The following is a 288,358-nucleotide window of genomic DNA, read 5'->3' on the forward strand; positions in this document are numbered from 1 at the left end:
TGGGATTTTCTTGGCAAAGATACACGAGTGGTTTGCATTTCCTTCTCCAGCTCATTTTACAGATGAGGAAACTGAGGCAAACAGGGTGAAGTGACTTGCCCAAGGTCACATAGCTAGTAAGTGAGGCCAGATGCGAACTCATCAAGTTGAGTCTTCCTGATTCCTGATTCCCAGTACTCTATCTACTGACAAACCACTCCAGTATCTTTGCCAAGAAAACCTCAAATGGGGTCACAAAGAGTTGGACACAACTGAAAAGACTAAACAACAACAACAATATAGTGTTTTAAGGTTTGCAAAGCGCTATATGTATTATCTCATTTAATCCTCAGAACCATCCTGGGAGGTAGGTGTGAATATCATGCTCATTTTTACAAATGAGACTGAGACTGAGAAAGGTTATGTGTCATGCTCATGGTCACACAGTTAGTAAGTAGCAAGGGCAGGATTTGAACTCAGCTCTTCCTGGTTCACAGTCCAGCATATGAAGTGATGTACCACTTAGCTGTCTTAATTTATGTATGATCATTCAACCCATCCCAAATCCACCTAACCTGACAGTGATCAAGCCTACATTTTTTCATCTCACCCACAGAGATATTTAAAACAGATTTTTGTCAAACATTTTGCTGATTTCCAAGTGTATTATATCTACTATATTTACCAAATGTATTAGCTCATAATCCTGTAATAAAAGGAAACGAAGTTAGTCTGACTTACTGAGGATTATAGATTCATATAATTAGAGTTCCGTCATTTTACATTTTACAGTGAGGAAACTGAAGCCCATGGAGGTTGTGAGTTGCCTAAAGTCATACAAAAAGTAACAGAGCTGGAGTGAATGTGAATGGAGAGTGTGGAGTAAGTGTGAACCCAGGTCCTTTGTCTTGAAACCCAACATTCTGAACTTGTTCTTTTAAAAAAATATTCTTTTGTTTTTATATTTCCTTCATTTTAAAAATATACCTTTAGAAGCAGAAAAAGAAAGGACACTTCACAAAGATATGTCTCTGTGGTGAGTTTCTAAAGTTCCATATTAAGAAGTGAAAATTTTCCACTTTACTCTTAGAGATGAGTGAACTTCTAATTTTCTCCCACCCCTCCTCTTATCTACTTCCTAGTTGGAAGCTGCTATGTTGATGTGATGTGGATCCACAGACAAAGGCCTCCCTTAGAAACTACCTGGAAATCTACATCTTTAATGGTCCAACCCATCAAGAGAATCATACAGAAACTGTTCCCAGAAGAGCTTATATCTTACATAAATTATTAAATAAAACAAAACTTCTAAACAATACTTTCAACTGTGGCACACATAGAATATGGCCTGGATCTGCTGTCACACTCAGGCACATTTGGTCCAAGCTCCATGTACAACGTTAAAATAAAATTTTAGAACTGAGATGTAAAATGGCTTTATAATATTGTCCAAGAAGAGCTTAAGGAATTTGGAAAGGCTTGTTATGAAAAGATTGGCCATAATGAGATGAATTTTTCTGGTCACAGCAATTCATGAAACCATCTCCTAAGCATACTATGTTTGAACGGCCTCAACAAATCTACTAAAAGAGTGTTGACTCAGCAGTTTTAACATCTTGATGAACAAATGTGAGCGAAGATCATATTACTATGCAATTTCTCCAATTTGGTCATAAAGATGGTCATTTCCTAGCAAGTGTGAGCAAACTGAATTAACCATTAGATGATGCAACTACTTGGCAACTAAATGGTAAACTCTGCTTATTATGGAATTTGAGTTAAGGATGATTTATCTGAAATGTTCATTTATTAAAGAGCTTTGTTAAAAAAAACAAACAAAAAAACAACAAAACAAACACAGGGCACCCAATGAATATGTTTATTTAGAGAGGATGACAAATACTGAGATGATCTATTTACTTTTAATATTCATCTTCCCCCATCCTTCTCTGATGCTTCATTATGCCATGGAAGATACCTCTACTGGGTTCTTTAAGGCTCTTGCAGCATAATAGAAGCTTTGGCAGGTCCTAAAATGATAGAAGGTTTTAGAGGATGGTCCTGAGGAAGGACCTATTGTTCAAGAATAACCTAATCAGTCTGTATCCCAAAGAGATCATGAAAATGGGAAAAGGACCCACATGTACAAAAATATTTATAGCAGCTCTTTTTGTGGTGGCAAAGAGTCGGAAATTGAGAGGATGCCCATCAATTGGGGAATGACTGAACAAGTTGTGGTATATGAATGTAATGGAATACTAGTATGCTATAAGAAATGATGAGCAAGTGGACTTCAAAAAAACCTGGAAAGACTTGTATGAACTGATGCTGAGTGAAGTGAGCAGAACCATAACATTGTACACAGTAATAGCCACATTGTGCGATGACTAATTTTCATACACTTGCCTCTTCTCAGCAGTGCAACTAAGACAACTAAGACAACTAAGACAACTCCAAAAGTCTCATGATGGAAAATGTTGTCCACATCCAGAGAAAGAGCTATGGAGTCTGAATGCAGAGCGAAACATACTATTTGCTCTCTTTTTTGTTGTTGTTGTTTTGTTTTGTTTCTTCTTCCTTGTGGTTCCTCCCATTGGTTCTAATTCTTCTTTACAACATGACTAATGTGAAAATACATTTAATATGAATGTATATGTAGAGCCTATATCAGATTGCATGCCATCTTGGGAAGGGGGAGCAGGGGAGGGGGAGAAAATTTAAAACTCAAAAGCTTATGGAAGTAAATGTTGAAAACTAGAAAGAAAGAAAGAAAGAAAGAAAGAAAGAAAGAAAGAAAGAAAGAAAGAAAGAATAACCTAGTTAAGTTTGGAGAGACTTATCATAAGATGGTTGGCCATCATGTGATGAATTTTTCTGCCCACAGCAATTCATGAAACCATCTATTAATACATGAAGAGGTCACATTCGGCGTGAATGAAGCAAGTACTTACACTCTTCATATTTGGGGTCCATAATATATAAAGCAGAAAAGTGGAATAGTGGAGATAGTGTTAGTTTTGAATCAGGAAGATCTGAATTCAAATCTTCCCTCACACACCTATTAGCTGTTATGACCCTGGGCAAGTCACTATTATCTCATAGCCCCAAATTTCTTCATTTGTAAAAAGGAGATAATAACAACCAGCTTATAAGGTTGTTGTGAAGAACAAATGAGTTAACATATATAAGATATTTTGTAAATATTAAAGCATTATATAAATGCTAGCTATTAGTATTATTGTTAGTCAATTAGAACACCAGTAATAAAAAGTTACTCCTAGCACAGTGGACTAATATATCAAAACATTTATTTTCTGAAATGGATGATTTGGAATATGAAGACTAGTTTATTAACTGAATGGAGAAAATGCTGGACTCATCAATATATAGATTATATTTTGCTGCCTAGTCAAGCAGTAATGAATCAATACTGTTTCCTCCAACCAAACTTTCATTCCAAAAATATGTGGCTAATATTCAAACTTGCCTAGTATACTATATATAGATAAATATGCTATGTTATTTATTAACAAAGCTCATAATATTTGAATTCATAGGAATTTTAGAACTTCTAATAAGAAAATCATTAGTATACCATAAAAGATGCCATTAGCATGTTTCACTTAAGCTTTCAGGTCTCTAATTTGGGGGCTTTGGACATGAAGGGAATGTTCATCAGAATTTACTGTTGAGTATAGGCTAAATATTACCATTGAGATTTCAAATATATTCTTAAGTATTATAGAAGGATTCTTATTGTCAGAAAATGAGTGGTATTTTGAGTAAGGAAAGGATAATACTTTGTAGATCTGAGTATGTTTCTCTATCATAGACAAATTGAATGGATTACAACAATTAGCCCCAAGTCAGCTGCATTTTTTTTCTCATCAGTTATTTTTTTTACCCAATTAGCTATCACTAAACTTAAGAATTATTTTATCCACAGAGATGGCATAGTAGATAGAACTCTGGAACTAAAGTCAGGAAGAGTTTATTTCAAATTCTGTTTCAGATATGAGCTATGTGACCCTAGTTAAGTTATTTAACCTCTCTTGGCCTCAGTTTCCCCATTTGCAAAATGGGGACAATAATAGTACTTACCTTGCAGGGTTGGTATGAGGATGAAATGAGCTAACATATGTAAAGCACTGCACAAACTTTAAAGCACTACATAAATGATAGTTATTATTATTACTATCACCATTACACATGGTGATTAAGTGGTAAGTTAGGATTTTTAATACAAAATATTTCTTTTCAGAGTTATAAAGAACTCCTCCCCTTCATGACGTTTCTTTTCACATGGTGATATAGATCTAAGAGTCTTTTCATTTATGAATCTATAACTATAAAGTCATCTAAGGCAAAAAGGTGAAGAGTATGGCCCATCTTTTATTTACATGAAGTTGATTTTTGGAACTCAAGTTAATGACTTTGCACTGTTAAATTTCATCTTAAGTTCTGCCCAATGTTCAAACCTGTCAAAATAATTTTGAATATAATATGTTGATTATCCCTCCCAGTTTGCATCATCTGCTAATTTGATAAGTATGCCAGCTACACCTTTATCCAAGTCTTTAAGAAAAAAAAATTAAACCCAAAAGGCTAGATGCAGATCCCTGGGGCACTCCTTTGGAGACCTCCTGCCAAGTTAACAGCCTCACCTAAGCAGGACTGTGAAGGAAGAGTAGTATTTTGTGCTTAGATATGGAAGGAGTGTCATTCCAGATGTGATACAGTGGAAAGAAGGATGAATTTAGTGTCAGAAGCCTTGGGTTTGGGTCTTAGCTCTGCCATTTCCTAGCTGCGTTACCATGGGCAAATCATTTAACCTTCTTACATTATAGTTTCCTCATATATAAAAAGGATATAATAATATTTACATTATTAATCTTTTGAAGATCAAATGATATGTGAGCAATAAAGCATTTTGCAAATATTGAGTGCAATAATAATTATTATTATTGTTGTTATTATATGAGATATCATTATTATCATTCTTTTTCCAGGGATGATAGAATAAATAATATGTATAAATACGTAAAAATAAGAAAGGACTGGGGCAGCTAGATGGCACATTGGATAGAGCACCAGTCCTGAAGTCAGGACGACCTGAGTTCAAATGTGACCTCAGACCAAGCATTTGACACTTACTAGCTGTGTGACCCTGGGCAAGTCACTTAACCCCAATTGCCTTAAAAAAAAAAAGGTAACCAAAAATAAGAAAGGACTGAACAAGATTAGAGACAGTTAGGATTCCAGTTTGGAATGTAGCATATATAATACTATGAAACAGACTGAAAAGGTAGGTTGGAAACAGACTGTGTATGTACAAGAATGCCAGGCTAAAGAATTAATGTATTATCCTGGAGGCATTGGGGAGTCACACAAGGTTTTTGAGCTGAGAAATGAAATTACCTGACTTCTGGTATGATAAAATTCCTTTAGCAGTTATTGGAAGGCTAGTTTTAAGAAGGGAGAAATTGGAGGCAGGGAGACCAGTTAGAGACTATTATGTGTTGTTATGTTAATGTATCCACTGTAAGTTGCAACATTTGGAATTATTTGCAAAGTAAAATTTTATTGCTTCATGGAATGAAGCAATTAGAACAAAACAATTTTTCTTTAGTTCCAAAAAATGCCCAAATCTAATGTAATTTGCTGCAGCTGGACACCACCTGCAGATGACTGTTTAAGTACTCTGAACATTACACACTTATCTTTTAAATATTGATAATGCCATTTTTCATTTCCATGACATGAAGTCCCGCAGGGAATAATTATGCTAATAAACCTTAATGATTCTTGCAAATAAATGATCAAACCAAATTGCTAGTGTTGATTTATATTAATGGATGCCTTTAGGAGGAGATTTGCCAGTATGTGCTGCCTCTTGAATCCCAATTCATCTTATTTAGCAGAAGAATGTACTTAGTTTGTTAAATAGATGAAGTGTTTAAAATATAATGTGTTCTTGGAGTTTTTGTAGTTCATGATGTTCAATCATTACCATTTTGCCTCATGGCAAATCTGCATTTAATGGTTTCATTCTATGTAACTTTCCTTTAGTTCTTCCTCCCTGGTCCTATCAATATTCAGTAGGAAAATAACTTCTTTCTGGTTTGTTCAGGTCAAGCCAGTTGCCATATGGTGGATCTGATCATTAAAGATAGTTCAAATCTGTGTCTGGCTATTTTAGCCATTTTAACCACAGAATTAGATTGACTGTATGGGTGATATTAATATATACTCCCCAGTTTTCTGTTAAATGGTCTATGCAAAAATACATACACCCATACATACATATGTATATACTTATTTTGTTGTTGTTGTTCAGTCGTTTTTTGTTGCTTTTTTTTCGTGTCCAACTCTTCTTGACCCCATTTGGGGTTTTCTTGGCCAAGATACTGAACTGGTTTGCCATTTCCTTCTCCAGCTCATTTTATAGATGAGGAAACTGAGGCAAACAGACTTAACTGACTTGCCCAGGATCACACAGCTAGTAAGTGTCTGAGCCCAGATTTGAACTCAGGAAGATGGGTCTTCCTGACTCCAACTGAGCCACCTAGCTGCCAGTGTATACATAGAGATGTGTGTGTGTGTGTGTGTGTGTGTGTATGTATGTGTGTGTGTGTGTGTGTGTGTGTGTGTGTGTGTGTGTGCCTTAGCTTCTCTCTCCGTCTCTCTCTGTCTTTGTCTCTCTCACTGACTCTGGGGTTTCTAAACAAAAGGAATCAGGAGAAAAAAAATCTAGTCTAAAATACTTTTTTTTTTTCTGGAAGACAACAGATACTTGTGATACATTTATATATATGAAGTTATGCAGTTAACTGGTTTGGTTTTTAATTAATGTTGCATATGAAGATATCTCTAAAACAAGGGACTGTAACCCATGTGTCAATTAATTCCTGACCTCTTAAATAAGGGACCCAAATACAATGGGGAAGAGGGATATATAGATTCACAAAATCTCTCTGGCTCATTCCTTCATTCAGGGAAATAGACAGCATGAGTATTTGGCTTGTTTGGCTCCTCTCAAAAAGGCCTGTCAGTTTCCTTGCAAGTTTTCAGCCCAATTAGACATCAAGTATCATTTGGGCTTTATTTAGCCCAACGAAAAGCAAAGGACAGACCCAAGGCCCAAGTACCCAAGGCCACAGGCTTTAGAACCAACTTTCCCACTGCTTTTCTACGGGGACCAATACATTTCTTCTGATTTATGATACTACTCTGTGTGATAAAAGGCCAAGGTCTCCCGCTGAATCTGGGGTCATCTCCAATAGTCCTTATCTATGTCTTGCCACTGGACTCAGATGACCTTGGAGGAGAGAGTGAGGCTGATGACTTTGCACAGCCCTGCCTTATTTAAATCCAATTCACTTGGAAGTCATGACATCACCCTTCTGATGTCATTGGTCCTCACAAAGAATGAAGGACAAACAACAACAATAACTACTCTGTGTAGGGTGGGAGAGTCAATCAGTCCACCCTCCATGTTAGGCTCCACTTTCCTTCTAGGGAAAGAACTCAGAGTTGCTAAAGAATTGACTTTCCCTTATGGACTTGCATGGTTTACATGACTCACAGTATCAGCAGAGAGAAAGGTCGGTGTTTGCTCTTCCACATTATTTCTCTGTGCCTTGGAGCTCCTCAATGTATACGGTTTCTTGCTGCAAAAATCTCTCTGGTGCCAATGGGGGTGAATTCCACAGATTTGCTCCTTCCTGCCATGGCACTATGCCTTTTCATACTTTGGTGCACATTTCCCTGCTCTGCTGTTCTGTCTAGCACTAGCCAGGGCATGGGCCATTCTGTCATTTTAGCCGTTTACAATCCTGTCCTACTTTTCTCGATTCCTGTTGGAGTTTTCTTGGAAAGGATACTGGAGTAGTTTGCCATTTCCTTCTCCAGCTTATTTTACAGATGACGAAACTTAAGCAAACAGGGTTAAGTGACTTGCCCAGGGTCATACAGCTAGTAAGTGTCTGAGCTCACATTTGAGCTCAAGTCTTCCTGACACCAGATCCAATGCTCTATCCACTGTGCCACCTAGCTGCCCCTGCGTGGACTCTGTCTTTATTTCAGTATCTCCATCTGGTACTGGCTCTTTGATGCACATTTTTTTTCTTTTGTTTTTTGAAATAGAGGTTTTGTGGATGCACAGGTTTCACATTAGTTCTCACATGTAACTTGGGATCTTTATCTCTTCAAAGTTTAAATGTTCCCTCTTGTATCCAGGAGCAGTCCTATTAATTTCCTGTGAATGGAATGGAGGCAAATGTCACATTCATGTCTGTTACAGGTGTGGTCATAGGATTGAGATCAAAGCTTTAGAAATTAGGAATAGAAGTAGATGAATAGCATAAGGATTGTAGCTATTAACAGGGTTAGAGGGTCATGGTGAAATTTAGGCTTAAATAAATAAAAATTAAATAAAAGTATAAGTTCCAGAATATCAGGGGCTACTTCTTATCTAACCTTTGCATCTCTTCCAGTGTTTCACACAGTGTCCCTACACTTGGTAGATCCTTAATAAATACCCATTGGATTGATTTAATGCATTTTTTTCCTCCTTAGCATGTATAATAACAGGACCTAAATAAAGAAGCATGGATTTCTTTTTCTTTTGACCAACCATCCTAACACACTATTTATTTGTTAAAAACAACAACAAAAAACAAAACAAAACCCAAAAACTTTTCATGAAGTCTTTAGAAGTGACTTTGTTTGTTCATATCTTATGCTGACATTTTTTAAATAAAGATTTTTGTACCTCCAAACTGTCTTGAAACAAAGTAGCAGCTGATAATGCTTTCTGGAAATTGTAATGGACTTTACTGAAACATAGATTCTTGGGTAGAGGTTACAGAAATATGATTATCATGAATAAGATCTATAGTTTCTGTAACTAATCTAAAACTATGCCAACTCTTATGTGTGCCTTTATAGAAACACATCCCTCTGAGATATGCCAGATTCTTCTTAAAATCCACCTGTTCTTTGGAGTAGTGTTAACATGGATCTTTTTGCTATTCAAGAAGTAAGACCCATGTCTGAGAATCCAAAAGCGGTTCATTAAAAGTATGACTAATGTATTTAGGGATCTACACTGAGTAGCCATAGAGATCACCCTACAGTATTCATTAGGACTAAGTTCAGTGGCACAACAGCCTGGAGAATTCTGACGCCTGGAGACTAAGAGTGATTAGAATAAGCTCACTTACCTAACATTCATTTTAATATCAACAATGAAATTGTACAGTATCCTAGTATGTTTTCCTTACATGCTTTTATAATCTGATGTGGAGCCAAAAGTGCTATAAAAATGTACATACTCTTTGCCCCAGCAATATCACTATTAGGTCTGTATAACAAAGAGATCAAAGAAAAGGGGGAAGGACCTATATGTACAAAAATATTTATAGCAGCTCTTTTTGTAGAGGCTAAGAATTGAAAATTAAGGGGATGTTTCATCAAATGGAGAATGACTGAGTAAATTGTGTTATATGATTGTGATGGAATACTATTGTCTACTATAAGAAATGACAAGCAGGATGGTTTCAGTAAAACACTGGGAAGACTTATATGAGCTGATGCAAAGTGAAATGAGCAGAACCAGGAGAACATTGTACACAGTAACAGCAACAATGTGAGATGATCAACTATGATAGACTTAGCTACTCTGTTCAAGATGGTGACCCAAGACATTTCCAAAGGAATCCTGAAAAATGCTATCCATCTCCAGAGAGAGAACTGATGAACAGTGAGTACCTATTGATGCATACTTTTTTTAGCTTTCAAAAAAAGGTCTGCAGTGGACCACAAGATAGCTGACAGAATGAATCCCTCAATGAACTTATTAGTGACCTTTAAGGGTTCTAATTTCATTCTCTCTCCTTAGCAGAAATACCCAAAGGGAGAGGAACCAACTTAATTCTCTTTTTTCCTAATTATCTTTTTGCTTTAATTATTGACACCTTCCCCCATCTTGCAGGACTAAATTGTTTTAGAGAATTAGATTTGACTTCAGGAGACCTGGATTCAAAAACTACCAGCAGTGTAATCCTGGAAAAATCACATAACCTCTATGAATTGTAGTTTCCTCATCTATAAATGGTGACGATTCAATTTAATAAACATTCAAGTGCCTCCTATTTGCAAGGCAGTATTGAGACACTAGGGTTACAAAGATACAAATCAAAGAGACTCTGCCCTTGAGGAGCTCACAGTCTACTGGGGCACAACATAAACATAATTTACAATGTAAACTGAAACAAGGTAATTTGAAAAGGGTGAGAGTACTGACAATTTAGAAACTTCATGGAAGAGGTGGTACCTAAGCTGAGCCTTGAAGGAAGAAAAAGATTTTAATGGATACAGATGAGGAGGGAGTACTTTTCAGTCATGGAGGGATGGCCTGTGGGAAGCCTAGTGAGTCTAGTTTGGCTTAAACAGAGTTCTTAAAGGGGAGTAATAAGAAATTAAGCCTAGGTGATGGGTTGGAATCAGATTACTGTATATAAGACCTTAAATGCTAGGCTAAGCAGTTTGTATTTTATCCAAGACGCAATAGAGAGCCATTGAAGGTTTCACAACAAGGGAATGGCATGGCAATACCTATGGATTATTTTGGGCAACTGGAGAGAAGGGACAAATGTATGAAATGTTAAAAGGTAGAATTAAAAAACCCTGCCAACTAATTGAATGCTGGAGATGAGGTAGAAATAAGAGTCAAGGATGACTGTGAGGATGTGACTTTAGTGACTGGAAATATAGGTGACAGATAGAAATAGGGAAATGTAGAGGAGTTGTAAGTTTGGCAGAGGGGAGGGGTAGATGATCAGTTCTATTTTTTTTTTTTTGTTTTTGCTTTTTGGTGAGGCAACTGGGTTAAGTGACTTGCCCAAGGTCACACAGCTAGTAAGTGTAAAGTGTCTGAGGTCACATTTGAACTCAGGTCATCCTGACTCCAAGGCCAGAGCTCTATCCACCGTGCCACCTAGATGCCCCTTCAGTTCTATTTTGGACATGTGTTTTAGATGCCAGTGGAACGTCTATGGGGAAACATCTTCTGGGCAGTTAATAGCGCAAGATAAGAGTTCCAGAATAGGGAGTTATCTGCCTAGTGATGTTAATTGAACCCATGGGAGCAGATGAGATTTGCCAAAGGAGAATGTGTAGAGAGAAAACTGAAGAGTCTCAGAGCAGAGTCTTGGGGGACACCCACAATTAGAGGGCCTGAGATGAATGATGACCTATGAAAAGAAACTGAAAAACAATGGTCAAATAGGTAAGAGCAGAAGCAGGAGATAGCGAAGTGTCTCTGTGAAGCCAAATATCAGAGAAGCAAAGAGAAGAGAAAGTATCCAGGAATAGGAATACTCAATATTGTCAAAAGTTACAGAGGGGTCAAGGAGAGTGAGAACTGAGAAAAGTAATTGTATTTAGCAGTCCAGAAATCATTGGTAAGTTTTGACATCACACCGTTATCCACAATCCACAGTCTAGCCTTCTTGCTATAGTTCACACACTATAGATACCACATCTCCTATCTGTGTCTTTGCATCAGCTGTTTTGCATGCCTGGAATGTTCTTCCCCCTCATTTCCACCTCTTAGAATCACTAGTTATTGTTTTGATTTAGCTCGACCACTACTCCTATCGGAATCATTTCCTGATCCTCCCTAATCTCCAGGGCCCTACCTCCCTAAACTACCTTGTACTTATTTTCTGTATGCAACAGGAATTTTACACAGAATATAGATATCCCTTGTCTACTTCTGGACAACCACATTTGTGACTCGGCACTTGGGCCCTTTAGGGGTCATGAACTTGCTGGGTACTTCTAGCTAATATGGCAGCTCAGCACTGAAGAATATGAGTGCTTTGAAATGATGAAGTGGTCCCTACACAGACTTAAATGAAGTTGCTGATAACAGTGCCTGTTATAAAAGGAGAGACAGCTTCTTGCTTGGTCTATTGCTTTGTCTCTTTTGTAACTAGTTCTGTCATTAAACTCCCGGGCGCTCTTTCCCCTCACACCATGGCTATTCCTATGTGGAACATGAACTCAACTATGCGAGGTGCACCTGGGCCCTTGGCTGCCTTTTCTTCTTTGTGTTTTCTTTCCTGAGTAAATTATTGAACACTGCTCTTATGGTGGACATGTCTAGGCTTAGAGATGACCTTGTGAGTTTTAAAGAATGGGACAGACCTTAGCATCTCTGTGGGCAGCAGGAAAGGAGCCAACAGATAGGAACAGCTGGAAAATATGAGAGAAAGAAACAGATAATGAGATTAGTGATCTGGAGGTGATGAGAAGGGATGGGGTCAAAGGCAGAAATGGAGGGATTAGCCTTGATAAGGAGAAGGCCCTTTCATCCTTGGAGATTAGAGGAAAAGAGAATGAAGAGGGGTTTGGAGATGTGGAATAAGAGAGATGGAGGTGCTCTCAATTTTGGTAGTAAAGTAGGAGGCAATATTATCTGAGGGTAGTTGAGAAGAGAGGAGCTGATTTAGAACAGTCACTATGGAGAGTGGGAATCAAAGAATAAAATGTTTGCCGAGCAGCTGTAAGGGCCCATTCATGATTAGATAACATGAATTTATAGTGGACTCAGTTGGTACAATTGTATGATTTTTCTCCAGCATAATTCAGGAGCTTTGGAGTAGGAACCTCTGATGGTGGGGAGTGATCAAGGGCTGAGGGTTGGCAGGATTTGAATAGGGATAGGACAAGTGTGTTCAATGGGGCATTGACATGTATATATTTAGAATATTTCCATTATTTACCTCACAAAACTGTGAATAAAACATTTTTTTAGGCAAATGGGGTTAAGTGACTTGCCCAGGGTCACACAGTTAGTAAGTGTCAAGTGTTTGGTCCGAGGTGGTTTTGAACTCAGGTCCTCCTGACTTCAGGGCCGGTGCTCTATCCACTGTGCCACCTAGCTGCCCCAATAAAACATTTTGTAAACTCTAATGTGCCATATAAATGTGTTATTATTATTATTATGACATTCTTCTACTTTTTTCTTTTTCTTTAAGTTTACAACGTACTTTTTACCCAATGTTCCCTGAGAAAAGGACAAGACACAATCATTCATTAACAAAAATTATGCCACTCTGATACACAATATTTTTCTAACTAATGCTTAATACTATTTCATCTAACTCAATATTACCCTATTCGTATGCCCAACCACTGAATTGTTTCTATAACATGCTTTGGGCCCAGTCTCTCTTGACATGTAAACCAGTTGTAGACAACATGGAAGGAGACAGTAGATTGGAAGAGATTGGAAATGAAAGAGAAGAAATGATCTATGGGATGCACTGTAATAATAACAATAATAATAATAATACAATGCTATACAATATAACACAATGTAATACAATACAGTACAGTGGGCCTGGAGTCAGGAAGCCTCAAACACTTAGTAGCTGTGACCTTGGGCAAGTCACTTAACCTCTGTTTGCCTCAGTTTCCTCATATGTTGTAAAGGGTTGTTGTGAAGATCAAATGAGATAATATTTGTAAAGCACTTAGCACAATGCCTGGCACATAGGAGGTACTATATAAATACTAGTTATTATTGTTACTATTATTATTATTATTTTATTGTTTTTGTTGTTCAGTCATTTCAGTTGTGTCTGACTCTTTGTGACTCCATTTGGGGTTTTCTTGGCAAAGATACTAGAGCAGTTTGCCATTTCCTTCTCCTGCTCATTTTACAGATGTAGAAACTGAGGCAAACAGGGTGAAGTGACTTGTTGAGGGTCACACAGCTAGTAAGTGTCTGAGGCCAGATTTGTACTCTGGAAGATGAGTATTCCTGACTCCAGCCTCAGTACTCTATCCATTGTGCCACCTAGCCATTATTATTACTATACTACCTCTATTATTGCAATACCATACTTGCAGTTTTCCAAGTGGAGAGAAGACTCCAAGAAGACCATGATTTGCAAGAGCAGTAATGTAACAGAACAGTTAGACTTGTTCTGTTTGACCCAGAGAGCAGAGCTAAGTGCAATGTATTAAATTCCCCCAAAAGGTAAATGTAAGTCTGGTGTTAGGAAAAGCTTCATAACAATAAGATTTGTCCCAAAGTAGGATGGGCTGCTTTGAGCCCTCTCATTTGAGGTCTTTGAATATGTGCTGGATGACCACATTTCAGGTTCATTACAATGAAGTTTCATTTCAAGTATTGTCTTGCTGAAGTGCCTTCTAACTCAGGAATCAGTAATGTCTGAAAACTAGATGATAAAACTCTTTATGTCCTGGTAAGCATATTGTGTAAGTTCTGAACTCTTCAGGATGGTTTGGAAAATAATGGTTTTTGGAGACCCTCCAAGATGACAGAACAAAAGGAAGTTAATATAGCCAAGCTCTGCTCTACAACCATTCTACAAAGATCTAGAAAACATACCATACCCAGTCCTCAAGAAATTCAAGAAAAAAATCACAGTAAGTCATTTTTCTAGGCCAAATTGGCATATGGAGATTGACAAAGAGGTCTGTAAGCAGTGGGGACGGGTGTAGCTGGAACACTCTAAATAGCCTTTTCAACATGGAGACCGAAGAAGGGTCTCCCCTCAAATGTGCAGCAGAGTAAGAAGTCCCACACTGAGCACAGAAGGGCCTGAGGGATTATACAGGGATTGGGAACAGGTGCTAACTGACAGCATTGTCACTTACTACCAAGTACTAGGTCACAGATCCTCTGAGGACTGAGGACTGTGCTTAAGATAGAAATATAGGGCAGAGTATGGTCTTGGTTCTAAGTGACTATGAGTACAGAACCATTCAATTCCTTAATCTACTCACTTCTCCTGCCTTACTCCCTCAAACCACCTTAGCCATACACAAGGAAGGTCATACCTACCATCTTGCCATTGCCTACTTCCATGTTCAAGAATTCCTAAATCCCTTATCTAACCATAATCTTATGGTTTTCTACCTCTTCCTCGATTTTCCCTTACTAAACCCCACTTTTCCATCTTCCATCTTCCAAGAGTCACCACTGTAACCTCTTAACACTCAACTCCCAAGTTCTTTATCAGTTCATCATCCCTGTCCTCTCTTTTTCATGACTTGTTCCCTTGATGAACCAGTTCATCATTACACTATCCTCTTCTCTTGAGTTCCTTGCCCCCTTATTATATCACCAATTATGCCCTACCAAACCTCACTTAGATCACTCCTTTTATCCACTACCTTTGCTCCTATACACATACTGTTGAACAAAGATGGAGAAAATCATGAAATCATGCTGACTGGGTCCACTACAAACCTATGTTACACAATCTCACCTTCGCCCTCACTGCTGCTAGGCAATCTTTCTATACCTCTTTGCCAACTCACCATCCCACCCTCCACAGTGGTTCTTCCAAACATTTTCATCCCTCCTCCATCCAACCTCTTTTCATCCAACCTTCCATGATTTCCCCTCCTTCCACCCTCTCAGCTAAAAACCTTGTCTCATATTTTTCAGAGAAAATTGAGGCCATTCCCCATGAGCTCCTTCTCTCCTCTTCTTCATTTTATATCATGTAGATGTCTTCTGCCACTATCTTCTCCTTTATCCCTGTCTCACATGAAGTGGTGGCCTTACCAAGGCCAACTCCTCCAGTTACACTAGGGATCCTGAATTCATTTCATTTCCTCCAGCAGGTTTCCCCCCCCTCTGCCAGCCCTACTCTCACTTATCTTTCAGACTGGCTCCTTCTCTACTGTTTACAAACATTCCCGTGTTTCACCCATTTTCAAAAGACTCTCACTTCATCCTTCCTTCCCATATATCTTTTCTGCCTTTTGTGGCTAAACTTGAATAGGCCATTTACAACAGATGCCTCCACATTCTCTTCTCTTGCTCTCTTCTATAATCAGGCTTCTAACCTCATCATTCTATCAAATGCTTTTTCCAAAGTTATAATTTCTCTATTGTCACATTAGCAAGAGTTTTAAAAACAACTGAAAGAGAAATGAGCCATCAAAAAAGTAAGAGAGCTAGAGGAAACAATTGGAAAAGAAAAGAGATACAGATGAAAGAACTATAAGGGGAAATAATAGCTTGGTATAAGAGGTACAAAACCTTATCCAAGCAACAGACTCTTTGAGAAATAGACCATACAGAAATTAATTACTCCATAAGACAACAAGAAATATTAAGACAAAGTCAAAAGACCGAAAAAAAACCAGAAGAAAATATAAAGTACCTCATATGAAAATCAGTAGCTCTGGACAATAGATAAAGGAAAGATAATTTAAGAATCATTGGACTACATGAAAATCATGACCAAAAAAAGAGAGAATCTAGACATCATATTTCAAAAAATCATAAAAGAAAACTTCCTAAATTTCTTTGAATCAAAGGGGAATGTGAAAATAAAAGAATCCACTGGTCATTTCTGAAAGAAACCCCAAAACCAAACCTCCCAGGAACATCAGAGCCAAAAACCCAGTTTCTAGGTCAAAGAAAAAACACTGAAAGTAGCGAGAAAGACTAAAAGTACCTGGGAGCCACAGTTAGGATCACACAAGATTTAGAGTATATCAGTTCAAAGAGAGTGGAGAGCTTAGAATACAATATTCCAGAAAGCTAAAGATATAAGTTTACAACTACAAAACTGAATATAATTCTATGGGGGAAAATGGGTTTTTAATGCAATGGAGGACTTTCAAGCACTCCTAATGAAAAGATCATAGCTATGTAAAAACCTAGAAATGTAAACACAGAAGTCAAGTGAAACATGAAAAGGTAAATATAGCCAAAAGGCAAAAATAGCTCATTTCTTTTTTAGCTCTCTTTAAAACTCTTGTTGATGTGACAATAAAGAGATCATTAATAACTTTGGAAAAAGCATCTGATGGCATGATGAGGTTAGAAGCCTGATTGTTGAAGAGTGCAAGAGGAGAGAAAGGAAACTAAACAAGAACAAACTATTTACATTCTAAGGTGATTACTAATACATATATATATATATATTAATATATCCTCTCTAAACTCTAACATCATCTAAGTTCATAGACGTTTATAGTCCTCCAGACTTGTAGAACCCCTTCCACCCCTACTCCAGTGTCTAAGACTTGCCCATCCTCCAAGGAAAATATACTTGAGGCCAATATAAAGATAACCACTTATCCTCTCAAAGAAATCAGGGAGTTTGGAAAAAGAGTAAGTTTAGGTGGGATAAGATATGAATTCTGTTTTGGGCACTTTGAGTTTGAGATGTTGATGGCATCTCTGAAAGAAGAAATCTAGCAGGGAGTTGATGATGCATGACCAAAGTTCAGGAGAGATATGGGGCTAGATATATAGATTTGGGGACATTTGTGTAGATATAGCTGATACTTGAACCTATGGGAATTAATGAGATTTCTAAGACAGAATGTAGAGAGAGAAGAGGAAAGGACCTAAACCAAAGTCACTTAGACTAGGGGGTTAGAGATGAATGATGATCCAGGAAATAAGACTAGGGAGCGGTTCAACAAAAAGAGAACCAGGAGAGAGCACTGCCATGGAAGCCAAGGGAAAAGGGAGTATCCAGGAAGAGAGGATAGTTGACACTGTCAAAAGCTGCAGAAAGGCCAAGGAAGACGAGGACCAAAAAAGGCCCTCAGGCCTTGCAGTTAGTTAATGGCAAGCTTGGCAAAAGCCATTTCAGTTAGAAGTTCATAAGTTTCAGTAGTGCCTTTATCCATTATTGACCTTGAACAGGCACATGATTTTTTTAAAGGATTTACAACAAATACAACAGAATAACAGTTGCTGTACCTTGGTATAGTGGAAAGAGTGCTGGTTTAAGCATCGATAACTTGGGTCTAGGCCTTGCTCTGCCGCTAGCTCGCTCTGTTCTATCACCTTTGAAGAGCTATTTCTCTGAGCCACAGTTTCCTCCTTTATAAAAAGAGGGCTTTTGCCTGGATCAAGGGTAAGAAGCTTGAAGCTTTTGGTGGTCCTCGGGGCTGCCTTTTTACCTAATCATCTAAACAAGTTGCACCGTGAACAGCTTACAGTTGACTAAAAGGTTTTTACTTTTTCTGGTACTTAATGTACCTTTTTTTTTCCTTTTCTATCACAAATAGTGGTTTTTAAGGCAATTACACAAAACTCTGCAAAAACTGATACGCTATTTAAAATGAGTTTTGTGCAATGTAACAGCTCTGGAGGTTCCAAAAAACTGCTTTACTTGGAGAAGGCATCTGGTGACATTTTCTATGAACTCGAGTCATCTGCTCGAGCAGCTTTCTGCGATGCAATTCAATGTATTACAACATGTAGAGTTTTGCTAAAAGAAAAAAAATACAAAACCACATACACATACACACACACACACACACACACACACACACACGCATAGGATTTGAGCAATGGCAAAAGCAAACAAAAGAGCCAAGACTATTAAGGAAGAGAATGGAAGTAATGTAACTTTTTTTTCCTTCAGTACATATGAATGTCAATATTTCAAAGATGTGTGATTTTGTCAGTATGGGTATTCTGTCTATTGATGCAGAGCCCCAACTCTTCTATGTTGACTCACTCACTCAGACTGTGTCTGGTTGCGAAGGACCAGCTTAGCTAAGTATGAAACTTGCAGGCTGACTACTTGGTGATAGATTCTTTAGCCATGTCAACTTGTGAAATAAAGATAAATACAGTTCTCTAAGTCAACAATTCTTAACCTGGAGCCTCTGCAAGATTCTGGGATGGATTTCAGGCGACCTATGCATTCAGATGGGGATGAGGGGGAGATTGCATCTTTTTTTAGACCTCTAACTAAAACCTAGCATTCCCTTCAGTTACAAATATATATTTTAAAAAACAATTATTCCAGGAAGTCCAAAGGCTTCATCAGACTGTCAGTCAATAAGCATTTATTATATGCCAGACACTTTGCTAAGTGCTAGGGATAAAAGGAAAAGGTTAGAAGCTTTATATGCTCCTGGCCCAACAGATGTAAATAGGTTGCAAGACCTTACAAACAATAAATTATAAAGAAGTAATAAAAAAGGATTTTTTAAAAAGTATCATTAAAAAATATTAGCCAGTAATGCAGTGAGTAAGAGTGAAGAATAATTAAATAGACAACTTGACCAATCAATTGGCATCCTTGTGATGTCAAGGGAATTTGAGGAAGGCCTTTAGAATGTGATGAAAGACAGGAAAATATGACATGGGTAGGTTATAATTTGCATTGTTAGAGAGAATACCTACATCAATCAGCTGAAATATCAGAGTACATATTTATGATAGGAGCAACATTCTAATCCTTCCCCCTACTCCAGTAAGGCTAATTTTTTTCCTTAAAAGTTATTGAGATATTGCTTGAGACTTGGTTGGCTCAGACTAAGATTTCAGACTGGTGACCTCACTTCCTCATTATTTGAGTACAAAGCAGCTAAGAGGAGCTCCAAGGGTGCCCTCATGGTTGGCTAGTGGATCAAGATAGAATCTTCATTCAGCTGAATCAACTCAAGCGGTTCTCAATACCTATTCTTGTTGAATACCCTCCTGTTGTGGCTAAATAAATCTCCTTTTCTTAACTGTTCAATGAACTATGAGTGTCTCGTTGTGTTCCAATTTCTAACCCAAATTACCAAGGGACTGGTCTGAGTCAGACACAGCCCAGAAAGTCATTGTGTATTGATTCTCATGTCTGGAGACAGTTCTAATATTGCTTCTAGGAGTACATCTTCAGTGATTAAAATCAGGAGACACAAGGAATGCTCACCATTATCTCAGGCAAAGTTTCCAATAGAGAGACCCACACAACTGGTCAAAAAAGTTTAGGGGAAAAAAAAGGCAGACTTGAACTTGAGCCTGGCGACTCTAGCTACTTGCCTAGAAATGTCTTTTCTATATGTTCTAAAGGCATCTGGGTCTGAAAATCTCCTTCTGGAGATGAGATAATCAAGATTTTGAAGAGAACAAGACAGGTCATTCCATAAAGAAAAGAAAAAGTCAGGAAAGGTGGTGGGTTGGTTGGTTTTTTTGGTTTGTTTATACTTTTTTTTGCCCTTAGGGTTGTTGCTGGTCTATGATTGGAGAGTTTTGACTCTCCTTTACTTTTCTAAAATGGGTATGAGCTAAGTAGTTTTTTGAACAGAAAAAGTATAACACAGCCCCCTTTGCTCATTCATTCTCATGAGGAAGAGATAGCAAAGGGCTTTAGCTGAAGCCGAAGCTAGAAGTGGAGACAACATGCCCAATAGAGATTCCATATACAACAGAGCATCATCCAGCAGAGAATCATTGTTTTGTTTTTGTGGGGCTAATTCCAAAGATTAGGTGGGGGACAGCACTAACAACTCAAGAGATTCAGGGAAGGCCTCATGGAGGAGGTGGCACCTGAGTTGAGCCTTGAAGAAAACTATAGATTCTAAGAGATTGAAGTAAGACAACTTGCTCGTGGCATGGGGGTAAACCAGTGCACAGGCTCGCAGGTAAGGGAAGGAAGGAAGGAAGGAAGGAAGGAAGGAAGGAAGGAAGGAAGGAAGGAAGGAAGAAAGGAAGAAAGGAAGGAAGACAGGCAGGGAGGGAAAGGAAGGAAGGGAGGAAGGGAAGAAGGAAAGGAGGAAACAAGAATTTATTAAAAATTTACTATGTATTCAGACAGGGAGGAGAAGAATCAAGAGAGAACAGTATCATAAAAATCCAGAGAGGAGAAAATATCCAAGTGGAGAAGAAAGTCAACAATGTCACATGCTTCAGAGAAGTCAAGAAGGACAAGGATTGAGAAGAGGCTTTTTAGGAAAATTACTTTGGCAGCTGAGGATGGACTGGTTATGGAGAGAAACTTAAGGTAGTGAAATCAATTAAAAGATTATTGAAATAATCTCAATAAGAAGGGATGAGAGCCTTCACTAGGGGTGTGGCCATGAGTTGAGGGTGCCATACATAGTAGATGTCAAGCTATCCATTTTCTGATCCAGAAGCTGACCATGTTATTCTCACATGATATTACACCCATGAGGCAACTTCAAAAACTACTGAGAGGACTGCCTCTGCTACCTACCAACTATGAGGCCTCACGTAATGACTTCACCTCTCTGGGCATTTCTTTATAAAATGAGGGGGATGGACTAGATGAATTATGAGGTCTCTTTTAGCTCTAAATACTATGTTCTAATGATCTTGAGATCTTGGGGAAGAGACACTATGGAGTGATGGAAACATTGCTGGAATTGGATTCAGAGGACCTGGGTTTGAATCTTATTGCTGCCAATTACTCCTTCTCTGACTTTGGGTGAGTCACCTAACCTCCATGAGTCTCAGTTTCCTCATCATAGGACTAGAAACCTTTAATCTTTTCATGTAGGAGTTCTTAACCATGGATATGCGAACTTGGTTTTTAAATATTTTAATGCCTACTTCAATATAACTGATTTTCTTTCTAATCCCATGTTTTGTTTCGTGTATTTAAAAACATGATGGTGGGGGCAGCTAGGTGGCCCTGGAATCAGGAGGACCTGAGTTCAAATTTGGCCTCAGACCAGACACTTGACACTTACTAGCTGTGTGACCCTGGGCAAGTCACTTAACCCCAATTGCCTAAAAACAAACAAACAAACAAAAAAAACCCTTATTCTAAGAAAGGGTTCATAGGCTTTACCAGATTGCCAAAATGTCCATAGCATAAAAAAAGGTTAAGAACCCTTATTTTAAGATAACTCTTCCATTTTTCATCATATTTACTTCTTACCTTACCTCCTTTGAGGAGGGTGGACTAGATGGCCTTTAGCCCTTTTAGCTCTAAATCTACGATGCTATAAGAAAGCTGGGGGAAGTAGATAGCCGGACAGCACCTCTGTCAGAAGAGTGAGCCTAAAGTTGGACCTAGAGCACAACAGTCAAATGAGTAGAGCTGTTAAAGGTGGTCCCTTACCATTTCACTCTAAATGCTAGAATCCAGTTCAGCAAATAGTTAAGGAGTACCATTATGTGCCTAGCAGTGCCTGGGCAGAATTTTTCTAATTGACCTTCCTAGCTCTTTGTTTTGTGCATTTTACTGAGATATAAGCTAAGGCTTGACGGGCAGCATGGCATAGTAGATAAAGAGCTAGCCTTGAAGTCAGGAAAACCTCCATTCAAGCCCCACCTCTGGCACATACTGGCAAGTTTCTTAACTTCTCAGTGTTGTAGGCAATTCTTCAGTGCTATAAATTGCAAAGCAGGTGCTGATTTGCATTGGCAGATCTCCTAGTTAGGAGCTCCTGTTACTGATGAAATCAAAGTTCTGGTCTAAAAAACAAATTCTTCCCAAAGCTGAGGTACAGCTTGGTCTTGTCTGGAGACTAGACTCACTAAACCAAAGTTGGGGAATAGAAACCTAGAGTCTAGACTCACAGGCCTGACTAATAGAGAATCCAAGAGTAAAAGGACTTTTATGTGCAAAAATATTTATAGTAGCTCTTGTGTAGTGACAAAGAACTGGAAAATAAGGGCTGCCCAACAATTGGGGAATGACTGAACAAACTATGGTATGTGAATGCAATAAATTGCTATTGTATTATAAAAAATGATGAAAGTGACAGTTTCAGAGAAAACTGGGAAGATTTAAGTGAACTGGATGAATTTGGATGATGTGCAGTGAAATGAGCAGAACCAAGAGAATAATTTATACAACAGCAACATTGTACAGGCAAACACTTTGAAACAAACAAGCATCTCCAAACAATACAATGATCAATCATGATTCCAGGGGACCAATGATGAGGCATTATACTCACCTTCTGACAGGTGATGGGACTTGGGACATAGATAAAGCCATACTTTTTGGACACAGCCAACAAGGGAATTAATTTTATTTAACTATTAATGTTGTTACAAGAGTTTTTTGTTTTGTTTTTCAATGGGAGGGGGAAAAGAGAGGGAGGAAAAAAAGATTTTTGTTAATTAAAAAATTTTAATTAAAATAAAAGAGAACATAGTTGCAAAGTCAATCATCCAGATCCAATGTGGCCTCAGTTGTACAGAGTGTAAAGCCCCTTTTTTTCTTAAGGCAACTTCCTCAGCCTTATTTCCTTCCCCACCTCCAGGCAACAGAACACATTAATTCTCAATTATGCTTACTCAGGGCCCTGATGCACAATCCTTACTTAGGCAAAACTGTAATGGGAGGACTATATAATTAGCCCCTCAGACATCATTCAGGCTGAGGGGTTTTTGTTGTTGCTTTTTTCCTCTTCTTTTTTTTAAATTAAAACTCTTGGGACTTTCCATTCAAATGAGTCTGCTGGACTAATGAGAGCTGAATCTCATCTCTTCTAACAACAGCCAGACTGGCCACTGCAGATGGCTGAGAACCAACCCCAGCAGCCTCCTCTCTCTGTGAGTGCTTCAGAAAATGTTAAATAATAGTAATAATAACGATAATGACAACCAAAATAATACTATAATCTGAATGTGATTATGGCACATATTAGGGCTGGGAAAAAAATTAATGCATTCCAGAAGGCAAACATTAGAAAAGCATTAAGAAGTACGATTTCCATTTGCCCGTTTTCAGAAAGATAAGATTCCTGGACAGGGAAACAAACTCAGCAGAGACCTTTGTGGCACATCATTTACTATCAGACTGCTCTGCCATACACCTCTGCCCCACCACTCCCACCTTGAGCAAGTGTCAAAAAAAAAATGACATCAACCTAGAAACAATTGAAAAAAGCGAAATTGCTGATTTTTGCCATCTCACCAAGATGAATACTTTGCCATAAGAATAAAAATTTAGTTGGGGCAGGGAGGTAGGAAAGAGGGAGAAATAAATAGGGAGGGAGAGAGAGAGAAAAAGAGAGGGGGAGCTTGGGTTCAAGTCCTGCTTCTTCTGCATACTGTTTCTGTTGTTGTTCATCATTTCAGTTGTGTCTGACTCTTTGTAACTCCTTTTGGGGTTTTCTTGGCAAAGATACTGGAGTGGATTGCCATTTCCTTCTCTAGCTCATTTTTTCCAGATGAGGAAACTGAGGTAAAGAGGGTTAAGTGACTTGCCCAGGGTCACACAAGTAGTAAGTGTATGAGGCTGCATTTGAACTCAGGTCTTCCTGACTCCAGGCCCAGCACTCTATTCACTGTGCCACCTAGCTGCCCTACTGCTTCTTGATCTTAGGCAAATCACAACCTCTTACTGTTCTAGTCAACTAAGACCACAAACCACAGAAGAGATGCTGACCTGCATTGTTACAGGGAATTTCCTCATCTGGTCATTCCTTATATCAATAAAATCACATATCCAGTCCCTGACCCTACTTACATATAAAGATATAAATATAGATAACAATGTTTAGCTTGGCAGGGGTAGTGATGGAGGGTGATTTTTTAAAAATGCGACATACCACCTTCAAGATAATAATAATACCAAGGACAGTTTGAATGAGCAATGGTTTGAAGAATGATAGTTTGGGAGGATAATCTTGCCTCCTCCTACTTTTATTCAACTATAAAAATGATTATTTTATGCATTTGTGCAATAATATTAGGATATCATTTTGTGTCTGCATCCCCAGTGCCTAGTATACAATAGATACTTAATAAATGCTTATAGATTGATTGACCTCATTTCATAGGTTAGGAAAATAAATCTCAGAAAAGTTAAGTGAGCAGCACAGTATAGTGGGTGGAATGATGGACTTAGAATCAAGAAGGCCTGGGTTCAAGTCATACCTCCAGTACTTTCTAGTTGTGTGACTATCAAGTCACAACCTCTTAAAGCCTCAGTTTACTCATCTGCAAAATGCAAATAATAACAACTGTGGTACTAACTTTACTGGATTGTTGTGAGGGTCAAATGAGATAATATCTACAAAGTATGTTGCAAAAAATGCCGCATAAATATCAATTATGATTATTACAACTCTACTCTCAGGATAGGCACATTGGTCCTACAGAAATTCATTATAGATAGCTGTTTGCTCAGCATATAGTCTCTTAGCTTCCTCTCTGACTGGACTTCTTTAAGTACATGGATACAGGCAAAACTAGGAATCTGTGGCAAATGCCTCTTTTAACGCCTCCACTTTGGTTCTCTGTTGTCTGTAAACGTTAGGAGGCAGAACCTAATGCTCAATGAACTGCTAAATTAATCACTAATAAAGTGTTAGTTTGTAAGAATTTGGGGTATGACACACCCCAGGAGTATTTCTATTTTAATAGAATATTCCTGAAGCTTGATAAGCCATCAAAACCCAAAGGAATTCTAGTGTTAGAATTTCAAACAGCATGACGGAATGAAGGGAGATATATTTTAGTAGGAGATCCCTCCCCATTCCCCTAAGCCGACTCCATCAACTCCACCTACTCATGAGACAAATCTGCATCCTTAGATGTATCTTGCCCTAAGTTTAGGGGATGAGGAAGAAAACTGAGGATTACATTTTTGCCACTTTATATTTAGAATTTAGGACTATGAAGATACCTGAGAGAGAATGGGAAAATAAACAAATGAATACTTGGAATAAATGGGACTATTCTAAGAAGAGATTTCACCAGGTGGAGAAACTTGAGAGGAAATTGGAAGGATTTTGTAAAAGGATGTGGTTTGGCAGTACAGTATGAAAAGTATATTCTAATCTTGAGGAATGATTCTTATTTAGTATTGTCCAAATGAAAGAGAGAAATGAAGGCAAGGGAACAAGCCAGAAAGAGCTAAGAATTCAAGCTATGCCAAATCAAGAGCTACAGACAGTCAATGGGGAAGACTTGGAAAGCAATAATTAAAGAGTCAAATTTTATATGCGATATCTAGAATTCAAATCACTTTACCTTCAACAATACATATATTAAGCGACTTTCATGAACAAAGTATCGTGCTAGGCCAGGGATATAGATTAAAAATAAAATAGTTCTTGCATTTTTAAGAGTATTTTACTATGTGTGTCTGGAGGGGGAAATAGTATGTTTATAAATTGAAAATATATATAAGAAGCTATAGAAAGTAATTTCCAGAGGGAGCAAGTACTAACAACAATGAAGATCAAGAAAGATCTCATATATATGAGGTAGTATCTAAGCAGTGATTTGAAGGAAGCTAGGGATGCTAAGGGGCAGAGGTGAGGAAGGAATACATTCCAGGCATGAAGGATCGTGAGGGGTGAAATGTCATGTGTGGGGGCATAATTTGACTGGAATGGAATATTATGAAGGGATGTAATATTTTTAAAACACTGGAAAGGTAGGTAGGAGCCAAATTATAGAGAGTTTTAAATATCATCTAGAAGTGATTGCTGAGATGGAGAATAACATAATTAACCTCTTCTAATTCTTACAGAAAGTTGCTGGAATTAAAGGATAGGGAGGTTGCCAAGGAAATCATTGGAGAAACAAAAGCAGGGGGGTGAAAACCTGAACATTGGGAAAATTGACTTATGCCTAAATTTTTATGTGGTCCCACTGCACTGAGCCTCATCTTCTTCAAATCTAAAAGAAAGAGAATAATATAAGTCATTTGCTCTTGGTCTATCTTGGGTATAACCAAGTTTATATTGATATTATCTATAGAATGCACCAAGAATCACTGAAATAGGGATTAATATTTTTACTGATCCTTTTGATGTTTACTAATAATAATTGAAGAGAAACTGTGTGGTCTTTTGCCAATCAGTAGACCTTGGTTCCAGATCCTAACACTACCATTAACAATATGACTTTGTGAAAGTCATTTAAACCTCTCTAGGCCTCAGTTTACTCATCTTTAAAGTAAAATGATGACTGGATCATCACTAACATCCCTTCTTCCATAAACATTTACTGAATATTTACTATGTACCTTTTTTTTAATTGTTAAGCACAAAAAAAAGATTATAGACAAGTTTCCCACCCTTCTGGAGGTTCCTTACATTTAACTGGCGTTTTATAGTTACAAATCTCACTTATTCCTCTCAACAGTCCTGTAAGATAAATAGGACAATTATTATCCCCATTTTATAAACAGACAGTGACTTGCCTGAGGTCACATGGCTAGTAAGTGGCAAAACTAGGACTCCAACCCAATCTTTCTGGCTCCTAGTCCAGTGGGTTATTGGGTTTGTTTTTTTTTTTAATGACAAAGCACTTATTAAGTACTTACTATTTGCTGGACATTGGGGATACAAAAAGTATGACTGTCCCTGCTCTCAAGGAGCTTACATTCTTTTTAGTCCAGTGCTCTTTCTACTATACCACACTAAGACCTTCATTCAGTCATATACAAAAGAAGCTTAAGACAATGGTAAAGAATGTTGAGGGACTTATAATGTTGCCTGAGGAACAAAGCTGACATATAGGAAATCATAGCGTATACATGCAATGTATACATGCAATGTATACACATAGCGTATACATGCAATATAACTATAAACAGGCGGCACAATGGATAGAGCGTCAGGTCCAGAGTCAGAAAGACCCGAGTTCAAATTTGGCTCAGATACTTATTAGCTATGTGACCCTGGGCAGGTCATTTAAAACCCAGTTTTCCTGTTTCCTCATCTGTAAAATGAGCTGGAGAAGGAAATGGCAAATCACTCTAGTTAGTATCTTTGCCAAGAAAGCCCCAAATGGGGTCACGAAGAGTAGGACATGATTGAAAAACAGCTAAACAACAAATAATATACAGTATACACAGTAGTGCTAAATTATATCAGTTAGATAATGAATATAATATAAATTCAGAGAAAAGGAACAGTTCAGTGTAGGTTGAAGTTTTTAGAGAAGGCTCCATGGAGGAGAGGATATCAATAACTAACAATAGCTAATATTTTTATGGCACTTTAAGGTTTGCAAAGTACTTTGCATATATTATTTCATCCGTTCCTCACAACGACCCTATGAAGTAAGTGCTATTATTATCTTCATTTTGTGGAGCAGGAAACTGAGGCTGAAAGAGGTTTAGTGATTTACCAGAGACACCCAGCTAATAAGTGTCAAATGCAGGATTTAAACTCAGATCCTCTTGTCTTCAGGCCTAGCATTCTATCCACTGTGCCACCAAGATCTGAACCTTGAAAAAGGAGTAAGATTTGAATAGATGGAAAAAAGCAGAGAGAACATTCTAGGTGAAAAAACTGAAGGCTCAAAAGTAGAATAAGTGTGGCACGTGCATGGGCTAGTTAGGAGATTAGTTTGAATGGTCAAAAGATTCCTGCTGCGAAAGAGTAACCAGTATGTATACTGGTTAGATTCAGGATATCAAGGCATAGCCATAACCATCTGAACCAAACTACAAAGTTTATGGAACAATAGACTGTGAAATGTATTTATTTATGCAAGGAAGGTATAAAAAGATGTACACAAGTGCTTCACTGCCAACAATGGGGTCCCCATTTTTGTCCCATCCTGGGGGAAAGAAGCAACATATACAGCTACTCCCATAAAATGGGTTATCCAGTTAACCTGGCCTTCTTTCAGTTCCTCACACATAACTCCATACCTTAACACTGGCTGTCCCAACCCCTGGAATGCATTCCTTCTTCATCTCCTTTTGGAATCTCTGGTTTCATTTAAGACTCAATTCAAGTGCTACTTTCTGTATGAGGCCTCTCCTGATTGGCCTAGCTACTAGTGCCTTTCTCCTCAAAGCTACCTTCTATCTCTTTTGTATGTACCTATATAAGTGCCATGGTGTCTCCTCAATTAGAATGTAAGTTCCTTGAGGGCAGGGAATGTTTTACTCTGTCTTTGTATCCCCAGTGCTTAATACAGTGCGTGAAACATAGTAGGTGCTTAATAAATGCTTGTTGGTTGATTTATATCCTAACAGATCTTAGTGTCCATATGATTTCATACTGAGCTAGTAAAAACAAAACAAAGAAAACAACGGAGCCTCTTAGAAACATACCAGTCTTGAGTAAGTCAGATAAGGCTTGAAACAGAAGCTGGTAAGATTCCTTTGGAGTCCGGAGCTGTTCTCATGGACATTCATCAATAACTCTTGTTGTTCAGTCATTTTTCAGTCATATCTGACTCTTTGGGACTCCATTTGGGGTTTTCTTGGCAAAGATTTTGGAGTGATTTGTCATTTCTTTCACCAGTTCATTTTACAGATGAAGAAACTAAGGCAAACAGGGTTAAGTGACTTGCCCAGGGTCACACAACTAGGAAGTATCTGAGGTCACATTTGAACTCACTTCTTCCTGACTCCAGGCCTGACACTCTATCCATTGTGCCACCTAGCTGCAATAATTCTAGCTATCTTTAATATGAGTTTAAACTTGAAACAATATACAACAGGTTATTGCTTTCATAAGGAATAGATGTGATACCGTAGAGAGAGCATTAGTTTGGGAGTTACTATTTTTTTGTGTGACATTGGTCCAGTCACTTATCCTCTCTGGGATTCAGTTTGTTTACTTGTAAAATGAGAAGTCTGGACTCTAAGGTCACTTTCAGCTCTGATTACTATGTTCCCATGTTAAAAGCAAATCATCTGCCCTCTCTGTGCTTCAGTTTTCTTTTCTGCAAAACAGAGAAGTCTGGCCTCGAAGGGTCTCTTCAAACTCTTTATCTATGAAGATGAGTCTGGCAATATCCATTGTCCTCATGTGCAGAAATTGCTAAGACTGATCTCTTCAGGGAAAACAAGCTTGGCAAACCCAGTTGGTTCCCCCACCCAGGCATGGAACAACAGTTTCACAGTTTGTGAAGAATCCTCAATGTGACAGAGACTTCCAAGGGTTGTTTCTTTCAGAAACAAAAGACTGCATTAGAAACACTAGAGGGAGCCAAGGTTTGCAATCTGGGGAGAAAAGCTTTCTGGCTTCATCAGTTAACTTTCCAATTCAAAGATTTTAAACCACATTTGTTATGTGGGTTAGAAAAGGATGTTCCCTCTTTTTTTTTTCCCCTCAGATGAACTGAGATGCTCAGATGCTTCTTTTTAAATAGCATCTTTGAAATGGAAACTATGGAGCATTATAACTATTCTGAGCCTATTTCTTTGCCGTTTTCACTGAGGATGAACTCTTTTGGGGTAGATAAATCTGCAGTACTTAATCTCTAGGTAATTATTGGTAATCTTTTTTCTGCTGACCTAATTCTCAATAGAGACTAACCCCAAGACATTCAAGCTATCTAGAGGCTGACAGGACCCTGCCTAACCTCCTGTCCCCCAAGCAATAGGAATCCTGCTTTGTTTTTCATCATTACCTAGTGCTACCAACTCCTAAATCATGAAAGATTGCCAGTGTTGGCATGGTCTCCCATCACTTCCTCAGAGGCTAGAAGTAGGACCCAATGCTACCATTTTCAAATATAGTGCTCTGCCACAAAAGGTAAATCTCCTTTACCCACCAACCACCTCCCCATTTCTACATCCAGTGGAGCAGAGGGCTGCAACGAAATTTCTTTCTACAGCAAGGGTTCTTAGCTTTTTTTGTGTAATAGACCCCTTTGGTAGTGTGGTAAAGCCTATATGGTTCCCTTCTCAGAAGAGTATTTTTAAATGCATAATATATATATACATATATATAATATTACAAAGTAAAAACCAGTTATATTGAAATAGAGTTATCAGACTTAAAAAAAATAAACAAATTCATGGACTTGAAGTTAAGAGCCCCTGGTCTGTAGAGAGTCCCAAAGGACATCATAGGTAAACCCCTCTGGAGTTTCTTGGGTAATAATGTGAAGCCAAGTTGACTACCAATCCCACTCCCCAAGTTCCAGGAAGGGGTGACAATAGAACCAGGAACAAGACCAAAGATGAAGCTTGGTGGCCCAGTGCTCAGGTGGGTGGGTAAAGCACATAAGTAAACATATATAGCATGTGCTCTGGGCTATTCTGCCACCTTCCACTCTCACTGACAGGTTTGGACCTCAGAATTCTGAGGGCCACTTCTCCCTTTGGGTTCTGGAAGACCCTGGGGGCATATGGGATGGTTTTCTAATACTATAGCTCATGAGCTCTCACTGGCATGTTTACCTTCAATGATTGTCAATTGATATAAATTTGTCGGCCTACTTAATTAACCTTTAGAAGCAGGTATTTATTAAAAGTGATGTGGTATGAACAATTAGTAGGGAATGCAACTCCTATTCCAAGGCCCATTGGTATGGAACTCTCTTTATTAGTGGAAATGAATACCCTGGCCAGGTGAGGGGTTGAGCAGAGTTGGCAAGAGCAGGCAGAGCTCCAACCTTCTTCTTGGGCATTCTTCAAGTAGCCAACTGACTTCATGAGCTTCTTTCCAGCTTCTAGCCTTGAGAAGGAAGATGGGAGAGGGCAAACCCACTTCAAGTTGCTGAGGGAAAAGACTATGGGAAGACATGAGAGGAGCTGGCTGTCTCCATCATATCTCTATCTCTAGCTTGCTACACGAGAGACTTTAAGGAGTTTCCCCTTGGGTGAGATCTGGAACTACCTCTTGGTTAAGGCGAATTACCTCACTCCCAATGGGAGAGCATCTTTCCTCTGCATTCTCTAGTATATATTCCCCTATGTATACTTTCTCTGATTTCTACTTTGCAATCGATTTGGATAAACGAGATTCTTTGATAATTGCCATAAGTGTATTCATTGTGGAACAAGTATTTGGTGGAAAGAGGAATCAAGCCTCGGATATAAAGCTTGGGGTCCTCCCCCCCACCAGTGATTGGAAGTTAGATTAAACCTAATCATATGCCCTAGAATGATAATATATAGGGAGCAGATAGATATAATTCTAGTCTTGTACCCTCTCTCTGAGGAAAGCAGAGTGGCCTCTGGCCCCAACTTCCTTCTCTTTCTCCTGGTAGGAATAAAAGTCTCCTCTGGAGAAGGGGTAGGGGGAGAAGAGGCCAGAGACAGCTATTCTGCCTCCTTTCAAGCCATACAACAACACCCCCATGTTATAGGTGGGAGGATAGCTCTTGCCACACAGAGGGCCCTCACAACAAACGGGTCTCTCTATAAAAACATCTCTCCAGAAGTCTGCACATACTCTCCCAGCAGTATATACAAAGTACAGTAGAAAGTAGATGCAAGCTTAGAGAGTACATGTGGCAAAGAGGATAACTCACAGTTCCTGGAAGTCCTTTTCTCCCCTTTATGAGGCCCCTATAAAGTTCTCCACAGGTATGATGTAAGTTTTTGTTGGGTTTCTGGTAGAATTCTAAAGGTACCTTTCTTCAGAGTCCCTACTTTGACTCTGGCTTCCAATGTAGACACTACCACCAGTCATTGCTGTTCTGGGGACACTGCTAGGACCCTGATGAGAAGTTTGAATCATCTGACCCTCCAAAGTTCACAAGGTCATGCTCCAGTTGGCAGTGAGAAGAAAAGGCTGTAGTCCTTTCCATTCCCAGCAATCCTCTCTTGGAAGCTCAGCTTAAACTATTGACTCAACACCGATGCTAGTTCCCAACTGTTTTGCTATTTTAGCCCCAACCAAAAGGACATGGCTAAGTCTCCTTAGTCAATCCTGACATACTTCTTGTGCATAATTACCTCACCTCACCCAATGGCTTTCACTCCTTCCAAACTGACCAAGAAGATTTCTCTCACCTAGTTGAAAATGCCTAAGACTGATAAATTAACTCAATAGAAGCAACCTCACCTAATTAAGGTAGTTGCTTTAAGTGGAATAGGTGATTGGCTGATTGATTCAATAGAGACCTGGGCCTTCTGTAATTATTGAGGCTGAGGGTATGGACCATTCTTCCTACAGATCTAAGTGTATACTTATTCTGTGTATACTTATAGGTATATATGTTGTCTCCCCTGATAGAAGGTAAGCTCTTTGAGAGCAGTGACCATTTAATTTTTTTTTTAATTTCCAGTGCCTAACACAGAGGCTGACATACAGTGGGCATTTAATAAATGCTTGTTGATTGATTAGACAGAAGTCCTCAACTAACAACTCCTACTTGTGAAAGAATGACACATAAATTATAAAAATTCACGTATTCTTTCTTAATAACTTTGGGGATAAGACTTAAACAATGCTTTATTCATCTGTCCTTTCTTTCCAACTGGCTTGTAAATCTCCAACGTCAGGGACTGTATTCTAGAGAACTTCATATCAGCAAACCCAAGTGCAGTGCATTACACATAGCAGAAACCGCATGTTTAAAATGTTGAGTCTTGAGGAGAGAGTCGGTGATGGATGTTAGTTGATACAGTTATAAGCGAATGGAATAGCACCTGCTTAACTAAGAAAAATGTATATCCAAATAATTTTACAAGAGTGTACCTGAAGCTCTGATTTTAATGCCCATATTCATTAAATCCTATCAAGCTAGTATGGAGAGAACAGTTCCCTGGAATTTACTTACCTTCCTAAGTGTACTTCCTCCACTCTTGTGCTCAGCCTGTAACAGACTGCTTATCAGGATGACGGAGGCTCTCTGGAGAGAGAAGCCAGCAGGACAGGCCAAGCTTGAGTGACAGTCTGTCCGGCAGAGATTGACTTTAATGAAGCACAGAATAAACAGGAAGATTAAGAGGGTGCACAAAAGCAGTGACAAGTTTGGAGTTCACCTCTCAGTAGGCTGCGATGAGACTCTCGGCACAGCTGAGATCTGTCTGTGGGTTATAGATGTGGCTGGTACATCTGCTGGGTCACTAATGATCACTTGCAATACAAAGCAGGCCTCCATTTCAGAAATGAGAACTGTCCTCTTGATTTGCAGAACTGCAAAAGAGGGGCTGGTATTTCTGTGCTCGTTGTTTGATCCACTGAGACAGTTCTTTTCACTGGGGCGGAAAGAAGAGACCTTAAATTAAAGGGCTTGGGGGAACATTTTATCTTGTTTCATCTTATTGATGTCTTTTGTGCTTATATTACAATCGTCTCAACGTACTTTATCTCCCATCACATCCTCTTTTAAGAAAAATTTTAAACCTAACCAAACATTTCAGCAAAACCAATCAATGAAACAACCGTATCTGATGGCCTATACATTCCACAGTCCTCCACTTCTTCAAACAGGGTATATTTCTTCATTACTTCTCCAAGGCCAAGCTTGTACAATATAATAATGCCATTGTTCAGAAACTTTTTAATGTTCTTTCTATTTATACTGCTGTAGTCATTCCACATAGGTATATATGGTTTTTCTGCAGCTGTATATTTTTTTTGTATAGGGCAGCTAGGTGGTACAGTAGATAGAGAGTCAGAAAGACCTGAGTTCAAATGTGGCCTCAGACACTTACTAGCTGTGTGAACCTGGGCAAGTCATTTAATCCTGCTTGCCTCAGTTTCCTCAAAATGAGCTGAAGAAGGAAATGGCAAACCACTCCAATATTCTTTGCCAAGAAAACCCCAGATGGGGTCACAAAGAGTCAATCATGACTGAAATGACTGAACAACAACAATAATAAATATTTTCTCTGAGTGTGTGTGTGTGTGTGTGTGTGTATGGATGTTGTTCCTCATTTTGTAGTTGTTCATATGTCTTCCCTACTTCTCTGTGATTTAATTTCTATAGAGAACTGCCAATGAATAATCTCCCTCACTGAGAGAGTAAGTGACTAGCCCAGAACTACACAGCCACTGTGCCGATGGCCAAACTTGAAACCAAGTCTTTATGACTCTGAAGCGGGCTTTCTATTCACTATGCCCTGATGCCTCTTATGATGACAGTGAAACCACAGGTCTAGTCCAAATTTTAAAAAAAGTTTCTCTGAATTCATAGCATATATACCTATATAGTGTTGGAAGGACCTTTTGAGATCATGTAGTACAATCCCCACATTTATAGATAAGGAAGCTGAGACCTAGAGAATTTAAGTGACTGCCCAAGGTCACACAAATAATGATAGAGGCAAGATTTAAGTCCATTTCTGGAGCTCTTTTCCATTATACTCCATTGCCGCTAATATTTTTAAACAAAAATTTAAATTTAAAAATTCATAAAAATATTACCAGTTGCAGGTGGGCATTGAATAATCCTTTCCTTTAAAAAAAATAGTCATTTCATTTGCATCTAATTCATAATGGTTTAGTATCAAGCTGGAGGAAGCCAATGTCATGCAAACAGTTTTTTGGGTTGGATTTGGGAAGGTCTCTAATGCTTTGCTAAAAGTTATAGGCCAGTAGACCTTAGGTATCTCATCTACTCCAGCTCCTTTAACAGAAAATATATTTCCCAAATTCCCCTCCATACCAAGACACCAACAGCAGCTGCAATAAAATCCTATCTGACATAAGGAAGAGCTGAGTCCCAGAGTAGAAACAGCCTCTCTGTTAAACTGGTATTACATTCGAGCTACTCTGTAAACATTTGAACATTTTATTGAACTTGCTCCCCAATCTCCAAACTGTCAGTGAAAGAAATTTAGCCAGAGAGAAAAATCCATGTTGCTAAACAGACACAGAACATAGAGCCAAATTCTCCTCCATTTTCTAAAAATGACAGTGGGTTCACAGGAGGCCAAAATGGAAACCAGGAATGACTCCTTACAATTTCCCCCTTTTACCAATAGATAATCCTTGCCTAAGAAGCTAAGGAAACCAAACAAACAAAAATCCCAAAGGAGTTGGTTCAGCCTCAGTACGGATCTTATTCTTTATCCAAATCAGTGACAGTCATTACTGAACTCATAAAGGTACACATGGATGTACTGCAGGGAAAAGAGAGGTCCTGAGTATCTGCACAGACAGGAGGCAATGTGCAAACAGTATCCTTTGTAGACTTCTCAAAGTCAAAAAGGCAGTGTCTAGATTGTGATATTTGTACCAGTAGATGGCACTATGATTTAAACTGATAGCCCAAACCTTCAAATCGTCCATCAGCAACATTTATTGGAGAGTTGACCATGTGTAGAGCACTGGACTAGGTCTTGTGGACAGTTACCTATTATTGGGAAAGAAATACAACCCAAGTAACAATGTTTGGAGGGACAGCAGAAGTACAAAGTCATATTTTAGCCTATTTCACACTGTTGTCTTCTTCTGAGTTTATATCTTGATCTTCCCTGCCACCATAATAGCTTTTTATGGTCATTTTTTTTTGTTTGCTCATTTTTCTAGCTGACTTCTTGACTTTGGACCCTGCTCACATGGCAGTGGGAAGACACTGTCCCAAGTTTCAGACTTTTTGTGCTGCTATTTTCAGAGTTAGTTCTGGAGTTCTGCAAGTTTTGGGTGCTTCCAAGGTGGTGTAATCAGGGTAACCTATTTCAGCTATGCATATATATTACATGTATCGATGTTAAGACAAGTTGCTGATCTGTATCAGGAGAGAGAGTTATCACACCAGGAAATGCCCCACATAAATGAAGTTATAGATCTAGCTACCCCATACAAATCTATCTGTTTTTCTGTCTGTCTGTCTCTCTGTCTGTCCATCCATTCATCTACCTTCCTCTCCATCTGCTGATGAAGTGATTAGGATGCCTAGAACTACTAGAAGTGACCATAGAGGAGGTGAGACTTAAGTGGTATTTTGAATAGAAAAAAGTGGGAGATGATATTAAAGGGCAAGGAAAGAGTTGGAAGGGATGGATAATTAATTCACTGAGAAGGTAAGGCTTTTGAAAGAGGTATCACAGGACCTAGTAAGTTGTCTGTCAGAGATGCTAAGTAGAAATTCCTAATTAAGCAATAACAAGAGATAAGAACAACTACTAGGCTCTCCTTATGTATAAACTGAGACCTGGGAAAGACCTTGGCTTAAAAAGGCCAAGGTCTCCCACTGCATCTAGGGCCATCTCCAGGTGTCCTGATCTATATCTTGCTACTGAACTCAGATGGCTCCAGAGGAGAGAGTGAGGCAGGTGACTCTTTGAGAACAAAGAACAAACAACAACCTGTGATTAGCATGAGTTGCCCCACTGGGGACTCAACTGGCCAGTTCCAGTTGGGCAGTGCAACTCCTTCCTTCCTTTTTTCTCTCCTCTCCTCTTCCCTCTCTCTGTCCACACAGGGTATCATACCCTTACCTGCAGACGCTCTGCCCAGTGGAATGTAAATTTCCATCACTGAAACCTTGGGTTTTATGGGCTAGATTTCTTTCTTAAAGACCATGCCTTAAACCCACTCTGGATCTCATTGATTGGCCAACAGTGGCGCAGAGTGAATGTAAACAGCAATTGTTTCTGTTTTGGCCAGAAACCTGAGGAGCTACCCCTCCCAGAATGATTTTTTTTAAGTAGGTAAGAGGCCATTCTTTGCCTCATTTCTTATTTAGCCTTAATCACTGAATGGGCATTGCCTCTGTCAAACTGAGACCTGGGAAAGACCTTACCTTAACAAGGCCCAGGTCTCTCACTGCATCCAGGGCTATTTCCAGTCCTTCTGATCTATATCTTGCCACTGGACCCAGACCCAGATGGCTCCTGACAACAGGAAAAATGAAAGACTAATGACAACAATGAGCAGTGGATTGGTAGATCAGGGAGTTGTATAAACAGAGTGTATTTGCATTTTAGCAAAGCATTTGACAATGTCTCAACATGTCTTGATGAGTAAAATGGAAAAATAGGGAGGGATCCTAGCTGGATTAGGAACTGTTTAAATAATCAGACCCAAAGATTAATGGCTCAATATCAAGCTGGAGGAAGCCAGTGCCAAGCAAATAGTAGACACTTAATAAATGCTTGTTGGGTTGCATTCAGGAAAGTCTCCCATGCTTTGATAAAGGTCATAGGACCAGAACTTCAGATGATGTTCTGTTTAGAACTACTGGCAACAGCTACTGCCATTCTGACATCACAATTCAATTGTCCTGACTCCCTAATTGTGGGTATAGGAGGACTATGAGCCCCTCATCACTAGATGTGTTCAAGTTCTGGACCTTCTCTTCTCCCTCTATACTGTTTCACTTGGACATCTCATCAGCTCCCATAGATTTCATTATCACCTCAAAGCTGATGATTTCTCAGATCTACTTATCCAGTCCTAATCTTTCTCTTGAACCAACAGTAGGACAGCTCAAACTAGATGTCCCAAGGACGTCTTAAATTCAACATGTCCAAAACTGAACTAATTATCTTTCTCCCCTAAACCCTCTCCACTTCTGAACTTTCCTATTACTTTTGAAGTAATCCTCCCAATCCCCCCTGCTTGGCTCTCCCCTCTTTCACCACCCATATCCAATCTATTCCAAGGCCTGCTGATTTCATCTTTGCAACATCTCTGGAATATGCCCCCTTTTCTCCTCTCAAACTGCTACTACCTTGGTATAGGTCCTCATTACCTCACACCTGGAAATGGTAATGGCTTTTTGGTTAGTCTCCATACCTCAAGTCTCTCCCCACTTTAGTCCATTCTCCATTTGGCTCTGAAATTGATCTTTCTAAGGCCTCATTCTGACCATTATTATCCCTTGTATTCAAAAAATTTCAATGGTTTCCTATCATCTCTAGGATCAAATATAATATCTTTCTTTTAGCATTGGATGCCTTTTATAACATAGACCCCTCCTACCTTTCCAACTTTCTTATACCTAACTCTTTCCTATGTACTCCACAATCCAGTGATGCTGGCTTTCCTGATGTTCCTTATAGAAGATATTCCATCTCTCGACTATGCTTGGACTCGAAGTCTTTCTCTCCTTATTTCCACTTCATAATCTTCCTGGATTCTTTCAAGACTCAGCTAAATTCCCACTTTCTTTGAAGTCTTTCTTGATCACCCATAATGCTAATGCCTTACTTTTGTTGATTCTCTCCAGTTCATACTGTATGCATCATATTTGTATGTAGTTGGATAGAAGGGAGCTAAGATGGCAGAATAGAGAGAGCAGCCCAACCAAACTCCCCCAAACAACTTTAAAATAACCCCTTAAATCAAATTCTGGAGTGGTAGAGTCAGCAAAAGGTCAAAAGGAGGCATTTTTCCAGCCTAAGACAATTTAGGAGGTCTACAGGAGAGGTATGTGACACTGGGGTGGGGGGGTGGCCTGGAAGATACTCCATGGCAACACTAGCAGCGGACCTTGGAGGTAGCTGTGACAGTGACAGTAGCAGCTTCAGGAATTCTCAGCCCAGACACAGTAAGAAGGCTAGACAACCAGTCAGAAAGAGATTATGGGGGAACCTTTTACTGGTACTGGATGCAGGACCTGGAGCTATTGGGCAACTGTACTGCCCATAAGCAATTCTGGGTCACATAGTACTGGGGCTTGTGGCTGCAGGAGAGCAAGGAACCTGGTCACAGTTACAGGGCCAAGAGGAACACTAGTACTTGCAGTTACAGTGGAGGAGATGCCTTTCCTGGGTAAAGACCAGAGTGCGAACCAGGAGAGCTCTGACCATACTTCTTCCTGGATCATACTACCTTGGAAGACCAAAAACTTGCAGACCCCAGAACTATCTCTGAAAACAGCAGCACAAAAAAGCCTGAAGCTTGGGACAACAAAAAAAGGAAACTGACCAAGAAACCCTACTATAGTAGGTGGGGAAGACCAAGACACAGACTCAGAAGACTAGAAAAAAGAAAAGAGCTACAACCAAAGCCTCCAAGAAAAAATGCAAATTGGATGCAAGCCCAACAAACATTCCTGGAAGAGATAAAGACATAAGAGTAGAAGAGAAAAAACTGGGGAAAAATGAGAGTGAGGCAAGAAATTATAAAAAGAGAATTAACAGCATGGTAAAAGAGGCGCAAAAAACACTGAAGAAAATAAAACCTGAAAAAAAATCAACAACAACAAAATTGGCCTAATGGTAAAAGAGGCATAAAAATTCACTGAAGGAATGAACTCCTTAAAAAGCAGAATTGGTCAAATGGAAAAAGAAGTACAAAAGCTCACTGAAGAAAACAATTATTTAAAAATTGGAATTGGGCAAGTTGTTTATAGGTAGTTGTTTGCATGTTATCTCTCCCAGTGACTCCTTAAGAGCAAACATTGTTACCTTTCTTTGCATCCTCAGGGCGTAGCATAGTGCCTGGCACAAAATGGGTGTTAATAAATCCATGGTGAGTGACTGATATGCCTCAAGTAAAGGTTGGATTTGCTTGTCTCCAAGGTCCCATCCATGTCTAAGATCTTATAAGAAAATATTTTAATACAACTGCTTCTACACAGGGATGAACTGGGAAAACAAAAAGGATAGAGTACTGTATTTTGCTGAACCAATGATGCTACTAATCTACTAGTTAGCCTTATACCTGAATTTTCATCTATTATAATAAAGATCATGCAAATAAGCTCATGAGATCTCACTTTTAAAAATATTTTAGGACTAGGTCAAATACACACAAAATGTATATTTTGCATTATGTAGTCACTGAATGGTGCTACATTGTGCCAGTCAAAAGACTTTTCCTGCATAAAAATTAAATATTAAAGATTTGGATCATTAGCCTCCCTTGTGACCACATAATACCTGGAAATTCTGAGAAGCCATTCCTTAACTTTGAGATCATAGGATTTAAGCATCATAGGTTTTAAAATTAGAAAAGACCTTAGAAAACTAATCAAAACCCTCAATTTTATTGCTTAAGAAACTGAGACACAAAGAAGGTCACATAGGTAATAAATACCCTTCCTGAGAAAATGTAGTAAAGAGAAAATAATGTTGGACTTGGAGTCTGGAAGCCTTTGAATCCCACATGTGACACGTGGACTATGTGACCCTGGTTAAGTAAGACTACCTTTCAGGGCCTCTTTTTTTATCTGTAAAATGGGGATAATAGTATTTGTACTATCTACTTCACAAAAAAAAAAAAACACTTTGAAAATCCCAAGATAAAATGTAAATTATTAGTAAATGGCAGAGCCTGAGTTCAGCTAGCCTTTTGGTTACCTTTGTGAATCATTCTAGAATTTTCTGGCTTTCCCTTTTATCTTTGTTAAAGTCAGATGTAGCTAAATTATAATAGCTGTAGGGTCAAATTGAAGTTGAATTTGGGCCCAGGGCTTCTTCCAGAATACAGTGGCTTTTATTTATTTTTTTGAAGACATTTGAGGCAATGATAAATTTCCTGATTGATCTAATTTCTAATGTAAATTCAAAGCTTAGGCATCGAGGAGGTGTTTTACATAATTCAGCAGAAATTGTATCAAATAAATAGTTATATCTCCTTAAGTCTCAAGTACAGTAAACTACTAACTGGGAACTATGCCGCTTAATCTACACAAAGCATTTTAAATTAACCATATGTTACCAGGACTATTATTAAAATAGTAATTAATTATGAGGATGAGACTTTAAAACGGGGAAGCAGAAGCCCCAGGTTCATGTGTTGGAACCATTGGCTAGGTCAGCATTTTATTCTTGGTTTTAACAGTGGTATACCTTGGGTAAGAAAAAGAGAATGAGGTTGATTAATTCCTAAAGTGCCTTAAAAATGGAAATACTGCACTTATCTTTTTAAAAAAGGACCACCCACCCCCAAATAATCTGAATTTTGTGATCTATTACCTGTCATTAGGAGATAAGACGGTGGGCCATTCTTTGTTTACTCAGCCTCTTCACGTGTAGCAAATAAGGTCTTTTCAGTAGCAGGGAGCAATTTACACTGGTCTATCTACATTGTCCCAGCCTGCCTTGTAACAGGCCCCTTATATTTGCAAAGGGCCTGGCTAGAGGTAAGGATTTCAATCCAAGACAAATGAGGAGAGGGAATCTAACCAGCCCACTCAGGGTTCCAACCTCCAAACTTAGCATTATAAGAACATTTGTGGTTCTCATAGGGTGGTTCCAGAAGACCCTTTTATTTAGAGAGGTCTTCGAGGTCAAAACTATTTTAACAATAAGACGTTTTAATTTCTAATATATAACCCACATAAACAAAAGCTCTTTGGGGGCTCCTCAGTTGCCTTTAAGAGTGTAAAAGAGGTCGAGAGACCAAAAAGCTTGACAACTGCTTTAGTGAAGCGTTTCAGCCCACTCGTCTTAGAATTAAGGGCTAGGGGGCGTCGGTAAGTAGGGGAGGGGAGGGTGAGGTAGGGCTTGACCCCACGGCAGTGTGAGATCAACCAATCAGAAGGTGGGGAAGTGAGGTTGCTCAGCAATAGCCAATCATGAGCCTTGTCTCCTGTAGAATCCCCTTATTCCGTAATGCTACCCAATTATTTTCTCCAGCCTTCCATTCTGTGGGCTAACATCCTCTTTCCTTTGGACTGTGGTCTCCACTTCAAGGACAACTAGAGCTCAGCCACTACTTAGGAACTCACAACAGCACAGGTACCACTGGGAAAACCCCCCTCCCCCCTTCCCTGCCACCTGGCGACTGAAGTAAGCTCCACTTGGAGGATGAGCTCTTGTACTTTCGGATAATGACCGGAGTAAGAGACGTGCGCCGTCTCCTTTTGCCTTTTGATTGAGAAATGGTGAGTCTCATTGGATGAGCAGGCAGAGTTGGGTTGTGATCTGCATTATTATATTATATTTTATGCCAAAATCCACCCCTCTCCCAAACTCTACCATTTCTGTCGAGGGTGCCACCATCCTTCCAGTCACCCAGATTCACCTACTGGCCTTCTTTGACCCTTGCTCAGTGATGCCAGGTAGCCAATCAGTTGCCAAATCTTGTCATTTCTAGCGTCACAACATCTCTCACATCGGGCCCCTTCTTTCTCTTTATTCACACAGCTACCACCCTGGTTCAGCATCTCATCACCTCTTACCTCCTAATTCCCTCTCATCCTCAAGTGGCTCGCCTCTATAAGGCATCCTCAATGCAGCTGCCAGTGTGATTTTCTGAAACTTAAGCCCTGACTGCGCCAGGTAGGTAGGGCAATGGATACAGTGCCTATGCAGGAGTCAGGAAAACTTGTCTTCCTGAGTTAAAATCTGGCCTCAGACACTTACTATGTGAACTTGGGCAAATCACTTAACCCTGTTTGCCTTAGTTTCCTTGTCTGTAAAATGAGCTGGAGAAGGAAATGGAAAACCACTCCAGTATCTCTGCCAAGAAAACCTCAAATGGGGTCACAGAGAGTTGGATACAACTGAACATCAACAAAAGACATCTGACTAGGCCACACTCCTTAAATTTCAGGGATGCCCTATTGACTAAAAAAATTAAATATAATTTCATCTTTAATAATATTTTTAAAATATTATATTGTATATATCGTTATATTATAATATTGTTATATAATATTGTAATATTATAATGTCCATGATTATTAGTGTAGTAATGTATGTAATTTATAAATAACTAAATATACTCTTATTAGTGATGATTGTTCTAAATTTTTTTAATTAATGGGGCAGATTAAAAGTTTGGAGGTCATTGCTTTTTTTTTTCCTCCTTTCTTTGTATCCCCAGTACTTAAGAGAGTGCCTGGCTTCTAGTAGGTACTAATTGACTGATTGATTGCTTTAACTACTTGAGCTAACCAGGCATGGAGACCTGGGCTTGGAAATGTAGTTATCAGCCCTCTGCCAATTTGTCATCTTTTATACCTAAAGATACCACCTATTGTCAGTAAAATGTGTTTTGAGTTGTTTTTCCAGTAGCAAGGAGTTAGGTTTGCTCTGAGCCCTTTGCATTCTCAAAGCTCATCCCAGTGGTTCAAATATTTTGCCAAAGTCATTATCACTTAAATGTTTTACTTTCAAACATAACTAGAATAAAACCCCTCCAGTATTTATGCTATCATTGCTACATGTTCATGCTGGAATTTTAAAACTTGCCTTCAGCTACATTGTAGTGTATTTGAAATTGCAGTACAAATAATTGGCATATAAGCCATCAATTTGCTCATTTGTTTTCGTTCTCCATGAGACAGTAATAAAGGTGTTAGCCGCTGTCTCATTTGGCATTATGCTTTTTTTGTATTTTATGTTTGCCTCCCTCCCTCCAATGGGCTTGATCAGACAGGTTATGAAGAAATAAATACTTATAGTTTGCAAAATGCAAAAACTCCTTTTGTCTATTAGAAAAGCAGGTAAGTGCTAACAAAAGTAATATTTTCATTAGGATATCATATCCATCTTGGGAATCCAGAGGCAGCATTGCAGAAGGAAGTCCAGTGAACCAGCACTTACTGTCATGTGACCTAATTTCCAAATACTGACCCTGCCCTTGTGTGTCCTTGTGCAAGTCACCTGATTTCTCTGAGTCTCAGTTTTCTTATTTGTAAAATGAGGGGGTTAGACTAAATGACCCATAGAATCCCTTCTGGGGCTAGATATATGAGCATATATCATATCATATATGATATATGAGCCTCTGAATGTAGATAAGGTACAGAAAACTTGGGGATGAGAAGAATACATAGATGTTTAAAGGTTTTGGAAATCCATTGTTCCAGTTCATTGCTTCTGCTTTTGGGGACTTAGATAGTAGAAACAGACTGACTGGTGTCACTAAAATTAAAGCAATAAGCCTGTAATATAGTACCATTTAAATTCACACGGGAAAGCATGAAGCTCTCTAATGAGACCACTCCTGGGCACAGAGAGGCAATTAAGAATAACCACAGGCAGGAGCAAGAAAGGCTATCCTGTAGGGGGAGGTCAATCAAGAAGACACCTAGGGATACAGAAGCGGTCAAGGAAAAAAACAACAACAAAAAAAAAAAGAAACATGGAAAGGGGAAGGGAGGCAGCCAAAGCTATGACCAGGAAGATCACAGCACAGGCTCTGCCAGGAGAGGGAACACAGCTCATAAGCCTATGGAAAAGGCTGTCCACTGGATGTGGTACAGCCTGGATACACAAAGCTCTTTTCGCGCTTATTACTTCATAGGGATATCAGATCCCTTCAGCCTGCACATGTAAAGGCAGCTCAGCAAGGCGACAGGCCTGGGGTGGCGGTGGGGTTGGGGGGTTAGGGGAAATGGAGAGACAGAGACAGAAGGAGACAGACACTCTGGCAGGTGTATCTATTGGTTACCAACATAGAAGATCAAAGATATGAAAGGTTCCTGAAAAAGAGCAGGAGGGGGAGTCGAGGAAGTTTGTCATGAGCCGTGTGGCTATCAAAGAGCCCCCTTCCCCACCAAAAAGGGTTTTTTTTCTTCCACCATATGCATCCTACAGTAAAGTGTAATGGGATTTCAAATGACACAGGTGGAGAGAGAGAGACAGAGACAGAGAGGGACAGAGACAGAGAGGAGAAAAGGAGAAGGAAGAGGAAAAAGAGGGGGAGAAGAAAGACGAAGAGGAAGAGGAGAAGAACCTATTTACTAAAAAAATTAGTCAATTAGAAATATTTTGCAGGGGCCTTGTTTCAGGAGAATCTGAAAGTCTTGATCAAGGATGAGTTGTCTCCTGTAGGTTTGTTTCCCCCATAGGAATGTGGTCAAGGACCTATAGTTATTTGTAATGAAATTCTGTGGGATCAAAGGAAAAAGAAAGAGTAGAAGGGTCAGGGGTGAGGCTGGGTTACCAAGGGAAATTTTCATTTGCTTACAGGCTTGCCTAAAGTTTGCCTTGTATCTGGTGCACTTTCACATGGTCTACACTCTGGTATTTTGGAAAAATGTACCAAGAACTGAGTGCAGGCATACCCAACCTGAACTTGTTAATAATTAGCTCTGCTATGTGAAAGCCAGGTTTCAAGCATGGAGGTGTTTCATCCAGAGGAATGGTGTTAGGATCTACATCTCTGGAGAACAGATGAATGAATAGATTGAAATGGGCTTTCCTGACACCGGGACAGGGCTTAGGTTTTTGTTTGTTTGTTTGTTTTTTGTTCGTTTGTTTGTTTGTTTTTTGTTACCAGAACCATGTAGGAAACTCCCAGGGAATAAATTCCCTCCACTGATTGTAGATTGGCACCAGCTCTGCAACTTAAAGGCTTAGAGAGTTTCCTAGGACCATATCAAAGTTAAGAGCCTTGCCCAAGGTCACACAGCCAGTGTGTGTCACAGCCTGAACTTGACTCTGAGGCCAGTTTTCTATTACTTAGCCATAGCTTAGTTATAATATATTAATGACATGCCTGTGGAGCAACATAAAATATTACGGGAAACATGCCTACCAAGTTTCCCCTGTTATTTTCTTCATCTTTATTTTCATTGGCAAGCCTACTTTGTCTTTGCTTTTAAAAATAACTTTATTGTTGCCTTTTGTTTTTACACCATAATCATTTCCCCTTAACTGTCCCTGCCCACATTGACTCTTTTCTTGTGACAACAAAAAATCCATTATTTAAGCAATGACATTACTGCGTTCCATACCTATACCTCCACCCCTGTTACTGAGAGGAAGGAAATATATTTCTTTCTTAATTCTCTAGGGCCCAGATCATTCAGTACAATTATCCCAGTCTGACTGCTTTTTAATATTATATATTTTTGTTAGTCCTTTGGTATATCATTCCCTTCATTCTGTTTACTTAACTCAGCATTAGTTCGTACAAGTCTTTCCATGTGTGGCAAGAGCAATATTCTAAGTACTCCTTGACACCCCCCACCTCCAAGTTAGGCTAATATTTCCTTTTAAGATATTTAAACTATCCTCAAGTTTTATGGGCTCAGGACACTGTCTTCAGTCTTTGTCTAGCTTCTTGGTTGCCTAGGTATAAAACCCCCTGAGGGGCTGGAACTCTCCCTCAAGTCTGTGACCACAGGCCAACAGCATGAACAACTCTGAGAAGCTATGCTCAATGGAATCAAAGCTTTATCCTGAATGAACATACCCTTCCCCACTTTGAACATCCTTCTGCTTCTATGGCTGAGTAAGCCTCCTTTTATTCACTGTCAGATGGATTATAAGTGCCTCATTTCATTCCTTTTTCAAACCTAAACTACCAGGGGAACAGTCTGAATCAGGCCTATGATGCCATATTTCTCTGAATCACTCATAGTCATCATTTCTTAAAGCACAATAACATGCCATTAGATTCATTTATATTACAATTTGTTCAGCCTTTCCCCATTTGATGCCCCAGCTAGGTGGCACAGTAGATAGAGTGCCAGGCCTGGAGTCAGAAAGACTCATCTTCCTGAGTTCAAATCTAGCCTCAGACACTTACTGTGTGACCTTGGGCAAGTCACTTAACCCTGCTGCCTCAGTTTCTCATCTGTAAAATGGCAAACCACTCTAGTATCTTTACCCCCCAAAAAAACCCCAAAATGGGGTCACAAAGAGTTGGACAAGACTGAAACAACTAAACAGCAACAATTTGTTCACCTTTCCCCAGTTGATGGGCTCCATTTTATTTCCATTTTTTTTGTTACTATGAAGAGGGATGGCAAATATGCCTTTGTAGAGGTCTATACCCCAGTTGCCTATACTAATTGGTATACAATGCTTCCTCAGGATCCGAGCCCTAAGTCTAGAGTGAAAGTGCTCTGTTTCTATGGCTGCCTTTTTTTTTTTTTTGAGTCATCAACATAAAGTCAAACTGATGGGTAGTGGGACCCACACATCCCATTTAAATAAGTCCAGGGAATACCCAAGAAAACATGAATCACCGTGCAGGTGTCTGGGAAGAAGGCAACAAGAATTGGAAGCTCCTCTTGGACGATTTTTTTAGCAGATGTCAACATGCAAAAACCTCAGTGGGAATTAGTGAGCTGAAACCCCTAACAAATGTCTCACGTTACTGATGCTCCTCATAGAATTGGAATGAACAGAATATAGGCTAAGATTTAGTAAGTGTATGCTCATTGGCCGATTTTGTCTGGTGGTGATTGACTGCCTATAATCTCACGTTTATTGTTTCTGACTTTTGAATTATGCTGAAGGCATCCATCTCTTCCAACGAGGCCAGAGAAAATTTTTGTTATTTTGAACTTCCCTAGCAATGATATACTCACAGCCTATAACATGAGCATAGGGGCTAAAGGTATGTTTGTCTCCTATTGGTTAGAGGAACAAATGGGATTTACTCTTAAAGCTTTCTGAATTGTTTATATAAATCAGCAGCCTGCTCCTTCCTTGACATTAACTACAGTGTTTGAATGTCAGCCAGGTTCATTAAAGTACTATAGCCCATCAGCATGTTTATATTTTGCCAACCAGGGACTGTGATTAAAAAAAGGAAAAATAAACAGTATTGTGTTCATCATGAGTTGCCCTCCCTACACAGTGGCAGCAAACTTTTCACTGTACTCTTTCCCAGTGGGAAGGAGTGGGAGAAGTCACAGGCACTGTTTTCTTAAGAGTCTCCGGCTTGCAAAATCAGGCACTGGAAGCAATACCGCAGCTGTACTAGAACAAAGACTTCAGTGTATACACTTTGGAGCCAGTACTGAGAATCCACATAGATGAAATCAACTATGTCTATCTGTAGATTCAATTGTAAGTTCCTTGAGGTTAGGGACTGTCTTTTTATTAATTGAATCTTCTGCATTTAGCATAGCGCCTGGCATATATTAGGTACTTAATAAATGTTTATTGGACTGGATTAGACTAGAGTAATGCAATCAGTATTTTAACAAAGCAGAGCTTGCATGCCTAAGTGAGTGCTGTGTCCTTCAAAGAAGTCACCATGAAAGATGGCACTGTCGTGATATTATCCATACTCATATTTGGGACACTCTTAGACATCGTTTTACACCTTGAGTCATTAAGATGGGGTCCATGAACTTGGCTTTTAAAAAATTATTTTGATAACTGCATTTCAGTATAATTGGTTTCCTTGGTAATCCTATGTCCTTTATTTTATGCATTTAAAAACTATTCTTACTGCCTCTAAGAGCATCCTACCACTTATTCTGATCCTCTGCATCTTGTATAAATGTACTGTGGGAGCCTCAGTGAAAGAATTGTCATCACCTATTTATTCACAATATTTCTCTTTGATGTAAGTTTCAAAATGTTCAATAAATGTTGCATTGCATTCTGATTAAAAAAAACAAAACCCAAACGTATTCTTAGAAGTGGTCTGTAGGTTTCACCAAATTACCAAAACAGGTTCAAGACATAAAAAGGTTAAGAACCTGTGCTTTAGATAATAGATTTAGAGTTGGAAGGGATCTGAGGAGACCCATAGTCTAACCTTCTCGTTTTATAGGAGGGGAAACTGGGACCCAGACTTTGCCCAAGGTCATCTAACAGATGTTTGTTGTTTGTCCTTTGTTCTTGAAGAGGACCAATGACATCATGAGGGTGAAGTCTTGAAATTTTGATTGGATTTAGGTGAGGCAGAGCTGTGAAAAGTTGTCAGCCTCATTCTTTTCTCCAGAGTCATTGAAATCCAGTAGCAGGACAAAAGTCAAGATGACTGGTGATGGCCCAGGATGCAGTGGTGACCTTGGCCTTTCTAAGTTAAGTTATTTTTCCGCTTTGGTCCTAGAAGGCAGACTTGGGATCAATGGGCACAAGTTTCAAAGAAGAAAATTTAGATTTGCTTATAAAGACACATTTCCTAGCAGAGCTATTAAAAAATCAAATGAGCTAGTCCAGGGATGGGGAACCTTTGGCCCCTAGGCGACATATGGCTTTTGAGTCAAAAGGCCACTCTCGAGGACCTAGAGGGCCACATGTGGCCTCGAGGCCGCAGGTTCCCCACCCCTGAGCTAGTCAATGGTGAATTCTCACTTATTGAAGGTCTTTAAGCAAAGTGTGCTGGCAAGTGCTGGATCTAGACTCAGGAAGACCTGGAATTTATATTCAGCCTCAAATACTTCCTAACTGAGTGACTCTGGGTGAATCACTCAACCTCTGCATGCCTCAGTTTCCTCATCTGTAAAATGGGGCTAATAATAGCACCTGTCTCCCAGTGTTGTTGTGAGGATAAATGAGATGATATTCGTAAGCATTTTGCAAATCTGAAAGCACTATATCAATGCTATCAATTATTATTACTATTTTCAGGCTTATTGCAGAGAGGAGTCTTGTTGAGCTACAAGTAGACTAGATGGCATCTGAAAGCCTTTCCAAAGTCTGTAATTCTGTTACTTTCCCACTTTTTTATTTTTTATTTTCTTTTTTTAGGCAATTGAGGTTAAGTGACTTGCCCAGGGTCACACAGCTAAGTGTCAAGTGTTTGGTCTGAGGCCGGATTTGAACTCAGGTCCTCCTGATTTCAGGGCCGGTGCTCTATCCATTGCACCACCTACCTGCCCCTGTTTTCCCACTTTTACAGATGAGATAACGGAGCCTCAGAGAGTTCAAGTAATTTTGATATAAGAGTTGAGACCAGGACCTAAGTGTGCTGATTCTTCTATAAACTGGTCCTCCTTCAACTAAACCATTCAGACAGTTCTTCAATAGTGATGGCTAATGAGATACCAATATATATGACATATGTTGAAGTTCCAATGTGTACTGTGTATGTTACTACTGAACAAGCTTACTCTTGAAAGTAGTCATCCCCGTAAGCTTTTTGGATGGTTCCTGCATAATGAACCAGCCAGCAGTATATCCATGAGTCCCAGCGTAAGAGCCTTGGGGAAAGACATCATTTCCCAACTTTGAGAGAACCCTTAAGGAACAATTATTCAAATTGACTACATGAAATGTATGTAGACCTCAAGTCTACACAGGAACCTTTCAAGGTTTCTAAATATCATTTTTAATTTAAACAGCCTGATTTCAATTGTCAGTTAGGCCCTAAGGAGGCAGTGTGGTATGATGGGTAGAAAGCTAGATTTAGAGTCAGGAGATGGATAGAATGCTGAGCCTGGAATCAGAAAGACCTGAATTCAAATGTGGCCTCAGATACTTATTAGCTGTGTGACCCTAGACAAGTCACTTAGTCACTGTCTGGCTCAGTTTCCTCAACTGTAAAATGGGGATAATTATAACACCTACTTCCTAGGCTTGTTGTAGGATGAAATGAGATATGTGCAGCACTTAACACAGGGCCTACCAGGCACATTGTAAGCACTTAATAAATCCTTGTTTCCTCCTTCATTCTCATCAATGAAAGGAGTTTCCGTGCTCACTGATAAAATCACAAGACCTTCTGGACCAAAGTAAAGTTTTTTAAAGGAGAAGAAAATCCTCATAAATGATCCATACTAGATGGAATTTAATTCCAGAATTCTATTTTCATTATAATAGGAAAACACATCTGCATACAAAAGGAAACATAGACTGGCTTTATGCTTAAAAGACTCCAGTTTTATGTAAGCCACATGGGAAGAAGTCACCGTCTTATTTCATGAAGACTGTAGTAACTGGTTTCTTTTATAATTGTCTGGCTTTTATGAGGTTAGATATACAAATGCCTCTTTAAACCCCCTTTTCAGGGTTTGAGTGAGGGAGAAATATCTTAGATATGGCTCCATTTAGTACAAGCCAATTCTGGTCCCTCAGATGTCCTCAGAGATGAGTGGAGATAGTCGGAGATGTGATTTGTCCAGAACTTGAGATGAGGAAAAATACTCTACAGGTCTCTTCCTTCTACCTTCCCACTCTCTCTACCCTCTGGACCATCCTGCTTCCCTGCAATGGCATAAACTGGAAAGGGAAAGGGAAAGTAGAAAAAGAGAGAAAGTAGGGGAGAAGAGTAAAAGGAAAGGAGAGGAGGAGGTGGGAAAGAAACATTCTGTGTCCTAGGTTCAGCCTAATTCCAACGATTAAGGAGAGGAATGGACTCTCCTGTCCATTCCTTTGCGTTTAGAAATTGTTCTCTAATGAATAACTATATGGTAAGCACTACCTCCATGTTGTCAAAATGTAAAAGTAAAATCCAGTGTACAACATGTGTATTCTATCATTGCACAGTAAAGAATTTGAAGTTATAGTGGGCCAGATCTTAGATAAAATGTCAATGTAAGGAGTGCAGATGCTAGTAAGGTTCCTAAAAGAGGTGCATTCTCCTTTGGGCCTATAGAGTTAGTGTTCCTCCACCAGCTTTCACCATATTGATATAAGCACTGTATGAAGGATGAGGGATATGTTTTTGGCCGTAATGAAATTTGAGGCCTGGGTACAGAAAAAGCACCACTTCTGACATCATTCCTTATAAGTAATTGGCTGGAGTGCAAATGCTCTTAGACAGTCTTTTCTGCCCTCATAATTGACGAAACTTAGCCTTGGTACATATTTAGGAGGTTCAGCAGCCTTGTTGCACTTGTTGGTGGTAAGGTAAGGAAGAGACCTATAGACTGGATCTCATAATTTTTTTTTTTTTTTGGAGAGGCAGTTGAGGTTAAGTGACTTGCCCAGAGTCACACAGCTAGTGAGTGTTACCTGTCTTGACGTCACATTTGAACTCAGATCTTCCTGACTCCAGGGCCGGTGTCCACTGCTCCACCTAGCTGCCCCTTGGATCTCATTATTAACCTAAAGGTGATGTGTAGTCAGTGGCATTGGGAAATGGTGGTTATCTCAGGATGGACAGTCTACTCAGTTTGGATGCTAATAAATTCCAAGAATGACCCTGACCAAAGCTACTATTATCTTGGGGGTAGGTAAGAAGTAGGAATAGCAAAACCTTTTGAAGAAGTTTCAAGAAAAGAAAAATGTTTAAAGTTAACATGCAAGCAAAAAGGGTTACATTCCAGTTTCTTCTACTTAGGAAAGGAGTCTCCTAAAATGGGGGTTTACACTTGCAGTTTCAATAGACAATGAAGTGATGATGTTGATGAAGATAGAGTTGATGATGGTAGTAATTATAATGACAACAACAACAGTAATGATATTCACTTAGCGTGCAGGGACCTCAGTCAGGAAGAAGGAAGTTAAAATCCCACCTCAGACATTTAAGCCCTATGACCATGGGCAAGTCACTTAACCTCTGTCTACTCAAATTCTATAATATTTATTTATTTTTCTAATAATATTTTGTTTTTCCCCAGTTACATGTGATAATCTTTATAAAGCACTTTGCATACCTTGAAGTGCTATATAAATGCTAGCTCTCATCATCATTAGTCTTACTTCTGCAGATAGAAATTAATATGTTAGTAGGTTGCATGTATGATACAGATTAGGGCAATCAAAGTAAGGTGCTGGCTAATGAAAAAAGGCCACTCAGAACAGCTGCTCAGAAGGGAGTGCAAGAGAAGTCTTTATAAAACAAGTCATCCAAAAGTACGCTCCAACAACAGTCTGTTTGTCTTCTTTCAGTCACACTCGAGATGCTATGATCTCTCTTCCCAGACATCTCCTCCCCTTGCCATGCCACTCTATGCTGTAGCCATCATCCTTTTCTCTTCCTCCCCCATTGCCTTCCACACTCCTTCCCAGCTATCTCTGCGTAGTCCTGCTACATGCAGATTCTCCTGCTTCCAGTTTTCTATTACATAATTGTCTTCCCCCATTAGGGTGTAAGGATCTTGTCTTTGTAATAACCCCAGTGGTTATCACAGTTCCTGGTATATAGGAAGAGCTTAATAAATGCTCTATTTGCTTATCTAGCTATGACTTCACCTCTGCCTCATAGGCCCAAGCTTAAGTGCTTCCTCCTAAGTCAGAGGCAGTTACCATGATCAAATACATTTAATAAGTTCTTATCTCTCCCAAGCCCTCTGGCTAAGAATGCATGAAGAGAGGTGACCTGGGATAGGAAGCTAGGCACCTGTCTTACCACAATATCATGGTTCTCATAGATTTAGACATGAAAGGGGTCACAGAGGCCAGGAGATGAGGAAACTGAGGAAGACAAAAGTTAATGACTTGCCCAGGATTATACAGCTAGTAAATGCCTAAGCCAGAGTCTGAATCTAGGCTACACCATCTTTTTTTTTTTTAATTTCCCCTAGGCCCTCCATTGTGCTTTTAAAAAGTTCAGGGTATTGTAAAATTTTGGGTTGAATCAATGAAAAATGATGCAAATCCTAATCTGATATGTATTAGGGAGAAAAACTGCAGGGTTTTTTTTTCTTTTCTTTCCTTTCCTTTTTTTAAAATCTCAGTCTTAGAACATTTCCAAATTTCTAATACACTCAAATAGAGGAAAAACATCTTGCAGAGCCCAACACTCCCTTTGCCTTAATCCAGGTGCCATCAGCTCATAGCATGCAATCTGGTTGCTGTTGTCAGGGCTCTTTCCTCTCCTTTATGCCTCTTCCCTGACATAGTTTTCAGGAATCCAGCCTTCTCTTCCCACTTTTCAAGTCAGCACAAGTTTACTGAAATTGCTGTTTTCCTTAGGAAGTAATGCTCCCCCTCATTGGTTGGAGTGCTTTAACTACAAATAACTTAGGGGCTGTTGGAAATAATTTTAAATTAAAAAAGCACATGTTTACATTAATATGAATGCAGTCAGCCATGTGGACTTTTTGCAGAACTCTGAACCCGTGAGCCCAGTACTGAGCCTTCAAACTAGTTTCCTAGTTTCTCACCACTCGCTATTTATTAGACCCTGACATCAACTTTGACTTTTGATCCAAATATCACCTTCTGTCTCTGACCCCTCAACTAAATGACCCATGTCCCTGGCTACTGATGCCAGTTATTCATGATTCATCAGATGCTTCTGGTGTCTCCTTGAGCAGGATGCTTCAGACTGTAGTCTTTTCTTGATTCTTAGCCTGGGAGGCTTCAGTCTGCACCAAAGGAGATTCTCAGTTCCAGCCCATGACGCAAACCTGGGCAGTGCTCGGAGCAAGAGCTCTGTCCCCACCCCCAGTCTGCACCTCACCATTTGTGAGGATAGGCAGATGGTGACCATCTCTCAAACCTCCAAGCAGAGCTGGGACAAGGCATTTAGATGCCCTAGGCAAGATTTGAAAATTGAGTCCCCTGTGAATTGCTGTCTACCAGAGACTTTAAACCTTCGTTCTAACACATGTGACTTGACTTATTATAAAATAAATACCTATAGGAGTCATTCCCCAATAGATAAGTAGTCAAAGATATGAATACCCTTCAGTGGAGAAATGTAACCTGTCAACAGCCATATTAAAAAAAAATGCTCCAAATTACTAAGAAAAGAAATACAAATTAAAACACCCAGGAAGCTGACAAATTTGATAAAAGAAATAATGAATGTTGGCGGGGCTGTGGGAAAACAGACACACTAATTCACTGTTGGTGGGGCTGTCAGTTGCTCCAGGTGTTCTGGAAAATGATTTGGAACTACAGGAGAAAAGTAATTAAACTATTCCTATGCTTTGACCCAGTCATACCACTCCTGGGCATGTACTTAAGCAGGTCAGAGGCAACAAGGATGGTTCCACATATACCCAAAGTACTTTTTGTGGTAGGAGAAAAAAAGCCTAGAAACCAAGAGAGTGTCTATTGGTTGGGAATGGCTGAATAAATTGTAGGATATGAATGGAATGAAATATGATTATACAAAAGAAATGATAAACATAAGGAATTCAGAGAAACTTAGAAAATCTTCATGAACTGATAGAAAGTAAAAAAAATAAAAAATTATATATATATTTCACTTCTATTATAATATATAATATGTGAATAATAAAACATAATATATCATATATGTAATATACACACATGTGCATTATGTATGTGTATTGTTATATATGTGTATATATATCTATATATTTATATTTTTTATATCTATATCTTATACTAACATAAAGGAAAACCACACCAAACAACATAAAAACTCTGGTAGATGTTAAGACCAATCTTGATTCTAGAGGGTTCGTGATGAAATATGGCTACCCCTTTTCAGTAGAGAAATGGTGGACTCTGATAGGTACCGAATGAATCATACATTGTCAGATACGGTAAAGGGTTAGTTCATTTTACTTAATTGTTTCAAGGGAGGGTATTCTTGAGGGTGGTGTTATCAATGTGATACTGCAAAAAAAAAAAAAGGAAAAGTATTTTTAAATTTTTACTTATACGCCTTAGAGAGTGAAATTTCATGGCATTATGCGTGCGCATTTAAAAAAAGTAATTTTTAAACATATACTTCATTGTGACCCTTGCTTCCTATACCTTAGGACTAGATGCCTAACCTTAGTCCCATTTCTGCTTGCAAGGAACTGAAGGCCAGGACTCATCGATTCCATACTCAATTTTAAATTGAACAATTCAATTCAACAAACACTTTTAAAATAAGTGTGTAAGGCACCATTGACAGATGCTGGGCAACACAGAAAATTTAGATAAGGCATAGCATCTGACCTCATGGAGTTTGTGGTCCTTTGAGGAATAGGGCTCATACATGAATAATAATAATAATAATAATAATAATAGTAATAATAATAATATCTAGCATTATTGCAGTGATTTAAGATTTGCAAAGTGCTTTACAATTATTATCTCATTTGATCCTCACAACAACCCTGGGAGGTAAGTGCTATTATTAACCCCATTTTACAGATAAGGAAACTGAGGCATACAGAGGTGGAGTGATTCACCCAGGGTAACACAGATAGTTAAGTGTCTGAGGCTCGAGTCTTCCTGATCCCAGTTCTAACACTCTCTGTACTGTGCCATTTATCTGCCCAAATCTCTATCATGCAAAATCATTCATGACTGATTGTCTAAGAAGTACAAGGAAAGTGGCATGTGCAGTCTAAGGTGGAATAGGGTGATTGGGAAGGGAGAAGGTCGATCATTCCCATAACCTAACCCTTGGTTTCTGGTTCTCTTGCCCAAAATGGAACACAGTTGCTTTGCAATCTCAGCAATGTCTAAATGATATTGTGAGCATCATCCAGAGATAGCCCATTAGGGATCATATTTTATTTATCTTTGTTATCTCTTCTAGCTCCCAGCCCAGGGTTCTATGCAGTAGGTGCCTAATAAGTGTTTGTGATAGGGTAATATTGGTGATGTCTTTTACTCAAACACAGAAGGGGGCCTAGGGACTCCTGCAGATTTTTCACCATCCTAAGTATAAATTCCACAAATATACTCCATGTCTTGTTCTGGGTATTTTCTCTGCCTGTCCCCTATTGCCTAGAACACTTTCCTACCTCCTGGCTTCCCTGGCTTTCTTTAGGTCCCAATGAAAATTCCATATTGTATGGAAAGCCTTTCCCAACCCCTCTTAATTCTAGTGCCTTCCTTCTCTTTTTTACTTCCTATTTATCTTGTATATAGCTCATCTGTAAATATTTTGTTTGCTTGTTGTCTCTCCCCCATTAGATTGGAAGCTCCTTCAGGGTGGGGACTGTCTTTTGCCTCTTCTTGTAATTGTAGCATTTAACACAGTGCCTTGAAAGTTATTATTCAGTTATGTGAGTCTTTGTGACCCTATTTAGGCAAAGATACTAGAGTGGTTTGCCAATTCCTTCTCCAGCTCATTATATAGATGAGGGTTAAATGACTTGCCCAGGGTCACACAGCTAGTAAGTGTCTGAGGCCAGATTTGAACTCAGGAAGATCAATCTTTCTGACTCCAGGCCCAGCACTCTGTCCACTGTGCCACCTAGCTGCCCCAAAGGTCAAATCTTTCCCGTCAGGGAATCAATACTCTATACTAACGAGGAAGGCAAGCACATAGTAGGTGCTTAATAAATGTTGATTGACTGACTGAAGTAGTTCCAGTGGATGATGAATAGCTTCCCTCTAGGAATCTGAATCTGGCTTCTGAATAACAAACTGCCAACAATTTAAGGCACCATGGCTCTTTTCTCCCATCACCAAACAGCCACCTGGTAGACATTCCTCTGCTACAAAGCTGCCCTTGGCTGGCTGGTGTTTGTGGCCATAATTATGAAGAACTAGGAGGAGACTCAAAAGCATCTCTTGGAAGAGGCAAAAATTCTGAAAAATCAAGATAATTACAACACGAGCTCATCCTGATTTGCTTGGCTATTTTTAGAGGAGGAGAAGCTGATGCTTGGTGAGCTTGTCTCCCCTTCTATTTGCATTAAATCCTCTGTGACTCGTCGATGAAATGCGTGCATATGCCGAGTCCTTGTGAGATGCCACCCCTGGCACTTGTCAGAAGAATTAAATCCCTCTCAAGCTTGTTTACAGCTCAGCACTTGTCATACTGCTCCCTGGAGCTTCATGGCTGGTTGAGTTGGTGTTCCTTTCCCCTCCCCGCCCCCAGCTCTGCGGAAGATTTAATTTCTTTTTTGTTTATGTGTGTAGTTACACTTGCAGGTGCGGGAAAGAAAAAATTGCTGTGCCCAGATGTTTTGAAGCTGCGGTAGCATGCATACAGCTCAGATTAAATAAAAAAACAGCACCAGATAAAGCAGGCACTCCAAGTATTCCATGGGGTATTTTATAAACCTATCATGTTTTATTGACAATGAGACTCACAAATTTAACTTTAAGAAGAGAGGACTCTTTTTAGGCCACGGCCAGCTTAATTCACTTATTGCTGATTTTGCAGGGAGCTTTATCAATTTTGAGTGGGGCCCAATTACATCTTGCCCATTTTCAATTTAGTGAAATATCTTCCTGGAACAAGTAGTATTGTCTGCGACTCGGGGAGAGGTGGTGCCAACCGCACTGTCTCAGTTCATTGCTGAATTAGTTAGACCTTGGGGAGCTGAATCCAGATTTCACCTTAGTCTTGGAGAATAACTCAGCTCCTGTATCACAAACACAAATGGCCCTCTTGCCACTCATTCAGCGCCATGCTAATATGTGGAAGCATTGCCTGAGATGCAGATGGATGGTGCTTTCATGGATGCTCCAGTCTCGTCTTGTGAGGTTTGCCTTTTCATTGACTGAAAGCAACTGCCAAGACGAGGAGGGGGTTTGGAGGGAGGGGTGACTCTTACCAGCCAGATTTTTAGTTGTGTCCTCTAACACAGTGTGATACTAGTTCAGCACCATGGGTAGCTAATATTTTTAAGGCCTTAAAAACATTAAAAAACAACAATCCTTCTTCTTTCCCTAACTCCCCAACTTATGGAAGGAAACATAGGGATACATGAAAATAGATGCCTTGGTTCCTTAGGGCTCCCTGGTCATTGAGGATATCCAGTACCCAGCTTTCCAATGAGAAATGGAAATCGCTTGTCACCTTTCTTAGAAAAGCTGAAAATTCCTTCAGATTCATCCAGTGGAGTCCACAATGGCCTCTTTCTCCTTGTCAAACTCAGGCTAAGGGCCTGATCAGTTACTCAAGCATAAATCATATAGTACAGTGGAAAGAGCTCTAGATTTAGGGTCAGAGAACTTGAGTTCAAATCCTGGCTTTCCTGTTCACTAGCTGTGTGATCTTGGGCAAGTCCCTTTACATCTCTGGGCCTCCCCTCAGTTTTCTCATCTGTAAAATGGAGGTGAGGATAGTTGGTTCTTTCTTAAGGTTCTTTCTAGCTCTAAATATATAATCGCTTATATTGAAAGTCATTTCTGTCATACCACTAGAGTTGTGGCCACCAAAGGCCCCTGAAAGAGTGTAAGGCTTCCCTGATGCTATGCCTGGAATGCCCATAAAAGTATTCTCAGAAACATGCCCTCCCATGTAATTTGCTTATTTACCTGGAAAGGTAGGAAGCTGACATGCCAAAGATGGAGACCTCCAACTTTCCTTCACTGGCATATCTAAGACAGGCCCTTAATGAGAGTAGGAGAAAGCTGCTTAGGGCCTCTGGATTTAGGAGGGAGGGAGAGAGGGTTAAATCCATAGGTTCAACAGAGGAGAAGGATTGGAAAGACTCCTGTGTTCTAATTGGTGTTCCGATCCCAGCTCTTCATTTGGGAAGGTCTTTTATAGTTTGTTGTTGGCCTCAAATTCTGCACCTGCAAGATCAGAGAATAAGAGGCAAATCTCTTACTCATCTCCCAGCAAGCACTTTCTCCAGAGACTGCAAAGACAAAAGGCTTTCCCTTTGATTACTGTGATGCACACACTCTGTTCCTAAATTTATTAATAAATCACAGCTCTCTCACCCTACCGACCACCTCCAATACCTGGAGCACCCCCTCCCCCACCACCAACATACTCCAGACTCCCTGTGTTGGTGATGTTTGGAAAAAGGAAAATCCACTGGGGATCAATGGCCCTCACAAAGAGCTGGGTATATGAGCCGAGACCCGGTGTCTAAAGGCAACGGAGAACGGTGGAATTCAGCTGGACGTGTTCTAATAGCATTGGTTCCACAGTCCCCCGACATCAGCGCTTCTGCTTGCGGATTATTGATCCTTCCTGGCAACAGCCCAGTCTTTCAGTTCAAGGACACTTACACAGCTTGTCCCTGTGTATTTGCTCTCCCTGTTAAGTCCTTTGCTTCTCTTCTCCTCCTTCCCTGCCGTCTCACAGGAAGAAGAGTCCCTCCTCCCTACCCAAGGCCAGCTGACTCCTCTGGTGCTTTCTCAATCCCACCTTTTCTACCTCCATTTAGACTGTGCTGCATCACTCATCCCTTCACTTGGCTTCTTCCCCATGCCGACAAACATGTTCAGATTTCTCCCCGCCCCCCATTTCCACCACCCTAAAATAATCCCAACAACCACTCCCTTCCTTCGGTCCAACTGCCCATTCCTTCTCTTGGTGAAGGAAAGTGAGGGCAAAAAGAAAAAGGGGTGTGTGTGTGTGTGTGCGCGCGCGCGCCCGCGCGCATGTATACCCAGGATGGGAAGCAAGAGAAGGTGCATCCTGTTTTGGCTGTCTTTAGTGTATTTATTCAAGTGACCTTATTTGGGGTTTTCTTGGCAAAGATACTGGAGTGGTTTGCCATTTCTTTCTTCAGTTCATTTGACAGATGAGGAAACTGAGGTAAACAGGGTTAAGTGACTTGCCCAAGGTCACACAGCTAACTAAGTGTCTGAGGCCAGATTTGAACTCATGAAGATGAGCCTTCCTGACTCCACTGTGCCACCTAACTGTTCTCTTACGTGGCTTCATCAGTATGGGCTTATGAGCCCATACTCACACTTCCCCTCCCCCCTTTTTCATCCCTGTAGGAAACTCCATTGAGGAATTTCCTTTACCAATGTGGATTAACACCTTCTTTACATTTGTAGTCTTAGCAGCTTACTTGGTGCATTGAGTAATTAAGTTTGCAGGGGCTGTACAGTCAATATGTGTCACAAAAGCATCCTGTGTCACTTAGGTCATCCTGACTCCAAGACCAGCCCTCTATCCATTATCCATTATTGGAGACGGGTAGGTGTCCCAGTGGGTATGGTTACTGGGCCTGCAATCAGGAAGACCTGAGTTCAGATTTCGCCTCTGATACTTCCAGCTACCTGTATGACCTGGGCAAGTCATTTGACTTGTTTCCTCACTTATAAAATGAGAATGATATGATAAAAAATGCTATCTACCCCCAGAGAGAGAATTGATGAACTCTGAGTGCAAATGATAGAAATTTTTCATTTTCTTTATTTTTCTTGCTTTTTTGGCAACATAACTAATATGGAAATATGTTTTAGGTGATTTCACATGTATAGTTGATATCCTGTTGCTTGCCTTCTCAATGAGTGGGGGAGGGGTTGCGGAGAGAGAGAGAGGATTTGGAACTCAGAATTTAAAAAAGAATGCTAAAAATTAAACAAGTAATAAAATGAAATAAAATGGGAATGATAGCACTTTTCTCCCAAAGTTACTGTGAGGATCAAATGAGTTAATGTAAAATACTTTGCAAACCTCAAAGTGCTATATAAATGCCAGCTATTATTGTTATACCTTGCCCCCATTTTCCATTGATTGTCTACAGTTCCCACACAGCCATGAATGTGGAAAGGACACACATCCCATAGCCTGAACCTTTGCCTTTCCTGTTCTTCTAGATCTCCTCTCATCCTTGGTGCTGTGCCCTACCTGCCTCCTGAGACATCTGCTTGTTGAACCTCCTGTAATAGCATCTGGCTACTTGAGTGGACCTCCTCCTATTGACTACGGCCTGGACTAGACAAGTCTGCCTACCTTGTCTTACAGGTCTGTCTAGTCTCCAGCTCTACCCCTTTCCCCTAACCCAAGTCCTAGTTCTTGTGGGGAAAGCCACAGGAAAGATTGAAAACATTTTTTTTCCTGCTATTCCTTTTAAAATTAAAATTGAACTTCAAGAAGACAAAACTGCAATTGAGCAACACTTATCTTTCTTGTGCCTTTGATAGATCATTCACCCCAATAATGCTTGACAATGACTTAAATATAGGTCTCTTTCCAACTGCTTTGACAACTGTTCACCATCACAGCTGACATGTAAGCTCAGCAACTGTGGATAAGCCATGATATTGCAGCTGCCACATTTACAGGCATTTCGGGGGTACAACAACTGAGTCTCCAGCCTTTTCAGAGGGTTTTGGTTACCCTGATGCACTCAGGGTAAGATGCAAATGGTCTTCAGTAAAACAAGATTTTGGAACTTAGCTAAGGCACTCATGGCCCAGAAAACAAAAGCTAATTGCAGTTCAGTACAAGCACTTATTCCTACTATGAAGGAAAAGCAAGTCATCTTTCCCAGTTATCAGCTGCTCCATCTTCCAGTAGGGAGAAATAGAATAGAGAAATCCAGACATGAGATAAATCAGCTAATGGCTTCCTCCCTGGGAGCTATTTCTGTGTGCATTTAATAATATTTGATTTTCTAGACTATTCAAACCCTTCACTCAAGTCAATTGATCACGATAGTCCCTGTGTGTTAAGATGAGAATGCACAGTGCAATTTGAATCATGGTCAGTAATAATGTTGGATTTTACAAAAATGCTGCCTGTAATTATTCTTTTGTCTTCACTGGGATTAAAGTGTGTCCTGTTTTCTGGATCTTATATGTAATTGATATTTTTTGGAAAACAGACAATATTATAAAACTTCTTCACATTTTCTAGAAAACAGAATGCTTTAGTTCTGTGGTCAAACAGGGCATGCCTCAAGGTTCCCCTTTCCCTCTCCTCCCCCAGATTGATGACTGTCCAACGCAAGCTACTTCTTTCTGGACCCTGCAGGTCTTGGCTTAACTATTCACTCCCAGTCTCTCTCCCTGAAGACTAAGGGAGACAGCGTCACTGTGGTGAATTGGAACGAGGACAGAGGACCTGGATTCAAATCCTGGCCCTGATACCTATTACATTTCTGAGCTTGTGCAGGTCTGTTTGCTTCTCTCCATTTCAGATTCCTCATCTATAAAATAAAGGGGCCCCTTCCTAGGTTTATGATGCTATGATTTATCCCTCAAAGATAATACCCATCAACTCACAATCTTTCCCCATTGCTGCTTCTTTTCTACGAATACCACCTTCCCCCATCCTATTAAACACAGTACCTCACAGTCATTTCCAGTGTATAGTCTATCCTGAAGTATAAAGTGTTGGGAGATTTCAACTTGCAGACTCATAGAACCAAGACAGTTTACAAATACAGTTCTACATTTCTCAATTTACAAACACAACTTTACATTTCTCCTTTAGCCCAGTCTGAGTTTAAAGAATTAGACTACTTTTTCTGGATTCTCTCCTCAAAGACTCAAAGACAAAGGTCTCACCCCTTGAAGTTACTCTCCTTCTTGCTCATTGACCTCACTAGTATCCCCGAGCTCTCTCTTGCACCCCTTGGATTTCTGAAGAATTAGGGGAATTAGGGCATTTTTTTCTGCCTGGAACCTGGGTCCACACTCATTTATCTTCAAATCAAAATAAAGGTTCAGTAAAATGGGCATTCATTGATTGGGGAATGGCTATACAAGTATTAGCATGTGAATGAAATGCACTATTAATGTGCTCTAAAAAATAGTTGATGTGGAGATTTCAGTGAAGCATGGAAAGATATGAACTGATACCGTTCACTTACCAGGGTTTATTATTTAGCAGGGCCAGGAAAACCACTTCAGCTCCCTTTTGAGGGGAGTCCAAATCAGGCATTAACTGATTTCAAAAGATTCTAAAACCTTGGTAGAAAAGTAGGACTCACCAGGGAGGAAGAAAAATAGGGTGGATTGCTTTTGATCACCTGATTGCTTTATATGTTTTTAGCATCTGTTATAAAGGACCCTCATAGGACCCTATGAGGAAGTCCTTTCCACTTTCTTAATTTTCTGTTCAGATAGATAGAGACTGTTCTGTGCTCAGCCTGCATTTGAATGCTTATACAGGACCTGGGGATGCGTACATATATTTGTGAAAACTCTTCCATGTAGTGACACTGGCCTCCAGCATGTTCCACAAACAAGACACTCCCTCCATCTTCTGGCTCTGGGCAGTTTTTTTGGCTGTCTCCTATGCTGTGGATGCTCTCTTTACATCACTCTGCCTACTGACCTCCCTGGCTTCCTTTAAGTCCTGGCTAAAATCCCATTGTTTATTGGAAGCCTTCCCAACCCCTCTTAATTCTAATGCCTTCCCTCTCTGGATTATTTTCTATTTATCCTACATACAGCTTGCTTTGTATATAGCTGTTTGCATATTTTCTGCCCCATTAGATTGGAAGCTTCCTGAGGACAGCGATTGTCTTTTGCCTCTTTTTGTATCCCCAGCGCTTAGCACGGTACCTGGCACACAGTAGGCACTTAATAAATGTTTATTGATTGAAACCTAGACATGAGCTATACGTAAGTTATACTTGGAGATTTTCCCAGAGTGAACTACGGGGTAGCGGAAATGAATCAACGAGAATATGACTGTAAGTTGCAGAGAATGTGCCAATCTGCAGTGGTAGATAGTATGTGTCCTTATCTAAGAGTTGCTTATATGAGTGAAATTACAGGTCCAGTTGCTCTCCCCCTCCCTAAATGTAAAATCTTACACTTGGGTAAATAAACAAAATCAATTTCTTTTTTTTTTTAAATTTTTTTTTCTTTTCTTTAGGCAACTGGGGTTAAGTGACTTGCCCAGGATCACACAGCTAGTAAGTGTCAAGTGTTTGGTCTGAGGCTGGATTTGAACTCAGGTCCTCCTGACTTCAGGGCCGGTGCTCTATCCACTGTGTCACCTAGCTGCCCCTAAACAAAATCAATTTCAAGTATAAAATGGAGAAGGAATCAATAGATAGCAGTTGATCTGAAAAAGATCTGGGCATTTTAGAGGACCAAAACCTCAATGTGAGTCAATAGTCCAATCTGGCAGCTAAAAATATAATACTATTAAGGATTATGTTAATAGATGTGTAAGGTAAAGGACTAGGAAAATAACATTCCCATTGAATTATTCTCTGGTCAGAACATATCTGAAGTATTGTGTTCAATTCAGAGTACTACATTTTAGGAAGGACATTGATAAACTGAAGACCATCCAGAGAATAGCTAGGATGGCAAAAAGTCTCATGATCATGTCACATATGGATTAGTTGAAAGAACCTTAGTTAGGTGAAAAGAAGATTCGGGTGGTGGGGAGAGGGATTGTGATACCTGTCTTCAGATATTTGAAAGGCTGACATAAATAGAGAGATTACATTGGTTCTGCTATGCCCCAGAGGGCAATAATAGGAAGTTTGAAGTTGCAAGTACGCAGGCCCCTCCAGGTCAAACCCTCACTTATAACACAGAAAAGCAATAAAGCAAAAATACACAACACAGTGACTATCTGATAATGTGTATAACATTTTATCCTTTCAGTCTCCTACCCCTGTGGATAGATAGGAGATAACATTTAGTTACTAGATCTCAAACACAGCAAATCCACAACAGAACTTATTATATCCATCCTCCCCCTAACCCTCACCAACACACCTCTCTTCCAGACTTCTCAATTTTTGCGTCTCTCCAGGTTTACAGCTCTCTAGTCTAGACTTTGACACCGTATCTCAGCTACCTTCTCAAGTAGTAGTTATTTTTCCCTGAGGCCTTCTCAAGCTAGAATATCCCTCAGCTCCTGTGGTCCTTTTCTCTCATTGGTAAGTTCCTCCTGGAACCTCCATTTTGAGGAAGGGCTCAGACCAACTGGCTCATTCTGACCCTCTAGACTTAGGCACTATGCCTTCTTCACTCAGGTACCTTTCTTTCCATCCCCTTCAGCTTCCTTTTTTTTGTGTTGGCTTGATGCATTAGAATTTAAGCTCCATAAGGGCAGGGACTTGTATCTCTTGTACTTGTATCCCCAGCACTTAGACTAATGCCTAGCACATAGTAAGTGCTTAATAAATGCTTCCTGTCTTGACTTGCCTCAGTGCCATTATTGACTCCCCTCTCTCAATCACTCCACATATATAAGCAGTTGCTTCTATTTCCACATCATCACTTGAATACAACCTTCTCTCTATACTCTTTCCTGTATATTGATTGGATCTTTATTTCTCTTTTTGTTTCTCCTTTGTTCTTGAAGAGGACCATGACCACAGGGAAGTGATGCCTTGTCATGCAATTGAACTGGATTTAAGTGAGGGAGGGCTGTGCAAAGTCACCAGCCTCAGTGTCTCCTCTAGAGCCATCTGGATGAAATGGCAAGATATAGATCAGGACTGGAGATGGCCCTCGATGCAGTGGGAGACCTTGGCCTTTTTAAACTAAGGTCTTTAACAGCTCTCAGTTTGACTGAGGCAACACCCATGTAGTGGTTAAGGTTAGGTAAGAAATGAGGCAGAGAATGGCCTTTTACCTAGTCAAAAAAAAAATCAGTCTGGGAGGGGAAGACCCTCAGGGTTTCTGGTCAAAACAGAACCACTTGCTATTTACATTCATTCTGAACAAATCAAAGCCCAAATAGGGCTTGGCCTGGGACCTATTGTTGACCAATCATTGAGAGCCAGAGTGATTTGGGTTTAAGGCATGGTCCTTAAGAAAGAAATCTAGCCAGTAAACCCCAAGATATCTTGCAAGGTTTCAGCAATTGAAATTTACATTCCTTTGGGTAGAGCACCCGCAAGTAAGGGTATGATACCCTATGTGGACAGAGGGAAGGGAAAGGGAGGGAAAGAGGAGAGAGAGAAAGAAAAAGAGAGAGAAAGAGAGAGAGCTTCTTATATAAAAACCAAATATTTATACATTTTGAAGTTATTTTAGATGAAGCTTATCTTACCATTTCATCTCCTTTTTTAAAATTAGTTTTATAGAGAAATGCTGATTTTTATGGATTTTTTTAATCTTACTATTAATTGTTTCAATTAGTTTGCTGATTCTCTAGGGTTTTCTAAGTACACCACTCTGTCATCTGCAAATAGGAATCATTTGGTCTCCACTCTTTTGATGTCATATCTTTAATTTTGTTTTCTTATTTTATTACCATAGCTAGCATTTCTAGAACTATGTCAAACAATAGGTATTCTTATCTTATTCTCACTTGTACTAGAAAAGTTTCTAGAGTTTCTCCATTGCAAAAGATGAAAGCTCTTGGATTTTATATAGATACTTTTGTCTATATTAAAGAAGGACCATTTCATTTTTATGCTTTTTGGGGGTAATATAAATGAATGCTATAATCTTAAGGACTTTTTCTGCATCTGTGGAAAAACTCAATTTTTCATCATTTATGTAATTAATTACACTGTTTTTCTAATATTGAACCATCCTTGTGGTCCCTTGTTTGGATCCACTTTGATTATAGTAAATCATTTTCTGGCTATACTGCTTTAGACTCCTACTTTGTGATCATTTTTTGACAAGAGAAATGCTTTGGTTATAGATTCCCCAACCATGACTTTGTTCTCTACCTTGTCTCAGTCCCAGCACAGAGACATCTCTGTCAATTACACTTCTGAAAGCCTTAGTAAATGAAGTAATGAAAATTCACTCCGCTTGCTTAATTGATACAAGCTCTTAAGCATAGTTAGGCTGTTTTGTGATGAGCTGACTATAGGAAAATGTCTTATAGTAGACTTTCATTTTATTAAAAGATGTAATACTTTTCTCAGTGCTATAATCTAGCTAAAACTAAAATTCAGTAATAAAGAAAGATGAATATGTAACATTTAGTGTTCAGCATAGCCATGTCAAATCAGTCATGGTCTTTATCCATACAACAGGCTAATGTTTGTTAATGATCACCATCTTAGAAGATTATTCTGGTATTGACACTTTAGTTTTCAACCTAATGATCTATTTAAGTGATATCTATAATTTTCATTAGAGAGTAAAAAGCAGTGTCTTGCCCTTACTCTATTACCCCTTGAGCTACAATCTTATTTTCTCTTCCTTCTTTCACTGCTAAAGTGAAAATAGTCTATATTCATTGTCAATGTTTCCTCACTGCCTCAAATAATGCAGAACACAACCCTTCCATGTCCTCTTTTCTCCTGCAGTTCTGATCCATATCCTCTTGGAAGGGTGAGGTTGAAACTATCTTACCCCATTTTAGTATGATACCTTAACTAGATGAGAACAGGTATCAGTTAATCAGGATCTTAGACTAAATGTGAAAAGTCATCAGAAATCATTTGATAAAGTGAAATGATGTCAGACAAAAGATCTGTTACATTTGTCTATAGGACTTCATCATACAAACTGGGTTTGGTATAAAGGCAGCAATTATATTTTAGCTAGAATAGGAGACTTTTCCACAAATTTGGAGGGTTTGACTTCTTAGCGTATCCTTGATAAGGACCCACCTGAAGAGGAAGGAGAAGCCTTGGACTTGGCTTTAGTCTTGCCTGGGTCTCCTTCCCATCTCCCTCCACTTTGACTGGAGGGGGACCTTCTAGCTTTAAAGTTTCTGGAGAGTGTTGGACTCCTCGTCTTCCTGTTTCCTAAAAGGCATCCTTGGATCAACTGCATCAGTGTCTATATCATTAAGAGGCAAGGTGTGTGTGTGGGGGGGGGGGGAATTGCCAGTTTTCTTGATCTATGTCTTGCCACTGGAGTCTGATGACTCTGGAGGAGAGAGTGAAGTTAATGACTTTGCACAGCTCTGCCTCACTTAAACTCAATTCACTTGCAAGTCAAGAAATCACCCTCCTGATGTCTTTGGTGTTCTCCCAGAATGAAGAATGATCAACAAGAGGCAAGGACATACTGGACTCTTGTTTCTAAGAGGAGCCTAGTAAAGAGACTACCCCATGCCTAAGGGGAACTTCTTGAGCATCCCAAGAATTGGAGAAAAGGACTGCTAGTAACGAGGAGCTGTGAGTTATCCTGATGCCACTTATGGTTTCTAAGTTTTATCCCCCTGTTCCCTGGACTATATGTGCATTTGTGAGAGAGTGGGCCACAGATCTGTGTGGGATGTTTTGTGCTAATTGCTCATATTTTACCACCTTAGTAAATACCTCTTTCTAAAAGCTGAGTAGGTGGTTCCCAACTGATAATCTTGGAGGAAAACACATTGATGGGGACTTGAGATGATGGCAGAGAAAATCAGCTCCAACCCCTCAGGGAGAAACCTGAAGGAGAGATACAGCTATCACAACTCTCAGAGTAGAAGTGAGTAGGGTTACAGAGATGTAACACTCAGAGTAGGAGTTGGGTTGAAGATACCTCAGAGCTTAGAAGGGCTGTACTGCCAGAAATCCTACATAAAAGGTCAACCCAATGTGCTAGGGACCTTCCTTTAGGTCTCTTGACATTGTGTGGATACCAATGCAATATGTAGGCTGTCTCTTAATTATACTTCATACTTGGCTGGGGCACACACATGAAGACACACAAACACATGAAACTCCTGTGGCCAAGAACATGTATATGGGACACATAACATGAGGAACAGTGTCTGCAGCATATGAATAGAGAGGCAATTCACATATCTGATGCTCTGGGCCAACAGTGTCTTTTGGTGAGATCAGTGGGCGTCTTCATCTTATCTTGCTTCCTTGATATTGCATGGCATGTAGTCTCTGTTGGAAACAGCCTCAGATTGGCATGTAGTTCCTGTAAGGCATTGCTCCTTGCAGGTCTCATATGTCCACTGCTTCTGTTGGTCTGTGGTCACTGCTGGTCACTACCAGGTGGGGCTCTACTGGGCACAAGGGTAGGGGGTTAGTTTTTCTTTGCTTCTTCCTTCTGGCTTTAACTGGAATCTTCTACCTGGATGTACTGCCTCTTCGTCAAAGGAGGGCCTTTCCTCTTCTACCATAAAAAACCCAGAACCTTTCTGCTACAGCTCTATTATTAGTAAAGTGATCATGAGACTGGGGAAATCCATTGGGGCTTTCTCCCATAGAGGGTCTCTCCATGTTTTTGATTCCTGACTAGCTAGAATGAGTGTTTCCTTTCCAGAAGGAGATTCCTTTCTGCAAATGCTAAGCTCTTTGGAGCACAGAGGCACCCCAGCTAGCTATTGCCCTCAGGCTTTTTTTAAAGTTGCATTTCCAAGTCATTAAGGGCTGAGTCTCTGTCTGAAACTTCATTCAAACTTAGGGCTCCTTGTTTAATTTCTGATGATTAAGTTATACCTAGTTAGTATTCATTCAGAGACTTCTCTTTTAGTAAACTACGAAGGACTCTTAAGGTTTGGGGACCAGGACCCCTAATTTCTCATTTCTAGAATTCCTTCAGGTTTTTTTTCCTTCCTGCTGGCCAATAAATGAAAATATTACTCTCTGGGTTCCAGGGGGCCGGTGGGTACATGGCCTCCTAAGCAAGCCTAGGATTGGGTCAATTCCTGTTTGCTTTTTTCTCCTTGTTTTAGGAACGTTTATGAGTTCTCTGGAAGCAGAGACCAGGAAAATGTCAGCTTAGATCCTAGGATCCAACCCACAATTCCTTCAGCGACTATGCTACATTTGAAAGTGAACATGGTGGGGTGAATACTTTGTAGTAAGCATTTTAAAGATTAGCCCAGTCTCCCTAGTAAGTGGGGTGGTATGGTGGAGAATGTGCCTCTGGTTTGGGGAGACTTTTTTTGCACTTTGGTTTTGGCTAAATGTTTTAACTAAGTATCTCATTGTAAAAGCTTAAAAACGCAAACAAACACCTTTCCTTTGGTCTCCCGTGCAAATCGGTGAGAATAGTAAAGGCACAAGAACAAAACTATACTGAGGGGAGAAGATCAGTATTTTTCCCTCTGCCTAACTGCATTCCTGGCTTACATATATGTGTGAGATCAGAAAATCTTTCTAGATTTTGATCCCATTCTGTGGAGTCTATGTCTGTTTGCCAAGGATAAAGCCCATTAAGGGTAGAAAGACTTAACATAAAGTTGATAAAAAGCTTTTGAATTTTTCCAGCCATATTGCCTCATGAAGACTGTCTACTAAGACATGGAAGGGATGTGATTGGTTGAAATAGTACTCTCACTGTTGAAATCCTAGATCTTTGAAGTATTAGAATTTGCAAAGGTCCTTTGAAAAGGTTTAATGTGTAAGCACAGAATATCACTACAATACTGAGACCCAGCTGATCTGTGTACTTTACCCTGGAATCTTTCTAGCTCGCTCAGAAGCTATTCTTTGCTTAGAGCTTGGTTTTGCTTCCTGGTGTCTGTTTTATTTTTATTTAAAATGGGAATATTGACATACAAAAAGAGAGAAGCCTGTGGGAGAGGGAAGAGAATCATCAGGATAACACCTGGGATCAGAATTTAATGAGCCCAGTCTATTTCACCATCACTGGGAGATGAATTAAATAGTGATAGATTCAGATTGGTATAAGTTTCATGAAAATAAAAATGTAGAATTTTCATCTTTCTCTGCTTTTCGTGCTAGGGCTGGAATCCAATCTTTGAAAGGCAAGGAAACAGGATTGCATAACTACTGAATGTCATGTGTACTGTTGCTGCTAAGTTTGGTCGCTCTGTGCCCTGGGTATTGATTGTTTGCAAACCTGCCTGTGGAAGGTCTCCAAGGACAGCATTAGGAAGGCACTTGTCCAAAGGTGACCCTTTACCCAACTTCAAGTGCTGGCGGTGGCAGGCCATTCGTTGGCTTTTTGCTCTCTTTCTGGCTTTGTTTATTTGTTCTGGACACAGGGCTGAGTATCTTAGCTCTCCTGTGGGCCTTTCTACTTGAGAATCACTCATTCTAAACCATGTTTTAATAATGCTTTGGATTTGTTATAAGTTTATATGCCTGCAAATTCAAAGCATCATTAAAACTACTTGGAATAGAGAGAGGTGAGCACCAGAAGAGCTATTAACTGAGGAAGCTCAGCCACCAAGACTCTCAGTTAAAGGTGTCAAGAGATGAAAAGGCAGGCAGTGGTGAAAGGTCTGACATAATCAAGAGGGATCAAAAGGAGACATAGACTCCATTCTGGAGTCCCAGAGTGAAATTAATTCCAAAGTCAAGAATTAAGAGTAATGCAAATCTTTCAAATGGCTCCTGACCCTTAGAAAAGATTCAGGCAAGTTTACTTCTTAGTTCTAAAGGGCAGCATTGTTTAATCAATCAATAGCTCATTAATAGTATTTATTTATTTATTTTAGTTTTAAATTTTTCTCCCCCTCCCTCCCCAAGATGGCATGCAATCTGATATAGGCTATACATATACATTCCTATTAAACATATTTTCACATTAGTGATGTTGTAAGTAAAAATTAGAACCAATAGGAGGAACCACCAGAAAGAGGAAACAAAATACAACAGAAGAAAAAAAAATAGCAAATAGTATACTTCGATCTGCATTCAAACTCCATAGTTCTTTCTTTGGATATGGATAGCATCATGAGGCCTTTGGGGATGTCTTAGATCTTTGTATTGCTGAGAAGGGTCAAGTCTATCAATATTAGTCATCACACAACGTGGCTGTTATTGTGTACAACGTTCCCTTGGTTCTGCTCACTTCACTCAGCATCAGACCATACAAATCTTTCCAGGTTTTTCTGAAGTCTGTCTATTCATCATATCTTATAGCACAATAGTATTCCATTACATTCATATATCACATTCACAGTTATGATTACTATCTGTGTCTTTCTCTCCATCCTTCTTCCCCCCCCGTTTATACTTTTCTTTCTTTCTCCTTTTCCCTCCTCACTGGTGTTTTGCTTTTGATCACTGCCTCCCTCAGTCCTACCTCCCTTCTATTAGCCCCCTCCTTTTTCTTCCCCTTTACCCTTACTACTTCTTCCTTCCCTTCTATCCCTCCACCCTTTTCTTTCCCTTTTCCCCTCCTACTGCCTATAGGGCAAGTTAGATTTCTATACCTGATTATGTTATTCCCTTCTTGAGCCATGATGAGAGTAAGGTTCAAACAATGCTCATCTCCCTCCTTTCTTTCCCTCTGCTGTAATAGGTTTTTGTGCCTTTTCCTATGTAATTTACCCTTGACTGTCTCCTCCTTTCCTTTTCTCTCAGTACATTTTCTTAGTTAGATCAGATTAATCCACTTACTTGGATCCATTTAACCCACTTGATTGGATTTTTTTTATCATTACATCAAAGTCAATTCATACCCACCCCCTTTATTTATACCCCATTAACATGGTGTAATAACAATACAGTTCTTAAGAGTTACACGTGTCATCTTCCCTTGTAGGGATGTAAACAGTTTGCCCTTATTAATAACATGTTGTTTCTTTCCGTCCCATTTACCTTTTTATGTCTCTCTTGAGTCTTGTATTTGAAGATCAAATTTTTTGTTGAGCTCTGGTCTTTTTATCAGGAAGGTTTGGAAGTCCCCTATTTTGTTGAATATCCATCTCCTCCCCTGAAAGATCATGCTCGTTTTCTCTGGGTAGTTGATCCTTGGTTGTAATCCAAGCTCCTTTGCCTTAGGGAATATCATATTTCATGCCCCATGGTCTTTTAATGTAGAAGCTGCAAGGTCCTGTGTAATCTTGACTGTGGTTCCATGATATTTAAATTATTTCTTTCTGGCTGCTTGTAGTAGTTTTCTCTTTGACCTGGTAATTTTGGAATTTGGCTATTATATTCCTTGGCATTTTCCATTTGGGATCTCTTTCAGGAGGTGATCAGTGGATTCTTTCTATGGCTATTTTACCCTCTGGTTCTAGGACCTCAGGGCAGTTTTCCTTTACGATTTCCTGAAAGATACTGTATTTATTAAGCAGCTACTGTGTGCCAAGGACTATGCTAAGAGCTAGGGATATAAGAACAAAGAATGAAATAATCTCTACTCCCAGTGAGCTTACATTCAAATGATAGACACTAAGTACACGTAAAAGTAAATATATATAAATGCACATATATATACACACACGTATGTATATACATACATATATATACATAGGTGCAGACACACATATAAAACATAAATTGAATAAATACAAATAAATACAAAGGAATTTGGGAAGGAGGTTACTAGCAGATGGAGGAGGGTTCAGGAAAGGCTTCATGCAGAAGATGGCAATGGAGCTGTGTCTTACAGAAAGGGACTCCATCTATGAGGCAAAGATAAGGAGGGAGTGCATTCCAGCCATGTGAGATGGTGAATGCAAAGGCAAAAAGAATGGAGACAGAATATTTTGTGTGAAGAAAAGAGAGATGGCCACAAACAGCTGGATCACTGAGTTCAGGAGTGGGAATAATGTCCAATGAGTCTGAAAAGATAGGGTGAGGCCAGATGGTAAAAGGCATTAAAAGCTAAACAGAAAAATTTACATTTTATCCTAAAGGTAGTAGGAAGCCACTGGAATTGATTAATTAGCTAGGATTCACAGAGTTAGATCTGGGTCTAAGGAAAATTACTCTGGGTAGGAGAGACAAGAAATGTTGGAAAGACTTGAGCCAGGGAGATCAACTAAGGGTATATTACAATGATCTAAGCAAGAAGTGATGGGAACCAGAACTTAGGGGGTAGTTGTGTGAGTGAAGAAAAGAGGACAGATTTGAGAGATGCTATGGAGGCTGAGATGCAAGATTTAGCCACTGATTGGCTTTGTAGGATGAGGGAGAGTGATGAGTCCAGGATAATGGCAAGGTTACAAACCTGAGAGACTGGATAGATGGTAGTGTCTTCAGCAGAAATAAGGAAGTTTGGAAAAGAAGAGGGTTTAGCAGAAAAGATAACTGAGTTCAGTTTTGAACATGTGGAGTTCCAGATGTCTTGGGGACATCCAGTTTGCAATGTCCAGTAGACAATTTGTAATGTAGGACTGAAGCTCAGAGGAGAGACTGGGCCTAGATGTATAAAATTGGGAGACATCTGCATAGAGATGATAGTTAAACCTCTGGGAGCTGATGAGGTTGAAAGCTCTTATAGAGGGAGAAGAGAAGAATATCTAGGTCAGAACCTTGAGGAATACCCACAGCTAAGGGGCATGATATAGATGATGAGCCAGCAAAGGAGACTGAGGAGTGGTCAGACAGGTAGAGGGAGAACCAGGATAGAGTTATGTCATTAAGACTGAGAGAGGAGAGATTATCTAGAAGGAAACGATGGTCAACAGTATCACGTGCAGCCATGAGGTAGAGAAGCATAAGGACTGAGAAAAGAATATCAGGTTTGTCAATTAAGAGATCACTGGTGACTTTGGAGAGAGTGAATACAGTGCTGTATTTGGAGTCAGCAAGACCTAAGTTCAAATCTTTACTCAGAAACTTACTAGCTGTGTAATTTTGGGCAAGTCCTGTAACCTCCCTTTGAATCAGTTTTCTCATCTAGAAAATGGGTATAATAATATTTACCTCCTACAGTTTTTGTGAAGATTAAATGAGATAATGTTGCAAACCTTAAAGTGCTATATAAATTTTAGTTATTACTGTTATATTAATAGGGTGTGATGAGGTCAGAAGCCAAATTGCAAAGAATTAAGGAGCAGTCAAAGGAGAGGAAATGGGGATAGTAAATGTAGGAAGTTTTTTTTCAGGAAATTTAGCTGAGAAAAAGAGGACATATATAGGAATGATGATTTGATGCAATGGTAGTGACTAGAGAAGGTTTGGTTTTTTTTTTTAAAGATGGACATGTTTGAAGACAGTTGGAAGGAACCAGTAGATAGGGGAGATTGGGAATATTATTGTGCTATAAGAAATAATAAACAGGATGATTTCAGAAACACCTGGTAAGACTTACATGAACTGATGCAAAGTGAAGTGAACTGAACCAGGAGAATGTTGTACATAGTAACAGCAAAATTGTATGATGAAGAACTATGAATGACTTAGCTATTCTTAGCAATATAATGATCCAAGACAATCCCAAAAGACTGATGATGGAGCCTCCTATCCATCTTGAGAGAAAGAACTGATATTGTTTGATTATAGACTGAAGAATGCTATTTTTCACTTTCTTTCATTCTTTTTCTTTTATTTGAATGTTCTTGTACAAAATGACTAATATGGAAATGTTTTACATGATTGCACATGTATAATTTATATCTGATTGCTTGCTGTCTCCAGGGGTGGGGAGAGGAGGGAGGGATAGAATTTGGAACTCAAAACTTAAAAAAAAAACCCAAATGTTAAAAATTGTTTTAATATGTAATTGGGAAAAATAAAATATATTAAATAAATAAGGGAGATTGAAGATTCAAGAGAGAATAGGGATGATTGAGGAGACAATCTATTTGAGAATAGAGGAAGGGAGATGCTCAAGTGCAAGGGTAGGGGGGCTAGATTTGGCAAAGAGAAGAGCCACCTCTTTGTCAGAGACTGGAGAAAGGACGAGAGAGTGGGAGAAGATATTAAGGGGCTTTGAGATGAAGATCAAGTGGCCTCAGTCTTCTCAGTGAGGTAAGGAGCAAGGACCTTAGCTGAAAGAGAGTGAAGGCTAGGTGGCTCAGTGGATAGAGCATCGACCCTGAAGTCAGAAGGACCTGAGTTCAAATCCGACCTCAAACCAAACACTTGACTCTTACTAGCTGTGTGACCCTGGGCAAGTCACTTAACTCCAGTTGCCTAAAAATTAAAAAAAAATAGGGATAATTACTTGTCCAAGGCCACATGTCAACAGGTTGTTGATGCCAGAATTTGAACCCAAGTCCTCTGATGCCAAATCCAGTAATCTTTCTATGATGTCTACTGAATGAATGATAGATAGTAAAAACATCAGAGTGCTAGTAATATCAACTAGTCAGAAATTGTGAACGTCACTTGCTAAATTATTTTCCGTTTAATTAACTTACAGTACTATAGATTGTTTCTCACTTTCCGACTTGTAACATAAGCAAAATCTTTTTTGTAGTCTCATGGTCTCTTTCCAGGAAGAACTGCTAATTAGGTTGAAGTGTACCAAACAGTGATTTTATGATTGCATCGCAGCACTAGCTCATTAGGATGGAGTTGATATGAGCTTGCATATTTAGAATTAAAATATTCAGGACAGGAGCAATGAATAAGCCTTGTCATCATTTCTAGGTTTGCATAGGGTAAGTCCAACCTGCAGGCTTTGTCCATTAGTCCAAGTAAAAACAGTTTATTCAGCCCTTTATAGGTATGCTCTTGTTCTTAGGGAAATAAAAAATGACAAAAGGAGGAAGGTGGTGGAGAGCCAATTATTTCTTTGGAATGACTGATTTACTACTATAACAAGTGATTCTAATGAAATTGCTGAATCCCAAGTATGTATGAATTAGGTCATACCTGTGACCTGTGATGGATTCTAGATAGAGTGTATATAGATACACTGAGTGCATTCAGGCCATAATTTTACTTTTATTAAAATGAATAGTCAGAGGGAATGGCAGACTGAAGACCCTTAGGTATAGCTGGTGTACTGAAAATGTGATCAGACTTTGAATAAACACAGATAGGCTTAGGCCCAGAGCTGGCTACTCATAGACATGGTTTAAAACAGGAATTCAACACAATTCTTTTAAGTTCAACAAGGGTTTGGAAAATGCCTACTATGTGCCATCCTCAAGGAATTTATTTTCTACCTGGAAGAACACAGACAGCCTTTAGCCTGGGATCAAAGTCCAACCCCCACCCACTCACCCCTCTTGCACTACAGTGCTTAAGCAGGGGCAGCTAGACGGCGCAGTGGATAAAGCTCCAGCCTTGGAGTCAGGAGGACCTGAGTTCAAATATGGCCTCAGACACTTGACACTTACCAGCTGTGTGACCCTGGGCAAGTCATTTAATCCCAATTCCCTCACCAAAAAAAAAAAAACCAAACAAACAAAAAACTAAAAAGATAAAGGTTTAAGTAATAATCAGATACTTGGAAGTGGCTAGATGTAGTGGTTAGAGTGTTGGACTTGAAGTTAGGAAGACTCTGAGTTTAAATCTAGCCTCCAAAACTACGCTAGGCAACTCACTTAATGTTTCTCTGCTTCAGTTTCTTCATCTGTAAAATGGGGATGATAATAATAGCTTCTGGGCAGATCAATGGCACAATGGATAGCGTGCTGGGCCTGAAGTCAGGAAGACTCATCTTCATAAGTTCAAATCCAGCCTCAGACACTTATTAGCTATGTGACCCTGGGCAAGTCTCTTAATCTTGTTTGCCTCAATTTCCTCATCTGTAAAATGAACTGGAGAAGGAAATGGCAAACCACTCCAGCAGCTTCACCAAGAAACCCCAAATGGGGCCACGAAGTCATGACTGAAATGACTAAATAATCACAACAACTACAATAACAAAATAGCATCTACCTGGCAAGGTTGTTATAAGGATCAAATGAAATGACATATATAAAGACTTTACAAACATTCAAGTGCTATAAAACTGATAGTTATTATTATGATAACAGAGAAGCTATGGCACTGAGAAACTTAAGACTGAAGACTGAAGAGACCTTGATAATTGGAGACCAATCAGAAATAAACCTTTTCTGCAATTATGGGGTCAGTAAATGGGGAAACCATTTGATTTATATCAATCTTATTTATACACTGCATTTTAAGGATCACATTTATCACATCATATAATCACTTTAGGCATAAAGTGATTCCATCTCTAATATAAGGTACTTGGAAATGCATTTATTTCTCAACCCTTTCTCTCTACAGACACTGAAAAAAGTTAATGAGTACCACCAGCTAGTTGTATAATCTTCAGCAAGTTTTTAGGAGGTCTTAGATGTAAAAGAGGAACCTGATGATTGCTAAGGTCTCTGCCAATTCTAAAATTCTACAATGCTACAATTGTTTTAGGTAGCAACATCTACTGGGGAAAAATTTCCTGTACTTTTTGGGTACTGGTTGAATGCTTTTAGTCTTTTCCTTTCAATTCCAAGGATTTTTTGGCTACAAACTTTGAGTCTTCCATAGCAGCCATTTCTTTAATGTCAACAATGCAATTGTGTTTTGTACTCGTTATGACACTTACATCTTTCTCCTGTTATACTCAAATTCCTATTCCTGCTGAATCTTAAACCTTTAGGTTCTGAACCTTCCTCACCTGCCTTGATCTAGAACACTTGCTTAGCCTTCTCTACCTTATCTAACAAGTCATGGTTTTGACTTCTTTGCTTGGCTTGATGTGTAGTATCTTTTCTGCTTTCCCTCCTCCCATACCTAACTGGACTCCAACTTCATAGCTTCATATAACTTAGAGATGGAAAGTACATTGAAGATCATCTAATGCTAATCCAGTGCCCTAATTTTACCCAGGAGGAAACTGAGGCCCAAATAGAAGAAATGAATTGCCCAGTCTAACTCTCAATTTGGAGCTCTTTTAATTATACAACACTGCCTTTCCTATTAAGGCCCATTCAGTAACTTTTGGCATAACACTTCTTACCTCCCTACAGGTACTTTTAAAAAAATTAATCTTTTAAAATTTTAAGCTATTTCTGCAAATCTTCTAAGTTAGTAACTGAAATGATCTAATCAGGGAATTCTAGAAAAATACCAAGCCATGAAATCATCTCTTTCTCTCTGGCCTGTCCATTTGCATGTGTGATTTCTAGCCCTAAACCTTTTGGGTGATCAGAAGTCAATGAATGTATAATTGGGTCACTGGATATAATTAGAAAATTTTACTTCTAGACCTGGAAAATTATAGCTTTCTCATTAGCATCATCAGAATCCATTGAATCAAACCATTCTCTCTTTTCTACAGTTCTTTCATTATTATAGTTCAGCACTTAAATTTAAAAAAAAATTATAATGTGATAGGAAGATATATTTTTAGAAGGTAACTTCCATCTAGAAAGTTATCTTGATATAAGTTTCTATCTTTTATCCTATTTGAGTCATTCAACCATCCTCTATCCCTTTTGACAAAGAATCCCAGTTCTGCCTTTGATTAGTTGAAAAGAAGGCAGTGTACTCTCCAAACCCTGGAGTCCCATTGGGAATATGGCCAAATCATAAATTGATGGATCTATGAAAAATAACCACCAGGAAAGCATTTGCAATATTTTAGTGGCAGCATAAACTTTATTATTTAAAATAGCTTCAGAAATAACAATAACATATTCTTGGGGGAAATTGTCAATTACCCCCCAGATGTGCTCATTAACATTTTTAGTGATGTTCTTTAAAATTTCAGTCTGCTGTATTAGGATAGAATTGCTGCTACAACATGCTGTATGCAGACTTCAGAATATTCAAGTTCAGAATATGATTTTGGGGGCTTTTGGAAAGACTTAAATTCCATTAGTGCCTTTGCATTTTGTACTTGACTGTGAATAAATGGCATCTTCCTAGAGCCTTGGTTTTCATCTGTAAAATGGGGGTCAGAAAACTTGTGTTATAATTACCTCACAGGGTTGTTGTGAGGAAACTGCTTTTGTAAATCTAAGTGCTATATAAATGTGAGCTATCATTATTAAACCTAAAGCAGGATTAGTATTATAACTGCTTGTTTTTGCGCAGCATTGACATTATTAATAATAACCACAATGATGATATTAAATAGTGTACATTTATTAATAGTCATGCTTTTAGGCTGTATTTGGAGTAGATAGAACCACAGATTAGAGTATTAGAAATAGAGGAGAAATAATCGAACTGACCTCTTCAGTCAGCTCTTTAATGTAGCACTAAAAGGAACCAATGAATACAGTTCCCAGAAAGCAAACCTAAAGGATTTCAGTATTCCTGTCTCAGTAATTAATTGATTCAGAAAGTCATGTTTACCTAAATGTTTATAATTCTCTATCTAATAATGAAAGCACTGAAGATGTAGAATTGCCCACTTTCCTAATGAAGGTACCACAAAGAGCTGAACAAGAGTTATCTTTGAAGAATCAAGTGCCTAGTGAACCAGGAGAACAGTATACACAATGACTACCATAATGTGAATGAGAAAACAAAACTCTAAAAGGCCAGTGAACTCACATTAAATGCAATGTGGGCCCTCTTGAGTCCTCAAGGATAGATGGTGAAACACACTTTCCTCCTCTTGATAAACAGGTAAAGGACTATGGCTATGCAGTGTTGCTGGTACTGTCAGATATCTTCCCTGTGGTGGCTGATTTCTCCTAGTTGATTTTTCTTTGTTCCAAGGGATGGTTCTACTGTGGAAAGAAAGAGGTGGTTTACTGAGGAATTATTATAGAATAAAACTAACTGAATTAATGAACAAATGAATGAATGGGAGAAAAACAAGTAAATAAGGCAAAACCGAAAAAAAGTCAAAGTTCAGGTCGGAGGTTGAATGATCATTTGTTGAGGATGTTGTAGACCAGTGGTTCCTATCTTTTTTTTTTCTTCTTGAACTCTTTTCAACAACAACAGAAAAGGTATTGTGAGCCTCCAAAGCAATTTAATATATTACTCACAATATGCTTTTAGATTTATTCAATGAGTGTTATCAGTAACTACAAACCTCTAATGCTTCAAACATCTACAAGCTTGTTGTCACAGAGGAAAAATAAAGGGTGTCCCTGAAGTCTACTGCACTAAGACTTTCAGGATACCCTGTATGTTTATAACATGATTGGGTAATTATTTATTGCTTCAAGTGATATTTAAGGATTTTTAGCATGAACCTCTTGGGCCATTATTATGCACCTCTAGGGGGTTCTTGAACCACTAAATGGAAACCACTGCTATAGAGGACATTTGTTTACAAGCACAGGCTGGACTAGTTGGGGTCCTTATGAGGTCCTTTCCAACTCAGATTCTGTGGTTCCTGGCTGGCATCTTATTCAACATAGTATGACGTGGCACGACAGACTCCGTCCTATTTAGGTTAGTTCTTTGGAGTGCACGTAATGTTTGAAAGTGCTGTTAGAATTATTGGAGATATTCAGACCCTCTTGCCTGTCTGTCCATCCACACGAAAAGAGTACCAGTCTATGCCTTCTTGTTGCAGTGGGGAGAATCAACTATGGACAGAGGGAATGGCTGCAAAATTGTACCTTTAGGTCACAGTGTTTGAATGCACTTCCAGAGGCTCAGGATACATGTCAGGGAGTGAGTGCTGAGAATGAAGTTCAGGAGGGCCTTGTATTATGATGTTGGACCAAAGGGTTGGTTTGTGGAAATGTGGCCCTCTCTCTGTTGGCTTAGACTCTCTTCAGTCAGTGCCACTACCTGTTAGTTAGTAAAGGCTTTTCATAATGACTCAAGGCTCGTCCAGCTCTCCTTTGTCCTGCCCCAGGTACCCTAGGAAATTTCGAGCTGGGGATAAGACAGGTCCCCCAAACTTGAATCATAGAGCCTGGTAGCGAGCTTGAGAAGGAAATCTTCTTGTCTCTATCTCAGAGTGGCAGAAGGATTCCCTAGCTTTTTAATGGCCCCAGAGGCATAGAAGGGAGCAGTCTGCAGTAAGCACAATAGCCATTTTTAATGGGGGATAAACAAAATGGAAGAAAATATTCTGAAATGAGCAGCTCATTATTTGTCACTAACAGATCATTGTTACTGGCAATAAAATGAACCTATGATGCCCAAGAGCTTGGGCACTAAATTTCCTAATGCTATTGTCACATGTAATCTCAGTGTAAAAAGTCCCCCTCTGGGGCAAAATATTGCTGTGAATGGCATCCAGAAGACTGGCTTTGGAAAGCAAGCAGGGGAACTGAGGTGAAGGGAGGCAGGCGAGGGGTGGGGAGTGGGGAATCCTGGACTCCAGTCTAAAGACCTGGAGACTTGTCCCTCACCCTCCTCCACGTCCTGCAGCCAGGCCCTCGCTTGTGATGAAATCCTGTCAGTGGAGTCAAGCTCAGGCTAAGAGTGCTTTTGATCATATTGTCCAGATGTAGATTTTCATTTTAGGATGGTTTTCAATGCGAACAGTTGATGTAACTTACCTCAGATTTTCTTAGAACACCGAGATAACATGACTGGATCTTGCTCAATCAATCATCCATTATAATTATATAGCATCAGACTTTGTTACTGACTTAATTTTTAACATTTACATTTTTCCCCCTTTTTGGGTGGACAGAGTAAAGGTTAAATCAAGTCAACAAGCATTTATTAATCCTGATTCTGTGCCAGGAAAGCATTTGGGAATGCAAATACAACAGGAAGTTAGTCCCTGATCTAAAGGGACTTCGCTTCCTAATGGGGAAGATAACATGCAAGTAACTATGTACAAACAAGATATAAACAGGATAAACTAGAGATAATCTCAGAGCGAAGGCTCTACCATTAAGAGAGACTGGGAAAGGCTTTTTGCACAAAGTGAGATTTTAGTAGAGCTTTGAAGGAAGCCAGGAGATGGAGACAAGGAGGGGTAGAGTTCTAGGCATGGACGACAGCTAGTGAACACACCCAGGATTGGACGATAGAGTCTTGTGTGAGAGAAAGAGCCAGGAGGCCAGTGTCACTGGCTTTTAGAGTATATGGATGGAAGGAAAGTGTAAGACTGGAAGGTGGCAGGGGGCCAGGTTATGAAGGGTTTTAAAAGCCAAACCGGATTTTATGTTTGATTCTAGAAGTAAAGAGGAGCTATTGGAGTTTATTGAATGGGAAGAAGGGATGATGACATGGTCAGACCTGTGCTTTAGGAAGATCAATTTGACAGCTAAATGAAGGATGGACTGGAATGGCAAGAGATTTGAAACGTGGAGATCAATCAAATGACTATTTCAATGGTCCATACGGGTAACTTAGTCCCTAAAATAGAAAGATTAAAAAAAAATACTGACTCTAATATATCTTATATCTTCTTTTACCTTTCCAGATAAAGTCAATATGAGAATTTTCATTCTTGAATGTCTTTTCCTTTTAATTCCATATGGATCAAATGATGTGAAATTTGCCAGTACTTCGCGTGATTTTGATCCTTCCCTTTAAGCTCAGTATGTTTAGATTGTTCTCTCAGAAATAACTAGTAGTGGAAGGAATAGGGGTCCTGGTGATGATGAACAGGGTTAGGGGTCAAAAGGCATGGGGGAAAATGGAATAAAATATTATGTAAGCTAAAGGAATTTCAGAATTTCTGAAAATGGAAATGGAACCTTTGTGGGAGACACTGAGATCAAGGTCATGATTATCTTTATGTGGAGCTGAAGAGGAGTGTAGGAGTACAGTCATGAAAACTGAGTAGACTGAAGAACTGGTGTTGGTGCCATTGTCAGAGACCAGCTTTGAAGTATTGTCAACTCCTGGGGATGTTAATATCCAGAGCCCTAGCAATTCCAGGGCAGCTGCGAGCACCACAAGACATGCATAGAATAGGCAGCATAAGAGGTAAACCAGATATAAAATGTCTTATTTTATTGAGATGGGGAGACACTGAATCTTGGGGGAAAAAATTTCAGGTACTGTGAATACATGGGGTAAAGGGAGATTCTGCTAGGCTACTGCTAGGGGATCTCTGCTCCCAGGGGAAGAAAATGGGTGGGTCAGCTGAGGGACTTTGGGGGGAATTTGGGGAGAGGGTGATAAAACTTAATCTGGTAGTAGCTTCCTATTTTACTGAATTATTCAACTCATATTCAACTCATATTTACAACTCACTTTACAGCTTACAAAGTATTTTCCTTATAATAGTATGTGTTCTTATTTCCATTTAACAGATGATGAAACCGAGTCTTAGGTTAATATTGTAACATCTATTAAAATTATTTGAACCAGGATAGAGTAGGGGGAGGGGAGGGGAGGTGGGAGGAGAAAGAGAGAGAGAGAGAGAGAGAGAGAGAGAGAGAGAGAGAGAGAGAGAGAATATGAAAGAGAGAATGAGAGAATGAGAATGAACTTTTTACAATCTGGCTTCTGAAACTTTTTTTGTCTCCTTTGCTGGATCTTCATCTAGGCACACCTTTTAACTCTGTCCCTGACCCTTTCTTCTTTTCACTCTAATTACCAAATCCAATGGCCTTTTCTCAATCCTCATCCTTCTTGACCTGTCTGCAATATTGACACTCTTGATCACCTCCTCTTGGATGCTCTCTCCTCTCTGGGTTTTCCTGACACTGCTCTCTCCTGGTTCTCCTCCCTTTATTGTCTCCTTTGCTGTATTTTTATCCAGTTTTATCCAGCTCTGGTTTCTCTCCTGAGGTGTAATCATGCGTCTCAAATGTTTTTTGGGCATCTCAAATTGAATGCCCAATAGGCATCTCAAATACAACATGTCCAAAACAGAACTTACTATCTTCTTCTCCCCCCACCAAAAAACCCCCCAAAAACAAAACCTTGTCCCTTCTTCTAAACTTCCTTATTAGGAGTTCCACCACCCAGTCCCCCAGGCTTGCAGCCTCATTGTTGTCATGGACTTCTTATTTTCATTCATCCCACAGATCCAATCCTGTTGACAAATCTTGTAGTTTCTATTGTCAAAAGAGCTTTCTTATATGTCCCCCTTTCCCCACTCAAGTCAACAAGCTTTTATTGATTGCTCATTATATGCCAGGTGCTGTGTTAAGTGATGAGTATACAAAAAAAGGGCAAAAGCAGTGCCTCCTCACATTCTAATGGAGGAGACAACATGTAGACAATTATGCTAGCATAGAAGGTAGATAGATGATAAGTTGGAAAGGAAGGCATTAGCATTGAAGGGGACTGGGAAAACCTTCTTATAAGAAGTAGGATTTTAGCTGAGACTTGGAAAAAAGCCGGGGAAGCTGGAAAGAAGAAGTGAGGAGGGAGAGCATTCCAAGCCTAAGGGTTAGCCAATGAAAATACATGGAGTGCGGAGATGGAGCATCATGTGCAAGAAACAGAAGGAAGACCAGTGTCACTGGATTGTAGAGTATATATTGTTTAGTCATTCAGTTGTGTCCGACTCTTCGTGACCCTGTGGACGGCATGTCATTGCTGTCCATGGGGTTTTCTTGGCAAAGATACTGGAGTGGTTTGCCATTTCCTTCTCGAGTGTATTAAGGCAAATAGAGGTTGGTTAAGTGACTTGCCCAGGGTCATAAAGCTAGTAAGTGTCTGATATCTTTGAGTATTTGAGTAATGCAAAATGGTACCACTGATCCACTCATACAGTCACCACTCTACTTGAGGCCATCACCATTTCTCTCCTGGACTAAGGCATAAGCCTTCTAAATTGATGTCCCAGTATCAACTCTCCACTCCAAATGCTTCCGGCACTCAACTGCTAAATAGATTTTTTTCTCAAGAGTAGGTCTGACCAAGTCATCCTCCCCAACTATAAAATAAATTCCAAACTCTCCATTACCTTCAGGATCAAATATTGAGTCCTCTGTTTGGCATTTAAAACTCTTCATAATTTAACCTCTTCCTGCCTTTACTATCATCTCACAGTTTACTTGCTACCACATACCTTAGACTCCAGCTACACCAGCGTGTTGCTGTGCCTTGCACATGGCATGTCATCTCCTGACTCTGCTTTTTTTATTAGCTGTCCTCCATTATGCCTGGAATAGGGAGCTAGGTGATGCAATGGATAGAGTACAGGGCCTGGAATCAGGAAAACTCATCTTCCTGTTCAAATCCAGCCTTAGACACATACTAGTTGTGTGACCCTGGGCAAGTCACTTAACCCTGTTTGCCTCAGTTTCCTCATCTGTAAAATGAGTTGGAGAAAGAAACGGCAAACCCCACCCCAGCATCTTTGCCAAAAGAACCCCAAATGGGATTATGAACATTAGGATATGACTGAAAAATGACTGAACATTCCTGGAATGCCCTCTTTCCTCAGGTTCAACTCTTAGCTTCCCTCCCCTCGTTCTCTTTAAGAGTCAGCTCACATCTCAACTTTTTCAGTCCTTTCCCCAGTTCTAGCTGCTTGGGCCTTCCCTCTGAGATTACCTTCTGTCTGCTATGTATATATCTTCAACACACCTGCTTATTTACACGTTGTCTGCACCGTTCGAACGTGAGCTCCATTAGGGCAGGGACTGTTTTTGCCTTTCTCTGTATCCCCAACACTTACTATAGTGCTTGCTATGTAAGTGTTTGATAAAAGCTTGTTGACTGACTAGATGACTAAAATGTAAGCATGAAAATATATTCCGAAGTTAAACATTAACAATTTGTGGAGTATATGTCATTTTGGGGGTAGGGTATGCATTTTTCTGTTAGTATAGGCAACAAATACACTGAATTGTATTTGGTTAGAGTATTCTGATTTGTATACAAAGAGTCATGTGATTTAAAACGTATGCTCCTGTTTTGTTTAAGTAAATACCATACAGATGCTATGCAGTACTTTGGAACTAAATGGGCAATTCCACAAAAAGTGAGAACTCAGGTTATCAGTCCTAGGAGGAAATGGCAAACCACCCAGTATCTTTGCTAAGAAAACCCCAAATGAAGTCATGAAGTCCGACACGACTGAAACAAGTGAACAACAACAAAAAATGTCAAATTCTCTTTAAAGTAATTAGAGATTCAGAAAGCTCAAGAACTATAGACTTGGGTCCTAACCAGATAAAACCACCTCATTTTTCTTGGCACAGAAAATTACAGGTTTTTCTCCGTATGAGAAAAGTTAATTTATCAATGGAAAGTAAATGGCTTTTCAAAATCTAGTAATACCATTAAAGGAAGGCTTATGAGAGACAAGTGGGTGGGTGTCAGGCATGACATGTTCAGACGTTAAAGTTTTAGCAAAAAGAATTCATTTCTTTTTCAGTCATGTGGTACAACTATAGCATTTGTGGAGTGAATGCTAGTTTCTTTAGTGGATGTGGAATTAAACCTGACGAAATTGAAAAGCAAACACATTACACTGTAATTATCCATGTGGTTGTCATTTAAAGCCTTGGCTTCTCTGAAATAACCATTAGAATAGTAAATAAACCTCCACAAAACCAGTGCACTATTTTATGTGTGTGGATGCATTTGCTTTATTGTAGCTGGTGGGCACAAACAATTGGATGGAACTCCTGGAGGATGACACATTTCACAGTTAAATGTCTCCCACTCTTTGTTTCATCTGGTGTGTAGGAAAACCATTAGCAGCTTAATGTGGCCAGTTTAGGTCAATAAAAACTATGAATACAAAATTTAAAAGTTAGCATTTTAGAGTCCATGATGGAATCCAACAAAATTTAGTGTCACAGCCATGAATCCTGTGGTTTCTATTTTTTAAAGTCAAAGTCAGTGATCTTAGTAGTGTAATAATACAGTATGGTTTTCTTCATTTAAAAAAATGTATGTAACAAATCCAATATGTCATGCTTTAGTGAATAGAATACTTAGAGTCAGGAAGTCCTAGGTTCCAATTTTTTCCTTGAAACTTACTACTATATGACTGTGGGCAAATCCTAATGTCTTTCAGCCTCAGTTTCTTTATCTGTAAAATGAGGGTTATTATATCTATGAAAATTAAGTGAACTAATATATATGAAAATGATTTCCAAACACATGTGCTTGTATAAAGGTAACATAGAGGTAATAAGGTATAATAAATGGAAAGCCAACCGCAAAACCAGGAAGACTTAGGTTTGTGTCTTACCCCTGTCACATAATAGCAATGTGACCCTAGGTAAGTCACTTACCCTCTCAATCTCTAGGTAATTCCTGAAGATTATAAATTGCAGAGAAGGTGCTGACTTGCATTGGTACAGGGAATTTCCCTTCACCCACAAAATTTCCTATACCAATGACATCACCGGCCTAGTCCTTATTCCCATATAAAAGTGAGCTACCTCTTCAATTCTTTTAAAAATACATTTCTATATATTACATTAGAACTAACTCTATTTCATCTTATGATCAATTCCCACAGTATTTATGCTTTTCTTTTAGGCTCCTTTTTTGGAAAGAAACAGAAACAACTGTATTCCTATGTCAGAGAATGTGGATTCGAATTCTTATTCTTCCAAATAATTAATAGTTGTGTGACCTTGCGAAAGTCATCTGACCACTAGGCTTTGGTTTCCTTATCTGTAAAATTAAGGAGATTGGACTAAATAAACTCTAAAGTCCTTCCCAATTTTAAATCTGCAATCTTATGGTTCTTAATCTGAGTGCACAGAAAGCAAATTAAGTTCCTTTTAGACAGAGGCAGGCAGAACAGAAAAATGAAGGAAAAAATTACCTGAGCAAGTGCTACATGAATCTAGGCTTAAGTGAATGTACTTAAAGGTAATTGACATTAGTTCATCATCCTTTTTCTGTAAAATATTCTTTTGTGAAGTTAGTTCAGAAGACTCTTACAGCACTCAGAAGCAGTTAAGGAGAGGGTGGTACAGAAGAATTATTCTAAAAAATGAAAGTATCATTCTTATCAGTTAAGGGATTTCATTCCTTCCCATTAATTTTTATCTTTTCAATATAGTGCTTAAAGGTTGGCAAATTCCTTTACATATATAATCTCACTCGATCATCATGACTGTCATGTGAGGTAGGTGCTATTATTACTCCCATTTTACAGATGAGGAAACTGAGCCTAAGAGGTCAAGTAGCCTGAGGCAGGATTTGAACATAGGTCTTTCTTCTTGACTAAATCCACTAAAGAGCAGAAACAGCACTTTCCTTTTATGTGGTAAGCCATTTTTTACAAATCAATTCCATAGAGATTTATTAAGTGCTCTGTAATAGGCATTTTGATGAGTACTGGCAATATAAAGACAGAAACAAAATAGGCCCTGCCCTCTAGAATATCACCAAGTGGAAAGAATATATTAAATATACGTAAACACTGAAATGGGATCTATGATCTTATTGTATGCCTTGGCCTCACTCTCCCAGGGTCAAGAAGGCTGCATCTGCCCCTCAGGCTCTAGGGCACTCCAAGGGGTTTGTAGGTGCCTTTTTTCTCTGATTCGCTTGAGCTCTTATGAACTGTGTTCTCTCCACTGAGGTGGGAGCAGGGGAGGGAGGTGCAGCACAGTTTCATTTAGCTACTTAATACCAGGTAGCTTTTACAAAGGGATATTTACTTCACAGACATAGCATGTACAAATGTACCAACATTTCCCACAACATCTTTGGGGCACAATCCTCCCCCACTCCCATTTATTTTATTTCCTACGTAGCATTAGTCCCACCAAGGTCCTGTCCAGAGGCCAAAGGGTATCACTGCTGGCTCCTGTACTCCCTTCAAATGATCATTTTTTGCTCCTTGTGGCCTTACTGCTGGTCTAGCTATAATACCCAGCCTCCAGGATTCTTCTGGCTCAAACTCCCAGCCTTTGAAACCCTTGAGGCTGGACGACCTACTCCTGTTGCTTAGGAAGGAAAAGAATGAACCAAAAGGAACATGAAAGCCAAGAACCCAGGCCAGTTTATTATGGGGTCTCAGGAGGAGAAGCCCCCATTGTCCCTTCCCCTTATAACATGGATCAAGAGTGAAGACACCATCTCACTTGCAGTAAAAAGATGGTCAGCGCTGACTCAGGGTTTTTGGAAGATGCTAGTGGTTCTGGCTTCACAGCCAATGGTAAAAGACTTTTCCTAATTGTGTGGCAAGCCAACCAGAACCAGTTACAGAACATCCTTACATACTCTACTCCTCATGATTCTCCTGGAAGCAGATTGACAGGGTCTAAGCAAGCTGATGGGATTTGCACATGTACCAGACTCCCAATGCATCAACAATGCAGGTATTGCAACCAACAGTGCGTGTTGCAAACTATCTATGCCTGCCTATTTTATGTAATTCAGTGTCTTGTCCTTCCATAAATTTGCTACAGGGATCCACCCCACTTGATGGGGGCCTTGTTTGCTTGGCATAATAAGAATATCAGTGGAGCATGTAGACTGTCCATCTGTTAGCTCTTGCTCTCAACTCGTGGCCAGCCCATCTTCTTTCTTGGTCAGCCATTTCCGTGATATCTTGCTAATTCCTAAGTTTGAATTTGTTGCAAGCTGGTCATGCCCACCATGCACCTCTTCTTTGACTTTCTAGGGAGCCTCAATTTCAGTTCTTTAAAGTATATAAAGTGCTTTGCAAATCTTCAATCACTGAACAAATGTCAAATATGAATATTATAATTGTTATTTACAGTCATGTAACAAGGCAAAAAGAATATTGGTATTAAAAAAATTGAACTTCAATTCGGGCTAAGTCTTATCAATTCTACTTTCACAACATCTCTTACATATGCTTCCTTCCCTTTTCTGACATTGCCACTGCCCTGGTGCTGATCCTCATTACTTCATACCTGGACTGTTGCAAAAGCCTTGTGGTTGGTCTTCCTGCCTCGTGTTTCCCCACTCAAGCCCATCCTCTACTTAATTATCAAAGGGATCTTCCTTAAGTACAAGTCTGGCCATGCCAATCCCTTTTGAATAAACTCCTGCTTACCTTCAGAATCAAATACATAATTCTCTGTTTGGCTTTTCTTTCCTTCCTTTTTTTTTTTTTTTAGTGGTTTTTTTTTTAAGTTTTATTGATGTTTTCTGTTTACATTACAACCATTTATAGATTATTCCCACTTTATGAGAGGTCTCTTTTAACAAAATAAAACAATTAAGTAAAATTAATAATACACTGACCTTATCTTGTTCATTGGTTGTTTGTATTTCATTCTTGAAAAGGACCATGATATCAAGAAGGTGATGTCATGATTTGCAAGTGAATGGATTTAAGGGAGGGCTCTGCAAAGTCACTAGCCTCACTTCCTCCAGAGTCATCTGAGTCCATTGGCAAGGTACAGATCAGAATGACTGGAGATGGACCCCAGTGACCTTGTCTGAAAGTGAATGACAAACATGCACAGTCCAGCAAAAAACAATTTCTTTAATGGCTCAACACAAAGTAGATGTCTCATTCTGCATCCTAAGTCTATCACTTTTCTATTATGGATAGCATATTCTATCACTGATCCTCTGGAATCATGAATGTTCATAGTTCTTACAGCTTTCAAAGTTGTTTGCTTTTCCAGTCACACTCATCAGAGTGGTAAAGATGACAAAAAAGAAAAATGATAAATGTTGGAGGGGCTGTGAGAAAACAGGCACATGGATGTATTATTGATGAACCTGTGAATGGGTTCCGGAAAGCAATTTGGAATTGTACAAAAAAAGTTACTAAACAGTATACACCTTTTGCCCCTGTGCTCTACCACTGCTAGGCTTATACTCAAAAGGGATCAAAGAAAGAGGAAAAGTCCCTTTATGGTTTATGTTGATAGAAGCTCTTTTTGTGGTGGCAAAAAATACTAAGGGGAAGCTAAGAGGATGTACATTGATTGTGGAATGGCTGAATAAGTTGTGTCATGAATGTGGTGGGATCCTAGTGTGATATAAGAAGTGAGGAAATAGATGATGTTAAAGGCATGTGAACTGTTGCAGAGTGGAGTCATCAAAAGTAGAACAATTGATACTATACCATCAATATTTTTAAAAATGAACAGTTTTGTAGACATAAATTGATGAAGAATGATATGAGAAGAATTGGTTTGGTTTTTAAAGGCTTTCATAGACTGGCCTTTTCCAACATTTCTAGTCTTTTTACAGCTGATTTTTGTACTTTATGATCCAGTAACACTGGCCTCCGTAAGATCCTCCATCTCCTGACTCTGCGCATTTTCACTGGCTGTCCCCTATACCTAGAATTCTCTTCCTCCTGTTCTCTATCTCAGGACTTGCTTCGAGTTTCTGCTAAGATGCCATGTTTTGCAAGAAGCCTTTCTGGGGGGAGGGAGGGGCAGAGCAAAGATGGCAGGGTAAAAACATTGACTTGCTTGAGCTCCCCCCCAAACCCCTCCAAATACCTATAAAAATGGCTCTAAACAAATTCTAAAGCAGCAGAACCCACAAAAAGACAGAGTGAAACAAATTTCCAGCCCAAGACAACCTGGATGGTTGATCAGAAAGGTATATCATGCCAGGTGGGTAGAGGAACGCAGTTCACCATGTGCACACAGGCCGCAGCAGGAGCAAGCCTCAGAGGGTTGAATCACGGGCAGCTGTGGCGGTTTTCAGACTTTTCAACCCATGAAGGCCAAAGACAACTTAGAAGGTCAGTGGGAAAAGTCTGTGTCTGTGGTGGTGAGAGAGAAGCACGGTGAGGTTCCAGCCCCATTCCCTGAGCTCGGCCCTGGGGCGGCAGCTGCCTCCTGAGCTTTAGGCCCACAGACTGAGGGGAAATCGAGTGGCTGATCGGGGGGGATTACAGGGATCTCTCTGCTGGTGCAGGATTCTCTTGCTTTGCCTGTGCTTCGATCTGGGTCACAGTTCTGGGTGGCAGTCCTGGGGTGAGAAGGAGTGCTGGCGTGGGGGAGCATGTAGTGGCTGTGGAGACGAAATCCTCACAGTTCCAAGATAGAAAAGAGTGTTTGTGGTCACTCATAGACCAGCGCACAGGCCAGGAAAGGAATAAACACCTCGCCCTTGATCATAGCAGCTTGGAAGAACTGAAAATTTACAGGTCCCTAGAAGTATCTCTGAAAACAGCTGCACAAAACCCCTGAAGCTTGGGACAGTACATTCTCCACACTGGAAACAGACCTCTACCTTAACAAAGAGTCAGACTATATTATCTTACTTTGGTGACAAAGAAGATCAAAATATACAACCAGAAGGAAGACCTGGGAATTGGTCCCAGGCCATGGAAGAGCTCAAAAAGGATTTTGAGAAGCAAGTAAGAGAAGTAGAGGAAAAACTGAGAGTGATGCTAAAGGAGACCCAAAAAAAATACTGAAGAAAATAACACCTTAAAAATAGCCTACCCAAATGGCAAAAAAGGTCCAAAAAGCCAATGAGGAGAAGAATGCCCCCAAAAGCAAAATTGGCCAAATGGAAAAGGAAGTCCAAAAGCTTACTGAAGAAAATACTTCCTTAAAAATTAGAATGGAGAAATTGGAAGCTAGTGACAATTTGAGAAATCAAGGCACTGTAACATTAATCCAAAAGAATGAAAAAATAGAAGAGAATGTGAAATATCTCATTGGAAAAACAACTGACCTGGAAAATATAACCAGGAGAGAGAACTTAAAAATTATTAGACTATCTGAAAGCCATGATCAAAAAAAGAGCCTTGACATCATCAAAATTATCAAGGAAAACTGCCCTAATATTTTAGAACCAGAGGGCAAAATAGAAATGGAAAGAATCCACTGATCACCTGATGTAAGAGATCCCCAAAGAAAAACTCCTGGGAATATTGTGGCCAAATTCCAGAATTCCCAGGTCAAGGAGAAAATATTGCAAGCAGCCATAAAGAAACAATTCAAGTATTGTGGAAACACAATCAGGGTAACACAAGATTTAGCAGCTTCTTCATTAAGGGACTGGAAAGCATGGAGTATGATATTCTGGAGGGCAAAGGAGATAGGACTACAACCAAGAATCACCTATCCAGCAAAACTGAGTATAATCCTTCAGGGTAAAAAATGATCATTCAATGAAATAGAGAACTTTCAAGCATTCTTGATGAAAAGACCAGAGCTGAATAGAAAATTTGACTTTCAAATACAAGACTCAAGTGAAACATGAAGAGGTAAACAGGAAAGACAAATCATAAGAGACTTATTAAGGTTGAACTGTTTACATTCCTGCGTGGAAAGATGATATTTGTAACTCATGAGTCCTTTGTCAGTATTAGGGTAGTGGGAGGGAAAAAAATTATATGTATGTATAGATAGATAGATAGAGGGCAAAGGGTGAGTTGAAGATGAAGGGGTGATATCTGGAAAATAAAATTAAGGGGTAAGAGAGGATTATACTGGGAGAAGGAGAAAGGGAGAAGTAGAATGGGATAACTTATCTCATGAAACAGACAAGAAAAGGCTTTTACAGTGGAGGGGAAATGGGGGAAGGTGAGAGAGAATGAGTGAATCTTATTCTCATAGGATTTGACTTAAGGAGAGAATAACATACACAATGGGGTATGGAAATCTATCTTACCCTACAGGAAAATAAGGGGGGAAGGGGACAAGAGAGCAGGGGGTTGATAGAGGGGAGGGCAGATTGGAGGAGGGGATAATCAAAAGCAGACACTTCTGAGGAGGGACAGGGTCAAAAGAGAGAGTAGAATAAATAGGGGGTAAGATAGGATGAAGGGAAATATACTTAGTTTTTCATAACATGACTACTATGGAAGTGTTTTGCATGACTTCACATCTATAACCTGTATCTAGATGCTTGCCTTTTCAATGAGAGTGGGTCAGGAAGGAGGAAGGGAGAAAATTTGGAACCCAAAGTTTTAAAAACACATGTTAAAAATTTTTTTAAAAAGAAGCCTTTCCAGGTTCATTTTAATATTAGTTCCTTCCTTCTTGGATGATCTATAATTGATCCTGTTATGTGTCTTATATATAATTGCTTAAATATTGTCTCTCCCCACAGTCCCTTTGCCAATTAGATTGTGAGCTCTTTGAGAACAGAGATTGTGTTTTCCCATTCTTTGTATTCCCAGGGCTTAGTACAATACCTGGCACGTAGCACGCACTTAATGAAGGAGGCTTCAGAAGCCCTCACTGTGTCCAAACATTCTCAAATACATTCTCAAATGGGAATGTGGACATATGTGTGGATCAATAGATATTGATATTTTCTTGCTAACTGTTTTGAGCACTCATAAGGTCCAATTTCCCTCCCATTCTTTAGTATCTTCCTTCAAATAATTTGGGAATCAGGGGGCGGAGCCAAGATGGTGGGAGTGAAAGCAGTGACTGTCTTGAGCTCTCCCCCAAACCCCTCCAAATACCTGTAAAAAATGGCTCTAAACAAATTCTAAAGCAGCAGAACCCACAAAAAGACAGAGTGAAACAAATTTCTAGCCTAAGACAACCTGGATAGTTGATCAGAAAGATATATCACGCCTGGCTGGGAGAGGAATTCAGTTCGGCGTAGGTGCACAGGCCGCAGCAAACTTGCAGCAGGCCTCAGAGGACTGAATCATAGGCAGCTGTGGAGGTTTCCAGACTTCTCAATCCACCAATGGCAAAGACAACTTAGAAGGTCAGTGAGAAAAGTCTATTTCTGCGGTGAGAAAGGAGCTAGGTCTCAGCCACAAGTCCGGAGCGTGGCCTCTGGGTCAGCGGCTGCCTCCTGAGCTTCAGGCCCACAGATTGAGGGGGAATCGAGTGGCTGATCAGAGGGGGATTGTAGGGATCTCTTTGCCTGTGCTGAGGCAGGAATCTCTTGCGTTGCCCGTGCTTGGATCTGGGTCACAGTTCTGAGGGGCAGTCCTGGGGCGAGGAGGAGTGCTGGCGTGGTGGAGCTTGTTGTGGTGGTGGAGAGGAAACACCTCGCCCCTTATCATACCACCTTGGAAGAACTGAAAATTTACACATCCCTAGAAGTATCTCTGAAAACAGCTGTACAAACCCCTGAAGCTTGGGACAGTACATTCTACACAATGGAAGCAGGCCTCTACTGTAATAAAGAGTTTATAATTCCAGTAATTAGCTGGGATCATGAGTAAGCAGTGCAGAAAGAGTCAGACTATATTATCTTACTTTGGTGACAAAGAAGATGAAAACATCCAATCAGAAGGAGACAACAAAGTCAAAGCTCCTACACCCAAAGCCTCCAAGAAAAATCAGTATCAGTCCCAGGCCTTGGAAGAGCTCAAAAGGGATTTTGAGAAGCAAGTAAGAGAAGTAGAGGAAAAACTGAGAAGAGAAATGAAAGTGATGGCCTAACCCAAATGGCAAAACAGGTCCAAAAAGCCAATGAGGAGAAGAATGCCCTAAAAGGCAAAATGGGCCAAATGGTAAAGGAAGTCCAAAAGATTACTGAAGAAAATACTTTCTTAAAAATTAGAATAGAGCAATTGGAAGCTAGTGACTTTATGAGAAATTAAGACACTGTAAAACAAATCCAAAAGAATGAAAAATTAGAAAACAATGTGAAATATCTCATTGGAAAAACAACTGACCTGGAAAATAGATCCAGGAGAGAGAACTTAAAAATTATTGGACTATCTGAAAGCCATGATCAAAAGAGCCTAAGCATCATCTTTCAAGAAATTATTCAGGAAAACTGTCCTGATATTTTAGAACCAGAGGGCAAAATAGAAATTGAAAGAATCTACCAATCTCCTCCTGAAAGAGATCCCCAAAGGAGAACTCCTAGGAATATTGTAGCCAAATTCCAGAGTTCCCAGGTCAAGGAGAAAATATTACAAGCAGCCAGAAAGAAACAATTCAAGTATTATGGAAACACAATCAGGATAACACAAGATTTAGCTGCTTCTACATTAAGGGACCGCAGGGGATGGAATACAATATTCCAGAGAGCAAAGGAGATAGGATTACAACTAAGAATCACCTACCCAGAAAAACTGAGTATAATTCTGCAGGGGAAAAAATAGTCATTCAGGGAAATAGAGGACTTTCAGGCATTCTTGATGAAAAGACCAGAGCTGAATAGAAAATTTGATTTTCAAATACAAGACTCAAGCGGAACATGAAGAGGTAAACAGGAAAGAAAAATCATGAGAGATTTATTAAGGTTGAACTGTTTACATTCCTGCATGGAAAGATGATATTTGTAACTCATGAGACCTTTGTCAGCATTAGGGTAGTTGGAGGGAAAAAATTATATGTATGTATATATATATACATGGATAGATAGGTAGATAGATAGATAGATAGAAGGCACAGGGTGAGTTGAAGTTGAAGGGGTCATATCTGGAGAATAAAATTAAGGGGTGAAAGAGGATTATACTAGGAGAAGGAGAAAGGGAGAGGTAGAATGGGGCAAATTATCTCACAAAAAAAAAACAGAAAAGAAAAGGCTCTTACAATGGAGGGGAAACAAGGGAAGGTGAGAGGGAATGAGTGAATCTTATTCTCATAGGATTTGACTTAAGAAGGGAATAACATACACACTCAATTGGGTATGGAAATCTGTCTTACCCTATAGGAAAATAGTGGGGGAAGGAGACAGGAGAGTAGGGGGATGATAGAGAGGAGGGCAGATTGGGAAAGGGGGCAATCAGAAGCAAATACTTCTGAGGAGAGACAGGGTCAAAAGAAAGAATAGAATAAATGGGGGGGGCAGGATAGGATTAAGGGAAATAGAGTTAGTTTTTCACAGCATGTCTACTATGCAAGTGTTTTGCATAACTGCACATGTATAACCTATATTGAGTTGCTTGCTTTTTCAATGAGGGTGGGAGGGGAGGGAGGAAGGGGGAAAATTTGGAACCCAAAGTTTTAAAAACACATGTTTAAAAAAAATGTTTTCACATGCAACTGGGAAATAAGAAATACAGGAAATGGGGTACAGAAATCTGTACCACAGGAAAATAGAAGGGGGGGGGGATAAGAGAGGGGGGGGGGGGATGGATGGGAGGGGAGAGTGGGGGAAGGGGGAGTTAGAATGCATGTCAGGTGGGGGTGGGGGAGGGGTGAGATGGGTGAAAATTTGGAACTCAAAATCTTGTGGAAGCAAATGTTGAAAACTAAAAATAAATAAATTTATTATTAAATTAAAAAAGTTTAAAAAAAAGAGACCTTTCAAGAAGTGGGAGTAATCTAGAAATTTATGTGATGTAAATATGGAACATATTAATAAAACTTTTAAAAATGAAAAAAATAATAATTTGGGAATCAATTTCTCAGAGTCCTCAAAGTTGTCAAAAGCATGGACATGGACCTCCATTGTACTTTTGTTGTTGTTCAGTTGTTTTTTTTAATAGTGTCTGACTCTCCATAACCCCATTTGGGATTTTCTTGACAAATATACTGGAGTGGTTCACCATTTCCTTCTTCAGCTCAGATACTTATCTGAGGCCAGATTTGAATTCAAGAAGATGAGTCTTCCTGACTCCAGGACCAGCACTCTATTAACTATGCTACCTAGCTGCCCTAAGTGGTGGTGTTCAGTCATTTCCTACTCTGTGTGACCCCTTTTGGGTTTTTCTTGTCAGAGATACTGGAATGGTTTGTCATTTCCTTTTGCAACTCATTTTTACAGATGAGGAAATGGAGGCAAGCAGGGTTAAATGACTTGCCCAAGGTCACACAGCTAGTAAGTATCTGAAGCCAGATTTGAACTCAGGAAGATCAGTCTTCCTCACTTCAGGCCTGGCAGTCTATCCACTGAGCCACCTAGCTTCCTTCTCCTCTGTACATAGTTGTTCTAATTTCATTGCTTTCTCATCATTGTTTTCCTCAGGCCCATTTCCAATTCCTATTTAAGCACATTCAAGACTGTGACATTAGTGTATAACTGTAGTACTTTACTAACTTTGACAGGGAAGATTGTTAACATTCTTTGAATATCTTTTTCTTTTCTTGCCTGTTGTCTTCCTTCCAGTTTCATCCTCACATGCTTTTAGGAAGACTGTTAAGTTGGAGTCTTTAACCAAGCCTTCCTTTTTTTTTTTTTCCAAATTTCAGGACTTAGATTTTTTTAAAGATAGATTTTTAAAATTATCAATTTAAAAATTACAAATAATAGCAATTCAATATATGAAGAATAAAAAGGAGAATTTTATATGAAACAGTGAACTTCTGATATATAATTTGTTTTAAAAAGCAAATTTAGCACGGTAGTAGTAACAAAATTGTCCTTTTTGTCTTTCTCCATCTGAACTATTTTTTGCTGTCTTTTTTGTATTTTTTTCTTTTAAAAAAGTTTATTTTCAGTTTTAAATTCTCTTCCTTTTTATACCTCTCACCCATCCATTGAGAAGGGAAGAAACGTAATGTACATTATACATATGAAATCATGCAAAACAAAATTTTACATTAGTAATTGCAAAACAAACAAACAATCCAAGGAAAATAAAGAAAAGGAAAAATACGTTTCAATCTGCACTCACAGTATATCAGTTCTCTCTTTGGAGGACAAAAGAATTTTTTATCCTAAGTCTTGGAATTATCGTGGATCATTGTATTGAACAAAGTAACTAAGTCTTTCACTATTGATCATCATTACCATATTGCTCTTACTGTGTATAGTATTCTTCTGGTTCTGCTCACTTTACTTTGCATAAGTTCATATAATTTCCCCCCAGGTTTTTCTGAAACCATCCCCGTCATTGTTTCTCATACCACAACAATATTCCATTATAATCATATACCACAACTTGTTCAGCTATTCCCCAATTGATGGGTATTCCCTTCCCCAAATGTCCAGTTCTTTTTTTTTTCCACTTAAAAGAATTTAATTTTTTTCCAATTACATGTAAAGATAGTTTTCAACATTCATTTTTACAAGATTTTGAGTTCCAAAATTTTCTCCCTACCTCCCTTCCCTACCCCCTCCTCAATACAGCAAGTAATCTGATATAGGTTATACATGTACAGTCATGTTAAACATATTTCCATATTATGTCATGAAAGAAGAATCAGAACAAAAGGGAAAAACCATGAGAAAGGGAAAAAAAACATGAAAATAGTATGCTTTGATCTGCATTCAGACTCTGTAATTCTTTCTCTGGATGTGGACAGCATTTTCCATCATGAGTCTTTTGGAGTTGTCTTGGATCATTGCATTCCTGAGAAGAGCAAAGTCTATCAGAGTTGATCATCGCACAGTGTTGCTGTGACTGTGCACAATGTTCTCCTGGTTCTGCTCACTTCACTCAGCATCAGTTCATATAAGTCTTCCAAGTTCTTTCTGAAATCCTCCTGCTCATCATTTTTTATAGAACAATAGTATTCCATTACATTCATAAAACACAATTTTCTTCAGCTCTTCCCCAATTGATAGGCATCCCCTCAGTTTCCAATTCTTTGCCACCACAAAAAGAGCTGCTATAAATATTTTTGTACATATGGGTCCTTTTCCCATTTTTATGATCTCTTTGGGATACAGACCTAGAAGCGGTATTACTGGGTCAAAGGATATGCACAGTTTTATAGCCCTTTGGGTATAGTTCCAAATTGCTCTCCAGAATGGTTGGATCAGTTCACAACTCCACCAGCAATGCATCAGTGTTCCAATTTTCCCATTTTTTCTCCAACATTTTTCCTTTTCTTTTTCTGCCATATAAGCCAGTCTGATAGGTGTGATAGGGTACCTCAGAGTTGTTTTAATTTTCCTTTATCCAATTAATAGTGATTTAGAGGATTTTTTCATATGACTATAGATAGCTTTGATTTCTTTATCTGAAAATTGCCTGTTCATATCCTTTGACCATTTATCAATTGGGGAATGACTTGTATTCTTATAAATTTGACTCAGTTCTCTGTATATTTTAGAAATGAAGCCTTTATTGGAGATACTTGCTGTAAATATTGTTTCCCAGCTTTCTGCTTTCCTTCTAATCTTGGTTGCATTGGTTTTATTTCTACAAAACCTTTTTAATTTAATTGTAATAAAAATTATCCGTTTTGCATTTCATAATGTTCTCTATCTCTTGTTTGGTTATAAATTCTTCCTTTCTCCATAGATCTGACAGGTAAACTATTCCTTGCTCTCCTAATTTGCTTATGGTATTACTCTTTATGTCCAAATCATGTACCCATTTCCACCTTATCTTGTTATAGGGTGTGAGATGTTGGTCTATGCCTAGTTTCTGACTACTGTTTTCCAGTTTTCCCCGAAGTTTTTGTCAAATAGTGAGTTCTTATCCCAGAAGCTGAAGTTTTTGCATTTATCAAACAGTAGATTACTGTCGTCGTTTACTATTGTGTCTTGTGTACGTAACTTACTCCACTGATCCACCACTCTGTTTCTTATCTAGTACCAAATAGTTTTGATGATTGCCACTTTTTAATATAGCTTTAGATCTGGTATAGCTAGTCCACTTTCCTTTGCATTTTTTTTTCATTAATTCCCTTGGTGTTCTTAACCTTATGTTCTTCCAGATGAATTTTATTATTATTTTTTTCTAGCTTTGTAAAATACTTTTTTTTTTGGTAGTTTGATTGGTATGGCACCAAATAAGTAAATTAACCTAGGCAGAATTGTCATTTTTATTATATTAGCTTGGCCTACCCATGTGCAACTGATATTTTTCCAGTTGTTTAGATCTGACTTTATTTGTGTAAAAAGTGTTTTGTAATTGTGTTCATATAGTTCCTGGGTTTGTCTTGGCAGGTAGACTCCCATATATTTTACATTGAATACTATTATTTTAAATAGAATTTCTCTTTCTATCTCTTGCTGATGGGCTTTGTTAGTATTATATAGAAATGCTGATGATTTATGTGGGTTTATTTTATATTCTGCAACTTTGCTACAGTTATAATTTATTTCAAGTAGTTTTTTAGTTGATTCTCTAAGCATACCATCATATCATCTGCAAAGAGTGATAGTTTTGTTTCCTCATTGCCTATTCCAATTCCTTGAATTTCTTTTCCTCCTCCTATTGCTAAAGCTAACATTTCTAACACAATATTGAATAATAGTGGTGATAATGAGCATCCTTGTTTCACCCCTAATCCTATTGGGGAAGCTTCTAGCTTATCCCCATTATATATAATACGTGCTGATGGTTTTAGATAGATACCACTTATTTTAAGGAAACCTTCCTATTTATTTCTGTGCTCTCTAGTATTTTTAATAGGAATGGGTGCTGTATTTTATCAAAAGCTTTTTTTGCATCTATTGAAATAATCAAATGATTTATGTTAGTTTTGTTATGGATGTGGTCAACTATGCTGATAGTTTTCTTAATATTGAACCAGCCCTGCATTCCTGGTATAAAGCCCACCTGGTCATAGTATATTATCCTGGTGATAAGTTGCTATAATCTCTTTGCTAATATTTTATTTAAAATTTTTGCATCAATATTCATTAGGGAAATTGGTCTATAATTTTCTTTCTCTGTTTTTGCTCTTCCTGGATTAGGTATCAGCACCATATTTGTGTCATAAAAAGAATTTGGTAGAACTCCTTCTTCACCTGTTTTTCCAAATAGTTTATATAGTATTAGAATTAATTGTTCTTTAAATATTTGGTAGAACTCACTTGTAAATCCATCTGGCCCAGGGAATTTTTTCTTAGGTAGTTAATTGATGGCTTGTTCAATTTTTTTTTCTGAAATGGGGTTATTTAAGTATTTTATTTCTTCTTTTGTTAATCTGGGCATTTTATTGTAAATATTCATCTATTTAACTTAGATTGTCAGAGTTATTGGCATACAGTTTGGCAAAATGTCTCCTAATTATTGCTTTAATTTTCTCTTTATTGGTGGTGAATTCACCCTTTTCATTTTTGATACTGGTAATTTGGTTTTCTTCCTTCTTTTTTTTAAATCAAATTAAATAAAGTTTTATGTATTTTATTATTTTTTTTCAAAAAATCAGTTCTTAATTTTATTTATTAGTTTCATAGTTTTCCTATTTTCAGTTTTATTAATCTCTCCTTTGATTTTCAGAATTTTTCATTTAGTATTCAATTGGGGATTTTTAATTTGTTCTTTTTCTAGTTTTTTATTTGCATGCCCAATTCATTGATCTCTTTATTTTATTTATGTAATATAGGAGATATAAAATCTTCCCTAAGAACTGCCTTGGCTGCATCCCATAAGTTTTGATATGCTATCTCATTATTGTCATTGTCTTGGATGAAGTTATTGATTGTTTCTATGATTTATTGTTTGACTCACTCATTCTTTAGGATTACATTATTTAGTTTCCAAATAAGTTTTAGTGTATCTGTCCATGACCCTTTATTACATGTAATTTATCATGATCTGAAAAGGACGCATTTAATATTTCTGCCTTTCTGCATTTGAATGTGGGGTTTTTATGACCTAATACATGGTCAGTTTTTGTGTAGGTGCCATGTACCGCTGAGAAAAAGATATATTCCTTTCTATCCCCATTCAGTTTTCTCCAGAGGTCTATCATATCTAATTTTTCTAAAATTCTATTCACCTCCTTAACTTCTTTCTTGCTTATTTTGTGGTTAGATATGTCTAATTCTGAGAGGGGGAGGTTGAGGTCCCCACTAGTATAGCTCTGTTGTTTATTTCTTCCTGTAACTCACTTAACTTCTCCTCTAAGAATCTGGATGCTATACTACTTGGTGCATATATGTTTAACATTAATATTACTTCCTTATCTGTGGTACATTTTAGCACAATGTAGTTTTCTTCCTTATCTTTTAATTAGATCTATTTTTGCTTTTGTTTTGTCTGAGATCAGGATTGATACCCCTGCTTTTTTTTTTTTAACTTCACCTGAAGCATAATATATTCTGCTCTAGCCTTTTACCTTTATTTTGTGTGTATCACTCTGCTTCAAATGTATTTCTTGTAAACAACATAATGTAGGATTCTGGTTTTCAATCCACTTTACTATTCGCTTCTGTTTTATGGGAGAGTTCATCCCATTCACATTCACAGTTATGATTGCTAACTGTGTGTTTCCTTCCATCCTATTTTCCCTCTTGTTTATACTTTTCTCTCTCCTGTTGCCCTGTCCCTCCTCACCAGTGTTTTGCTTCTGACCACTGTCTCCCTCAATCTGCCCTCCCTTCTATCCACCTCCCTGTTTTCTTTCCCCTTTCCCCTCCTACTTCCCTACAGGGTAAGTTAAATTTCTATATCCAATTGAGAGTGTATGTTAATTCCTCTTTGAACCAAGTCTGATGAGGGTAAGATTCAAACAATGCTTGCCTCCCTGTCTTCTTTCCCTTTATTGCAATAGGTCTTCTGTGCCTCTCCATGTGATATAATTTACCCTATTCTTCCTCCCCCTTTTCTCTTCTCCCAGTACAATCCTTTTTTTCACCCCTTAATCTTTTTTATACCATCTCATCAAAGTCAACTTATACCCATACCCTTTGTCTATGTATACTCCTTTTAACTGCCCTAATAGAGATACTGTTCTCAAGAATTACAAGTATCATCTTCCTGTGTAGGGATGTAAACAGTTTAACCTTATTGAATAACATGTTTTTTTTCTTTCTTGTTTACCTTTTTAAGCTTCTCTTGAGTTTTATATTTGAAGATTGAATTTCTTCTTCTGTTTTTTTCATCAGAAAAATTTGAAAGTCCTCTATTTCACTGAATATCCATTTTTCCCCCCTGAAAGATATTATACTCAGTTTTGCTGTGTAGTTGATTCTTGCTTATAAGACAGGCTCCTTTGCCTTCTAGAATCCTTTAATATAGAAGCTGCTAAGTGCTGTGTTATCCTGACTGTGGCTCCTTGATACTTGAATTGTTTCTTTCTGGCTGAGTGCAGTATTTTTTCCTTGGCCTGATAATTCCGGAATGTGGCTGCAGTATTCCTTGGAGTTTTCATTTTGGTATCTCTTTCAGGATCGGTGTATTCTTTCAATGACTATTTTACCCTTTGATTCTAGGATATCAAGTTTTCTTTGATAGTTTCTTGAAAGATGCTGTCCAGGCTCTTTTTTTGATCATGGCTTTCAGGTAGTCCAAAATTCTTAACACTCCAAAAATTCTTAAATTATCTCCAGGATCTATTTTATAGGTCATTTGTTTTTCCAATGAGGTATTTCACATTTTCTTCTATTTTTTCATTCTTTTGATTTTGTTTGACTGATTCTTGATGTCTCATAGAGTTATTAGTTCCCACTTGCTCAATTCTAATTTTTAAGGAATTATTTTCTTCACTTAGCTTTTGTACCTCCTTTTCCATTTGGCCAGTTCTGCTTTTTAAGGAGTTGTTTTCTTCAGTGGATTCCCCCCCCCCCCCATTTAGACAATTGTATTTTTAAAGGAATTATTTTCTTCAGTCAATTTTTGTCCTTCCTTTACCAAGCTGTTGACTTTTTTTTTTGCATATTTCTCATTTCTTTTCCCAATTGTTCTTCTACCTTTCTTATTTGATTTTTAAAATCCTTTTTGAGCTCTTCTAAGAAAAGCTTTTTGGTCTTGAGACCAATTCATATTGTCCTTTGAGGTTTCACCTGCAGTCATTTTGACAATGTTGTCCTCTTCTGAGTTTGTGTTTTGATCTTCCCTGTCACCATAGTAACTTTCTATGGTCAAGGCTCTTTTTTGTTTTGTGCTCATTTTTGGGCCTATTTTGTGGTTTATAAGGTTAAGCTCTGCTCCTGGGGTACAAGGGGCGCTGTCCCAAGTTTCTTGTGCTGGGGGCCAGGGGCCTGGTCACTAGTTTTATGCACTGGGGCCTCAGGAGCTGGAGGCTTGCTGGGGTGACTTGGCCTACTTGTGCCTGTTGTTCTGGGGCTGGCAATTTGCCTTCTGTGCTAGGGCTAGGCCTTATAGTTGGCCTGCAGTGTCGCTGGCCTGCAGTGCCACAGGCCTGTTTGAGCCAGGACCCAGGGGCCTTGGTTGATGATCTGGGCTGTGGCTAAGAGCCTTCCCCTGGCTTGTCTAGACACTGCTGCAGTGGACTGTGCTCCCCTTTTACCTAAGTGAGACAGATCTTTCCTGAAGTTCTTCTAAGTTATTTTAAGCTGGAAAATTGTTTCACCCTATCTTTTTCCAGGTTCTGTCACTCCAGAATCTGCTTACAGGCTTGATTAATGGTGTTTCTGAGGGAAACTTTGGAGAACTCAGGCAACTTCCTGGCTTCTCTCTATCTTGGCTCTACCCTTAAAGCATTTTTTAATGTGACTATTGATGACTTTGACTTCTTCCTCTGAAAACTGCCTGTTCATAGCCTTTAGCCATTTATCAATTGAATATTGGGCCTTATTTTTACAAATGTCTCCATTCCCTATGTATTTAAGAAATGAGACATTTAGTAGAGAAACTTGCTGTAAATGCCTCCCTTCCCTCTACCCCATAGTTTCCTACTTTCTTTGTAATTTTGCCTGCATTAAAATCTTTTTAATTCAATATAATAACATTTTTCCATTTTGTCTCCCATGCTCCTCTCTATTTCTTGTTTGATTATGAACTCTCTTATCTATAGATCTGACAGGCAATTTTTGTCATGCTCCTCTGATTTAATTATGATATCATGTTTATGTCTAAATCATGTACTCATTTTGAGCTTATCTTGGTATTCAGTGTGAGATGTTGGTCTATGTCTAGTTTTTGCTAGAATGTTTTATAGTTTTCCCAGTAGTTTTTGTCAGGTAGTGAGTTTTTGCTCCAGTAGCTTGGATCTTTGAGTTTATCAAACACTAGGTTACTGTGATCATTTACTTCTGTATATTATGTACCTAATCTATTCCATTGATTGATCAGTCTATCCAGTAACAGATTGTTTTGCTGATTACTGCTCAGTAGTATAGTTTGAGGTCTAGTATTGCTAGACTTCCTTATTTCACTTTTTTTTGATTGACTCCCTTAATGTTTTTGTTCTTCCAGATGAATTTTGTTACACTTTTTTCCTAGTTCTATAAAATGATTCTTTGGTAGTTTCATTGGTTTGGCACTGAATAAGTAAATTAGTTTAGGGAGTAATTTCATTTTTATTATATTGGTCGGGCCTACTCATGAATAATTAATACTTTTCAAATATTTAGATTTGTCTTTATTTGTGTGAAAAGTGTTTTGTAATGATATTCATATAGTTCCTAAGTTTATCTTGGCAGGTAGAATTGCAAATATTTTATGCAGTCTGCAGTTATTTTAAATGGAATTTCTATTTCTATCTCTTCCTGTTGGGTTTTGTTGGTAATACATAGAAATGCTGATAATTTGTGTGGGTTTATTTTATAACCTGCAACTTTGCTAAAGTTGTTAATTGTTGCAACTAGTTTTTCAGTTGATTCTCCCAGGCTCTCTACTATACCATTATATCATCTGCAAAAAGTTATGGTTTTGTTTCTTTTTGTTGCCTATTCTTATTCCTTCAATTTTTTTTTCTTATCTTATTGCTATTGCTAGCATTTCTAGTAAAATAATGAATAATAATGGTGATAATGGAGCCCCTTGCTTCACCCTGATCTTACTGGGAAGGCTTCTAGTTTATCTCCGTTAAGATAATGCTTGCTCTTGGTTTTAGGTAAATACTACTAATCATTTTAAGAAAAGCTTCATTTATTCCTATGCTTTCTAGTATATTGAATAGGAATGAGTATTTTATTTTGTCATAAGTTTTTTTGCACCTATTGATATTATAATTTGATTTCTTTTGGTCGTTCTTGTTATTGAAATGGTTAATTAATTTTCCTAATATTGAACTAGCCCTGCATAATGGTATAATAATTACCCTGGCACAATTCTAGCTTTGTCATGGTGATGATCTTTGTGATATATTGCTGTAGTCTTCTTGCTAGTATTTCATTTCACCTTTTACATCAATATTTATTAGGGATATTAGCTTATAGTTTTCATTCTGTTTTTGCTTTCCCTGGCTCAGGTATCAAAACCATTATCTGTGTCATAAAAGGAATTTAGTGGGACCCATAACCTATTTTTTTTTTAGTAGTTTATATAATATTGGATTTATTTAAATGTCTAGTGGAATTCACTTGTAAATCCATCTGGTTCTGGGAATTTTTTCTTAGCTCATTTATGGCTTATTCAGTTTCTTGTTCTAAGACAGAGTTATTAAAATATTCTATTTCCTCTTCTATTAATCTGGGCACTTTATATGTTTGTAAATATTCATTTATTTCACTTAGATTATCAGTTTTATTGGCATATAATTGGGCAACATAGCTCCTAATAATTGCTTCAATTTCATCTTCATTGGTTGTACATTTACTCTTTTCATTTTCAATACTGGTAATCTGGTTTTGTTTTTTAAAAATCAAATTAACCAATGGTTTATCTATTTTGTTTCCCCCACCTCTGTAAAAAAAAGCTTCTAATTTTATTAGTTCATTGGCTTTTATATTTCAATTTCGTTACTCTCTTCTTTGTGTTTTTTAGGATTTCTATTTTGATGTTTAATTTGGAATTTTAAATTTTTTAAAAATTCCACATTCAAAGCATTGATCTGCTCTTTCTCTCTTTTATTGATGTGATCCCTTGACTTACTTCTTAAAGAGGCCTATTCGCCGAATGGGCATTACCTCACTCAAAGTGAGAACCAGAAAACACCTTAGCTTAAAAGTGCCAGGATCTTCCATTGTTGTGAGTGTTTAGAGATATAAAATTTTCCCTAAGCACTGCTTTGGCTGCATCCCACTAATTCTGTGTGTTTTCTCATTGTTGTCACTTTCTTTAATGAAATATTGTTTCTATCATGTGTGCTTTGACCCACTAATTCTTATTAGTTTTTGATTTTTAATCTATGCTTTAAAGACCCTTTATTGAATGTAATTTTTATTGCATTATGATATGAAAAGGCTGCATTTAATATTTCTACTTTTCTGAATTCATCTGTAAGGTCTTTATGTCTAGTCTAATACATGATTAATTTTTGTGAAGGTGCCATGTACAGCTGAGAAAAAGGTATGTTCATTTCTATTGTCATTCAGTTTTCTCCAGAGATCTGTTATTTCTAACTTTTCTAAAATTCTATTCATCTTCTTAACTTCTTTCTTCTTTATTATGTTTATCTAAGTCTAAGGGGGATAAATGGAGGTGTCCCTCACTAATATAGTTTTATTGTCTATTTCCTTTTGTAACTCATTTAACTTCCTCTAAGAATGTGGATGCTATACCATTTGGTGCATATATGTTTAATATTCATATTAATTCATTGTCTCTGGTACCTTTTAATAAAATGTATTTTTCCCGCTTATCTCTTTTAATTAGGTCTATTTTTGCTTTTGCTTTGTCTTAGATCATGATTGCTTTCCTTGCCTTTTTAAAATTCAGCTGAAGCATAATAGATTTGTGTCCTCTTTTTCAAGTGTGTCTTTGTACACAACATATTGTTGGATTCTGGGTTCTAATCCATTCTACTATGTACTTGTTTTATGGGTGAATTCATCCCATTACCATTCCCAGTTATGATTGATAACTGTGTATTTCCCTCCATCCTCTTCTTTTCTATTTATTTTTTTTTTACCCTATTTCCTCTTCAGAAATCTGTTTCACTTCTGACTATTGCTTCCTTTAGTCTGTCCTCTCTCTTATCTTCCTTCACTCCCACTCCCTTTTTCTTAGCCCCTTCTCCTTCTACTTCCATGTTGGTTAAGATTAATTTCTATACCCAATTGTGTATGTATATATTCTTGACTCTTTGAACCAGTACAGATGAGAGTGAGGTCCAAGGGTTACCCACTCCTCCACCTCCACCCCCATTTTCCCCTCCATTGTATAAGCTGTTTGTTGTGTGCCTTATTTATATAATTTCCCTTGTTCTTCTCCTCCCCCTTCTCCCAGTACATCCCTCTTTCTCACCCTTCCATTTTTCTTTTGAGATCACCCCAACATAACAGAATCACACTCATGTCCTTTTCCTAAGTAGACTACTTCTGACTGCCCCAATGATGATAAAGTTCTTAGGGGTTATATGTATCACCTTCCCATTTAGGAATGTAAACAGTTGAACCTTATCAAGAAATCCTTATGATTTCTCCCTCATGTTTACCTTTCTATACTTCTCTTGAATCTTGTGTTGAATGTCAAATTTTCTGTTCTTCTCTGGTCTTTTCATTAGGGATGTTAGAAGTCCTCTGTTTCATCAAATATCCATTTTCCTCCCAATAGGATTATATTCAATTTTGTAGGTTCTTTTTGGTTGTAATCCTAGCTCCTTTGCCTTCCTGAATATCATATTCTAAGCCATCTGCTTCTTCATAGTGGCAGCTGCTAAATCTTTTGGGATCCTGACTGTGGCTTCATGGCATATGGATGGTTTCTTTCTGACTGCTTTCATTATTTTTGCCTTAACCTAAGAGCTCTGAAATTTGGCTATATTCCTGGGAGTTTTGATTTTGGGATATCTTTCAGGAGATTATTGGTAAAGTCTTTTAATTTCTATTTTGCTCTCTGGTTCTAAGATAGCTGGGCAGTTTTTCTTTGTAACATCTTGATATATGATGTCTAGGCTTTTTTTTTTTTTTTTTGAGCATGGCTTTCAGGCAGTTTAATAATTCTTAAATTTCCTCTCCTCAATTTATTTTCCAGGCCACTTGTTTTTCCTGTAAGAAATTTCATTATTTCTTTTTCTTCCACTTATTTTTTCTATGAGAAATTTCATCATTATTTTTTCTCCTTTTTCTTCTTCTTTTCCTTTGACTTTGTTTTATTGTTTCTTGATGTCTCATGGAGTCATTAGCTTCCACTTGACAAATTCTAATTTTTAAGGAATTATTGGAAAGAGAATAGATTAAAACAGAAGGTAGAAAAGCTTACGTAAGTAATAGACTGCCTGAAAAATAGAATAGAACAACCAGAACTCAGTGACTTCATGAGATAAAGAAACATCAGAATAAAGTAAAAAAATAAGAAAATGTAAAGTATCTATTATGGAAAACTAATAACTTGGGAAATAGATAAGAAATATTTTAAGAATCAATAAACTCATAGAAAATCATGAGCTAACCCCCCCATACTCTGTCTTTACACACCCACACACCCACACACATATAATAAAACTGCTATAAAACTGCTTAGATCTATTAGAACCAGAGGCCAAAGTAAAAATAGAATCAAACTTCCCACCAAATAGAATCAGATAAAATCAAACTTCCCACCAAGGTCTGAACAGATAGGTTGTTCAGCTTCCTGACAACTATCACAGCAAAACCCTGAAGTTTGCACCAATGAGAAATTAGTTACTTCTCCAAACTAAAAATGCACAAAAAATCAGCTAGCAGCCCACAGGAAATAGGAATTTAGTTAGCTAGCAAAACCAACCTCAGCTCTGTCAAACAAGCCCATAGTGTCCTGGCATGACCTCAGAAGGACAAGAGAAATGTGTAGCGTCCAGGGTTTTCTACAGAAAGACAGGAAGAGAGGATTCCCCAAGAAATTCCCAAGATGTTTATAAACCTATGGTGGGATCTATGGGGAACATCAGCCACCAGAGTGATGTTGCAACTGAGCACTGGGGATGTGAGGTTGCTAACATTGTCCTGAGATGCCATAGAGAGAACTGAAGATAGGATAAGTACTCTGAACCTCAAAGATCCAGAGGGACCTAACTCCCAGAAGTAGAGCTTGGCACAGGAACATAGAGGTTGGCACAGGAACCCAGAGGAAGACCAAGCAGAGCTAACCACTGAGCAGGGGTAGTGGTTAACACTAGCACAAAGTCCCAATTCAGTAACTAAAGCTGGAAAGATGAGTAAATCAAAGAAAACACCACAGGATATAAAACACGATTGCAAATCTAACTCCCTGAGAAGGAATTCTGCCAAACTCTTCTTAGATATAGTCCTGAAACTTAAACCAGGGAGAGATTAAGTGGAGAAATAAAACTGTGGACCAATATCTTAATGAATATTGATGTAAAACTACTGAATTACAGAGGCAGTGTGATTGCTAGCTCGAGTGTCAGGACCAGGGTCCAAATACTGCCTTTATCACTCACTACCTGTGTGGGGCAGGCTACTTAGCTTCCTGGACCTCAGTTACTTTACCTGGGAAATAAAGGTATTGGACTAGTTAGATTCTAATGTCATTTCCACCTCTAGAGCTATAATCCTATGATCAGATTACCCTATGAATAAAACATTAGCAAAGAGGTTGCAACTACAAATTCTAAAGATCATACGTGATTGCCGGGTTGGATTTATAGCAGGGATTTAAAGTTGGTTCAATAATTGGGAAATTACTGAATATAACTAGACTACATTAACTAAGATATATAGATGACTAATAAAAACAAATAAAGCCTAAAGCCATTCCCCAACAGATAAGTGGTTAAAAGATATTAGTCAGTCAATAAACATTTATTAAGCACCTACTGTATTTCAGATACCGTGCTAAGTGTAGGATATGAATATACAGTTCTCAAAAGACAAACTGGAAACTATTAATAATTATATGAAGAATGATCCAAATCACATTAGAGAGAAATGCAAATCAAAACCAACCCTGAGGTTTTACCTCATATTCAGCAAACTGACAAAGATTACAAAAGTCGGGAATAGTCAATGTTGGAAGGGTTATGAAAAAATAGCTGTGAATTAGTATAACTATTCTGGAAAACTATGAAATTATGCAAGAGAGAAGATAAAATGTCCGTACTCTCTGACCCAGAAATTGGCATATACCTCAGGGAGGTCACTGATCCAAAAAGAAGGCTCCATATACATCAAAACATTTATAGTAGCACTTTTTGTGTTAGCAAAGAACTGGAAAAAAGTAGATACCCATTGATTGGGGAATGGCTAAACAAACTGTAATATATGTTGCCCATAAGCTCTGAGGATCCTTATCTCAACTCCACATCTCACAGACAAGTCTCAGGAACAAAGCTACATTACCCCTTCAAGATAAATGATATTTCTAAGAAATTGGATTTTCTAATAACCATTGGCGTAAGCCCCCACTGGCGTGATTTCTCTTCCTTTCAACCTTCCACTGTCACTCCTCTCCCCCCAACCCAGTTCTCCAAGATTTTCAGTTGAGAATCATTTGATCACCCCACATTAAGTAGTTTTTAGAAAGAGATATTTACTAACACAGTACAGTAAGAACAATTTTTTCATCTCCAAAAAAAGCTGACACGTTCTCCCACGAGACACATATAGTCCGTTGAAAAATCAGCTCAAGCTTAGAGACCAAAGCGGTGACTCAGAGTTCCTAGTCATAGGAAGGTCTTTTTTCCAAACATGGGATACTCCAGAAATTCTCTTGAAGCATGCTGTAGTTGCTCTATCAGATGCCTCATGGAGTTGACTCTATGTTCAATCTTTTATTTATGTTCACTGCCATCAGCAGATTTGGGGATGCTGGGTAGAAACAGATGGGAAGATAGGAAGTTCAAAGTCCTCTTGACCTTTTAAAGCTCAAAAATGCCTCTGGCCAAAGGAGGAGTTTGGAGGAGTAGTGAAGAGATCACAGTCAGACTGAAGTGCTCTTCTCCCACCAGTGACTCCTTAGGGGGTTTGGCTGGAAAGGTCTCCATTCAATGCTTGCTGGACCAAATTCTCCTGATGCTTGTTTGTTTTTGTCTTGAACCCTTAAAATTTTCCAAAGTCTCCTCCATTTCCAAAAATTATGACCTCACAGATATATTTAATTAGCTTGAAAGGCCCTATGACACTTGGAATCCTAGAGGTTTATATTCCCTAACAAGGGACCTTGAGCAGTAATCAAAGAAAGAAACCTGTATGTTCCTCATTCCATTTAACCAATTACAGTGCACAAAGATGCCAAAGTATAGCTCTGGTATTATAGGTATTTCTTCCCCCGGAATCCAAATCAAGTTCCTGGACTATGGCTTGCAGATAGTTCTCTTCCCTTTTTTGAAAACTAGGTCACCATTTGTCTGCCTCCAGTCCTGATGCATTTCTGCTCTTTTCCATAATCTTTCAAATATCACTGACAGTGGCATAACAATCACATCTGCCAGTTATTTTTTAGTACTCAAGGTCTGGACCAGGTGACCTGGATTCATCAAGAGTAAATAGCTGCTCTATTATTATTCCCTCACTTACCTTGAAAACTAACCTCCATTGGCCATTTTTGTTCATTTTTAGGGCAAAGGGTTATTCTCCTTGGCAGAAAAAACAAAAGCAAAATAATTTCAAATAAAGGTTTCATCTTCTGGGCAGTCAGTGACATCCACGAGGTCATTTGTCTCCTTTACCTTTAGTTCCTCTTGCTTGATGTGTAAACTTTGGGCATTTGTGTATAGACATCTAAGGTGAGGGATCTTGACTAATGGCTCCTTTCTTGGACTTTGCCTCCTTCACACTCCTGTGTATCTTAATAATTAGTGTCATTTTTTTAACTGCAGCCACTCTGTGGCATCAAACTTGCGGATATATTAAGGCAGTTTTCTCTTTCCCTCATCCTTTTTTAGTCTAAAATCATTATCATTTGTTAGCCATAGCAAATATCTATATCTATATCTATATGTCTGTGTGTATATATATGTGTATACATACACATTATATCTATATCTTTTTTTTTTGGTGAGGCAATTGGGATTAAGTGACTTACCCAGAGTCACACAGTCATTGAGTGTTATGTGTCTGAGGCCGGATTTGAACTGAGTCCTCCTGACTCCAGGGCCAGTGCTTTATCCTCTGAGCCACCTACCTGCCCCATAGCAAACATATTTTTACCAGCCTTATTTACATCAGTACACTCCAGCCCAGCTCAGAAGGCCTTGCCTTTCCTGTATTTTAAGTTTTTGCCCATTGGTCCACATCTTGTTCTTTGAAAGCATCCTCTGAGCCAGCTGCTTACTTCCAAGTCATTTTTTTTCTTTTTTGGACCTTGACTTCAATGAGCAGTAGTAATAAAAACCTATGTCCCCATGGTCTTCAGTTTCTTGCCCAAGACTTCATAATCCTCGGCAATGCTTCCAAAGTTCCTTCTGGACGTGACCAACAAAATGGTGGACTAGACACTTTTTCCAATCCTCATGGCCTCTCAAACCTCTCCAAAATAGCAATTATGCCTGAGAGGAAGCAATTTCAGCTGTCTCCATGGTCTAAAACACTGAGAACCCTAGTGAGGTAACAACCCAATGAACTAACTATCCCTCATGTAAGTCCCTCCCTTACAAGCTACTATGCTCTGGTAGGGTTACACAATCCCACCCACTAGTTTGCCACAGAACTCAACTTTGCTCCCTTCCCCTCCCTGAACTGTGGAAAATGAAAAGTCAGAAGCTTGTTCTGCCTGGGACTGCAGCATGGTACCTCACCAACTCTAAAGGAAAGGGGACAGGCATCCAGCTGTGGCAGAGGCTGAGAACAGTAAAAAGTAATTACCCAGCATGGGAGGAGGCTGAGACTGCTCTGAGGTCCATTCCCATTGGAGAAACTGTCAATAAAAGGGGAACAAGTCAGAAAAAGACCTTGGGTATAAAGCAGCTAAGCCAACAGGTATTCTGCTAGTAATAGCAGAAAGACAGCCAAATCAGCTAAAAGAGTCCAGACATCTATTAATAAATATTACAAGACAAAGGAAAAAGAATCAATACTTGACGAGGCAGAGAACCTTGTGAATGCCCAAGAGAGAGTGGAACCACAGCATGTTGTTCCCAAATAGTCTGAGAAATAAGAACTGTAAAAACAGAATTTATGGCTTGTCCAGCAAAAATAAGTTGACTAACTTTACCAAAGAACAAAAGAGAGAACAACTGATTGGGAATGATTGGGAAAATTTAAGCACCATCATGCAAGAAATACAAGCACTTCTAAACCCAAATATATAGTACCAATTGAAAGAATCCACAGATTGCTTCTAAAGTTCCTTTGGGCAATATCACTTGCCCCTCTGTGAGTTACCAGAAACAGATAGTTATCTCACTTGATAATTTTTAGGAGAAGAAAATAGCTTTTAGGAGAAGAAAATTCTCTAGGAGAAAATCACCAACCACCTCCACTTTTGGCTTCTTCCTCTAACTAGATGATGTCTTGGTCTTCTTAGCTTAAAAAAGGCCAAGGTCTCCCACTGCATCCGGGGACATCTCCAGTCATCCTGATCTATATCTTGCCCCTGGACAAGACGGCTCTGGAGGAGAGAGGCTGGTGACTTTGCACAGCCCTCCCTTACTTAAATCCAATTCACTTGTGAGTCATGACATCACTTTCCTGATGTCATGGTCCTCTTCAACAGTGAAGGACAAACAATGAATGAGATGATGTCTCACTTGATATTGTCTCTGGCTCTACCAAATTATTCCTTGGTGGAATATGGTATCTCAAATAGCAAAGCCAGTTTTGAATACAATTATATTATCCTATTTTTCATCAACATAATAAGGCAGAAAAAAATTAGTTTAGAACTCAGAGCTGTAAAAATTTGAAAAAAAATTGGTGACAAAGAACTGTTAGCAAAGTGGAGAATAGCTGAACAAACCACAATATAGAAATAATTAAATATAACTGACCTGTAAAAATGACAGATATGAAGCTTTTCAGAGACACACGGGAAGACTGGTATACATGATGCAGTGATATGAGTGGAACAAGAAAAAAACATTCACATGACTGTAGTAGTAGAGATGAAAGAACCCACAACAAAAGAATCTAAAAAGCACAATTACAATAACCAATTTTTGCTCAAGAAGAGATGAAGAATTCTCCTTTTGTTAGAGAGATGAGAGACTGTGAGTATGGAATGTTACATGCATTGCCAGATGCTACTGCTAATGTTGGGTGGTTTGCTTTAACTGTCTTTGTCATAGGTAAGGCTTACCATGGGGGAGGGGAGGGAGAAATCTGAAAATAACTGTAATGCAAAAAACAAAAGGCTGATCAATAAGACAACATTTTTTAAAAGTTGGTAATAGTGATAAACAATATTAAGCTAAACCAGTAGTTCTCTAACTGTGGCATGCAGATGCTTGATGGTACCCTAAGACCCTTTTTCAAGTGGTCCAAAAGGTCAAAACAATTTTCACACCGATAATGAGACATTATTTTCCTATTACAATATTCTTCCCTTTTCCAACTACCTATCTCTGTGAGGCTGTATGTTCTTTACATACTTCAACCAAAACAACATATCACAACAGATTAAATACAAAAGCAGATATGAGAATTAAGCTATCTTCTATTCGGTCAGACATTAGAGAGATTTGCAAAAATATGTATAACAATGCATTTTTCCCCCTGTTTTGTTTTAGAAAATAGTTATTTTCATAGAAAGTTATGTTCACATGTATTATTTTAAAATGAATGCATAAATATTGTAAATTTTTGTTTTAATTTCTAATATGGTAAATATCGACATAACCTACATAAACAAAAGCTATCTGGAGTCCTCAATCATTTTTAAGTGTGAAGGGGTCTTGAGACCAAAAAGTTTGAGCATCTCTGAGCTAAGTAAAACCTTATAATCTTCTAAATGGACTTTTTGCATGTATGGTTAGACTTGTTTGGAAAAGCAAAAATTAGCACAAAGTAGGCCTGACATCTGCCAACCTTAAGCATAATGACACCTAATCTAAAATGTTAAAAATGAAGATAAAGAATTGTGAAAGGGAAGCCGTCTTTGAGTGCCAGCAAGGGAAAAAAGCTGAAATGAGCCAGAGACTTGAAGAATATTATCTGATGTACAGAACTGGATGGTTCAGAAACCAAAAAGAAGTTAGAGGGAAGTCATTTAGTTCTTCATATTCTTCTAAGGGAGAGGAAAACAGAAGGGAAAACCAGCAGTTTCAGTGTCCCAAAGATACAAGGCAGCTTCTAGTGTAAAATAGGTCAGATATAATGAGGGCTGAAAAAAGGCCATTGGGTTTAGCAATTGAGTTCATTGGTATCTTGGAAAAGCCATTGAAGTGTAATAAAGTCATAAAACATCACAAGGGATTAAGAAGTGAGGTAGCTGAGGAAATAGTAGCATTTGCTAGTGATCAGCTCAGTTCGTGGATACTTTCTACTCTCCTGGTTCTCAGGACATTGCTCTCTCATGGTTCTCTTCCTGTGTGCTCATATGTCAGACTATATCCAGTCCCGACATCTCTATTAAATAGAGACACAGCCCAACTTGACCAATTGCCTGTTCAACATCTCAGCCTGATGTCCTAAAAGCACCTCTGATACTTAACATGTCCAAACTGGAACTCATTTATCTTCTCCCTTAAAAAACAATCCCTCGTCCAAGCTTCTTTATTTCTGGAGAGGGAATAATTTTTTCCAGACCATCTGGTTTACAACCCAGAGAGATCTAGCTCCCATGGATACAATTATAATCTCTGTGTTTATGATTTTCAGATCATCCATCCAATCCTAATCTGTCTTCTGACCTCTAGTCTCACATCTCCAACTGCCTATTGGACACCTTGAACTTGACACATCCCATAAGCATCTTATACTCGTATCCAAGACTGAACTGATGACCTTTCCCACCCACATCCTCCTTTCTTCTTCACTTTTCTTAATACTGTCAAAGGCACCTTCATCCTTCCAGTCATCCAGACTCCCTACTCATCCCCATTCTCGCCGCCTCCCACTTTCCTTCAATCCAGTTGCCAAGTCGTGTCTACGCTTTCACATTTCTCATGTGTGTCCCTCTCTCTGCCAGCCTCGTACCTTAATATGGGCCCTCATCACTTCCCACCTGGACTACTGCAAGAACCTTCTGCTTAGTTTCCCTGCTTCAAATCTCCCTCCACTCCAGTCTATAATCCATTTTATCAAAGTGAGCTTCTTAAAATGCAGATCTGACCATATCACACTGCTGTTCGGTAAACTACAATGGCTCACTATTACCTCTAATATGAAATATACAGCCCTTTGTTTTTTAAAGCTCTTCCTAACCTGGCTCCTTACCTTTCTAGTTTTCTTACACACAGTGACGCTAGTCTCTTTTTTGTTCCTCTCATAAGACATTTTATCTTCTAACTTCTGACATTTTCACTGACTGTCCCTGACACCTGGAACTCTCCCTGATTTCCACCTCCTGGCTTCTTTCAAGTCTCAGCTGAAATCCCACCTTCTTTTCCGAGTCTTCCTTAATTCTAGTGCCCTTCTGAAATTATCTCCAATTTATCCTGCCTATATATTGTTTGAATGTTGTCTTTAAATTGAGCTCCTTGAGAAGGAACGGATTTATTTCTGCCTTTCTTTGTATTTAACAGTTTCTGGAAAATAGTAGACATTTAATGCTTGTTGATCTCACTTCAGTATCACCTGAACATATTATAAGCAATCACCAAGTCTTGTCATTTTTACCTCCTCCTTCCCTCTTCTCTCCACTCATAGCACAAGCATCCTAGTTCAAACCCTTATTTCAAACAGATAGCAGCAGAACTGATACTCCTAAAGCACAAGCCTAACTGTCACTCACTACACTGTACAAGAAGCCCTTCACAATCTGGCTGTAACTTACTTTCCACATTACACAGCAATGCCCTTTAATTGAGGCAGCTGGGTGGTGCAGTGAATAGAATGCTGGGGTCCAGCCTCACACACTAGCTATGAGACTCTGGACAAATCACTTGTCTACCTCAGTTTCCCCAATTTTAAAATGGGGATAATAGTCTCTACTTTTCATGGCTGTCTCAAATGAAGAAATACTGGTAAATCACAGTGCCTGGCACACCCTTCCCCCTTCATACATTCTATACTCCTGCCCAACCTTCCTCTGTGCCTCTGCATAGGCTGTCCTCCTTGCTTCAAGTGCTTTCTCCTCTCATCTGTCTCTTGGCTCCCCTTCAAAGGTAAGCTCATGTGCCACTGCTTTCAGTGGCCTTGCCTACTCCCCCAGCTGCTAGTGACCATCCTCCCTGTCAAATCACTATCTGTGGATACCCCCCACCCCTAGTGGAATGTCAACTGCTGTCCTGTTTGTGCATCTGTGTCCTCAGCAAGTAGGGCTATTCCCAGCATGTGCCTAAAAAAGGCATGTTGATTCATCAACATTATTTTATATTATATCTGAAAAATGAAACATTGATTCTTTTTACTTAGACAGTATTTTCATCATGCCTTTTCAGTTGCTTTTAGCAATTCTTTACTGTTATTGAAGGGAAAAAAACATTTTCTTTACTAAAATTTGTAGAGTATAAGCAAGGAAGAGAAACATGCAAATATAAATATAATAGTTTTTAAAAACATAAAACCTAGGTCATGAATGTTATATTTGTGGGCATTAATTCGCTGCTACTTGGTCATCATTACTTACATATACACACACACACTCACACACACTCACTCACTCACTCTCTCTCTCTCTCTCTCTCCCCCGCCTCCCCCTTTACACAACCAGCAATTCTAAATCCCCAGTCAGTGGGGGAGGATAGAAGAATACTAGAGGGGCAGCTAGGTGAAGCAGTAGATAGAGCTCCAGCCTGGGAGTCAGGAGGACCTGAGTTCAAATACAGCCTTAGGCACATGACACTTACCCTGGGCAAGTCACTTAATCCCGATTGCCTCACCAAAGAAAAAAAAATACTACAGATTATTCCCACTACCTTGGGTCTCCATAACTCTCTACAGATAGAGATCTTGGCTCTTACAACTCTAATAAACCTTAAGCAAAGTTCGTATTTGCCCCAAAAGTACTACAGCTGGATAAAGACACTCCCAATGTTGAAAACTAGTAACAAGGGGCCTATACAAGTCACTTGGAGCGGCAAAATCTTTTTAGGCTTAAGTCTAAAGTAACATTTGGGGTTCCTAGGTGTGAAAATTATATTTTGGGATCTTACTAAGCAATTGTAATTACCTAAAATTACGAAGATGAGGACCCCTCTACAAATCCATGCTAAAAACAGGGCCTAAAAGGGCAGAACTTTCAGGTCTCAGATTGCTACTACTGCTAACAATTGTGCTTGTATGGTTTGCAAAATTCTTCTTTCACAACTGTGCAAAATCAGTATTACAAATACCATTAGTCTCATTTTACAGATGAGTAAAGCAAGGCGAAGAAAGGTTAAATGATTTGTCTACATTCACCTAAATCTTAAGAGTCCAAGTCCTGGACCCCTGTGCCTCTGACCCTGAATCCAACACTCTCCACTATACCACACAAGATTCTTGGAGGGGTGCCAATGTTTATATTAACTCATCTTTACTCTATATGGCATGAAAGATAAAATTGACCCCTATATTTTAGGAATACATCTGAAATGGCAAAACAATTTACTTATCCAACTTTTGAAAGCTGCTGAGCAAACCAAATACCATAATATAATTTTCTCCTTAACTGAGATATGATACTTCATGATGAGGTAAGGCAGTATTTCTCCTGTGAAGTAATAAGAGCATAATTTCTTACACACTACACTATAATTTAATATAATATTTTTAACACCCAACAAAGAATAAAATGCAGGATAAAAGAGCAACCAAACAGTTCCATTCTTAAATATTCCAATGTTAAAAACAATTGTTCAAGACTAAGCAATGGTATGAAAAATAAAATTACCCACAGACAACTTTTTGTTGCAAATATTTACTCAAAAACTAATATTTACAGCAGTGTTTAATAGTTGTTTAAAACATTCAACATTCATTCAAACAAAATTTAAGAGTTCAAAACACATTCTAAAGGAGTAAAATTGCAGCATTTTTTAATGAAGTTTGTCAGTATTTCAAAGCAAACTACTGTTAATCATATTATGCATTCCTACATCTATGAGTTCCTAAGACAGTAAAAACAAACAAAAAATCATTTTTAGCAGCCATCTTATGGACATTAGGCTAAATTCCTGAAATTGATTTATACATTTCTGCTTTAGGTCCCCTTTAAGTCTTTATTTAACATAAAGAAGTAGTTTTAAAATGGCTGAATACATGGCAGAACATGTTTCCAGTTCACTGCTTTACAGTTTCTACATTAAACCGTACTTTGGCTTGACTTACAGACCATTTTTGGGTCTACTTACTCCTAACAAAAATCATTAAAACAACAGTAAAGGCAGTAATAGCTACAGTATTTCCAGTAATGAGTCCTACTTTATACAACTAATACGTCAGGGATTTATGCACAGCTTGCACACTGACAAATAACACAAATATATATATTTTAAGAATTTCACTTTCACTGAAAGTTTAATTAAGGTAAGCTTACAGCCTGGGATGCTAACACCTGTATGGAGGTGCATAGATTCATATAATTCTGTTTACATGCTTCTGACAGACAGGAATGTGACATTAAATCCAAAGGAGTTTTACATTTATCCAAACTGTCATTAGATTAATACATCACTGTAAGCATGCTCCACATTAGCATTACACTCCAAGTTAAACCCTTCTCTGACTCACCAATCAACCATTGTTTTTAACCAATTACCTTAACAAAGGACTTTTCTAAACTTTTTAAAAAATGGTGGAAAAGAATGTGACAGGCTTTCATTTTAGGGAGTTCAAAGATTTTAATAATAATCAATATCCTTGTGTTTCCTTTCTTATGACTGCTTAACTTTCCGTAAGTAATCTTTATGATTACTTACAAGTCACCCCTTTTCTGGAAAAAAACAAAACAAAACAAAACAAACTAATGAAATGAGACTTTTCCATTTCAAATTGAACCTTCATCAGAATACACATACCCTTGTTTAATTGTGCTATGATTGGCAAATTGACTACTTTAATAATAGGCTTAACACACACATACAATGCATGTGTAACCTATCCTTATATTTTTCTATTTCCAAAAGTGTCACTGAGCACATCCAAGATGTTCTTTACCATATTACTGTTATTAATTTTTTAACTAAAACTTAGAATGAATGGCTGATTTCATTTCAACTTGCTTCCTTTTCATCTGTCAGGTTAACAGTTGTTTCTGTTGTACTAGGACTGTTTCCTCTAGAAATGTCATCTGTTTGCTCAGAAACTACTCCAGCTTCCTTGGCTGGAGGTTCAACGCTACCTTTCTGAAGAATCTCGGTGGCTTCGTGCTCAAGCACCTCAGATGGTGTCAAAGGTTCCAAATGAATACTGCCTTGCTCACTAACATCAGAACTAACAGACTCAGGTTCATCTCTTTTTCTCAAAAACTGCTCAAAGCTAACATCATTTGATGTTAATTTCAAATTTTTAGTATTCCGTGAAGAAGGCTTAGCTTCATTGGAGCTGTTAGTCTGATCATTTAAAATCACATTCTCTGAACTTTGGCACATCTTCAATTCAGTTTTGCTATCAGTGTTTTTTTGTTGTTCTTCCATCACCTCTTCGACATCACTATGATCTGAAACAGAACTGAAGAAATTCCTTGAGCCCCTATCCTGGGCTACTAGGTTGGGGTCATTTTTCATATTTAAAATTGTTATACTTTCTTCATTCTTTATTGCTGATGAGCCTTTACATGGATTTACATCACATTCTTTTTTGGCTTCCTCTGAAGAAGCATTTTCTTGTTTGCTGTAAAACAAAGTCATTTATTATTTTTCTCTCCAGCAAAGTTTATTGGAGAAAAATGCTAAAAAGAGAAAAATGTACTAATTAGAAGGATCAAGGAACGCTTGCATCAAAATATATGCCAAGTTACATAAATACAATTAAGATATTTGACACCTTGGCACATCAAGTTTATAGCTTAGAATGAGAACAATACTTCAGGCAATAAAATCAGATGAACCAGGGTCCTATGATAAAGGTTCATAAATGGAAAATATAAGTAATCTCACTTTAAATGAGGTGAAAGAGCATTGGGCCAGGAGACTGGGAACACATGCTCTAAGCCTGGTTCTTCTGTGTTATGAACTAGTCATGTGACCTTGGACAAGTTGCTTAAGCCCTATTGCCTCAGTTTCCTCATTTGTAAAATGAGGAAATCGGTTCATTTAAAACCCCTTACAGCCTACGGTTATCTGGGAACCTTCTGCGATCTATACTGTTTGTAACGAGGAGTAAAACATTCCATTCTTAGACTTGTTGAATAAATAAACCAGTACATCAACTCTCTGCTGGTTATAGCTTTAAGACAGTTCTGCTTAAAGCCTTGACTCAGTGAGTGGCTTTTCAATTGCAGTAAAATTTTTATGTTCTACAAAAAAATATTGCAAGTGGCAATATGCCCAAAAATGAGAGGGAATAAACTTTTGCCTTGTATTTCCTAACTTAAATGCCCTCTTTGTCTAAACATGGGCCATACTCTGCCCTGCTTTATTCTAACTAGGTTATAAATAAAAGCCTAGTAAGGCCTATGTCCAGTATTACTTCTCTGTACCTGTCCATGGGTTTTCTCTTCCCTTGCAAAGAAACAGCAAAATTTAGAGGCATTGCTCATATTTGAGTACATGTCCACATTCAAGACCAATACCATGCTACACTGGACATCCATCCCGTCTATTATAATTTCTACATCAGTATACCGAGAACTTGATTTTTCACTCAAATAGGAATGTATGTAAGATCCCATTATAACAGCTACCATTATAGCAAAAGTCTTTCTAAGAAGAGAAATGTTTTCCAAGTCCCTGTTAAGGGACTATTTCAAAGAATATAGCCAAAGAAAAATAATAAATTGTCCCTTGAAGTTAATAATAATGGGATTTAACCTTTAATAGTTATCATTTTGTCTAAATTTAGGCCGCCTTGCTTTATTTCCCTCCTAGTGTCAAATGTCTTAAAAAGGTTTAATTAACATGAATTTAAAATTAGAAATGAAAAATTTTGTCTATATTAACGACTAGCAGCAGAGAAAGAACTAAGGTCATTTTACCAGTGAAGTTTATTTGAAAAATGTAAAGTGTATTATTACAGAATTCATTTCTCAAAAAACAAAATAATGTTCAAGGAACCTACTATAACATATAGTATAAAGGTAAAGGAGAAATAGAAACACTTTCTTTTAAAAAGGTAAAAAAGATTCATCTTTGTTTAGTATTGAGTTCTATTAGGAATGTTATGATTCTAATTTGACAACGGGGTTTTGGAAATATTTCACATATTTGATGATTTATGCCCTCTTCTATTTTCCATTTGTATATATTTTTAGAAACAGATGGCTATATTTATTGAATATTAGAGTACTGCAATTTATTATTAAATTTCAAATATATACCTATGGCTTTATAAACAAAGGAATGATTTCTAGAAAATATCCAAAATGCAATACTGTTTCAAAGATGTGCATCAAACAGTGTTAAACTTGATCTTTTCCTTGATCTGGGGGAACTAAAAAAATACTGAGGTTAACTATTAATTAAGAAGAAAAAAAAGATTTTCAAATGATTTGGCAGAATGCATTGGCAGTCTTTGTCTTTATAATTTTGAAATTTAATTATAAAATGTATAATAAATGTGCAAAACAAAACAATTTGAAGCTCAAGATTTTATTTCATTTCTTGTCGAGTAAACATTATTTTAAAATTATATTCTACAATAAAAAGCATCAGTACACAAATAATTTGTAAATATTCCCTGGCCAATTACCTGTGAAATAACACAGCCCAAGTGTTATTTTATGTACTTGAATTTCAAGAGATGCAGCTGTTCCTTATATTTACCTTTCAGAAGTTGATGTTTCTGTTTTTCCTTCAGACATATTAGGTCTTGAATTTTTCTGTAATGATTAATGATATTTTTCCTTATGTTCATGACTAAACTAGTAATTAATAACGTAACTCAGAATACAATCTATTTTTATTATGCCAAACTAGATACTAGGAACTTAGCGTGTAGCTTAAGACACTAATAACTTAGGGAAAATTTTTAACATCAAATTTCCATTTAAAAAGTTGACTGACAGTAGAGAATTATGTATCAGGCACTGGAAAGTTCTATAGAATTAAACGTATGAATTGTTAATGTGGTCAAACAAATGGCTATCATAACTTCTAGGGATAAAAAAGTTTCTGGTAAAAGGCAGGGTGCAAATATGTATTCAAGTTACCTTACTCACTGCCTGCTCTTTCTCAAACTATCCAAGAAACATGGACTGAAATGACAGTTAACCAAACTATAGACTAACAATAAAAACTGGATATGAATACTTGTTGAATTACTCAAGAAAGATATATCAAAAGTTACTTAAACAAAACATTTTGGAAATAATTCAAAATTCAACATTCACAAGCCACGCAGTTAATGGTCTCTCTTGCTCCTCAATTTACCTTGTATTATTTACCCACGTGTGTACATGGTGTGCCCCCTCCCCTGGAAAAGAGCAAGATATATTTCACTTTTGCCTTTATATCTCCAGTTTCCAGCATAGATCTTACATAGATCTTATATGTTAAGTGCTAAATGTTTACTAAATTCCCTCCAGTGTAAATACACACAATCTTGGAATAAATCAATGTCATCGCTGTGAAAAAGAATATAAAAATAATTCTTTAATAAATCAAACCCCTCTATTACCCTGAGACAAGTCTTTAAGAGCCCTCAAATACATCTGAAATAGGAACCCTCTCCCACATAAAACAGACTTTGGCAACAAAAAAGCAATTCTCAGCAAGTAATAACAATAAAAACTGTTAGGGGAAAAAAAAGACCTAAAGATCACACAAAAATATTGGGATTGGGAAATCAACAAAGCCAAACAGAAGTAAAAGAACACTAGCGTATGGCAATGTTTGTACAGTTCCAACCTTTTTATGTGAGAGGTGAAAATACATAAGAAGTTACTAGAGACAGTAGAGGAAATAGATTTAATTCAATTAAACAAGCATCTATTATGCTCAAAAAATGTTTATTAAGATAACTGTCTTTATGGAGCTTACAGCCTAATAAAGCAAAAAAAAAGTTAAGAAGTGGAAATCAGGGTGATGAGTAAGAAAGTGGTTTGGTGGGGCCTTGCATGGCTTGGTATAGAAATTACTAAGGTTACTATAAGTTGCTCCTCTAGACAAGTCTCCTTTTCTCCTGCCTTTCATCCTCCACTATTCTAACCTCTCCTTTAAGAAATGAATTTCTGTGCCTGGACTCTTCTATGTCAGAAATTTCCAATTTCCTAGCCAACTGAGTAAGAACACGACTATCCCTATAAACCCATCAACTCCCTCCATAGTGCCTAGTACACACCAGTTGCTTACTACATGTTTGTTGATTGATCATGCCCTGATGCATGGCAAGGCTGAGGGACCCAGGTGTCCCAACTCACTGAACTCAGAAGATGTAGCAAGAACTTGATATAACAATGTGATGAGCTGTGTTCAGAGATCAACTTCTCACATGAGTATCCAAGACTTCCTCTTGTCATAGAAAGAAGATGATCATACCTGAGTTTCTGGAAAACATCTCTGGTTGCATTTCTTTCCTATCATTCCACATCCTGCTTTGGAGATCGTCTATTATTATCTTTACTATCCCTCTCTTCCACTAAATGTCTCCACCCTGAGGCCACTCTGTAAGCTACAGAAGTCTTCCCTTCTGAGAGTTACAACGTATCAAATAATGGCTGATTACTGCATTCAGCACAGAAATGTTGGTCTAGTTGTTTTGTGAAGTTCTGGTTAAGAATGTAATCTACTGTGGTATAATGGAAAAGAGGGACTTTTTAGGAGAAGGTCAAACTGATATGAGGTACTGGGTTCAATAATGGAACTGGGTAGTAAAAGCTCTGAAAGACCTAGAAGAGAAGTTTCATGGACAATCAAAGGCAAGGCATCAAATTCTTCCTTCCCTCTTCCATATTTGGAGTGTGGGTCTTAGGAATGGGGATAATGTTGACTATCAATGGTTGTGCTAGGTTTCAAGCAGAACTCTAGAAAGAAACTGCTTTCTGATGACTAGCTTAGCTTAAGTACAGAGTGACTCATCAACAGTAGGTTGGCCAGTGAGTGCTGAATCTTTGATCACAGTAGTCCACAAAATAATGAAAAGGACAAATGACTATGACAGAGTGCCAAAAATAGGGCAAGGAAAGTGTTATCACAGTTTTAAGGCAACTTGTGAATATTATTTAGCTGACTGTGCTCTAAATGTAGAACCTTTAGTAAATGACTGAACATACTATTAGAAAATTTGAATCAAAAGAAACTAGAAGACAAAATGAAGTTGCAGTTAAAAATAGAAGGATGGCTCACAGGTTCAACTGAAGGAAGCAAATGTAAAGCCTGGTGCAATATAATTTTTTGGGACACTTGGTTATCTCATACTGCAGTGTCCATGTTACCCAGTTGCAAAAAGACCAGCATAAAGATGCTATCAGTTTATGTGAAATCTATTACAGAGGATGAGGAAGAAGAAAAATTCTGCATTCTCTTGGTTTAACTCATTCTCTCTATTTATCCATCTCTTAAGTTAACCTTTCTACCCTGAGTCATGTTCTGATTAGTGGCTCCCCTGAAAGAGAAAAGCAGGCCCACAATACTTGTGGTAGAAACATAATACTGAGAGCTCCCAAGAAAAAGAAGCCTCTCAGAGGAAAAAAACAATTTCTGAAGGCAAAGACAGCAGGCCTTGTTTCCCATCAGGTTATTTAGAAATGACTGGGGAAGAGTATTCAAGGGGACAGCTAGGAAACCCTGATAACTAGAGCTTTTTGGTAATAATGGGATGATTATACACTGCTTAGCCAGAAGAAAATAAGGAAACACTGGGTATGGTTAGCACCAAAATAACATCACCAGAATAATCAATCATGTTACCATTTTTAGTCTGCTCCCTGTTAGAGCTGAGATAAAGATGAATCCCAAATGAGAAGAATTAAAAACATAAAGAGCTGGTGCTCAATCAAGGCAATTCCAACTTGCCCTAATTAAACAAGCTGTTGGTGCTGAAGAATGGGAACTGAATAAATGAGTAGACACAGACTCAGGCCATCACCATTTCCTAAGGAAGTTTCACTGACGTATAATTCACCATCAGACTAAAAACGTCAAAGAGTCTGACTCTAGAAGCTGTCTCACACAGCAAGCATTTCATCTACTTGTCAAGCAATAACATATATCCATATATGGAAAGAAGAGTGGGCAACAATAGTTTAGAATATGGTCATCTGTCAAAAATTACAGAAGGATGGTGGAGAAATTTGAGCTGCATAAGACAAAGCAAAAAAGCAACAAAGAGAAAAAACTTTACAGACAATACGGTTAAGGCAATGTGACCGAGCCAAATCATTTTAAGGACATTAAAATAAGAAATTTGAAGGGAAAACAGCTGAAAACTGGAAAAGATTTGTCAAGATTCTGACAATAAATTTTTCTCCATCAATGACAGTGCAACTTCCATGTTTAGATTCTAACATAGTCCCTTATATATTGTGGAAAGAAGTAGCAATGGCACTAAAGGGGAAAAAAAAAGTTAAAAGACCAGCTGGCCTTGATCAAATATATACAGAGGGGATGTGGAGTGAGCACAAGTTTGATTCTGTATGAAAGAGTGAATGGGCTATGATCTGAAAAACTGCAAGGAATGACTACAATGGCAAAAGAAATCATAGATTCACTGAAGTGACAAAGTATATCTAATTCAAGAGGAAAATGGACTTCTAGCTTATAGTCTCCCTCTTCACCAATCTAACCCTTACACAGTTGATCAAATAACCTTCCTAAAACATATATCTGACTGGGTCACTCCCCTGAACAGGGAACATCAAGAGTTCACTAAATATTTGTAAAATAAAATAGAAATTCTTTGGGTTTGTCCACTTGACTCTTTCAGGCTTACTACACACTATTTCCTATCCTGCACTCTACCTTCTAGCAAAATTTGCTATGTTTGTTCTCTCACTTTTGTAGGTGCCTCACCTTTTAGAAATTTTAACTTCATTTGAGTATCAGCTCATGAGTATTATATCCAGTGGGAAGTCTTCCTCTCTCCCTCCCTAAAGTGCTACTTAAATGCCTCATGATTATGTAGAGGAGATTTCAGAGTTCTGAAAGCAGCCAGTAGTACACATGTTCTAACAAACTTTTTTAAGCTGGAAAGACTGAGTATGGGCTTAGTGATGAAAGATGTGTGCACACAGATGAACAGACAGATCAAGCCAGCTAAATTAAAAAACATTTATCACTGGGTTGGCCAACATGATTAGAGTAATGCATTTTTTTGGTCACAGCAACTCAAAAAATCTGTTTACTAAGGCACAGAGGGACTGGGATCTGGATTTGTAGAAGGAATATTTGCACTGACAAAAATCACAGGTATAGGAAGCTCTGATTACTATCCTTTATGAACCCACAGATAGCAAAACAGGATTATGGCACCTTTCGCCCCTCTTGTCATCTTATCATATTAACAGCTAGCATTTATATAAGCACTTTACAAATATTATCTCATTGTATTCTCACAACCACTCTAGGAAGTAGGTGCTATTTTACAGAGGAAGAAATTGAGGTTTGCAGTTAATAAGTGTCTGGGGCCAAATCTGAACTCAAGGTTTTCTGGTTTCAAGTCTAATCCTCTATCCACTAGACCAATATCTTGAGGAGATTCATGTTCCACTTTCATAAATGAACACTCTGCCAGTGCAGTGCTACAAGCATATAACTACTTGGTCCAACAGATAAATGGCTTTCCCTCTTCCAAACAGAATAGGCAGTCTTCCCCATATTTTCTAAGAGGTGACTCTAGACATCTGGTATAGTATAGTATATATAGTATATAGTATAGTAGCCAGCATCAATAAATAAGTTTAAGAAACCTATAAGGTGAGCAATCTATATCACGGAAGCTACCAGAACAAAAACTTTTAATTACTCAGACATAAGCAAAAGAAGGCAAGAAGGTAAAAGAAAATGTGGGGACTGTTCTTCCATGCTCCCACAGGTACAAGTAGCTAGAAACTCTATGGCCCTGGATGAAGTAAAAAGCTCCAGGCAATGTAATTTCTAATTGTCTCCTATGAAAGAAATCTGTTGAATATTAAGATATTAAAAAAACCCCAAGATCTTAAAACTAAGATTACCCTAAACTGTTCAGAAGAAAACCCTTTCAGCTTAGTATCTAGGAAAAATCTGAAAAACCTATATTGGCTAGGACTGCAAAATCAACCAATGAAGAATCATTTATTAAGGGCCTACTTGTACGCGACTGATACAAAAAGAAACAATTCCTAAGTACGTAAATACATGTATACAGAAGAAATACGGAGAAAAGATATAGAAATAAAAAGTTATATACAAGTTATTTTGTGATCCTTCCAAAAGCTGTTAGAAGGATCAGGAAAAGATTACATGTAGAAAATGGCACTTGAGCTTCATCTTGAAGGAAGAGAGGAATTATATGAGCCAGATGTCAGAAGAAAGTACATTACAAGCATGGGGTACTATAAAGGAATGGAATGTTGTACGTGAGGAACACAGGCAATGCCAATTATGGGGGATAATGTCCAGTCAGGCTAGAAAGATAGGTTTGAGCCAGGCTGTGAAGGATTTTAAGAGCTAAATATAGGGGGTTTGTATTTAAGACTAGAGGAAAGACTGGAATTAATTCACATGAAGAATGAAATGCTTAAGGAAAATCACTTTGACAAGCACTATAGAAGTTAAGACTGGAATTGGGGATAGAATTGAGGCAGGAAGCCCAATTAGGAGGCTGTTGCAATCATCTAGGCAAGAATTAATGAATACACGAACTAAGAGGACAGATATCTTAGTGAAGAGAAAGTATCAAATGTGAGAGATCTTATAAAGGTAGAAATGAAGAAATTGACTGGATAAGTGGGGGCAAGGTAGAATAAGGATTCTAGAATAACACCAATGTCACATACTTGGGACACCAGAAGAATGTTGATCTCGTTGACAGAAATAGAGAACTGTAGAAGAAGGCAGGGTTTGATAAGAAAGACAGGAATTCAGTTTTGGACATGCTGGGTTTGTGATGCTGCTAGGCCTGTGATCCAGCTTAAAATGTCCAACAGGCAACAGGTAATATGGGACTGAAGCTCAGAAAAGAGACTGGCCAGCCATTGAATCCAACTCATAGCTGAACAATTCTTTACACCCTCTACATCCTGTATCCTGCCTTTGATTTTAAGTGAAGTGTAGAATGTGGCAACCAATGTGATGTCAGGTGCTCTCCTCATTTGTGTAATTAATTTACATGAAATTAAAAATGTAATTAATTACATGTGGTTATAATTGGGGGTTAATGGGTGGTGAGGAACTTGAGAAAATGACTATGGTATAAAAAACAAAAGGAATCAGACTTAAAAAATAAATTTAGTGTTAGAGTGACAAATACATTCAATTCTTTTTCCTGAGGAACTTGATATCCCACTAGAAAATTAGTTTCTCAGAAAGCTTTTAAGATTCAGTATTTTAAAAATAGCAAAAGAAATGGTTTTAGAGAAACCTTAGAAGACTTGTATGAAGGAGAACAATGTATACAATAACATCTTCTTAAAGGCAACTTTAAAAGACTTAAAAACTCTGTTCAATTCAATAACCAATCACAAGTGCAGAGATGAAGCAGGCTACCCACCTCCTGAAAGAAAGAAGTTAAAAGGGGGTCATAGTTACAACTGAAGGCCTCAATATTCTGAGTAAAGCAAGAAATGAATGAATATAAATTCAGAGTGAGGAGAGCAGAGAAGGAACTGGGGACTTGAGGGAAGCAGAAAATGTCTGGAACAAGCCGTGATGGCAGAACATCTACTAAAAGTCATTAAAAGGAATGCTGACAAATGTTAAAAGACCCAGATGAGACTGTTTACCTTCAAATAGTACAGACAACAGATTTTTTTTTTTATCTTTTTCCAGCAATGCTCTGCATGCTAAGAGGAGCTGGAGAAATAGAAAAAGCCCCCTTGAACCCAGGAGTTCCTGGAAAGTACTAGAATGCTCTGGTGAATTAATGTATGTCAATTTAACAATTCCATGAATACTTCCCCAGTTGCTATATTGACAAACTAAGTCATAAAATGCAATACATGAATAAGCAAATCTATTCTAAGATCTAACTGAATTGTAGAAGCCATTCATTCTACAATCCAGATCCTAACCTCTTTGTGAAGGCAAAGTGGCAAAGGAAGAAGCATAAAAAAGCTATGCTAAATTAAAGAGAGAAAAAATAGAGATTTTCTGAAAATGGCAAGCACAGGCAAATGCTGTAGCAGCACATTTTTTTTTAAACCTATGTGGTATGTCATCAATACTAAGAATCAACTTAAGCTGTTGACTCATGTAGTACCATGGAAACCACTAACTTTGAATACCCAAACTACATTTAGTAGTGATTCAGTGACAAAATTAATGCCACTATATTTGGTCAAATACTAATTTAAAAAGGCAAAATGTTTCTCTGTTGACTAAGCAACATGAACTTGTGGCTTTGGTGTTTTAAGTAACAACAAGATTTAAAATTTCGATTTAGCTGGTGAAAAACAGTCAACATTCACAAATCTCAAGAAAATGTTGTAGCTTTTTCTAGAAAATTATTTTTTGAGAACAGCGTAGCCCCATGGCCAGCTTTATAATACTAACGTAAAAAGTTCATTTTTGTCTCTGCATATATGATTTTTAGGAGTACATGAACAGGAATGGTGGAGGATAGATAGGCATAGAAGGATTATAATCTGCATTACTGGAGGAAACTAAATCTAAATCAATGAGACCATAAATCCATCTATCTGTGCCAGGGTTTATCTACCCTGGCAAGTACTAGTAACTTAACTGCCCCTAGGTCTTAAGACTGTGAAGGACAGTAACTGTTCTTATATATGTGAATGCTGCAGGCTGTCAAAAAAATTATACCTTTAGTAATCAGAAAATTTCATTATTCTAGTGCTAACAGACAGACAAAGAAACATCTTGACTGGCTGTAGCATCCTTTAAAAAAAACCCAACAAACCTTCAGTAAAGGTTCATTTGAGAATCATTACCTTACTGGAGTGTAGCAAAGGCTTCCTTATTTTAAGACAATTATAATCTGTCCTGAAGCTGCAGGATTATTGCCTGGGAATATTTTACCATCTTTTACCTGCTAATGTTAAGTACTCAATGATCCAAATGATAAACTATTATGTGTTACAGAACAGGAAATCTAACTTCAGAAGAGATTTCATAAGAAATCATGCAGACATCACACCAAATGTCCAATCTTGTTATGATGTTAGAGATGGTACAGATGGTACATCCTGGGAATTTTGGCTATAGAGAAAACTGCAGACTAATATGTACTATTTGCAGAAGTTTATCCCCAATACTGAATTCTTGAAATACTATGGAATATTCCTGATTCATACCTAAACAAATGAGGGAAAAGAGCACAGGCAAAAGCTGACAATACCTGTGGGTCATCTGTGTTAGTAATGTAGAAATAACAGATGTTTTAGATGCTCCTGGACAAGTCAAAGGACACTGATCCTAATAATGAAGATAGTGATGATTTTTCTGAAGTGAAGAACTTAAAAGAAATCTACTTTAGCCTCTGATCCAACTATTTGCAAAAAAGCAGCTTTCTTACACTGATCTACACATTCTTCATGCTACTTTTATAAGAAGCAAACGATTTAAAACCAAGTCATTATGAGATACTATTCAAAAAGGCCAGTTCCACAGCAGAGTAGTAATCAAGGTTCCTTCTACCCCATAGGCTATGCCACCTGCACCTGCATTTATAGCTACAGCTACATATGCAACAAAGAGTTGTTCATAATGAGGACGCTGGTTAAGAACAAAAGTTTTAAGTTATATTCAGTTGCTGTTTAGAAAGATGATAATAGTTTGCATTTATATAGTGCCTCTTCAAGTCATTTACAAAGCAATTTGTATGTGTCTCTTATTTAAGCTATATAAATAGGTAAGTGTTAGAATTATCCCCATTTTACAGATGAGGAAACTGAGGCGTGGAGAGGTTAAGTGACTTGCCCAGGGTCACACAGCTAGTAACAGGATCTGAACCCAGGTATCCCTGACTCTAAGTCCAACATACAGTCCACTATGCCATGCTGTCTCTCAAGATAAGATTTTATTTTTAAAGAAAGATTTATATTAAAATAGTTAAAATGTTAAGGCACTTGGCAAGTTAAGATTGGGCAGAAAATAAATTCACCCAAAAGGGCTTCTTCTTGTTCTATAGACTTTCAAGTATATAAAATTTACCACCATTATTTACTCGGTTGACTAAATAGTGGCAATATGAAATACATGAAGACTTTGTAAAAATTATACATTGCTAAACCTTACTGACATGTAAATTGAAAACCTTACTTTAATATTTTAAAGTAAAATTAAGTTCTATTAATAGAAAAAATATGTTACCTTTTTTTGGTAAATGTTACTACTAAAATGAAAACATTTTTACATTCAAAATACTTAGTATATTTTATTTTAATAACCTCTAAGGTGAAAAATAAAATATTACCTCAGGTTTAGCTTCTTTTTCCATAGTGATTATTTCATTCTTTAACCTAATGGAAGTAAAATAGGTATTCGAGATTTTACTTGTCTTTTAAGCAATAAAATATCTAATTCCTATTTTTTCATGCTTAAAAGAAAATTATACTGTAAATATACAGATTCATGCACAAATTATTGTATACATTTTCAGTAAGTATTTTAAAGTAGAAACAGAATATAAAGACTTGATCATATGAAGATTTATATATAAAACATGCTCCTTTAATTTTTCCAAATGATAAGAAACTTTAACCAGGAATTTATAGTCATATAAGCACTTAGAAATTTTGTTTTAAGTAGTCAGTAAGCATGTTAGATAATAAATCTGTTATTTCATAACAGTCAAATGCTATCCAAATGATAAATCAAACTGTTTGCTGAAGGAGCTGTTAATATTTAAAATTTTTGCAGCTAGACATTTTAAAAATTATTTTCACTTATGTTTAAAAGCAAGTTTTTTTAAGTTTTTTTTTTAAAGAGATAAATACTTTAATGAACTAAAAGGTTACAATATAATTACCAGTTAAAACTTAAGATGCAATATGTTTTTTAAACTATCCAAAATAATGCTAGGTCAGATTATTATAAATAGGCTATTCTGAATGCCATAAAATCAAAGGAGAACTAACTTTGATTCTATTACCATCATTGATTTCCTGTGTTTATTATATAAGAAAATGCTTACGTAGAGATGGTGGAAAGTCTGTTTCCTATGAAATATTGTAAGTCTTCAGTTTCAATACAAAATTTAACTTTTCAAAGGCCTGTTTTAGAAATCTCAGATGATACTGCATAAAGTTTAATTTCAATCTGTTTAAGTTGGGAGCTGTTTAGCATATCTGATATGAAATGTAATTAATCAAGAATTAAGTGATTCATAACCTCATGAAGTTTAATGACTATGCATGTATGGAACAATATTTTTAAAATAAGACATAAATATATTAACTTCAATTTTATAGGGAAAACCACTAATGTTTGAAATACTATTCATCTGAAACTGAAATGCTATCCATCCTAACTGTTAAATAATAACTGACTAGTCAATGAAAAGTGATGTTGACAAAGAAAGTCTTCTTCAATATCATTGTGCTCTCTATGGATACAGTTCAAAAATTACTTTTACTAATGGTTATTTTTACTGGATATTAATAATGACTTTGTTAGTGCTACATAAAACCATTTGCATTTATTTTAATTATTTTACCCTGAATTTATGTTACAAATATAGCAAACATACTGAAGAAAATATGTAAACAATTTTTCTTTTAAAGTATCAGTATATATTGCATTATGACAACTTACAATTAACTATAAGAAAACATTAACAAGAATAAAACAAATGCCAACACTGAATAGAATGAATAATTCTTAATCAATTTTGGGAAATCAGGAATTTGTAATCTATATAATTATCAGTGTAACATCTCAAGCAGAAACTACATCCTTATCATTTAAAATGGAATTATTATGACCAAACAGGGTTTTAAATATTTTGTATTATTTAACATAATAATTGGTATGGTTAAGGAAATATAGTTTTAAACAATCTTAGGAACCAAAACTTGTGTTATCTTTGATTATATAGTAAAAGCTTAGCAAGTACTTTTGATTACATAGCTAACATAGTCAATGAAATGTGGCTCCTTTCATAAAAACAATTTACTTTGCACTTAAAAAAAAATCCTTTTTTTTTTTTACTATAATTGTATAAAAATGGACTCCTAACTACAACTTTTCTGTTTCAAGCATTATCTACTTTAAGCTAATTATAACTAGTATTTAAACAGTGCATACATTACTGAGTTAGACTGAGTTTAAATGACTTGCCCAGGGTCACACAACTATTAAATGTTTAAGGCTAAATTTGAACTCTAGGTCCAAATGCTCTATCCAATGAACCACTTAGGTGTCTATTCCACTTTGGCCATAGGTTTGAGTCTAATAAGATTATAGAAGGCCAAACCTAATGCATAACAAAGAGTTTTACTTTAACTCAACATGGTAGCTTATATTTCTAGGGAAGTAATTAGATATCTGATTATATCATTTTTTTAAAAAAAATCAATAATCTGTATACTAACCAGTTGTAATATTATGAAACAAATGGACCACAAAGTTGTGTTTTTTAAAAGTTGTGTATTTAAAAACTTAATTTTATTTTTCTTAAATACTTCATCAAATTATACAGTTACCAAGTGTTTTTATTACCCTCACTTAGAGATAGGGCATAAAGAAGCTAGATGTTGTAGAAAGAACACTGAACTGGTAAAGTAAGATCTGGTTTCAAGTCATGGCTAAGATTTACTGCTTGTGTAATCTCAGTTTTCTCATCTGTAAAATGGTGAGAATACTGGTACTATCTACCTTGAAGGTTTGTGAGAATCAAATGAGAAAAAAACATTTAACACTTTATAAAGTGTTGTGATTTTATTGGTCAAGAAATTGAGATATTAAATGAAAGACTTGGACTAGGTAACACTATAAGTTGCATGACAGAGGCTTCCAGGCCCATTTCTGGTCCCACTTTCAAAGTGAATAAAGCACTTACTAATAATAATGATGACGATGATTCAGATTTAGAAGGGCCATACAAGAGTTTTAATTGGGATATATAAATAAATCACAGGATATATGGTTAATATTATTCATCATAAAATCATATTTAAATTACATCTTAAAAATTTTAGGGTAGTGTGGCAGAGTAAGGAGAGCTGGTTTTAAGACCTCTGATACACATTAACTGTCATAGACTGCAGTTTTGTGTTTTTTAGATTTTTAAAAAATGCTTATGTAGTAAACACTATTTTTAACACTTATATTGTTCCTAAGTAAAAGAAAATTAGTAAATATCTATATATTATGTCTGGGTTTAATATTAGTAAAAGTAAACACACCAAACTAACTTCCAATCTTGTCCCCCCAACAAAACCCAAAACATACAATAACTGGGGATAATGGAGGTATATAATATCAGAGTCCATTAAGTATATAATCTTATATAACCTTTGAATCTGACAGCATTTCCTAAAGAATTTAAGTTATTGGCTAGGTAAACATTACACACCTGGAATTCAGGAAGGTTTTTTTCTTTTTTAAGAGAAAACATTTTCTTTAGAAAGCAAGTTTTATGTATAGAAAATTAATTTAAAATTTTTATTCTAAGTAGTTTCTAAATTTAATTTAAAAATTTTATTCCAAGTAGTTTTAAATTGTGGTTTTATTTGTTAAGTTTTTAAAGTTAATTATTCTTTAGAAGTACCCAGGGTCTTCATTCTGACCACTGTTAAGTTATCATTAGTCATGATTAGCATTATTTATCTAGGTGATCTGAGATGCATAGAATTTTCAAAATGCTTTATGGCCTCACATAACAGTTTGGACAATATTGAGATTTAAGAGTTGTGAAACAAGCAGCTATATGAAACTTGGTGACAATTTTAAATATAAGAAATTCTATAAAATGAAGCAAAAAGCTATGAGAGAAAAACAAAGAAATATGAACACAAACAAACATGGAGGAAAACAACATAAATTTCACCTAATCAATGAATGGAAAGTTTAAAAATCAGTACTGGTAAAAAAAATTGTAGGAGTGACAATGAATAGCAAATTATAAATGAGAGTAAAAATAGTGCTGGTCCGGAATGCAATTGCTGTGATATGATGGTCATGGGCAAGAAAACTGCAGCTTGTCTACACCTTGAACTTGAACTTAAGTTTTGGAAGTCTGCGCTTTCCATTTGGAAAATTAATGAAAGAATGCAATTTAAAAGACTGCAGCCAAAATGAACAAGCTTCAAACTTCAAACTACATCAGGACTAAGATATTGAAGCAATGGGCTGCCGGGCTTACTGGCTAGAACTGGACCAAAGATTAAAAAGAAGAGCCACAGCCCCCAGTGGGAACTATGCTCAACTTGGTGTGCCTTGTGGCCTTCTAGGCCACATCAGCATCAGACTTACGGGAGGCCAGCCATGTAGCAAGGCACTCTCCCCAAGATCTGATTGCTTGAGGCGACAACCTGGAGCAGGTTCCATAGTCAGACTATTCACGATCCTTGGTAAGGGAGAACAGGCACCAGTTGTGTCCATCGGAGGGGGACACTGTCCAGATATACCCTGGACATTTTTTGAAATCTCTGGGCTGCTTCTGCATCTGAAAAATAAGAAAAATAGCAAAATAACAGACAAAGAATGGAAAGAAAGAAGAGTTAACTGACCTCAAACTCAGACTTACAAATAAGAAATCAATTAAGAAACAAGACAGGACAGATCAAAAAGACAAACACCTATATTATTTAATGCAAAACATACTGATGTCAACATATTAGATACTGTAAAAGAAAAGACATAAATTAAGCAAGGTTTGAAAGGACTATAATAGCAAAAGTTATTTCAGAATAAAGCCAACAAGAAGAAAAATAGATGTTAAAAACCTGACAGAAAGATCAGGTAAAATAAGTACCTAATACCATTTGTGAACTGGAAAGAATTGAATAATGTTGGCCACTGGTCAAGGAATGTTAATGATTGAAAACACCTAGGCCTATGAATTTAGGAAATTCCATTTTGTCTTATACCAGGGTCATAAGCCCCACACAGAGCAGAAACCACTTACAACAAGTACCTTAAACAAACAAAAAACAAGTGCACACACACAAACACATACACACCTACACTCTTCAATATTTTTTTGGTTCTGTCAATGGCATTTGAAAAATCCAGCAGTGCTAACAGCCACCAGTACATAAAGTACTCTGAAAAAAAAATCAACTTACTCTGGAAGTTGTTCACAACTTGAGATGGAAACAGGCACTGAAATAAGAAGAAAAGTTTTACCTTTAAAAGCAAGAAATGACAACTGGGCCAATGTTGTAGTTAACTAAAATGTTTTATTAAAAGTAATACAATACATAAATACTTACTATTTTCTTTAATAACTTGGCATGTGTGAGTGTCACTTTCACTTAAATGTGTGGCCATATTATCTACACCAGAAACATCAGTTAGGAAATCACAATTAAGGCACACTACAGTAATGCCCCTAGGAGAGAAAAAAAATGGATATTCAAGTGTTTCACCTTTTAAGTTCCTATAAAATTTCATTGATTATTTTCCTTATAACAATAATATTCACTATCATAATGACTATTTCTAACATTTTTTCTAGAAAATTCTACTACGACAAATAATTGTTAAGGAAAAAGAAATTAGTATGTGTGAAGCAAACAAGTTGAAATGAATGCTTTCACTAAGCTCTAACTTTTACTATTTGAAATATTTCCATATATATTTCTTTCAAAAGTTAAGCATGTGAAGATTGAGGTTCTTGTAGCCTAATCCACTAATGACTAGATCATGTAACTTTGGGAAAGTCACAATTTTTCTGTGCCATTGCCCATTCACAAAACAAGAATATAATATTTGTCAAATGTACTTCAGTGTTACTGTGGGGATAAAATTAGAGAACAGATGGATGACTTACAAAGTAAAAAGACACATTCTCTTCTTAATCATTTCTTTGCAATGATCAATTACCACAGTCTCAATGGATACACACTTGAAGTTCAACCCACTGATATCTTTAATACTACTCTTAAATAACCAACAATGTCACAGGTTGTTTTTTTAGGAAGTTATTTGAAAATATTAATACAAATACCAGTTATTATTATTAAACATGGATACATAAAAAATACAAATGGAATCTGTCACTTCATCCACTAATCCAGCCTCTCCCCTTAATTTCACTATGTCTACTAAATTTACCCCTATATTAGCCAAGCTTCAGTCATTTGATAACTTTGTATTTTCCATTTTCCTTACATCTACCCCACCTCCTCCCAATTCCTAGAGTCATTAAATCATACTGATTTTTCCCCACAAAGTGCATCCTGAAGCTGTTTTTTTATTCCTTCTACCACCATCTTATTTCAGCTACCAATTATCATATATGTGGACTACAACAGTAGTAATTTAACGAGTCTTCCTACTTGGAGGTTCTATCTCTCTCTCCAATCCGTTCTGAACTTCACTGTCTACTTAATTATCTTACAATACTTCAAAGTCCTTATTACCCACCATCTAAATTCAATTTTCTTGCATTCAAAATTTCACAAAATAGCACAACCTTATTTCCCACTACTCCCCCTATAAGCAGCTACCACGGGTGGAGAACCTGTGGCCTCAGGTGCGGCCCTTTGACAGAATCCAAACTTCAGAGAACAAATCCCCTTAATAAAAGGATTTGTCCTGTAAAACTTGGACTCAGTCAAAAGGCCACACCCAAGGGCCTAGAGGGCCACACATGGCCTCGAAGCTGAGATTCACCATTCCTGTATGTAGCCAGGCATTCCCTGCAAACAAGCTATACTTTCCAACTTTCATATCTTTCTTCATGTCACTACTTCCACTTAGACTCTCTGTCTCACTTCCACCCCCTTAAGTCCTACCAATTTTTAAATTCCCTATCAAATTCTACCTTTTTTTCTTGACCACTTATCTGCCCCCTTCATCCCCTCCTTTTGCCTGAATTACTCTTAGGGCACTTAATTAAATATGAGATACATAAACATATTTTCCCCTAATTAAAATGTCTTGGTAAGTTTCTTTTCATCAAAGAGAGTATCATGTATATCTTGGCATTTGTGACAAAATCTAAAACAATGCACAGCTGGCAAATCAATACACATGTGATAAAAGGAAATCATATCTTCATTCTAATCCCAGGATTTACAATGACTTCAAAGAAAATTCCTTTGCATAGTAAAAATATAAGCAATGAAAGATAAACACTGATTATAAAGGGGAAAGAGAGGAATAATTTTTCAATTTCAATATTTATGTTACTGAATAATGTTAATTTAACAAAGTCAAAAATAACCAGCTAACTAGTATAAGTAAATATACATTAAAGCTCATATATAGAAAGTGGCCTATTTTTAATTAGGCTAGTCCATTGGAAAACTGACATATCATACCCACATGAATACAGACCAAAGGTTTTTTTTTTTTAAATGTATTGGACAATACCATCAAGAATAATTAGCTTAAAGATTCAATGTTTTTTGGAATAATATAATTTTAAAAATTCATTATTATTTTAAAGGCCACTGTTAATAAATGTAGTACCTAAAAAATTAACAATCATTTAAAACTTTTTTCTAATTTATTCATTGTTGTTTTTATAGAAATTTTATTTTTTAAGCATAAAATCAAAATTGTCTCTGCATTTAGACTTTATCCTAGCTGCAAGGGCTCCACCATTTGATATGTGCTATTCTGTTAAAAAGAAGTTTCTCTATTTTATATGTATGTATGTAGGTATGGATAGATGCATGCATGCATGTATGTATGTATGTACATATATGAATGTTAAAATCAAAGGTTATGGATGGGAAGTCCCTTATATTTACCAAAGCTATACTTTTTCACCACTGAAAACTTCTGAACTGTATGTACTGGTTAACTTGGTACCTATCTCTCAAGGTTGTCTTAGAATGAATGTTTCAAATAGCAATGTATTTAAGCAACTATTTCAACAAAGATAGATAATGGAAGAAGAAGAAAAGGAAGATTAAGAGGAAAGGGGAACTCAATAGCCTAAGATTAATAGCTCTGGTCACATATTCTTGTTTTTTTAGATGTGGGCATTAGAGAAATAATCTTAATCACTGACATTTGAAATGCTCACATAGAGGTCATTTTTGCAGGAGTAAATATTTTGTCTCCTATTTATGAAAGTCTGATTTTTGGGGCAGCTAGGTGGCGCAGTGAATAGAGTACCAGCCCTTAAGTTAGGAGGACCTGAGTTCAAATTCAGCCTCAAACCAAACACTTGACACTTACTAGCTGTGTGACCCTGGGTGAGTCACTTAACCTCTATTGCCTTAAAAAAAAAAAGAAAGAAAAGAAAAAAATAATATAAAAAAATTAAATAAAATAAAAAAAAATAATAAAATAAAAGTCTGATTTTGAAATAAAAGGTAGAATTCTGAAAACTTTTATACTATATGACTTATTCAGAAAATATTTCAGAAACTGAAGTCCAAGTCAATTAACAGAACTATCCTGAAGCACCTTTTGACAATCAAAATTGGTAGAATGTTTTGCTTCAGTAAGAACAGGGTTGCCTGATTCTATAAGGGCATGAGAGACCTTGAACCTTTAGTATAAGACTGTATTAAATGCAAAATGATAAAACGCTAGTATTAAAATTTAAATTGCTCAAATGTTATCATTTGATTAAAATTAAATCTGTACCTCAAGTCTTCTGAATGCTTCTTAAAAATGCAAAACCTTTTACTTGCACGGGCGCTGTGAAAGCTAATGGAAAAAAAGGATTTAAAAATAAGATTATGAGTTGTGTTATACAATGAACATTTATTTACCAACATCTCTGAAAGCTAAGTAAATTACAAGATTTCTAGTTCTGATGAAAAGTTGATATAGTAAAACTACTATTACTGTTGTTTGAATAATGTTTTTGTATTTTATACTCATTTCATTGCTGTTTGAATTCTAAACTGGGAGATATCATCTTGGGAACATTATGGTGTATTTGTAGATTACCTGGTACCTCAACATTACAAAAACAATTCATGAAATACTGTCCTACATTGTATATGGAAAGTGTACAATAGTTATTGCTGTGTGTTTAAAGCCCTAAAATGCAATGTGACCAGTAAAGCCCAGCAGCAAGCAAAAAAGATAAATTCCACTTGAAAACAACCATAGTAGGTTATCAATACTTGGGAGTCTTTTATTAAAACACATATAGGAACTATATTAATACCACTTCTAAGTATATGAGTAAAACTACAAAGTATACTTTATGGAAATAAAGACAGGACTAAATAATCAGAGAAATATTAATTGCTCATGGGTAGGCTGAGCCAATGTACTAAAAATGACAATGCTATCTAAACTGATTTACATATTCAATGCTATACCAGATTACCAAAGGATTACTTGCTGTAACTAGAAAAAAAAAATAACGGAAGTAAAGGTCAAGAATCTCAAGGGAAATAATGAAATAGGTGGGAAGGAAGATGGTCTAGCAGTGCCACATCTCAAACTATACCACAAAGAGTAAATCATCAAAACCAAAGCAATATAAAGATGATCAGTGGAATGGAACAGGTATATAAATTATGGAAGAAAACAAATACAGCAGCTCAAGAACCACAGCTATTGAGAAGTCAGGCAGAAATTAGGTAGGGGCCAACATCTCACACTTTATACCTCCAAATGGATGCATGACTCAGATATAAAGGTACACATTATAAAAAAATGAGAGGCGCAAGGAAGAAATTACCTTTCAGATCTACAGATGTAGAAGACTTCATGATCAAATAGGAACAATTTTATCACAGAAATTCAAATTAGATAACTCTGATTACATAATTTTTTTTGCACAAACAAAACCAATGCAGCTAAAATTAGAAGGGAAACAAGGAAAAAAATCTTTGCAAAATTTCTTGGATAATGGTTTTATTTCCAAAGTATATAAGGAACTGATGCAAATTTATAACAAGAGCCATTGGCACCAAATGCCTAATAATTAGGGAAATGCAAATAAAAGCAACACCGAGGTTCTATTTCATTCCTATTAGATTAAAAAAAATGGACAAGATAAGAAAATGACAAATGTTGGAACAGTTATGGAAAAACACGTAATTATTTGCTGTTAGTGGAGCTGTGAACTGGTCTAGCCATTCTAGAAAACAATGAAACCATGCCCCAAATGTTATTAAGCTGTTCGTATCATTTCACCCAAAAATATTACTAGTAGACCTCTAACACAAAGAAGTTAAAAAAGGACAAGAACTCATTTTTTTTAAATAGCTATTTTATAGTAGCAAAGAACTAAAAACTAAAGAGATGCTTATAAATTGGGGAACAGTTTAACAAATTACGGTATAGGAATGCAATGGAATACCATCATGTCATAAGAAATGACCAAAGGGCCAGTTTTCAGGGAAACATGGGAAAACTGTATGAACTAATACTGAGTGAAATTAGCAAAACCACATAAAAATATTATAAAGACAAACTCTGAAAGACTTAATTCTGATCCATCCAATGACCAACCATGATTTCAGAGGACTAAAGATGAAGCACGCTACCCATTTCTTGACAGAAGTGATGAACTCAAATACAGAAAGAGATATTTATTTTTGGACGTGGCCAATACAAAAATTTGTTTTACGTGAATATCCATACTTGTGCCAAGGATTTTTTTCCCTTTTTCTTTAATTGGGTAGGGTGGGGGATAAGGAGGTGACAAGAAAACATTATCAATTTTTAAAAAAAAAAGCAAAAATCAAATCTAACACATGTAACTTTAGGCATATGAATTCATGGATGAAATAAGATGAGAATTTTTTCTTTTTTACAGATGAAATGTATTGAGCTTGCCTAAGATCACAGTTTTGCATAGTCAAACTAAACTAGTTGCTAAAGCAAAGAATTGAGATTCTCCTTTTAAGGCAACAATTAAATGATTATAAATTGAAGTGAAAATTTTAATATAATGCTCAAAATAATTTCCTTGTATTCCCTTTCTGATGTAGGTTTATATGCATATATTTTGGTATAACCTTGTGGCTTCAGCAATATAGAAAACTTCCTCCACACAAATGGAAACCAGGGATTTGTAGCTGCAGAGATTTGCTTGGAGGCAATGAGAGGTTAGATGATTTGTCCATAGTCATATAATTAGTATATGTCAGAAAAAAGTCTTGAACCAAGTCTCCCTGACACCTAGGCCAGTCATACTAGTCACACTGCTTCCAGTTAAATATTTTATTTTTTAGAAAATATAGATGCAGATTATTTACAGAAAATGGCTTAATTACTTAATATTTTGATAACATTTTTAGTAATCTTAAGTTTTTATACTGGTATGCTTATCTGCTTTCAGGTTTATTTGGTCTCAAATTCAATATTCAGCAACTTTGAATCTAGCACATTCTCAAAAATACATTAAAATGGCTAAAACCACAAAGCAATTTAAAAACAATAATGATTGCTCCATTTCTGAAATAACTCAAGTGATTTGAAAATATTCATTAACACAGCAAAATTAATCTAATACAAGAAAAAGAATAAAACAACCAGAATACATCAATGAGTAAATATGGTCCTTAAAGTGCATTAGGACACAATAAATAGGAAAGAACAACTACAAAACAGTGAAAAGCGAATGAAGCAAAATTACAAAGAATGAGCGTGGACCCAAAAAACAAATATAAGAAGACACTCCCACACCACTTCTTTGCAGAGGTGTGAAGTCCACCAGTTTGAAACACTGTATATATTTTCCAGGCTTTTTTGAAGTACAGCTCAATTTAGCTAACTATTTCTTTTCCTCTTTTTCTTTAAAATAATAATTTTCTATGTGAGGCATTAGGAGGAAAAGGGGGACGGAGATACTGGGAGAAATTTTGGCAAAGTAAAACACAAGATACCAATAAAAATGTAGTTTTAAAAAGACAGAAAATTCTTTAAAGGACCTCAATTACACTTAAAATTAGTGTTACCCTCACAGTTATCAGTACTGTTACCAATTCCAGAAAGTACTATTTCTTTCAGATTTACTTACTATTGTTCATCCAAGAACATTTTATCAACTAACACAAGTGGAAATATTTACAAAAGCATTTGTTATAAGTTATTTTGTTATGATATCAAAGGAATGTTCTCTATTAGTTTCTGATTTGAATATAGAAATGGAGGTGAGAATAGAAGTATCTAATTACCAAAAGAGAACTACTTCAATAAAATACTGGTTCTGCCATTTAAAATCACTTAGATCACACACACACACACACACACACACACACACACACGTATGTATATAAAATTTAATAAGAACAATGTATTAGTAAGTGATTCTTTTTTTTTCTAAAAGAAATTAAGAGCCTAAAAATTTTTAGATGAAAATTTAGTTTAACAATAAAATTAAAACTGCGGTTAATATAAACATCCTCCCCTTTAAAACCAAAAAGTTAAAAGAACACCTTTTATAGGGCAGATTGACTCTCATTCTTTAGCCACTGGCAAGAGTACTTTTCCCACACTAAAACCAATGCATACAAGCTCCTTATGGAGAAATAGGGTTTGTCTAGTATTCACTGATAATTCCAGGATTTCTCTAGATCCCAGTTCAGTTACATTTGGGAACATCAGATCTAAAGGCAAAGACATGTTACAGTATTGTTTGAATGCACAATGCAATAAGGATTTAAAAAAGTAAAAACAGAACAAAACCCACAAAAAATAAAAAAGTACCATTTACAAAGTATACATGTATTGTTACACCCCACCAAAGTGCATTTCCCACAATACTTGTTTCGTTTAAAACAGTATTCTTAATTGCTCAAATTCCTCAATATTTTAAGTTACTTTTATACTTGTTTTGTAAAATTTTCACAGAAGCAGTTATGTATTCCTGGGGAAGAGTTTGTACGTGGAAAGGTAGGGAGAATAAAGTTTTTTTATATTTTCTAGGTAGCTGCAGTTATTTCTATGGTTTACCTTTAAAAAAAATAAAGTTGGTTAATTGAGGTTTTAGTAGATTTAGAAACTCTAATCTCTTCCTATTTATAAAATGTTTAAAATATAAATTCAATAGTTTTACTTATGTGGATTTTTGGAAACAGGAAAAAAGCATAATTTGTGACAAAGTAAAAGCATTAAATTAATCTTTTCATGATTAAAGCCAATGAGCAATGCAGGAAATTTTCTTAATTTAGAAGCAAAAAGATCATAATTCTATTCATGATGAGGGCAAAATCTCCTGAAGATTTAGGGAAAGAAATGCTGAAGAAAAAAAGTCTCATTTTCTTAAAAGCAACCTTGACTTGATTAATAATTTTACTGATTAAAGAAAATAAAAATGGGAGTTTTTTTGGTATGATTTTAATGACCAAGTTTATTCCCAGAGAAGATGTAAGAAAATGTATCTCCTCATTTTACTGAGGACTTGATAGAATTAATTTTTTCAACTTTTTATATTTATAAAAAATTTTTTTACAAGAGAAAACTTGGGAAATAAAGGAATGGAGATGGGGAAAATGTAATGTAGACATCAAAGGCATCTATAAAAGTTAAAGGGAAGGATTTACTCATTTTATCCAGCATTTTCTTAGTCTGTTTCCTATCATTATTAAGGTCCACCATTTAATAAGCAGCAAATTCATATAAAAACCATGAGGGCAATTTAAGTCAGTTAGTCAACATGTGTTTTCTTTGTGGCAAGAACTAGGTTAAATGCTAAAGAAACAAAGATACGGCTTCTGCCTTCAAGGAGCACATAATCCAAATTCTTTGGAGCTGTTTTTTTGATTACTGGATTATAAGGCAGGACTTGTAGACTTTACACACACACACACACACACACACACACTCGAAGAAAAGCTTCTGACAGGAAAAAAACATTTAGCAGCTGGTGGGGGTGGAAAGGATGACACTAGAAAATGCCTCCTGCAGATGGCAGAAGTTGAACTGTGTCTTGAAGGAAGCCAAGGAAAACAAGTAAGTATGGGGGAGAAAGCATTCTAGGCATGGGGGGAGCAACCAGTGCAAAGGTACAATGTCAGGAGATGATGATGAGTTTATGAAACTGCAAGTTAGCTAGTGTCCCTGGAGTGTGTGGAGGCAAGTAATGTGTAAAAAGACTGCAAAGGTAGAAAGTGGCCAGGTTATAAAGAACTTTAAACGTCAGGTGTTTCTACTTGAATCTGGAATTAATAGGGAGTCACTGAAGCACAATGAGTTGGGAGTTGGTGATAAGGGAGTGAGTCAAGATCAGACCTAAGCTTTAGAAAAATTACTTTGACAGCCAAGTGGAGGATAGACTGAGGTGAGGAGAAACTTAAGGGAGACCAATCATCAGGCTACTGTAATAGTCTAGATGGTAAGTCATGAGGGCCTAAATTAGGGTTGTGGTAGTGTGAATATAAAGAAGGGGACATATACAAGAGACATTAGGAAGATAGAAATGGTACGATTGCTTACCATTTTCTAGATTTTTCTTACCATTTCAACTTAGGACAGGAGGGGTGAATGACAGTGAAGGGACAGTTGAAGATGCCAATGAGATTGCAAGCCTGGGTGCCATTCTTAGTAATAAGGAAGTTAAGAAGAGAAGAAAACTTAGGGGGAAAGGATAGTTGTATTTATTTTGCGTATCTGGAGTATGTGATTCCCACAGCATACCCCATTTGAGATGTTCAAGGGGTAGTTGTTGATAGAGGGACTATTATCCCCATCTCCCAAAGCAACAAACAGCTTGTTTTCAACCCTTACAGTATAAGCTACTTTTAAGATCCCCCATTTTGTAAGCCAATTTTCCCCAAACTACCTTTGTTTAACCCAAAATCCCCTTTTGTTGGTGCTGAAGACTGTGTGTGTGTGTGTGTAAAAAATATACATATATATATATATGTAGAGAGAGACAAGAGAGCATAATAAATACTAAATATTCAATAGAAATGGCCTACTACCTAGTATAGTTTCCATTTCTTACAGCCACTTAGTCAAAAATCTTCGTTAACTCATGATTCTCCAGTTAACCTTCACTTCCCTTGCTCTCCACCTAACAGCTTTATATAAATGAAAAAAAGCCCAATCACTGAATAATTATGCTATTAAATCAACTATCCAAATGAACATTGAAATAATTTATATGCTCAGAGTCATAAGAAGAGTCTATATGTTTATTTCAATAATAGTGCAACTGTTCAGACAATTCTTTGGAGCTATTTTTTTGATAACTGGATTATAAGCCAGGACATGAAGGCTTAAAAACCTAAAATTACACCTGTGTACCCTGGGGCAAGATATTTAACACTACTGGGTCTCAATTTTCTCAACATTAAAAGGATAAAGGAAGGTTGGATCAATAGCTATTTTCTAAAGTCCATTTATGCTATGTGATTTTTTTTTTAAGGTACTAGGTTCTAGAATCACATATTTAGAGCAGGAAAGTATCACTGAGATACTTGCACTAGTGCAAGAGTTCTTTGCCTGGGGTCCACATACCAAAGGGGTTGACAGTTTTCAGGAATAAAATTACATTTTTATTTTCACTAACTGAATTGCATGCTTTTCAGCTATTTAAAAAAAATACTTCTGAGAAGGGATTCATAACTAAAAGTTAGTTATGCTAAACTATGCTAAAAGTAACACCAAAGATTAAGAGCCCCTGATCTAGTCTAATTTTTAAAAAATACATGGACAGATCTAGAGAGGTTAATTGACTTGCCTACTGTTGCTCATGTGGCAGTTAATACAAAAGCCAGACATGGCTCACAAAATCTTTTTGCATGATATATAGCTCAAGTCATGAGACCTCAGTTCAAATCCACCTCTGATACTTACGTGTCACCTCCCTAGGCCTCTCTTCGGGGAAAAGAATAAATAACTAGAAAAAAGTACAATGATTATTAAAGTTTGGTGCTTGAGACTTCTTACCAAGATAGTCACCTGAACAGGAGGCAGGCTATCTATCAAAACCCTGAAGTCCAAACCAAATAATGCTCAAGGAATCTAATAAGAAACTACAGTTAAGTGACTTCTACTTGTTAACCAGGAATCATTCCATGAAATATACACTGAAAGTGGATTTATTGTAAGAGAAATGTATACGCATGTGGAACTCCTACATCAAGCACAAAGGAAAGTCACAATCCAGGCAGAAGCTTGCATATTTGTGAGTTGCAACAATGGGGAAGGAGCGGAGGACAACTCAAAAAAACAAGTTAGTTGGTTTCAGGGTTACATACTCTCTAATTGTACAAAAAGTCAGACAGACACCTCAAGTCAATGAAAAAGGGCAAGAAATGAGTAAATCACATACCAACACAACCAGTGATGAGAAATATGTAGTTTGAAGTGTTCTGTATCCTGAGGCAACAAATGTGAAGGGGTCCCCTGAGAAAGGTGAACCTCAAAATGAAAAGTCCCAGGAATGTCATATTCAAAATTCAGAGCTCCCGTATCAAAGAAAAAAAAAATACTGCAATCCATCCAGAAGGAAGCAGTTCAAGTACCAAAGAACTACAGGAAAGATCACAGAACATTTGGCAGCTTCTACTGAAAACAGAGGTGAGCTTGGAATGAAATATTCCATAAAGTGAAAGATGTAGGCTTACAACCAAGAATAACTTACCCTGAAAAGCTAAACATAACCTTACAGAGGGAAAAAAATACACTTGCCATGGAACAAAGAAACATCTCTGATGAAAAGATCAAATTTAAATAAGAATTCTGAAATACAAACACAATAGCCGAAAGAAACTGAGAGTTTTGAGCAAATGGAAAAAGCTATGCTGATGATGATGTAGTTGCTAAACACACACACAAACACATACACACAGAGTCTGGTATAGAAATACATCAAACTCCACAGAAAAATGAGAGGATGGGGGGGGGTTAAGAGAGAGGGTAATATCTTTGAGGGGAAATCACAAGCAAAACAAACTTCCTGATCTGAAACAGAGATGTAAAGGGAATAAAGGGCAAAGAAAGGAGCTAAAATCTAAAAGGGTGATGCTTTAGATTGCCTCTTAAATGACTGGAGAATGGCAGAACAAATTGTGGTATATTAACATAATATTGTGCTCTAAGTAATGACAAGAGACAATTTCAGAGAGTCCTGAGTAGTAACAACTGGCACAGGGTGAAGTGAGCAGAACCATGAAAACTGTTTATATAAGGATAACAACACGGTAAAGAAAAACTACTTTGGTAAATTAGAATGCTAATCAAGTAATGAATAACCATGTCACCAGAGGACATGAAATGAAGCCTGATACCTACCCTCCTGACAGGTGATGGACAAAGGGCAGAGGCATACATTTTTGGACGTGCCCATTGTGTGTATTTTGCCTGGCAATGCTTATTTGTTACAAAATTTCCCCCCCTCATTTTCTCTCAGTTGGAGGAGGGGAGAAGAAAAGGGCTTAGCAATGCTGATGCCAAAAGTGGGGCCACTGAAATATTTTTAAGAATGTACACAAGAGAAAAGAACAAAACTCATTCAGAAGGAAGCACAGACAAGTTTTGAAAAGTAGAATTTATTAAAAAAAAAAACCAAAACACAAGTGGTGTGACATGGACATTCATGGCTTTCACTTAAAATTCATTTTTTGGTCTTGCTTTATGTATGGAATACTTTTTTTGGTGTCCAAAATTTTAAAAACAGTTAAATATTTAATTTAACTGTTTAAACAGTTTAATATTTAATTTAACTGTTTAAACAGTTTAATATTTAATTTAACTGTTTAAACAGTTTAATTTAAAAAACAGTTTAACAGGTAAAACATAAACATAAGATTAGTATTCAATTAATCCAAACTCAAAAGACACTAGAACAAAGTCACTACTCAATAAAGAATGCTGAGAAAACTGGATGGTTAAATATTTAAAAGTGGGCAAGGCATAGGGGTTAAATCTACATCTCATGTCATACACTGCAATCAACTATCAGGTAACAGCATTTAAAAAAATTTTTTTACTCCCCCTCTTCCCCTCCCCTTAACCCAACCCTCTGAAAGAAAGGAATACTCTATTTCAGAGACCTCTACCGTCACAACACTGCACTGGCTGTCTGCCATACCCAGACTGTTCTCACCTCCACTTTTCAGGATTCCTTTTGTCCTTCAACACTCTGTTTAAGGGCAAAATTTCTGATTAAGAACACTGCTAGTGTTCTCTCCAGTGAAAATATTTACCTGTCTTTATTTTGTATATACTTTATGTACTTATCTCCTCCAATAGCATGTTAGAACCTTGAGGAGAGGAACTGTTTCATTTTTGTCTTTGTATGGCCACTGCCCAACACAGTGCCTGACACACTTGTCAGGCACTGTCAGGATCTTGATGGACTGATGATTCACCCAACAAAAAGCAGTCATGCATTTAAGTGTCTACTAGATGAGGTATTACACAAAGCACTGGAGATACAAAGACAAAAGCAATCAATCAATACTTACTAGGCAAAATAAAGGAAAACCACCCCCCGCCTTAAGAAGATTACATTTCAATGGTGAAAACATCATGGGAGGCAGTGTGGCAGTGAAAAATGTACTGGATTTGGAGAGAGAAGACCTGGGTTTAAATCTCAGATCTGCCATTTACTAGTTGTGTGACTTACCTTGGACAAGTCCTAACTTCTGTGAGCCTCAGTTTCCTTATCTGCAAAATGAGGGGCCTTTAAAGGCACTTCCACTTCTAAATCTAATTTTGTGCACATATTTAAGTATATACAAAACTCACCTAAAGCAAATAAAGTTGGAGGAGAAAGCATTAACAGGTGGGAAGGACCAGGAAAGGCTTTACACAGAAGATGCTTGAAGGAAATCAGGGATTCAAAAAGCAAAGGTGAGGATGGTGAGAGATAGAAGATGATTGGAGTTGAGAAGAAAAGCAATTCAGGCATTTGATATTTAGGGAATATTGCAAAAGGCAATGTGGAATCACTGACAATCTTGAAACATAGTAACTATAGGGCCAGAATGATACTTAAAGAAGATTATTTGGAGTGCAGTAGGTAGAATTGCTTAAATGACACCAAAATCAAGGAAGTCAGTTAGCAAAGTTTTACACTAGTAGAAGAAGAAAGTAATGAGGACTCAACTAATGTACTGGCAGCAGGAAAAGAAATGAAATGATGAATGCAAATAGCTAAGAAAGAATAAAACCTCACTGACATGAATATCAAGGAACAAGGAAGAACCAAAATAGGATTCCAAGGTTTCAAAAGCCTTAATGAGTGATAGATTGGTATTAATGTATGAAGAAAACACTAAGCAGTAGAAAATGGGGGAAATACTGAACTCAGTTCTAGACAGAGTTGAATTTGAAGTGTGTGAGGGACATCAAATGGGAAAATATCCAGTGGTACAAAAGTTACGCAAGCCTGGAGGTCAGAAGAAGGACCAAGGCCAGAAGTATAAATCTGGAACTCATATAATTGGAGGTTATAGAGTCAGCAGAATCTAAAGAAATAAAGTTCCTAACCTCCTACTTAATGTAAGAAATACTGTAGAGATATAGAAATTGTTGTATTCTTCTCATCTCAACACTGCACAAGAAAAATAAGTAAAATAAATATATAACCTCATTTACTCATCCTCCAAAGCAGCAGCTGGATACTATAGCTGGTATCCAACCCTTCTAGTAAAATCTAGTTAACCTTACATTTTTTGAGGGGACAGTTCCTTAAAAGTTTTTCTTTCTGGCCATCCCCCCCCCCCCCAGCCTTTCTTCCTCCCTAAATGGTTTCAAATGTTTCCAATCACATACAACTGGTTGGGTAAGAAACATAACTAGAACTTAAATCCCTTGACTCCCAAGGCCAGTACTCTTTCCACACCATGCTAAATAGTCCACACTTTAAGACAGGAGATTCATGGAGCCAACAACAGTAACTAAGATTAGCTAATCCCCAACTGTATGTATTGTATAAACCTGGAAGAATTAAATAAGAACAAAACTGTTTCAATTACAGATGCATTAGAATGACATAGTCAATATCTACAAAGATGAAACACAATGGACACAATGTTCAGTTGCCTCAAAACAATCCTTTATTGAAGGGAAGAATGAGAGGAATATGTCAAAGAGTTTTCCTTACAGCTTAGTGCTGGTTTTTGGTAGGCTGATGATTTTCTTCTGATTGTTTTTAATGATCTGTTGAGTCCTCCTCTGCCTATCCTTTAATAACCTTCATAACATGACGCACTAAATATTTTCAAATTTGTCCTGATTAATCCTGCATACTTACTGCCCTAGTCAGTATGTCACCTCACTGTTCCACAGATATTTCATGAATATGCCAATGCTCCACGAAGTGGCTTAAGTTGTTCTTCCCATCTGGACCATTCTCCATCTTTCCATCCACTTATCTAATGTTTCCTCATCCTTCCATGTCTGGCTCATGTCCTACCTTGTGTTTTAGTAGAAAGAGCACTGTTGGCATCAAGAAACCCGACTTTGATGTCCTAGATCTGACATTTTCTGGCTATATGTAACTTTGGATAATCTTTGTGTCCTCATCTGTAAATTGAGGATAATAATACTTAAACCTCCCTCAGAGGATTACTGTGAGGATAAAAAAGAAGATAACTAAGAGATAATATATGTACACTCTAGCTATTACCTCTTCCACAAAATCTTTTCCAAACATTTCAATTGCCAAACTGGTCTACTCCTTTTTTAAAACATGTGACCTTCATAATCACAATTACATGATTTGGTACTTAATTGTTCCAGACATATTAGTTCTGTCCAAGTCAAAATGTAACAGGGCAAACACTATCTCTCATGTCTCAATTATGAATCCTCTGGGAACAGAGAGGCAGCTGCATGGTTCAGTGGACATGTGGGACTTGGAGTCAGGAAGAACTGAATTAGAATCCTTCCTTGAGACACTTACTGGCTGTGTAAACATAGGCAAGTCACTTAATCTCTCTGTGTCTCAGTTTTCTCATCAGAAGAACAGGGATAATAATAGCACTTACCTTGCAGGGTTGTTGTAAAGATCAAATGAAATATTTATTGTAAAAAAAAATGTTTCACACAGTCTTTAGAACATATTAGGTGCTAAATAAATGCTTATTCCAGCCCCCTCCCCTTTCCCCTAGGACTCCCAGCTAAGGATCATGAATTTAGAACGGGAAAGGACGTTAGCGGTTATCCAGTTAGACTAGATAGTCAAACTCCCTAAGTTGTACAGCTGAGAAAACCGTGAAGGACAGAGAAGGACTTGTTCAGGGTCCTTTAGGTAGCAGTGGCAGAGCCAGGATTGGAACCTCGGACCTCTGGCTCCAAATTTAGTACACTTTCCACTGTACTATGATGCATGAATTGACAATAAAACCAATAAGCTGACTTTTATAAAATATGTGACTTTTTCTAGAAATTTTCAGCAAGTCATACACAGGAATGGAGAAAAGAGACAACAGATTTCGCCCTTCCCCTAGTGTTAGAAAGGGGCACAGTGGGCATGACATTCAAGAAGACAAAAGATGAATTCTTAAATGGTAGTGTGACACTATTGATAAAACTCAGTCCAAAGTAGTCAAACTACAAGTAAAACTTCAAAGATGTCTGATGAACAAGGAGAAAAAAGAAGACAGTGTAGTGTAAGCTGGGTAAGAAAAAGTTTCAAGGTTAAGTTCTTTTGAATGTGACACCATTCAACATGACAAAGGTCTAAGGTAAAAACCTGCAGAGTAGGTGGAGTCTAGATAAAAGTCAGTAAAAGTAATGTCAAATAATTTTCAAAGGCAGAGCTGTTTGACTGGTCAACAATACCGATGTGCTGGAAGTCCTAAAGGTGACAGCAAAGACGAGACAGAAAGATCTGCAGGTAGATGCTTGTCAATCAAGAAGGTGAAACAGTATCTTGGATTTCAGTAAGCAATGACAATAAAAGGGAGGAGCTGGTATGGAAGCTCATGAGCCACAAATAAATGCATTATTATTCATTTTTGGTCAAAAACAGTATTATCCAAAGCTGACAACCCGACTCTATCAATGGACTTGAATTAATTCTAGATGTTCCCCCCAAACCAAATCTACCTTCAAAGGATGAAACAGCCCACTGACAACCCTGAGAAGAATGAAATATAAAGGATCCAAAAGCAATTCCAAACCTGGATCCAAAAGCAGTTCCAAAAATATTTTAAGTGATGGTAGCATTGTTTGAATAACTGACTTGCCTTTAAAAATGACAGATGTTTGACTTTATTCCAAACAAAGAAGTTAACATCATCACATTACAGTCACTACTATAAGTCTTGAGTCAATTTTCTTCCAACCAAACCCAAGAAGAACAAAAAATAATTTTGGCCCTGTGCTAGCCTCCTCTAATCTGATTGCTCTTACCAGTCAATTCTCATTTGAATGGTTACTAGATTGAAGATTATATTGGAGGACACTATGGTTTTTTATAAGTTTCTCAATCAACAGGTAACATGACTTTTACCATACAAGGAATAATAAACATAATTGTTTTCAGAAAACAAACCTACTGAAGTTCAGTGTTAACTAACAATTTACAAATATCAACTCATCTTACCTCATCATGTGATTTACATAGGCTTTACTACAGCTAGTGTTGTATCTGCATAAACTACAGTGGACATATGTAGGAAAATGGTTTGCAAAATCTTTTATTTCCGAATAACACTCAATGCACTTGTGAACTCCCCGACGATACCTTATGGGAACATAAAACAACAACAACAACAACAAAATGAAAATAACATTTTAAAACTAAAACAGCACGGGGCTCATATTAATATTTTAATTCTTTAAGCCAAAATACTCAAATGAACACTTTTATACAGAGACCAGAGACTTCTATTTTAGTGATATGCTTTGGAATAAGGATCCAGTAAAACTACAAAAATCTAATGGGTATAAAATTGAGAAGTATGAGTGACCGTATCACCTGGACTTGCAATATCAGTTAATGCTTCTTATATGAATAAGCAGGGAGGCAATAAGATTAACCAGTTGAGAATCAAGCAGGGTAAGATAAGTTTAGTACTAAAATATGGAAATTATAGATTAAACAGAACAATTCCAGTAGTGCACAGCAGTGAAAGGAGCACCTTTTTATTATCTGCTTGTTCTTCATGCCAAAAAAAGCGATCAGGCAGTGTCCTAGAGAGGTCTATCAAAACAGGGTGAATTTGAAAAAGAAACACAGAATTAAATTTTCATATGTAAGATCAAAACATTTTTGGAGATGACTTAATAAAAGACTGTTACCTTAAATTCCGCAATGCTGTATTGACTTTATTTCTTTTTGTGCCCCCAGGGCCTGGCTTCTTTTGCACATGGTATGTTTTTGATTTGGATTTGGATTTTGTTGCAGTAGTTCTTGTAGTGTTTTTTGCAGTGGTACTTTTTGCAGTGGTGTTTTTTGCAGCCGTACTTTTTGCTGTTGTATTTTTAGTCCTTGGAGGAGACAGTTGAAGGGTAGAAGTGCTTGCACTAATAGAAGGTGCAGTCGATGCTCCTGCCTGAAGAGGTCCAACTGAAGCTCGGATAGTGACCTAGAAAAATAAAGGCTACTGAAGTGTTTTGAAATTTTTAAGTGTTGTTATCAATATTAACACAATCATTCTTAAAATATCAAAGCAAATGAATATCCAGCAGGTTGAAAATATCAATCCCATAAGCGAAAAACAGAAAACAGACCTTTCACTTGTACTATATAAATCCATACTGTTTCAGTATCAATTTAATTTTACCTTAGTGTTCAAAATCATGAATAGATACTAATATTAGTTTAGAAGCAGAAATATAAAAAGAATGAGGAAAGAAACCACAGATCTTTATATTAAGGATCATGGAGTTTGAACAAAGTAACCTCTGTTTTTACATTTTTTAAGGAATTTTGTATAATTTTGATAACAACATGGAAGAAACCTTGTTGGAGAGAGGCCTTTAAAAAATGGTGTTTTGCTCTCCTGAATAAATGAGCAAACAATGAGATGTTTCTTTATATCTTCCAGAAATTATAATAAGAAAGTTGTAGTCCACTATGTAATGTCATTTGTGAAAGCTTGCCTATTCCCTTCTAATACTTTCATCAAGAACACTCCTAATGCTTGTATAGATTTGAATAAATCAGTGATTTCATTCGAGTAAGGTACTTCTGGTAAGAAAATTCTACCAATACTGAAATGTACATATCTTCTCTGAATCTGAGAGCCTTGGAGAATTTACTGTGGTACTAAGAGATTAAAGAGCCCTTTGCAGGGTCACACAGCCAGTATATGTGTCAGTAGTGGGCTGTGTACCTAGGATTTCCTGAATTTCTGAGCTTTTAACTCACTATGCCATGCTACCCTTCATGATATATTAATTTCATAAAAATCATACAAGTATGGGTGATACAAAGACAAAAATCAGACTATTCCATGCTCTCAAGGAGCTTACATCCAATTGCAAAAGCTAATGTTTTATTTAAAACTTACTTTTGTTCCAGGAGGCAATCCTTCCAATTGTTTAGGTTTTTTAAATGTTCGATGTTGAGTCTTATGATCCATTTTCTCTTTGCAAGTCAAAAATTGTAGTCGGCACTTTGTACAACGATATATTCCTTTTTTCTATTTTTTTAAAGGGTAAGAAATAAAAAATCTCTAATCAGGACTCTCATGTCTGGAAAATGCCCTAAATGACTTAATTTCAAAATAATCTGAATGGAATTTTTAAACCTTATATAGTTCATAAATGATCTTTTTTTATAAGTCCTTACAAATAGTATCAATGAATTGTAGAGATTTGACAACCTAAATTTAGTACTCATTTAAAATACTTTCACATGGATTAAAGATACTGAAGGTATACATTAAATTTTGGTGAGAAAAAATTATGAAAGTGAAACTGATGCTTATCTATAACTAAACAGGCTGTTTTAATATATAACGTCCAATAGGAGGGATGCCACATTTTTGCTGTAAAAAACTAAATTATGTTCATAATTTTATCCAATCTAATTTTATATATCAATAAAGTAAATTTTAAAAGGCATTAACAACAGTGGAATTTATGTATTTCTGGAGCCTATCTTAACAAAATAGAGCTCTTTGGAGGGTGACACACGTACAAATTCCAACTCAGTATTCTTAATTATTCTCATTAATTCTCTTATTAACCAAACTAATTTTGTTTCTTGTCTGACTTTCCCAATTACCTTTTACTCTTGCTTCTTTACTTCCACATTCAATTATTTGTTAAGACCTACAGTATCATGGCTATGATGAAAAAAGCATTTAATTTAGATCCAGAAGACCTAAGTTTCAATTCCTACTGCAACATCTTAGCTCTATCATTCTGGAAAAGAAATCACTTTAACCTCTCTGCGCCTCCTTTTCATCTGTAAAATGAGAATGTTGTACCAGATTATCTTATCTCCCAGAAGCTCTTTCAATCTTAATACCTGTGATCCCATAAACATTTTATTCCATTTCAAATACTTAATTTACACCTGAGTGGGCTACTAAAATAGCCTCTTAACAAATCTTGTTGCCTCCACTTGTATTTCTCCTTCTCATTGCTGCCAAATTAATCCTCCTTACACACAGATTAATTATGCCATCCCTATGTGGGAAAACTGTTCAAAGATTCCCTACTGTAAACTCCAAACTTCTTAACCTGTCATTAGAAGACCTTTAAAATCTTGCCCCAACCTTTCTTTCCAGTCTTGTTTCACACTAATCCCAACCTATAAACTAGCTGTTTTTAACGTGTGTGCGCGAGAAAGAGACACCCACACAGAACCCTTGGACACTCTGTTGAAGCTTACAGACTCCTTCTCAGAACATGTTTTTAAGTGTACATCATGAAACATATAGGTTCATAAAGGAAACCAATTATAATGAAGTAGTATGAAAATGTAACAAAATACACAAGTAAACAAAAATAAGATCAAAGAACACTAGGTTAAGAACCCTTGGGTTTAAAAGTTATATTCAAACCATAATATATCGCTGATCTTAATATATATTATGAACATGATCTGTTTTCTCATCTCTGTTTTCATGCACTACATTCCCTAACCAAGGAATACCTTCCCTCTCACCACATACACACTCACTCACCTGTTGAAATCTTATTCATCCTTTGAATTCAAAATGGTGTAAATATTCAAAAACTAAGAGAGTCATTAAAAATAGTTAACAAATGTTTAGATGTAATAGAACATAATTAAGGTGATGTTTTTCTAAGCTGGCCTTTCCTATTTTGTGACTAGAAGCTAGGTCCTCTTTGATGCTAAATCCAGTACTCTCTACTCTGGGCCATACTGCCTTTAATTTAAGAGGAGTTTTCCCACCAGTGATACTTCTCATTCACTAGGAATAAAGGGTCTTTTCTCCTTGATACCAAGTACATGAATTACAAACTGCCTCTGTTCTGATGAACCACCTCCATGCCTTTAACTGATTTCCTTCACTCCAACAACTGGATGGACTTCCCACACAAGGGTAGACCACCTACCAAAGAGAACGTGGTGACTAGCTATGGCCTATGAAACCTATTACACTAATGGTATAATTTCTTTTTTCAGTGATACCACATGGTATTCTCAAGTTCACCAGTCTCCCTAAATCCCAACATCTACATTTGATAGTGACAGATCAATGTTGGAGGAAAGCTTAATCTGAATAAACCGAAACTACTGTTTTCCACCCACTCTTCCCTTCAAAATAAGGGTCCCCAAACTGAGAAGCTGGGGGGATGGATTGGGGAGAGGGAGAAGGGTGGAGAAAGGAAGAAGTAGGTAGGTCTTGAGAAACCATTCCCAAAGATTTAGACAGAAATTCTGTTGGAATCAGCAGGAAAGGGGATGAAGAGGTAGAGATACTGTGCTGTGACTGATTCAGTCCAAAATCCAAAGGAAGGTAGCATTTTGGCCTTTGGTCACCAACTTCAGGAGAAAAAGGTATAGGCTAGTAGTGCTACAACATTCTTGGGGGGAGGGGGAGGGGGTAAGGGGGAGAAGAGGATGAGAGATTGGAAAGGGGAGAACAGGTATGTTGTTGTATGAAGTTTGTCTCTCCCACCTCTTCCTTGAGTCAATTATCAGTTCCTCTCCTCTACCTGCCCTCCCTCCCCTACTTCCTGCCTCCCTTCTCCCAAATATCCAATATGCATAAAGACCATGTCTGGGGACTCAGCCTTCCATTCAACCTTAGAAAACTTTACCATTTAATAGCATAACTAGATGGTAGCCTTGCATGGTAGTTGGATGTTAACTACTCATATTAACTGAGAATTTTACCTACATGTAACTCATTATTTAGACAAAGCTTCAATTTTGACCACTGTCCTGAGCATTATCTTGTATTTTAGTCAAGATGAGATTAATAAAAAAGAATGTTTACCAGCTTACCTGATGTTTCATATAATGATGCATGTATGGTGTTGCAAGTTTAATAACTTTGAGGCAAAATGGACAAAGCAAGTTCTTAGTATTTTCATGAGAAGTTCTAAAATGTGTTTCTACATCAGAAAATGATGATGATCTATAATTACACACCTAGAAATACAAAGAATACTCAACTTAACACTTAGATCTGACATAAAGTTAAAAATCAAATTATCAAAAATAGGTAACCAGCTTACAATAATAAAATAACATTAAAATGAGACTCATTATTCAACAAAACCCATTTTCTATTTTTGAAAGTGATGCTAAGGGACATTGTGAGTTGTTAAAAAAAAAAGGTTAGGAATAGTATAGCACAAAACTCTAGCTTCCCTTTAGTACTTGTTATATATGGATCATCCACAAATTCATCAAAACTGTTCTTTTCCTATTTTCAGTCTTCTTGACTTCATGTAAGCAATGCTATAATTTCACTATTATTTACTTTCTCTATTTGAAAGCTACATTCTAGGCATTTGATGAAGCAACTTCTCTTTATCTAGTATCACTTTGTCCTACAAAAAAAAAACTTCAAGATTTGAGGTGACAGACATTTGGTTTAGATATCTTATGACAATTGTCATTTCCTATTTCTCAATTAACAAGTTTTATTAAGAATCTACTATGCACAAGACACTATGCTAGTGAAATCACCTTTTCAACAAAGACTAACCATTAACAGATAATTTAATTTTTTCCTAAAGCTGTGAAAATTATGTTAACTAAGAAATACATAAATTTGTAACAGAATTTTCATGTACCTGACAAAAATATGGCATTTCACCAGGCTTATGATTGTCCTTCATATGTTGTAAAAGAACTTGCTCTGTTTCAAATGATAACTCACAGATTTTACAAATAGCTAAAAGAGAAAAAAAGTATTGAAGATATAATACTCATATTTTAAAAAAAATTCTACACATAATTTATTTGTATTAATCCTCTAAAAAGTACAAATGACATCATTTTTTAAATTTACCTAAAATATCTGTAAGTTGTGGAACCTTATTTCTTATTTAGTTGGCCTCAATGCTAATTGTTCAGGCTCACACACAAACACAGACACAGACACACAAGCTAGCTCTGGCAAGGGAACTTCCACTTCGTGGAATTTACTGAAATAGGACTCCCTTTCTTATAGATAATTCATAACAAAAACCTGCCAACAGTCAATTATGCCTTGAAATTCAATTCTGTTATATATTCTAATTTTTCTAAAAAGATATTTGCTTCATTTTGCCTCCCCATTTCAGAATATCAAACCAAATGACATACAGTGCTTAAATGAAAATGTAACTTACTAGAAAACTCATGGGGGGTATGTGTACTTTCAATGTGACATTGCAGCTGGAAAGGTGTGGGAAATTGACGATAGCAATGTTGGCAAGTCGTGTGGTTTTCCCAGCTTTCGCTGCTCTGTTTCTCAAGTTCCAAATGGTGTTTCATGTGGTTCATAAACCTATAAGTGATTGTCAATAGGTGCAAGATTGTAGTTTAAAAAAAAAAAAAAAAAGAAACACTCCTCACAAATTAATGTATTAATGTGTAAGGCTATTTCCTGAAAATGTGCTTGCATTATTATTTAAATCTCAGTATGCTTAAAAAAATTAAAGTGATATTGATTTTATATCTTATTATGGAATGGTTTCAATCATTTTCAAAAGCACCAGTTTATTTTTTTCTCCATTAAATTGTTTTAATCTACAAATTTGTTTATTATTTGGATAATTTGACTTTTAAAATATTACCTACAAGTTTTACTCAATATTTTTAAGTTAAGCTTTAAAAAAATCTTTAATGCATTATACTGAAAGTGAAGAGGATAAAAAATTGGGAAAATAGTAGTCTTTTAGTACAAATAAAATACTGTTTACATTTAAAAAATAAAATATTGAAAGGAAGGAAACCCTACCCACCACTACCAGTTATAAAAGCCATGAGAACAAACAGTCTGAAGATCCCGACAGTATGCAATATATATATCAGTTACTTAAAAGACAAAGTACTAGTATTTTCACTTGTGTCTTTGTTTCTAAGTGCACATAATAGCAATTTTAATGCCTGCAATTATAAGAACCTTTTGTTTTATTTAATGACACTGGTTTAACGTTAGCACAGACTCTTCATTTTAACTTGCGGACGGTGCCCCTTGTAAAAGCATCACCCATTTTTCAGTTTTACATTTTGCTCTATCAGCTCCCCTAAAAGGCTTCTTAGGAAAAAGAACTATGACCTTCTCAGCCAAAAAGAGACTAGATACAAATGGGAATACCTAATAAAACAGCTTACTGAAGCTTTTTCCCCTCTACACTTGAAACTAAGACTACTCAATCAGAACAACAATTCTTGGATTATGTAAACTATCAACAATTATTCCTGTGAATCCCTAAAGGGAGCTGTTCTGAAACTATGTGATAATGTTATCAGTCTGGATGATAAACAGTAATGAAAGCAGTAATAATTTGCTCTTTTTGCACCTCAGTGGCATAACCCTTTTTTAGAGGGTTGGGAGTACAGTGTTCACTAAATGTGAGGCTTACATTTTCTAATTAATACCTAAAGTCCTTTGCAAATATAAGTGCTATTCTAAACTAGATATCTGTGTATAATGTAAAACAATTTTATTTAGAGAAATTAGCTAGTAAACAAATCGCCAATTCTCCCTTCTAAGAATGTAAGAAAAACATATCCGTATAAAATAATTTCTTACCTATTGGCTGTCTCCAAGTTGTCATGACAGTTGACATCAGTGGATTTAACTCCTCCTACCAGTAGGAGACAGGAAAAAGCAAAGCTCCTGCAACACTGCTCTCCCAGGGAGGGGAATGGGTATCTGAGCTTTCTTAATTAAAGCTGAATAAGATAGTCCTGACTGTTTTTGGTGGCCACTCAAATGGTGGGCACGAAACCTCAGACTAAAGTCATGTCTGGACAGAAAAAGGAGGCCTCATAGTGCCATTTTTTCAAACAATACAACTCAACTTTTAAGGGCCAGCCTACACAAGTAACCATCAAGAGAAGTCTAAAACAGGTAACTAAACAGAAGAGGAACTAAGTAAATTTTAAAAAAAAGTTCACAGGATCATGGGTGTACAGCTGGACGGGCACTGGAGATTATGGAGTCAAATCCCTTTATCTGATTAATGAGGAAAATGAGGTCCAATGAAGAAAAGAGACTTGTCCAAGATCATAAAGGTAACAAGTGGTGGGGTTGAAACTTAAGCCCAGACACTTAATTTCAAAGCCAGCACACTTTTCATTAAGGCTAACAGGCCTGTGTTCACTTTTGAGATATATGAAATAAAACTTGAATTACTAGCCTATGCCACTTTCCCCTCAAAATACAACTAAATCAAGCAGTCTCTCTACGTGAAGCTTTCCCGATCCTCTCAACTGGAGGCACCTTGTCTCTTAAATTTAATATTTATTCTCTATATGTTTATTATTTGTGTACTTACACTCTTTTCTGCCCTGCTAGGATATCAGCTCCTTGAAAGTAGCGGTTCTTCATTTACTATACTTAAGATCGCTAGTTCCTGACATGAAGCAAGAACTTAATAAGTGTCTGTTATACCTCTCCCCACCCTTCCATCCAGCCACTTCTAAAGAAATGGGAGGATCCATGGGTGAAGAACATTTCATATATTGTTCTTTTTTCCTTTTTTTAAAGTAGTGATTGGTTTTGCTGAGTTTTTTTTCTTTTTTAAATTATTTATTCATAAGGGATGGCACTCTGAGAGGGGATTAAAGGAAGGAATATAATGAATATTTTTAAAAAAATTTTTTCTGAATTTTTGAAAAATGGAGTTCTCATTTTCTGTGGTCTATTAAGTACCAAATAGGCTAATCTTGCTATGTTAAAGGGAATGGACAAAGATGGAAAGGATTTTTTTTAAAAAATCGTTGTTAAAAGGAAAATGTACAAGTGGTTAGACTATCTCTAACTTCTAAAACAAGTTAGGCCTATATTAGAAATTAAATTAGTCACAGTTTTTCTGTTGATTTGATATATTTACTTGTTCTTTTTTCACTAAGGTATCTTAATAATAAAATGCAAAAGTGGGGGCAAATTGAAGAAATAGGACCAAGTCATATTATAAAAAGTTTCTGGGCTATAGCTCAAAACAAAATTTCAGCTATGGTTATTAGCGATCAAAGAAATATGACTCTGATGGCCTGATAAGAACAGTTAACACGTGTGGATATCAAATAGCATATGTGTGCAAATGCTGTGAAAAATATGAGATACTATACAAATAAAGAGGTAGAATTACCAACATCCCTGGGAAACTTTATCCGTGAATTTATTTTTATATCAAACAGGATTTTATTAAAGTGTGCAGGGGAAGAGGAAGAAGTAGTATAGTACAGGATAAATAATGTCCCAGAGGTATTTTTCAGGCAGTGAAGAATGCTAATTACTATTAGTAATCAAGTAGTATATATGTGTCCTTAGATAAATATTAAATTATCTCCAAAAACTGTGTTGGAAAGCTAATCAAAATATCAAATGACAGTGATAACAAATGATTTTCTGATAATTTACCTCAGACTTACATAAAAACTCTCTCAGTATTTTTGAAAAACATTCTAATTTTTACAGGAAAAAAAAAATAATTTCAGGAAATTCACCTGGGCACACCAAAATACTAAACTGACTTTCTCTGCTTATCTGAGAAATCTACTTTGTGTGTATGGTTTTCAAAAAATATACCTGCTGACAAATAGTGGCCTATCACACAAAAACTGCAATATATTATATTTTACATATTTTTAGATTTTAGTCTGTCCAATTGATCAAACTAGGTCAAATGCATCACATGTGAGAGTTCAGTACTGCAGAATACTGAAGGGGACAACTGCCTGTATTGTTAGAACGCAAGATGAGAAGGTGGGATGACTCCATTCTTTGTATTTTTATCTTCACTATCTAGAATAGCCTACCATAAAGTAGGTACTCAATAAATGTGCAAAATGATGTGTTCATAAGGATTTTCACAGCTAAAATTTGAACTATTATCTTAGGTATTTTGCATTGGTACACAACCATGCTACTTTTCTGAATTATAAGGAAAAAACCATACACAACCCCTCCACTCCCATGTACCAGGACTACCTTTGCCACCTCCGAGCCACACAACCTTGAGCAAGCCACTTACTTCTGGGAACCTCTGTTTCCTCATGTGAGAAATAGGAATATTAATAGTAATAGCTAGGTTCTAATAATATTTTACTTTTGCACTACACTTTATAGAGAGGCAGTATGGTACAGTGGCTAGAGCCAGTCTGGAAACCAGGAAAATCAATCTGGGTTCTAGCCTTGACTGTAAGACTTCCTGGCAAAAAATTCCAATGTTTAACTTCTCCATAATCTAGGCAACTCTCTAAAACCCTCTCCTGCAGAGAACGTGCTGCATTGGTAGTAAATTTCTTCACCAGAGTTCCCTAAATCAGTGTAATTATAGATCTAGTCCTTATTAATCCCTGCCTGCTCTGCAGAATTAGAGAGAAAAACAAATTGAGACATTAGATATGGAAGCGCTTTAGGAAACTGTTAAGTGGAATTCAAGGGGTGGAAGTCAGGAATTTCTGTTCATTGGCATAGTGAGCTCCCTGTGATGAAACCCTCTCTCTCAACACAGATAAGCAACTCTTCTTCAACTTATACTCCTAGAGAGTTGTATGGGGGAACTAATGACTTCCACAGGGTCACGAAGTCAGCAGGTCTAAGAGGCTATGGCTATACTTAAACCAAAGTCTTCCTGACTGGCCCTCTAGCCACTAAGTAATGATGCCTCTCTAATGTTTGGCAGAAATATAAAATATTATTTTAAGAACCTACAGTCTGAAAAATTTAAAGTCATATGTCCTGCTTTTCATTCTAGATTTAAAAAAAAATTCTACCAGTTAATTTTGACTCCATTTTAACTTATGAATTTGATAAGATAAATAAGTTTAATTAGGCAAATTAAGGCTTTAGTGGGTCCTTCTTTCTTCCATATCCAGGCTGTACTAAATACATACTTTTCATTTTGTTTTTTTATGATTAAGCAAAATATTATTTCAACATCCCATTTATAACTAATTTCTAAAATGAGAACATAAGTAAATAGTTAGGAAAGTCATTCTAATTATGCTTTGACACTAGAATTTAATCAACAAACATTTATTAAATGTCTACTTTGTGCAAGATATCATGCTGGGGGGCACTGGGAATATATAATAATAAAAATTATAATATCTGACATCGAATAACTATCATATAATAACAATCTAAATAACTCATTGTTCTTCCAGTTAGCATCACAAGTCATTACCCTTAATATGACTATCCATGTCCAGATGAAGAAATAAGGCTATTAAGTTAAGAAACCTTGTTAAGTTTCCCCATCTATTTGAAAGGTAGTGTGTTTTTCCCCCCAGTGGAGTACAGTCTGAAAAACAAAGCAACCTGGCTAAAGTTCTATATGAAGCAAAAGAAAACCCTATTCTTTTTACAAAAAATTTATAATAGACTAGTAAGAATGATGAACTAAATATGATATTTATCTTAAAATCTCTCACAGAAAGAGAAACTGCTCTGGATGGCAAAAGCACTACAAAATTCTGAGGGTAAAAAGAAGATCAAAGACTTCTGTGGGAAAACCAAACGGACAATCTACATGAAATTAAGGAAATTAAGTTCCAAAGACAGCTACAAAAAAGCTTTGTGAAAGTTATTAGAATAAACTGATTGATAGACAACACTGGAAAAGGAGTTATGTTTTCTCTAAATTAAAGTAGATTTTGCCTTTCATGATGTGTCTAAGGAAAAAGAGTGGAGTGGACTGGTTCAGCTGTCCAAGTTCCTGAACTGCAGGAACATGAAAACAAAGGGGTTTTGGGGCAAAAGTTGCTGTTTTTATTACCTAGTAGGAAGTGTTAAACCCACTTGTCTAAAATGGCACAAGACAATGCTGGCAAAAGAGACTTCAATTAGAAATGTCTTACAGTCATGTAGTAGTATTACGATTTTTCTAATGGTTATACAAGTGTTTACATACCTGATGTTATTTTTAAGTATTTTCAGGCAACTGAAGCATTTAAAGGTTGTATGAGTCTTCTGTTCTTGTAGGTTATCACCTTCATGTTTCCCATAATAAAAGTCATTAACTAACATAATCAGTTTTCCTTTATCAGCATCAGCGATCTTATTTTTACTTGCTGCACTTGAAAATTCAGTTTTATTAGATCCCCAAAAGAAGTTATTTACCCTCTCTGGACAACAATACTAAAAGAAAAACACAAAAGTCTTAATTACTTTTGAAAAATTAATCAGCAAGAGACAATAATTCACCTAAACCTGAGTCTAGAACTATCCTTATATGGCACAAAGCATAGTTTGGGGGTTTTAACTCTTTGGATAAAGGCAATATTTCTGTGCCCTAAAAAACAATGAGGTATATATTTGCATGGCATTATATAATTTACAAAAGTAATGTAGTTTTGAATATTCTACTATGTAAATCAGATTTCAAAAATATCTCATGTATTTAAATAAATCCTTCATTTCTAACCTTCATTATTAGTATTCTAATAATGCTTCCACATCAAAAAGATATTTATCATTCCGACTCACAGTCACTTCAACACATCATTCTCAACGATATAAATATTAAATACAAATTTTTTTTTGAGTTATGGTATCAATAATGAATTAGCATTAAAGTGTTCTAAAAATATTTCTGAAGACATGAAAGAAAAGAGGTGGGTCAATCATATAAATAAGAGTGAAAGCCAGCACTGGTAATGGGACCCTTAAGGTATTAAAACAATAAGAGTAAAGCTTTTATTATATTAGGTAGATCCTCTAGGGAGGGTTTATGTTAAAAATATGCACAAGAACTGTCCAAGATAAGAAGCCAAAGAAAGATTTCAATCTGTATCTGCATCAGTAAAGCAAATACTACATCAACAAAATCACAGATCTAAGAAATCGTCCATAAAAACGCCAATCAAATGCAGTTTTCCATCAGAGTGAAATGTTCAATTTAACTAAATATTCTGATTAATAACAGAGAATTTCCATAAATGCCACTCATATTCTGGAAAATTAAAATATAGTAACACACACAACATTCATTTAGAATGTAGAATCACTTAGAACAATGACACTGCATCTCTTTGATGAGTCAGATGCCTCTTCATCATGATTACAAATATCTATTATCATGTACCTTAAACGATCAGAACAGTCAATTAAAGTATTTAGAGTTGATACGGATAAAACCAATTCTCATCATACAAAACAATATACATAACAAAAATTCAGAGATTTGAAGATTATTTCAAAATTATTGTCCCATAAAAAGTTTACCTTCATGTGATTTTTTAAAGGATCCAACAGATTAAAATGAATGTTACACTTTGGACAAGCTCTTGGGAAAGGTGGTCCATTTTTAGTAGAAGTAATTGTACCTAAAATGTATTAAATATATTTAGTCTCCAAATTTATCATTTTTATGTCTCAAAAATCGAATATGAAAATACGAAAAATATATTTAAAGTTGCCATACAGTTTAAAAAATACATAATTTAGCCATCCTTTTTACTTCTTTAAAATTTCTATTTTTTCCTACTATTTTAATAGCAATCATAGCTCACTCCACTTTACCTTTTGAAGGTGAAGTCTGTGATGGTGACTTTACCAAAGAGAACGGGGATGAGGGATGGGTTCCAGCGATACCTTCATTGGACTTAGGCTTCTTTGAAGTAATACTGTTTACTTCAGAAGTAGAGAGACGTTTCGTTACAAAGGAACTTTCATTCAGACCTATGATGATTTCAAGGTTAAAAAAAATAATTGTTTTGGTATTATATACTAACATACATAAATATACATATGCACATTCTAATATGTAATATACTAATCATTACTAAAAAATTTCTTTAGAATGGTTATAATTAACTATCAAAAATCAATGAGACACAACTCTAGAGGAAAATACAATGGCTCTTTAAAAATACTCATTTTCTAATAACTCACGAAATGATGCTATTTCCACAAGAAAACTCTTACCTGATTTTACCTAGGATGGGGAGCAAGTCAGAGCACATTATTTGCAAATCAGAGAGAAAAAGCGAAAGCTTTGAAAAAATATAACATGTTCAGGGGCCAAGTTTTCACCAGTGCTTTTGCAAAGTTCAGGAAGCTAAGTGCCCTGCTTTGGACTTAACACAATTAGTTTAATTTGTTTCTAAAATTTTAAAAGGTCTTTAAAATGTGTGAAAGCTCACCTTCATAAACCTAAAAAAGCCATATGATAAAGCAATTTCAGGCGAATTCCTTTACAATGGACAACTGCACAACAAATGAGGCAGAAGCAACATTCCAAAGTATATTCTACTGTACATTAAAAATTTTCAATTTATTGCTTTGCACAAACAAAAAGCTGTCATTGCTCAAGTATCATAGAAAGCATTATAAAATCAGAATTGGAAGGGGTCTTAGAAGTTATCTATTCAAAAGGGTTTACAAGATTTCCAAGCTGGAAGGGGCCTTGGGGCTGAGCTAGCCATACTCCCTCATTTTTATAGAAGAGGAAAACAAGACATGAGAAATTAAATGCCTTGCCCAAGGTCAGATAGGAAGTTTAGAGAGCAGAGCCTGGTTAAGAATTGATTTCCTTGCTCCCAGTTCAGTGTTCTTTCCAATAAAATGCACTGCCCTCAATGGAAGGAATATTATGAGATACCACCCAACTACGTGAAAATGGTTTTTATCCAAGTTTTGGAAAGCAGATTGAGGTATCTATAAAAGTCATAAAATGAACTGAATTGGGGATACCTAGGCTCTACCCATAGCATACCACTGGAGTGTGTTTGACCTTAGAAAATTCATTTCTGTTCCACAGCAGTATATAAAAAGAAATACTATCGTCCTATACTAAATTACAATTTAGTACTAAATTACAATTAATTGTAATTAATTGTAAACTAATTACAATTGCTTTATATACTCCTTTGAGTATTTTGTGACAAATTAACATGAAATAATAGACTTAATATAAAAATTAACTCATTTGCTGCCTATTTAAAAATCTTAATTGCATATCCTTATGCATTCTAATAATTCAAACATGAATAAATCACCAATATTTTTTCAATAGCTTAGTTTTCTTGAATAAAATTAAAATAGCAGATTTGCCTGTCAACTTTTCCATACAGGTTACATGTGCAATTATGGCAGGAAAAATAACATCATTAAGCTGCTTCTCTCTTTAGTCAAAATCTGTATTTGTCAATTGATGATTTTTTTTTCTTTTTTCCTTCTTTAAAAAACACAAAGACTGATACTGGAACTGATATGTGCACATGGGCTGACAGCTGAGGTATCTGTGCATTTTTAAGCAATGGCTTTTGTGCAATCACTACATTAATGTTCTTCTGAACTGAAGTTACTTGATCAAAAAACTTATGAGCACAAGTGGGTGCTGTTCTTGTAGTTGCAGCAACTGGATGTATTTGTGCAATTGGCTGGACAGGTTGGACAGATTGAGTAGAATCTCCTGTTTCAATACAGAAATTTTAAAAGCACTAAAAAAACCCTCCAAAGGAACATACATGAAATTCACTATTAATTTAATTCAGTCCCTTAAGCCTTTGTGTCTCCCTACCGATAAACATACTCTCCCCTTTACCTTTATACGTACTATTCCCCACACTACTATCCAACTTTGAGGGGAACAACCTCCTCCATAAACCCTTCTTTGGTCAGCCTAGGCAGAAGTTCTCTCTTGGGAACTTCTGCAACAATTACTGTGTGCAACTTACTTAACAATTGTAACATAATTATCAATTTACAGTTTATCTCAGCAGATTATAACTTCCTTCAAAGCAGGTACTATTTTTTGTGTTTTCCACAGATCCTACAGCATAGAGCCTTGTATGGAGGAGGTGCTCAATGAATGAATAGAAAAGAATTTCAAAAATTAAGATGTTACTATAACAAGAAACAGTGAGTGACATCCTAAGTACAAGTTAATAACTTTGAGAGGGAAATTATTTCAGGCCACTATTATACCTTTTTGGTGGATGAATGCCCTAAAGCATGAAAAGCAGAAACCCCTAATTATCTGTGTCACAGTTTCCTTGGGAAAAGTTCAAGTTTGGTATGATCCAGATGATTGAGGGTATTCACTGCTTTCTCTGCATCACAGAAACCTGTTATAAACTACGGGTGCCAAAGCACTCATACCACAAAACATTTAAGTATCTGGAAACATTCATACTTACTAATGTAAAATTCCTTACTATTTGAGAAGACAGTCATTCCAACTTCTACTTGAAGTAAAGTCCTTTCTACAACATACCTGTCAATTGGTCATCCATCTTTTGCTTGAAGACTTCCTGTGAGCATCAACTCCCTAGCTCCTGTGGTAGCTAATTTTTTTTTAGATAGTCTCAATTATAAGGATTTTTTTTTTCTTGTATCAAACCTCAATTTGCCTCCTGGCAACTACCTAGCTGCTACACTTTTTGTGATGAAAAGAACTATGGTACATAGGAATACTCCCTGACGAGCATTCCCTTTGACTTAGAGATAGCTTCTAACCTAGAGCTGCTTGCTACCAAGAGGGATATAGCTTATTTTAAGTAGGACCATTTGGCATGGCTCCCAGATACTACCTTCTGTCTCACTAATCTTTGCTACTTCCTTTTAGCTGGCCCAAGTCTCTTTCTTTAGCCAAAAAAGTCCACTGTTTGGGCAATTTAGAGCTAAGAGGTCTCAATTACCCCTTTCATCATCTTTTTAAATAAGAAACTATTATAATTATAAATTATTATAACTAACTTTCTCCTATCATCCCTCATTCTCCATTTTCCCTAGGCTAATGGCCAGGTTTAAGAAAGACATTTTCTATATGGTTGGAGTTGGGAGATACATACATAGTGACATCAAGATCTTGATACACACTATACTCTGATTTTTGATTCCCTGTAAGCGTTCCTCTCTATTTGCAGGAATCATTTTATTCAACAAATGTTTTATTAAGTCCCTATCTGATGCACTGAGGTTGGTTTAAAAAAAAAAAAAAGCTCAATTCAAACATTTATTAAGTATCTTCTATATGCTGGGCACTGGGTACATAATAAAACACCAAGAAGGAAAAACATTGCTTACCCCAAAGAACTTACATTTAATGGATAAAACATATAAATAAATATAATACAATCTGAAAAGGAAGAGAATGTTACCTAGGGGGAATAGGTAAAGCTCCCTAGAGGAATCTTGAAGAAAGCTAATGATTCTGAGAGACAAAGATGAGAATTCTAAACACATGGGAAAGCTTATGCAAAGGTACTGAAATAGGAGGATGCCAAGTTTGGGGAATAGCAAGGTGGCCAGTTTTGCTGGAGAGTTTATAAAGGTGGGTAATGTGAAATGTCTGGAAAAAGTGGCTACGGCAAGACTGTGGAGGGCTTTAAACACCAAGCAGAAGAATGTGTAATACACCCTGGAGGCAATAGGAAGCCACTGAAATTTCTTGAACAGGACAGCAACATGATCAGCCAAGTGCTTTAGGAAGATTGCTTTGACAACCATTGAAGAAATGCTGGAGGAGAGTGCCCTCGAAGGAGGTTAGATGAATTAGGAGGCTACTGAAACAGTGAGAGCAGGTCAATGCCAGAACCAGAAAGGTGGCCATATGAGGACAAAGAAGGGGACAAATGGGAGAGAGTTTACAAATTAGTGGGGATAATTAGAAAACAGTTCATTGTTTAAGGGGGAGAAAATGTAAGCTGCTTTATTGTTGTAAATTATTTTTGACCCTTTAATGCACTTCCCATTCTTGGCCTGATGAGGCAATTTCTCTAATTATCCAGGTGCTTGAAATAGCTAGTTTTGGTAGTTACTTTGGAGTTACTTATTTATTCTTTAAAATTTAGCTCAACTTATCCTACTTTGTTAAACCAGCAGATGATAAAAATTAGTAGGATTTCTTTTGGTAAAAATTCACCCTGGAAAGACTAATATGAAATGATGCATTTAAGTGAGCAGAAATAGGAGAACAATTTATATAACAACAATACTACAAAAACAAACAACTTTAAAAGACTTAAAGACATGTGATGAATGCAATTACCAAATATGATTCAAGAGGACTAATTATGATCTAGGTACCCACCTCCTTGATGAACTCAAGAAGAAGAATGAGAAAAAAACTTTTGGACATGGTCAATGTGGGAATTTGCTGTGCTTAATGATGTATATTTGTTACAAGAGTTTTTTTTTTCTTTTAAAAGGGTGGGGAAATGTTGGTTCTTAACTGAAAAAGAAAATTTAAGAAAAAAAAGAACAGAAACTAGAAGATTCTTTTTCTACTCCCTTTAGTCTATATGGAGCCCAAGCAAAAGGATGAAAGCATATCACCTGAATATAAACACCAAGTTAAGGCGAAGACTTGCTGCTTCAAAATAAAAGAATGTTTGAAATCCTACTAAATTTTCCTTCTTTCACTCAGACAAATATGATAAATCATAATAATGATAAATAATAACATATAAACCGATGCAGAGTGAAACAAGCAGAGCCAAGAAAATTTGTATGACCATAACAATGTAAATGAAAAGAACAGCAACCACCAAAAAAAAAAATCCTAAGTGCATGCTGCCAATCTTTCAAATTGAAAGAGGACATGTAGTCAGGAGACCTGGCTTCGAATTACTGTACTTACTAGCTATGTGACCCAGGACAAGTTACATAATCTCTAATACTGAACATCTTTATCTGCAAAATGAAGACAAAAATATCTATCAGAGGGTTGTTGCCAACAAAGTTCTTTGTAAACCATAAGGCACTATAGTGTGAATTATAATGACCATCATTTCTAATTGAATAAAAAAGGTGAATTTGGAGGGACTTTGAACATATTTAATTCATTTTGAAGTAACAAGTCACATCTCTGATTTTATTTTTTTATCCTTGGTTCCTATTTTGCTTTTCTTCATCATCATATATGTACATTTACAGATAAAGGTAAGTATAGTTTGTTTACTAACAGTGGCCAGAAGTGCTTTAATTTTCATTCTTACTAGGCTCTTTAATGAAGTCAGGTTTGAGGCAAAGAAAAGGCCAGAGGATGAAGAAGGTCAGATAACATATAGGGAATCCCTTTAGAAATCGCTCTAAGTAAAAACATTTAAAGCTGAAACTTCTATTCCAAAATGAAATGCCCATTTTATTCAACATAATCCTTCAAAGAGATAGCTAAATTGAACTATTCCCCCAATGCACATTTCTTTAGTCAAAAACTTGAATGTACTTCAGTATTTCTTTAGATTCTCATATTTTTCTGTACTATAGTGACTAATTTTTAAAATCTTTATAAAGAAATAGAGTTAGCAGTATGTCTTCCTGAATTGACTTGTGATATACCAAAATATTTATAGTGAAACTTTTTGTGGGGCCAAGGAATTCGAAACAAAGTCTACTGATCGGGGCTAAACAAATTGTGGTACATCAATGTCATGTTGTACTCAATCATGAATATAGTAAAATGTGTAGACTTAAATGAACTGATGCAGAGTAAGGCAAGCAGAGCCAAGAAAATATACATGACTACAACGATGTAAATGAAAAGAACAGCAACTACCAAAAAAAATCACAAGTGCATGTTGCAAAATTACAAAGAATAAGACCCCAAAGAAACTATGAGAAAACACCTTCCTCCTTCCTCCACCCCCATAAGCAACTGAGACATTTTTTAGGTCTTGTGTTTGAGTTTTACAGTTTCTTCCAATTTCCTCTCTTAACTTTCTGCTGTCATTTCTTGCAATTATCCCTACTTCTGCCTCTAAGATCAGTACCTGTCCTTTCTAAACTATGAGGATGTAATTAAGTTCCCAGTCCCTGGAGGTTTCAAATAGAAGCTGAGTGATGGAGAGGGGATTCACGTTATGGATTGAATGGAATAACCTCTAAGATTCCTTCTAGTTCTAAGATTTCATGGTCTATTGTTCCACTCTGAGCATCATCACTGAGTTAACTAAATACCAAATTGTGTGTCCCACTTCTTATTTCATTAAGTACTTAAGTAGATTTAAAACATTTCAACTCGCTAGAAGATAAGTTCTAACTACAGGAGAATGAAGATCACTTTTGGCAGGTGATATAAAAAATAATTCAGTTCTAGGTCTGCCTCAGCTACTATCTATCTGGGCTTCAGTTTCCTCATCGACAGAATCAAGGATTGGAAGAAATGGTCTGAGGTACACTTCAGATTTATCTTTGAATTTAAGATCTCATCATCCTAAAGGAACATGCTCATCTCCACCTTCTCCCCTCTGCTCTCACTTCTGCCTATGCAAATCTCCCAACACAGTAATGGTCATTTAAGAATTTCTGAGCAGGGAGATGACTCAATGAAAGTCTTTTGGTCCAGTATCCAAATAAAAGATGGCTTGGAGAACAGACAAGGAGAGAAAAATTTAGGAGATACTTCTATATACACTTATCCTTAGAAGAGAAAATTAGGAAAACTTAGATTAAGTTACCAGAATAATGTCTTGGCCTACTGAGAAAAGAGAGATAAATCTTCCATGACCAAAATAGCAAAAATTTGTGATAATCTTTCTATTTCAATTTCCTGACGTGTTTTAAAAGCAAATTTATTCACAGTAAGATCTCTATTAATGAAGATGATGGATTCTAACAAGCACTTTGAGTTTAGAATCTTCATTAGAAGAGGCAAAAATAACAAACAGAATATGCAGTAATATTTCAAGACATCAGAAAAAAAGATAGATATGAAATGTAATAAAATACTAACTAAAATAGCAATGTCAGAAATTATCTCTAAAATCCTGTCAAAGGTGACAAAAGAGGGATGCAGTCAAAATACTCCAGGAAAATTTGAAAAGGGAGAGATCACTTTCAGTTCGAAACACAAAGGAAAGCATGAAGAGTTGGTACCTGAGATGGCCCTTAGAGAAAACTTTTAATAGGTACAGACCAGAAGAAAAGAAAGGAGGGGATATGGAGATGACCAAAGGCAATTAAATGCCTGAAGGTGGAGGAGTACATTATGTAATCAATAAATGATGGTAGTACAATTTGGCTGCAAGATGTGTGAAGAAGAGTAATGTGAAAAAAAGCTGGAAAATTAAATGCTAGGCTAAGAAGTGTATACTATACTCTACAGAGAGCAGGATGGCACTGAAGGTTTTGAGCAAGAGAGGGGCATGGTCAGATCTGTGCATTAATCATAAATAATATATCTGAATGCATGGTCACAAATTTTATGATAGATTTTGACCACACTACAAAACAATTCAAAATCCTTATGTATGAGTTTCTTATAATCTTACCTTTAAAACTGTGTATGACAGAATCACAAATATGTTAGAGCAATTGCCTTCAAATGGAAAATGTTTCATTAATAAATGAAAATTACCAAATGAAATCATGGACCCAAGAAATGCAGTCATCCAGGAATGACAATTTTATGGAAAACTCTAAAAAATCCCTTGAAAGTTATCATTTAACAAAGAAATTAGTTAATATGGCATCAAGGCTGTCTATGTGCATGACATGGCCAAAGTATAGTTCTAAGAACTATAGCTTTTGAGCAAACCAATTAGTGAGGTTGACTTACATGTTGATAAAACTGGAGGGATTTCTATGAGTCTTTGATAATTGTACTAATGGATACGATGACTGGCTTGATTTTTACAAAAGTCCAAGTAGTTCTTAATATAGTTTTTCCACTACATACATAGAGACTGTTCTTTTTTATGTCACATTTACAAAATTGAAGCCCTTGATCTAAATAAACTGAAATTAATTTTAGGAGCTGCAAAAAAAAAAAAAAATTAAGTAATTCTGCAATGCCGTTTTTTTTTCATATCCATCTGATTTGTCTATCACAACTGGTGAATTAAAAAACAAAAACACACAAAAAACACTATACTTCTAAACCAATGAAGCAAGAAAAACTAAATTATTACACTGTTTGTGGAAGTGAGCTTTGGCAAGGATTCACATTCACCTTTATTGATATTAACCAAATAAAAGATTACTTAGCTTGAAAGCCTCTGCTTTCACAAAAAACATCTTTAGTAGGAATGAGAAAAACTTTAAGCAAAAGTTTTACCACAAATACATTAAATACTTTAGATTAGAAATAACATATTTTAACAAGGTTTTAAAAAAGTCCAGTCAATAAAAATGTACTGTAGTCACAGTAACTGGGTTCAAGACACTCATTCTAGTTCCAAATCTGGCACTAATTAGCTATGTAAGTAGGTTTAAACTCTCTGACCCTTAGTTTCCTCATTTGTTTAAAAAAATTAGCATTGGGGCAGAAGGTCTATAAAGTCCCTTCCAGCACTAAAATTCTATGATTCTAATGTTATTTGCCTAGAAATGTAAGCGCAAATGGTGATCTATTTAAAAATAAAAAAGAAATTAAAACACAAAACTTTCTTTGATAGTACTATCCCTATTCATAGGCATCTTAACCATTTGTCTCTATAGTTTTAACTAACCAATTCTTAAACAAACCTGTTAAAGAGCGCGCTGCTCCTCCCTGGTACTGAGGTATTCCTGTGTTTTGTCTCAAGTCAAACAGTAACCCTGAAGAATTATTAGGTACAACTTGTGATGAGCTCATTATGTAACCCTGATAAAACATTTTAAAAGGAGAATATTTACTTTAATTGAATCATTTTGTTTTTATCATCTTTACAGGTTTAAGTATAATTACATATTAACCACATAAACATATGGGTGACATAAGTTTTGACAATATATAAATTAAGCAATTACTGATTAAAAAAATCTACTGACATTAAAAACAAGCTCTAAATCATATGATCCTATCATTCAGATTTAGCTTATTCCTATAAAGGTAAATATTTACATAATATGATGTAAGCTTACCTAGGTTAAAAGAATCCTTTAGGATCATGCAAAATAAAATGAAATGTCCATATACACTTCAGAGAACTAGGGTAAAGTCAGTTACTTCAAAATTGGTATTAAAAAATAAACACAGTAGAAGGTACTAAAGAAAAAAATTAGACTTTAAAAGGAAGGCACAAAGAAGGTAACAATGTTTACTTTCACAAGTGAGCTCAACTATAACTAATAATAATACTTAATAATAATAATAATAATAATTTTTCAGTAGTCCTATATGTGTCAAACCTCTGCAGGGCCCTATTGGGCATATTTCCATATATGGGCCCTGGCATACCTTTTACATTGAACCAAAGAAATAGCTATTAGATTTTAATTTTAAACAATTTTGTTGTATGATTTTTCATTAAATCTTGTATGCAATTTCATGTACTGATTTTTTTCTCAAATGACTGAACATATGATGATTTCTCACAAGCTTACTGCAATTTCTCAAAGCAATAACTTGAGTTAAAATGAACTATATTAAAATGAACTTTTAATATTTTATGCCTAGGTAATATTTATAAATAAATCCTTTTATTGTTTAAGATAAGAATTGAAACTGCCCACCTAACACTTCTCCAATAACAAAAGCTTGTTTGCTTTACCAAATATTTAGCCTGTGATTATGCTAATTATACTTTACAGCTAAGTAAAATTAGGACCTCAATATTCAATATCATTCCTATTTAAATTAAGCACTCTATCTAATTTATTATAGGTTGGGCAATTACTACAGCCACTGGTATGAGTACCGATTTGACTATCATATAGAGGAGTACTATTTCTTGAAAATAGTTATGGTTATTACTAGGACTCTGCCAGTGCTGATAAACAAGAGGTCTCTGAAATGACTGACCTTCCAAAATACTTACAGGTTTAGATAATGGCTGAGCAACAGAACTAGCTGTGGATCTTGATATAGACTGAAAAACTGGTGAAGCTGCCACAGTATTTGATGTTGGAGTCATGTAGTGTTGACTGGTTGGCTTGAATGAAGCAACAGCACCTATATAATTTATAATATAGTGAAGCATTTTCATAATTGAATTACTTGTCTCATACTTTGTGCAAAAATTATGATAGCACAACAAAAAAATACCTCTATTGGTGGCGCCATTCTGTATTCCTCTTGATGATGAGCTGGGGTTGACTCTGTTCAAAATATCTATTAAGATTACAATAGTTAGGACCAATGTTTAATAGTTTCCTGTTTTGGGAAAATACTAGCTCTTACAACTAAGATGACAAATTTTGTAAGATACTCAATAAATGAACGTATCTTGCATCTGATAACTATTTCTTAAACATTTATTAACTTCATAATCTAGTATTTAAGAAACCTGACATTTCTAGCTTTAATATCTTCTTACACAAATGTTAATACTTGTAAGTCTCAACTTCATAACTCTTCATAGATGACATTCTATTTGGTTCAGGTTTTCAGACCAGCCTATACAAGTCTACTTAACTTATAATGAACCTTAAGTATAGTACTGCACTATAAAATTTAACCACTATGAGACAATGTTGTGTTGGGAAAATACATGAGGCTCCAATTCTGAACACCAAGAATAAATTTCCCCTGACTGTTACAATGGATGATGGAAGGTGAAAGGAAGCTGAGGAATGGGACCAAGGAACAAGGAACTATAAAGGCAAAATATCCTGAAGATATTTAACCCCTTTATTTTTTCTAAAGCTTTCAAAGACTGGTTCAAGTATATAGTCAATTGCTTCCCTTTCCACTGCCAATGTTGCTTCCAACAAAGATTCCTCTTCATTATATAGGTGTTTTATAATTTCTTTCCTACACTCTGTTCCCTAAAAGTACCAGTCAGGTCCTTTCAATGTCTTGTAAAGGACAATACTATGATGAATTATGGGAAAGAGGAAAGAAATGAAAAAATTTCCCCTCCTTTCACACAGATCTTCTAAGGAGAGTTATTAATGGAATCTTTCGGATATTCAATGGACAGCAATAAAATTCATTTATACTTTAAAGTAAAATCAAACTTAGGCCATGAAGGCATTTCATCCCAGTAGCCAGATTGAGTTCTGGGTACAAGGTAAAGGTAAAAGTAAAGAGATGGACCAAGGGCTAAGGCATGCTGTGGTAGAAGCAGAAGACAGAAAAAAAGAGGAATAGCTTTATTCCTCTCTTCCCTTGCTACCACCATTCCTGCAACTGCAGACTCTATAGTATATTGAGCCTAAGTAGAAGTAAGTAAGTGGCTGGAGCAGGGAAGAAGAGAGGCAGATCAAAGCTGTAGAGGGTTGAAAAAGGGAAGAAAAGTACATTTCAACAAGTTACAGAAGAGACGAAATGGTTGATCTAGATAGAAAACCTACAATAGCTAAATTTAGGGTCTGCCTGTATAGATCTATACCTTGAAATGGTATTTATTTACTTACTATGGAAACAGATTTCTCCACACACTAAAAACATCATAATTTTAAAAATTAGATCCCTAGGGTAAGGTTTCATCATCCTACAAAAGTTTTCATTATCAATTTAAAACTTCCAGGGAAATGAGCAACATGTCTTTTTTTTTTTTTTTAATTTTAGTTATAGGCCCTAAAAACTAGAATAATAACTATGATTTATAAATTCATCTATAACATACACATATTACACAATATTGTATCTCATAGTCAGAAATGTTGGTGTGTATTGCACTGCTGTTTGTATGCAACTCATATAGCTTACATATTCTAGAAATGAAGCTCATTTATAATGCTCACCAAGTACAACCCTGTGAGGTAAATATTACTATTATCCCTATTTTATAGCTGAGGAAGGTGTACCTGAGGTTAAATGACTTGCCCAGGGTCACGAAACTTTTAAGTGTCTGGGACTGATTTGAACTAGGATTTCTGTCTCCAAGTCTAATGTACTATATTTACTATACAAGGTTTACATAGAAAATCATAAAGATCTTTTTTATTTTGAGTAAGAAGTTCAGAAACAGTAATCCCACTAGGATATGTCAATTCTCACTTTGGTAAAATTAAACAAATCTTTCAGGTCCATACTGCTATCAACTATAAGGTATAATAATAGGATTTTAAAAGGAACATATAGAAGTTTTAATTTCAATTTTTATAACTGTAATCCAGAGAAATAAAAAGATGACAAATTGATGATGAAATATTAAAGGATATTCTTCCCAAATTACTTTATTAACTAACATTATGCCACCAAATACCTCTTTTTATAATCTAAGAAGCATTTTTTTTTGTCAACAAATCTAAGATGCTATAGTAAAATAGTGATCAATGCTTTCTCAACAGTTTTAAATCAGAACAAGATAAAATTACACCAATGTGTCCAGAAGCAAAATTAGTCTCTTGTCTCTGTCTAAGCATTGGCATAGTAACAGATATTCTTGAGTTCTACCAATTTGAAATGATCTTGTACATTAAATAGCTAAAAGAATTGTTTATTCTTTTTATTAAAAAATTTTGTATATATCATTTTTCTGTGTTGTTATATGGACAATTTTAACCATTGTGTCATATTTTTAACGTGATCTTGGGTAACTTGTATGAAAAGTTTCATCAACAAATCAAATGATCCATAGTAATTTAAAGTTAAAAGAACATTAAAATCTTCATAAACCAACAATGAAGAACTACTCTGCTCCTTACCCATAGATTTCCTTCCTTTCCTAGGCTTGCATGCATTTTAGTGAGGATACTCTAAAAATCCTATTATCAACATTTGTAATCAAGTTATTATGTCTATTAATACAGCAACATACCATTTAGTTTTTGGAAATTAGATCACAAAAATGAATCCTCCAAATTAAACGAACTTGAAAGAAATCTTTTTAGCATGATTATACACTACCTTGCCATCTTAAATAAGAGTATTCCAAACATACTTTAAGCTTTTCTTAAAGATTCAGAATCATTATAAATATCAATAATTAAATTTCAATTATCAATAATTCAAAATGTCTCTTGACTTTATCAGTGTGCACTCCTGTTGATATAGATGCTAACTCCTTGATACCTTAGTATGAGATATTATGGCCAAGAAAATTTCTGGTAGCCAATTTCACCAAGTCCAGTAAATCTAAGACAATCTTTTGCTAGGCTTTCTCCTCTTTATTTGTGGTGGACAATAAAACATTCTTTCCTTTCTTTCTTCTAGTGGGAAGAGGAATGACTAATAGTGTAGACTTGAAGTCAGGAAGTCTTGAGTCCAAATCTGGCCTCAGTCAACTTACTAGTTGTGTGACCCTAGACAACTCACTCACCCTCTGTATGCTTCAGTTGTCTTATCTGTGAAATGAGGATAATAATGGCACTTACTTACCAGGGTTGTTGTGAGGACCAAATGAGATAATATTTGTAAAGTGCTTTGCAATTCTTAAAGTACTATGTAAATGCTAGCTATTTTATTCTATTCTTTTTTTTGCTAATGGTTTTGGAAATTCTCTTAGCTTTGTGTCAAAATAGGCCTAACTGGGTCCAGGAAAGGTAATCTACTATCATCCTTCTTTCAAAATTAACTGTGTACTTCATATCTTTATGGTTACTGTTAAGGATTGTTTTTTCTCCTTAAAGAAAGTGTCTACATCATATGAGTATTGGCCTATAACAGATTTCAAAAGTGGTAGTCTTATTAATGGTGCTAACTCCAACTTAATCTTACTGAGTACTATAAAATTAAATAATCAAATTCATAAGAATTGTGCACAAAAACAATAATCCGGATTTGAGTGAGGTTCTTAAGACTTGTTTTATCAAGTCAAGTGCATGGGCTAACAACTATTTCAGATGCTTGGATATGCTTTTCATTAATTTTTGGTGTTCACAAGTAGTAAGCTAAGAATGGTTTTATATTTTAAAATAAAGTTTTACTGTATTTAAAAAATCTAAAAACTTTCCTAGCTCGCAGGCCAACCATAAAAGAGCAGCCAAAAATAGGCAGTGGACATAATTTGCCTAATTTGCCGACCACTGATATGGATGGCTTAGGTTGCTGAATGTTTTATATATGAAGAAGTGCACTGTTATTACAGTTTTACAATCCCTGAACTATTAAAAGACATTATTTTATCTACTAAATAGGATCTTCAGTGACTAACATGTTATCCCATTTCCCTTTCCCATATTTCCTTGTTTAAAAGTTAAAATGAAGTTTAAAAACTATTTTTCCAGACCCACTGGAAATCTCTGATATATACTTAAAATCTATATTAATGTTTTCTAGTTATAATGGTGACAATAAACCATACACTATTACATTAGAAAAAGATAAGAAAATGGCTTAATTTAATGCATAAAGTGAGTCAAACACGAATTCTTAGCTTCCAGATTTATAATCAAATACTGCCTTACTATAGGCACTGCTATGACTTCTTTTCATATGCAATACTTTGCAAAATTTAACTTTTTGAAAGTGAATTCTTACTTGAAATGGCTGGTTTTGAACTTGCAATCTCCCCAACAAAGATTGGCTCATCATCATCATCATCATCATCATCATCATCCTCAACTTCTTTTACTTTCTTCTGCCATGGTTCTAGCTCTTCTTCTTCACACTCCATAAATAGTTCAGCCATTTTAAAATTATCTAATAAAACAGGTATAGATTTTGAAAGCATATTTCTTTTCAAAAAATGAAAGGTTATATAAATGTAAAAAGATATAATATGTTTAGAAACAATAATTTTAAGAGGACATGCAAAAAAGAAGACCTGAAAATTCCATTTTAAATTAAAAATCCAAAAAATTTCATCCAATGCAAAAGTCAAGATATAATGGTAGTATCCTGGGCAAATACTACATGATTATCATTATACCTTCCATCTATGGGAAGGACTTCCACTTAATCAGTATCATATATTTTCTCTTCTAAATTATGTCACCTTGCTCTTCAAAAAATTCGAATGACTAAAAGGTATTTTAATTTATGCTGGACTATTAACATCCTATATACTTCTGTTTATTTTATGTTTTATGTTCATGCTGCTTCTCTCATCTGGAAAACTCTCCTCCTTTCCTTCTGCCTACTCAAATACTATTCAAAATTCAGGTCTGGTCTTACATCACCCATGAAAAGCCTTTTCCAACTACTTCAGCCAACAAATGATTTTTCCTTATGACCATTACTGCACTCATGGTTTGTACTACTCAACTCAAAACTTAATTACATAAAGTTGTATACTGTTTGCTAATTACTTTGATTGTATAAGTTTTATCTCCCCAAACAGACTGTAAGCTCCCTTTGTTAATTCTTATTGCCATAGGCTGGAACCTAACTCAATACTAGGTGTACAACAGATACTCAATAATACTGCATCTGATTAATTATTCAGATAATTAGGCAAAATTAAAGTCTCAGCCAATGCCATATCTAGAAATTACCCCATGAACCTAATTAAAGATTACCAACAGCATAGTAGTAGCAGCTACAACACCACTTACCTTTAGGGTGGAGAGGGTTGTCACCCATCAAGTTCCAGAGCTAACTTTCTGTAAAATGTCCCCCAAATGACAAACATCAGTATGTATTGTATGTCATTTGATTCATGCCAATTAAAACACGGAACTGGGAATTCAGAAGTCCTCAGGTCTAACTCTCACCTCCATGAAACTCACTGTACGATGTCAGACAAGTCAATAAATCTTGGTTTTCCTGTCTGTAAAAGAGATAAAGCCATTAAAATGCATTTGATTTAAATAAAATTCTAGTCCCTAAGGTTCACTTTAATAGAAGCTTTATCTACATTACTTGTTTTATATATATATATGCATATACACTATTTACTGAAATGAGTTCCTGATAATCATCTCACATACACGAAATATTTTACTGTGGTAAAAAACTTATTTAAATAAAGCAAATCAAGGAAACCTTGAACAAAGAATAAAAACCTGATTTATCTATTTGGTAAATTCATTCCCCTTTCATTCTTTATTCCTCCTACCCTCCCAACTCCCACCAGAAGAAAGGGATGAAAATGATACTTTTCAAAGGTTGCCACCATTGTTGTAACACATCTATCAATACACAGAGAAGCCAAATTTGGAAGGCAAGATTAGTAATGGAATGTGAATTACACTGATAGAAGCTCACTAAATTAACTTTCCAGATTTTCCCTACGCTTAGAAGAAAAATTCAACAAAATTTAACAAGTAGCTATGATGTTCATGGCACTAGACTATGTGTGAATTAAGGATAGTACAGTGAAGGATGGGGACAGCTAATTAATCACCTTGTAGAAGTTACAAAACTCCATTATCTCTCTGCCAATGAAATGCCTATGTGCCCTTTTTCTCCAGTGTCAATTATTCCACAAGTGATTTTCAGAGAGGGGACATCCATTGTCTAATTTCCCTGCCTATTTTTAAAAGTACTTTCCTTTTCTCAAGTTAAATTGAAATAAGATTTGATTTTAGAATTCTATAACACTTTCTGAGTTAGATGGTAACAACACAAAATATGACAAAACCCAGGTAATTACTCCCTGTGAATGATACTATAATAACTGGTTTATATATTAAACTTTGGTTTACATATTTAATTTACTATAAATCAATATCAACAGCTTTCTTGATAGAACTAGATGAATAATGAAGTATATGAAAAATAAGTGGGTCAGAATATCTTATCAGGGTTCCCTGATAATAACAGCTAGTAAAGTTGGTCTTTCACTCAGACTTGAAAACGTATTGTAAATTACTTATTCCCCTAAACTATCTGGTACTGGGCACAAAAAAAAGAGAGAGAAGTAGATCAGCAGAATAGATAGAGAACATATATCAACCAAACATACACAAAAGTACGTACAGAAAATAAGACCCAGGAAAATGGTTTACTATTTAACAAATGAACTTTGGGGAATTGGGCAATAATTAGATGGTAAATAAATTGAGACCCACTCATAACAGTGTACATTTAAGTGAGTTTCTGCTGGATGACAGACTTAAATATAGAAAAAGAAACTATAAAAGGGATGAAATTAAATGAAATATGGTAGTCAGATAAAGAACTATGGAATCGGAATGCAGATTGAAGCATACTATTTGCTCTTTTTTTTCTCTTCTATTTTGTTTTGTTTCTTCTTTCTTGTGGTTCCTCCTATTGTTCTAATTCTTAGTTTCCTCAACTGGAAAAAAAAAAAAGGATATGAGATGGACTCTCAAGTCCCTTTCAGCCCTAAATCTATGATCCAGCAAAAGAAAATGAAGTGGGGACAGACAGGTTATGAGAAGAACACAGAAAACAATGTCACAAAGATCCAAAGGACAAAGTATCCAAGAAAAGAGGGTGTCCAAGGGAAATGGTATAAAGAGGTAAAGAAAGATGAGAATTAAGAAAAGACCACAGGATTTTTAAAGACACCACAGGTATTATTTAGAGAGAAAGGTTTCAGAAGAATGACACAGTCTGCACATCTATCTAAATACCACTATAAATATACTTCTAAGTAATATCAGACCAAAAAAAAAAATCTCATGGTGAGGAATTTAAAATTCTTTAGAACTAATATTTTGATGAATAAGAAGATTTTAGTTATGTTATTTCTGGCAATAAACAGATCTCAAATTCTATCTGTAGAGACATTTCCATTTAACCTGTCATGTTTTTAGATTCTTTATAGCAAAGAGCTATAGAAAGAATAACCCTGAAAAGCTAATGAAACAAAATCCCACAAAAAACATAACCCAAGTAAATCATATGGCTGTAATTAAATAACACTGTCAAGTCCTGTACTACTAAAATGACAAACAACAAAACAAATAACCAATTAAAAAACTTCAATGTATAGCAACTAATATTTGGGATAACTTAGTGTCTCCTACAATTTCCAACATGGAAAAGAAGAGCTATAGTTCACAATATATAAAACATTTCTTTTTTCTCCTAATACTAGGAGTTATAAATATTAAATAAGTAGTTCACTGAATGGGCCCCAGGCTTCACGGATAAGAGGAATAGATAGGGCAAGTTTGAATAATCTGGTATCCTGCCTATTTCCCAATTTTTCAATACCCTGTAAAGATAACGTATTAATAAGCACAGGGAACAAAATAAACAAATGAATGGCAAAACAAAAATACCTAACCCGGAATATGAAATGGTCTCAAGTAACTTTTAATATGACACTGCCATGTATCAAACTGCTATATCTAGTTTTTCTTTCTCACAACAGTTGTAATGGGGGTAGGTAGGTGGGGAGAGGTAACGGACCCAACTCCTCACAATCCTTTAAATTCAAATGATACATGACCTAGACATAAAGAGAGCTATTACAAGAAAATCTGAAGAACACAGAACATATTACCTATCAGACTTATGGATAGACAAACAATTTACGAATAAGCTAGAGATAGAGAGCAGAGGGAAGTGTGAAATGGATTATTAAATTAAATTGAAAAGATTTTGTACAAATCAAACAAATGTAGGCAAGATCAAAAGGAAAGCAGAAAATTGGGAAAAAAAATTTATAGACAGATTCTCAGATAAAGGTCTCATATCTCAAATATATAAAAAACTTTGTCAAATCTATAAGAATATAAGTCATTCTCCAAATGATAAATGGTCAAAGGATGTGAACAGGCAGTTTTCCAATGAAGAAATCAAGACAATTTATAGTCATATGGAAAAAATGCTCCCAATCATTACTGATTAGAGAAATAAAAATTAAAACAACTTTGAGATATCATTTTACATCTACTAGATTGCCTAAAATGATTGGAGGGGAGAATGACAAATGTTGGAGGGGATGTGGAAAAACTGGGACACTAATTCAATGTTGGTGGAACTGATCCAGCCATTTTGGAGAGCAATCTCGGATTATGCCCAAAGAGTTATTAAGCTGCTCATACCTTTTGACCCAGCAATACTACTACTAGGTCTGTTCCCCAAAATGATTACAGAAAAAGGAAAATAACCAATATGTTCTAAAAAATTTACAGCAGCTCTCTTTGTGGTGGCAAAGAACTGGAAATTGTGGGGATGCCCATCAATTGGGGAATAGCTGAACAAGTTGTGGTATATGCTCATGATGGAATACTACTGTTATAAGAAATGATGAGCTCAATGATCTTAGATAAAGAAGGACAGACTTGCACAAAATAATGAAGAGTAAAATGAGCAGAACCAAGAGAATGTTGCATACAGTAACAGCGATACCGTTTCAAAAACAACTTTGAGTGACTAAGTCATTTTGACTGTTATAAACACCCAAATTAACTACAAAGAATATATGAAGAAAGATGCTATTTGCATCCAAAGAAAGAACTGGTATAGAAGTATGTATAGAATGGTTTTACATAGATATACATATCTGTGTCTAATGGTAGCCATGGGGGGTGGTGAGGGTGGAAGAATAAAAAGGAAAAAAGTTACATGATACCTTTATTACATATTTAAAAGGAATAGGAAGTTGTACATAATAAATTTGCAGTTTCATGAACAATCATCTTTTTTTTCCTATTCTATGTTAGGAAATGTTTGTTTTATTTCTTAAGAATAAAATAAACAAAATTTTAGAAATAGAAAAGAAAATTAAATAAATTCAAGTTGCCTTCTCTCCCTGTAAATATCATTCAAAACTGGTCCATAACCCCAGATATAGCAGTGGCATAAAAATGTTTCTCAAACAGTAGCCCCAACTCTGAGATTCAACCCACTGAGTACTTGATTCTAATTAATTCCCATAGGCCAAAATAAAGCAAACTATCACCAGCAGCTAGGTAAACACTAGACTTTTCAAGCCCTGATGATGAACATAAGGTATAATAAAAAGGCTATCCTTGGAAAATAAAGTTACATTTTTTAAAAAGTGGAATTCTATAGAAAAAGCACATAATTTAGAAGCATGGCAGGATTTAGATGAACTGATACAAAGTGAAGCAGAACCAGGAAAACAACATATATGATGACAACGGAAATGGAAACGGAAATGGAAAGAATAGCCCAAAACAAAATAAACTCCAACCAAACACAAAAAATAAACACCATCAAAACTTAATCCTACATAGTAGAAACACTACATATAACATTAGATATTTAAATTATGTTGATGTTGTTGCATTTCCCCCCCTCATTTTTATTCTTTAAGAGATGGTTCTCTAAGAGAGGAAGGGAAGAAAGAGAGGAAAGAAAAACTATTTATCGTCTACTATTTGCCAAGTGCTGTGCTAAGTATTTTATAAATACTGCTCATTTGATACTCACAAAAACCCTGTGAGGTAGGTGCAATTATTATCCCCATTTTACAATTTAGGAAACTGAGGCAGTGACTTGCCCAAGGTCACACAGCTAGTAGGTGTCTGAGGCCAGATTTTAATTCAAATGTTCCAGACTACAGGCCCATCACTTTATTCACTTTGACCCAGCTTGCTGCTTCTCAGGGCAAAAAAGAAATAAGGAAATGTAGGTAATATAAAAACAGAACACAAACTGATACAAAACAAAGTAAAAGGAAACAGGAAAATAATATGTATGACTACAATAACATAAGTGGGAATAATAATAATAAAAACACAACTTTTTGCCGTTATTACCAAGCTTGACCCCAGGATGAGGCGAGAAAATATATCTTTTTCTTGGCAGAAGTAAAGGATATACTATCAGACCTGGTTGATACAGTAGTTTTTCTGAACTGCTTCCCCTCTTCCCCTTCCCCTTTGTTACTAGGGTTGGTTCTGGCTAGGGCCTAGAGGAAGGATATTTTGGGAAATGAAACAAAAGATATCAATAAAAGAATTTAGGGGACAGCTAGGTGGCAGCACCGACCCTGAAGTCAGGAGGACCTGAGTTCAAATCTGGCCTCAGACCAAACACTTGACACTTACTAGCTGTGTGACCTTGGGCAAGTCACTTAACCCCAACGCCCCCCCCCTCAAAGAGCTGCTAATAAAAAGAATTTAAAGTTAATAGCTTGCACTTAAAAAAGAAAAAAAAACCCACCTGATTTAGTAACTCCCTACATAGTATCATGTGCAGTTAGGACTCTTCTAACAATTTAATATATCCTTTTTTGGATATAAATGTCAATCACAAATTGTTTCTTAGCTGATCATAGGCAGTCCAGGATTGTCCTCACAAAGTATTCAAACAATGCCATAAGTTAAGTCATATTTTCCAAAGGAACATTATAATTAGGGATTGTGTTCCTAAGCAAAGGTTCAACATCAAGTCAATCATAAATGACTAACAATATGTCACAGATCATGTATTTAAAGTGTCATTTTTTTTTAAAAAGGAAAAATTGAGCAATTATAAACCTCTTTTACTACTTTCATTATTAAGGTTCTTTAAAACTAAAACTAACATGATTCATTTCACAGTATTTTATTTATGACTTCTATGACCCTTCTTATGATGTGCCCAAGAATATATTGCTTTTTAGAAGTTGTAACTGTAAATACAATCCTTCCTCTGGGGAAAACAAAGAAATTGATATTGCATGCTAAAAAAAAGACCAACCACACACATTTATACACAGCAACATTGATAATGGAGACTTTTTTCCCCTCCATGTTAGCATCATTTGCACTGCAAGTTAATTCCTGCCTTGGAAAATCTGAGTTAGCATTCATGTGTGGAATTACATGTAAAGGATAAAGCTGTAAGCATCTCTACCATGAGGGCCTTTGATCCTCACTTGAGAGAACCACCCAAGACCATCCTCCTGGTAATGGCAAGGCAATTTATTGATAGAACTCCCCGGGAAAATGTGTGCTCATATTAATTGGCTACTATCTTGCATAACGATGTAGTTTTAATTACTTTTCATTCTCTATTACTGTCATCCTTAAAAAACCAACTGAGGTCTCCCCAATTAAAATTTCATATATATATACACACACACACACACACACACACGTGTGTGTGTGTGTGTGTGTGTGTGTGTGTGTATGTCCATCTGGGCCCAAATAGTCCCATAGCACCTGGCATATTATCCTTCACATCCCCTTTGTTAACTGACCTCTCCATTGGAGAATACTGAATTCCTATGATTCTTATCCCACTCAACAAATTACAGTACTCAAAGATATGGAAGCAGAAGAACAAATATTTTGTTTTTCCTTTCTTCACTACCTAGAACTCCCTCCAAAAAAGGAAAGGTGTATTGCTAATACATTTCAGATTCCTGTACAAAAGGGGAAAGATGGGAAATTGTCTTAGGAGTGTCACACCACCTCAATCTGGAGACGGATTTTGGAAGACCACAGCACCCAACCTCATACTTATAACCCAGCTCTTATGAAGTATGTCAGCTATACAGAATAGCCTTAATAAATCTCTTCTAGATCCCTGAGTCGTGTGCGTCCATGTGTATTTTCACCTTTTCCCTTTTCTAAGATAGATGCTTAATTTCTATAGTCACTCATTTGGAGATAATCATGCCAAGTGGAAGAATTCAAAGTGAGTGGGAGGACAGTCTTTCAGGAGGTTTATGGTTGAAGAACAATACATATATTATCAGAATTTTTTCAATGTTTTGTTGATAACCAGTTTTGTTGATACTTTCTTCCTTTAAAAAATTGTTATATTAAATCCTATTATATGTTACAACAAGTACGTGGCAAAGTGAATACAACACCAGGCCAGGAGTCAGTAAACTCAAGTTCAAATCAAATCAAATGGCTGTGAGATCCTGAACAAAGCACTTAATTTCTGTTGGCTTTAGTTCCCTCACCTGAAAAATGGGAACAATAACAGCACTTACTTCAAAAAGTTGTTCTGAGGATGGAATGAGATAATAATTGAAAGTGCTTAGCACAGTGCTTGGCACATAGTAGGTACTAAATAAATGTCAACTTTTATTATTATATGGAATAGCTCTCTAGGAAGAATGAGGGAGATGACACAGGAGGAAATTTAGGAGATGTAAAAAAATTATTAAAATAAAAGGACAATGGGGGGAAGGAACTGATTAAGTCTCCTCATTTGAAAACAGCTCCCATTCAAACTGCTACAGTAAGTGACCCTAAATCACTTAAAATGATCATAAGTATAGCTTAGACCAGGGGTGGGGAACCTGTGGGGAACCTTCAACCTTGAGGCCACAGGTTCCCCACCACTGGCTTAGACATTAACTATACAAGGGATCCCAGTGTGAAAGAAGTAAACTTCACTGTGCTTTTTATTTGGAAATTGCCAAATAGTTCTTATTTTTATTACAAGCAATTAATTGCAAGGAAGGCCATTACCTGACAGAGACTGCCAACCAAGGAATTCTTATAATTGCATCTAGTATATATGATATAAAATCAAGAAGTAAAAGCAAAGACAGGCTAGATTCAAGCTATCATACTATAAAGGGAAAAATTATCCAGGTAAGGAGTGATGTGGGCATGGTGTTGTAACAACTTACAATACTGTTCTTCAGAGTGAGAAGAATATAGATTGGGAAAACAACATATTACAATTGCTTTCATCAGTGGTTTGGATTCATAGGTGGCCCAGTACATGTCTTCAAATCATATTCTTTCTTTTGTTTTTGCATGATTAAGTGACTTGCCCAGGGTCACACAGCTAGCAAGTATCAAGTGTCTGAGGACAAATTTGAACTCAGATCCTCCTGAATTCAGGGTTAGTGCTCTATCTACTGCACCATCAACCCCTCAAATCATATTCTTATAAACAGTAACTTCAAGCTTCAATTATTTAATTATGGTACCCCCCGGGTCTTAAGGCTTTTAAAACAAAATACTGCAAAGTTAACTTTCGTATATTGGTTTTAGAAAGTTAATATACTAATAATAATAGATTGCCATTAGAAGGTATTTTCTGAAGTGACAGGTCTCAGGTGTCTTAAAATCTGTTTAGAGAAGTCTGAACTGTTCCTTTTTCCTCTCATTAAATTTCCCCCTAGCAAGCCTTAATGCTGTGCTTTAAATATCTCTGAGCCTGTCTTCTCATCTGTAAAGTATGAATAACAATACGATCACTACCTACCCTCAAAGAGCTGTTACGTGAAAAAAAATTTTTATGAAGTCTTTATAAAAATTTTTTTAAAAAATTAAAAAAAAAATACCTGTAGTTCAATTACTTTGCCAACAGGTGGCATGCTCATATACAAGTAAAACCAGTGAATGAGAAAGTACAGGCAGCAAAAAATAAAATGGAAGTTCAGTTCTATTGAAAGAAGTATAACAAAGTAGGAAAAGATGGAAATGACATTTATATTTCTCTTCCTCAAATTTAATCCAATTCTGATTGTGAATGACATATTCCAAAAAGTTATTACAGAATTCTCAGAAAGTATTTTTAAAAACTGCTCTATCTCAAAAACAGGATCTTGATATGCTTTTTTTTTAAATTGAGAATTATTTTCAATATAATTGGCTTCCTTTGGAAACCCATGTATTTCATGCATTTAAAAACATTCCAGAAGGTGAGAGAATTCAGGACTCAATTTTTTTTTTTAAAAATTAATGTACAAATCCAACTACTACCACTTAGGTTTGCTAATCCACTGGAAGTTTTCAAACAATGGCTGATGGCTGTGTGTCAAAGATATTCATACTTTTGGTGTGGGGTGGAGACCTCAGAGGTTTGAAACCTCTTCTAATTCACTAACTCCATGAATTCATCTGTCATTCGAGGCAGAAGAGGTATCCCTTTCCCCAAAGGATTCCTCATCTGGATTCACATAAACTAGATACATTCTTGGTGTATCATGACTCCAAAGACAGAGGATCAGACTGGCTTTTAAAAAATTCTCTGGCTTAGGATGTCTCCTCTCCCAGAATTTCAGGGGGAAAAGAAAACAAAAATGAACAAACAAGAATTTAAAAAAACAAAAAACAAAAAAACCCCAAAAACCCAAACATTGTTCTCAGAAAGCATCTAAAGGATTCACCAAAATGCCAAAAGGATCCACAACACAAAAAAGTTAAGACCCCTTGATGATTTAACAGAGAAGAGTAAAAACACTGCTTGTACCCTGCTATGTGGTAATTCATTCAGTCATGTCAAGATTCCAAAAGCAGAGAAAAGAAGAGTTACAGCTGAAGCAGCAACAGGGAAGTGGAGGGAGGGAGAAGGGAGCATAAAGGGAAATAGGGAGAAAGGAGGCCAAAGGTCATACTTCTCTCTAAAAACAAAAAACTGGAGGTATTATGCTTTATGGAAAATTTGCATATAGGGACTTACAACCAAGATTTTATAATCTTATTTCATAAAAAAGGTTTGAACATCAGTCTAAAAATTATGCCTCTAGAGCTTGAAATTAACCTTTACACAGGGGCCTATTTACACAGGAGCAGGTGTCTGAGAAGACCTGTTGAACACGCACAGTTCCCCCCTTGAAACATCAAACCCAATTCGGCAAGATAAATTTTAACTGTCTCTCTCCAACTCTAGGGTGCTTGGGGTCCTCAAGATCTTTTGGTGACTGAACTGGTGGAAGGCTATGGAGTTCTAACATTGCTACTCTGAGACTTAACAGGCCCAACCTTCCACTGAACCAAGTCCTAATTTCAATGTACTAACAATGTACCTAGTGGAATATTGATAAACTCTGCATAGAATAAGTCATCTTGCACAGGGTTCTGTCAATACCATTTAAATATAGTTGATGACACATTCTTCATTTTGGTAGAAAGAAGGGAAAACTACAGATACATAACATTCCATACAAACACTTCCAGACATAGTCGATTTGTCAGTGTAAGACTTGCTTAATTCTAATTCTTTTTAAAGGACAGCACATTGAGGGTGGGGAGTATATTGAAAAAATTACAATGATGTAAAAAACAAAATGATTATCAATAAAAATGTTTTAAAAGGTCTGATTGATGAGCACCAGCTCATTCCAACACCTCAACATATCTGGCTACTATTCCATTTTGTATTCAAAAAAGATCACCAAAAGCCTCCTAGGACTCCTGGGTAAACTCTGACCAATAGCTTTTTTCCCCCCTTTTTTTACGGTGACACAACTGGGGTTAAGTAACTTGCCCAGGGTCACAAAGTGAGTGTCAAGTGTTTGAGGCTGAATTTGAACTGAGGTCCTACTGACTCCAAGACCTGAGCTTGATCCACTGGGCCACCTAGCTGACTGACCCTGACCAGTAGCTTTGTATATGCAATAAGGTCACTAATTTGCAACAACCAGGAAGCTAGGAAGGTTACTCTGGCTCAGTCTGATTAGAATTCTTGGAAGGGGTCCTTATACATTGATGCAGTGAAGAATATATTCATAAATTCTTATTCTGATCAATCCTTAATGTCCTCCCACAAACCATCAAAAGAGAATCCAACCAACATGATGAATTAAGGCTTTCTTGCAGGTCTCTTTACATTTTGTGGGCAATAAGTTGGCCTACCCAACTATTATCCCTCAATCTCCCCTTTAGCACTCACAAAGAAATCAATTTCAATAATGTAATATTCTCACAATAAACCAAAAATATAAATTTAAATTATCAAAACCAAGAGATCTTACTAACTTCACAATTTTCCTTACTTTGTTGCAGTCATGCCTTTATCAATGAAGAATTTATTTCAATTATGCCCTTACTTCAAGGTTAGAAACCTCACCACCAGATTATAAGAGGCAATGATGATTAAGACCTTAGAGATAACTAATTCAAACCCTTACTCCAAGTATCCTCTTAACAACATCTGTGACAGGTGATCATCAATCAAACATGTTTGTGTCTATCATAGGTTAATCAATGTGCTAGGTGCTGGGGATACAAAGAAAAATATGAAATACTCCCTGCCCTCAAGGGATTTACATTATGTTGGGAGAGACACCATGTACACTTAGACGTGTTTACAAAATACAAAAATCTAGACTTTATCATATCACTAAGATACCTCACCATGTCTGGATAACAATATTGTCAATTGCTATGGAGGTCAGGAAACATAAAGTGCAAGAAAAGGCCATAAGATATGCTAATTAACCAATCACTGGTAACCTCGGAGAAAATCGGTTCAACTGAGTGGTGGGGCTGTAAGGCAGGTAACTAAGTAGTAAATGGTTATATGGACAAGATGAATCTAAATAGTTTCCCCAGGAATTCTGCTGTTAAAGAGAAGGGATATAACACAATACTCTGAGAGGATGATGGGATCAAGTGAAGAGTTTTTAAACAAAACAAACATCTGAACATATTTGTGAATAGTAACAAAGGAGTCACTTCATAAGAAAAAATTGAAAATTATGAAAAATATCTTCTTTCTCTGCATCAGTGCAGGGCTTGTTTGCTGTACTGAACAGTAACCCTCACCCCTTTTCTTTTTTATTGTACTACAAAAATTAGTTTCCTGGTAGTGCTGTGAGTTAGAATGTATTTGGAAATGGTGATATAAAGGACAGCAACTAAATTATTTTAAAAATAGGGAGAGAAAGGGGATGATGTAAAGGGTAAACTCCTGAAGAGACTGAAGAAGACAGCATCAAGAGCACAAGTAAAGAAAGGGGTTGGCACTTGCAAAGAGAAACACAATCTATTTACCTCAGTCTAGAGCAAAGAAGGAGAAAGAAGGGAGGACTGTGTTGAAATGATTTAGAGTACAGAAATGCAGAAGAAATTGTGAAGGGCAGATTTAATTTCCAGATAAAGTATTTGGTAAGGCCCTTTCCACAGAAGGGCTGGCGAGACAGGTGGTCTAGGTGGCTTGAAGAGAGAAGTCTGGAACAGATGCTGAGGAGACTAGGATAGTCAACAGGAAATAATAAAAGGATTAGCAAGAACTGGTATGCAGTAACAAAGGCCCAAATGAGTTTACATAACAAATCTGTAGAGGAACTCAGGACACCTATAGCAGCACATGTTTAAGAGCAGAAGACAAATGGTAGAATAATCCAGGGTTGGTGTTTGGACAAGGCAAGACAAGACAGGGGACTGAAGGGTAGAAGACAGTGTGAAGCTGAACTTAAATATCAGGCCAAGATTCTGAAGGATGGAAAGTGAAGCCAAGTGAGAGCTTGGGAAAGTAGGGAGGAGTAGAGTGATTTGAAGTTTTGGTGAGGAGAGTAAATAGGTTTAGGAGGAATTGGCCACAGTGAGTGATTAGAAGGACAGGAGGTTATGGTCAGATAGAAGAATATCAGTTATGGATAGTTAAGGCTGAACACTTTCTAGATGATAACAAGATCAAGGATATCACTAGACTTGCATATAGCTCCAAAAGGGTGAAGTCATGGTAGTTGAGGATGTTAATTAAATGGGAATCAAGTATATTTGAAGGGACATCAACTTCTAAACTGAAGTCTCCCAAGTAAAAGGTAGGTGTTGGAGAAAAGATAAACTGTGCGCCAGGCACTAAACTCCTAAAAAGGAAGACTGACCTCAGGGCCAATAGATAGTAACCATCAGGATACAGATAGAATGAATATGGTGAACAGCAACTGTTTCAAAAGCTGCACAACTGGCAACAGTCATTTGCCCCCAGGTGAATAATCTAGGGCATAGGCCCAGGAAGACTTGCTCACTTTGTACTTTCTTACTTCAGTAAAAGCAGTCTCTTGATTTGAATACTAAGCCTCTGAGTAGACCTTTTGCTTAAGATCAGATTGAACTCAGCCCAAAACAAATTGATTTAGCCCACAGGATCTAGTAGTTATCTGATGGTCAAAGAAATAGCAGCAATACAGATGGCTTTGAGCAGCAATGATAAGCATCAACTCTGACACCAATGCAAATTAAGCTTGTTGCAAGGGCCTCAAGGATGAATGGGTGAGGGGTACCTGGGGTCAGCACCTAACCTTGGTGAGAATGGGGATGAAGAGGCAAGAATTACTGTGACTAGTGACTCTGACTACCCAAGTCACTGAGGCCAAGGAATGGGGGTGGGGTAAGACTGTAGTAGGCAGCTAGTGATATGAATATTGTACAACTGGCTACTCATTCCCAGGTGAATGTTCTGTGGCTCTTACCCTCATGTGGGTAGTGATCTGGAGGGAAAGGGTCTCCCTCTCCAGAAAGCCTAAAGGGTTGTCCAGAGGAACAGATCTGACCAGTTATTAAAAAGGGGGAAAAAATATTACTATGTATCTTTTCTTTTTAAACCTCAGTAAAAATAACTACCCAGTTCAAATACTTTGGCTCTCCGTGTTCCATTTCCACCAGATTAGAAAGATTGGAAAGAATGAAGCTCAAATGAGATGTTACTAAGTGACAGTGACAGGGGAAGAGTTGGGAAGTGAGGAGCAAGAAGCATTCCTACTCCTCCTCATGGCCCAATGTGTTCGGGTATCATAAGGTACATCCAGTACTAGAGAAGGCGGCTAAGGATTCAGTGTTTTCTAGTGGGGAGACAGATTTCTGTGATTATAAGGAGACTGAAGCAACACGAAAAGAACAGGTCTAATATGATGGGCAGTCTTTTTATCAACAGAACCAAAAATTGCATTCAAATCTGATAGTTCTAACTATATGACTTAGATAAAATCAAATGTCTGAAGATGTATAATCACCAATTACAAGTACAAGGGACAGTAAAGTGTAAGACATGCTAATAAAACAGGAAAAATCTTGTCAACAATTCATGTTTTGGATCCTAGATTCAAAAACATGTTAAGTGATAACACTGTCTGATTACAAAACAAGCAGCATTTATAGGAATATATATTAGAATGGCATTTTTTAAATGTTGCAAAATCTACAAGATTTTAGGAGTTCGGTTCAGAAATGCAATTTGAGATGCTACTAATCATATGTCTGCCTCTTGCAACATACTGGCAAGACTTCCTTACCTGCTTTGATTTCCTGCACCTTCCTCAAACATTAAAAAACCTGGTTTAGGCTTAGAAATATCGACAAAGACAAAGCCTTAGAAGCAGCAAAAATTGCTAATAGTAATAGCTGAAAAAGAGAAATTTAGGCTAATTTAATGTTGTAGCTAAGTTGTAATCAACGAGTTTGGGGTTTTATTTCTCCTCTATTTCTTGGCTCCTTTTCTAAAAATGAGGGCTTTCTGGATCAATTTAACTCTGTCCAGGGCAAGTCCAGAGAGTATCTTAATTTTCATTTACTATAATAACACTCTGTCAAGTTCTCTCATAGCATACTGCTCTGTACTCAGTAGCCATTTAACAGATGTTTGATTCTAGCTAAATTCCAGTTTAGAGAAAAGGAAGAATTAAGGGAGAAAATGGGAAAAGGATATGATAGCTCCTTTACTTTTTGTGGTAGCAAAAACCTGGAAACAAAGTAGGTACCCATCAACTGTGGAATCAGTAAAGCATTATTAGTGTGAAGAACTCAAATAATGCCAAGACTTATTAGAACTAATACATAACAGGGGCAACTAGGTGGCAAAGTGGATACAGCACCAGCCCTGGATTCAGGAGGACCTGAATTCAAATCTGGCCTCAGACACATAACACTTATTACTAGCTGTGTGACCCTGGGCAAGTCACTTGACCCCACTGTCTAGACAAAAACAAAAACAAAAAAACCCAAAACCTAATATATAACAAAGTAAACAGAACCCAGAAAACGGTATACACAATAAAATAATGTAAGTTCCTTGAGGGGAGAGATAGTTTCCCTTTACTCTTTGTACCCACAGTACCACAGGGTTAAGCTTTATTGTAAGGTGATTAATAAATGCATGCTGATTAAGTGAATGACAACAATGCAAATTGGAAGTACAAAAAAATGAAACTGAATGGCATCATAATAATCATGACCAAGGTTGACCCCAGAGAAGAACTGAGAAAAAAGCATCTTGTTCTCATTGCAGAATGGGGCCTCTGGGTATAGAATATTGCATACACTGTCATATTCTACAGCTATTTGTTGATTTGCTGACCCACTTTTTCCCCCTCTTTAAAAAAAAATCTGTCAAAAGGATTGCTTCCTGAGCAAAAGAAAATAAAGGGATCTATTTGGAAACGAATTATGTAAAAACAAAAGGGATCAATGAAAATAAACTTTTAAAATAAAATACATGATACCTTCTACCAATCCTTCCCTAACTGGGTTTAAATTATTTCTTTTCCATTACTAATTACTTACAGAGAGGATGGATGTTAATTGTTTCATTGTCAGGCCTAAAAGAATGAGACGAGATTTCTCAGGATATATCACTTTAAATAAAATTCCCTTGCAACAAATAATAATTTAGTTTCTACTAATTCAATTATAGTAAGTATATATACTAATTCAAGTATAGTAATTACCTATACTACTATACCTTTATTCTAAAATACATGCAAAGTATTTAAGGGAAGAAAGGTAAAGAAGACCATGAGATTAAAAACAACATAATTACTCCTGACCTGGACAAAGTCCAATGTTTATAATTAGTCTCTTATTCATGCTTTTCCTCAAAGTTCTTTACAATCATTATTTTTATAGTACCTTCAATAAGAATATTATTCTCATTTTACATGAATAAATTTTCTTAGAAAGGGAACGATTTACCCAAGGTCATACCAGAAGACAACAAGAAAGCAAGATACTACCTCATTTAGATATCTTACATCAACTTTCCTCCATTATAAAACTGTGACACACAAAACATACTTAGGCAAATAAGTAAAAATTCTCTGTAAATTAAAAACAAAATGATTATTAATTTTATACTAAAAGATTAAGATAACTTATATACGAATCCAATAAATTTCAATTAATGTTTATGAAATGAGTACTATATTTAAGGCATTATGATGAGTGTTGAGAATACAAAGATAAAAAAGGAAATAAGCCAGCCCTCAAAGAGTACAAGAATGTAACCCAAGCAAGGAGGTTCCACTATCAGCCAAGAGAGTCAAGCACATGCCAAGCAATGTCCAGAGGCCAATAGGAAACTTTGGAGAGATAAGTACTCACTGTAAAAGAAAGATTCTATGAGGGATACAGAAAGTATAATTTCTTCCTTTATTAATAAAGAAATATTAAGTGTGATTAATTCTATTATACTATCTATGGCAGAAAAATGGACTCAGGTTTTTTTTAAAGGTTTCTTAAAGGTTGAAGTATAAGTTTTTTGCTTAACCTGTTAACCAAAAAAACTGAAACATCCCTTCCCCAAGCATTCCAATTAATAAAGGTTTTACCTTCAAAAGAATTGTTGGAGGTGAAGTATAGAGATAAACACAAGGAGAGAATATTTCTAGCAGAATACTCCAAAAATCTTGAGAAATAGTTTTTTGAGGACAACTTCTACTGATTGGAGATCTAATGAGGATGGTATGGTAAAAGAAAAAACAATGACAATTGGCTGTAAGAGATGCTGTTTTGGGATATATGAATATAATTTCTGAGTAAGACAGCCTTGCAAACAAACCTTGTAATAAAAAGCCTGATTACCCAAATAAAATGAGAAACACTTCTTTTTAGGAGAGCTATTTTGAATAGAATTAATCTAGCATGTTTGAACATGCATTCTGTCTAAAATAGATATAGTCTTCCTGAGTAATGACAAAAGTATTTGATTTCAATTAAAAACATAAATTCTCTTTAAATTCTCCTGTGAAATTACCAAAGAGACTATAGAAAAAAAAACAGTAATACACCACAGGGAGCACATACATACAATATGTTCACGACAACATTTCTGATGTCTAAAAAAAAGCTTTTTCCCCTTACAATTAAAATAAAACTTCTAATATCTATAGTTTTTTTTTAAATTTCCAAAGTAGATTACATATTACTTTTAGTTTACAGCCTGTGACCCTCAAATCTAGTCTCTTCACTGACCAACGTGTAAGTAAACAGATTTGCTGAGTTGGGGAGAGGGAGGATTCCCCTTTTACAAAAGAAATCTCAGGAGTACTGAAATCTGACCTTCCAAATTGGGGGGTGGGGGGTGGGGGGTGGGAGGGAAGAGCTAGACTTAAAATGGACTAGAACTGAGGTTGGCCCCTTATCCTAACACCTTTCCAAACTGGTCCTAACTCTGACATCAGCAACCTATGGGGGTAATTATCAGTGACAGTAAAAGAGTACCAGGCAAAACCTCAAATAAAAATGTTTTTGTCTTGGTTGATCTTTCTTCTCTTTTTCACCCCTCTCTCCCATTCCCGCTAGATGATTCAAACCTCCAATCCTTAGACAGTTGTAATCTCAGCTGCATGGTACACATTTGATTATCTAATTAATTCATACTAAAATGTGACAGACTAAAGTTTGCCCCCCAGAGACTATTTACTTTTAAAAGGTGAACTAAAATACCCAAAAGATAAATATTCAGGCCTATTACTATCTAGCATCTATCACCTCTGTACCCCCAACAAAATGCTGTTCATTTGACCCATTCTCAGCCTAGTAAAACAAAGAGATGTTTCTTAGGGAGAAAGCTTGGGTTGACACATAAAATCCCCTACATATGAAAACAGTAATTCTAATAAAACTCTCTTTAAGCCCTTCCATGGTGGTGGGGGGGGTGAAGGGTACTAAAACCATCAGATTCTTAGGAGCTTACACGCCCAAACTCCAAATTGGACGCCTAATTTTAAAAGTTCCTTTTTTTTTTTTTAAATGGGACCAACCATTGGGCTCTGCCTACACAAGGGCTAGGAAGGCTACTGCTACACAGCACGATCGTCCCTCCTACCTTTTCTTAAAAGCATTAATCGACATAATTTGGGAGACACTCTTTCCATCTCTAGGGGCTAGGAGGATGCTCTCAGAAGGAGGAGGTAGCGTCCTTCTCGCAGCTCACACTGCCAGAAGACTGTGTGCCTAGCTCCACGTTTCCCAACAGGGTATTCTTCCTGAAGACAATAATGGGATGGAGAATGAATCCAACTGCAAGACAGCCGTGAGAAAGGGAGGGGGAGATCTCCTCCGCGGGCGTGGGGGGCTGGGGAGCGTGTTTTCATTCGTGACAGGGGGGGGGGGGGGGGGAAGGGATGGGGGAGGGCCGAGCAGAGGAGTCTGGCAGACGAGGCACTGCTGCTGCTGCTGCTGCTGCTGCTGCTGCTGCAGTCTAGCCTCCGGTCCTCTTTTCTCTTCTCATTACAGACAGGTGGTGGTGGCAGAGGTGGCGGCCGCGGCCGAGGGAAAAGGGGAGGGGAATTCCCCTACACCGCCACCATCCGTACAAAAAGCGTAGGGAGCTCCCCCGGGAGAGGGAGAGGGAGAGGGAGAGGGAGAGAGGGAGCGGAGCGCGCAAGCAAAACCTCCCTCGTAGCCCAGGGAACGGACCCACCCGCACGCGCGCGGGCGAAGTGAAGGCGGAGGAGGCGGAGGCGCCGTCGCGGCGCCTCCATCATCACCGTCTCCGCAGCAGGCCTGCGCGGGCCCCACAGGCCTCTCCGAGCCTCAGTGAGTCCGCTGCGCAGCGGCGGAGATCCCACCCCCGCGCCGCTCCGACCCAAGATGGCGGCCGGCGGCCACCGCCGCGCCGCGCCACCCCACCGTCCTTCCCCTCCCCTCCCTCCCCCCCGGGGGGCTCCACGCGCCCGCCGGACGCCCCCGCTGGGCCCTCAGCCCTCCTCCCGCCCCCCCGGAACCAGGCGGCTCGGGGGCGCGAGGCAGGAGGCCGCGCCGGCGGCACGGCTGAAGGGGAGAGAGGGGGCGCTTACCGTGTGTGGTGCGGGAGTGGCCTTACTGGGGCACTGAGGAGGAGGAGAAAGAGGAGGAGGAAAAGGAGGAGCAGGAAAACACCGCGGCAACTGGGACGACGGCGGCTCCCATAGCGGAGCAGGCGCCTAGGTTGCGGGGAGGGAGGAAGGGAGAGAAGAAGGGAGGGGGGCGGGGGGCTCGCGAACCCGCCGCGTTGCCTCATGGGTAGATTCCAGGTCAGCCCCAGCCAGCCCGGCTCCTTTCTTTCCTGTTAGGGGAGGGTGGAAGAGGGGAGGGAAAGGGAGAGTGGGGGAAGGGCGCCACAGCATGTGCCTTGCTCACTCACCCCTGTTCGAGGCATCCGTTCCCCTGGGACCACTGGGAGGCCAGGCGCTGTCCGATGGGGGGGTTCTAGATCTCTTAGGTAAGATGGAGGTTTTCTCTAATGGGTGCCTCCTTCAGGGTTGTGGGTTCACCCAAGCCAGAATGAGGGCTGCTGGTGCAATCTCAAAACAGAAACCTGGGTACTGGATCCTCCTTAGGAATGGATCTGGACAGGCCTGGGGAATGGAAAGATCAAGGCCATTGTGGAAAAGTCAAGCCTGAAAGGAAAACAAAATCCTCAAAAAATGAGAGCAGCAAGGCCAGTTAAAAATGAACAAGTAAAAAGATAACTTCAGAGTTTCTCTTGAATCTGGAAAGATGGTGGTGTTTTTTTAAATGAAGGAAGAATGGAGTGGCCAACTAGCCCTTCCAAACTTTGCCACCTCCATGGACCTTAAATAAATCCCATTTCTTTAGAGAAAGGGATCAAAATACTTGTAGAGAATATACTTCGTTAAGATTTAAAATATAATCAAAAGAAAAACAGCAAAACTCTCCACTAATATAGGTGTGAACACCTGCAAAAATGAAAGGAATCAGCCTCTCCTTCCAGATTTCCCTATTGCAATCAATGGTACTGATGTTAATTGGATTTGAAGTCAGATTCTACTTTGCAGTCTCAGTTCTGTCACTTTTTACATGTGGGGCCAGGCATCAGCTTCTGTATCTATAAAAAGACAGGACTAAATGATTTTTTAAGACCCATTCAGTTTAATTCAAAATTAAAGGTCTATTGTAAGTCAGGTATTGTTTAATATCCTGTGAAGTTTTTCTAGTCATCTTAAGGCTCAAAACTCTGACTCTTCATTTATAGAACCCTAGAGTAGAAGAAATCTCAGAGGACTTCTATCTGAACCCATACCTGAAGCATGAATTCGTCCCCTCTATTCTAAGAGATAGATCAGACAAGTAGAAGATAAGCTCTTTGAGGGCAGGGAGTGTTTTGTATTTGCCCTTGCATTTTTAGTGCTTCGAACTAAAGTGCTTGGCAACTTTAGCAATTTTGTCTGAACTGATAAGTCTACTTGATGACCTCTAATGAGTGGAATTCATATGTGACCTTGGGCAAATCACTTTAATCTCTATTGTAGATTGAACCAAAATCTGCTTATCTGCCACCCCTCTCTATTGATCTTAATTCTGCCCTTTAGAGCAAAGCAAAACAAGTCTAATCAATCCAAACAAGTCTTTCACGTAACAGACCTTCAAATATTTGAAAACAAATATCATATTCCCCCTCTAAGCTAATATTTTCAATTGATCTTATAGCAAAGTTTTGAGTTCTTTGCCTGCTTTAATCATCCTTCCTTATAGCTACTTCAGTCTATCATTATTCTAAAATATAATTCCAAAAACTGAATGCAACTTTCCAGATATGGTCTAACCAGAGTAGAGTAGAACTATAATCTCTTTGGTTCTGAACATCATACTTGTATTAGGGAACCCATAGTTCCCATTAATTTTTCTGGCTGCTGAATCCCACTTGGCTCTTATTTAAGCACAAAAACCATATTTTTACATGAAATGCTATCTAGCTATTCTCCCTCATCCTGAATTAGTTTATGTTTTGACCCCAAGTGGAGAACTTTTATATTTATCTCCATTAAGTGTAATTTTATTCAATCCAGTCCATTGTTCCAACCTGTTCAGATGTTTCTGGTTCACAGTTTTGTCATCCAGCCAGTTAGCTTCCTTCCCCAGCTTTATACAAAAATTTGATAAGCATACCCTCTGTGCCAGCATCCAAGTCACTTATTAAAAATATTGTGCTAAAAGAGACAAGGCAAAGCTTTGTGGTCCTCTACCATAGACATCTCTTTAAGTTGATAATCAGTCTGTTAACCAACACTCACTGGATCTGATTGTTCAACCAGCCCTAATTACACCCAATTATATTATCGTTTAACTTTCTTTCAGAGCTATAACTAGTCTTGGGGTGATCAGGGATTTGCTCCAAGCCAGCATTCTTATCACAGGGACAGTTATCCCAGAGCACTATGGTTCCTTGATGGGCTACACTGCCATACGGGGCAATCACCTTTAAGAGACTGTCCCTTGAGGTGTATGGAGTATTCAGGGAGGACTGGTACCTTCTGTGTGAGGACTTGCCAGGCCTTTTTCAGAGCTGTTCACCCACCTCTGATGTCCACCTGTCACCTAACTCTCCCCATGGCTTCAGAAAGCTGTGGCATGTGAAGCAGCCACACTCTGAACTGTCTAGGCAGATGAGCCAAACCAGCTTGAGCATTGCCAACAGACCTCAAACCTGTCAGTGAGTTAGGGGGATGCCTATCTAAGCAGGTGAAGACTTTACCTGGCAGAATGGGTGGATGAGAACAGTTTTGTTGCAGTGGCCATGAAGGTGACTGAAATAGGCACTGTGGAGCACTCAGAGCTTGGTCAGACATAAAAAACAACCAGGGTCATCCACTGCATCTCAGGCTGTTGCCAGTCATTTTGACTTCAATCTTGCTGCTGGATACTTAGTACTCTGGAAGAGAGAGTGAGGCTGCACAACTCTGCCTTACTTAAATGCAAATCACATGTCATGACATCCATTATTCATTACATTACCCATTTTGAAGTCCTATGGTGAAGGACACGGGTGAGTGACAAAGCAGCAGACGTAGATACACTGGGAACTATTGCCACAACCATGCACATAGGTGGACCACTGCATTGGGTTATCTTCTCATTGGAAATGGGACCACATGTACCCAATCTGTGGTAGTGTCTTCCAAACTCATATTGAACTGATCAGCCACAGCCAAACATGCCATAACCGTCTTGTCATTGGTCTTCTTAGAAAACAAAGGACAAACAACAACAACAAAGTATAATGCCTCTGCCTTTGGGCCATTTTCATCATCCTAGCCTGCAGGAACAAAGGCTAGACTCTCAAAGTTGAGCTGCACCCTCCCAGTGCAATAGCAGTTACACTCAAACTTTCCTCTGTACCACTGATCACCTTTCAGCTCAACCTCAACTATTTTTGGCTTCAGGTGTAAACGTTCCTAGTTACGGCTTTGCCTACATCTAAAATTTGATTTTTCCAACAGTCTATTAAGCTATATAATTCGTATTTTATCTTTCTCTTGGATTTATCTAGTTCTGAGAGAGGAATATTAAAGTCTCCTATAAATATTGTGTTACCAACACCTTTTTGCAATTCACCTAACTTTTTTAAAAAAAGATCTTTGATGCTATGCCATTTTGTGCATATATTTTAATGATATTATGGTTTATTTATTGCACCCAGAGATGATCAGTTTTTATTGTTGCCTTATCTGAAATGATGATTACTACCCACATTTTTTGTATTCAGTCTTGCAGTCTGGCTTCCAATGTCATTACTCAACTGACACTGCTTTCATGAAAATTACTAATAATTTCTTGGTTGTAAATTCTGATGACTTTTCTAAGTCCTTGTTCTCTGTAGGATCTCTACAGTTTTTGACTCTGTTGTTGACCCTGTTCTACTGGGTACTCCTTCCTCGTTGGGATTTCATGACGCCATTGCCTCTTGATTCATCTCCTATCTGTCAAACTGCTCATTCTCAGTCTCCTTTGCTGGATCATCATCTACATCGTATCTCTTAGCTGTGGTGATACACCAAGGCTCTGTCCTCAGCCTATTCTCTGTCTACACTCTTGTTAACTTTATGAGCATCTGTGAATTTAATTATCATCTCTATGCAGATGACTTCCAGATCTATATATTTAGTTTCAGTCTTTCTCCTGAGCTCCAGTCCCATTTTTAACTGAATTAACATTCAGTTCACATAGGCAGGTCTCATTCAACATGTCCAAAGCAGAAAATCATTACTTTTCCTCTAAAACCCACCCTCTTATTAATTTGCCTATATCATGAATACTACCATCCTTCTAGACACCTGGATTGGAATCGTAGTGTCATCTTCAGCTACTCGTTCCTTTCTACTCAAAATTTCCAGTCAGTTACTAAATCTCACTGCTTTTACCCCTACAACAAGCTCCATTTTATGTATGAAGCCCTTCTCAGTCTCCAGAGCTACATATGCTTCCCCCCAAAAAACTACCTTGCATTTTGTGTATAAATTTTTTTGTGTAGATGTCTGTATACGTACATGTCACCTCCATTAGAATGTGAGCTCCTCAAGGGCAATGATTGTTTCACTTGTGTCTCTGTATCCACAATGACTGGCACATAGTAGTTACTTAATAAATGCATGATTGATTGAAGGATATCCTGAGAGCTTTTGTCAAATACTTTGCTGAAATCCAATATTATAAATGTCTGTGGCATTACTCAACCCTATTTAAGAAAGTGAGGTCCACTATTTTTTCTTTTCTTTATCCTAGTCACAAAAGAAGAGAAATTGTTATTCTTTCCAAAGAACAATCCCTCCACCTTGGCCTTTGATTCCATCCCATCTCTGTGACTACTGCCTCAGTTGTAATCCTTTATTAAGTTTATTCAGTCTCTCCAGTAGCACCCTCACCACTGGCTACAAATATGCTCATATCTCTGAAATTCTGAAAAAGGCTACTGTTAGCACTTGATCCCATCCTGCTACCTTCCCATCTTTCTTTTAACATTCACTGTTAAATTTGTTGGGAAGAGTAGTCTATTTTTTCGGATGCCACTTCTACTCTCTTCACTTTTCAACCTCACCATGCCCATTTGTATTGAAATCGTTCTCTCAAAAGGTCCTTTCTACCACACCAATGATCTCCTGATGGTCAAAGTTAATTGCCTTTTCCTCTCAGTCCTCATCCTCCTTGACCTCCCTGAAGCTTTCTACAAAATTTGTCATCCTCCCCTCCCTTGACTTCAGAGATACTTTCCTGATTATGCTATTTCCTTAACTTCTTCTTGCTGCTTTGTTTACTTTTTAATCTTCCTAAACTTAATCTGTGGTTGTGGATGTTCCTGATGGGTTTGGCCTGGGTCCTCCTCACTTCCCCCCCCCCAGCTTTTTATTTATTTATTAATACTAATTTTTTAAAAAATTGAGTTCCAAATTCTTCCCCTCCCTCCTGCCCCTCCCTCACCCATTGAGAAGGCAAGCAATATGACACCCATTATACATGGAAAGTCATGCAAAAGATATTTCCATATTAGGGATGTTGCAAAAGAAAACACATACACAAAAAGCCTAAGAATAATAAAGTTTCAAAAGTATGCTGCAATCCACACTCAAGAGTTCATTAGTTCTCTCTCTGGAGATGGATAGCATTTTTTTTTTAATCATAAATCCCTTGGAATTGTGGACCAACTGAACTTCTGTTTCCTCATGTTTGAAATGGGACTTAATGAAAATGCATTTATTGAATGCTTACTACGTGCCAGGCACTATACTAAGAGTTGGGTTTACAAAGAAAAAGTAAAAATAATGGATGTCCTCAAGGAGCTTACATGCTAATAGGAGGAGGGAGATAATATAATAAATCATAACATACAAAATAAATACAGAATATGAAATTTAACCTTTAAAAAGGATGACAATAGCAGCTGGGGGGAGGTGGGGAGCAGGAAAGGTCTTGAGCTGACTCTTAAAGGAATCCAGGGACTCTGAGTGAGAGGTTGAGAGGAAGAACAGTCCAGGCATAGGGAACAGTTAGTGTAAAGGCAGGGAAATGAGAGATGGAGTATCTTGTAGGAGAGAGTGAATAGTCTGGTATGGCTGGATGGTAGCATGTATCAAGGAGAGGAGAATGTAAAAAAATTGGAAAGGTAGGAGCAGAGGAGTTTATATTTTATCCTAGAGGCAATAGGAAGAAGCCACTGGAATTGGTTGAGTAGGTAGCCACATGGTTACATTTGTGTTTAAGAGATGTATACTAGGGAATGAAATTACAAGATTTGGCAACAGGTTGAACATGTGGAGTTGGTGTGAGAAGAGCAAAGAATAATATGAGATTGGGAAGCTGGGTGACTGGAAGGATAGTAGGACCCTTGAAAGAAATAGGAAAGTTCAGAATAAAGAATAGTTTGAAGAAAAGATAATGAGTTCAAGTTTGGACATGTTGAGTTCGAGATGTCTATGGGACAACCAGTTTGAAATATCCAGCCTACAGATGGTGATATGGGAATGAAGCTTGGAAGAGACTCCGGCTTGATAAATAGATCTGGCAATCATCTGGATAGATGTAGTAATTGAACCCTTGGGAACCGATGACATTAGCAAGTGAAATAGTATATAGAGAGAAGGGCACCCAGGACAAAACCTTGGGGAATACTCACAAAAGTTGCTGTTACATGGATGAAATCAAGCAAAAGAGACTGAGGAATGGCCAGACTGATAGAAGGAAAACCAAGAAAAAGCACAGTCATGAAAACAGAGGAGAGAGTAGCCAAGGTAGTCAACAGTGTCAGGTGTTGCAGAGGGATCAAGAAGGTTGGGAATTGAAAAGACATCATTTGTCATAATAAACCCCAAAACCCCAGTTACTGGGGTAAGTACTTGCTGTTCAATAAAAACTTATAGGAAAACTGGAAAACATTCTCACTGAGATACTAGGTATAGACCCATATCTCACAACATATACCAACATAAAGTCCAAATGGATAAGTGACTTAGACATAAAGGGTAACATCATGAACAAATTAGAAAAATGAAGAAGAAATTACCTTTCATGTCTATATATTTTTGGGAAGAGTTAATTACCAAACAATGGCTAGAGATTTATCACAGAAGATAAAATGGACAAATTTCATTGTGTAAAATTTAGAAGTTTTCCGCAAACAAAACCAATACAGCTAAAATTAGAAGAGGAAGTTAACTGAAAAAATTTTTCACAGTGTTTCTGTAATAAAGGTGTCATTTCCAAAACATAGGAGAAATGGATATAAATTTATAAGAGGAAAAGCCATTCCCCATTTGATAAATCATCAAAGGACATGAAAAGACAGGGTTTTGTTTTTTTCATCTTTTTATTTTTAGTTCCAAGTTATATCCCTCCTTCAAGCCCCTCCCTGACCCATGGAGAAGGCAAGCAGTATGATACCTGAAGTGTATCACATATGTTATGTGAAGTCATGTATTATTATTATTTAAAAATTTTTTTTTTTATTTTTAGGCAATTGGGGTTAAGTGACTTGCTCAGGGTCACACAGCTAGTAAGTGACAAGTATTTGGTCTGAGGCCGGATTTGAACTCAAGTCCTCCTGACTCCAGGGCTGGTATTCTATCCACTGCGCCACCTAGCTGCCCCCTATGTGAAGTCATGTAAAACATATCTCTGCATGTCCATCCATGTTGTAAACAACAAGAAAAATGAAAGTTAAAAAAAAAAACATGTTTCAATCTGCACTCAGAGTTCATCAGTTCTCTAGCATTTTTCACCATAAGTCCCTTGGAATTGTCATGGATCATTGTATTGAATTAGAGTAGTTGTCTTTCCATCTCCAAAGGCCTCGTGATGGAAAATGCTATCTACATCCAAAGAAAGAACTATGGTGTTTGACTGCAGATCGAAGCACACTATTTGCTATTTTTTTTTCTTCTGTTGTGTTTTGTTTCCTCTTTCTGGTGATTCCTCCTATTGGTTCTAATTCTTACCTACAACATCACTAATGTGAAAATAGGTTTAATAGGAATATATATGTATAGCCTATATCAGATTTTGAGCCATCTTGGGGAGGCAGGTGGGGAGGGGGAGAAAATGTTGAAACTCAAAAGCTTATGGAAGTGATTGTTGACAATTCAAAATAAATTAATTAAAAATTAAAAAAATAAAAAAATAGAATAGCTGTCTTTCACAGTTGCTTATTGTTACACTATTGCTATTACTGAGTACAATATTCTCCTGATTCTGCTTCCTTCATGTTGCAGCAGTTCATATAAGTATTCCCAGGTTTTTCTGAAATCATCCTGCTTGTCATTTCTTATGGTACAATAGTATTCCATCACAATCATGTATCACAAGTTGTTCAGCTATTCCCCAATTGGTGGGCATTCCCCCTCCTCCTCCAATTTCCAATTCTTTGCCACCACAAAAAGAGCTGTTATAAATAATTTTGTACTTATGGGTACTTTCCCTTTTGTCTTTGATCTCTATGGGATACAGACCTAGTAATGGTATTGTTGGGTGAAAGGATATGCACAGTTTTATAACCTTATAGACATAGTTCCAAATTACTCTCCAGAATAGTTGGATCAGTTCACAACTCCACAAACAGTGTTGTACTGTCCCAATTTTCACATACCCTCCAACATTTGTCATTTTCCTTTTGCCAATCTAATAGTGGTGAGGTAGTGCCTCAGAGCTGTTTTAATTTGTATTTCTCTAATTTTTAGTGATTTAGAGTGTTTTTCATATGACTATTAATAGCTTGGATTTCTTCTGAAAACAAACTGGCAGTTTTCAAAGGAAGAAATCCAAGCTATCAATAGCCATATTTTAAAAAAATGCTTCAAATAACTAATAATAAAAGAGAATCTGACAAATATTAAAAGGTCTGTGGGAAAATAGGAACATTTATGCAATGTTGGAGTTATAAATTTGTCCAGCTATTCTGGAAAGCAATTTGGAACTATGCCTCCAAATTTACTAAACTGTGCATACCTTTTGACCCGGTGATACCACCACTGGAACTATACCTCAAAAAATTTAAAGAGGAAAAGAATTCTTTTGTAAAATGCTTATAGCAGTGCCCAACTCCTTTTGTGGTGGCAAAGAACTGGAAACTAAGGGATGCTTATCAGTTGGTGAATGGCTGAACAAATTATGGTATATGGAATACCATTGTGCTATAAGAAATTGTGAAAGGGATATTCCCAGAGAAACCTGAGAAGACATGTATGAACTGATTCAGAGTGAATCAAGAGGACAATTTATATTATAATAACATCATTGAAAGGACAAACAATTTTGAAAGACTTAAGAATTAAGATCAATGCAATGACCAAACACAATTCCAAATGACAAATGATGAAGCATGCTACTCACCTCCTGAGAGAGAAGTGAAGAACTCAAGATGCAGGCTGAAGTATAATGTGGTAATTTGTTTTGTTTGAACTGGGGGTATTTACTACAAGGGTTTTGCCTTTTCCTTTTCCTTTTCTTTTCAATGGTGGTAGGATGGTAGGGAGAGAAAATAAATATTTAAAAATTGTAAATTATTTTTCTTTCTTTTTTTTTTTTTTTAGTGAGGCAATTGGGGTTAAGTGACTTGCCCAAGGTCACACAGCTAGTAAGTGTCAAGTGTTTGGTCTGAGGCCGGATTTGAACTCAGGTCCTCCTGACTTCAGGGCCAGTGCTCTATCCCTGCGTCACCTAGCTGCCCCCTGTAAATTATTTTTCAAGGAATTTAGCTAAGAAGGGTAGAGGAGATATAGGATGCTTGTGGACATGGTAGGATCTAGTGAGGTTTTTTTTTTTTTTTAAGACAACTGAGAAGGAATCACTAGATAGGGAGTTTGGAGATTAGAAGGACAGTAGGGATGATGGTGGGAGCAATCTGCTAGAGAAAATAGGAGGGGATGGAGTCAAGAATCTGTGTGGAGCAATTTGCCTTGGCAAGCAAAAGGACTGTACCATCATCAGAGACAAGAGTAAAGGAACAGATAGTTGGGAGTGGAAGGGGAACAATGCCAGAGTTCTGTGGTATGAGGAGGAAGGCCGAAGAAAGAGTCTTGGCAAATGATTCCTTTTCGGGGGTGTGTGTGAAATTTGAAATGGGGTCGTCAGCAGAGAAGGTTGGAAGAGGGAGTGGTGTGGGAAGTTTGAAGAAAGAAGAAAAGGTTTAGAACAGCTCCAGTGATAAGATAGGAAATCATTGAGGGAGGAGTAGGAGGATTGCTTTGATATAGTGAGAATGAAGTTACTTAGTAAAAATTTATAGTAAACCCAGTCAACGTGATTAAAAAGACAAGCCATTTACTTTACAGAGCAGTTGTGAAGGTCAAATGAGATAATGTGTGTAAAATACTTGGCATTTTGCTATATAGCTATATAAATTGCTATGTAAATGCCAGCTTTCATTATTATTTCATTACCATGGTATGAATGGAAGTCAGACTGAAAGAGTGATGATTGAGAAATGAGCAAGTTTAGGCACTGGGTATAAATAACTTTTTCAAGCAATTTAACAGTAAGAAAGAAAAGAGAGACAGAACAGTTCCTTTCCATTGGATCTACTTACTTAGGCCTCCAGATTGGAATTGTGTTGAGTAATATCTATAGGAAATTTCAGAAAATATTTTATCGTCTAGGAAGGATTCAGTGCTGGACTGGGTTTGGACATGGGGATGGAAGGTTTACCCAGAAATTACTGTGTTTCAGAAAACAAAAGACATCATTAAAACTTACACCAAATAAAAAAGAATGGGATTTTATGGCCATTAACTATAGGGCTCTTAATCATGTTTGATCTTTTAAAAACCAAAAATACACTTCTTAGTTTATCCTGGTTTTGTTGGAATGGTTGATGGTTGCACAGATATTTATGAAACTTCGTGTGTTGGCACAATACAACCTATCAAGAATTATGATAGGGGCTAAGTAGAAAATGTCTTTTTTACTTATGGTCCAGCCGTTTCAAATATTAGGTAATGCCATTTGTAACACCCCAGATACATTTCAGTATTTTGGTAACAATGTAGAGATAGGACTTCATATATTCATTTGTAGTTCTATGTTCTATTAGGTAATGCCATTTTAATCCGGCAGTGTTTTCTTTAACATCTCCTTTTTGCCAAATTGGAGAAATGCTCATTCAACAAAGAGATTTAAGGGTGGAGAACCCATGACCTCAAGGCCACATGTGGCCTTCTAGGTCTTTGGGTATGACCTTTTGACTGAGTCCAAGTTTTACAGAACAAATCCTTTTATTAAGGGAATTTTGTTCTGTGAAGTTTGGAGTCAGTCAAAGGGCCGCACTTGAGGACCTAGAGGGCCACAGGCTCCCTGCCCCAGCAGGTTAGATCATCTACTATAGGGCATTTCAAATGATCTCCCTCCACTCTCCCCCTCCACTCTCCCCCAATCCCCAACACATACACATACGTATAAGTAATGACTAAATAATGGCTATCACTTGCTAAATACACTTCACAGAAGTCTGGACTTGTTGAACTTTTATTAAAGTTTATAAAGTAGCCTTTCTTGCTCTTTGACATCCATCCAAAACTCCCCTAAAAGATGGCAGATTTTAAATTGATCCTGGAAGGTGAGGTCTGATTTGAGCAACTGTATGACTTCAGTTCAGATATGATACAGCCTAACCTATTCCAACCCTTTCTGATTGAAATTAAGGCCTTCAGCACGTCTACGTCACATGAACAAAAAGATTGCTGACTAGACATTTTATCCAATCCCCACAACCTCTCAAACCTCTACAAAACAAATTATGGGTCCAAAATAAAGCAACTTCAGCTGTCTACGTGGTTTAGGATACCCAGAATCCAAAAGAAGGTGAAAAGAAAAACCAAGCCTCAACACCATGAACTGATACTGAGCTCTTTCAGCATTGCTCCCCCGCCTCCCATGCTACTGGCAGCAAGGCCGCACTAGCCACTCTAGGGACATGACACAGGCTTACGTCCAAACCTACCCCTATACCTTGGTCACCTGTCTTTCCAGTGCTGTGGAGACTATAGAAGCTTGCTTGTACCTTGACAGCCGGGTCAACCATAGCCCTTCAGGAGCCTGGAAGCACCATTGCTGCAAAGCTCTGAACCAGTAGTGCTGTGGGGTAAATAGTCAGTGCCAGGCCAGAGAACTGAGGAACAGAGGGAGCAGGACAAGTTACCAGGACTAGGTATCATTTGGGCATTGTGTATGTGTTGTGGGGGTGGGGGGGAGGAAGAAGAAGAGTGTGTAGCACTCCACTAAGCCTCAGGGAAAGAGCATAACATGGGGCCAGGTCTGAATACCCAAAAGTCAGTTGTGGCAGAGACGTAGATTAATAAACTGTGAATTGCCCAATGTAGGAGGAAGCTGAGACTTTTTGAGATTAAAGCCTTCAGTCAAGGTCCTTGGCCATCTAGTTTCAGTACTAGTGGCCAAATCATACCCACAAACCTTTGATTTACATCAATATTTTGAATATTTAAGAGTAATTAGCAGAAAAATTTTGATATTAAGGACCAACATCTTTTAGTCATCAAAGTGAATGATAGTCTCTTAAATCTTGAACTAGAAGAGATCTCAGAGGACATACAGGTCAGCACCCTTGTTTTACAAATGAAGAAACCAAGTCCCAGGGAGGGTAAATGACCTGCCTAAGGTCACTCAGGTAGCAAGCACCAGAGGTGGGATTTGAACCCAGATCCTCTGACTCCAGAGAAGTTACTCTTTCTACTATACCATAATGCCTCTGGGGTTTAACAAATGGCAACACATTCTTAAAGGGGCATGGCACCTTGTTCAGATACTTCCTGGTCATAACCTAATATTTTGTATAATATGATACTCAACACCCTTACCAAGCATGCTATTTAATACAGCTTTTTTCTCATTGGTCAACTGAGGCCAAATCAACAAAGCAGATGAATGCATCGCAACATACTGTCAATATCTTAGAGTTGGCCCCAAGGCTAACCTCAAATAAATTTACTCTACTAGATGGATCTTATCTTCTCTCTCAAACTTGATAGGGGACTCTTCCATATTACATGCCTGATGAGTCCGTAGGGATCATACAGATGACCATGTAGCCTTTAGGTCCAGCTCAAGTGTTTTTTCTACCAGAGTGAAGTATGTGGATTCAAATGTCACTTCTAGGCCTTACTACTTTTGTGATCTTTGGAAAGTCACTTAACCTCCTTTGGCCTCAGTTTCTCATGTGTAAAATAAGGGAGTTGGATTACGTGGTCTGTGAGATCCCTTCCATCTCTTTTTATTTATTTATTTATTTATTCATTTATTTTTTGGCTAGGCAATGGGGTTAAGTAACTTGCCCAGGGTCACACAGCTAGTAAGTGTCATGTGTCTGAGGCTGGATTTGAACTAAGGTCCTTCTGAATCCGGGGTCAGTGCTCTATCCACTGTGCCACCTAGCTGCCCCCCTTCCATCTGTAGATTTATGATCCTATAAAATATGTTCCAAATGTCCCTTAAAGCAAAAGTTGCTTTAATTTCGTATAAGAATGATAAACTATCAGAGCACATCTCTGGACTTCTGAAAAATTCAAGATATTTGACCTACTCATCTCTAACCCCCATCAAATGGACAGACTGTGATCCTAGCACTTGTGTGCAATCTGATGAAAATGATCCATCTTGTTTTTACCAAGAGGCTACTTAGTGTAGGCCAAACTGTCTGGAGGTCATAAATCACATTTTTTTTTCAGGTTCAGTGTACCACAAAGCATACTTTCTGACTGGGTCCTAATTACTTCATGATTCTAAGAGTTCAAGAACTTGTTAGACATTCACCTTCTCTTTCAAATAATCAAATGGTCAAACCAAACAAATGCCTCACATATTTCCTAACTTATTATCAAGTGACAACTGGTTTCAGCCCTTCCTTTTGGCATGTACAGTAATACTCCATGGCATTCATTTAACAAAGCCAGTTTAGAGGCAACTGTGAACTTAGCTTAGGTGCCCTTCTTTTGTTTCCTGATCTATAACTAGTCCCTACAGATGGTAATCAGATGGCCCAACTCGATGCTCATCTGCTAGCTGTCCAGATTATATGTAGTGGTGGATTAACTCATTTGGCTGTCCATCCAGCTTTGTATCATATACTAGGCAATAGGTATCCTTGATTCACTTGTTTTTCCTGTATAGTTTATTAGTTGTACAAACTAACGGTTGTACACATTCTTTTAAGTATTTGTGGATCTCGTTGAAAGAACTCTAGTTTTCTGGTGCTGGAGGCAGTCAGCACGTTATCTCAAGCCTCAACAGTTGGAAGTCTTTACCACATATGGAAGATCATCCTTTCATTCTGAGTTCTGGGCTGGACTCCTCCATGAAAGTGGTGACCATCATTCACAAGTATAAGTCTTGGGACTTTTGAGTCATGTGACCAACAAGATGGAAGAATAGACATTTTCTCCAATTCTGATGAACTTTCAAAACTCCTAACATAAGAATTATGCACAAGAGATAAAGTGCATGCAGCTGTCTCCAAAAGGACAATCCACCAAGTAGTCTAATGAGATAGCAATTATTATAGCAGAAAAAGGAAATCTCTAGTAGTTAAGGTGTTCACTTAACACTCCCTCTCCTATTATTCTCTATGCTCTGGCATGGCAGTATAACCTGACCCCACAGGCTTGTGCTCTGGGATCCATTCAGTAATTTCCTTGCTGCTGATACAGTCTCTGCCAATATACCCTGTCCTTGCTCTTGCTGCACTACTCTGTGATAATGAGGAGCGACCTCAATCTGGCCCCATCCAGTTGTGGAGGAGATGATGGTATGGGGAGCTGAATGTGCTCTGCCTAGAGCAGCACTGTGATTCACCATGGCAGCACTCAGCCAAGGGACTAAAAAACAGAATGAACTGTGGAAGTACCAGGCCTGAAGGAAAGGTGACTGAAATCTAGCTGAGGCCAGTTCTGTCTCCCCAAAACTCACATGGGGCAGGTGAAAAAAGAATTCTGCAATGTGGGAAAGGGCTGAGACAGCTTTGAGCTTTTAATTTCCTGTCCATTAAAATATAGCAGATTTCATTTTTTGTAATGTTCAGTGCTCATCATGTCCATTGCCTTCCAACTGTCTTCTTGAAGAAAGTAATCATGATACGCAAGGCAGAGATTCCTGAATAGTCTACAAACATTTGACTTCCTTTGCTTTATGATTCAGAACCACTTTTTTACTGCCCTTCCCATGCTCATCTTTCCATTGAAATCACTGTATATCATCAATGAATATATTGATGTGGTTTGAAATATCTTGTCAAAATTTTTGTACAATTTCTGTATCTCTTCATCCTTTGCATGAGCTGCAGTTTTTCTTCATGATAGTTTATTTGTTTGTGCTCATTGTGTACACCGTAATGAGAGATGACCAAGTAATCCATGAATTATTGCTTGTTGCCTTTGGGCAGATAATGAAAACAACTTTGCCAATTGCTTCATTTGCCTCTTTGAGTAGAAACTTGTGAGCCAAGCCATTCTTCCATTTAGCTGTACTTCCTTGTTTCTCCTGGTTTTATTTATAGCCAAAATGTCAATATTGACATGGTTTAATTACACTAGTATTAGTGGTAGTGGTGACAGCAACAGTTTGTCAAGTCAAGGATCTTGCATATAGGACAGCAATATTTAAATTAGTATTTATATTTAATATAAAAATGATAGTTCTTCACACTCTTACCATTCTGCCACTGTCAATGCAAGAGTGGAAATTAACCATATAAGATCAAGGGTCATTTTGTTATATAGTTAGCCTTGGATAAAGAATTCATCACTTAATTGCCAACCTACTGGTAATGAACTTCTCAGTATTGAACAAAGCTTGTACTTGGGCAATAGATATATCCTGTGCCTGGGTCTATCAGTCAATCAACATTTAATAAGCACTGCTATGTGCTACCATGATTCTAAGCACTGGACTGCCCTCCCCCATGCTTTCTAGCTTGTTAGAATCAACCAGAGCTTGTACTTTGCTGGCGTGGTCTTCTACCACCAAGGATCATGAGATCTTAAATTTTGGGCTAGAAGCGGCCTCAGTGGTCATCAAGTCCAGCCCCCTCATTTACACATGAGGGTCGCACAGCTCCCAAGTATCTGATACAGGATTTGAATTCAGGTTTTCTTGACTCCACTCAGCTGTCTGTGCCCTACCTACACCGTACTTTTCACCTCTAAGTCATGGAGCACTAGAATAGTAATGCTATTGGTGGATGTTTGTGACAGTATGTTAAATTGACCCTGAGTTCTTAATGATTAGGAGGGAGGAGCAGGAGTTCTAATGGTTCTCATCAAGTTTCATTCAGTATGACCCCTCTTGTTCTTTCACTTCTGACCTGTCTCTCCACCTCCAGCTCTTACCATGTGAATGTGCAGTTCTCACTGGGGAGAGTTCACCATAGCTGGCTGTCCTAGATCTGACCATTTGTACTCTAGTCATCTTCCATCCATTCTGTTCTCTCACACCTCCCTTTCTACCTATGGCTCTGGGAACTAAAATCTGATCAAATCTACCTGCACTTCTGGAAAGGGTACGTCAGTGCAGTGCCCCATTGTTCTACTCACCACTCATGAATTCTCAGACCAAAACTCCCCTCCCTGGCTAACATTGCAGAGAGGCAAATTTAAGTTTGATAGTCTTATCTCAAAATAGAATGGGCTGCCTTTCTAGTTAGTATGTTCCCCAGTCACTACCGATCTTCAGAGGTAGAGGAGTATTTGTTCAATGTGTTTTAGAAAAGGTTATTATTCTGAATCTTGTTTGGATATTAAGTGATGATTTATTTATTTTTATTTTTTGCTAGCCATTTACTCAACTGATTATTAAAGCAGGAAAGGATGGTGACTTGCATTGGTAGAAGGAGTAACCATATTGAAGAAATCTCAACTCTTATTGGGCTATCAAAGTCTGGTTTTTGTTTATGTAATATTGTGACAATAGCATGAGGAAAATGGTAGGATCCAGTGAAGGTTTTTAAAGAATCATGAAAACTTGGGCATGTTTGAAGACAGTAGGGAAGAAACCAATAGAGAAGGTGAGGCTGAAGATCCAAAATTAAAAAAGGGAATGATTGAGGTTACTGTGTGCTGGAGAAGATGAAGGGGGTGGGATCAAGTCCATATGGGCAAGGGCCACTTCTTTGTCAGAGAGTTAGAGAAAGGAAGAGAGTGGGAGATGATGGCAAGGAGTTTTGAGATGAAGGAAATAGGAGAAGAGGGAGTTCACACTAAATGACTTCAGTTTTTTTCTGTAAAGTAAGAGGCAAGGTATTAGCAGAGGGGAAGGAAGGAAGGAGGCATGCAAATCTTAAAGAGGGAAAGAAGGGTTTAAAATAGCTTCTGTATGAAACAAGACAGGTAATCAATTAGGGAGGAATAAAAGGACTGTCGACCTAAAAGTGGTTATACTTGCTTGCGGCTCCATTATCTCCAGATGTGTTGATCATTGATCAATCCAAAGCTCTTATGAAGGATTTACTATGAACCAGGCACTGGGGATACAAATACAAAAATAAAAACTTAACATTCATTGGGGAAAATAACATGTACACGGATATTAGAGAAAAATATCTAAAAAGTAAAGACAAGTAATTTTGGGGTGGTGGTAGGGCTAACAGCTAGGCAGATCAGAAATGCCTTATGTAAGAAATGGTGCCTGAGCTGAGATTTGAAGGAAGCTAGGAATTCTAAAACCCAGGAGTGAGCAAGCAGTGCCTTCCAGGCATGCAGGAGATCCTCTGCAAAGGCACAAAGATGGAAGAGAGACTGTCATGTTTGAGGAATAGCAAAGTATGTGGAGTAATGAGTAACGAGCCTGGAAATGTAGGATGTAGCCAGATCATGAAGGCTTTCATCATAAAACAGAAGAGTCTGTATTTTATCATGCTATAATGCATAGGGCATTGGACTTGGAGTCAAGAAGACCTGGGTTCAAATCCTGCCTCAGGCATTTGCTAGTTTTATGACTGGCAAGTCATAACCTTGCTGTGCCTTAGTTTCCATATCTAAAAAGTGAGGCAGTTGGCCATGATGTCCTCTAAGGCCATACTTCCAACTCTAGGTCTATGATCCTAGACATAAGAGGGAGCCACTGATGTTTATTGAGCAGGGGCCTGACATGGTCATAACCATGCTTTATATTACTCTGATACCTGTGTGGAGGAAGGACCAGAGAGGGGAGAGACTTGAGGCAAAGGGACCAATTAAGGGATAAATGCAATCAGAGGAAATGATAAAGACCTGAACTATGGTGGGAGTTATGTGAGTAGAGAGAAGGGGACAGATATGAGAGATGTTGTGGAGGTTGACATGACAGGACTTGACAGCTGAATGGATGTGTGGAAAGAGGTAGAATGAAGAGTCCAGAATGACCCCAAGATTTCAGACCTAGAGGCTGGAAGGGTGGTGGTGCTCTTCATAGGGAAGTTCAGAGAAAGGGGTAGGTTTGGAGGGAAAGATAAGTTCTATTTTAAACATGCTGAGTTTCAGATGCTTATGAGATGTTAAGTTGGAAATGTTCAACAGACCATTTGTGATGCAAAACTGGAGTTCAGGAGAGGCTAGATCCAAAGATCTTCCAACTTTCTGCAAATAAAGCTCTATTATGAGCCCCTTGTTGACAGGCGCCGTGTCATTCTTTATCTTTTCATATACAGTACCTTGGATATAGTAGGTACTTAATAAATGCATTTATTAAGCTCCAGAAAGACCTAGGTTCATGTTCTAGCTCTGAAACATCCTGGATGTGTGACTCTATGCAAGTCATTTAACATCTCATTCTCTAGAACTCTCCAAGACTCTTAAGTTTAAAAAAGGGTACTGACCTTAATTAGTTGAAGGATTTTTTTTTTACTTGAGGAGTTACCCACATCAACGAAATTATAAGTCCAATATCTATGCCTTTTTCAGAGAACTATACCCTAGCTACACAGAGGCTAGAAAGCAACCCATAACTTTTCAGTTAACTTGCACTGGGCAGGCACAGACAAATTACTGAAGACATGTGCCCAGAGCATATCAACCCCTCCTATCCCAGGGAAGCTTGGAATGCAAACCCTGAAGGACCTCTCTCAACTTCACTGACATAATCATAACAAAAGTTAGGGCTCAAAATCATGCCAACAGGATCTGAAAAAAAAATCAAAGACTTTTTTTTAAGCCAGAACGACTATGGCTGTTTCATTCTCCAAAGAACCTGCAACTTGAAAAGAGAACTTAAATTTCCTTTGAACTATATGTCTGAGCTGGAAAGAACCTTAAAATCTATAATCTACATCTCACATATGAAGAAGCTGAGACCAAGAGGGGAAATGACAAAGACAAGGTCATGCCGCAATTAATGGCAGAGCCAAGTATAGAACCTGGATCATCTGATTCCCTGGCCAGTGTTCTTGATACCACAAAAATGCTGTAATTGCTGAGAGATGATTCAGTCTATTTCCACCTTCTGGATAATTGGGAAATAATCCCTTTGTTGTGCATTCATATTTGTGCAACTGGTACTATCTGGCTTCACATCTCTCTGTCAAGGTTTTAGGGGTACCCCTGAAGGTTAGAGTGTCTGATGTTACTGACTGAAGCTGCCATTCCCAGTGTATTCCTCTCTCTATTGGCTACCAATGATTAGTGTCCCAGTTCCATTTAACCAGTTAACAATAATTAAATTTTACAAAGGGATATTGACTTCAAAGATACAGCAAGAGCAGAAGTATAAACCCTTCATCCCAGCTCCTGGATGTTACACTCTTCCTCTACCACTTTGGTCCTTGGCAAGAGTGAACTCAGACTTCATGCAGTTTCTACATAGCAAGTTCATGCTCAAATGCTGTACCATTTGACCCAGCAGTCTCAACTACTGCTGGGCTATGTCCTGAAGGTCACTATGTCCTCATGGCCCAGCTGGACTAGCTGGTTGCAAAAGGCTAAGATGGACTCTGCTCTCAGAACTACTCAGTGGCTTGCTCTCCTGACCTCTGGAAACTCACAAGGCCGCAATTGTCTCCTGCTTCTTCTCCTAAAACAAAAGAACAAATGCTGAAGTAAAGAACCAAAGCATGGGACACATGTTGGCCTTGGCTGAGGAAGGCCCAACCTTTCCCCTTACCACATTGTCTCTTTTCTTTCACCAGAACACCTGTAGCTAGAAGAAATCATCCAAAAGAAGGGGCAGGCTTAGAGAAGGATCAATACTCGGCTCAACTTATGCTTTTTGAATGTACCTTCACTTCCAGCTCTGCAGTTGCAGCCAAAGTGGCTCCTATTCGTCACGTGTTTAACAGATCAGAACCAGTTGTAAGATATCTAGCCATGCTCCAGAGTCTCCCCAAGGCACTTCTCTTATGTGCCATCATGTTCCTCTTGGAAGCAAGCTCCCCAACCACTTTCATGTAGGGAATTGCATTAGCAGCTCTCTGACCACGTTTATCAAGACTCCTTGTCCAGTGGCTTGTTATATTTGTATTATAACGTATTTCTTTCGGGAGGTAGGAGTGCCCTGGACCTGTCCCTTCACCTAGCTACTTGTCTATAACTTATAATTAAGGCCTAGAGAGTTGTCTGGAATATAGTTGGCATATGTCAGAGACAGGATTTGAACCTAGGTTTTCCTGACTCACAAGCTAGTCTCCTAACCTGGGCTGGCCTCTTCCCACTTGCAAGGGAGCCTTTCTGTCTGCAAGGGACAGAGAGATGCCATTCTTCCCTTCATCCACCACTTATCTTCAGGCCTGGCTTGTCTGCAGGGTTAGAAGAGAAACACCATTCCATCAGTTCCTGGCATTGATCCCCTCACCTGACCTGCCTAACATGCTGAGAGGATTCCATCATGAGGCTAAACCCCTAGTGATATTAAGAACTCACCTGAAGTCATTCAGTAATGCTAAACAAACTCCCATTGGGTCATACCCCTCCCATCTCAATGATGCTTAACTCCTGGCTACCTTTATTCAGACCTGGCTCTCCATCCCCCACTGCCTTATTTCCCTTATTTCCATCCCCCTTAAACTCCTCCCCACCATGTTGTCCTATCTAGAGTACTTGGTCTGTAGGTAATAAATTTGTTTTCATCTTAAATCTTTTCCTCTTACACTCCTTTTATCTTCTTGATCTCATTGAGACCTGGTTCCCTTTTGATGACACAGCCTCCCTGGCTACCTTTTACAGCTCTGCTTGTATTTTCACTAATTCCTCCTGACGCACTGGTCAAGGTGGGGGTGTTGCAATACTCCTTGCCACTCGCAGGCTCTCCCTCTTTCTCCATCACTCAGTAACTTCTCCTTTGAGGCTCACTTAGGTTATATCTACTACCCGAACAAAATTCTGATATCTGTTGTCTACAAATCTCCAGGATGCTCCCCTTCTTTATTTGGTGAATTCAGTATTTAGTTCACAGTCTTTCTCTTCCCCCAAAATACTGCTCGCATACTAGGGGACTTCACATTTATATTGATGATAACTCCCTCAAACACTCTTAACTCCCAGTTTTTCAACTTTATCATTTCCCATGACCTGTTCCTCCAACCCATCTCAGCTACACACAGAGAATGAAGAATGAACAACAAAGGATTCTGTATGAGGTCTCTACATAGACAGAAGGACTTCTAGAGCAGCTATTTGTAAGTTAAACCTTTGTCATCCATATGTCTTACATGTATGCCTCACTACTATTATGGTCTCAGTTTATGCTTTTTCCTTATATTTGTGGGAAGGAATGAACGAAGTTTGTACGAGAATGTTTTGTATTAACTGTCTTTACCATGTTATCTGAGCAAATATCTTTGCTAAAAACTAGATGAGACTATTGGATGACTGTCAATGCGGACTAATGCATTTGGCACTTGAGACCTATAGTCAAGAGACACAGAATCTCTGAGAGTTAATCTGTAGAGCCCCAAGAGTAGTAGTAGCTGCCCTCTGGGGTTCCAACCTGACAACTTGAGCAGAAGTTGGAAAATTCTGCTATTTTTTCTTTTCTTCTTCTTCCTCCTCCTCCCCCTCTTCCTCTTCTTCCCTTGCCACATGTGATCCCTCTCTCCACTTGGGGTGCCCTATTCTTACATGTGGGTGCTCTATCCATAGGAATATGAATTTTATCACTCTATTTTGTAAGATTTGGGGGGGGATTTATGGACTTTTTTATTTTTATTTTTAATTTATGTCTTTATAAATTTATTTATTTTTTATTATTCCTCCCCTCCCCCAAAAGCTGGGACAATTTACTTTTTGTCCTTTGCAGTTTTCATTTATGATTTCTTGAAATATAGCTCTGAAAAAACAGGCTTTAAAAAAAACCCAAAACATTGTGTTTCAAGTGGAGCTACTTGACTATACCTTTAAGGCCAAATTACTCTGGTTTTCATTGAATGGCCAATAATAGCCCCCAGACCAAGCCTCTGTGGCTCATTGTTTAGGTTTTGATGGCTTAGAATTAATATAATAAATAGCAATTGTTTTCTGTGCTGGCCAGAAACTTTGAGGTCTTACCCTTCCAGATTGATATTTTGTGATGGTAAATTAGGCCATCTTTTGTCTCAACTCTTACCTAGCCCTTAGTCATTGAATAGGCATTGCCTCAGACAAACTGAGTAGTGGGAAAGACCTTAATTTAGAAAGGCCAAGGCCACTCACTGCATCCTGGGCTGTCACCAGTTATATTGACTTTTGTCTTGCCACTAGACTTTGATGACTGTGGAGGAGAGAGTGAGGCCGATGATTTTGTGCAGTTCTGCCTTACTCAAATCCAATTCTTGATCAAGTCAAGACATCTCACTTAGGACATTCTTCTTCTCTGACTGGAAGTCCAATTCTAGAATTCAGTTATTGACTCATAGGTGATCCCATGTCTGTCATTGCCCAAGAAATTTATTTTTTCTGGCAAGAAGGCTAGTGTCATTCTCCCTCCTCATGTGAATTTAAATTCAGGAACATTGTGCTTGAACTCTTGAATCCTCTAGGTAAGCACATCTACTTCTACAATATCATATGCTACTGCAGGTACTTTATCATTGTCCCAGCTGGGGTCATATCTTGGGTAGGGAAGTCCAGTCTGAGATATAGATCAGGGACAGAAGTACAGACAACACTTCAGCATCTACTATTTGTCCTTCCTAGAATTTCTGGCCCATTCTGGAAATGATTGACATTTCAGTAATTACTGGAGTCCAGAAAGAACAAAATATTTGACAGTAGTGCACAAGGAATATAAACATGAAAATTGCATCACAGTATCCCCATCATACATAGACCACCCCCTCTCTTTTACCTAACAATAACTGTTTACAGAGTTGAACTGAGCAGTCCAGGATTTCTTTTTACATAGTTGTCTCTGTTATATTAGAAATGCAGAAATTTAGCAAATGACTCCACTTTTCTTTCAATTTTTCAGCTCTATCTCCATAGATTTTAGAGTGCAGACTGCCAGTGAATTTGCTTTTGCTATTCTTAAATCACTCTAAGAAAAATGCTTTTGTAGTTGATAATATATCAATGCCTCAATTAGCCCACCTGGACTCTAGACCTTGTACTTGTGCTTCACCAGTCCTAAGGTTCTTGCTCCCAGTTCTTGCTCCCCTAATCTATGTTCCAGAGCTAACACCTGCTAATTTCCTTTTGCCTAGTGGAAACCCTTTCCCATGAGATATCCCCTTACCCCATCCTCTTCCCCATTACCCTTTGCTTCTGCCTTCTTTATGCCTTCTTGAACTTCAGCTTTATCATTAACAAATTCCCTGTCATCCTAGGTTTCCCTCCCCATATTCTGACTTTCATGAAAATCTAGATCCTCAAACAATTCTCTTTTCTTGCTACCTTCTCCAGGGCTGAGGTTCCTTCTTTCATGGGTTTGATACACTGGGACAGGAGGAGTAAGCACACTCTTTTTTCCTCATTACTACATGCAGAAGTTCCCTTTGCTACTATCTTCCAGTACCCTTTCCTTCTTTGAGGTCTACTGTCTTTGCCACTCTGTCTAGATCCATATTGCTATTACCTGCTTATTCTCAAGTCACTATCCCTCCTTTCTAAAGACATTTTGTACCTGACTTTTTTCTTTCACCTTTATACTTTCCTCTCTGCCTCGATACTTGTTCTTATCCTTTGAGACTTCAATACTGACCTCCTGAAGAATATGGGTGTTCAGGGAGGAGTAGCATCTCAGGTGTGAGGGCTTGCAGAACCCTTTTCAGGGCTATTCATCCACCTTTGAGGTCCACCTGGCACTCAACTCTCACCTGTGACTCCAAGAACCTGTAGCATGCACATCGGCCACACCCTGGTAAAACCATCTTGGCAGATGGGCTAAACCAGGTTGAGGGTGACTGACAGGCCTCAAACCCATTGGTAAGTTAGGGGGATGTCTACCCCAAACATGTGAAGACTTCCCCTGGCAGAACAGGCAGATGAAAACATTTTGCTCCAATGACCATGAAGGTGGCTGAAGCAGGTACTGTGGAGCACTTAGAGCTTGGTCAGACATGGAAGATACCAAGGTCATCCACTGCATCATGGGCCATCCCCAAGACTTTTATCTTGCCATGGGACTTCGATGACTAGAAGAGAGTTAGGTTGATGACTTTGTGCAGCTCTACCTCACTTAAATCCAAATTGACCCAGGAGTCAAGACATCACCCTGTGATATCATTGATCCTCTTTGGAAGCAAAGGACAAACAATTGACTGACTTCTCGGTTCATCAAATTCCTCAACTCTGATGGGACTACATTTCCATTCTAATTCAGTTTATTGAGCAGCTAAAACAAAATAAGTTTGTAATGCATTATGCTTTCCACCTACATTATATAGCTGTTGTGCTTATAAGATTCAAATATTCAATTTGACCAGTGGGGGAATGCAACTGAACCTTTTCCACAACCACCAATTCCCTCTGATTGGCCAAGGCTTCAAGCAAGGTATGAACTATGTCAACAAATTGGTACAGCATAATGTTTGAAAAGACCTGTTGTATGTTGCCACAGCTTTCAAGAAAATTCTAAGCACCCAGCTCTATAGTGGCTCAATGAGCATATTCAGCCATCAGTCATTGGCTTGTATGGCACTGGGCATACAGCCTAGCATTATGTGAATCCAGCATGAGTGGTGTCCTTCCAATTCCACCTGAGCCATTTTATTAATGCTTTCCTGTAAGCCCATTCTTGTATTGTTACCTTTCCAATTCCATACCTGTATATATATATAAATGTAGGAGGTGTAATCAGGAAAAGCCTGGTCATAATTAATAAGGTTAAATGATGAGATCTTTATTCTGGTTTTGGAACTGTATTCCTATAAAGGGCATAAACATCCCCATTGATGCCACATTTTGGACTTTATTCTGTCATTGATGATGTTGCCTCGATAAAGTATGAACTTCCCTTTTCCTGGGTATATGTAGAAGATCATAGAATTATAAATTTATCTTTTACCTATAAATTTATCATTTGCCTTTAACTTTGACCATCATTCTCCTCAGACCCTGATGGAGACAGCTTGAGCCCAAGAACCTTGGGAATGGCATTGTCCCCCAAATTCCCAGACCACCAGTCCCTGTTACCTTCACTGAGGGGAAAAATTGTTGTGGAGAGGAGGCCAACCTTTCTCATTGGTACCAGCAACTGACTACTATAAAACAGGTAGATAGATACAAGAACCCTGGGAGTGTCAGCATCCAATATACCATCCTTCCAGGCCAGCCCTCATAGCTATCATCCGAGGAAGCAACCCCTATGGAGAAGGGGCCAGCCATTCCCATCAACTGCCATTTAGCTGCCACAGGGCAGGCAAGCCAATCTAGCTGCAGCAAGGCATCTTGAAGGAGAGACCCACATGTCAGGCATGTCAAACCACTACCACCACTTTGACCACCATTTCCCTTCAGATCCTGATGGGAACAGCCCAGGTCCCTGAAACCGAGAGCTTTGGGAATAGCAATGCTTGTAGCCCAGTGGCCATGGCTATCATCTTGGAAATCAATCCTTGTGATGTAGCCTGACAACTGCTCCTGCAAGTGTTACAGATACATCTATTGAAGACCAGAAAAGTCCTTGGTACTGTCAAATGGTTCCATGTTAGAAACTGATATGGAAATGACACTAAGGAAAAGGCATTAACTACTGCTCTGTTCTTGTGCCTTAAGACTCATGGATCATTTCTACCTGACATGCAACTGAAACCTTCCATATGTGTTGTTGCCCCTATTAGAATATGAGTTTCATGAGAACAGGTCTACAGATGAAATCCAGGTAAATACATACATAAATATACATGCATAGGGATGTATATATACATGTACGTGCATATACATAAGTATATGTATGACTCCCTAATAAATGCTTTGATAATTCAAAAGTGAGTCCACTCAATACTTTCAACATCAGAAACCTAAATAAGATTTAATGAATTGAGACTAATTGTTACTACATATTGGTAAGGGTAAGTTAGGCAGAGTAGAAGTTTCTAGTCTCCAAGCCCCAGGGTGAAGGGTCACCCATCCATGCTTTCCAACATTGCAGCACCTTGATCACTTATCCCCTGGCATTCTACAGGATCACTAAGCCCTTGGATTGAGAGGAACAGAGATGGGAAATGTCCACAGCACTGGAAAAAATAAAATAATCCAGGAATTGTGGGTTGGATTGGCTATTGCTCACTGCTCTAAGCAAATTCCAAAGGGAGTGGGAACAGGGCCATGCTAAACTGAAGAACTAGAGGAACATAAATTAACTTTGCAGGAATCCTTGGAAGAGTGCCAAACACAGGCTGAGGTAACAGAAAAACAAGCTCAGACTCTGCTAAAAAGGCTAACCACCCTGCAAAGAAAAGTGAGATCAGAGCTCATGCTCAAGTCTCATTCCTAACTGGGAAGGACCTTGACCCTGAGATGTGAAATGGGGACATCTAAGAGGATTTCAGGACTGTTGAGGACATCTGACTCCAAGCTGACCTACACCCCTGGTCACTCACCTCCTCCCCTAAGTTTAACATGGGTGGAGCCAGATGAGGGCCAGTTCAAGTGCAGGTTGGGAGAAACCCTATCTATGATGAGACCCCTAAGGAAAAAGATGCAATAACTGTACAGGCAGAAAGGTCTTAACAGTTCTTAACTATTTTTTTTTTTGTATCATAGAACCCTGTGTGTATGTTTATGTGTGTGTAGACTAGTATTGGATTGAAACTAACTAGTGAAATTAGATGGATTTTACATTGTTTTAACAAAACAATATAACAGGATATGGTGGAAGAAAAAAATTATAATTGAGTGGACACAGCCTAAACAGCAGTATATTTTGCTGGTTCAGCTATGAATTGGTTCAATCTTTTTGGAAAGTGTTGTTGTTGATCAGTCGTTTCAGTTTTGCCTCACTCTATGACCCCATTTGGGGTTTTCTTGGCAGATACTATAGTGATTTGCCATTTCCTTCTATAACTCATTTCACAGATGAGGGAGGAACTGAGGCAAACAGGGTTAAGTGACTTGCCCAGGGTCACACATCTAGTAAATGTCTGAGGCTGGATTCAAACTCATGTACATGAGTCTCCCTAATTCCAAGCCCAGCCCTCCATCCACTTCACCACTTATCTGCCTCTTTTTGGAAAGTATAGCCTTTATAAGGTATGGGGATCTTAATCTCAGCTATCACTCTCTCTGAATTCAGGTCCTTATTGGACAACTAACTATTTGGCATCTAGGTGATACAATGGATAGAGCACCAGGCCTGGAGTTAGGAAGAATTGAGTTCAAATATGGCCATAGACCTTAGTAACTGTATGACCCTGGACAAGTCACTTAACTTCTGTTCGCCTTAGTTTTCTCATTTGTAAAATGGGGATAACAATATAGCACCTGCCTCCCAGGGTTATTGTGATCAAATAAGATATTGTAAAGCACTTAGCACAGTACCTGGCACATAGTAAGCACTATATAAATGTTAGCTATTATTATTATTATTATTTTAGGAGTAGCCCTATTATATAACCTACAGACCTCTTCTCAGAATGCTGTTTTTAAAGGCATAAAATAAAATATATAGAATTACAAAGGAAACCTATATAGTGAAGTATTTATCAAAATATTTTAAAAAACAAATTCATGGATCCTGGACTTGTGGGAGAGTGTGTCACAGACTTTCAGAGGGGATATTATATAACAGCTGTTCTTAATATACCACTGTAATAAATGCTACTTTCTAAGAGTGACTGATTAATTGATAATCAGCTGATAATGATGGCAGGAAGCATACTGGTTGGAGCTCCCCCAAATATATAGCCATAGGGAAAACACCAAGCCTTCAGGGGTTCTCCTAGAACCATGAGGGAGAGAATATAGTTAGTTGCCTAAAGGGGACCTGACTTGTTAGTGAAAGTGGAAGTTGAGATAATGATCCCCATACCTCCTAAAGGCTGTACTTTCCAAAAAGATTGAACCAATTCACAGCTCAACCAGCAGATTATACTTCTGTTTACTCTATGTACACTCACTCAAATCTAATTCATATGCACAAGTCAAGACTCAGGTTTAGGCGGGGATAAATTATTTGAATAGATTGCCCAAGGCTGGGAAATCTAGAAGTAAAAGACATAATCAAAGTTCATTAGAATAGGTTCAGCCTTTCACTGTAGTATTTATTCTCTCTCTGTTAACCAATCAGAGTTAATTGCCACCCTCCGGAACACCCTCTTCCAAGGGCTTATAAGTCTGAGTCCACTGCCATGATTGTCTTTGGCATTCATGAGTGCAACCGATTTTTATTAAAATGCTAGCATTATTAATAAAATGACTAATTACACAGAAATTATGTCTCCCAAACTTTTAAAATGCTATACTACTGCTGCTGCTGTTGCTGCTGCTACTACTACTACTACTACTACTACAAGATTATTAAGAGCCTTATGTCCAATCACAGATAAAGGTGTCCTTTTAAGATTGCCCATTCTACCTTCTCCTCACTTCTCAATTGTTGATGACATCAACCTTCAGGATAATCCTCCCTTTTAAGATCACGTTTTCTTTCTTTTTTCTTTTATTTTTTTTTAGACAAACACTAAAACTTAAGTACATAGTAAGAAAAGAAAAAGAATCATATTATAAACTTAAATATAAAATAAGAGAAGAAAAAACATGTCATGTGCACAGTAGAACATAGGAGAGGATTCAGAATATATAGCATTAACTTTCCATTTCAAGAAAACCTATATATTTAATACTGCATGTTATGTTGAAAGTTGTCCATCTTTTCTTTGCTTCCTTGTAGGTTCTTTTGTTCTCTGCTGTACACTTTTTACTTTATTATTTTTTCCCCTTTCCACCCTCCCCTCCCAGGCTACAATTAAGCAAGGATATATTTATATGTAGATATTGGTATATACATACATGTATACAGATATACATACGTATATAAACATGTACTTTCCCTAAGAGATTCTGCTCCTAATCTTTGTTTTTATATTTGTGTATATCTCTTTTTTCCTATCTCTCCTAACTCCTCTACTTTACTTCTACCAGCCACCTTGACCTCCTATTATTTACCTATCCCTCCAGAAATCCTTCCCTTATCCTCCCATTCCCATAAATCTAAACACACTTTTATGTGCCGGCCGCGCCGTGCACTCTCCTCCTATAAGGAGCAGGCTGCCAGAGTCATACTTACCAGTCTTCGGAGCCTACCCAGATAAACACACAGAGATGAGCCGACCAGGAGGTGCCAACACCCAAGCTTTATTCAGAGGCCATCACAGCAAGGCCAAGCAGGAAGGCCATAGCAAGAGAGCAGGAGCAAAGAGAGAGCGAGCTCCGACCACGGGACCGTTCCTTAAGTACCTGCTTAGCCCCTCCTCCTCAGCCCGCCTACTAGTCATTGATTGTAGGATCAGATACTGGAAGGGGATGTCTGGGTTTAGCGCACCAAGGGAGAGGAAGTGACGCAGGAGGCTAGGACCGGATACAGGAAGGAGGCGTCTGGGGTCAGTGCTACACAAAGGGAAGGTACGTGACCCAGGAAGTCAGGAAGGACACAGGAAGGAGGTGTCTGGGGTTGACATTGCACTTAGGGAGGGGACTAAGCAAAGGGAACTCGTCCTCTGCCGTCCCACTCCCACGTGGCACAGCCCCCTGCCTCAGAAGCACGTGCTCGGCTACTTCCTTGTATTCTGTTCCTTCCCCAGCTTATCACAGCTCCACATAGCACAGCCCCTGCCTCGGGAGCGTGAGCTCCGGTCACTTCCTAATATCTTATTCCTACCCCATCTTGCCACAATATCCACTTGGCAGTAGCCAACATCAGACAGTCCCTCACAATTCCCCCTTTTTGTTTAATTGAGGGGGCGGAGACGGGGTCTCAATACTAGGCCTTCGGTTCTGAGTGCCTCTATTGAACTTCTAAGAATCCTAAGAAAACCTCCTAATATAGTGGGTAGTAACAATAAATGCCCAATGGGTTACAAGGGAGGGGATGGGGAAGGAGGCATGCTTAATCCAATCGCTAAGGTGATGAACAATATCATCAGTCTTGTGCTGGTGCCAAGTGTCAGATATGTTCCACGCCAGTGTAATTAACACCTGCAAAGCCTGGAGTACAGAGGAAAGATTTGTAGCCTAGATCTGGGAAAGGGCACGGGTATCATTACACCAAATAGAAAAGAAAGGAGAGTGTCATTTATGCTTTGTGAAAGGGCGTCGCAAGTGGCGTTATGGTTTAAGGGTATTACACAAATGGATCAATATCAGCCATCGCATGGCAACTGCTGTCTCAATTCCAGCCACATAAGTTCATTCCCAATGTCCTGGGTAGCCAATGCTACTTTATGAATCTGCTCCTCCAGCTGCTGATCAATATCAGCCTGCACTTGGAGGGCTTGGGCGAATTTATTGGCCGGTTCCTCTATTTTTTGAGGCAAGCAATTGCTATCCACTATATAAGTCCTGTATCTGGAACTCCTCGAAGATGGATGCTGCCAATGCAAGTGCCCCAGCCATTCTCTCTTGTGTCCCAGGGCACTGGAGCTGACGCAACCTGTGGCAAAGTCCTGATCGCGCAAAAGGTGAAAACAGTTTACTCAGTTTAGTCACCCTAACTGTCTTTTCTTTCTGCTCTCTCTGAATTTTCTGTTGACTGTGTTTCTTCTCCCATCCTTGTTGTCTCTCCCGGGGCTTCTTCAACTCGTTTTGTTCTTCTTTCTGGTACCCAGCGGCTCTGGCCATCAGGATCTGTAAGACATAAATACCCCGGCCCTCTCCACAACACTACAGATGGGCCTTGCCAGTTTCCTTCATCGTCCTTCCAGAGGACTTTCTGGTTAAGGGATGGTGCATGTAGTGCTGTTTTTAAGGGGCCAGTTGAATTACAAGTGGGTGGTGTTATTAGCTGTAGCATGCTAGGGGATAGGCCTGTGTCTCTATCTAGACAGAGAAAATTGTATGTATATAAAGCTTTATCCACGTCTGCTTGGGTAGGCCACCGCCTTGAGCCCCAACCTCCTACTCCCCCTTTTTGTTTACTGAGGGTAGCTTTCAAGGTACGATGGGCTCGCTCAACAGTAGCCTGACCTGTGGGGTTATAGGGGATCCCTGTAACATGCTTAATGCCAAAGGATGTAAAAAAGGCAGTCATTTGTGTAGATAAATAGGCAGGCCCGTTGTCAGTTTTAATGACATGAGGGATCCCCACAGAGGCGAAGCAATGGTACAGATGCTTAATAACTGATGGGGTGTTCTCCTTACTGGATACAGTGGCCATCATAAATTTGGAAAAAGCATCAATGCAGACATGGATAGTGACACGGCCAAGATGAGTAACATCCATTTGCCACAAGTCATTAGGAAAAAGACCTCGTGGGTTAATCCCCTTACTGGATGGAGCGGGGAGAAAAGGAACACAGTGCACACATCGCCTCACAATTTGTCGAGCCTGTTCACGAGTTAAACCATACAGGCGTCTCAGGGAGCTCGCTGGTAGGTGTAAAAAATCATGGGCTTGTTCAGGAGGGGTGAGGACTGGCAGTAGGGAGCACTGTAAAGCATGATCCGCTACATCATTGCCCTCAAAAATGCCTCCTGAGGTGGACTGATGAGAGTAAACATGGAGAATGTAGAGGGGTTTGTTTCGCTGCAACAAAATTTCCTGTAATTCCCTCAGGAGAAAGGATATGGTAGACTTATGAGGTAGGAGGATGGCGTCCTCTATGCATCTAAGAACCTTTACTGCATATAGACTATCAGAGATTATGTTTATAGGCTCAGGATATTTACGACAAGCATGGAGGATGGCAAAGAGCTCATTTTTCTGGGTAGAGTCATAGGGGGTTTCTAATTCTGTTATTTCCTTGGAGGCCTCATGATAAATAGAGGCCTTTTGGTTTTTTGTAGCATCAGTGAAAATATTTGGGCCTTGAACAGGTTCTCCCATAACCTTTCGTTGTGGGGGTACTAAGGTTATTTGTTCTAGCATAGGGAGAAGCAGACAGGAGGAATGAGGACTCACCTCGGCCCATTGGGAACAACATGCCCAAGACCAGTAGGTTTGCATAATTGCTTCTCGCTGTCCAGGTTCAAAAATCGAGTAAAGTAAAGGTCGCTGCCCAGACAAGTGGGCAGCCCTTTGTACTGCAGCTAAGGCTAGTTCCCCTAACATCTCATAATAATTTGGCAGTACCTTGTGAGCCTTCTTTGCATATACAAATTCTAACAATTTGGGACTTTGGTGTATAACACAAAAAGGGCTCTGTTGATTGACCAAGGAGACCTCTATTCTACCTTTGGGGTCCCATCTGGCGGTCTGGGCCTGGGCAGCAAGTGAGAATATTTGGGACAGTGCTGCCTTAGCAGCAGGAGTCCATGCCCGAGGGGAGTTCAAATCTGAATTTCCTTTTAATATATCATATAAAGGCTGCATTACAGCAGGAGGAATGGGTGTGCAGGCCCTGAGCCATTGGATCTGTCCCACTATCTTTTAGAAGTGATTCAAGGTGGTTATCTTATCAAGCCCTAGTTCAGGAATTTGATTGCTAATAGAAACAGCCTCCATACGAAGGCCAAGGTATGTGAGTGGGTAATTTTGTTGGACTTTGTCAGGGGCCACCACCAAACCATAATGAGCAAGAGCAGAGACGGTTTCTTTTACCAGTCTTGCTAGAGTCTCATCACTGCTAGTGGCTAATAAAATATCATCCATATAATGAAGTATTGTGGCTTTAGGCCATTTGTCCCTGATAGGGTCCAGCACTCTTCCCACATAAGCCTGACATAAGGTGGGACTGCAACACATTCCTTGGGGCAGGACCTTTCACTGATATCTTAAATCTGGTCCTGCATTATTGGTAGTGGGTATGGTAAAGGCAAATCTCTTTCTATCTTCTGGGGATAATGGGATACAGAAAAAACAATCTTGGATGTCTATGACTGTCACAGGCCATCCAGAAGGCACTAAATTAGGGGAGGGGAGGCCAGGCTGTAGGGTTCCCATGGGCTCTAGGGTGGTGTTAACCGCCCTGAGATCTATTAACATTCAAAATTTCCCTGATTTCTTTTTTATTACAAACACTGGGCTGTTCCAGGGGCTGGACGTGGGCTCAGTGTGCCCCACCTGTAACTGGTGCTGCACTATATCACGTAAAGCCTGGGCTTTCTCTGCAGGGAGGGGCCATTGGGGTACCCAGACTGGGTTATTAGATCTCCATGTTAGAGGAGTGGGTCTGATACAAGAAAATTTCTCTTGTTGCCCAGTGGCCCCAATTAAAAATCCTGCAGGGGTGGTATATAAACAGATGCCCCAAAAGCCTTCAAAATATCCCTTCCCCATAAATTGTATCTCAAACCAGCAACCACTAGGGTCAATTTGGAAATTTCCTTTGCTGTAAAGGGAAGTCCGAACCACAGGGTAGAAGTCGGAGATATTCCTGGTGCAGCCCCGAGGGCGCATTCTGAGGGGGTGGAGCTTCCATCTGGTAAGCTTGTTGAGGGGCCCTCGAGGGGCCCCTTGCCCCATTTCCCTACTTGGACTTGCGGCATTCCTTAGCATAATGGCCGGATTTGTTACAATTGTAACAAATTACCTTGGGGCGGGCTCCACCAGGTTTCTGGCAGCATTGCGTCTTGAACTGACTGGCTTTGCCGCATTGATAACACAATTTAGTCTCTTTTGTTTTCAGCACTTCGGATAGTCCTTTCCAAACGGCCACCTGTAGGCAGGCCACGAAATCCGGGAAGGGTTTATCAGGACCTTTTTTAATCTTGGTCATGGAGGGCCTTTGTTTCCCCAAAGCCTGAATCCTGCTAAAAGCCTGTTGGGCACATTGGGAGACAGCTGCAAACACTGTCCTTAGTGCCTCTTTTAACTCCTTAAATTTCTTCCATTCTAAAGGGGCCAAGGTCCTCCCTCTGTCGGATAAGTGTGGGGGAGGGGGCCATCCCTCCGCGTGATAGGCGGAGCTTTCCTTGCTACAGCTTCCTCTCTCTTTGCTCCTACTCTCCTGCTCCTGCCCTCCTGCCTGGCCTTGCTTTCTTTTCTCTTGCTTATTCTCCCATTCCCTGTTTCCAGTGTCCTCTGCCTCACTCCCTGATTCTTCCTCACTACTGATTTCCACTTCTTTCACTCTTTTATATACTTCTTTCCCTAGCACCTCCTGATCCGGGACCTTAACAAACATCTGTCCCATCTTCCTTCCTTCACCCTATTGGCTACGGGTCTCGTCTCTCTTCCCGTGACCAGACCAGCTGATCCGCGGGGCCTCTGGCCTATTTCCTCCGCCCCACGTTGGGTGCCACTTGTGCCGGCCGCGCTGTGCACTCTCCTCCTATAAGGAGCAGGCTGCCAGAGTCATACTTACCAGTCTTCGGAGCCTACCCGGATAAACACACAGAGACGAGCCAACCAGGAGGTGCCAACACCCAAGCTTTATTCAGAGGCCATCACAGCAAGGCCAAGCAGGAAGGCCATAGCAAGAGAGAGCGAGCTCCGACCACGGGACCCGTTCCTTAAGTACCTACTTAGCCCCTCCTCCTCAGCCCGCCTACTCGTCATTGATTGTAGGATCAGATACTGGAAGGGGATGTCTGGGTTTAGCGCACCAAGGGAGAGGAAGTGACGCAGGAGGCTAGGACCGGATACAGGAAGGAGGCGTCTGGGGTCAGTGCTACACAAAGGGAAGGTACGTGACCCAGGAAGTCAGGAAGGACACAGGAAGGAGGTGTCTGGGGTTGACATTGCACTTAGGGAGGGGACTAAGCAAAGGGAACTCGTCCTCTGCCGTCCCACTCCCACGTGGCACAGCCCCCTGCCTCAGGAGCACGTGCTCCGGCTACTTCCTTGTATTCTGTTCCTTCCCTAGCTTATCACAGCTCCACATAGCACTGCCCACTGCCTCAGGAGCATGAGCTCCGGTTACTTCTCCGTATCCAGCCTATCCCAGCTCACCACAACTCTGCCTAGCACAGCCCCTGCCTCGGGAGCGTGAGCTCCGGTCACTTCCTAATATCTTATTCCTACCCCATCTTGCCACAATATCCACTTGGCAGTAGCCAACATCAGACAGTACCTCACACTTTTATATGCCCCTTTGACTTATTCCTTCACCCACTCTTCTAAAGATTCCTCCTTTATCCTCTTCCCCCTCCCTATCCCCTTAGAGTTTTATTTCTTTCTAAATTTAGTTCTATACTCTTCTAGATGTATATGTATTTTTCCCTCTTGAACCCATTCCCAATGAAAGTAGGTTTCCAGAACTAACAACCCCTCTTCCCCATCTAATTCCTCTGTATTGGTTCTTCCTCTCCAACATCATTTGTATAGAATTACTCTTTTAGCTGTTCTTGAATGGTTCTACTTTTTGAAGTCATATCATACTCAAGTCTACCCCAATCTTTCTTATAACTACCTAATTACTAATAATAATCTTAGACATATGCTTTATATTTTACCTACATAAAAGGTAAACAGTCTATCCTTATTGAGTCCCTTGTAATTGGTCATTGGTATGTACCTTATATTTCTCTTGGCTCTTAAATGTCAAATCTTCTGTTAAGTTCAGTTTTTTTTTTTTTAAACAAGGTCCTGAAAGTCTGACAATTCATTAAATATCCATTTTTTTTTTCATTCAGAATTGTGCTTAGCTTTGTTGGGTATGATATTTTCATCCAGAAGCCCAGTTCTTCTGCTTTTTGATATATAATGTTCCAAGATCTATGATCGTTTAGCGTTGCCACTGCAAGGTCTTGTGTGATTCCAATTGTGGTAGTGCCAAATGTAATTTTTTTTTCTTGTTGCTTATAATATTTTGCCCTTAAGCTGGGGTTTCAGAATTTGACTATAATATTCCTGTATGTTTTCCTCATGGGATCTCTTTCAGGTGGTGATTGGTGGATTTTTTCTATTTCTACTTTCCCTTCTTGTTCTAATGCTTCAGGACAATTTTCTTTAATTATTTCTTGTATTATTATATCAATATTCTTTTTTTGATCATAGCTTTCAGGTAGTCTGATTATTCTTATGTTTTCTCTTCTTGATCTGTTCTCCAGATTAGTTGTTTTTCTTATGAGATGTTTCACATTCTCTTCTATTTTTTCATTCTTTATATATATACATACATATAAATATAAATATATATATGCTGGCTTCCCTTTGCCCAATTCTTATTTTCAAGGAGTCATTTTTCTTCCTTAAGATTCTGGATCTCCTTTTCTAATTGGTTAACTTTCTTTTTATAATCTTGTTTTTCTTGGATTATTTTTCTTTTTCTTTTTAGTTTTTCCTCAATCTCTCTTATTTGATTTTTAAAGTCTTTTTAAAGTTCTTCAGTGAGTTCTTTTTGGGTAGGTGACCATCTGACATTACTCTTTGGGGTAGAAGAGGGTTTGTGATGCAACCCAGTCTTCTCTATTCCCATAGTAGCTCTCCATGGTTGAATTCTTTCTCCTTTGCCTGTGCATTTTTTTAAAATAATAGTTTAGTTTTTATAATCACCTCTAGTCCTGGGGTATGGGGGATGGTGCCTCTGGCCTCAGATCCTCTTCAGTTCTCCCCTTTCACCTTGAACTCAAACCCAAGACCTCCAGTCTCCTGTAAGTACCTATAGCCAGTGATGTCTCCACTCCACTAGGTTCTCTAGATCTTCCCCAGCTCAGATACTCAACTCCCCTCGCTGTCCAGGGGGTAAAAGTTCCTGTGGTTGGGGCTGAGACAGCCTCCCAAACCAGCTAACCCCAGGGCTTGTACCTCCTTGTTTAAGTGGTCCTGAGCCTGGGGGTGTTTACTTTTCACAGGGACAAAACCTCTTTCTGGGATTTTTCTTCAGATCTTCTGTTGTCCCAGGACAAATCCTGTTCTGCCACTACTCATTTATTTTCACCTCTCTACATTTGCCCTGAGGAGCCATTTTATCTTTTTTGTGGAGGAAAATCTTGAGAGCTTGAAATTTTGACCTACTCTGCTATCTTCCCAGAATCTTCTCCACATTCCTTTCTTTGACAATCAATGTGCAGCTATGGTTCCTATGATGTTCCTCTTGCCATATGAGAGATAAAGGAAATGACATCTTCTCATAGCAATTTCAGAGTTGCAAAGGTGATGAAAGATGGGAGTAGTCAATGTTGGAGAGGTTATGGAAACTAATGCCCTGGTGCTGGAGAAGCTGTAAAGTGGCCCAACCATTCTGAAAAGCAATTTAAAACTATTCTAAGAAAGTCACTAAATATTCATACTCTTTAGCACAGAGATCCCACAGCTGGGTACCATCAGGAAGGCCTGAGTCCAAATCTGGCTTCAGATACTTACTAGCTGTATGACCTTGGGTTCTCACTTAACCCCTGTCTCATTTTCTTCAGCTGTAAAATGAAGAGGTTAAGTGATAAAAATAAACATCACATATAGGCACTGGTGGCTCAGTGGATAGAGCACTGGACCTGGAGTCAGGAAGACCTGACATTTATTAGCTATGTGACCTTAGGCAAGTCACTTAATCCCTATCTCATTTTCCTCAACTATAAAATGAGGATAATCATAGCACCTACTTCAAAGGGTTGTGAGGCTAAAATGAAATAGTATTTGTAAAGTGCTTAGTATGGTGCTTGTCACATAATAGGTGCTATAAAATGCTAGCAATTATTGTTATTATTAAATATATATAGCAGATTATTTGTGATACCAATGAACTGGGAACAATGTAGATACCCATTGATTGGGGAATGACATAAATTGTTGTACATGAATGTAATGAAATATTGTAACATAAAAATTGATTGTAACATAAAAAAATAATGAATTCAGAGGAACATGGGAAGAATTATATGAACCAATATAAAATGAAGTAAATAGAACTGAGAAAAAATATGCACAATGACTATAACATTTTAAATAAAAAGAATGATAAAACAACTGAAACAATGCTACATAAATGAAAACAAAGAAAAAATATGAGAAGATACTGTCCTCCCTTCTTTGCGGAGGACAGGACTATGGATGCAGAAGAGTGAACATAGTATCAGATTTGGTTGATTCGCTGGTTAGTTTTGCTGAACATTTTTTTTTCTTTTTTAGTCTTTGTTATAAAAGATGGCTTTCAGGGAAGAAATATATTTCTTCCTGTGGGTGATACATGTGGGTGATACAAAAACAAAAGATAGAAAGAAAAAAATTTGAAATAAAAAATTGCAGTTACATTCTTTTTTTGTTGTTGGGTTTTTTTTGGGAAACAATGCCTTTTAAGGCTCTGCTTCTTTGTTGGTTTGCATATGAAAGGCTCTCCTCAGATTTGTTTTCTTTTGTAGGAATGCATGGAATTAATCTTTTGAATTTTAAAAAAAGAACACAAATTTTTTTCTTGGAAAGATATGCTTAGTTTTGATGGATATTTAAATCTTGATTTCCAAGATAGCACTTTCTCATGCCTATTATTTCTTCTCTTAGAGAAGAAGTTCTCTTTGATTCAGATTAGTGTTTTTAAGTAGTTTTTTCTTGCATACTTGTAAGGTCTCTATTATTGAAATTTTGGAGTTCAGTGACGATATAGGCATTAGACTGGGAGAGTTAAGCTTCAGATTTAGTTCTATTAGGAAACGAGTGGGTTATGTGGATCTGCACTGCTTTGCCAAAGTGAAAACTTCTACACCGGGGTGGCCTGTGGCCTCAGAGGCCTGTTCTACACCTCCTCCCTGCTATCATTTTCAGTCTTATATTGGCCTATACCCTCCTCATACTCAGTTGACTGAGGCAGTGCTCATTCAGTGATTAAGGCTGGGTAAGAAATGAGGCAGACAATGGTCTCTTACCTAGTCAAAAAAAGACAGAAAAAAAAATCAGTCTGAGAAGGGAAGACCAGCAGGGTGTCTGGCCAAAACAGAAACAGCTTATATTTACATTCATTCTGAGCCAATAAGGGCCCAAACAATGACCACGCAGGGCTTGGCCTTGGACCTGTTGTTGGTCAGTCAATGAGAGCCAGAGTAATTTGGGTTTAAGATGGTCCTTAAAAAAAAAGTTTCAGATATCAAAATTTACATTCCTTTGGGTAGGGTACCTGCAGGTAAAGGTATGCTAGAAAAGGAAAGAGAAAAGAAAAGGAAGAGAAAAGAGAAGAGAAGAGAAAAGAAAAGAGAAAAGAAAAGAAAAGAGGCCAAGGTCTCCCATTGAATCCAGGGCCATTTCCAGTCATCCTGATCTATATCTTGCCACTGGACACAGAAAGCTCTGGAGGAGAAAGTGAGGCTGGTGACTTTGCACAACCTTCCCTCTCTTAAATTGAATTCACTTGCATATTATGGCTTCACCCCCCTGAAGTCAGTCCTTTTGGAGAGAATGAAGGACAAACAACAACAACCTCCTCTTACTATTATTTCCTGTCTTATCTTGGCCTGTCTAGGTCTTATTTTAACTCTTTAACTCTTGTTGTTGGGATTTTCTTGGCAAAGACTTGGAAGTGGTTTGTCATTTCCTTTTCCAGTAGATTAGGCAAACAGGATTAAGTGATTTGCTCTGGGTCATACATCTAGTAAGTATCTAAGGCTGTATTTGAAATCAGGTCTTTCTGACTCCAGGCCCAGTCCTCTATCCACTGAGCTGCCACTGATCTTTATACCCACCCCTCCTTAATTAATGCTTGTAATTAAACCTTGATTTCTTTGAATTCTTGAATGAAACCTTGAATGCTCAAGGAATTCAGCATACGGTCTTCCTCTCTTCAACCCCTACCTTCATATTTAAGAACTTCAGTGTATACTTTGATGTCCCCTCAAACATCCTGGCCTTCCTATAACTTCCTTCCACCTCACCCACATTTGGGGGTGGTCATGTCCTTGATTTTAGCAATACCTATTGATGCAGTTGGGAATTGGTGGGGATACTGGGTGGCATCTGCCTGGAATGAATCCATGCACTCAAACCTTCTTCCAGTCAGAGGTCAAATTTTACTGTAATGCCAATAGAAGCCCACAGGGCTCCTAGTGAACCTGCAACAGGGGTGAAACTGATGCATATATAAAAAAGGGACAGCGAAAGGATCTGGGTGATATTAAGGAGTAGTAAATTAGGTGGGCTGGGGTGGGCCAGGTGCAACATGGAAAGGAATGTCAAGTAAGCTAATTAGGTGATCTAGGTGGGCTGGGGTGGGCCAGTGATCTTGGGTGCCTTGGGTAGAGGCTAGTGATCTGGTCTGCTGAAAAGTATGGGAAAATTCAGGGACTGGGTCACTTGAAAGACATGGTCTTTTCCTTTTAGGTGTCCTAGTCCCATCATCCCATCACTATGACTGTTCTAATCCTATGATCTCAAACTCTGAAATTTCCTCTCCCTGATCTTAATCTCCTATATTTCCCCCCCACCCCCAATTCTTACCATAGTGTTTCATCATGCCATTCCAACTTGTTCTCACAGTCTATCATTTTGCTCTAACCTCACTTTCCTACCTTTGTACTCTTGACCCTATTGCAAACTATCCACTACTTTAAATCCCTTTTCCCTGTGTCCTTCCTCCACTCATAGCTTGCTAAATCCAAAAGGTCATCTCTACCATTTGCCCTCTCTCTCCCCAGTTCAGCACTATAGGGCTAGAAGGAATTACCTAATCATTTAGACTAGGTCCATTACAAATTTATGTTATCGATGGGCTCTTACCTGAGCAAAGCAATCCTTTTATTCTTCTGTGATTGACTTCTGTTTGCAGTTCTGTCCAAAGTCAGTACCTGTGCAGTCAGTCTGAGTGACTCCATTTTAAAACCTTGTTTAGACTTTGTGTACCTGTGCAGTCAGTCTTTAGGAGATGGGGGTGGGAAATACCCTTGTGCATGCAAGGCATGTAATCCCATCTCCTTATGCTATTGTAATGCAGGAGGAGCTGGGGTGGCACTACTGCTATCTCCTCATATCCCATTTCCTCATGATCACGTGCAGCAATCAACATAATTTTGCCCTCCCATAGAAGTTGTTGACTCTGGTCTATAAAAAGTAGTGTGAAGATTAAACCAGGGCTGGAAGCATTCAACTACTTGCTGCTTTTGTGTGTTAAATAAAATACTTTCACCTTTTTTCTCTGAGTTTCTCTCATTGACTAGACTGCAGGCATGTGGAACCTGTCGCCTCAAGGCCACATGTGGTCCTCTAGGTCCTCAAGTTTGTCCCTTTTGATGGGGTTGGGATCTGGGCCCCATAAAGGAAAAACCCTGGACTTTCCCACTTGGCCAAATCTCTAGCGTTCCCCTGAGGCTATAATCCCATCCACTAGTCTTTCATTGTGGACCTTCCTATGGCCCCAGGCCATTTCTCCATTCTCTCTTGGTCATGTGGTCGGGTCCCTGGAATTCTTTTACCTCATAGACTACTTGGCCACTCCTAGATCCCTAGAGACTCCTAGTCTTTCTGTATATAAGGTCTATCTTGTCTCCATTAAGATGCTTAGATTCTTATAATCTAGCCACTGCTTACCCATGTTCACACTCTTTAAGAGTCTGCCCAATATGACAGATGTTCTAATAAACCTTGTCTTTGGCTGAAAGAAGACTTGGGTCGAATTCTTTTGGGCAGGACCCCGTGTTGTGATTTTGGGGTCCCAGCACCCCTGAACCCCTAAACTGCATGACTTTGACTGAATCCAAGTTTTACAGAACAAATCCTTTTATTAAGGATTTGTTCTGTGAAGTTTGGATTCAGTCAAAAGGCTGCACCCAAGGACTAGAAGTCCACATGTGGCCTTGAGGCCATAGGTTTTCTACCCCTGGACCAGAGGGAGGCCTGAATCAAGATTCCTTTTTAACAGTTCCTGTTGTCTCACCTCTCCTCGAACACTGACACTACCTACTATTTGCCTCTTAGCAAATAACTTTACCTCCTACTTTACTGAGAAAATAGAGGCTATTAGCACCCTCTCCTCCTCTATTTTGTTTCTCAAAAGTACTCTTAGCATCATCCCCCCATTTACTCTTTTTTTGTGTTAGTCTCTAACAAGAATGTGTTTTTTTTCTCTTCCCAAACTAAAAAGATCTCCTTTGCTTCTACTCTAGAAGTATTGATAGCACATTTATTAAGCATTCAATAGCTGCCAGGTGCTGTGCAGATTGAATCAGTTTTTTTATTTTGTTCAGTCATTTGTAAGTCATGTCCAACTTTTTATGATACCTTTGGGGGTTTCTTGGCCAAGATACTGGAGGAGTTTGTCATTTCCTTCTCCAGTTCATTTTATAGATAAGGAAACTGAGGCAAACAGGATTAAGTGACTTGCCTAAGGTCACATAGCTAGTTAGTGTTTGAGGCCAGATTTAAATTCAAGAAGATGAGTCTTCCTGACTCCAGGCCTGGAACTCTATCCACTGAAGTAACTAGCTGTCTCAGTTTTGTATACTCAACACCCTCTCAGCTCCTTCCGTTGCCTCTCTCCTCTGACTGGAAGGCTGGAGGGTGGAGCAATAAACTCCTTTTAATGCGATTTTTTTTTCAATTCAATTAAATAAGCATTTATTTATTTTTTTAAAGAGTCATTAATTTATTTATTTTTAGTTTTCAACATTCACTTCCACAAGATTTTGAGTTCCAAATTTTCTCCCCGTCTCATCCTTCCCCACACCCCAAGGCAGCGTGCATTCTGAATACTCTTTCCCCTAGTCTGTCCTCTCTTCTATCTCCTTCCCCTTCTCTGATACCCTTTCTCTTCTATTTTCCTGTAGGGCTGGATAGATTTCTATACCCTGTGCCTGTATATTTTATTTCCCAGTTGCATGTGAAAACAATTTTTTAACATTTGCTTTTAAAACTTTAGGTTCCAAATTTTCTCCCTCCCTTTCCGTGCTCATTGAGAAGGCAAGCAACTTGATACAGGTTATACTTGTGTAGTTATGCAAATTTACCCCATTCTATCTCTCTCTTTCTCCTTCTCCCAGTATAATCCTCTCTCACCCCTTAATTGTATTCTCCAGATAACATCCCTTCATCTTCAACTAACCCTGTGCCCTCTATCAATTTATCTATACATATAATTTTTTTCCCCTCCAACTACTCTAATACTGACAAAGGTCTCATGAGTTACAAATATCATCTTTCCATGTAGGAACGTAAACAGTTCACTCTTAATAAGTCCCTTATGATTTCTCTTTCCTGTTTACCTCTTCATGCTTCTCTTGAGTCTTATATTTGAAAGTTAAATTTTCTATTCAGCTCTGGTCTTTCCATCAAGAATGCTTGAAAGTTCTCTATTTCACTAAATGTCCATTCTTTCCCCCTGAAGGATTATACTCAGTTTTGCTGGGTAGGTGAATCTTGGTTATAATCCTATCTCCTTTGAACTCTGGAACATTATATTCCATATATACATATATATATGTATGTATGTATATATATATGTATGTATATATATATATGCATATACATATACATATATATATAATATTCCCTCTGGTCCCTTAATGTAGAAGCTGCTAAATCTTGTGTTATCCTGATTGTGTTTCCACAATACTTGAATTGTTTCTTTTTGGATGCTTGCAATATTTTCTCCTTGACCTGGAACTCTGGAATTTGGATATAATATTCCTAGGAGTTTTCCTTTGGGGCTCTGTTTCAGGAGGTGATCTGTGGATTCTTTCAATTTCTATTTTACTCTCCGGTTCTAGAATATCAGGGCAGTTTTCCTTGATAATTTCTTGAAAGATGATGTCTAGGCTCTTTTTTTTTTTTAAGGCAATTGGGGTTAAGTGACTTGCCCATGGTCACACAGCTAGTAAGTGAGTGTTTGGTCTGAGGCCGGATTTGAACTCAGATCCTCTTGACTTCAGGGCTGGTGCTCCATCCACTGTACCACCTAGCTGCCCCCCTAGGCTCTTTTTTTAATCATGGCTTTCAGATAGTTCAATAATTTTTAAATTATCTCTCCTGGATCTATTTTCCAGGTCAGTTATTTTTCCAATAAGATATTTCACTTGTCTTCTATTTTTTTCATTCTTTTGCTTTTGTTTTACAATGTCTTGATTTCTCATAAAGTCACTAGCTTCCAATTGCTCCGTTCTAATTTTTAAGGAAGTATTTTCTTCAGTGAGCTTTTGGACTTCCTTTTCCATTTGGCCAATTCTGCTTTTTAAGGCATTCTTCTCCTCATTGACTTTTTGGACCTCTTTTGCCATTTGGGTTAGGCTACTTTTTATTATTATTATTAATTTATTTATTTTTAGTTTTCAACATTCACTTCCACAAGATTTTGAAGTCCAAATTTTCTCTCCATCTCATCCCTCCCCCCACCCCAAGACAGTATGCATTCTGAATATCCTTTCCCCTAGAAAAAAATGGTCATTCAGTGAAATAGAGGACTTTCAAGCATTCTTGATGAAAAAACCAGAGCTGAATAAAAAATTTGACTTTCAAATACAAGACTCAAGTGGAACATGAAGAGGAAAACAGGAAAGAGAAATCATAAGAGACTTATTAAGGTTGAAATGTTTACATTCCTGAATGGAAAGATGATATTTATAACTCATGAGACCTTTGTCAGTATTGGGGTAGTTGGAGGAAAAAAATTATATGTATGTAGATAGATAGATAGATAGATAGATAGAGGGCACAGGGTGAGTTGAAGGTGAAGGAGTCATATCTGGAGAATAAAATTAAGGAGTGAGAGAGGATTATACTAGGAGAAGGAGAAAGGGAGAGGTAAAATGGGGTAAATTATCTCACAAAAAAAAGCCAGAAAAGAAAAGGCTCTTACAGTGGAAGGGAAGTGGGGGAGGGTGAGAGGGAATGAGTAAATCTTATTCTCATAGAATTTGTCTTAAGGAGGGAATAACATACACACTCAGTTGGGTATGGAAATCTGTCTTACCCTACAGGAAAATAGAGGGAGAAGGGGACAAGAGAGTAGGGGGATGATAGAGAGCAGGGCAAATTGGGAAAGGGGGTAATCAGAAGCAAATGCTTCTGAGGAGGTACAGGATCAAAAGAAAGAATAGAATAAATGGGGGAGGCGGGATAGGATTAAGGGAAATAGAGTTAGTTTTTCACATGTCTACTATGGAAATGTTTTGCATGACTGCATATATATAACCTATATTGAGTTGCTTGCCTTTTCAATGAGTGTGGGTGGGGAAGGAGGAGGGGAGAAAATTTGGAACCCAAAGTTTTAAAAACACATGTTTAAAAAAAATGTTTCCACATGCAACTGGGAAATAAGAAATACAGGAAGTGGGGTACAAAAATTTATCCTGCCCTACAGGAAAATAGAAGGGGAAGGGGATGAAAGAAGGAGGGGAGAGACAGAAGAGAGGGCAGACTAGGGGAAGTGGTATTCAGAGTGCATGTCATCTTGGGGTGGAGGAAGGGGTGAGTTGGGGTGAAAATTTAGAACTCAAAATCTTGTGGAAGTAAATGTTGAAAACTAAAAATAAGTAAATTTATTTAAAATAAAAAAAATATCCTTTCCCCTAACCTGCCCTCCCTTCTATCTCTCTCCCCTTCCCTTATCCTCTTCCCCTTCAATTTTCCTGTAGGGCAGGATAGATTTCTATATCCCATTTCCTGTATATCTTATTTTCTAGTTGCATGTGAAAACAATTTTTTTTAACATTTGTTTTTAAAACTGTGGGTTCCAAATTTTCTCCCTTCCTCCCTCCCTACCCACCTTCATTGACAAGGCAAGCAACTCGATCCAGGTTATACATGTGTAGTTGTGCAAAACACTTCCATAGTAGTCATGTCGTGAAAAACTAAGTATATTTCCCTTAATCCTATCCCACCCCCCGTTTATTCTATTGCCCCATTTTGACCCTGTCCTTCCTTAGAAGTGTATGCTTCTGATTACTCCCTCCCCCAATCTGCCCTCCCCTTTATCATCCCCTCTGCTTTTGTCCTCTTCACCCCCCCGATTTTCCTGTAGGATAAGATAGATTTCCATACCCAATTGAATGTGTATGTTATTCCCTCCTTAAGCCAAATGCCATGAGAGTAAGATTCACTTATTCCCTCTCATCTTCCCTCATTTCCCCTCCACTGTAAAAGCCTTTTCTTGTCTGTTTTATGTGAGATAATTTACCCCACTCTACCTCTCCCTTTCTCCTTCTCTCAGTATAATCCTCTATCACCCCTTAATTTTATTCTCCAGATATCACCCCTTCATTTTCAACTCACCCTGTGCCCTCTATCTATATATCTATATCTATATCTACATATAATTTTTTCCATCCAACTACCCTAATACTGACAAAGGTCTCATGAGTTACAAATATTGTCTTTCCATGCAGGAATGTAAACAGTTCAACCTCAATAAATCTCTCATGATTTTTCTTTCCTGTTTACCTCTTCATGTTCCACTTGAGTCTTGTATTTGAAAGTCAAATTTTCTATTCAGCTCTGGTCTTTTCATCAAGAATGCTTGAAAGTCCCCTATTTCACTGAATGACTATTTTTTCCCCTGAAGGTTTATGCTCAGTTTTGCTGGGTAGGTGATTCTTGGTTGTAATCCTATCTCCTTTACCCTCTGGAATATTATATTCCATGCCCTCAGGTCCCTTAATGTAGAAGCTGCTAAATCTTGTGTTATCCTAATGTTTCCCAATATCCTTGTGTTTCCATAATACTTGAATTGTTTCTTTCTGGATGCTTGCAATATTTTCTCCCTGACCTGGGAACTCTGGAATTTGGATGTAATATTCCTAGAAGTTTTCTTTTGGGGATCTCTTTCAGGAGGTGATGGGTAGATTCTTTCAATTTCTATTTTACTCTCCGGTTCTAGAATATCAGGGCAGTTTTCCTTGATAATTTCTTGAAAGATGATATCTAGGCTTTTTTTTTTTTGATCATGGCTTTCAGATAGTCCAATAATTTTTTAAATTATCTCTCCTGGATCTACTTTCCAGGTCAGTTGTTTTTCTTTCTTTTTTTAAAATTAATTTATTTTGATTTATCAACAATCACTTCCATATGCTTTTGAGTTTAATATTTTTCTTGTTTTTCCAATGAGATATTTCACATTGTTTTATATTTTTTCATTCTTTTGGATTTGTTTTACAATGCCTTGATTTCTCATAAAGTCACTAGCTTCCAATTTCTCCATTCTAATTTTTAAGGAAGTATTTTCTTCAGTAAGCTTTTGTACTTCCTTTTCCATTTGGCCAATTTTCCTCTTTAAGGCGTTCTTCTCCTCATTGATTTTTTGGACCTCTTTTGCCATTTGGGTTAGGCTATTTTTTAAGGTGTTATTTTCTTCAGTAATTTTTTGGGTCTCCTTTAGCAAGCTGTTGACTAGTTTTTCATTATTTTCTTGCATCACTTTCATTTCTCTTCCCAGTTTTTCCTCTACTTCTCCTACTTGCTTCTCGAAATTCTTTTTGAGCTCTTCCATGGCTTGGGACCGATTCATATTTTTCTTGGAGGCTTTGGATGTAGGAGCTTTGGCTTCTGTTGTCTTCTGGTTGTATGTTTTGATCTTCTTTGTCACCAAAGAAAGATTCTATGGTCTGACTTTTTTTTGCTCAGTTTGCTCATGATCCCAGCCAATTACTTGAGTTATAAACTCTTTGTTAAAGTAGGGGTCTGTTTCCAGTGTGGAGAATGTACTGTCCCAAGCTTTGGGGGTTTTGTGCAGCTGTTTTCAGAGATACTTCTAGGGACCTGTAAATTTTCAGTTCCTCCAAGGTGGTATGATCAAAGGAGAGGTGTTTACTCCTTTCCTGGCCTGGGCTCTGGTATATGAGTGATCATAAGCACTCTTTTGTGCCTTGGAACTATGAGGAGGATTTCCTCTCCACCACCAATACAAGCTCCACCATGCCAGCACTCCTCCTTGCCCCAGGACTATGACCCAGAACTTTGACCCAGATCCAAGCACAGACAAAGCAAGAGAATCCGGGGATTGAGTTGAGCCAGATGTCAAGTGGACATGGTTAGGGCCTCTTATGGGATGACAAAACTAGCCAGAGATTTACTAATCAGGGAAGTGGGTCCCAGGGTGGAAGCAGTGCAAAATGAATAAGGTTGCTGATGAGGAGAAGGAATAAGGATAATAATAGATAACCTTTGTGTGGTGCTTACTACATGCCAAGTATTGTGTTGTTTACAATCATTATTTCACTTGGTCCTCACAACAACCCTGGGAGATAGGTGCTATTATCAGCCCCATTTTACATATGAGGAAACTGAGACAAACAGAAGCTAAGTGACTTGACTAGAGTTACACAGCTAGTAAGTATCTCAAGGCCAGATTTTTTTTCTCTACCACCCCCCCCCCTTTTTTTTAGGCAATTGGGGTTAAGTGACTTGCGCAGGGTCATACAGCTAGTAAGTGTCTGAGGTCAGATTTGAACTCAGGTCCTCCTGACCCCAGGGCTGATGCTCTATCCATTGTGCCACCTAGCTGCACCCTCCCTCCCCAAACATAGGTCTTCCTGACTGTAGGCCTGGCTCTCTATCCACTGTGCTATCTAGCTCACTCAGAGAGTTTGGAGATCCCATTTTCTCTAGGAGATTTCCCTTTCAATCACTACTTCTAAGTCATTTTTGGTCTCTCTCTACATATTGACTCATTCCCTGTTATCTACAAACATGCTGAAGCCACCAGGGACATTCAAATCCCCTGAGTTATTCCTTTCAAAGTAAGACCTAATGTAATAATGAAAAGGGAATCTAAATATTAACAAGTATCAGGTGATACTTGTTTTCCCCGAGCAGGAATCAACCCCAGTCCTCAAACCCTGACCTGTGCACCAAATTCAGGCTCCCTGGTCCTCCTCCTCCATGTCTGGTCCTGCTTGATTTACATAAGAACTCTAAAAAAACCCACTGGCCATTACTGGATTTGGTGGCCAATTCCACCTGAAATCCCCAAAGGACCTGACCTATGTCCATCCTCCCTGACAGTTCCTTATTGGGAATATTTCTCCCCAATAAAGTTGGCTTAATTTACTTTCTCTCTGTTGATTTTATGTTCTGTCCTACTGACTCTGTTCTGTCTTGTGGAGCTCTAGCCTTATTACTGTTGTTTGTTTTCCATTCTAGAAGAGGACTCATGACATCATAGGGTGATTCATGGGTGAATTGGACTTAAGTGAGGCAGAGATAACACAAAGTCATCAGACTCTAGATTATTGAAGTCCAGTGGCAAGACAAAAGTCAAGAAGACTGGCAATGACCCTGATGTGGATGACCTTGGACTTTCTAAATTAAAGTCTTTCCTAGGCCTCAGTTTGTCTGAGTCAATGCCCATTCAATGACTAAGGGCTAGGTAAGAATTGAGACAAAAGATAGCCTAATTTACCATCACAAAAATATCAGTCTGGTAAGGAAAGACCCTCAAAGTTTCTGGCCAGTACAGAAAACAATTGCTATATAGTACATTAATTCTAAGTCATTAAAAAACTAAATGATGAGGCCAGCCAATGAAACTTGGTTTGGGGGCTATTACTGGCCATTCAGTGAAAGCCAGAGTAATTTGGATTTAAAGGCTTAGTTAAGTAGCTCCATTTGAAACACAGTGGGCTGGTTTCAAAGTCATTGGATTCCTCTTAAAAAACACACACACACACACAAAAGCCTGTTTTTTCAGAGCTATATTTCAAGAAATCATAAATAAAAATTGCTCAGGACAAAAATTGTCCCAGCTTTTAAGAAAAAAAAAAATCTATTCTTATACTGCATTTTGAATTCCAAACCTCATTAACTTTATTGCCACATGCCCAGTCTTCCTTATCTTTAAACAGTTTTTTAGCTGAGCCTTCTATCCTCTCCAGCTATTACTCAGTGTCTCCAAACTCCTAGAAAAAGAAGTTTATATTCATTGCTTCTAATTTCCAGTCAGTCCATAGGTCAATAAATAATTGTTAAAGGCTTACTATGTACCAGGCACTGATCTAATTGGTGGAAATATGAATATAGGCAAAACAACAGATAGTCCCTGCTTTCTAGGAGCTTACATTCTAATGAATAACATCTACACATAAAAGAAGGCTGAAAATATTTTCTCCAAAATTAACTGAGATCTCTTAAATGCTCAATCTGATGGCATTTTCTCAGTCCTTATTCTTCTTAAATCCTAGCAGAGATGTCTCATTTTTGCATTTATAACCACTAGCACAATGCCTGGCACAAATCATACTATTAATAAATGGTTGTTGATTGATCGATTCTTGGTCTTTCTGCTTTTTTGGCACTGTTAACAACACCCTTCTGTATACCCTGTCCTCCCTTAGCTTTGAGCATTTTTCTCTATTCCAATTCCCCTACTTGTCTGTCCACTATATCTCTCAGTTTTCATTGCTACATCATCTATGTCCTGTGCCCAGACCACTGTTGTTTTCAAGGAATTATTCTGGGCTCCTCCTCTCTATCTGTCCATTTTGTGATGATCTTATCAGTTCCCATAGGTTCCTTTATCATCACTTTTTAAAAAATACTTTTATTCATTTTGAACTTAAATACAAAAGGAGAAAAGAAAACAAAAGAATATTTCTATGTACACAGCAGAAAGTAAGAGAGGATTCAATACAGAACAATAAATTGCCACTTCTTGTAAACCTGTGTAATAAATCCTACACATTGTTTTCAAAGCAACCCAGCTTTTCTGTACTCCTTCTAGGTTTTCTTTTGTTCTCTGCTGTGTACTTTTTATTTTTCCCCTTCCCCCCACCCTAGAGAAGGCTACAGTTGAATGCAAATATATTTACATATACATATATACATGCACATACATGTATACATATACACACATATTTGTGTATGTGTACACACACATATACATATACACACATATACATGCATACATACACACACACATATATAATCAGGATCCAAGACCATCCCTCTCTTTTTACTATTAGGAGACACCCTGTTTTCCAGAGCTAAGTTCCAGCAAGCAAACTGTGCCCTAAGCTTGGTATAACAACAATCCTTTGTGCTCACCCTCTGGATGAACCCTGACAGAACTGAGCTTGCTTGAATTCTTGCCTGAACTGAGCTTGGGCAAGCACCAATAGGCTCTGACATGAAGCCCTGCTATGAATTGATTTTTTGTCACTAGGCAACCTTGCCTCACTGTTGCTGTTGTGCCTCACCACTGTTACTATGTTACATTGTTTGATTTTTTTTGTCTAGCCACAAATATATAAATCAAGGTTTAGCTCTACTGCCCTGGGTCTCCTAGTAGAGAAGTCCCAACACATGGGTCTAAATTCCCTCCTCCAAGGAAACAAAGAAAACTTTTTGCTTATAACCTGTGTGAGCTATTTGGTATTTTTTTTTTTTTTTTTTTGCTTTTTGGTGAGGCAATTGGAGTTAAGTGACTTGCTCAGGGTCACACAGCTAGTAAGTGTCAAGGGTCCAAGGCCAGATTTGAACTCAGGTCCTCCTGACTTCAAGACCAGAGCTCTATCCACTGTGCCACCTAGCTGCCCCCAGTTCTTTGATATTTTTAGGAAAACAGTGGTTCCAAAACTCCTGTGACTCTGGTCTGTCACCATAGTTGACATTATAAACATATACATATGATGGGACCCGGACCCTGAATTTTCCCATACATTTCAGCAACCCAGTCCCTGGTGTCTCCCAAGGCATCTGGCCTACCCCACCCCATCTAGATACTCAATAGTGCTTTCACTGTGGCTCTCCTACCCAGCCTAGACTGCTTAACTTTTTTCACTGTCTACACCTGGCCCACCCCAGGCTATTTACTACTCCTTAATCCCATCCAAATCTTCTCACTGTCTTTTTTATATACAAGTATCAATCTTACCCCCATGAAGTTGCAGATTCACTTGGAATCTAGCCCACTCTATTAACTTTCCAATAAACCTTGCTACTTTGACTGAAAGAAGACTTGAGTGCTTGAATTCTTTCCAGGCAGACTTTCCCTGTACTCTTACATTTTGGGGTTCCCGGCAACCCCAAACTGCATTATATTTTGGTGGCCCAGTTATGGGGAGCTGTCTGACCACCTCAAGTTCTTCTCCAGTCAAGACCCGAAGGTATGTAAATCTCCTCTCTTTTTATCCCTTTCTCTCTCTGCAGTTGGGGTTACTCTCTAAGCACCTAGGAAGACTTGAAGGTGCTTTTTGAGCCAGATGCTCTCAGGCTCCATTCAGTTCAGATGGTTATGAGGCCATCTCTGACCCAAGCACACCTTCTACTGCATAGGGGATGTCCTATCAGGAAGCATACGCCCAATTCTCTTAATTCTCTAGGGAATGCTAGGGAATTGGAAAAACTGCAGGAGCTTTTTGGTTTCCAGAGTCATTTCCCAAAAATTAGCCCCTGGGTTGTCTTTTAAAGAATTGGAAAAAGTTCAGTTTCTCTTGAGACCTCAAAAAGAAAAGGCTTGTGTTCTTTTGCAACCGTTTGGCCTCAGTATCACCTGGAGGACCAAGAGACATGACCCATTTTTATGTCTTTGCAGCACAATACTCTCTTATGGAGATGGAAATACCATACATATAGGCTTTCACGGTGCTCTCACAAGATTCTGTTCTCTGGAAAAATTATAAGATGCTCATAGCCAGAGTTACCCCACAAAAGTGGAATGGGAACCAACCTGATATTTTAGATGATGCCCTTCTTGTGGCCCCCAGAGATTCAGCCCCTAGGTCATCTACACTGTACCCTTCCCTGTCCCCTACCCCTTCTCCCCCACCCCCTTCTCCCTGACTCCTCCTGCTTTCCCCACCCTTCTGCTGCTTCCCACATCCCTTCTCCCCAAGGACCTCCCCTCTTGTCTCCCTCATTCCCCTTCCCTCCTCCTCTGACCCCTCCCTTTGGGCTTCCCACCTCCTTCTCCTTCCCCTCTTTCCCATCTCCCTCCCCCCTCTATTGCTTCCCCTCCCCTTCTCTCCCCTCTCCTGTTGCTGTTCGCCTTGGCCATTTCTCCCACTGTCATCTGGTGCCAGCTGACTCCTACCGGGAACCTCACAACTCCTGGCATGAGGATCCTTCCCAGAGTCTCCAGCCTTGCAGCCAAATTCATCTCCCCAACAGTCCACACCCCCTGGCCCCTTCCTCACAAGGAGAGGGCCTCCTATCTCCCTTCTTCCCAAGCCCCTCCATTCCACCATGCCTTCAGGACTTTTTCCTCTAAGGAAGGTAGCTGCCTTGCCCAGTGGGATGATTAGAGTGCATGTCCCATCCTCAATGTCTGACTTCACTTAGGTTAAAGAGAAATCTGGTTGGTACTCTGAAGATCCCACCAAGTTTACTGAGGGCTTTAGGAATGTCTCCCTTCAATATGACCTTTTCTAGGGAGACCTTTATATCCTCTTCTCCACCTGTTGTACCATTGAGAAGAGGAGAATCTGGGAACAGGCCCAGGAGTTTTAAGTATTATTTGGCTACCTCCAACCACATGAGATACCCCCCTGGAGTGGCTGCTGTTCCCACTAATGACCCCAGATGGGATTATCAAAAGGATGAGGATAGGAGAAAGAGAAACCATATGGTGATTTGTATGTTAGAAGACCTTAAAATGGGTTTCACAGGCAAGTAAATTATGAGAAAATTAAGGAGATCACTAAGGGAGCAGATGAAAACTCTGGCCTTTTTCAGGGCCTGCTGGTGGAAGCTATCAGGAAGTACACCAATTTAGACCCTGACTCTACAGAGGGGGAAACCATCCTTGGTATGTACTTCATTAGTCAGTCTGCCCCAGATATTTGGAGGAAATTGCAGAAATTGGCAATGGGACCTCAAACACCTTGGGCTCAATTACTAGAGATGGCCTTTGGAGTCTTTAACAAAAGAGATCTACTTGTAGCAGAGAAGAGAGAATGTAGAGATAGGGCTAGGAACAGAGAACAGGCTCAACTCTTGGCTGCTATTATGGCCAGAAAAAAACCTCATGACACTCCTGGAGACTCAGGCAGTGGGGAATCCTGCTTTTGATGCCACAGGGAGGGCTACTGGTCTAGTAAGTGCCCGTCTAGGGTGCGTACCCCCCACCCCCCTAAGGAAGCCCCCAGGACCAAAGCCTCCAGGACGGTGCTCAAGATGTAACCAGGATGGACTGTCCCTGAGGTAGGAAGAGTGGTGGAGCTGCCTCCCTGTACCCTGTCCTCTAGTCTCCTCAAGACTTGGAATGACAGGAAAGCCTGGGGCTTGGCAGTGCTCCCACCTTCTCCATCTCTCTGCCTGAGCCCTGGGCAAAGATTAAGGTCAAAGGTAAGATTACCCACTTCCTCATAGATACAGGAGCTATGTTCTCTGTCTTTCCACACTACTTTGTCCTTACCCATCTGTCTGGTCATGGGCATTGAAGGGAAACTTAAGGGTTTTGGAGAGACATACCCTCTCTTCTGCCTATTTGAAGATATGTTGTTTGAGCACTCCTTCCTTATCCTCTCCTCTTGTCCTGCCCTCTTGTTGGGAAGATACCTGATGGTGAAATTGGGAAACCAATTTTCTCTAGCTAAACCTCCCATTTCCCTTTTTCCTCTGCTCCCCAGACCTCCCCATGTTTCCCCAGAAGTGTGAGACAGTTAAGCCAGTTGTTTGGGATCAGGGAATTCCTGGGCAAGCTACTCATGTTACTCCAACTGTTGTTTGCCTCTGAGACCTTCATGAGTTCCCTCATCATCACCAATATCCAATTAAGCCTGAGGCCTGGAAGGGACTGCAAACACTGATTGAAAAATTCCTTAAGGAATTTTGTCCTTAAGGAAATCTTTGTCCCTTGCCAGTCCACATGCAATACCCCATCCTTCTTGTAAAAAAAGTGTAATGGGGAATACCACGTGGTTCAAGATCTCAGGGATTTAATGAAGCTGTTGTTCCAATCCATCCCCATAGTCCCTAATCCATACACTATACTCCCTCAGATCCCTGGGGGTACCCAATGGTTTTCCACCCTGGATCTCAAAGATGCCTTTTTCTGTATACCTGTTCATACAGACTCACAATTTATTTTTGCCTTTGAATGGACACCCTCTGGGAAATCAAATCTATGCCAACTAACATGGACAGTTTTGGCCCAAGGTTTTTGGGATAGCCCCCGTTTATTTGTCCAGGCCTTGGGAAAAGATTTAAGGGACCTAGAATATCAGATAGCAGCTTAATTCAGTATGTGGACAATATTTTCATTTGTAGCTCCACATGGGAGGCTTCTTTGGCTGCTGCCACAGGAGCTCTTAGTTTCTTGGGCGCTCAAGGCTATGGGGTCTTTCTGAGCAAAGTCCAAATAGTAAATCAAACTGTAAAGTATGTGGGCCACGAACTAACACCCACCTGTTGCTCCTTAACTTCAGAGAGGAAAAAGACAATCACATCTGTAACCTTGTTCCAGCCTCTGAAAACAACTCCACACTTTTCTAGGCATGGCTGGATTTTGTAGACTCTGGATCACTAATTTTGGTCTTACTGCTAAACCCCTTTATGACTCTAATTAAGGCCTTGACTCACTCCCTCTAGAGTGGGACCCTGACCAAGTTAAGGGAGTCCTAACCCAGTCCTTATGACCTGACCCCAGGCCTGTTCTATTTTTTTAGAACAATTAGTCTCCGTGGCTTCGGGATGGCCTTCATGCCTCTGGGCAGTGGCTATGATAGCCATTCTAATTGAAGAAGGCTCTAAACTTACACTTGGCCAACCCCTGGAAGTTCTGACTCCCCACCAAGTTCAGAGCATCTTAGAAGCAAAAGACCATCAGTGGCTGGCCAGTGGCAGGCTCACCAAATATCAAGCCTTGTTCTTAGATACCTGACCTAATTCTTTGGGTGTGCCACATATTCAACCCAGCAATCCTCCTCTCAGACAGTGCCCACTCAAATGCCCTGCTTCATGATTGTGAGGAGACCTTGAATTCAGTTTACACCAGTTGATCTGACCATAAAGATTTTCCTCTCCTTAACCTAGAGGCAGAGTGGTGCATGGATGGGTCTAGCTTTATTGATCAAGGGGTGAGGAGAGGTGGGTATGCAGTAGTCAGCCTCCACCACACCACAGAGGCCAAACCCTTGCCCCCTGGGACCTCTGCCCAAAAGGCAGAATTAAAGCACTCACCAGAGTCCTAGAACTAGGGGAAAATAAAGGAGTAAATTTTTTACTGACTCAAAATATGCTTTCCATGTTCTATATGTCCATGGAGCAATCTGAAAAGGAAGGGGATATCTGACAGCAAAAAACTACCCTATCAAACATGCTCAAGAGATTTTGAACAAGCTGTTCAAAAGTGGTCTGAGATAGCTGTTATATTTTGCAAAGGCTACCAGAAAGGTAAAACGGATCAGGCCATGGGAAATCACCTGACAAACACTGCAACAAAGAATGCTGCCCACCAGCTAACTATACTGGCTCCTTTACTCCCACAGCTCCCTGATTCCTTCACACCTTCCTACAGCCCACCAAGAGCAGGCCCTTGCTAAAGAAAGGGAACACACTCTCTCTCTCTCTCTCTAGGTGGTTTCAGACAGCCTCAGGCCAACTTCTTATCTCAGAGGAAAGCCAGTGGAAGCTTTTTTTGGATTATACCAGGCCACACACTTCCTCCAGTCTCTGATAAAGCCTGTTTTTAGTGGCAATAAGCTAAGAGAAACCATCGGGCAAGTCTGTCAGGTTTGCCCAACTTGTGCCCAGGGAAATCCTGAAGGGACAGTAAGACCTCCCCCTCTTTTAAAACCTGTTCAGAGGAGGGTTCCCTACCCAGATGAACACTGGCAAATAACATATGCCTCCATGCAGGGGTTTCATATTGCTTTCGGTTTTTGTTGACATCTTTACTAATCGGGTAGAAGCTTCTTGCAGAACTGAAAAGGCTCAGGAGATATCAAAGTTCCTATTAAAGGAAATTATACCTCCCTTTGTCTTACTTAGCTCCTTACAGAGTGACAATGGCCCAGCTTTTATTTCACAGATAAATTGGGCTGTGGCTAAGACACTTGAAATCACTTACCACCACGCTGCCTGGAATCCAAAATCCTCTGGTAAGGAAGAGAAAATGAATCATAACCTCTAACAGATCCTTAGTAAGCTGTGCATAGAGACCTGAGAGGATTGGATAAAGAATCTCCTGATTGGACTGCTCAGAGTCTGCATTATACCTAGGGAAAATATCAAGTTTAGCCCCTTTGAACTCCTGTATAGGAGGCCCTTCCTAACATTTGATATCCTTGTAGACCCAGAACAGCATTTGATAACCCAATTTGCAACTCAGTTAGGAACAGTCAGCAATGCCCTAACAGAATATGCCAATATGCATCTTCCAAAACCCTCCTTAAAAGGGAAAACAATTAAATGTCAACTGGAAGGGACCTTACTGAGTCATGCTCACCACCCCAATGGCAGTACAACTTGAGGGCCTCCCCAGATGGACTCATACTTCTAGGATTAAACCAGTGTCACTTCTTGCTTCCCCTCCAGAGACTCCAGAATATACCTGTGAACCCTTGGAGGACCTCAAGCTACTGTTTAGAAAGGCCCTGGCCTCCTCCAGTGGACAGATGGATAAAAAGAGGTGAAATTATATGTGCCTTTCTCCTTTAATGTTTTGGCCTTGCCATAGCCATCTTTAATTTCCTCCAGAGAAACTGCCTGTTCTCCCCCTCCTGGAATCATTTCCCTCTGAGCTGACCATGGTAACACTAGTCCTTTTCCTCCTCCTCCCTGATACCTCAAGCACACTTGGTCTCTACAAGTGGGAGGATAACTCCCTAGTTAAACTGGCAATTGCATTAGGCTAGGGTAGGGGGTGGGGAAGAGTCCAAGATTTTTGGCTATACTACTCACACCCACAGGGCAACTCTCATCTCCCATCACAAGCCATCTTTGCAAAAGGCCTCCTCCCTAGTATGATTTCCTCAGAGATTTTTGCCACCCCATTTATGCTGGCTACTCCTTTATGGGCTACTCTCTCCATCTTAACAGATACCTTGCTTCTCTGCAGGGGAATATTTCCTTACCTGGGAGACAAGTTCCACTGGACAGGTTAATACCCCTATTGAGGGAGGACTTATAAAGGTTTCTGCTGGTCTTTTCACCTGTACTACCTGTGCTGATATGACTAGTGATAAGGGCCTCCAGAACTTTACGCAAAGATTCTGGGGAAGAGGTGAAATGAAAAGCCACCACATGGTAAGAGCCCAGAACTATTGTCTAGGACACCCAATGCTTAACACCTTAGGAGGACTTTGGGGTGTGCACCCTTGGATTTTTAGCACCTCCTTTTCAATTTTCAATGACATACATCCCAGAACCTTCACTTTGAAAAGGGCAAAGCATGGATTCTGGGGAAATGTCCTCTGGTTCCTTAAAAAGGGAGCAGAATATCTCATGACCACTTAACTCCTTTCACTGTCTGCACCTGGCCCACCACAGGCTATTCACCACTCCTTAATCCCATTCAAATCTTCTCACTATCTTTTTTTTTTTTGCATATAAATATCAATCTTACCCCCATGAAGGTGAAGATTCACTTGGAATCTATTCCTTTCTATTGGTGTTACAATAAACCTCACTACTTTGACTGAAAGAAGGCTTAAATGCTTGAATTCTTTCCAGGCAGACTTGCCCTGTACCCTGACATTTTAGGGTTCCCAGAACCCCAAACCACATCATATATATACACACACATATACATATATGTAAGACTATACTACGCATATTTCTGTTCATCAGTTCTTTCTCTGGAGATGGAGAGCATCTTTATAGGTCCAAGTCTTTCTATGTTTTTCTAAATCAACAAGCTTATCATTTCTTATATCAACAGTATTCTATCACAATCATAGTCTATCTGAGAGATTGTCTATGAAAATCCTTTCCCAATTTTCTGCTTTCCTTCTAATCTTGGCTATATTTGTTGTATTTATACAAGAAAATTTTAATTTAAAATCATTGAAATTATCCATTTTACACTTCAACAATACTCTTGCTTTGTAATATAGTTTAAGGCCTGGTACTGCTGAATCTCCTTCTTCTACATTTTTTCCTCTTAGTTTCTTTAAAATTCTTGACCTTTTGTTCTTCCAAATGAGTTTTGTTATTATTTTTTCTTAGTAAAATAAATTTTTAGTAATTCAGTTGGAATGACATTGAGTAAATAGATTAGCTAGGTAAAATTGTCATTTTTTATTATATTGGCTTTACCTACCCATGAACAATGAATATTTCTCCAATTATTTAAATCTGGATTTATTTGTAAAAGGAGTGTTTTATGTTTATGTTTATGTAGTTCCTGTGTCTGTTTTGGCAGGTATACTCTCAGGTGTTTTATACTGTCTAGTTATTTTAAATTGTCTAAAACAATATTGAATAATATCGGTGACAAATAGTGTAGTTTCTCTATTTTTCTCTTTTAATTAAATCTATGTTAGCTTTAACTTTGTTTGAGATCATGTTTATTACCCCTGCCTTTTTTAGATAATAAATTCTACTCCAGCCCTTTATTTTATCTCTGTGTGTGTCTCTCATTTTTATTGGGCTTCCTGAAAGTAACATATTGTTGATTTTTAATCCATTCTTCTAATCATTTCCATTTTATGGGCAAAATCATCCTATTCACATTCTAAGTTGTAATTACTTGTATATTTCCCTCTATCCTATTTTTCCTCACTATTCCCACTTTATTTACCCTATTCCTCCTCACTAGTCTAATTTGCTTCTACTCAATACCTTGCCCCACTATTTCTTAATCTACCCACCCCACTATGAATCCCTCCCTTATCCTCTCCCCCACCCTCCACCTTAATCTACCTGTCTTCCTAAGAGTTTCTCCCTTACCCCTTTTCCCTCCAATTCTTAATCTATGCACCCTTCTAAAAGCCCCTCCCTTAGCCTATCCTCTCTCTCTTATTTATTTCTAAATTTAGAAGACTTTTATATCTTTCTAGATATATATGTTGTTCCCTCTTTAACCTATTTCCTATGAAAATAAGGTTTCTGCTCTCCCCCCACTTGCTCCTTCTATATCAATTCTTCCTTTCATGCATCATCCTTAATCCTTTTTTATCTCTCCCTGTAGTTTTGTTTTTTTAGTATCACCCCATCATACATAATTTAGCCCATGTCTTTCTTTCAAACTACCCAAATAATGATAACAGTCATAAGAGTACTGGTAACATTTTCACATACAAAAAGTAAACAGTTTGACTTCATTGAATCCTTTATAATTCATATTTAATGTTTACCTTATTATTTCTCCTGGATCTTATATGTTGAATTTTCCATTAAGTTCTGATGTTTTTGTCACAAATACCTTTCAGTTCATTAAATGTTCTTGTTTTTTTTTTCATTCAGGATTATACTTAACTTTGGTCGTAATTCCAGCTCTTTTGTTCTAGGAAATATAGTATTCTAATGCAGATCAAAACACATTTTTTCCCTTACTTTATTCTTTCTTGTTTTTTTCCCTTTTGATCTATTTCTTCTTCCACAACTGTAACTAATACAGAAATATTTTAACTATATCTAACTGCCTATCATTTTCAGAAGAGGGGAGGGGAGGAAAGGAAGGAGAAAAGTTTGGAACTGAAAATCTTGTAAAAAATGCATGTTAATTTTCTAAAAATAAAATCCTATTAAAAAAAGAAATATAGTATTCTAAGATCCACAGTCCTTAAATGCAATAGCTACTAAGTCTTGTGTAATCCTTATTGTAGCTCTATGATATTTAAATTATTTTTTTTCTTGTTGTTTGCAATATTTTCTCCTTAACCTGAAGCTTTGAAACTTGGCTATGATATTCCTGTAAGTTTTCCTATTGGGCTCTCTTTCAGGTGGTGATAGGTGGATTTTTTCTATTTCTGCTTTGCCTTTTTGTTCTAGAACAGGGCTTCTTAAACTTTTTCCACTCATGACCCCTTTTCACCCAAGAATTTTTTACACAACCCCAGATATGTAGGTATATAAAATAGGCATACAAATCAAACATTTACTAATAATAAACCATAAAGAAATTTATTTTAAATTTCTTTGTGATACATATAATTTTACCATTTATTAAAGATGAAAGCAAATTTGCATACTAATGAAATGGATGTGCTTATTTATTTTTACATAAAGAATTAAATCTTGGTGGAATATTTGATACTGCAGGACGTAGAGCATCTTAAATATTTTTCAGAGTTGATCGATACTTTGATTTTATAATCGTCAATGCTGAGAATGTGCTTCACATAAATACATAGCACAAAGTGGCAGAAATATGTTTAGGGCCATTTCAGAAATTGTTAGAAATTCTGTCCTAGTCCAAAGCCAAAATTCATTTAATGATTTTGTATGTACAGTAAAAACACTGTAATTCATAACATACAATAATCTCAATTCTGAGCTGAAATGTTTCTGGCAGTGTTTGTTGGGATTGCATGGTGTGATGGCCTGTGCAGTGCAAAGTGCACATGTTGTGTGTTCAGAACCAAGGCTGCAATGAAGTTGTGTGATGCAACATGGGCATGTGCTGCCAGAAACACCTCAGACGCATTTGATTTTGAATTAACTTTTGGTCGTTGAGTATTCAGAAATCTTTTACTGTTGCCAAATTTTTCCGACCCCCACATTCAGTTAAGCAACCCATGACCCACAGTTTAAGAAGCACTGTTCCAGATCTTCAGGGCAATTTTCCTTGATAATTTCTTGTAATATTGTATCAAAATTCTTTTTTTTTTTTTTGCTTATAATTTTCAGGTAGCCCAACTATTCTTATATTGATTCTCTTTGATCTGTTCTCCAGATCAGTTGTTCTTCTGATGAGATGTTTCACATCTCTTCTATTTTTGCATTCTTTTGATTTTGTTTTATTATTTCTTTTTCTTTCTTTTTTTTTTTGGTGAGGCAATTGGGGTTAAGTGACTTGCCCAGGGTCACACAGGTAGTAAGTGTCAAGTGTCTGAGGCCAGATTTGAACTCAGGTCCTCCTGACTCCAAGGCTGGAGCTCTATCCACTGTGCCACCTAGCTGCCCCTTATTATTTCTTTATGTAACATCATTAGCTTCCCCTAGCCCAATTCTAGTTTTTGAGGAATTATTTTCTTCCTTTTTGATTCTTTATTTCTTGTTGGTTGACTTTCTTTTCATAATTTTCTTGATTTTCTTGGATTGCTCTTTTTGTTTTTTAAATTTTCCTCAATCTCTCTTATTTGATTTTTGAAGTCCTTTTTAAGTTCTTCCAAGAACTCTTTTTGGGCTTGGGACCATTTGACAATTCTCATTGAAAAAGAAGTGTCTTATTCAACTCTACTATCTTCCTCTGAATATGAATCCAGATCTTCTCTGTCCCCGCAGTACCTATCTATGGCTGAGTTCTTTCTCCTTTGTTTACTCATTTTTATTTTTATTTTTATTTTGTTTTTAGTAGCTATTATTATAATCAATTTTTAGTCCCAATGTGTAGGGAATGATGTGCCAAGCCTCAGGTCCTTATTACTGTTATTTTTTGAGCTCTGATCCTGGGGCCCAATCTTGGGCACTCCTCTCCACCCCTAACCCATGGGTAGGGCCCCCAGCCATGCTGTCCCATAAACACCCCTGCTCCCTGTGGTTCCTGCGGTGGTTACATACTACAGTTGCCCTCTCTGCCCTGAAACTGAAACCAAGGACTCTGATCTCCTGCAAGTGCCCACAGCAAGTAGTGTCCCTGCTCCTCTGCTACCAACTCACCAGGCATGTGCTAGTTCCTTCTCCCTGCAGCCACAGTCTGAAACCAAGTCAGGTCAGTGCAGTTGTGGTTGGTGTTCCTGAGTAGTGTGAAGTCCTTTATCTGCTCCTACTTGTTGTTTGACCCCCATACTGTCTGTGAGGTGAAAGTTCCTGAGACTGAAGCTGAGACTGAGGCTGCCTCCTAACCCAGCTGCCCCCAGGGCTTGTTTTTTTGTAGATTCTACAGAGTTGGCCTGGAGGCCTTTTGCACTTCACTCAGGCCCAACCTCAGCCCCTGGAGGTCTGGTCTTTCCTGAGGTCCTCTCTCCTTGTCTTGGAAGACAACTGCTTTACCCTCACTCCTGTTTATTTTTGCTGCTCTATGTTCACTCTGAGATGATGGTCTGACTTCTCTTTGTGGAGGGAATTTGGAGAGCTGTAAGTTTTCTAACCTACTCCACTTTCATTCTCTCCTTTATTGTCTCTGTGCAGAAATCACCACATGCGTAAATCCACATTCTGTTTCTCCTGAGCTCCATCACCAACTGTCTCTTCGACATCTCTATCTGGATGTCTTACAGATGTCTCAAACTTAATATGTCCCAAGGGGTCATCTCCACTCATCCTGATGTGTACCTGACCACTGGACCCGGATGGCTCCAGAGGAGAAAGTGAGGCTGGTGACTTTACACACCCCTCCTTCACTTAAATCCCATTTACTTGCATGTCATGGCATCACCTCCATGATGTTATGGTCCTTTTGAGAATGAAGGACAAACAACAACAACATGTCCCAAACAGAACTCCTGATTTTTACTCTTAAATATTTCCTTCCCCTAACTTCACTTTTTCTGTTGGAGCTATCTCCTTCCTATCAGCTACTATCCTTCCAATGAACAAAGGTTCATGAGCTTAGTCCTCCTTGACTCTTTCCTCTCTCATATCCCCACATCTTGTCAATTCTTCCTCTAGAGCATGTCTCTCATCTGTTTTTTCCCTCCATTTACACAACCCCCACCCCACTTTAGACTTGTATCCCCTCTTTCCTTGACTACTGCAATGACCTTCTAATTGAGCTCCTTGCTTCCAGTCCCTTCTCCTTTTAGTCTGTCTTCCACATAGGTGCCAAGCAATCTTCCTAAAGCACTGGTCTAACCATGTCATTCCTCTGCTCTAGAAGCTTAAGCCTCTATCCTATTATCTCCAGGATAAAAATTGAACTCTTCTACTTGACATTGAAAGCCCTTCTCAGGCTGGCTTCAGCCTGCCTTTCCAGACTCCACATTACCATTTTTCCCACACTCTGTACTTCAGACAAACTAGCCCACTTACTGTCTTCCTAGGTTCCTCACTATCTCTCACCCCATAATGGGGTTGGGATCTGGGCCCCAGAAAGGAAAAACCCTGGACTTTCCCACTTGGCCAAATCTCTGGCGTTAGCCTGAGGCTATAATCCCTTCAATTGGCCTTTCATTGTGGCTACACCCAATCTCCCAATTCTGTTAACCTAGTCTGGCCTTCCTTTGTTTTACCTCCCCTTATGGCCCTTGGCCATTTCCCACCCTTAATCCTAGCTAAACTCCATTTTTCCTTGGCCACAAGGTCCAGGTCCCAGGAGTTCTGCACCCCAGTTTACTGGCCACTCCTAGGTCCCTCCCATAGTCTTTCTGTATATAAGGTCCACCTGGTCTCCATTACAATGCTTAGATTCTTATAACCTAGCCACAACTCAGATTCCTAAAATCTAGCCAGTGCTGGGATTCTTATAATCTAGCCAATGCTTACCCACGTTCAGACTCCTGAAGAGTCTGCCCAATATGACAGTGTTCTAATAAACCTTGCCTTTGGCTGAAAGAAGGCTTGGTTTGCATTCTTTTGGGCAGGACCAGAGTGTTGTGATTTTGGGGTCCCAGGACCCCTGAACCCCTAAACCACATCACCCCCATATCCAAGTTGTTGCTTGGGCCTGCCAATTCCACCTTTGCAACATCTCTCCAACAAGTCCTCTTCTCTTGTCTGACACTGCCACCACTCTAATGCAGGCCCTCATTACCTCATGCCTTGATTACTGCAATAATGTGCTGGTGGATCCCCCTGCCTCAAGTCCATCCCCACTTCAATCCCTTTTTCATTTAGCTACAAAGTGATTTTCATAAAATGCAAGTCTCATCTTGTGACTCAGCCTACTCAATAAACTCCAGTTACTTCCTATTGCCTCTGGGTGTAAGCACAGAATGATCTCTTTGGCATTCAAAGCCCTTCAAAACCCAACCCCTCCCAACCTTTTTAGTTTTATTACACCTTATGCCCCAATCCATATTCTTCAATCCAGTGACACTGGCCTCCTGGCTATTCCACAAACAAGATACTCCTTTCATCTATGGGCATTTTCTTTGGCTGTCTCCTATTCCTAAAATGCTCTTCCTCCTCTGCTCTGACCACTGACATCCCTGGCTTCCTTTAAGTCCTAACTAAAAACCTTTCTTTTACTGGAAGGTTTCCCCAAACCCTCTTAATTCCAGTGCTTTCCTTCTTTTAATTATTTCTATTTATCCTGTATATAGCTTGCCTTATATGTATTTGTTAGCATGTGATCTCACTTGTTAGATTGCAAGCTTTTTGAGGGCAAGGACAATCTTTTCCCTCTCTTTTTATTTTTAGCACTTAGCAAGTGCCTGGCACATAATACCCACTTAATAAATGTGGATTGAGTGATCAACTCAACATTCCATCTACTGTCTCTGTAACTTTGCATAGGCTGTTCCCTATGCTTAGAATATATTTCCTTCTCACGTGAAACTTTTAGAATGTTTAACTTTCTTCAAAATTCAACTCAGTTTCCAGGAAGCCTTTGCTGACCTTCCTAGTTGTTAATGCTCAGTCTTCTATTGACTTATCTGGATAAACGTCCCTGCACAAAGTCTGACTTGGATGATTTATTGTGGCATAGGGGTGTTCTTGGAAAATCTGACAGCAGACCATCAGATCTGGCAAGTTCTATACTAGAAACATTTTAAATATGTTCCTAGCAACTGGTTCTACTTGATTCTGAGCTAACTAAGGATAGTCCCCTCATTAGCAAACTGGCCATTCTGTGATGAATTCTTGAGTCACATCAACCTACAAGACCAGGAAAAATGCAAAATGGGCTTGAGTCCTTTATAGCTCCTTTCTGTTTATGCTGTGATGGTGGTAGAGAGCCAGTAAAGTGGGCTGAGAATACTAAGAATCACAGCTTTTAGACAGTCTATAAACATTAACTTAGGCATAGTGACGCTAAATGTGAAACTCTCATTCGATGTCCAACTATTGGGCATATTACTAGAGGAGCTGAATTGTATCAATCTTGACATTCTCACTATCAATGAAAATGGGAAGACAAGGAAATTGTAGCTAAATGGAAGTTGGGCCCATAGGTTCTCCTTAGAGTGTCAAGTAAAGAAGGTGGAGTGTTTATTTTCTCATGCATCCAATGGCAAGAAGAAATATCATTAAAATATTTTTTAAAGAAACATTATTTCATGGAACATTTGGTATCCTGTATTATAGTATTTGTGTTAAATATTTGTAAAAACAACACCACAAAAAAAATTGTATTTTATGCACCAAAATCTTTTGCTGAGGAAAGTTTATGGTGAACTTGATTGAACTCTCCAAATTAAATCAATATATACCTTGATATTTGATGACTTCATTGGAAAGGTGGGAACAGGTGAAGTTTGTAAAAAAAAAATGGTTCAAATGTAAATGTAAAAATGAACAGTTTTGGAAGACTCAAGAATAATAATGATTAGTACAGTGATGAATTGTGATTCTAGAAGACCAGTGATGAAAAAGACTATAGAGAATCAGTGATGAAGAATCCTGACAGAGAGGTGATGGACTAAATATGCAGAATGAGACATATATTTTTGGACATGGGTAATTTGAGAGTTTGTTTTACTCGACTATGAGTATTTCTTATAGGAGTTTTGTTTTTCTTTTCTTTTTACCAAAGGAGAAAATGAAAAGAAGAAAAAAATATAGAAAATTGAAAAAAAAAAAAAAGAAAAAAGAAAAATATAGGCATGGGAGTAAGACATGTGAGGCCCAAAACAGGAATACTAGGTAGAGCTAAAATAGTGAAGTAAAAGCAGTGACTTGCTTGAGCTCTCCCCCAAACCCCTCCAAATACCTGTAAAAAATGGCTTTAAACAAATCCTACAGCAGCAGAAACCATAAAAAGACAGAGTGAAACAAATTTCCAGCCCAAGACAACCTGGATGGTTGAGTAGAAAGGTCTATCTCACCAGGCTGGGAGAGAAACACAGTTCAGCATGGGTGCGTGCACAGGCAAAGACCAGGCCTCAGTGAACTTGGAGCAGCCCTCAGATGACTGAATCAAGGGCAGCTGTGGCAGTTTTCAGACTTCTCAACCCACAAATGCCAAAGACAACTTGGAAGGTCAGCAGGAAAAGTCTGTGACCTCGGTGAGAGAGCAGCTAGGTCTCAGCCCCAGTCCTGGTGCATGGGGCAGTGGCTGCTTCCAGAATTTCCAGCCCACAGACTGAGGGGGAATCGAGTGGCTGATTAGAGGAGAATTGCAGGGATCTCTTTCCTGGTGCTGAGGCAGGATTCTCTTGCTTTGCCTGTGCTTGGATCTGGGTCGCAGTTCTGGGTGGTGATCCTGGGGCAAGGAGGAGTGTTGACATGGTGGAGCTTGTAGTGGTGGTGGAGAGGAAATCTTCCTTACAGTTCCAAGGCAGAAAAGAGAGCTTGTGGTCACTCATATGCCAAATCCCAGGCCGGGAAAGGAGTAAACACCTCTCCTTTGATCATACCACCTTGGAGGAATTGAAAACTTACAGGTCCCTAGAAGTATCTCTAAAAACAACTGCACAAAACCCCCAAAGCTCGGGACAGCATATTCTCCATGCTGGAAGTAGACCTTAACAAAGAGTTCAAAACTCAAGAAATTGGCTGGGATCATGAGCAAACTGAGCAAAAAAAAGTCAGACCATTGAATCTTTTTTTTGGTGACAAAGAAGATCAAAACATACAACCAGCAGAAGACAACAAAATCAGAGCTCCTACATTCAAAGCCTCCAAGAAAAATATGAATCAGTCCCAGGCCATGGAAGAACTTAAAAAGAATTTTGAGAAGCAAGTAAGAGAAGTAGAGGAAAAACTGGAAAGAGAAATGAGAGTGATACAAGAAAATCATGAAAAACTAGTCAACAGTTTGCTAAAGGAGACCCAAAAAAATACTGAAAAAACAAAACAAAACAAAACAGGAATACTACTCAGAAGACTCGTACCTGACTTTCATGATTACTTTCTTCAAAAAAAAAAAAAAGAATTGGAAGACATTAAACATGGCAAGTACCATGTAGTATCACAAAAAATGAAGCTGATTCTATTTCAATGGGCAGGAAATTAATTGTTACTGATGTGGGAGTTATTTCTGAATTAGCTGTCTATGTACAGTTGGACCACCAATTTGTTAAAGCAAAGACAAAAATTAATAAAAAGCTAGGCATCAGTCAATTAGCAAGCATTTTTAAAGCAATTACTTTATGGCACTGTGCTAAGACCTGGCAATACAAAGAAAGGCAAAAATACCAGCTCTTCCCTCAAGGGAATTCTAATTGGGGTGATCATATATAAATAACTACAAATATATATAAGACATATGCAGAGTAGATGAAAAGTAAACTTAGAGGAAAAGTACTAGCAGCAGAGGTGACAGGAAAGGCCTCTGATGGAAGGTGGGCTTTGAGTCCTTCCCTTCCTAAAAGAAGCCACACAAGAAAAGAGAATGACTAGAGAAAAAGGAGAGATCAGTGAGTAGACCCACAGAGCAATGCCAGAGCGTAAGTGAGCCAGTAACATCTACCTAACATGAATCTACATGGATACCCGCTGACCTATGATGTATCCTAGGAACTCTGTCTCTTCTTCCTCAAGTGGCCATTTTTCCAGTTTGACAGATAGTAGGTGCTGACATAGGCGCTGGAGATGAGTTGGATTAGGGCAACATCCTGGGTGCAAAGGATCCTGTGAGTAGATGAAGATGCCATGTAGATAGACTTTCATCCCCTGATTCAACAGATCTCAAATGACTAACTTGTGAACCTTTGAAAAACTGAGAGATTGGTACATAAACCAAAAGGTAAGATACAATCCAGAAGACCTACCCAGCAAAAACCTGGGGGGTCTTCCTTTGCAAACTCTTTGTAGCAAACTACCCTGTTCCAAAAGTTTCAGAATGTTTGCATTAATGCTTTACTTTACATTTCCTGTACATGCCACTTATTATGGCATTATATAGATATATTATATTATATATAATTAGAATTATTATGCTATGGGCTCCAGATTCTTCCTGATGAAGAGAAGAGTCCACATAGCATACATCTAACACAAAAATCAAGTATACTTATCAGCATTCAAGCATTAAGTGTCAAGAAGGAAGTGACAGCTGTAGGCTCCAGACCCCACTGGATTTGGGTGATATCCTTTTTGGGTTCAGTCACACTCCAGGGAGTACACCATGACAACCACTCTCTGATGGAACACAAACTACTGCAGGTATGGACCTGCAGTCTGGAATGACTCATCTGGCTGAGATGGCTCCCTCTCTTTTATATCTGGGAGTAAACAAACTCCATATAAGGTAACAGAAAGAACCTGGGATCCCTCTGGGGTAGTGGTCTCACCATTGTAGATCATTACAGAATAAGGGGTGGGGGTCATTTGCCACTTTCAGAGGCACGTGTTTGCTGTAATGTGGCTATGGCTTCTCATTCCTTGTTGATGGAACACAGAGACTTTAAGATGATTGGCTAACTGAGACTCAGAGATAGATTCTTATCAGGGAAGTCATTCCTCTTCATAGTGCATAAAAGTAAATTATGGAAACAACTTGGCTCTTTTTTGTGCTTTCTTGACCTTCAGCACACCCTTTTGCCTTTTCCTTTGTTTCTTCTTCCAGAGTACAGCAGAGATTTTACCTTTCCCCTCCACCCCAGAAGGAGTTAATGACTACTTGCAGCAGAAACAAATGGTGAGCTCAATGAGTTTGAACAAGGATGGTCTGAGAGTTCATGAATCCCAACAGTGTTCTTGAATCCCAGCCTTCTCTTTGCAGGAGGAATAGTTTTGAATTCCCTAGGCAATTTGATCTTGGAATCTAGCCTTTTAACCAGATAAGGTAAGATTTCCTGGGCAGCACTAGTTCAAGAGATGGTAGAAGCAGGGGGCATTGATTTTTCCTGGAGAAATAGACATGTGCAAGCTTCTTTAGCACAAATTTGAGAATTTCCAAGCTAAAGAGTTGCTGGATGAGACCTTTTATAGAGAGAAGAGGGGAATTCTAGATGTAATGTGCTCCTTGGAGAAAGAGAGGAATTGTCTGCATAATTCCTGTGCAGTGTCCTCAGAGAACACAGACACTGAGTTATTACAGTTTGGATTCAATGGGAAGGGGATTGCTCATTCAGCTTCTTCCAGAGTCTTATATGCCTTTCAGTTTGCCTGATAGTTTGGGGAGAATTGTGTGGGATCTTTTAGGAAAGAGAAACTCAGGAGAATGTTAGAGAGTAACCTCCTGACAAAGATACAATAAACTCAAGATTCAGAATAAGACATACTTTTTGAGTGTGACTGATATTGGAATTTATTTTACTTGACTATGGACATTTGTTACAAGAATTTTCTTTTTCTTTTCTTTTCTTTTTTCTCTCTAATGAGTAGGGGGAGATGAGGAGAGAAAATAAATGCATGTTAGTATTAAAAATTTAAAAAGAAGAATGTTAGTGGGTTGCCATATAGCAGCCTCTCAGTTTCATTCTAGGGAAGCCAAGGGACTATTTGAGTGCTTTATGTGACATTGTATCTGTTCATGGCTCCTATGAATTCTTTGAGGCTTTTGCATTTTCTGTGAGGGTGAAATGAAGATTGTCCTATATCTGATACATATGTTGTAGCCTTGAGTGCTTGTATGAAACCTGGGGATCCATTTTACCCACATTTGTGGAAATCTAGACACAAATTATACCTTAAATACATTAGATTTTCCTGAAACAACACTGGGGGAGAGAGAGAGAGTGAGAGAGAGAAGCGGGGTGAGGCAGAGGGAGATACATTCCACTTGATATTGACTGTAAGAATTGAGTCTGGTCCATACAAACTCAGGAAGCATGCTACCTGTCCCTAAGATGAATATCAGTAAAATGACTATTATTTGATACAATTTGTCTCACTAAGATTTCCTTCACTTTGTCATGGAAGCAGAGTGCATTCCTTGTTCTTGGTACTCTCTATGATGTAGGCATGGTCACAGATCAGCAGATATTATGTACTCTTTTTTAACTCACTTAACCCATTAATGAAGCTGTAGTTAGTAGTCTTTACTGCAAGTGGCCCCTTCTCCCATACCAGGTATTTCCTTTTTACGTTGGTCAGTCTATGTAATAGACACTTTGAGAACTAGAACATAGAGGAGGGAGGTATGATGTATGAAGGAGCAGCCTCCACTGTAAGAATGGATGGAATCATCTCCATGATTAAGTGTTTATGCAGGTCCAGATAGATTAAGATGGGAATATATGGATTCTTGTGATCATTGACTATGCAAATGTATTGCTTTGGGGACTTTGAGCAAATCAGTAAGAGGCAATCAGAGAACAGAATGTCTGGGGATGAAATAATAGTAAGGATGAGTAAGGGTTTTATTAGTATAGGAACTCCCATGTGGGGAAACTTTCTCTCCCAATGCAGATCAACATTCTTGTCAATTTATTTATCTCTTATGTCTTAATGAAATGTTTTTACTGTAAGATTCATGTCTCTAGCATGGTTATTAATTAAATAATACATTAGATAGGGTGAGCAAAACTTAAACTGTGGGTTAAATAGTTATTATTCCCAAATTAATCATGCAGAATCTAGGAAGAGCTAAGGGGTTCGTAAATCTGAAAGGAAACTCTTAAGGCCTGAATGAATCCAAAACTGGATGACTAATAACTGAGCCATTGAAGTTTGTGTAGCTAGCATTTCACATTGGCATGAATTTCTTTAATCAAGTCACTTTCAAAGCCATAACTTTAAAGAAAATGACATTTTAATATCTGATTATTAAATGTCTTCATGTTCTGTATGTGCCTAAGAATTTCTGTTTATGAATCTAGAAATTTAAGTGGCTGCCTGCAAGTATCATTCAGTTGTTTTAGTCAAGGGATTTAGAGTACTTTTTAAAAAAGGTGACTGTATTCTTGGCTATGGAAAATGAGTCAGTTTGTGCACAATGTATGGATGATGGCATTCTACCATTACGAAGCCATCAATCAAAGTTGTCACTAGATAGTTTTATGTTAATTAATATACATAGTATGATAGCTCAATTATATATGCTTCATAGTTAAAATGTATTTTTATTTTATTTGATTTGATTCTTATGACAAACTTTTTTTAGTTTCTTCGAATCTTTGATAGATTTGAATCAGGTTTCATGTTCATGTTTTCATTGTCAGCTTGTTAAACACACACACACACACACACATACACACGTGCTCATTTCTAAAAATGAAATAACAGTTGCTTCTGACTTTCAGCTGTATCTAGATGTGCTAGCTTAAACCTAATTCTAACATTACTCTTTACATACTGTAATTTAGCTGCTATTTGAAATTCATGAGTAGACTTCCTTTTAACTGCCCTTCAATAAACTGGTATGGTTAGGATAACTTCATTTAATATAAATAGAATAACAATTAAGTTACCATAGGTCAGAAGGCCATTGGGTGAATGAGCAACTATGTCATAAATTTAATCGCTTTGTTCTGCCTTTCATTAAAAAAAAATTACATAAAGTGAAAAAGTTAAGATGTGGTTATATTTGCTGCCTTCCTACCTGGAAGTAAACTATAGATTTGGTTTGACCATACCCACAAATCGCTTCTTATGGGCGTGTGGTATAAATACTTCCAACTATCAAAGACTGCAGAAGTCAGAACTTAACTATATGTACCTGAACTCTAGAGCAAACTATGAAGGAAGGATAATTTCTCTTTGATACCCTTTCTCCCTTCTTTCAAAGACCCTCCAGAGTCAATGCATATGATAAAACTAGGTAGGCAGAGTGCTTTAGTGAAAAGAACATAAAACTAGAAGTCAGGTAATCTCTATTCAGTTCCACCACTTATTAGCCACAAGACCTTGGACTAGTCCCTCCAGTTTTCTCACTTGAAGATCAGATGATCTCTTAAGGTATTGTCTAATCTGCTATGATTCTAATTTGTACTGGGGTACTGACTTAATTTTCCTTTAATTGACTAAAGAATTACTCTGATGACTCCTGATTGCATGAAAGTCAACCTTAAGTTCTTGAAGACTAAGTAAATGAAGTATATCCTCTGTCAAGTTTTATAAAGCAGAAGAAGCTTCAAGTATGAATCCAGAGATAGGCTGCCACCAGAAGACCATCCTAAGTTCAAAGAAGCTCACCATAGCAACTCATTAAGTGATTTCCTAAAGTGCTGCCTGGTGTAGTGGATAGAGTGCTGGACACGGAATCAGGAAGACCTGAGTTAAAATCCTATCTCAGTCACTTACCAGTAGACTCTGGGCAAGTCACTGTCTGCTTCTGTCTACCTTAGTTTCCAAATCTATAAAATGGTATGATAATATCACTTATCTCCTAGTGTTATTGTGAGGATAAAATGAACTGATGTTTGTAAAGCACTTTAAAAACTTTAAAGCACTATACAAATGCTAGCTATTATTGATTTAATATCCCTATATTACAAGATTAGGCATAGTGATCTTGAGACCACCGTGACAATTTTCCCTGTAAGGGAGGCTGTAGCTTGTAGAATCTGTGCGTGCAAAAATACTGGCATTAGCATTTTTTTTAAGGTTAGTGCAGCTGTGTATCCAAAAATAATATCTTTCCAACTGTTAGCTTGTTTTTTCCTCCGTGCACCTGTGGACCCCCCAAATCACCTGTGTGCCCCAAACCCTGATATGCAAAGTGGCCAACTCCATGTGGCCACCCAAATCAGGGTATAAATATCCCCCTCTCAGAAGGGCATTTTGGGGCACACTTTTCCAACTGAATGGACCCATATCTCTGTTTCCTAATGCAGCACTACCCTTATGTAAGTTGTATTTTGTTACTGTGTATATCTGAGATGCATATCAGGGCTCCTTTTTCCTTTTTCCTTTTCCCCTCTTCCCCATTGCTTGCCAATAAAGCTTTGCATTGAAATAACCCCCATTGTTTTATGTGTTATTCTCAGCATCCTAACTTATTAAAGGGTTGTTTTCCCTGACGACCTTGTCTGGCCCGTGGGCCTTCCTTTAGACATAAACTGGGTGCCCTGACAAGGACTTATCCTGTCAGTAGCTACACCTCTAGTGAGGGAACATGGCATGGTGAGTCCTGTGGTAGAAAGTAAGGATCAACAGGGAATCCATACATCCTTCTGGGAGGGGCTCCCTTATGTCAGACTGAGGACTGTTGCAAAACACACTCCTAGGAATATCAGCTTTTTTATGACCATATGAAGAAGCAGCTTCCACTGTAAGAATGGATGGAATCATCTCCATGATTAAGTGTTTATTCTGGCCTAGATAGATTAAGATGGGAATATGTGGATTCTTGTGATCATTGACTATGACAATGTATTGCCTTGGGGACTTTTAGCAAGTCAGTAAGAGGCAATCAGAGAATAGAATGTCTGGGGATGAAATAATAGTAAGAGTGAGTAAGGGTTTTATTAGTATAAGAACTCCCATGTGGGGAAACTCTCTCTCCCAATGCAGATCAACATCTTCTTATCAATTTATTTATCTCTCATGTCTTAATGAAAGGTTTTTACTATAAGAATTTTATAGCCAGAAGGACAATCACTCGTGAAACCTCTGACCCTTTCTTGCTAAGAGAGTGGACAACCAGGCATGACGAAGAAAACATCTATGAAGCCTAGACTAAGGAGACGGAGAGCAGAGCAACAGGTACAGCAGAGGATGTCACTCTGTCAGCTGTTTCCACATCTTAGTTATATTTCTAAGTCCCCATATTGTGTGTGTGTGTGAAATGCAAAGCATAGTTACACCCTTATAGGCATAGTCACCCCCTCATAGTTATACCCTCATAGACATAAGTTTCATATAGATAATCTTAGCTGGTGCCAAGCCACTGACTGAGCTCACCATGTGTGTGAACCCCAGATAAACTTTTCAACTCCTCCCCTCCCCTTACACAGTTTCACTCTTCTAAAATTGTATAAAAACCCATGTCTTTGTCCACTGGCCATCCAGTCTTAGCCAGAGCAGACCAGTCAGCTTAGTCACTGAGGCTGACCTGGCTTTGTCTAAGGGGAGCAATGATTTGGCCTTGCTGGTAGCTTTAACGGTGTGACCCTATACCCTTGCTGTACAGTTGGTGGCTTTCCCTTCTGCGGAGCAAACTCCACTCAAGGGTGCAGTTTTGCCGGCAGCTTGGTAGGACCTTTCTATGCCCATGTTGGAACAGAGAGCTCCTGTCTCTCTTGACAGGACCCAAGTCATTTCTGGCACTGATACGTCATGGTTGACACACCTAATCTAGGGGTTCTTAACCTGGAGTCTGTGGGCCCCAAAGGGCTCCATGGGTAGATTTCAGGGAGTCTATGAACTTGGATCGAAAAACAATTGCATCTTTATTTTTACTAATCTCTAACTCAAACTTAGCATTTCCTTCGATTATGAATATGAGCAACAGAACATTATTCTACAAATGGGTCCATAAGCTGGCTGCCAAAAGGGTTCATGGTACAAAAGATGGTTAAGAGTCCCTGATCTAGTCCAATCTATTTGACTTTATTGAAGGAGACTCTTAAAACAAGGGCATGAACTGCACAGTATAGAATTTTAAGAGTGGAGGTAGGTGAGTTATAGAAATAGTTCAGAATGCCTTTCAGGTCACATCACCAAGCTTGCTATGAGATCGACCAGGCTTTTGCATCCAGAGGTGAAATCTTCGTAAGATCTGTAAGAGCTAGACAAGGGAGTATTTGTGTAAGCAAGAGCTCCACAATTGATCCCCTAGCTGAAAGTGTTTTTTCCTTCTGCAGATTTTCCTAGAGCATTTTCTCTGAATCTTTCCTTTATCTCCAAACAATCTGTGCCTTTTATTATGCTGATGCGCATGTTGCAACCTCCCTTCCACTCACCCAGTGTGATGCATTTGACACATATGTATATATGTATATGTATGTATGTATGTATGTATGTATGTGTATATATGTATGTGCTATACTCCCCTCTTCCTCCTTACTGTATAACTAGCTTAAGAGATTGGGCCATTTAAAAAATCTTTATATTCCCAGTGTCTAGTACAGTGCTTACTATACATTTGGTACCTAATAAATTCTTGTTAAATAAAAGTAAGAGCAAATATTATAGATGTCAGAATGAAGTGGGGGAGGATCCTTTTGTCTTGGATCATCAGTGAGACAGCTGCTTTCCTTCAAGTCTGAAACTTTTGGGAAAGACTAGGTAATGGAAAAGACATTGCTGCTTTAGATCATAAAACTAAAGGGCATGAAAAGACTTTCAGTTATTGCCCTGCTTCTAGGAAGCATGCCATGTATTTCCATGTAAGTAGGCCCACAGATCACATATGCAGTAGCAGCTTTGCCTCATTTCCCTAGTTACTTTTATTTATTTCTCTCTGCTAATACTTTTATTTTGGCTAAATTTTGTTACTTATTTTGTCTTTCTCCACCTACCCTCTTACCATGAGTTGTCAATTATGATCTCATACAGTGAGTGGACATATTTGATTAATTGCTCCAACACTCTGTAATTTCATATAATTTTGGGGGGGAAATTCATTATTTTTCCTGTCGTAAGGGAGACTTTTTAGGGAAATCTCTGCCCAATCTGATGAGTACTCATAATCCATATGATGGGATTATGGGTATGGATCTTACAATTTAGCTCATGTCTAGATTTTCTCAAAAGTGGGTAAAAAGTAAGACGACCTTTATTTTGTTCCATGGAAATGTAGATGCAAAGGCCATAAGTAGATACTGAAACAGAACACCCCAAAAGTCCTTCATTTCTCCCTCAGGAAGTAACTGAAATTGGGGTTTCCAGAAGGGCAACACCTCTGACTTTTTTTTTCATTCTTTTTTGTGTATTTGAATGTTTGTGCTTGTTAATAATTACCAATGTAACCTGGGGCTCAAACCTGATATTTGTATAAGACTATCTTCATTGGTTGAGAAAAGGCTTTCTTGATATTTTATGTCTCAGCCATTTTGTCTGAGGCCATCAGAAAAGCCTCTTCTTATTCTAGAAGATCTAATCTCAAAATTCTCAAACTTGGTCTAAGTGGGCACACACTTGTCTGCTTCTGTTATGTGATTCAGCAGAAACTCTCAGTTTAAAAACAATTGTGGGGGCAGCTAGGTAACAGAGTGGATAGAGCACTGACCCTGGATTCAGGAGGACCTGAGTTCAAATGTGACCTCAGACACATAACACTTACTAGCTGTGTGACCCTGGGCAAGTCACTTAGCCCCCATTGCCCAACCAAAAAAAAAAAAAGAAAAGAAAAACAATTGTGAACAGATTTAGGATTCTGATCAACACCATGATGATCCACGAGTCCAGAAGAATGAAGATAAAACATGCCATTCACCTCCAAATAAAATGCAGAGAGAGATTTACTTTTTCAGACATGGCCAGTGTGGAAATGTGTTTTGCTAGGTATTTAATGAGGTATTTGTCTTTTGGATTTTTAAAAAAAATTGCTAAATTGGGAAGGGGTAGTAGGAAAGAGAGAATAATCAAAAAACTCTTGTTACTTGAAAGAAAAAAAAATCTATCAGTACCCCAGTTACAACTATCCCTTGAGCTACTTCAGGAAATCGCCCTTTCTGGCTAGAAGCCTAAATTCCAGGATCCAAGAACAGTGGCTACAATACCCTCTCAAGCTATATGCAGGCACATGTCTACTAATTCTGCCACGTGCTTCTGCTGCAAATCACCCCAACTGCTCCTGGGAGGAGAAAGCTGCACATTGACACACGTCCTTTCTCCCTACGCCTAAATACTGGTCCACTCTACTGTGCTCCAGACTGAAAAGGGTAGGGAAGGAAGGAGAGAAAAAGAGGGAATGAGTGTGAGAGAGAAGAGAGAGGAACACTCTGAGCTGTTTCATAGCTTGATTTTCTCTGCTACAGAAAAGGGGCAGATCCTTAGATCCATTTCCCTCAGCCAATCACTTTGAGATTTCCTGTACCCTATCTGTAAGGTTCAAGGGCATACCCATATTCTAGGGAGAGGAGCAGGAGCCCCTTGCCTCCAAAAGCTCTTATATTGTTATTTCATCAGATTAACTGAAGTTTATCGGGAGCTCATCAAATTGATCAGGAACTTCAAGAACCATTAGAGGACTCCCCCTCCCCCATCGTTAAATCTGTGTTCTTGATCCATGCTTTCTAAGTAACCTTTTCATTTCCCTCTTTAGTTATTTGGTTATTTGTTATAACCAATTGACTTTCAGTCCTCTTACCCTTTCCGTATCCCTTATGGAACATCTTTGTACCTTAGGTATTCTGGCCTTGACACTTAACAAATATATTACCTTGGGCAATTCTCTTAGCTTCTTATACCTCTATTTCTTCATCTTTAAAATGGGGATAATAACATTTCTAGCACCAAATTCACCTGATTGTCAGGAAAACACTTTGTAAACCTTAAAATGTCATTATAAATATGTTATTATTGTTATTTTTATTATCTTCTAATATGAGTACTCTGATTTCATGTATCATGTGCATCTGCTTATGTTTGTATTAATTCAACTTCCTAATAACTTTGTGATGTCAATTTGAATGTTATATATAGTAATGGAAAAGGCTGACTGATTAATCCCGGGCTTCACAGGGTGTCTGCTTTGTGGTGGGGAATTCATTATGAATTTATGGTCTCCTGGGGTGGGAAACCTGTGGCCTTGAGGCCACATGTGGCCTTCTAGGTCCTTGGGAGAGACCTTTTGAGTGAGTCCAAGTTTTACAGAACAAATCCCTTTATTAAGGGGAATTGTTCTGTGAAGTTTGGATTTGGTCAAAGGGCTGCACTTGAGGGCCTAGATGGCCACATATGGCCTCGAGGCCGCAGGCTCCCCACCCTGCAAGACCTTAGCCTTGTTGGTTCAGGAGCTCAGTTATATTTGTGCAATAACCAAATTCACCAGAATCAAATTATTCTTCATTAAAGTCCCTTCAGGTATCTCTTCATGGATTAAAGGTGACACAAGTTTCTCAAAAGGCCAGTTCTAACAGAACTCCAAAGGTACTGAGCATTGGCCAGGCTACAGATGGAAAAGTTTGTTTCCCAAATCATTGGCCACCAAGGAATGAATTTTTATTTTTATTTGTTTTGCCACAGAGACTCATGAAACAAACAAAACTATAACATGACCCTCAGTCCTGTTCATCCCCTTTCAATTCTGCAATGGCATTAATAGCAACTTTCAACCTATGTGGCTGCTTTCTATAGCTCAAGTATTCTTCAACTTCTTTGTGTCACAGTCCCTTGGCAATCTGATGAAGCCTAAACCCCCTTCTCAGAATAATGTTTTTAAATGTATAAAATAAAATACATAGGATTACAAAGGAAACCATTTTATGAAATACAGCTATTAAAGTATTAAAATTCCTAAGTTTATGGACTTCAAGTTAAAAGCCCCTGCTATAGGAAATCTTTACAAGAATCATCTAAGCATAAATCGAAGATGGCCTTGATTAAAATATGAGAATGAAACAGACAACTTTCTATAGCAGAACATATATTTGCACCTATGCAACTGACAGAATTTTAGAGATTTTAATACCGTTACACCTATTGCTTTTTGATTTAAAAATATATTCTTTAGGAAAATATGCTGAGGGAATTGTGGGAATTGAGTGAACTACATTGACTCCATCTTGTGACTCAATTCTGGCTCTAGCTCCGTTCTCTTTCTATTCAGTTATGGGTCTAGTCTAATTTCTGTCTCGTGAGGAAACATTATTCAATTATGGGAATTGTGAGAAAACTTAATTGCGTTGTTTGAACTTAGCCCTGCGTGGCTGGGAAGCCAAAGATTGATTCAAAGAGTTTTCTCACAATTATATACCTCAAGCAATACATATGTCTTATCTGAAAACTGGCCTCATACTGTTCAATCAGTTACTGTTTCCTTGTTCTTTGATTGAATACAGACACTTGGGGGTGGGCTAGGACACCTCTTTTCTGATTTCAGGGAACTGTACCTGTTCGCTCTTCCCCTCCCACCTTGGAAAGCCCCTAATCTTTCTTCCAATTCTTCCAAATCAGATTACTTAATCTTATATCCTGGTTTACATCTTGCTGATTTTTTTTATTACATAAAAATATGTACCCCCCTGTATCTGGGGCCCAGTGTCAAGTTGAGGAGGCCTGGTCCTGATTTGTTATACATTACCTAATAAATCAATATGCTCAGAATATTGAACCTTTGTTCCTCAGTTATTTCAGATTTCACCCTTCACAATTTGTTCTTTAAAACTATCTTTAAATAAGTTGCCTTCCAAGTAGATGTCAAAATTGTACATAATTCTAGGAGAGCCAAGATAATTTTGTTCAACAATATACTTGAGTATTAATTTCAAAGAGAGGCAACATACTAGATAGGGGGTTAGCCTGGGAGTCAGAAAAAGCTGGGTTTAAATCTTGATTCTGAAACATGGTAGCTGTGTGACTATAGGTAGCCCTAAGCAACTCTAAGACTATAAGGAGTTGCCAACTGCATTGGTGGAGTGATTTTCTATGACAGGAAGTTTTCTTCACCAATTAGAGTTCTCTCCAGGACATTACCATCCTGCAGAGTCATACACACAAATCTCTGGGAGACATTCTCCTGGTCTCAAGCATTTGAGAAATGAAGTCCTATGGATATACTCTGTACTTTCTCCCTCTTCACCCCACCCCCCAATTTTTCCCCCTGAAATTCCTACCCATCTTATTTCATGCTGACACTATGGGTAAGGTAGAAAGAATTCAAGTAGTAAGGGGGTGCTATACTTTTTTAAAAAATAAAATAAAGCAAGGTTTATTGGAAGGATACACAAAGACAACCGTCATTCAGTAGTCTCCTGGGTTAGTGGATGACAGAATGTACTGATGTAATGATGATACTGACAGAATGGTTTTTTTTTGTTTTGTTTTGTTTTGTTTTGGCTAGGCAATGGGGTTAAGTTACTTGTCCAGGGTCACACAGCTAGTAAGTGTTATGTGTCTGAGGCCGGATTTGAACTCAGGTCCTCCTGAATCCAGGGCCAGTGCTCTATCCTGATAAATGTTTAATAACCGGATGTCAACTGAGTAACAAGTTGACCACAAGAAAAGAACAAGAAAGGAAAATATGTCTAGTTAAAGTATTCAACCATTTCATGGAAGGTGTCTAAATAAACGAATTCCTTATTGACAATGAAATATTTGAAACATTCCCATTTACAAAGGATCTTCTCTACAAACTGCCAGAAGCAGCTATGAAAGTGGCAGCATGAAAATGTCTGAAGCTTAAGACAGTGCTTCTCTATTTAGGTGAACAGAGCCCAACTACAATAAATTTATACATTTATTTAACACATTTATTTATTTATTTAATTTTTAATTTAATTTAATATATATAATTTATAATATTAATTTAATTATTTATTTAACTTATTTAACATTAAACATAAATTTAAAGTCAAGAAGTAGGCCAGAAAAATAAACAAACAACAAAAAAAGAACCTGGCCATAAATTACAGTGACAAGGAAGATGAAGACAGAAATGCAGAAAAAAATTGGTATGAAAACAGCTACAAGCAAGGCCTCAAAGAAAAATGCAGATTGGATACTAGCCTAAAAAGAATTATTGGAAGAGATTAAAGAGCAAAAAGAAAAAGATTTGAAAAGTCAAGTAAAAGTCTTGGAAGAAAAATTGAGAAAAAAATGAGGGCAATACAAGAGGATTATGAAAAAAGAATTAACTGCTTGATTAAGAAGGCACACAAAAATATTGAAGAGGTAAAAAATTTCACTGAAGAAAATAACTTCTTAAAAAGTGGAATTGGCCAAATGGAAAAGGAGGTACAGAAGCTCACTGAAGAAAATAATTCCTTAAGAATTAGAATTGGGCAAGTGCAAGCTAATGACTCTATGGGAAACCTAGAAACAATAAAACAAGGTCAAAAAGAATGAAAAAATAGAAGATAATGTGAAATATCTCATCAGAAAAACAGCTGACCTGGAAAATAGATCCAGGAGAGATAATTAAAGAATTATTGAACTACCTGAAAGGCATGATCAAAAAAGAGCCTAGACATCATCTTTCAAGAAATTATCAAGGAAAACTGCCTAATATCTTAGAACCAGAAGGCAAAATAAGAATTAAAAGAATCCACAGATCACCTCCTAGAAGAGTTCCCAAAATAAAAACTCCTAGGAATATTGCAGCCAAATTCCAGAGCTCCCAAGTCAAGGAGAAAATACCACAAGCACCAGAAAGAAAGAATTCAAATATCTTGGAGTCATAGTCCACAGGATAACACAGGACTTAGCAGCATCTACATTAAAGGATGGGACAGCTTGGAATATGATATCCTGGAGAGCAAAGGAACTGGGATTAAAACCAAGAATCACCTACCCAGAAAAATTGAGTAATAATCCTTTGGGGTAGGGGGAGTGGATATTTGATGAAATAGAGGACTTTCAAATATTCCTGATGAAAAGACCAGAGCTGAATAGAAAAGTTGACTTTCAAATACAAGACTCAAGAGAAGTATAATAAGGTAAACAGGAAAGAGAAATCTTAAGGGATTCAATAAGCTTAAACTATTTATATTTCTACATGAGAAAATTATATTTGTAACTCCTAAGAACTTTATCATTATTAGGGCGGTTAGAAGGAATATACATAGACAGAAGACACCAGTGTGAGTTGAATATGATGGGATAATATCTAAAAAATAAAATTAAAGGGTGAGAAAGAGGAATGTACTGGGAGAAGTGGAAAGGGAGAGGTAGAATGGGGTAAACTTTCTCATATAAAAGAGGCATGAAAAAACTTTGACAGTGGAGGGGAAGATGGGGGAAGTGAGAGGTAGCGCTTGAACCTTACTTTCATCAGAATTGGCTCAAAGATGGAATATCATACTCACTCAGTTGGGTATGGAAATCTATCTTACCCTATAGGAAAGTAGGAA

General features: G+C 38.0%; 1 protein-coding gene across 9 annotated transcripts; it reads right to left on the bottom strand.

Annotated features, from left to right (window-relative positions):
* Positions 1-59,176: 59,176 nt before the first annotated feature.
* On the bottom strand, positions 59,177-205,350 carry ZNF280D (zinc finger protein 280D). Of its 9 annotated transcripts, none has more exons than XR_003567195.1 (23): positions 205,202-205,350; positions 204,229-204,388; positions 202,730-202,850; positions 186,168-186,382; positions 185,152-185,313; positions 180,829-180,894; positions 180,602-180,735; positions 179,328-179,445; positions 170,436-170,594; positions 170,139-170,239; positions 168,826-169,052; positions 163,084-163,241; positions 162,544-162,644; positions 161,747-161,893; positions 158,829-158,960; positions 157,615-157,901; positions 156,917-157,057; positions 143,086-143,148; positions 139,749-139,867; positions 139,602-139,638; positions 134,786-134,831; positions 80,381-80,559; positions 59,177-59,249 (listed from the first exon to the last, which is right to left on the bottom strand). XR_003567195.1 is itself a non-coding variant. In XM_027840820.1 (23 exons), exons 4-23 carry the CDS (start codon positions 186,193-186,195, stop codon positions 122,332-122,334), a joined length of 2,901 nt encoding a protein of 966 aa, XP_027696621.1. In that variant the 5' UTR covers positions 186,196-186,382; positions 202,730-202,850; positions 204,229-204,388; positions 205,202-205,350; the 3' UTR covers positions 121,070-122,331. The 9 variants fall into 9 exon arrangements, 7 of the variants coding, with proteins under 7 accessions (XP_027696626.1, XP_027696621.1, XP_027696623.1 ...); XM_027840820.1 differs by lacking the exons at positions 59,177-59,249; positions 80,381-80,559 and adding exons at positions 121,070-122,950; positions 125,041-125,096; XR_003567194.1 differs by lacking the exons at positions 59,177-59,249; positions 80,381-80,559 and adding exons at positions 122,869-122,950; positions 124,967-125,096.
* Positions 205,351-288,358: the final 83,008 nt, after the last annotated feature.

The sequence above is a fragment of the Vombatus ursinus genome, unplaced genomic scaffold (assembly GCF_900497805.2).
Source record: "Vombatus ursinus unplaced genomic scaffold, bare-nosed wombat genome assembly UNPS02014848.1, whole genome shotgun sequence".
Lineage (NCBI taxonomy): Eukaryota > Metazoa > Chordata > Mammalia > Diprotodontia > Vombatidae > Vombatus > Vombatus ursinus.

Excerpts from the sequence above, each read along its gene's own strand:
- ZNF280D (XM_027840821.1), bottom strand. The coding sequence starts at position 186,195 with ATGGGTGACAACCCTCTCCACCCTAAAG. Across the intron at positions 169,053-170,138 it reads CTTTAAAAAATCACATGAAG|TATTGTTGTCCAGAGAGGGT; the intron begins GTAAACTTTTTA and ends TTTTTCTTTTAG. Across the intron at positions 143,149-156,916 it reads TATGTAAATCACATGATGAG|CTTTCACAGCGCCCGTGCAA; the intron begins GTAAGATGAGTT and ends TTTTTCCATTAG.